Raw genomic sequence first — 288,358 nt, 5'->3', positions numbered from 1 at the left:
GGGAAGATGCAGCAGCATAGTGTTTGAAGCTCTCTGGATCCAAACCCAAAGATCCCAACCCAACCCAAGATGGCTGGGCAAAAAATTTGAAAATCCACAGAAAAATATGCCCAACTAAACAAGATGACATGATATCCCTATAAGCCCCAAGATAACAGTTTATGTCCACCTGCATGGTCTTGGCACCTGTGCAGAAGAAAGCAGTGGGAGACTCCAGAATAGTCAACAGGTATTCCCTGGAAAATACAGTAGAAAAATTTTGGAGCAGCAGCTGAGACTGGGAGACATTTTACTCATTCCATTCCAGTGTGTGCAAGGAGCTCACGGAAGCGTTGAGGGAATGGAGCCATCTAGCCCCTAGGAACTCTTGCAACTGAGCCAGCAGGGCTTGCCTTAAGATCAGGATCTCACATTATGGAGAAGCTGCTGGAAGAGAAATGCAGAGTTAAGCAGGAAAGAGACAATAGACTCTGGATAAAGAAAGTCCAGGTAAATGTAGAGGAATCTCAGAAAGCACACGGCCCCAAATGACAGGTAAGGGAGCTCTGTGAAGTCAGGAAAACTGCTGTGAATATGCCCTTTTCTAAAATTTCAGGAAAATTAATAACACTTGAAAATGACCAACCAAAAAGAATCAACATTGAATCTCATACAAAATTATGTAAGAGAAAGGATAATAAGGAACAGAATGACATCCCTCTGCACAATGAAAACACACCAGAAAGATATGCTCAGAATCCAGATCAAAACTGTAACCTGTATCAAAACAAAGTAAAAGCATTAAGAAAATGCTAAAAAATGGATGAAAACTGTAAGTCAGAATTAGGAAAAATTGAGAAATACAGTGACAGAACCCAGGAAATAATTTAAAATTAAAGCAAAAAGCAACTGCAGAAATAAATATTTGAGAGAAGGAGGGACCAAGAAGAAGACAAATTTTATAAATCAAAAAAGAAATAGAAGAGATGAAAAAGCTTGAAGAGAAAGGAACAGACATTGAAGACACGCAAAGAAGACCCAACATACAGATAATAGAAATCTCTGAGGAACGAACCCACAACAAAGGAAAGAAATAAGTATTAAAAATGGTAACTCAAAGAAGTTTCCAGAAATTAAAAAAAAGGATTTGAAAATCCACACTGAGAGAACACACAGCATACCTGAACATACCTATTCAGAGCAGCAAATATGAAGACGTAGCCTCGTAAAATTATCAGACTTTGAAGAAAAGACAAACATCTAGAGGGCATCTAGGCAAAACCAGCAACGACTTTGAAGGGGAAAAATTATATTGTCATCAGACTTGTTCACAGCAACACTTATGCTAGAAGAAGGTGAATACTTAGGATCCTCAAGAAAACATAGGCCAAGGATTATATACCCAACAAAACAGACTTGTGTGGACAAAGGACACAAAGTATTACCAACACGAAAAAGTATCAACGTGCTGGCATTAGGCATAGTTACTCTTCCAGCTACAACTAAGTGAGTGTTATAAGGAAATGGTATACTATGAATTGCTATATGTTCAAACAATGTAGATATAGCACATCCATTAAAATAGGTGGAATAGGGAGAACATATCCAAACAAACATTATTTTAAGTCCTTGTGTCAGTGGTGGTAATTTTAGGTATTGCTCTTCTGAGACTACTGTGTCAGAATATAGAATAACTACATCAATAATTATGGGATATTCTAACATCTCCTGTGTTCCTAAGAACCAGGATTCTGTTATGGAAGAAAAGGGACTCCTTTGTGATATAGAAGAGATTAAAAGTCTGTGTCGTTCTTGCTTTGAATCAGAAATATCAGTAGGAACTCATGATATATTTTCCCTTTAAAAATCCACTGAAGAGGCCTGGAAGCAATGGCCAACCTAGAAGCACCCACCATACCTGGTATCTAGGGTGTGGTCTTGAAATACCATTTTCCACTAAAAACCAAAACAAACAAACACAAAAAACCAAGACTTCTTGGAGAAGTAGCTGGGGCAGGAAAAGTACAAGATGAGGCTGGACCACCCTGTTGGACCACAGAGTAAGAGACCTACTGAAGATTCCTGGAGCCACTCTGATCTTCCCTCTGACCAAAGATGGGAAAGCTTGAGTTCCAACAAAGGATAATAGTTGCAATGGATTGAAATCCATCCAATAGTTTAAATCCATGAGTTCATACTAATATTTTGAAAAATCAACTGGTAACCTCTGGTGATGATGGAGAGAGAGCAAGTTCATGATCCTGAAAACCTATGAAAATAAGGCAAGAATCAGGCATTGATCTTGCCTTTCTTCTATGAATGATACCTCCTGGTAACCAGATAGCGTATGAGGGGCAGCGCTCTTTACAGAAGTATTCCAACTAACACACTAAAAAGAAATGATAGAATCGGACTACCAGCATGTTGCAATCCCCGATGGATCAGTGGATCTAGGCCCTGAGAATCAACAGCTGCTGACATCACAGAGAGAGAGACAACCAGACACCAAGTGCCCCCCAATGGAAGAGACACCACCAACTGTCATCTTGCCAAAGGCACTGGGCCTGCATCTGATCAGATCTGGATCCAGCGGCCAGTTGCCAGAAATGCAGAGGACAGATCGACAGCTGGCATCGCACCACGAGGATGCAATCAGTGAGCCCACATGTAGGAAGCTCTATGGTTCAGAGGCTTCCAGTTCCTTAACAGATCAACTGTCTGGTAAATGAAGGGATAGAGAGGAAACCTGTAGATTAAAAAGGACTTGAGACACAGCACGTTTTTCTCATGACTGTCTTGAGGCATGCACCGTGTGATAGGAACTATAAAGAAACCCAGGTAGGCGACGCTGGGGCCATCAGGACAGGGGTCCTGGGAGGGGTGGGGCGGGCAGGCAGGCACTGAGATTGGTGTGGGCACACGAAGGGGCCTCAGATGGCAGATGGAGGATCTCTTTCTTGACCTGAGCGGTGATTATACTACTCATTAAACTACATCTTTGTTCCGGGTAGGTTTTGCATCTGTGTTTTATTTTACAATAAAGAGGATTTAAAATATGGCTAGCAAACAAGCTCCCCCCTCGTCTCTCCCCTCCCGGTCTGTCGCATGACACTGTGGGTTTGACCTCTTTGTGCTGGGCACCGAGCTGGGCGCTACCTATGCGGTCTCTCACTTACTACCCCTGCGACCCACCTGACCGGGGGGCTCCAGGGAGGCGGGACCATGTCTCCCATGTTTGCTTCGGCGTCCCTGGTGCCTCGAACCCAGCAGGCCTTCAAAACACACTTGTCAAGCGGGTGAATCCGCCTGCAGTTGTGGAAGCCGAAGCTCAGTCCATACAGTTTGGCAAATAGCAAAGCTTCGCTTATCCACAGCCAGGGCAGATGGGGACCGGAGTGTGGGTCCTGGTCCAGTTGGCAGGAAGGGCTACGCGGCATCCCGGGCGAGCAGCTCGGCTGTGGAGGCCGCTGCGCTTCTCTGGTGGGGCCGTCTCTGGGACAGGCGCTCCCCGCTGGGCCACCTGCGGCTCCTCCTGGAACCTGGGTCTCTGTGGGAGTGGCAGTTCCGACTTTCCCATCCTCCTCTTGTGCTGTGGTTCCCCTCAGGCTCCGCCAGGAGAAGACAGACACCGTCCGCTGCATCAAGTCCTGCCGCCCCAACGACGTCACCTGCATGTTGGACCCGGTGCACACCATCTCCCACACTGTCGTGTCGCTGCCCACCTTCCGAGAGTTCACCCGCCCTGAAGGTGAGTGGCGACTCCCACGGCTGGAATTGGCGCGGGGGCCCCAAGGCTAGAGAAATGTCCCTGCGAGGCAGCCTCCTCTGGGGCTTCCCAGCGCTTGAGCCGAGAGCTTGGCCCCAAGGAGCTACTCCCTGGGAAAGACGTGGATTTGCCTCTGCGTCTCCCAGTGTGCCCAGAGCGCACAGCACCATGCCGGCCTGTTCCTGGCTCTCAGCTCAGGAGGATGCTTCTTCTGGGTGTTGAGCGTTGGCTCTGTGCCAAGCGCTGGGGCGTCAGGGAGGGCTTCTGGGGGGAAGTGACTTCCACGCTGGGGCCCAGATGGTCAGTAGGAGGTAAGTAGTAAAAGTGGGGAAGAGGGAGAGAGGAGGGTGCCAAGTGGAGCAGAACTCATCTGGAAGGTCTGGAGGTAAGTTTAGGGGGCGGTGGGTATTTGAGGAATGAAGCCAAGTTTTTCTGGCGGGAGTGGGAGAGGCTTGGCAAGAGACAGGCTGGGAAGATAAGCCTTGACTTGGGGTTGGGGCTTCCACTGCAAGGCTTTTGGGAGCCATCACAGGGCTGTGCCTGGTACTATTTGCGTACAGAAATGTCACCCTGGAGACCGAGGGCCTAGACTGGATCCAGGGCCCAGGAGTGAAGTAGGGGCCCAGGCAGCTCCTGGCCTGCTGTATAGACCTGCCGTCATAACACCCTTTCCGCTGGGGTGGGACCTGGGGCACCCCACCCTCCTGGCAGCTGTACACCTTGCTTCTGGGTGTGCAGCCCCCATGCTGAGGCCACCCCTTCCTCTGTGGGGTCTTCATCCCCGGCCTTGCTGCGTGATTGATTCACGCAGCAAACATTTATGGAGCCTCCTAGGTGTCAGGTCCAGGGCCAGGCTCTGGGGCGCAACGGTAAGGAAGAGCTCCCTGAACCTCCGAGGGGAGATGTGCCTGGAGTTGAGCCAGCGGGACTAAAGCCCAAATTTACACACTGTGATAGCATCCCACGGGGTGACACAGGGGCACATGCCAGAACATAACACCTGGTTGTGGGGGGCGTGGGGGTGACGAGGGCGGGAGATGCTCCCCAAGGACATGGTCACCTGAAAGAGCGGGTGGCCCCCTGCTCTCCTCCCCACTGACTCGTTATTCTAGAAAAGGAGAGGCACAGAATCTCTGCAGGATGGCATGGACTTGGACTGGAGAAAATCCACTGACTGGTGTTTGCCTTGTGCCAAATGACCGGTTCCACCAAACCACATACAAATCCTTCCCAAACCCCTAACGGCTGGTTTTGTGGCCTCTTGAGCAGCGCTGGTCTGGAAGTTGATTCTATAGGGAGTTGAGCGTGGCTGGAGATGCCTATTAACATCTGGGGCCCAGGAAATCCTGACCTTGACCTTTAGTGCTGAAAGGACCCTCAGTGGGCACTGGCGGTCTGCCTCCTTCACTCTACAGGTGACGAAACGGAGGCCCAGAGGGAAGACGCCTCCAGATCACCCAGAGCCAGGGTAGAATCGGGGCCTTGTGCCCCCAACCCAGGGTGATTGGCCCCGCTTTACACGGGGCGGCCAAGGAGATGGACACAACCACGAAAATGCCCAGCCCACCCCGAGAAGTGGCTTTTTTGGCCCACGTCACCACGGGGCAGGAGACCAGCCTGCTCTCTTGCCCTTGCTGACCTCTCTCCATTTGTCCCCGCATCCACCGCCCTTCCCCTTCTTCCCAACTTCATGAAGATTTACAACTAATTACCAAGTGCCCCTCAGCCCTGCCACTGCTGCCCATTAGCCGCAGGACCTCAGGGAAGATCCAAAGCTTCTCCAGGCCTCAGTTTCCCCGCTGATCACAAGGGGGATAGGCGATGACCTGTGAGCCCTCAGGACCTCTCCTCCGCCTTCTCGGTGCAGGGCTCGCCGGCCCTGGGTTCTTGGGACCCGAGGGTGCATCTCCGGGGGCTCCATGATGTGCTTCCCTCCCGCAGAGATCATCTTTCTCCGGGCCATCATGCCCGTGTATCCTGCCAACCACGCCGACATCATCTTCGACATCACCGAAGGGAACCTGCGGGACTCCTTTGATATCATCAAGCGCTACATGGATGGCATGACTGTGGGTGAGTGGCTGGAGACGTTCAGGTTCTCCCAGCCAGCGGCCTCGTGGAGGCCCGTGGTGCCAGGCTGCTGGGAAAACCTCTCTGGACCAGCCAAGGTCCCATCTGAGTCCCCCTCCTAAATCCCTCCTATTCTTCAGGGCCAGCTGGAACCCCCTCCTGCCCCCTCCCAAGGCAGTCACAGGCAAGGAGTGGGCTCTGCTCCTGGCTGAGCTCCAGGTCTCTGGGGGCGACGACAGAGGGAATAGCAAACGGGGGGTCTGAGCCCGTGCTCTGGCCTCGGCCCTGGACCGCTTGCCTTGCCGTGCGTCCAGGCGGTGTCCCACCCGGCAGGTCACGCGCACAGCCCTTGAGCGAGGAGCCTGCTGGCGCCTTCCACCGAGGTCCAGCGCCTCGGGAGCACGGAGGAGGGCTGGGGTGGACAGGGAGGGGAGGGATGCCAGCGGAGGCGAGAAGCAGGTGAGTCTGGGGAACCGGCTCGTAAACCTCTCCTGCACTGTTGAGTTTTAGAGAACTCAAGTTCGTGGGGAATGGAAACCATCCCAGCTACCATTTTGGACTTAGATTTAGACTCTGAGTATGTTCAAAGCAGATGAGCAGCCGAAGGCCAGGCCCTGTCCTCGCGTCGGCCTCAGTTTCTCCATTGCAAATGGGGGGGGGGGGGCACGGGCTTTGTGGTGTCCTGGGTCGTGGATTCTGTGAGGTGTTGACCAGGAGGAGCGTCCGAGTGGGTGGCCCTTCAGCCGAGTTTTGGAACAAGGTCTCTAGGTGGCGCTGTTGGATCTCAGAACCCTGGTCCCTGCGCCCGGACACCCGCTGCCAACCCCAACCGTTGTTAAACTGGCAGCTGGAGACAGGGGATCGTTATTCCCCTGTTGCCAAAGAGCCATTTATAGCGACTTTACAAGCTCTTAAATGGGTTTGCATGTTGTAAACATGACTGAGTCATTTAGGGGCTCCCCACCCCCAGCTGCCTCCTCCGCTAGTTGGCAGCAGGAATAATTAGTTAATTACAATTAATGGTACATTAGTCCTAGCTGGGATCCCAAGGGGAGGGCATGCAGTTTGGCTGTCAGCAGTCATAAAACTTGCTGCTTGCCCTTGAGTCACTGCCCACCCTGGGCCTCAGTTTCCCCCATGTTAGATGACGAAGCCCTGCAGGGCCCCAGGGATGAGGGCAGACGGGAGGAGGGAGGGTCAGGCTTCGTCCCGCTTGGATGGGGTGGTGGTGAGCTATTCGAGACACTGGCGTCCAGAAGCCCCCCTCCTAGCAGCCCCGTGCTTGATGCTAGGCCGGCGGGCGCCACGCAACATGGCCTCGCGGGGGTAAATCTCGGCCTCGCGGGGGTAAATCTTGGCCTCGCGGGGGAAGTCACAGCTTCGGAACCATAGGAACTGGACTGAGAGCCTTCAGCTTCACTCAGTTACTCTTGCCCTTCTGCTCCTTTCCCGAGCCCTCATCTGTACCGGGCCCTGGGCTGGACACTGCAGGGACAGGTGAATAAACACCATGCAGACCCTGCCCTCGGGGGCTTTGCCGTCCAGTGGGGAAGAGAGATGGCCCCACAAGCAGATCATCAAAATCTGACACTCCAGAGACTGACAAGCCTCCGTGGCCCCAAGAGAAACCTCTTGGGGGTGGCTCCTTGCTGCGTTTTCGCCTTGCGTTCCCAGCTAAATCCCTCCTGGGTGACCTGCGCCCGGGGGTTGGGCAGCGGCTGGGCCCGGATCCAGTGCCCACCAGCGCATTTTTCTAGCCGCATCTGTACGCCAGACAAAATCGACCTGGGAGCCTCTGTTTCTCGGCTTCCCATCCACTGGGGCAGAAAATCTTGGCGTGTCAAAGCCTGGAGGCTCCTGGAGACCATCTCTTTCCAACTCCTTTGTAGAGGGGGAAACCGAGGCCCAGAGAGGCGTGAGCGTGTGCCAGGCTTCTCACAGTGCCTCAGGGCAGAATGGGGAACAGAACGGAGCCCCTGGGAATGGAATGTGGATCAGGTCACAAAGAAAGAGCGGCTGTCCCTCACTGCGCTCGGTCACGCGTGCCCTGGTCTTTAGAATCCGGGCTGGGGCTGCGTGGAGGAGGGCCCAGGCTGGCCCCGGAAAATTCGTCCTGCTTCCGGTGGGCCCGGCCTCCTCTGCTCCTCGCTCTGATTGCAGGGCATCCATCCGGCCAGGACCCCGTGCTGGGGTCCTCAAGCCAGTGTCATCTCCTGGGTAGAGGACTGAGGCCAGGGGAGTCCAGATGGCAAGGTCCCACTGGGGTATGTCGGGTTGCACCCTCATCTCTATGCCCACCCGTCACTGCCTTATTTCTCTGCTTGGGTCTCTTCCCTGGACTTCCTTAACCCCACCTCTTCCCCTCTCCCCCTCTATCCTAAATAACTCCTGTGCACCCCGGGAGCTCTGGGCCGCTGGGGGTGGCCATGCTGGTGCGTGCTGGCCCTGGACATGGGCACAACGCTGCAGCTCCAGGCCTGTCCACCTGCGGTGGATGGTTTGCTGCTGGACCTGAGCCCAAGCCTGAGCCGCCCGCAAGTCGCAGCCAAGCTTGTCTACCCCGCACCCAGCTCGGTTCTCACAAACACCTTCAGGGACGGGTGTGATCGTCTCCCTCGGGCAAAGGAGGGGACTGAGTTAAATAACCACCTGGGACCGGGCATCTGAAACCCTATGGGGCCTGGGTGTTTGCAAACTTGTTTTTAGGGGCGCAGTTCTCATTTCAAGCAATGTCTTAGAAACCCTGTATGTCAGTGGAAAGGAAGAAATTGTTTTCTGGGGCCACTCACGCCTCCTGTCTGCAGCGTCCAGTGGGATGTGGGGGTGCTCCTAGCTGGGCCCAGTGAGAACCAGTGTGCAGCCCCAGCCGCCTGTAGCTCCTGGAAGAGACACTGACCTGCTCACAGGTGTTGGCTGAACACCTGCCCGCTTTAGGCCATGCCCTGTTCGGACACTGGACACCGGGGTCTGGAAGGCTTCCTGGAGGAGGTGAGGTCTGAGCTGAGTCTCAACACATGTGAAGGAGTGACTGACACCTAGTGAGTACCAGGAGCAGGCGTTTCCTCCTCGCCACACCCCTGTGACATGGTGGGACTATCGTTATTCCCAGGTGAAGCAGCAAGGGCCAGAGAGAGCAAGAGCCCGGTGCTCCCCAAACACCTGGGGCCGGAGCCCACTGATGGCTGGGGCCGACTGGGGCAAAGTGACTGAGGGTTTGGGTCCCAGAGAAATACGCTTGTATAAGCTGCCAGGACCCTGAGGCCACGGAGCTCCTTCTTCCCCCAAATAACAGAAGAAGAAAGTGCCCCAAGTCCACTCAGAACCTGAAAGGGCCAGGCCTTCCCCTAATGTATCCTTTAAAAGCCCGTTCTTAGCGGGGATAAAGGCGGCTCTGCAGCAGGGCTGAGCCTGCTGTCGGCCCAAAGCCTGAGCAGACATTCTGTTGCATTCCTCCTTAACCAGCTGTCAGTGAAAAATGAAGAAAGCATTTTTAGCCTCTGCAAAAATGCCCTCTTAATGCCTGAGGTATTCTCGGGCCACGACAAAGCCTTCCTCACCCAGCCCCGGATTCAGGCTTCGCTCTTCGGGCTATTGGCTGCGGTCAAGGGCTGTGCCAAGAAGGGGGTCCTTCTGGTCCTAGCTCGGGATGGGGGACTTGCGGGGGCTGAGTCCTGTCAGCCCCCCTGCCGCGGGGGGCCGCCCCCTCCCCGGGCCGCTGGACCCCAGCTAGCCTCAGCCCTCCCCGCCACCCTCCCTCCTCCCTGCTTCTTTTCAACTCTTTTTCCAAGGACAGGAGAATAAAATCGGTCTATCCTGAGGGTCAGCTTTGCCAACATTTCTGTGAAAACCTCCCCAAAGCCAAGAGGAGCTAAACAGTTCGTAGCTTGAGTGGCTTTTTAGACCCACCTTTCGCTTTTCTATAGGCCCGCCCCGATCCTTGGCCAGTGGGCACGTGGATGGGAGATTTAGTGGCTTTTTGCCAGTCAGCCCCTCCTGCCACATACCCGTTTTGTGAGCTGGAGGGTGCTCGGGGAGCCTCGGGACAGCACGTCAGCCACGTGGGGCGTGAGCTCTATGCAGGCCGGGACCCTGGTTCCCCATCAGGCATGGACATACAGTAGGTGATCGAATATTTACCCAAGGCCACGCTGGAGGGACAGGAGCGCCCCGGCTCACACAGCCTCCAAGGGTCACAGCCTCCCGAGGCACTCCCCCCACCCTGGCAAGAAAGGGCCACCGGACTGGGATGGAGCCGTGACTACAGCTTACGTTTCCTGTTTTTAGTGGAATCCTTCACGCCTGGCCCCTGGTGTGTGAGGTGAGGTTCATAAAATTTGACTGTATTCGCGGACGTCCCTTATAAATAATGACAATAATTAAGGTAAGAACAGCCCTAAAACTACTAGTTAGTGAGGTCTCCCAGCCCCAAAATGGGCTGAAATAAAAGAGATGGACTTGCTAATTGTTCTTGCCTGGTGGAGTGGGGAGTTCTGTTTTTTCAGTCTTTGCATAATTACTGGGAGGGCTCTAATTTTACTAAAACGAGCAGGAACACAAAAGAACAGATCAGTGTCAGCATCACCTGCGCTGTTAGCCTTGGGCCTTGTGAGATCTGCACTAGTCTTTCCACTTGAACTGTGACGTGACCGTCCCCGTCTCTTTCCGGCTGCAGAGATCCTGGAAATAAACTATTGCGTAGAGGTTTCACGCGGGTATGAATCGTAGCTTCCGGGGCAGGCTGCTCCCCTGAGCTGCCCCCGTGTCCCTCCGAGCAGCCGCTCCCCCTTCGCGTTCTGATTAAATCGTGGCGGTCTGCAAGGATCCAATGGTGGCCGCGCTAACGCAGCTCCCTGGTCCCCCGTGGGCAGTTGGCAGTGGGCGTCGGGGCCACCAGGACTGATCGGTTAACCGGCTTGCGCATGCCACAGAGCTTCCTGTGCTGGGTGAGGAGCATGAAGTCTCTGCCTGTAGGGAGGCTGACAGTCGCCGGAGTGGGACAGGAGAGCACCGCGGTGCTGTGGGTGCAGAGTCCGGTCGCCCCTGCCTGGGCAAACTGTCTTCGTGTGCTGCCAGGAGGAGGCGGTGTCTGGATGGCTCCGCCCTGGCCAGGTGAAGAATCAGACAAGGCTGTTCCCGGACCTCGTTCCCCCCGCCCTCAGCGTGGTGGTGTTTTGAACATCTTGACCATATCAATTTGAAGGAGGCACTATTCCTGGCCCAGGGGCGGCATGACGAGAGGCAGTGGGTGGGAAGGCACCCCACGCAGTTTGGTGCTACCAGAGCAAGGGCGAGAAGAGAGGCTGGGAGGGGTCACAGGGCCGGGCCTCTGTAGACTTCCGCGGCCCACAGGGAGCCACTGGAGGTCCGTGACGCTCCTTGGGAGGCCTGCACTGCCCAAGGTGCTTCTAGATCCTTCTGCAGCCTCCTGCAGCCTGAGGTGGTGGTTGTCCCCACTTCGCAGATCAAAAGACTGAGGCCAGGGGAACTAAGCTGCTTGCCAGGGCCTCTCAGCTGGGTAGCATTTGAGGACGGAAGTTGGACCTGGGCCACCTGTCTCCAGAGCCTCCCACCCCCATGGCCCTCGTGGTGCGCCCTGTTTTCCTCTGGTCTACACCGGCTGACATCTATACCACTGGCATCTATCTGTCAGCAGCAGTCAGAGGGGATAGGTAGTGAAGCATTTCCTTTCGAGTAGCCACAGTGCTCCCAGCCATGGGGTCTTGGGTCTCAGGCTACCCCTTTGTGAATAAAGAGCCCCTCCAAGCCCACATGGTCAAGAGATGAGGTTTAAACACCACCATGCTGGGGAGGGAGCAGGGTCCTGGAACAGCCTTCTCTGATTCTTCACCTGACCAGTGCGAACTCATTCTTGTTCCCACAGGTGGCCGTGGTGGTGGTTGGGGGGGTGCTGCTGCTTGGGACCCTCGGGCCTGCCTCTTCCCCATCTGCCCGCAGGAGGCTGGTAGGGGGGTCCAGGGCTGCAGTGGGGAGCTGCTCAGCCTGGGCCAAGCCACACCCCCTATGGGTACTTGCAACTTAGGGGGATTGTTTGTAGGCTGGGCAGGACTCTGGCTGGAAACATGCTTTAATTATAACCTACAAATCTGGAGAGAAATTCAGATCCCACTCTATTTGTGCCTTTGTTTCTGGAAAAGCCCTCTGGTCTGACAGTGTGTGTGTGTGTGTGTGGTGCGTGTGTGGGTGGGTGTGAGTTTATGGGTGAGTGTATATGGATGTGTGTAGGCATGGGTGTGGCTAAGTGTCTAGGTCTGTAGGAGGATGCAGATGAGCGTGTGTATGCACACAGGGTTTGATTTCTGAGATGTGTGATACTTGCGGGCTTGGAGAAGGGTGACCCGATAATATTAAGGCTCAGCCTCATGTCCCCAGTGCAAAGCCACCCTGGGCCCAGGGCCAGGATCTGGAGGTTTTGCTCACGGTTTTGCCTGGCAGTGGAGAGGTCACCTGGTGCCCCTGTGTACGTTCACTCATTCCCGTGCGCAGAACCCTTTACACGCTCAGCACTTGTGAGCAAAACACTCCTCGTGCTGCCTTGTGGGCTGGCGTCGCTGTTCCTTTAAGAAAAGACTGAAGGGCCGGCCCTGGGTCCTGCAGCCAGCGAGGCAGAGCTGCAGCTGGAAAGCTTGTCTGCCGTGTGCCTGCTCCGTGCTCGTGCTCGGTCTGCCCTGAGCTCCCTAGCCACATGGGCGGCTCTGAGGGCCCCTGGGTCCCCCCGAGAAACTGATGGGCTCCTGTTCTTGCCCCTGGCACCGTGGCAGCTAGTCCTGTGCTTGATAAAGTCAGAATGAATGGAGGATCATGTGATTGTCCCACTCACCTTAGAGATGGTTCCCAATGTTAGGTGTAGAAGGGATATGCCCTAATTATAGACGCCCATTAATGCAATTAGATGAAATGATTATGTGAAAGCTCCTAGCAGTGCCTGGCACGCAATGAGTGTGCAGAAAGTCAGTCCTAGTGGGACCTGAGCCTTCTCCATGGAAAGGGGTTGACAGTCCCCACTTGCCCCGCTGTCTGCTGAAGCATGATGTGTGCCGACCAGGGCGCGGGCACCCTCGTACAGTATTCCTCTTGAAGCAAACTAAAAACATCTTCACTTTGAAATAGCATTCTGAATTTCATCTGTGAGTATAGGGATTATTACTCTATTGCAAGTTTACTGTTTGAAAATGATCGTAGTTGGGGTGGCCCTTCTGGGGCAAAACGTGATTGAGTCTCTGTGGCCACAATCTGAGCACTGGACTCGGGGTAAGACATTCTGGGCTTGATTCTTGCTTCCCTGTTTCTAGGTGTGTGACCTCAGGCAGTTTGCATAACCTCTCTGAGTCTCAGTTTTCATCTCAGCAAAATTGCCATAGTACTCGCCTTGCTGGGTTGATAACCGCCTGCTGGAAGGACTGGATGTGCGTATTCGAACACAGCTGGGTGGGTTGTTAGGGGATAAATGAGCTGAGGTGAGGAGCCGTTTGGAGCTGCAGTGGGTGAGAGCTTGGTGCCCCTTGAGGGGACGACAGGGCTGAGAGTGTTCACCCCAAAGCAGCTCCAGCTGCCCGGGAGCCATCCTTGTGGCCTGGGTGGGCGAGGCAGGCCCAGCCAGAAGCAGGATGGTGGAGGCCGTGCCGTCCAAGTTCTGCCATCCTTGAATTATCTTGCTCACTCAACAAGAACATCCCGGGTTCCTACTCTAGGCCAAGCCCCGGGCTGGGTGCTGGGCAGCAAACTTACACCCAAGCCACAGAGCTTTCTTTCATGAAGCTGCCTCCTAGCTTCCCTAGTATCCTGCCATCTGAGCTCCTGTAGGCCCCGTACCTGTTAATGTCTCAGAGGGAGAGAGAAGTGGGGTGTGGCAGGGCTGCCCCGTCCAGCTGAATATGTTGTGTACTGCAAAACCCCAGGGTTTTCAGCCTCTTCCATGTGCAGTGCACAACATACGGGCTAGTACACAGCAGCCCTGGTACAAGAGCTCGTGAGCGAAGATCCCAAGCTCACGGCACCTCTGCCCCCCGCCGGGGGAAGCCTCTTTCAGAGCAAAGCGCTTGCTTGCCCAACCATCTGGCTTCAGGTCACCTTCGGCTGTCCCAGCCAGCGGGGCGCAGATCACCTCTTTAAAATCATTACCCCAAGGGGTTAAACGTGTGCTGCTGACCCTGTCCTGCAGCCTGATTCAGAAAGCTTGGCCCGGGATCAGTACACATTACAGATGACATTCAGAAATTCCACCTAAAAACAACAGTGCGGCTGTCCCTGCCGGGTGACGAGTGATTGGCCCTGTCCCGGCTTTCACGGCAAATCCCAGGGATTAGGCGCTCTCTCTGCTCCCGGAGACGCAGCCTGCCCGTCACCCCGGGCCACACCCTGGCCAGCAGCCAGCGTGTTTCCTGGGGTGATGGCCCAGCAGCCTCGGGGCCCAGGATGGGCTGTGGCCCGTCTTCACCCTGAGGCTGGCAGCACCACTGAGGGTGGTGGGAGGTGGAGTGTATGTGGGAGGGTCTCTTGCAGGGGATGGGATGGAGATGAGAGCAACAAACACTTCTTGTGCCACCTGTGCTGGGATCCCGTGGAGCAGAGATGGGGTGGAGGGCATGGGGCCCAGTGCTGCACGTGACCTCATAACCATGCTCAAATGTCAGTTTTATGCCCCCAAAACCCTCGAAGGAGGGCTCTCGGCCGCCAGTTTCACCGACACAGACTCTCAGAGGTCACCCCTCACACAGCTGACGATGCCCCCAGGCAGCCTCCCCAGGCTTGTGCTGGACCCTCCGAGGGCTCGGTGGGGCTCAGGGCTTTGGAGTCCCCCCGAGTGAGGCACGCAGGGAACCCTGCTCCTGCCCAGACTGCCCCAGTGGCCCGAGCTGGACCCGCTGAGCCTGGCCAACGCATGCCTCCTGTCTCAGCAATGTGCATCCGTGTCACGGCAAAATGTGCCCTAGCCCCTCGGTTCCTAAAGCCAGGAGCCAGGGACCCTCTACACCCCCTCAGTGGCTCCCCTTACACCCCCACAACCAGCTGCTGCCGGGATTGCCGGCTTTTAAACCCCTGCTGCCCAGCCAGAGAGACGTCCTCCGCCTAGGCCTGTCCTTGTCCTCCTCGGCGCTCAGCACTCTTGTCCCTTCTCTCTGTCCACTGTGCTCCAGCCCCCCAGCCCGTGCCTCAGACCCCAGACATCCGTGGCCTCTCCCCTCTTCTGGACATTAGCTAGGACATGCCCCTCTTCCTCCTCTGGGTAAACTCCTATCCATCCCTCAAAGCCCAGGTCAGTGTCAAATTCTCCTCTTGCCCACCCTCTGCACCCCCACAGGCTGGAGTATTCGGCTGCTCCCCTGTGTTCCACAGCAGCCTGGATGGGCCTCTTTTGGGACTCTTCTCATATCCCTTCTTCCAGCAAACACTGTCTATGCCCTGCAGAGGCAGGTCCTGGTCCAGGGGACACAGCAGCAACCAAGACAGACAGACATGCATCCCTGCCACATATTCATTTTATTCCAGAGGGTGGGAGCAGACAAGAAACGAGTAGAATATGTTCGCGGTCAGGGGGTGGTGAGTGCGATGCAGAGGGCTGGAGAGGAGGAGGGGGAAGGTGTGGGTGGGGCAGAGGAACAACTTTAAATCTGGTAGTCAGAGACAGTTGTCTAACCTGAGGAGCTGAGGCAATGAGGCACACGGAGATGTGAGGAACAGAGCACATGCAAAGTCCCTGAGGCAGAGGGAATGGCACGTGCAAAGTCCCTGAGGCAGACAGAGGCAAGCCTGGTGTCTTTGAACCGCAGCAAGGAGGCCAATGTGGCTGAGCAGAGGCATGAGCTGGTGGCTGGTGAGGCGGGGTCTTGAGGCTGTTGTGAGGCCACTGGCTTTTCCGCTGAGTGAGGTAGGAGCCATGTGAGGGTCTTGAGGGGTGGAGTGAGATGACCTAAGGCTTTAAAGGCTGACTCTGGGTGCAGGGCCGAGGCTCCCACAGCCGGCTGAGCTGAGGCGATGGTGGGACCCCCCATGCGGGTCCAGCAGAAGGCATGAGAGGGAGACAGATGCGGGGTGTCATTAGAAGGGAGTGCCACATTTTGCTATGAGTTGGATGTAGGCTGGATAACCCCACAGATTTTGGCCCGAAAACGGGAAGACTGGCATTGCCGTCTGCTGAGATGAGAAGGCCGAGACACTGTAGCTTTGGGGAGGCCAGAAGTTCAGTTTGGACATTAGGATCAAGACGCCATGGCCCCATGGTGGTGAGCACTGAAACAGATGAGCTTGGGAGATGTTAGCGTGGGGATGGTGATCAGAGCCCGTGACCCCATGAGCTCCCCGAGGGAGCGAGTGTAGACACAGAGAAGAGGCCAAGATGGGGCGCCACAGCCCTCATGCTCAAGGTCGGGGTGAGCCAGCGAGCGTAGAGCTGAGATGTCCTGGAAGAGGGGAAGGCATTTCCCGGAGGGCACACCCATTGGATTAGGTGACGCCCAGGCCACTGGTGACCTTGGCAAGGCCCTCCCGGTGCACAGGGTGGAGGGGAGACGCTCAGGGCAGGATCACTGGAGAATCCTTCTGGAATGGGAGCACAGAAATGCCCGCGCCCGCGGCAGGAGCGCGGTGCTCACGGCCCCATGAGTTCTTGCTGGTCTTGCTCTTCCAACAATTATGAATTCCTGGAGGCAAGGACCTACGAGGGGCTCATCCGTGCAACGCCCCCCTCCATCTCCCTGTTTGTTTGTCTTTCTCGCACACACGTGTGTGCACACACCCACCACATGCACCAGGAGGTCACCCACGCCCGGTGCCCAGCCGGCTGTGAGACCACACACGCCTGCTGACTTCCAGAGTCACCACGGGGTTAAAGCGAGCTCAGAGCAGACTCTTAGCGTCCCCCAAGGTCCTCCCGGGGACCATCTGTGTCCAGCAGAATGATTTGTGAGCCTCCTACTGCTGTTATCATGCACCTTTGGAAAAGCCTTTGATATCACCGGGCACACTCATAAATCGTTCTTTATTAAAAAATAAATAAATAAACTAAAGTGTTTTAGCCAAACAGCAGTAGAGGCACGTTGTGGAAACTTAGCAAAGAAAAGTTGGATGATGATCCGAATCTTCCAGCTGCCTCACCTCACAACCATAAATGGACCCAGATGCCCACCGTCACCCATTATCAGGAGGAGTGTTTCCTGCAGCCTCGATGTAGGGCGTTTCTGGACGGACTCTGCGAGGAACATCTGCTCCGTGGCCGAGACTGGGGACCCCAAGTAGCGTCCTAGTTATCACTGTCGTCAGACTAATAGCTAACCCCCCGGGGACCTTGCTCTGTGCCAGCCACTCTTCCAGCATGGTGGAGATGCTACTCACTTTCCTCCCCATCTGCAGACGGGGAAACTGAGGCACACAGCACGTTCGGGCTCAGGGAGCGTGAGTCAGGAGAGCACACGGGGTGTCGGGACTCCATGTGGGGTTCCTGGGCCATGACCTTCCAGGGCGACCTTGGGCAGGGTGAAGTCCCGACTCTTCGGGGTCCAGCCCAGTCCTGAAATTCCTCTGCATCTGCATTTCCGAGCATACCCCCCCAGACTGTTCTTGCCAGGCCGACTTGTCCTTCAAAGTTCAGCCGAGACTAATTCCTTGGCGAAGCTTCCATGGGCTGCCAGGGCCCGGTCTGGGGTGAACACTTCTCCCGAGCTCCCCCGAAGCCTCTTTCCTCACTTTCCCAGCCTCTGCGGCCCCGCCATCTACGTCTGACTCCCCCAGGGGGCCGAGAGCTCCATGAGGACCCTCACCAGCGCTGGGCAGTGTTTATACCCATGGCATCCAGCACAGTGCGTGCCCAGAACACGGGCTCCGTGCTTGCCAAAGGAAAGAGAAGAGAGGGCGCCGTGTTGCAACCAGAAGTGGGGGCTCGGGGTCCCTACTCTGCACTCAGCAGCTGCACACCGGGCCGGCGTCTTAATTCCTCGGGGCCTTGGTTGCCTCTGAAGAAGGAGGTAATGTCGCAGAGGTCAGGACTTGGCTCACTCTGGTACTCCCAAGTCTCTAATTCTAAGTCTAGTTGGCAAGACTGTGCACACCTGCCTTTCTGTGGTCTTTGCACATCCTGGGGGGACTGTGAGGGGTTCAGTGCGGCGGGGGCAGAGTGCTGAGAACGCGGGGGACCTGAGCAAGGTGAGCTCCACCTGCTGTGAGCTGGGGGCTGGGGTGGGGGAGATACGATTTTTAGCTGAGCCACACCTCATCCCCAGGATCCGACCTGTGTTCTAGAAGGCTGGCTGTGGCCGCAGTGGGGGCAGCGCGTTGGGGGTGAGGAGGAAGGTGTTGTAAGGTCAGGCCTGACCTGAGGCGGGGTTGGGGCCAGAGCAGACAGGAGGGTGTGGACACTCTTGCCGATGGAATTCCTCTGCGTCCGTGGTGACGGAGTGGGAGGGATGGAAGCCAGGCGGCCTGCTGAGGATGGGTCCAAGTTCTCTGGAGACTGCAGAAGAGCAGTGGGTTTGGGGGAAGGGAGCATCTGGGGAGATCTGAGCGGCTGGTGAGCTTGGGTCTGGGGCGGAAGGACCCCAGCAGGCAGGGGTGGGGGCAGCAAATGATTTCTCATCCTGCCCCTCATGGGCACATTTTGGCTAACTCCGTTGAAGTCGGTGCCTTAGATGGTGAATCCCTTCCAGAAAAGTGCCCGGCCTCCTCTTCCTCTGGCGAGCCACACTGCTCGGTGGAAGGGGCGGTGGCCCAGGGTGGGCTCCCTGATGCTCACTTCCCCGCACTGAGCCGGTTCCTCCAGGAGCACAGACAATGCTGTTGACAGGAGGAGGACCAGACAGTAGACGGGAGTGGGCTTCCCAAGGACAAAGCGCGGTAGAAACTCAGCTTCCACATCAGGGAAGAAGGCTGAAAGGTCTAGCTTTCCACATTTCTCCCAGAGGGGAAGGTGGTCTCCGGGGGCTGCCTCTCGCGCCTGCAGCTGTCCCGTCCAGGCTGCTTTAGCTCCCGGGAGGCTGGTGGGGGGGAACACACTTAGAACAATTGAGAAGTGCGGATGGCGAGTTCTGTGAAGACATGTTGAGTGCCATTTGGTATTTTAAATATGCAGCCAGACTCCTGTCCCCCTTCCTTCCAAGCTCCTGCCTGGGTGTTTCTCAGGGGGAGAAGAGAAGACGGGGTTTCGGGAGCTCAGTTCCTCCACTGCCAATTACAGATGTGATTGCTTCCTGGTTCCTTTCTGCCATGCTTGCCCTATATGTATGACTCAGCCAAGGGCAGCACATTCTGGAAGTTTCCTCCATGTCACGTGGCACTGTGAAGAGGGAGGAGACGCAGGGGGTTGGGAAGAGCTGGGCTTTGGGGTCAGCCCCAGCTGGATGGCATCCGGAGCTGTGCGCTGTGGGACCCGGGGCATCCGGCCCTCCAAGGCCACTCTGCTCCCCCAGGGAAGGGAGGGGACGGTCTGTTCCCGATAGCACTGTGGTGAGGACCGAAGAAGCCACGGGCCCGTGAGGTCCACCTGTTTCCCTTCCCCTTTGCCTGCTGTGTGTCCCTCCCTGAGCCCATCCATGCTCTAGTTTTGTTTTGTTTTGTTTTGTTTTAAGTAATATCTAAGCCCGATGTGGGGCTCAAACTCATGACCCCAAGAGCAAGAGTCGCATGCTCCTGACTGAGCCGGGCGCCCCATCTCTTTGTATGTACCCACAGTGTATCTTCATTTTCTTGGGTTTTCCTCTTTGCCGTTGATCTGTGCTCTTAATCCTCGTCTGCAGCGTTCATTATTTGTACCAAGACAGCCATTTGAGATGTGGGTGATGATGTGCGCCTCCCGATTGCCCGTCAGGTCTGTGTTTGTCGTGACCACGCGGGTCTCCTCTGACCTCCCGGTTCTCGGTCCCAGCACCTGGGTCCCAGCACCTCGGCCGGCACTCCGCCTTCCTCCTTGCTTGTGGCCCTGCGTGGCGGCCACCGAGGCCAGACAGTGAGGTCTTGCTCTTCCTCGTCCCCTTTCCACCTAAGCCAGGAAACTCAACGACCTTCGACAACTGTGCATTCTCCCTCTCCCCATGCTCTCCTTTCCGGGTGATAATTTTCCACTTTGTAAACTGTGCTTAATGCTTTGATGTTCAGTTCGTTCACTCATTTATTCAGCAAATGTGGGCTGAGGACCTCCTGTGTGTCAAGTGCAAAGCAGGACGAAGAACCTGCTCTGTGACGCATGCCAGAGACACAAAAGTGGCCGGAAAGACGGTGCCGTTGGCCTCCGGAATTACACAGCCACAGGGAGACTGATGACTCCCAAGAGAGCAAGTGGTTCTATAACCGGGTTTCACGGAGGGATAGCTTCTCCCTCTTTTTATTATGCCGGCACGTGACTTTCTTACCTCTGTCTTTCCTAAGCCGGATCTCTCTTAAAAGCACGGTTAATTTCCACTGACATGAGATCAACACGAAGTCTCTTGATGCATCACCTGGCTTGTTAAAATCCTCTCTGACAACCCCGTTCACGCCATTATACTTTGTCATTTAGAATCACAGGACTTCTGGGTTGAAGGCTGACCTTGAGAATGCATGGTGACTTGCACAAGGTCACACCTCTGGTCCCTGTGGAGCCAGAGCCGGAACCCAAGTCTGTGATCACGGTTCTCTTTATAGATCAGCGTCTCGTGTCAGAGACAAGACCCGTGCAGAGAGCTCCACGGCTGCTTTCCATCCTTCCAAACAACAGACGGACACTTGGGTGCCACACCAAGCAGCAGACACTGGGGGGTGGCTTCAAGGGCCAGGAGGACCGACCACAGACCCCACGGGATGACCAAGATCCCCGTTGGACCTTTGTGCTTCATGTCGGGCTCCTGGATCCCAGCACATCAGCTGCAATTTACAAAGCAGAGACGAGACGTGAAGGTGAAGTGCCCGAGGGGCCTACATTTTTCAAAGGGAAAAAAAAGGCTTAATTATATCTTTAAGAGGCACAGACACGTCGACACGCCAAGGAATACTAGCAGCGTCTGAGACCCGAAGCAGAAATGCCAAGGACGAGGATTTGGAAGATTAACACAGTTGAACTCGGCACCATGGTGGTTTTTTTTTTTTTTTTTCTGGGGCTCTGGAAAGCTGAGGAGGTAAACACCCCAGCAGGTCAGATGGACACACCAGGCTTGATGGAAATGCACCTCTCCCTTGGGCCTGTATTTTGCTGCTAGACTGGTCATTAATTAGTGTCCTTCAGAGTCTTCCATGGCTCCTCTTTCCTACAGGACAGAGTTTTGTCTTCCTTCCTAGATTGTGGGGGGCCTCAAGGACTCCTGTCCCTTCTTTCCTCTTGCCTTCTTTCTTCCTCTGCCTTATCCCACTCAGTCATCATGATGGTGCTCTGTGCTGGGGACAGTGGGATGCATGAGTTGCAGATGTTGCCCCTCGAAGGGGGAGCCAACTGTCGCTTCCCAGCCATGGGGAGGTGCAGCGTTAGAGCTGAGGGGGATGAGGTATCAGGTACCCCGGGGCTGGGGAGGCTTCATGAAAGAGGACCTAAGCGGTCCAGCTGGTCCCCAATGCCTAGCACACAACAAATGCCAATATCATATCTGTAGAATCAAGTTGAGGGGAGAGTTGGGCTGCCAGGGGAGACTTTTCGATCTCTGTGGTGCCACAGATGGGCAGCACGTGTCTCTCTTCCTCCCTCCCCTGTTTCCCTGCTGTAGGAAGGTTGGTAGTGGTTCTGAATGAACACTGGTCTAGAATCCATGGTGGGGAAGAAGCCAGGAGACTGCAGACCTAGACTCCTGGTTCTGTGAGACTGACGAGGTGTGAGGTCCTGGGAGCAGGCTGTGACCACCTCCTCAGCCTCATCTGCCTTTCTCTTCCCAGGATTGACACTGTTCTGAGAACTGGCCTGAACCATCATACTTTTGGGATTTGCCCAAGTCCTTCCTGCTTCCTAGGTTCATAATTATTCTTCAAAATCCAATTTAAATGTCTGTAGAATCTTCATTAAACCTGCCCTGTGTAGAATGTCCTCTAATGGATGGATGGGTGGATGGATATCTCGGTAGGTGGATGGATGGATGGATGGGTGGGTGGGTGGATGGATAAATGGATCATGGGTGGGTAGATGGATTGATGAGTGGATAGATGATTGGGTGGATGGATGGATGGGTGGATGGATGGGTAGGAAAGCTGTAAAGAAAGAAGTGATATCAGGAGAAAGCCTGGGCTTGGTCAAAGGGAAGACTAGGAGGTGGAACTCAAGCTCAGACTATCCTGGGAAAGGAGGGAACATGTTCACCCAAACCAGAGCTCCAGGGGAAGTGTGACTAAGCAGAAGAAGTAGTGGTCAGGTCCACAGAATGGGTGTGGCCTGGAAAGGGAGCCCTGGGTTAGCTGGGATTATGGTTAGAGGTGGGGATTCAGTGCTGACTACAGGTCAGAGGGAAGGGGTAGAGAAGCTCCTTCTGGTGAGGTTGGGGGGAGCAGGCGGGCAGGCAGGGGACACACTTCTGAGCTTTGCTATGTGCTCTCATGATTTCTTGTTTCACACTTGCAGCACGCATATTTGTCCTGCCTTAGTCATTTTTCTTGTTAAATGCAAATACCCTGCAGAAATCTCGGCTCTGAGTGTGACCTGCATCAGAAGTCAGGCCCACCTCCCCCCTGGCCCTTCCCAGTTCCCCTTTCACTAATGCAGCCCCTGGCTTCCTTCCACGCCTCTTTTGTCTCAACACTCAGCTGCAGCCAAACAATGAGCCATCGCATGGCAGAGACCAAACCTCAAAAAGTGCCCAACATGATGGATTTAGATGCAAACGTTCTCTACACATTCGGGGCTTTCCTTTTAGTACAATTTTAAAATCAATCCCGTAAAAATACTCAACACTTGCTCTGTTTTTCCATCATCCAAGAATTCAGCCATACTTTGAAAATCAGATCACATTTAATTTGGAATTGCAAAATGCTTTTTTTGCTGTCCAGTAGTCATTTCTGAGGGTGAAGGAGAAGGGTGTCCTCGTGCTTGTTTTGTTTCTGATTTTGAAGGTTGCTATTTTTAATCCCCGTTTCACAGAAGAGCAAATTAAAATGCAGGAAGGTTAACAAACTCTTCTGGGGTCATACTGCTCTTCCCTGTCCCCATGCTGAGCCACGAGGACAGCCCAACATTGCCTTTATGTACTTACTTAGCACAGTGCTTGGCACACATACACAATGCCCAGAAACTTCTGTGGCTCTAAACTGTTCATGCTATTCAAATGTGTGTGTATAATAATTTTATAATATTTATATTTTACATATAAATGTATAAGCACATTTTATATTTTTATACAATATTCATAAATTATATAAACACATTTATATATATAAATATATATAAAAGTTTACATACATTTAAAATATATATATAAAAGTTTACATACATTTAAAATATATAATTATACATTTTTATATTCATATTTATATATAAGATTTTAATATATATTTAAATAAGTATATTTACATATTTCATAGTATCTAGTTATACATTGGCATTAAAATAATAACATAATTTAAATTATTTATAATCTATATCACATTAATTATATGCTATATAAAGAGAATAATGATAAATAGAAATAAATACATATCCGATCGTAGCTTGCAGAAATGTACTCTCCAGGGGTGCCTGGGTGGCTCAGTCGTTGAGCGTCTGCCTTCGGCTCAGGTCATGATCCCGGGGTCCTGGGATCAAGCCCCGCATCGGGCTCCCTGCTCAGTGGGGAGTCTGTTTCTCCCTCTCCCTCTGCTGCTCCCCCTGCTTGTGCTCTCTCTCTCGCTGTCTCTCCTGCTCTCTGTCAAATAAATAAACTCTTAAAAAAAGAAAAGAAATGTACTCTCCACTCCACTGCTCCTCTGTCCCAAAATAGTTCTCAGGCTCCCCCAGCCTTTCACCTCTTCCTTGAAGACCCGGAAACTTCTCTGAGCACTGGAAGCAGAGTAGTAACTTCTGCCCCAAGGGTGGGTGAAGTCAGGAGGTAACCCGGACCACTGAGTCTGGTGGGCAGCACCGTGGGCCTCAGGCCTGGGGAGAGGAGAAGCTGACATGGAGGGGGGCCCACTGGGGAGCCCCCACCGACCCGGCCCAGATTCTGTGGGGCGGTTCGTGGGCGGGAGCGGCCGGGTCGTCAGGGGCCACTGGCAAACGGAGGGCTGCTGACAAGCCCGCGTCTTTAGCAGCGAGCTGAAGATGTTCGCGGGCATTCACCCGGGACAAAGCTACAATGTCACCGTCGGGCAGGGCCAGAGAAAGGGTGCTGACAGCCTGCAGAATCTCTCTCCATCAGAGCGAAAGCCCTTGTTTACTTAGAATAGCCTGGAATTCCACCCCGGCTGCTGGGCATTTCACTTTTGAGACATAAGCCCAGAGACTGAAAGGGGGGATGGCACGCCGAAATTCCCCTTCTGAGCATGAACTTGGCGCCACTGAAGAAGGCCTTCGCCAGCCTTCAGTGCCCCCCGAGCCTTTGACGCGGGCAGGGGCGGCCCCCGGGGCCTGACGACGCTGCCCCGTGCTTGGGTCCCAGGTCTGTGGCAGGGAGTCAGCAGTGTGGAGCAGCAAAGAATCAGCGGCGATTTCTCAGCACGTGGTTGTGGAGCCGCCGGGCCCGAGCTTGGCCCCTGCCCACACGCTGCTGTGGTGCACCTCGACGGCCGGCTGAGGGGCGCCGGTCCACGCTTCCCACCCCCGCCCTCAGTGACCTCGCCTCCGCGGCTTAAAATCAGCCACGGAAATTGTACAGTCCAGCGGGAGAGCCACCCCTCGGGGCAGGTCCTAATATCAGAGCAGGCGGGACGGAGAAAGGACTTCGGATGTCATTCATCCCTAAATGTCAACAGCTCTTGGTGGCACCTGGTCGGCCGCAAGCACCGGGAATCCATCAACCTGCAGACTTTGTTTGTGTTGCTTCCTCGGCAGGGGGGAGCCCCTCCTCCAAGAAGCCTTCCCTGACTCCGTCAGACTCCGTCTCCTCCATTCTCCTCTGCTGGACTTCTATTAGAACACGGCACTTAACTTAGATCCTTCACGGGCTTTGAAACCAGGATTCTGTTATTCTCTCTGTATCACTGAGAACGGCTCCGGGGGCCTATGGAGGAATGTATGGATGCAGGTGGAGGTGAAGGTTGAGCCCTCAGTCTGGCGGGGAGGCGGCCCTGCACACCCGCAGCTCATCCTTTGGGCAGTTGCTGTGCTGGGTCATCTGGATCGTGCAGTGCAGAAACACAGGGTCACATGGTATCATTTGTTCATTGAAAAAGCCGAGGCCCAGAAAGGGCAGCAGCGTCTCCACAGTCTGGCCAGAGTAACGCCCACCCTAGCCCCATCCATCTCATCCGAGAGGGCAGGAGAGTTTGCTCTGAGCCTCTGGGTGTCCTGCGGAGGCAAGGTTGGGCTAGCAAAGCCTGGCTTGGAGACAGGGAGATGGCCACGCATGAGTTTGGAGAGAGTTATGGAGTCTACTCTTTCCCCCCAGTCCTGCTCCCCTGCAAATCTGCCTCGAGTTGTTCCCTCTTCCAAGCTGAGCCTTGTCTGTGCCCTGTACTCTGAGCCCCGGCGGAGGAGGCCGCCAGTCATGGCCTTTGTGTGGTCCCTCCACCACCTGTCCTCCTGCTGATGGCCCTGGCCAAGCTCCGCTGCTCAGGCTGGACCTGCTCTGAGGCTCTGTTGGCAGAGCTGCCTCTTGCTCATCGGTTACCAGCAACACTGGTGAGCTCAGGTATCACCCTCCACAGAGGCATGGACAGCAAGGGGTCCAGGGGCATGTCCCCGTGGAGACAGCTCTGCTTGGATAAAGGGTTTCCAGGACCCCGCTGTGATCTTCAGTATCACAGGAGACAGGATCACATCTGCTTTGCTTCTTCCCCAGGGTCAGAACTGGGCACGGTGGGTAGGAAGGAGGGGGACAAGCGTCTATTGGGCATCCACTCCACACCAGGCCTGCTTCTAGGCTCTTTCAAATCCTCTGTCGGGTAGATGGCCAGAGTGAGCTCACTGTCATTTGTCCCCTGGAGGTGGAAGCAGAGCCCAGGGGTGACCACTGGGAGGTGGGTGCTAGACAGGGGACTCAAACATCTGGCTCAGCATGGGACTTGAGGGGGACTAAGACGCCTTCTGTTTCTCTCCAGGTGTCGTGCGCCAGGTGCGGCCCATTGTGGGCCCATTCCATGCCGTCCTGAAGCTGGAGATGAACTACGTGGTCGGGGGTGTGGTGTCCCACCGAAACGTGGTCAACGTGCACATCTTTGTCTCTGAGTACTGGTTCTGAGGGCCTGTCCATGGCGCAGCATGTCTGTGCCTCCAGGCCAAGTCATTGCCACACCAACCATGCCTATCCCTCGTGACATTTCTTAAACTGATGTATTTGTTTTAGTGTTAGGCCAACATGTATTAAGCTGGGCCAGATGAATAAGTTCATCTGATGTATTTTGGTATTTAAATAATGAGTCCAATTACTCAACTGTTTGTTGAAAACCTTGCTTATTTTTGAACGCAAAGGTTAAAGTTTGCTCCCTTTCTCTGCCCGGGGGCTAAGCATTGCTAAGGACCAAGGAAAGAAAGACATTTTTCAGGGGGCAGCCAGTCTAGATGCCAAGAGAAAACCAGTTCTTGCACTGATCATATGAAATTTGACATTTGGTACATTTTTTGCCAATTGGATGCTGTATGTCCAATGACACGGTTGCTGTCGAGTAGCAGATATGACCAGTTCTGCCCAGAAGCAGCATGACGCGATGCCTCGGGGAGCACTTAGAAAGTGCATTATGGTTCTGCTAAAGCAGGAAAAATTCTTCGGGAAAGAAAGACAGAGCCTGTTAGGTTTGTGTGTGGACCCTGTGTGGTCAGCAAGGGAGTGGCTGGGTTTTCTCTGCACCCTACATCCATCTTTTCTTATCAGAGGGGGGAAAATAAACAGTTTTGTGATCCTCCTGATGGCCTGTGCATGAGAGTCTTTCAAGAAGGGGGCTTTCCTCTAGCAAAGCACCTGGGAATGCCCCTTCACGCCTTCTTAGAGACCCTCCTGCCCCCTGGGAGGCTCTGGGGTGGGACCCGGCCCGTGTATAGGAATAGCTTTCCACCATGTCGTTTCTGATACCACGCTGCCCTCTGACAAGTGTGGTTCAAGCCCACTCCATGCCCCACGTCCAGCCTTGCTAGGCAAGATAGTATTCCGTATGGGATCCTGGTCCCTTCTAGAAATCACCGGGGAGAAATAACGATTCCCTTCAGCAGGAAGGAGAGATCACCGGGGTGCAGTGAGTTCCCATGCACTTGGCCTGTGGTGCTTCATTCATTGCTCCCAGAACCCAGCAAGGTGTGCATGATCAGACACAATTTCAAGATGAGCAAAGAGGACTCAGAGAGAGGAACTCCACTGCCCAAGTCACACAGCTTTTTAGGGACATGGGATTCAAATTCAGTTTATCAGGTGCCAAACTCCATCCCTCTGTGAAGCCCTGGGTCAGAAGAGAGGTGGATAGACTGGGTTTATAGGGTGTCCCAACACCCTCAGCCTAAGCTCTGCAGCACACTGGGACCCACAGGGATTCAGCACCAGGGCCCCTTGCTTCCACACATGCCTCTTCTCTGGATCCTCCCCGGGTTTATCCCATCTTCTTAGGCAGGGACCCCACTTGTGGCTCAGAGCCTCTCTTCTCCCATGTTCCAGCTCATCTCAGCAGACTGGACCCTGGCACTGGCTGAGAGCTCAACCCCACATGGGATGTCACCCTTGGGATTTCAACGTGGCTGGTGTTCTGGTCTTTGAAATGAGCACTACTCCAACTGCAGAATGTAGTCTCTAGCCGCCTTTGGGAACTCCCTGTGTTTCTGAGGTCACTCATTCTGGGCATTGGTCTGTCAAAGCCAGGCCAGAGCCAGCCAGGCACAAGACCTGTGGGGCCTGGGCATCTTGAAGTAGTGGGAAGAGGAAGAACGGGAACAATCCAAGGAGCCATCCAAGAAGCTCTGAACGCCAGTGAATTGGGGTCTTGGCAGGGAAGGGGGGACCTGGGGTCCGATCACAGGAATGGAAGCCTCAGGGTGATGGGCAGGAAGTGAGAAGGCCACTTGGGGTTCTGGTTTCCTGCCTGCAATTTGGGGGACAAGTCTGCAAGAGCCAGACAGTTGGGGCCCAGGCCCTCAGAGAGGGAGGTTTCTCCTGCTCCGGGATTCCTGGGTGGGGCAGAGTGGGAGGACAGAAGCAAGGACCCCTGGAAAAGGCCCTTCCCCCTAATTTTATAGGGGTTAGGGTGGGAGCTACCATTGGCGGACAGAGCCATGCCTCCTGTCTTTGGTTGGCTCTCGGGAGAACATGTGACCCACGTTGGCCAATCAACCTTCCTGAGGGTGGGCGGGAGGCGTGGGAGCAGGCAGAGGGAAAGCGCAGAGGGCAGGGAGCTGCCAGGAGGAAAAGCAGAGGGGAAGAGAGTGAGCCGGGCCCTTGCCCCGCGTGACTCAGAGAGCCAGAGAAGCCGAGTCAGACCTCACCTTGGCAGGGGCCAGCAGCGCGGGCCACCGCCATCCACCCAGCCTCGGTTTCTGCACCTGCAAAGTGGAGGCAGTGATCCCTGCCCGGCCGCCCCGCCCTCGATGGCAGCCCGCGGCGCCGGAGACGAGGAGCACAGAAGGGCTCTGCATCTTCAAGTGCTGCGTACCTGTGCCCGATCTTAATGCACTCATCGTTCAAAGTGATGATGATGAGGAGGAGGAGGAGGAGGAGGAGGAGGGGATAGTGATGGCCTCTGTCAATCAGGCCACACCAGTGCGCTCTGCATTTCCTTTTCTTAGCCACCCGTGAGAGACTGGGGAGACAGTTGTGTAGATTACACAAGAGCCCAACTTTGCATATTTGATATCATGCCCTGGGTTGGGCACCGGATGGAGCAATAAGTGTCCCATTATTCTTGCCAAGTAATTACTACCAGGGCCCAGCTTCGGCTACATTAGGGGCCCAGCTAATGGGAACCAGCAGGGCCTCTGGGCCCCAGACCACAGTGATCTCTTTTTAATTGCAGCCTTAGGACAAAATAATCGCGGGGAGTCACTAAAGGGAAAGCAAGTTTATAAGCAGGATGAGAAGGCAAAGGCACACAGACATTAGACCAAACTCTCTTTGCTGATTTGGTAGCAGAAGAAAGTTGGAGGGAAGGTTCCAGAAGGTCTGTGTTGTCATGTTCTGCTGGAAAGCTGTGTCTGTTTTGAATGAAGGGAACCTACACTAATGTTCAGAGGAGCAATGCAGCGTGGTGGCAGGAGGGCCTAGGTCACCTGGCGTCCTGGAGGGACCAGTGTTAAGGTGGTGACCACCCGGTCACCTAGAGCCCAAGGAGGTTAGCTTTCCTAAGTCCCATCAAGGTCCTCAAGTTCGTTCAGGTGAAAAAAAAACACCTGGAAATCATGCTACATTTTCTCGTTACCAATATTTTATCATGAAAATTTCCAAACATACAGCAGAGGTGAAAGAATTCAACAGTGAAGGCCAGGGTACCCACCACCTAGATCCTACCATTAACATTTTACAAGATCAGTTTGCGTTTCAAAGAAATATGATTTGATGATACTAAATTTCACATTAAAAAAAAAAAGCTCTGTGGGTTTTGCAGGCTCAAGGTCAGATCCTGCCACTCACGAACTGTGTGGCCTTGGGCACATTGCTTCGTGTCTCAGATCCTCAGTTCTCTCTGCTACAGAATGAAAGTAATTCCCTGTACTTCATGGGAGTGGCAATAAGGACAAAATGATCTGATTACATAAACAGCACAAGGACCACCACACATCAGGTCCCCAGGAAATAGCGCTATCATTACAAATAGAGTTGAAGAAGGCATTCTTTATTCAGTTAGTCTCGTGTGGACAAGCCGTGGACACGGCAAGACTCCAGAGGAGTTTATGAGAGAGTCACCTAAAGTGGCTTCGTGTGAGCTGGCTGCCACCGCAGACTCCTTGCTCCTTCCATTGGGGACACCAGCAGCTAGAGGTCATGTCCACTTGTCCTCGGGTCACTTCCTGGACCACAGCTGGACTGTCCCCCGGGCCAGTTCGCATATGATGCCCCCGTCCCTGGCTGCACTCTGCTTGCCCGGATGACGTCTGGGTCTGGGTGTTGGCAACAATTCCTCATCTCCTGTCACACTTGCCAGCATCATTCATGCCAAAGAGATGGGCTCCTAGGGGCTGCTCACCATCCTCCTGGAAGTGGTATGAGACAGAGAGTGACTCTTGAGTGACTTGCGAAGTCTCAAGGGAGAAGTAGAGCGCAGCAGAGCTTGTATAATATGGCCCTTAGGGAGTGTGGGGACAGTCACCGTGACCCCAAATAATCACATTACATTTTGTACAACACCTGTTATGTGTCAGGAACACCTCTGTAACTGTCCCCCCAAACGCACGCACGCATGCCCACACATGCACGCTCACACACACACACACATACACGCATGCATGCGCACACACTTCATCCTTAGCCCCTCTGCCAGGCCAGCTCAGGGCTATCGTCTCCCAAGAAGACACCTGTCGCATCCCTGGGATGATCCTCCACTCCTGTCACTACAGAATTCACGGTGTCAATTCACAGTGTCACCACCTGTCCTGTGCTCTTGATACACTAGCACAAATCCACAATGCTGCTGTCCCCAACATACTGGATCTGTGACTTTACTTTCTCAAAACTTGCTACTGTAGAACTTTCAAAAATGCATTAAAGTACAGCAAAGAGTCTACGAAACCTCTCATACCCATCACCCAGCTTCAATAATTACCAACTCTTTGCCAGTCTTCTTTCATCTCTCCCCTCCCCCTGGCTCCTTTATGTTATAGGAACATTTTTTTCAATAAACTTTATTTTTTAGAACTGTCTTAGATTCACAGAAGAGTTGTCAAGATAGGACAGAGTTCACATACACTTGGCCCCCAGTTTCTCCGTTGTTAAGATTTTGTATTAGTCTGGTACACTTGTTATAATTAATGAACCCATATCGATATGTCATTGTTAACTAAAACATGTACTTTATTCTGGCTCCCTTGGTTTGTACCAAATATCCTCTTGTTGTCCCAGGACCCCATCCAGGATCCCATGTTACATTCGGTTGTCGTGTCTCCTTAGCTCCTCTGGGCTGGGACAGTTTCTCAGACTTTCCCTGTTTTTGATGACCTTGGCAGTTTTGAGGAGTACTGGGCAGATATTTGTAGGATGCCACTCAACTGGGATTTGTCTCATGGTTTTCTCATGGTTAGACTGGGTTATGGGTTTGGGATGACCACAGAAGGGAAGTGCCCTTCCCAGCCCCTCCTATCGGGGCACCTGCCATCCACAGGGCTGATCATTGTCAGTGTCACCACCTAGGTGAGGTGCGTCTGTCAAGCTTCTCCACTTGAAGTCACTCTGTCCCTGTGTCCATTCTGTCCTCTTTGGGAGGAAGACATTATGCACAGCCGGGGACTTATTCAGGGATGAGGACTTATTCTCCACCATCTTGATAGCAGAGTGCAGGAATATTTTAAGGCAAATCCCAGACATCAAGTTATTTCATGTTTAAATACTTTAAACACTCTTTTCATATACATTTCTAATGATGAGGGCTTTTAAAAACATGACCACCATACCTGTTACACCAAACCATAGTAACGATGATTCCTTAATTATTTCTAATAAGTGGCTTATGGTATTTCTAATTCAACTCAATAAGCACTTAGCAAGATAGGTAGAAGGACCCTGCTGGGTGGGGCAGGGGCGGGGGCGGGGGGGGGGAAGGTGGTGAGGATACAATGATAAAAAACACCTGATCCCTGGGATGGGGGGATGGGGAGCAAAAGACAAGGCAATTATTTCCTTAACAAAAGGAACTTTTCATTTACCAAAGGATTCACCTTGGGACTGTTCTACAAAACCAGCCTCCACCTTGTGTTCATGGCTTACAACAAATGGACTTGCTTTAGTCTCCACTTTATTCTCCAAACCTCAGCCCAAACGTGTCACCCAGAGTTGAGGCTTCTCCTGGATCCCCACCATCCAGGGCACAGACTTCCCTTCATACAACACGTGTTTGAAGCGTGTATCCTGCATAATCCCGGGACTGTCTGACCTGGAGTCCCAGGCATGGTCACCTGCTTCCGGGCAGGGCTCTGGCCACTGAGGCCAAATGATCAGAGCCAGGAACTAGAGGCTGGGGAGGCAAGGGAAGGGGAAGGGTGTGAGCAGGACCCCCTGTGCACCTGCTCCCAAGTCTTGTTGGAGTAGGGCAGGGGGACTGAGGTGAGGCGAGGGGGCTAGAATAACATCCCCTCAGCCTCTGTTTGGTAAATGAAATAAAGTTCAAAGTTAGAAGGTACTAATCATCTATGTGTAGGCAGTTAAATAGTCTCCCCCCAAAAGATAGGTTTAAGTCCTGATCCCAAGCACCTATGAGTGCGACCTTACTTGGAAACAGGGTCTTTGCAGATGTGATCAAGTGGGGAATCTCTGGGTGAGCCCATCCCGGATTTATGGTGGGTCTTAAATCCAATGACAGGTGTGATGATAGAAGAAAAGAGAGAGAGACTCAACATGCAGACCCAAAGGGTATGGCCACGTGGAAAGGGACACAGAGGTCAGTGACGCACCCACAAGCCAAAGATTGCCAGCAACCTCCAGAAGCTGGGAGAGTCCCAGGAAGAATCCTCCCTCAGAGCCTCCGGAAGGAGTTAACGCTGCCGACACGTCGATTCCTGGCTGTGGGGGAGCATATGTATCTGCTGTGTCAGCTACTCCTCAGTTTGCAGTAATTTGTTGCCGCAGCCATGGGAAAATGATATCGTGGTGTGTGTGTGTGTGTGTGTGTGTACATACATGTGCATGTATATTTTTAAAATTCCTGCTCCATAGTACATCTTTTGGCTTACATACTTCTTGGACATCATAGATAAGGAATTAATACTGTTATTTCCTCATGTTTTGCAAAAACGAGGCACACCTGAGTGTGGGTGCATGCGCCTTGCACGTCCCTTTGGTCTCAGTCCTGAGGAGAGCAGCTCCATCGAGGCACCTGTTTCCCTGGGAATTGCTGCCGGGGGGGGGGGGGGGGCACAGAGCACAGGGAATCATCCACCTCAACACGACTGCTTCGGTGAAAATAAGCATCCTGAGTGATAGCAAGCGGCAGACAAAGTGCAGCTGCCTTCCATTTGGAGAATTCAGCGGTGATTCCCCATGGCCACCACAAGTTCAAGGTGCCACGATTTAATTATTCAACATTAGGGGGCATTAGAAGGTTTTGGCGCGTGGTGACGAGGGGTCCATTTTTAACACAGCTGGTGTATTCGTGTCTGTGGCATCTCCTGCATGACTCGGGGTCGTGTAGGCCACGGTACTTTGATCACGCATAAAACTATGTACGGGAAAGGGTCAGCAGTGCGAGTCAAAGTGAAGTGACTCCTTCGAATCATTAAAACCTCCTGGACTTGGTCTCCCTGCAGGTAAATGTCACCCTGGCTTGTTCCTGTTGACTTTCTGCAGGGACTCAGAGTCCAGTGCTATCGCCCTCTGAGCAGTCTTGCACATGGTGTATTTGGTGCCCCGTGAAATAAACACAGGTCTCTTCCACCTGGTGCCAGTCCCTGAGCCATCCTAGATACTCTCAGACCTCCAGGTCCTGCTGCTCCCTGGTAACTTGCTCCTTTAGAGCAGAGAACCCTGGATCCCAGCCCCACCTGGTCCCATTCCTTCATCTACTCTCTTTAGTTCATTCGTTCATTCATTCGCCTCACTTCGCCCCCACCCACTGGTGACTCATTCCACCTGAGTCATCCCACAGCTGCCAGGCTATTCTTCCAAAACCCAGATCGGATGGAGCTCCCCCTGGTCCCGGATCCTTCAGGGGCTCCCACACCAACCTCCTGGTGTGGCTACAGGACCCTTCACACTGGCCCTCCACTTACTGCCCACCCCCCCCCCCCACCCACTCTAGGCAGGGTCCAGACACATGGAACTTACTCACACACACAGATCCCTCCACCTCGAATAACACCCTTTCCACCTTCTCTGCCTGGTGAACTTCTCCTGACCCTACAAGACCGAGTGAGGAATGCCAACTGTTGTAGGTGCACATCCAGAAGGACTGAAAGCAGGGACTAGAACAGGTATTTGTACATACATGTTCAGAGCAGCATTGTTCACAACAACCAAAAGATGGAGACAGCCCAAGAGTCCGTCAACAGATGCCTGCACAAACAAGCATGGTCTATCCATACAATGGAATATGATTCATCCATAAAAAAGAAGGAAATAAGCCAGACACAAAAGGACAACTATTATATGGTTCTACTTCTAAGAGGTAGGTACCTAGAAGAGGAAAACTACATAGAAACAGAAGGTAGAGCAGAGGTTTCCAGGGGCCAAGGGCATGTTTTAGGGAGCCAGTGTTCGAGGGGCACAGAGTTCTTGTTGGGGAGGATGAAAAACATTGAGGTAGAGAAGGTGTAGGGACAACAACATTGTGAATGTCTTTGGTATCACTGAATTGCACACTTAGGAATGACGAAAATGATAACTGCCATGCTATGTGTATTTTACCTTAATTTTTGAAAGTTTTTTTAAGCACTCTCTCTACCCAGCATGGGGCTTGAACTCACGAGCCCGAGATCAAGAGTTGCACGCTCTACCGACTGAGTCAGCCAGGCGGCCCTCCTTTTTTTTTTTTAACTCTAAAAATGAAATGCCAATTACTCTGAGATGCCTCCCTTAATTTCCCAGGTGTGATCAGTTCTTCCGTCCTCTGTGCATTTGGAATCGTCCAGTGGGACCTGCTTGCTGAACTGTACTTTAAATGCCCGTTTGAGTGCCTGTCCCCTGCCAGAGAGCCAGCGCCTGGAGGGCAGGGACTCATCCTTGTTCTGGGTTTCCCCTGTCACAGTGTCAGGCACAGAATAGGCTCTTGGCACATGTTTATTGGATGGGAAATTTAAAACCACCGTACTGTGGACTGAATTGGTCCCCCCTCCAAATTCGTATGTTAAAACCCTACTTTCCGGTGTGACTCTTTGAAGATGGGGCCTTTATGGGAGTGATTCAGTGTAATCAGGGAGGGGCCCGGAACTAATAGGGTCAGAAGAAAAGACCCCAGAGATCTCATATGGACATCATATGGACACAATGAGAAGGTAGCTGTTTACAAGCCAGAAGAGAGACTCCCCGGGAACCAAGTTTCTTGGCACCTTGATCTTGCATTGCAGCCTCCAGAACTGCAAGGAATGAATGAAAGGGAAAGCCTCCGTCTGCCGTGTCTGGTACAGCAACCACGCTGTGACACGCCGTGAACACACAGGCCCATCAAGCCATCTGATGACCCGTGACAGCTCCGTGGCCAGTGGGCGCTGCTGGCGGTGGGAGTTAAAGAAGGGCCGGTCTCGGGGGGCGCTTCCTGGTCTCTCAAGAATCGAGATAGTCTAGGGTCTCATGGCAGGACTTCTTTCTGTGATCCAACCTAAATCCGCCCTTCTCAACCTCCTCTTTTCCCCCACACCATAACTTCAGTCTCACCAGAAAAGAGGCCGTTCATTGACAAGGCCCAACACCCACGGGGGCAAGACCCAACCTCACATCTGCCCCGAACCAGGCCTGAGGCCTTGGTCTCACCCCCAGGATCCTCTGTGCCCTCTGCCGAGTGTCCTCTCCGAAGTGAAGCCTGGTGTCGGCAGGTCGGGGTTGGCAAAGACCAGGAGCCGCGTCAGCTTCCTCCGCCTGCCTCGCCCCCAGCCTCCAGCCTCCAGCCTCCGGTCTGCACCAAGGACCGCCTTCTCCCCTTCAAATTCTGTATTTGCCATATTGTGTTAATACTGCCAGCTTTCAGGGGGAGAAGTAGTCACAGTGATAAAAAGCGCTAGATACCTCCGTAACTACGGTTTAGGTTTTTTTTTTAAAGATTTTATTTATTTATTTGAGAGAGAGAGAATGAGAGACAGAGAGCATGAGAGGGAGGAGGGTCAGAGGGTGAAGCAGACTCCCTGCTGAGCAGGGAGCCCGATGCGGGACTCGATCCCGGGACTCCAGGATCATGACCTGAGCCGAAGGCAGTCGCTTAACCAACTGAGCCACCCAGGCGCCCTACGGTTTAGGTTTTAAAAATGATACATACATGCCTAAGCGGGGCTATAACCCCAAAGCACTAGGTGTTGCTTTAACTGCGGCCAGCCATATGGGGTTTAGAAATTAGAAAGGAATGTTTTCCACTCTGCAGAGTGGAAACACTCTTATCCCACGACCTATCTTGACAACTTGATGGTTGCTCTTCTCAACCCAGCCTAGATAATTGCATAATTAATTGTGTGCAGGTAACTCACCCAGAGAAGGTGGTTATTAGGAGCGGGGAGCCCAACACCCACTCCCCTGGAGAGTCGCCAGGCTCGCCTCTGCGCCAGGTCTCCGGTGTGAAGGAGCTACCCGCCGGCGAGCGGGGTCTTCTGCACACGCACCGATCCCAGGACGGCTGGACCCGGGAGCCTGGTGGTCCTTGCCACTGCCTGTTCGTTCTGTTGGGTCAAGTCTGAGACTGTTCCTTGGAACCAAGGCCCTGCCAGGGTAGTTGCAGGGGAGCTGAAAAGAGTTAAAAGCTTCCCTTGGGGCTTCGGCCATTCTCCCTTTGGGTTTCTTGAGATACTTCTAGAAAGCCAGCTTCTACTTCCTTCCCCCCCACCCTGTACCCTCGCCGCCCCCCACCCCAAGGTGCACTTAGCTCAGGGTCTGACGCACCTGTGCCTGGGCTGGTTCCCTGAGTCCTGGCCACAGTCACCATGCTGGGGAACGGATGCAGCCCTACCCTCTGGTCCCCCCTCCCCGGCCTCCAGGGAGCCAGGCCATCGCTCAGAGAGCTGTCATCTGGAGCAGGTATGTCCTCAGAGGGGCCCTGGTACCGCTGGATTAAATGTTTTGGCTGCTGGAGGCAGGGAACCGGTCCCCAAACCAGACTTGGTTCTTTGAATGAACCCCATCTCCACCACCATCACCACGATTCCTGGCCTCTGGTGCCACATCTGGAGGCACACATTTCTAAGGGCCTCTCCCCACTTTGCCGTTCCACCAACTGGGCCGATGCAGCCGCCAGTGCTGGAGCTCCGGGAGTGGGGGGCACGGCCCGGGGCTGTTGCAGAGGGGGTGGTGGAATAATTCCCTTGTGCCGTTACCCTGCAGACGTCCACCTCCCTCCCTTTGCCGGGAATTCGGGACAAAGTACATGGTGTCTGTGTATGGTCACCTTAATCACTTGCCTGTGAGCCCGGGATAACCTTAGAGTATATCACAGAAGCCCATGCTGTAGGGAAGCTGGAAGCCCCCCTCCAGCACCTCTCTCTCCCCCCACACCCCTACAGGAACCTAGAGTCTGCCCAGGAGCCCTGGCTTTGGGCAAGACTATTACGAAGAAGGACAAGCCGGGGTGGGAGGTGATGGAGGCAGGAGACAGGCATGCAGAGCTCTGGGCATTGAATAGGACCGAGAAAGAGGGGATTACCTGGATGGTGGGACTCAGAAGCTATTGAAATGTCACAGAGCAAATGTGGCCATCTAACAGCCTGCTAACAGACCTCTCAGAGTAGTGGCCAAGGGCCAAGGTCCTAAACGGGAAATCTAAGCAAGTACCAGAGCTAACTATAATGGTCACAACTATGACCCTGACATTGTATTATTGCATGAAACCCTCCCTCTCAGCCCTGAGTCCCACGCCCTGGCCACCCTGCCCCAGATCCTGCACCTTTACGGGTGAATTATTCCAGTCTGTCTGTCGAGAAGCCAGTGATCGGGGGTCATTCCTAAGAGGTGAAATCCTACTCTGCATTCCTTGCGGGCAAAGGCAGATAGATCCCAGAAGAAACTCTCCTGGACATCCTTTACTCTCTGACTAGTACACTGCGGTGCATGCTGCAGGTGCTTAATTCTTGCCGCAGAGAGCAGAGCCTGCCTGCCCCAGTGCGAAGAGTTTGCGTTTGTACAAAGAAATGATTTCTGCATTGTCTCCCTCGATAAGCCTTTACTGTCAGGAACTGCCAGAGCCCCCCCAGCAGTGTCACCCTGGAAACCTGAGCACGTCGCCCTCCCAAACCAAAAATCATAGCCCAGAAAGCGCCCGGCATCCCTGGGCCATGTGCTAACGTCACTGACGTCAAGAGAGAACCGCCTCTGGTCTGTGTTGAGAACATTAGTGTTGTAGGTGAACAGGAAGAAATCCATTCCCAGCACAATTAACCCAACTGGGATCTAGGGGCCACTGTCCACGTTCCAGACTTCTTCCGGTCCATGGGAGGGAAAAATGACTTTTTTTTGCTTTTTGTCCCACAAAATTTTGGTGGAGAACACTAACCTGGGATAACGTGAGATAGTTTATGGGGTCGGTCTGTGGCTTTCCTGCCAAGCTTTCTGTTTATTATGCGACAGGAAGACAGAAGCAGCTGGAGGTGAGGCCTGGCGTGGCGGGTTTGCGCCCCGGGCTCCCTCGGGTGGTCGTTGGCGGGGTTGGGGTGGTTAGGGGAGGCAGGACTCCGGCCGCAGGAGGCGGGCTTGCGGAGCTCTGGGATGGAAGCCACCTGCTGCTCACAAAGTCTGTTTCTAACAGAGATTGGAAGAGAAAAGACACTTCCGACTGGACCAGGATGGGTTTCTTTAGAGAAAGACCATACACCACTTCCAGGCAGCACTGGGAGGTCCTTACCAGTAATACCACCTGGCAGAGGACCTACCTGAGCCTCAGAAGTTCAGGGACTCCCCCAGCCTAGCAATTCCTCCTCTGGGGCCCTCCTAGGCTCTTTCCACCGCAGACAGACTCACAGGAGAGACGGCCTTCCGCCTAAGCTCTGAGGGACTCTGTGTAGCCAGTCTTTCCTCCTTACCAACTACGTTCAGTTCCGTTGGATAAAAATCAGTTGAATTTTAGTATGCAAATCCCTAGGATAAAAACAACAGCACAACAATAACCAAGCCAACAGGCATGGACGCAGGACAGGATCCTCTGTGCACGGGCACAAAACCTTCCAGAAGGCGCGGCTCTGGCGCTGAATGCCTGGAAAGGGGTCCTTTCCTCCTTTCTCCCTGTAGGGCCACACCCAATGCCTAGCACTTTTCTCCAGCTCATGTCAAGATCCTCCTCAGACTTTTCTTTGTGTCAATGTTCTTATCCGAAGAAGCCAGTTTCTTTACTTGTCTCTTGCAACTTACTGGACTAAGTTTTGTTTTCATCTCTTTTGTCAGTTTTTCCTCTATGCGCCAGGATATTTAAGACAGAACTCATTTCAATTTCACAAATATTTAGAGAAATAAATTCTCAAAGAAACCTCCAATGAATCGGTCATAATTTAACTCCACTGACTTTACTAATAAAAGCACCATATGCTTTCAGAATCCTGAGACTCAATATATTCCCTTTCACTTTGGCCACTAGGAAGCTCAAGTCTAAATTTAATGTCCAATTGAGTAATACCCTATCTGACATTTAAAATTTAATTTTACCTCCTGCCTTGTTTCTGATCTCCATTATCTTACTCTATACTGTTCTAAATAAAGCATGTTTTTTAGAGGAAGACATCTCATATCCTTTTTTGCTTATTTTTTAAAGATTTATTTATTTGAGAGAGAGAGAGCTCGTGAGCACGAGCAGGGGGAGGGGCAGAGGGAGAGAGAGAATCTCAGGCGGACTCCCCAATCAGCACTGAGCCCAATGGGGGGCTCAATCCCAGGACCCTGAGATCATGACCTGAGCCGAAACCAAGAGTCAGATGCTTAACTGACTGAGCCACCTGGGCACCCCTCATATCTTTTTTTTTTTAATGAGGCATAAATTATTATTTTGTAAAAGGTGGAGAGAATATGACAATAGAAATCACCTGACACAAGAGCCAAAAAGATAGAAGCAGCCTAAATGTCCTTTGGTGGCTGAATGGATAAACAAAATATGGTCCATCCACACAATGGAATATTGTTCAGCCTAAAAAGGAAGGAGATCCTGACATCTGCTACAACGTGGATGAACCTTGAAGACATTTTGCTCAGTGAAACGAGCCAGCCACAAGAGGACAGTACTGTGTGATTTCACTCACCCGAAGTACCTGAGAAGTCAAGTTCATAGAGACAGGAAGTAGAGTGGTGGGTGCCAGGGAATGAGGAAGTGCTTAATGGGAGCAGTTTCAGTTTGGAAAGAGGAAAACGTTCTGGAGGTGGGTGGTGGTGATGGTTGTACAGTGTGAATGTCCTTAACACCCTTGAGCCGCACACTTAAAAATGGTTAGAGTGGTAAATTTTATAGTATGTAGATGTTATCACAATTAAAAAAAAAGAAAGAAACCACCCGAAAATGAACACTGAAATGTTTGTCTTCTAGAAAATGCCCTACGCCAGTCTCTGCTGTTTTTTTCTTGGTGGAGGGCTAATGGAGTAGCCTCCTCCTTTGGACGCACGTGCCCTCCTACCAAAGTTGATTGTGTTCTAGGGCTCTCCAAGGAGAATCAAAGTAGCACAAACGCTGACTCACCACCACCACGGGGCGCAGCTAACACAGTCCCGCTCAGTGAGATGAGAGAGGTGAGCCCTGTCCCCGGAGCAGCCCCGCATTCAGCTGAGTGGCGGGGCAGAGCCCGGCGGCCAGCGCGGGACAGGCGCACCGCAGAGCTATTCTCTCAACCCCCGCCGCGGAAGCAGATGGCCTGGGTTTGAGTCCTGGCTCCACTGCCGTGAGCTCTGTGGTGTGGGCATGTGGTTAAACCTCTCTGCGATTCATTCGGGGACCCCGATTCCACTAGTGAAAGCTCCTAGCAGGGCACCTGACACACAGCCACCTGCCCCCACCCTTCCCCATCAGCATACGGTGAAAAATACAGTCCTGTTGGTTTAGGTCACTCCAGACACCCTCCTGCATGCTCAGCCTGTCTCCGGACTGCCCTCCATCTGTGGAGGGCAGCCTCTAAGGGACAATGATCACCGTCCCCTTCTCAGAACTACTCTGGCTGGTGTCTTGCAGATCAGCAGGGCTAATTCCTAAGGGCTTGACTTGGATGTTCTGCCCACCTAGTCTCTGCGGGATGCAAACCCACAAAACAGGCAGAAATGATCGCGATGCCAACAAAGTATTAGATAAACAGAGAGCGTGATCGTGGTCCAAAAGAGCTGAAGGCAAATCTGTAACGAGGAAATTCAGTTACAGGCGTAAAGCCTAGTGCGGCGTTCGCCGCACAGTTAGCTTGCAGTAAATACCAGCTCCCTTTATAGCCCCTAGAATACGAATGATCCACTTTCCATACGTAAGAATTGGCAATCACAAGGCAAGGCGAGGCCAAGGCCTGATGGAACCAGCAGTAAAGAACAATGAGCCTTATTGGATTTACACGGTTTGTTACTTATGTAGACAGCGAAAGGCAGAGTAACCACTGGTGCCAGCAACAGGGAGCTGACTCTGGACTGCCCAAAGTGGTTTCATATCGTGCAGTTGTACCCTGGGGGGTCAAGGCAAGAAGTCTCATACCTCATCAGAACTCAGGACGGGGTGAGAAACAGGATATCGCATTGCTTCACTAACTGTCTCATGACAGCCTCCTCGGTGGACAGGGAAGAGAGTGACAAAGGGTGTGGTGGCAGCTCCCCCTAAGCCTCCCGTGCTCCTATGGTCCAGGAGGACCACAAGACCAGGACTTGGACCAGCTGTGTTTCAAGCTTTGCCCATGTGACCCATGTGTGGGTACAGGCAGGAGCCAGAACAGAGCTGTTCCCCCACAAGAATATGTGCAACATTGCTAATAAAATACTTGATCAGGCACATAGAAGTTTTGGTTCAACTACAATAATTTCGTAAAAAGGTGATTTCTACACTTGGGTCTTAGTTTGTTGTTTTGAAGTGAGGTTTAATGTAAATAGAGTGAATTGTATAAATCTTAAGCACACAACTTAAAGAATGTTTATATTTGGGGCGCTTGGGTGGCTTAGTCGATTGAGCATCTGACTCTTGATTTTGGCTCAGGTCATGATCTCAGGGTTGTGAGATTGAGCCCCACATTGGGCTCCACGCTGAGCATGGAGCCTGCTTGGGATTCTCTCCCTCTGCCCTTCCCCTATCCACCCCCTGCTCGCATGTGCCCATACGCTCTCACTCTCTCTCTGTCTTAAAAAAAGAAAAGAATGGGGGACCCTGGGTGGCTCAGTTGGTTAAGCGTCTGCCTTCAGCTCAAATCATGATCCCAGAGTCCTGGGATCAAGCCTGAGCCCGCATCAGGCCCCCCGCTCAGTGGGGAGTCTGCTACTCCCTCTCCCTCTGACCCTCCGCCTGCTCGCTCTCTCTCGCTCACCCTCTCAAATGAATAAATAAATAAACAAAATCTTTAAAAAGAAAAAAATGTTTATATGTGTATACACCCATGTAATCACCCCCCCCCCAAATATAGAACATTTCCAGGATCCAGAAAGCTCCCACGGCCCAGCACCCAACGGTGAACACTGTCCTAACTCCTGCCACAATTCTGCTTAGCCTTGGACTTGATATAAATGGAATTATGTAGAATGTACTCTTCTGTATCTGGCTTTTTTGGTTCAATATTATGTCTCAGACATTCTTCTTGATCACTGTGTAGTATTCCACTGTGTGAAAGAACTACGATTTGTTTATCACAGAGTTGCCATGTGCTTCCTCGTCTGTGTCTTTTAGCGGACGCAGGCTGCCATTTCTGATGGGTATACAATTTACAGTATCGCATGGGAGGCTCACTCATTCCATAGCCTCGCCAACACTAGAATTGCTGACACTTTCATTTTAGCCGTTCCGGTTGGCCGTATGACTTCAGGTACTTTCTTAACCAAGCCATATCTCATTGTGGTTTTAACTTGAAATTTTTTTTGTGATGGCTAATGAGGCTGAGCCCCTTCAATTATGCCTTCTGGTCATTTGAAAATCCTGAGTGAGAGAGCTCCTCAAGTCTTCTGTCCAGTTTTGATCAAGTTGCTGGTCTTTTTCTTATTGATTCGTAAAGTTTCCTTATATATCCTGGTTGTGAATCCTTCTCTGAATATATCTCCCAGCCTACAGCTTGTATTCCCACTCACTTACTGCTTTCTCTTAATGAATTTGTTAATTGCTAATTTGTTAATTTGAAATTGTTAATTTCGATGAGGCCCCATTTATCAATCAGCTGTTTTATGATTAATGGCTTTTATGTCATTTAAGAGATCTGTGCTTATCTGAAAGCCATGATGATATTCTCCTACGTTTTCTTCTGGGAGCTTTATTGTTTTACCCTTCTCATTAGGAATATAGTTCATCTTGAATTAATGTTTATGCTACAAGGTAGGGGTCAGGATCTGCTCTTTTCCGCATGCATATCCAAATCACCATCATTTATTGATAAGAACAACCTGTCCTCCGTTCTCTTGCTTAAGTACCTTTATTGTAAAGTAAGTGGACATAAATATGTGAGTCTGTTTCTAAACTCTGAATCTGATCCCATGCCATGGGTCTATGTCTATTCTAACAGCAATATCCCACTGTTTAATTACTAGCAATTAATTTTGGTTACTTTTTAGTAGATCTTGATATCTACTAGGGTAAGTCTTCCAACTTTGTTCTTCCTCCTCAACATTGTCCCAATTATTCTAAGTTTTGTGCAATTCCATATAAATCAGTTTGTCAATATCCATTACAAAAACACGGCTAGGATTTTTATTGAAATTACATTGAATCTGTAGATCACTTTGGGAGACTGGACATCATAACAATATTGTACTTCTCAATCCATGAATGTGGTATATCTCACCAATCATTTAGGTCCTTCCTTAATCTCTCCTTAGAAATGTTTTGTAGTTTTCAGTGTGAATTTTGCACATCTTTCAAAAGATTCATTCCTAAGCATTCTATATTTTTATGCTACTGTAAGTTGTTTTTAATTTCATTGTCTAGTCATTGGCTAGTATGTAGAAATAAGCTAAATTTCATATATTGACACTTTATCCAGTGATGCGGCTAAATTCATTTATTGATTCTAGTAGTTTACAGATTCTTTTGGATTTTCTAGTACGTAATTATGCCTTCTGAAAATAAAAACAGTTTTCCTTTCTTCCTTCCTAATTTTTATATCTCTTTCTTTTTCTTGCCTTTTTGGACTGGCTAGGACTTCCAGTACCGTGTTGAACAGAAACGGTGATAGTGGGCAAGAGGAAAGTGCTTAGTAGTTTCATTTACATTAACCACAGAGCTTTTTAAAATGCTGTTTATCAGAACAAGGAAATTTCTTTTTATTATTAATTGATGGACAGTTTATATCATGAATACATATATCAGATGTTTTCCTGCATCAATGGGCATGATCATACTTTTTTCTCCTTTATTCTGTTACTGTTAGAAATTACACTGATTGATTTTCAAGTGTTAAACCAGTCTTGCATTTCTAGAATAAACTATTTGGTCAAGAAGTATTATCCTTTTAATGTATCTCTAGATTTGATTTACTAATGTTTTATGTAGGGTTTTCATCTACATTCCTGAGAGATATAAGCCTGTAAATTTCTTTTATTGTAATGTCCTTGTCAATTTTTAATACCAGGGTTTTGCCAGCCTTATAAAATGAGTTGGGAGGTGTTCTTTTTTCTTTTTCTCTGTAAGACTTTGTGTAAGACTGGTATTATTTTTTTCCTTAAGTGTTTGGAAAACGACTAGTGGAACCATCTGAGTCTGGAGTTTCCTTTGTGAGAAGGTTTTTCATTTCAGATTTGGTTATTTTAAACTATAAGTATAGGATGCTTAGGATTTTCCATTTCTTCTTGTATTAGTTTTGCTAAATTGTGGTTTTTAGAGAATGTGCCCATTTCTTTGAGGGTGTCCTTTTTATTGGCATAAAGTTGTTCATAATATCCTGTTATCCCATTTAAAATGTATTAGGCTCTGTACTGATGGCCTTCTTTTATTTCCAGTATCGATGTGAAAAAAATCTGGGGCTATGTTTTCTGGGTTTTTTCCGTGATCAGTCTTGACGGGATTATCAATTTTGTTAATCTTTTCAAACACCTAGTTTGGTTTTGTTGTTGTTTCTGTTGTACTTCTCCTCTCTAGTTCACTGATGTCAACTCTTGATTACTATTGTCCTTCCATTTTCTTTAGATTTAATTTACTGGGTTTTTCTACTTTCCTGAGACAGAGGCTTAGATCACCTACTTTCAACCCCCTTATTTTCTAGCTCATGCATTTAAAACTAAAAATTCTCAAGTGGGCACTTCCTCAGTGGCTTCTCACAAGTTTCAATACGTTTATTTTCATTATCATTCAGTTCAAAGTATTTGCTAACTTCCATTGTGATGTTTCCTCTGGCCTGTGAGTTATTCAGAAGTGTGTTGCTTAATTTCCAAACACTTGGGGATTCAACAATTATCTTTCTGTTATTAATTTCTTGTTTAATTGCACTGTGGTCAGAGAATGCACAGAGAAGGAAATGTGTGATTTCAGCCCTTTGAAATCTGTTGAGACTTGCTCTAGGGCCCAGCATATGGTCTATTTTGGTACATATTCCATGATTTCATTTATCCCTTTCCTGGTGCCATAGATACCATGCATTTTAGCATTTGGTCACTTATTATTTCTCTAGATAGTTAATATTACCCTATATTTACCCTATTCTTCATTCCTTTCTGCAGTTTGGTGCTTCCATCTGGGGTCACTTTCCTTCAGCATGAAGGACTTCATGGGATTTCTTGTGTATTGACTTCCTGGTAACTAATTCTCTTAGCTTTTGAAGACATTTTTGCTTTAGCCTTCATTTCTGAAAAAAATATCTTCTACAAAAAGATTGGCAGGGTGTTTTTTTTCCCTTTCAACAATTTAAAGATGTTATTCTATTGTCTCCTGGATTACAAAAATGCAAATGCTTCACAGATCTGCAGGTCACCCTTGCCACCTTCCACGTGCGTCATTCCAATGTTGGTATATATGTTCTTGGTACTCTGGGTCCACCAGCCTCCTTTCCATTCCTCAGACGGCCCAAACTCCTTCCCACATTGGAGTCCTTTGCGCTGTTCCCTCAGTCAGCATGCTTGTCCTGGCCCTCGTCACCTGGCTCGCTCCACTCTCCCAGGACTCCCTTTCAAACATTCCTTTTCAAACTGTCCATTTTGACCCCTCTCCCAATTCAAATCAGTTCCCCTTTATAGTCTTTCATCATCTCCTCTCATTTCCTTCTTTTTTTCTTTCTAGAACTTGCCATACACTGCGATGGCATAATGAGTCTTCTTGTTATTTATGTCATCTTGTAATGTATCTGTGTTGCCTCTTTTAGACCACGAGCTCCTCAAAGGCGTGGGCACATCTATTTTGTTCCTGGCTGTCCTCCCAGCCCCCGGCCAAGAACTTGGCACCCTGAGTCTTTCCTCATGCTCACCGGCTCTCCTCCTCTCCCTCTGTGCTCCGTTCACACTCTCCCCGTCCTCCTCCCGGGCTGTGGGTGTGGGGGGCTGGGGGGGTAAACCAACAGCTGCTCTTCTTCTCTCCCACCTCCCGATTCTAGTGCAGACAAGCCAGGGAATTTCTGGGAGCTGCACAGGTGCGTAGAGGTGGCTGCCTGGCGTGATCGTACTGGCCGGATCATCGCAGGGCTCCTGGCAGCTCGGCTTGATAACATGTTTACCTGAGTCATCTTTGGCAAAGCCTGCCAGGCTCCAGGATGGAACATGTGTGCGAGAAATAGCTCTTGTGTGGCACACCCACCCCTCTTGAAAGTCAGTCGAGGGAGGCGGGCATGGACGCCAGGGAAAGAAGCCTGGAGAATACCAGGGTTGAGGAGCTCATGTGCCAAATGTGAAGTGGGTTTCTTTTTCAAGAAGCATCGGCACGGTTACTGTTCTGAGCACAGCCCACGCCTCTGGATCTAGGGCGGAGGGGTAAACAGGGGCGAAAGAAACAAAACAGCAAACAGCCTCTGATGCCATTGAAAGCAATTACTGACGATATTGAGATGTAACATTTGCAAAGTCTGCGCCCTTCCTGCAGAGCCCTGGGGCTCGCTGGCGGGACGGGGGCGAGGCCAGGTCTGCGCTGTGTGTTTCCAGCCCGAGCTCCCCTGGCACAGCTGGCTTATCTGCAAGGGCCTGGGCCACACACATTTCGTGGCAAGGGAGCGGCCTCTGCGGCGACGCTTATCTGCTGGGTAGGTCTCGCCCTGGATTCCTTTTCGGGGACTGTGTGAAGCAAAACAAACCCCCAAACCTCTAACGAAACGGGACACAACAAATCAATGGAAACACCGCAGTAAGGCATGTTCACTTCTGTAAAAGGTTTCTAGAAACCCAGGATGCTTCTGATCCGAGTGACTGGGGCGGGGCCCCGGTGGGGATGGTTCTCTGTGTCTGTCTCCTCGATGGAGCCAACCTGGAAATCACTGGGAACCGCTCTGGACAGACTTAAAGGTAAACTCACTCACTTCGGCAAGACAGATCTGTGGCTGCTTCAAGCTCAGCGATCATACTTTCTGGCAGGAGGAATACACTTAGTGAAAAAAAAATACAAATAAAAATAGTGTGACTTGTGGCGGCCCTGACTGTTGCAGCAAGAGCCTTTCTGGGGCCCCCTCCAGCACACCCTGCACCCTTAAAAAGAACCCTTTCTTCTCTCTCTCTCTTTTTTTGGTGATGTTACTATAGCCGTTAGAGGCCTATCCAGCAGAAAGCATCACATCTCTTCAGGGAGATACAAGGTACGGCGTTTGAAAATGGCTCCAAGCAAGCAACCTCTGGAAAAACCCAGAGACTTGCAGCCTCTTACCTGACATCTGTTGGGTCTGGACACGTCCTCTCAGCTCTCTATTTCCTGGTGGCGGACGTGGGAGCACTCACGCACGCCCCGTGCTGTGGTTGCTCCGTGAGCAGTACCTAGTCCCGTGCTGAGTCCTCCCTGCGAGCTGGCCATCCTCACGAGCAGTCACGGTGCCTGTAATTTGTCATACGCTCTCCCTACCTGAACAATGGATGCGGGCCTCGGCCACAATTTCTACTGAGAACCTGCTAGATTCTGGGCGAGGGGTGAGAAAATGACATCGGAGGGCACGTGAATGACTTGGCCAAGGTCACAAAGCTGGTCAGATGCTGAGCTGGAATTAAAATGCAGAATTTCTCTTTTTTCTCCTTTCTTTGTCGCTTAACACGCCCTCCCCTGCCCCCAGCCCCCCTAAAAGTGTTAATGAGCTCAGCTTCTAGAAATGCGATCTTTTATACTCAGTCTGTCATGTGGAGAGTTATTGTCGGGCTTTTCTCCCCCCGGCCGCCCCTCCCCTCGCTCCTCTGTCAGAAATGAGGACGATCCTGGGGCCGGCCACATGCCGTGGTCAGGCGGGCCACCGCTAACTAGTCTAGCTGGGTAAGAGTTAGCTAGTTTAGGCACCTGACCTCACATTACTCCCTCATAGATGACTCCCCCGCCCACCTCGTCCTCCTTCTGTGAATCTCACAGCAGTTATTCCTCCTCCGGGGGCGGGGGAGGTCTGCGGGGCAAGTTCAGCCTTTTGGGCCACTTAATAGCTGTAGGGAAAAGTGTGGAAGTCGTGGCTCAAAGAGGCTCGAGCTTCTGTATGGGCTGGTTCACTGCATCTGGCCCTCGCCCTTCATCACCGATTATCCCAATTAAACTGTGAAGTGGCCCCAAAATTCACATCTCTGAAGTAGATTGTAGGGGTGGGAACAGGGTGGAGGCTCACTCGTTCATTCATTCACTGGTTCCCTCGGCAGAGCGTGCTGGGAACCAAGGGCTATAATTAAGCTGTAGTTCAATTGGATTCACCTGAGTTCTAATTTAAACGCTGTTTTAAGGGGAGGAAGCATTTGCCGCCTGGGCACAGATGCAGGTGGCTGGTAGCTGGAGCGAGAGCGATGGAGGGGCTGGGGGGCCCATGCAGGAAGGGGGGCGCACAGAGCTCGGTGAGACAACACACGTGGGTTGAGTTCCCGGTGTGGCACGGAGACCCACTGGAGCGTGACAACAGGTAACTGTCATCACGGGTCCCCAGGATTCCATGTGCTCTGTGCTTCACGCACATCATGACATTGGCCATCACGAGACCCCCAGAGGCGAGCCCAGCTGGCACCGATGGGAACGGGGCTCTCTGTGTGGGGGAGGGATGCAGGCTCCAGGCTGGGGAGGGGCCGCGTGAGTCTGGGCATGCATAAAGGTCATGGAGCCCCTGTGGAGAGACAGACAAAACAGGCAGGAGGCTTCTGCAGACCGTGCCTTCTCGGGGCGGGGGGGTGAGGGCAGGGGGGCCGAGAGCACAGCTGGAGCTGGACCACGCTGTGCCAGGGGTCCCCCAGACAGCAGTGAGCAGGCTGGAAAGTGTGCTCTCAGTTGCCCTAGCCACATGGCTGCTTGGGTTCAGGGAATTATAATGAAAAAGCCACATGCAAATGAGGTAAATTGCAATTAGGAGGAACCACACATGGTCTGTCCTTGAGGAAGCGCTAGGGGGATTTGTGCAGCAGACAAAGGATGGAGGAAGGAAGAACATGGCATTGTCCACGAGCGGCACACGGGCCTGGATGCCCCGGGCCCTTGGTCCTGCAGACCTGGCGGAATGCCCCTTAACTTGGCGGTGATCAGATGAGCAGTGCACATCACAGCTGCAGGGCCTGGGTAAGGTGGTTGTTACACAGACCGGAGGGAGCAGGGTCTATGAAAAGTAACCAGAATTATCTCCTTCAAACCAGAACATAGGGGCATCAAAAGCTTTAGAGACTTGCCCAAGCTGTACCTGGTAGAAGCAGATTGGAGCATGGCTCTCCCCAAGATAAATTCAAAGCCAGTTTTCAGAACAGTCAACCCTACACTCACTGAGAACCCCAGGTGGTCCGGCCTCTGTCCCCCACTCTCCCCCCAGAATTCTTCCCTAAAGACCAGCTTTCCATATTCTGACAACTGGGAGCCACTGTCCACTGGTGGCTCCCATCTGAAACCCACCACTCAGGCCTTCCCCCGGTGTAGGGCCTGGTCAGCTCCGGAGCATCAGGACCAAAGCAAACAGAGGAGAATCCCTGAGCGACAGAGAATTAAGGGAAAAGGCAAGAGATAAAACAACAGGAATCCAGAAACTGCTGATGAAGACCCTTAATGAGATGGGTAGAGATACTACATTTATAAAACAAGAACAGAATATGCTGAAAAGGGATGTTCCGGAACAAGAGAGAGATCCTGTCTGTGGAGATCAGCAGAGCGAGAAATAAAGGAATCTGTATACTGCTAGAGAGGGGGAGACTGACTCTGACTTCAGACTACTGTCCTAAAGAGGAAGAGGAGGACAGAGGTGTGGGGAGAAGGGCCTTCCAAGCAGAGGGAGACGCAGGAGTCAGGCCTTGCGGGCGCTGCCTGTAGGGGCCTGTGCATCCCTGGCCTGGTGTCCTCCACCCAGCAGACGAGACCGAGTCCTGCCTTGGCCGCTTACTGCCCACCCCCACCGGAGAAGCGCCCGACCTGCCCTTTGCCCCGTGGGTCAAGGGGCAAGTTGTCTAATTTTCCTTTGGCTGACCCCATCTTGAAAGTGATTCTTTGTCCCCCGGAGCAGGCGATGGATACAGAAAGGCATTGTGTTCAGGTTTGCAGGCTGTAATCCCTTCATGGGGGCAGGGGTGGGTGGGCGGGCACACCAGTGTTTGTCTTCCCAACCCACAGATAGCCCCGGATGGTGACCTAACTTCCAGCCACCCAAGCCGGAGTGTGCTGCTATTGTTTTGTCTTGAGAAGCGACCTTAGTGTGTAGTTCAGGGTCGACCCTGGAAAATATTAGTCATGGAAATGAAGACTCGGGGAGGGCCTGGGCTGATAGATGCCTCAGACCTGAGAAGGAGCCAGCTAGCTCATCGCTGCTTCCTGGGAGCAGTGACTCTGACTCCCAGAAGTGCTGACGGTAAGACCAGCCCGGCCCGACACATGGACCATGGGCACAAGGACAGGAGAGCCAGGCAGAAGGCCAGAACTCTCCAAGACAGATGGCTGAGGGGGACTGAGGCAGGGAGCGGTCCATGGCGTCAGCACCAGCATTTGCTGGCGGGTAGACCGGGCAGGGCCGGGCTCTCTGCCCCTCACCCTGACACTCTAGAGCCTCTTGATACTTTGAAAAACGTATGTTCTCAGATGGAGGTTAATCAAGACACTGTATTCTAACACCACCTGCTTTGATTACAGTGGATCTTTCTTTTTTATTTTTTTTGTTTATTTATTTTTTTAAATTTTTTTTATAATTTTTTTTTAAGATTTTATTTATTTATTCATGAGAGACAGAGAGAGAGAGAGAGGCAGAGGGAGAAGCAGGCTCCCAAGGAGCAGGGAGCCCGATGCAGGACTCGATCCCAGGATGCTGGGATCATGACCCGAGCCGAAGGCAGACGCTTAACCATCTGAGCCACCCAGGCGCCCCTGGATCTTTCTTTTTTAAAATGTCCAGTTGAAGTTCACCTGACTGGGTCTTTAGAAAAAAGAGAGAGAGGGGTCCCAGGGAAAAGCCGAGGTAAATGGCTGGCTCTCCCGCTGGGTGGTGGGGGCTGGGCAGAGATCTGCAAGCCAGAACCCCACCATGCTCCCAGGAAAGCCCTGTGGCGGGGGCCCCAAAAAGGCGCCTGCTTGATGACAAGGCAAACAAGCTGTAGGCAGCCTCCGCCCGCTGAAGAGGACCAGGGACCCCCTCGCGTGTGCCTCACGATATGTACAGAAATGTTTCAGATCCCCTCTTTGCCTGACTTTAATCCAACCAGATGAACAGCAGTAAGACAAGGAATATTCCATTCTCAGAGTGATTTTAAGCAGCTGATTTTGACTCTTCTTTGTAAGCCCTTCAGAACACAATCAAGTGAAGCCAGCCCATTTCTTTTCATTTCTGAGATGGCGCGGAGACGTGGCTCAGGGAGTTTCTAGAGCCTTCCAATGCCTTGCTTCTCAGCTTGGTGGCTGTAGGTCAGGTGGGGAGAGGGAGGTGACGTTTGGTAAGGGTGGACAGTGCAATTCCAGCCCCTCCCTGCCGCTAGCCAGCTCTGATTCCCTGTTCATCTGCCAGGCACCTGGCTGCGGGTCGGCTGCCCTGTCATGGGAACAGTTTATAAAGAGTGTTGGTCACATTTTTACTGGAAAACTTGAGTGGGTGGGAGGCAGGACAGGTTGGTCTTGGGTTCCCTTACAAGCCTTCAAGCAAGCTGGGCTCTCTCCCTCAAAACCTGGGTCAGACTGTAGACAAGGGAGGCCCAAGTTTGGTAAAAACAAACAAACAAACAGACAAAAAACAGAACAAAACAAAACCAGGGGAAATTTTTGATGATTTCTCATGGTTTGAGCTCCGGGCCAACTCGATTCCACTCAGGACATTCTAACATTTTCCGCCTTAAACTTCAGATCCCCAGTGAGTTTCAGACGAACGGGGCACCTGGGATCAGCAAAATTGGGCCATTTCGGTTAGCTCTCCTTCCCCGCTGAGTCATCCAGCCTCGCTGGCCCGCGCAGTGAGAGCTGGGGCCACTCACCCCAAGTTAATATTCCACATCCTCAGGACTAGCTGACTGATGTGTATTTGAGAAGCGAAATCCTCAGCGGCTTTTACAATTACCAGGCGAGGATCCCATGGGGGTGATGGAGCAGAGCAGTTAACCCCGCTGAGTTGTTTGCTTGTGGGGGTATTTTGCCGGCCCGGGAAAGGACATGATAGCTTGGGACTCCAATATTTGCCATAAAGTCCCCTGACTTGTACACCTGCGAAGGCCTTCTTCAACCTCTGTGTCCAGGTAACACCTTTCCAAAGCCGTTCAGGCCAAGTGAGCCCTCACCCCTGTGTGCTTCCCTGTCTACCACAGCACCCCATTTTATATCTGTCCGGGTATCTAGCTGGTCAGGCCAGGAGCTTTCCAAGGCCTAGGGCTGCGTCTTGCCCCCCAGGATGCTTTCTTTGGGTGCAAACAGAGGGCTCCTGCCTTGAGCCACTCTTAGCACAAAGCCTCATGGGACTGCGACGGGTGCTTCTTGGACCCGAGATAGGGCAGGGACCGCAGAGAAGGAAAAGCCTGTAACATTGAAAGGCGTTCATTGAAATGGGGCAACAGTTCTCAGCGCCTGGGCTCCTGCTTGCTAGAAAACACAGACTCCCCCATTTTAGTTTTTCCTCAGCAAGCAGATCGCCCTTCCCCCACTCTTTTCCCTTTCTTTTGTAACCTGTCCCCCAAAAGGAAAATGACAAAATCCTCCCCACAAGAAGATTCTCAGCAGCAGTGACAGATCAGAGAAAATGTTACCCAGCTGGGCATGCGTCTCAATCTATATTCATTCTATTCTTAGCCACCTACCCTCGTCTGTCTGACCAGATTCCTCTGCAAGCGTTCGCGCCAAGGAAATTTGACTTGCTGCCACTTGAGCTATTGTGGATAAATGGGCTTTTAGTTGGCACATCCAGAAACTTCCATCCTCCTCGACCTACCCTGTGTAAGCACTTACTCAGTCTACGGCACGGTTCCGTGCAAGGCACGGAGAGTGCTGACGTTTTTTAAGCCAACTAAGAAAACAAATCAACATTTGTGTTTGTCAGTAAGACGTTGATGGCATATACATGCGTGTGTGTGTGTGCGCGCGCACGCCTACACACCTATAAATGAACGACACCCATCGGCGAAAGGGATGCTATTTGGTTAAGACCAAAGGCATCATTTGCGAGGGAGGCGGTAGAATTAGATGTTGATACAGTAGGTGTTTCAAATGTCAGATCTCAGTGATAATGGGAAGGAAAGGAAAGACGAGAAATGCCTCCTTCAGAAAATACCCATTCATCATTTTCTCTTTTGCAAACACTGAAAAAAGCCGGAGAAGCAGTGAGCCTTTCCTTGAGAGGTGCCCTTCAGTTCCCAGAGAAATGAAGTTTGGTCCGATGTCAAGGTTACTAAGGAAACGCTGTATGCTTCTGAATAGCAAAGCAAATAGACATATAAAACTTGAGTAAATCATTAATTCATTATATTATTATTGATGGGATCTGGAGAGGCTTACATATTCCTTCTTTATTCCAAGTTCTCAAAAGTTTTCTTTCATCACAAAGCAAACACTCGGATGGCCACTTTATGGATAATTATTCCCTCTCTGCCTCACTCTAGAGACGAAGGAGGACCACCGGCTCTCAGATTTTAATGGATCAAAGAAAATGGTCAACCAGGCAAGAGACGTGCGCTTCGTGGTTTGTGTGTGTGTGTGTTTGTTAAATTAGCGGCTGCGGTTTCTGTAGAGAATGGAAAATGCATTAAGGATAGTTTGACTTAAACACAAAGCAACCTTTCCGTTTGACAAACAGATCGGAGTAGAGGTAAAGCCTCACTATGGGACCCAGGACGATGTCCAGATTTCGTGGCACACGGACAGGGCTGGGAGGAGGCGTGAGTCACCAAATGCAGGGTGCTGTGGGGTGCAGAGGTGGGAAAGGTCTCCACGTTGATGCAACCCTGGGCCTGGGCCGGGCCGGAGACTGTGGTCGCGCCTGAAGGGAGTGTCTCAGCTTCCCATTATCCCAGGCCACCTAGTGAGTCAGCGTTTTCTCCTCCTGCGCCCACCAGGCCTGGGGGTCCCCGCCAAGGTTAGCTAGCGAGAGGTGAACTGTCCCAGCTGGGTCTTGCCTCTGGTCGTAGATCCAGACCACCTTCACAGGCTGCGTGACCCGAGCCTGTGGCTTAACCTCGCTGTGCCTCCGCTTCCTCCTCCAGCAGCCAGGGTCAGTCCCAGAACCTGCCTGGCAGGGCCGTGGAGAGCACCCCCTCCCCGCCCCCCGGGTGGACTGGTGTGCATCGAGGACGTTAGAGAGGCCAGGGAAGCAGAGGACTGCAGGACTGCAGCCTGGTTGGCAACAGGCCTCGTCCCAGCCACCCTTCTCTTTAGGCCCCAGGGGAGAAAGTGCTTGTCTCCCATCACCCAGCAGGTTTGGAGAGAAGTCTCACGGCCCAGGTCCTCTGCTCCGGAGGCCCAGCTTGCACCGCCAAGGAGAGAGCAATTTCGTGAAATGCCAGCCAGAGGAGGAGCGTCAGAAACGTCTCTAGGTTAAATAAACACGGGCCTCGCAGGGACATGCTGTGTGAAGGGAGACAGGAAAGCCAAGGCCAAGGTCACGTGCGAGCGAGAGGTGCCTGGAACACCGGGTGGGAGCAGAGAGGCTCGGGTAGTCCACGCTTAAAGGGTGGGACCAGGGAGAGCTTCCTGGAGGAGGTGGCTTTTGAGGTGGGTCTTGAAGAAAGAAGAGATGCTGAGGGAGTGAAGCCTTGGAGGTGGGGGAGTGCAGAGTGGTGGGTGTCCTTGGACAGAGGGGCACGGGGGGGGCAGCAGGAGGGAGAGAGGGAGTCTCTCTTTTCCCTACCTCTTCCTCCCCATCAATACTCTTGGTCCTTGGGGCACCTGGGTGGCTCAGTCGGTTAAGCGACTGCCTTCGGCTCAGGTCGTGATCCTGGAGTCCCGGGATCGAGTCCCGCATCGGGCTCCCTGCTCGGCGGGGAGTCTGCTTCTCCCTCTGACCCTCCCCACTCTCATGTGCTCTCTCTCATTCTCTCTCTCTCAAATAAATAAATAAAATCTTTAAAAAAAAATACTCTTGGTCCTTGGAGATCTCTGTAGGCAAGCGAGGGGGAAACTTCATTGTCAGGTCCTAAGGTCTCTGAGGGTACAACCATCCTAAGCCTCCTTAAAGCCAGGGGCCGGGGCAGGGCCTGGGAAGACCTGTGGATTTTTCTCTCCTCAGGGTCAATGGGGACAGTCAATAATACAGACTTTTGGACCCTCTGGTCCCTGGTCAGGCCAGGGAGCGGCCTGTCCCAAGCTGGCAGCCCAGCATCATTAGGGCCGGTCCTGGCGGCTGGGGTGGGGGCAGGGAGGGCTTGGGGAAGAGTCCCTGTGTCCAGAGGAAGGGGGCTATGGAGATGCTCATTGAAAGTGGTGCCTGAATTTCCCTCCTGGCCATGCTGGCTTCTGCTTTGAGACCCGTGCATGGAGCTGCCCCTTTGAAGGGATAGGGCTTGCAGCCTGGGGAGTTCCGGCATGGGGGACTGCAGGTGGCCCGTGGGGGCAGCTGGGTGCCTTGTATCTGTGGCGATTTGGGGCAGCCACACTCAGCTTGGGGGGCACCCAGGCCTTCACGTCTGCCAAGACCTTAGGAACAAAACTAGAATACCGTCTATCCTCTCCCCATATAGAATATTGTCTACACTCTCCCTGTGCTCAGATTGGGGGGGTGGGGAGGAGGAGGAGAGAGGCTCAGGACCACCTGAGGGCTGGAGGCCTGGGCATGGTGAGAGCATTTTCACCCCTGAGAAGAGGCAGAGAGATGCTCCCTTTCCTTGCTCTGCAGATAGAGCACTTGAGTCTCGGGGCCGTTAACCAGAACACCCAAAGCACTACAACCAGGAGGAAGCTTGGCAGGCCCAGAATCAGGGGCCTCCGATGCCCTGTGCTCTTCTCGCTCCTGCTAGCTCAGCTCACGGACGGTCCTGCTGTCTTCCCCTGCCAAGCCGCAGGCCAGTCCGGGCCTAGTGGAATTCTCACATTCCATCGACACGCAGGGTGAGACCTGAGGGGTGACACCCGGGCTCGAGCCTCCGGGCCCCGTCCACACACTGGTGCCACCGGCCTGGGGCTGAAACAGGCCAACGTCGGAAGGGCACTCAGCAGTCAGAGGTGGAGGAGACTGAGGGGGCAGAGGGTGGGTCCCTGAGGCTCTGCGGGGACGTGTCGGGGGCCGGAAGGGACCTGAGCAGAGGGGCTATTTCAGATTGGACATTTCCGTAGATTCCAACCTGTGTTCTAGCTGTTCACCGAGGTCGCAGGGGAGCCCCACCATGCGAGGACGCCCATGTTGGATGTCCGACTGGACAAAGCCACCGAGGCTTGCTCTGTGGTTCCTGATTGAGGGAGCGGCCAATCACTGAGACACGGGGGTCCTGACTCAGAAGGCCTGGGACGGGGGTCGCAGGAAATGTGATTTCAGCCGCCCTGTGGGTGTCAGAGCTTGCGACAGGTGGCCTGGGTGCAGGGCTGGTGCCGCCCCTGGTGGTGACTGGGCTGGTGAGAGCTGCTCGCCCCGGGTTTGGGTGTGGAGACCACACGTCTGGGGCACTGAGGGAACAAAGTATTTGGAGCTGTGGGCCTAGAGACCACATCCTCTTTGCTCCCCAAAATGGTGTTATTATTAAGCACAAAGTTCCCTTGCATGGCTGCCTACAGACCCTGGGTGGACCTGTCCACGGCACACTCTCTGAACCACCAAATGATAGGGTTCAGGATCAACCCCCACTCCTCTTCCCATCCCAGAAGGGCCTGTCTAGTGTAGACCCAAACGTGGATGGAAGTGTGTCTGTCTTCACCCTCTCCTTTCAATGAACTGCTTTTCACTTTGGTCATTGTTTTTGGACTTGACATTTCCACTGTCCGGTTCACGAAAGTAACAGATTCCAATCTGTGTCCTCATTTTGCAACCCAGAAATTTCCCTGGGTGTGAACCCTGTGTTTTCAGAGGCTCGTCCGCCTGCCGCTGTGAGACCGGGTGGGGGATGAGTGATGGAGGGGCCCTGTGGTAAACTGAGGAAACGCTGCAAAGCTTTCTGCAGAGGTCCACATACTCTGCCCTACGTTACTAGCACTCTGCACTGTTGGCAGCTCCCAAACAGATTCTTTCCGCGGGGAATCAGCCCTCACACAACATGAATGGGCTCGTTTTATATCAGAAGGCTAAATTTTAACTGACAAATTGGACAGGTTCCCTAAGGCGAGGGTTACTAAGCTTTGTCATTCTCACTAAAAATGTGATTTATAATATATTCCTATTTGCTAGACACTTCTGTTCCCAGGAATGAAGGCCTAGCGCAGAAATAGGAGGTCTTAATATCTTGACCCCATATAAAAACACCCTCCTCCAGAGTCTCCATGAGCAGATAAACAGATGTGCATAAATCAAGATTCAACAGAGCCAAGCAAGTTTAATTTCATTAAGTTTTAATGATAGTTTAAGCAGTCAAACACTTAAAATTCAGGGCAGGGCAAGAGGAACGAACCCACAATTTACTTTAGAATTTTTATATTCTAAAGGAAAGACCTAAGGGTCTGGTGAAAGCGATTTTATTTCCTCCGCTTCTAGTTTATGAAGATGAAAACGGTATCTGTTGTCCCCTAAATACTCTGGTGTTTATGAACACAGAATATGTCAGATAGAAGAGTTGATCCACACCTTCAGCCAAGATTCCTCAGAGATCCTTTGTAAAAAACCACACACAAGAGAGCAGGGTAAACCATCTGCCTTCTTAAAAGTCCAAGTTAAAGTTGCCAACTCATTTTCCCCAAGATAACCGGCGCTGCTCGAAGCTAAGTGGGCAGGAATGGATTTGATCTCTGAATCTCATTGCTTAGCAGAAGTCAAGCAGCCAATTTTTGAACAATGTCTCCATATCATGAAACTTCCTAAAAATCTTCAAGGGGGTAACCTGAGCTTATGAAAAATGATCCTGAATGTCAATAGGACAAAGCTTCCCTTCCAAGATGTAATTAGGGGAGCTTGGAGCACGCCTTTCATATTTTACTTGACAAGCATCTTTTTTTTCTCTTTGTTCTGTCTGTTCTAGAGAGCTCCAGCCGGGCTTCGCCATTTCTTTGTGGAGGGGAATGGTTAAGAAAAACATAGTTATAGAATAGTAATTTTAAAACTGAATCCATCTGATAGGAATGTTCATTTTACCCAATATCTGTGTGTGTGTGAAAATATAATACTAGCTATTCTAGGTAGTATGTGTCTTGAATTTAATTGTGTGCATGGTTGAGTTGATAAGTGCTTTGTTCAAAAATGTACCGACTGTATGAGCAAAGGATTGCTAAGAAGTCTGATGTAGTCTTTTGGCTCCACTGAGAGATGTCCAGCAGGTAGACCCCCAAGATGCCTAGGCTGGTCAGAGCTGGCCTGGGGTTCTGTACTATGTACTACATAGGATGGTAGAAATATCCACGACAAATGGAAAATGTCCGCCTGAGGGACTGGGATGCTGAGATGTCTCGGAACTCCCAGGTAAGGTTCTGTAAGCTCAGCACTAATGCGTTTGGGGCTGGATCAGTCTTTGTGTGTGTGCTGGGGGGTGGGGCCCTCTGGGCCCTGCAGGAGGTGAGCGGCATCTTGGTCTCTGCCCACTACATGTCACTGGCAGCCTCGCTCTTCCAGGTGTGACAACCAAATGGTCTCCAGACAAATGTTCCCTGAGGGGCAAAATCGTTGGTTGAGAATCACTGGTCTAAAGAATGAAGGAAGTTGGGCACATTTAGCCCAAAATGACAATATTCACAGGGAAGGTGAAAACTCTTTGCAGGTATGGAATTAAAAAAAAAGTTATTCTGAATTGCTTCAGATGGCCAAACAAAGACAAATGGGGTAGAATTGTAGAGAGCCCAATTTTATCTAAGGATCAGGGAGAACCTTCTAGAAGAACTGCTCAGCTCTCATCCCCAAGGTGCTTATGTTTAGACTAGGCTAGAGTCCCGACTCAAGATCCAGTGCTCTTTCCTCCAACAAATCTTTGTTGGAGCACTTAACACCAGCAAAGCTCCGTGCCGATAGCCTGGCATCCATGATCGGAGCTAGTCTTCTGCTGGCGGCAAAATAGAAAGCTTAAAAGTGGACCTCATGCCCTGGGGTCTGCCTTTCCTCCACACTCACCCCAGTTCCACAGGGAGGGCGGGCAGGACAGCCAGGGCAGGGGCTGGCAGCGAATGGGAATCCCAGAACATGGGAGGGGAAGGAAGGACCCTCCCCTGCTTCCCAACGGACAGAGTTTCTGATCTAGAGTCTCCCAGCTGGTGTCTGAGCCAGGACTGGAATCCAGAGTCCTCCAAGCACGGAGTAAGGTGAGCTCAGGGAGGTAAGCACCTGGCCCAGAGTTAGCCCTAACCCTAATCCTAACCCTTGCTCTCAGCATCCTGAGCTCTAAGAAGCCGCCTGCCTGAGCCTGCACCTCCCCTCCCCCTCCCCCGGCAGGGAGCACTTCCCCAGATGTCCACTAGGTGGCACTCGGTGGTCTCGAATGACAGGTTTCACCGCTGCCCCAGACAGAGGCGGCTTTTTTCAGACGTAGCGCTTTCCTCCTCTCTGCCTCTGGCACAAACATTCCAAAATTCCCCACGACAGATATTTTTGCTTTTCGGCTAAATGGCCTTCCCTCTTTGCTCCCTGCCCCTGCTTCCAGGATGAACCCCCCCCTCTTTCGTAGGGCAGCTCCCCTGTTTAAAGTGCCTGAGAGCAAGAGGCCAACCTGGCCCGCTGAGCCTCCTGGGGTCTGGGGTGCCCTTTCGGGGAGTGACTGTGGTTGGCCCTGCGCCCCCAGGCATGTTGCTTGTCCCCCCCGCCCCCGAACATCTTCTTTCTCACGGTTGCCTAGGAACGCCTGCCTCCTCCATCTGTCTCACCTTCTCTACTGCAAACCCCGAAAATCTCCCACCGTTCTATGCCCCACGCCACGTAACAAAGCGTGCGGTAGGATGTACAGTGTTCAGGGTGGATGTCACCGAGGGAAAGAAAAAAAGGAAAGAAACATCGTAAGCACAGACACCAGAGACAGGAAACACGTTCAAAGCCAGTAACAATTCGAGTTGTAAAAGCGAGGACCACCGGGAGTGTGTGTCCACAGAGGGGATCATTTGGTCTGGCAAGGGGCTGGCTTGGGGGCTTCAGTGGGGGTGCCAGTGTGCACCTGCACTGTAAAGGGGGCCTTGGCAGGGCACAGGGGGGCTGGCGAGCACCCCAGGCACGAGGAAAGGTGTGTGCTACGGCTTGGAGGCAGAAACGAGAGACGTCCGCACAGAGCAAACAGAGCCTTTAGGCGACAGAGGGGTCGCTGGGGCCTCCTGCAGGTTCTGAGAGCCGCTCCAACCCCTCTCCCACCCGGGCCTCACTTCCCGTCCCACATCTCGCACAAAGGTCTCCTCTCCCAGAGGCCGAGGTGACAAACGACCAAACCATCAATTACTTTTAACATTTTTTTCTGGGCAGTTTTGCCTGTGGTGGTGGGGTTGTACGTAGCATAAAAATAACAGAAAACAAAGTTGGGAAGCACTAAGGAAGGGGAAGGGTCACCGTGGACGGGGGTCCAGCCGTGGGGCACTCAACCTGGGACATCTAGTTGTGTGACCATCTCAAGAGAGCGGATGACAGATATCTCCATGCATTTGGCGGAACGTGTGGACAATCTTCGGGTAGTGGGGTGAACTCGTGAAATGTCTGATTATAAAGATAGCAGCTATTTTGAGCACTCGCTGTGTGTGCTGGACTCTGCTCTCAGAGCCCCCAGGCCCGCCCTCGCTAAATGCTCACAGTTCCCCAACGAGATGGTCCTATCACCACTGTCCATCCCCACCCCTCAGCTGTGGAAACCGGGTCACGTCAAGGTTGCATGTCCAGGGCACGCAGCTGGTGGCTCTAGAGACAGGGGTTAGGGCATGAGCAGCTTTACTCCAGAACTCCTGCCTCAACCACTGTCTACACTGACAAGCCTCCACTAAGAAGGTTCTGAATGATACGAACAAAATAGCATTTAAGGGAGAGGGTTCTCCTTGGACCCAGACTGAAGGAGTACATGTTGGCAGTAGGTACCTATTAGTAAGTCCGGATGATCGTTGGCTAGCTCGCTTGAGACTCAAACGTTCTCATTTGCAAAGTCCCTTCACGTGCATCACCATATTTGATTCTCCCAATAGCCTTGTGCCGGGGACAAAGCAGATATGAGTAACCCCATTTGAAGAGGAGATCACGGAGCCTCAGAAGCCGGGTGCTCGGCTCATTGGGGTTGCAGCTGGGCCCAACTCTGGCCCAGAGCTCAGCACGCCATGCGGTGCACTGCGGGTAAGGCTAGAGCTGGGCCAGTTCTCCCGGAAGGTACCTACTACGTGTCAGGCGTGCTAAGAGCTAACTTCAACTAATATTTACAATATCTGCTAGGCCGAGTGAAGGGACTTATGTGCAGCCCCCCATGGAGCTGGCTGAGCCAGGCTGAGGACCCACATCTGCCCGACTACACAGCTGTCTGCTATTTCTACCCCATCGAGGACTTCTTCCCTATATCCAACCCCCCCCCCCCCACCGTGTTTCTCCCTCCCACCATGGATTCAGCCCATTTCTCAACCCTCACTTTTCAGGTCTGTGCTGCCAATTCCTGGGTCGGATTTTAGCTCTGAAAATTGAAAGAAGGGGCTTAGCTTAGAACAGTTACGGACAGAATAATTCACGAGGCTCCATAATAGAGGATGGCAGGAGCGAAACCAGCAAAGAAGAGGAAATGAGTGACATAAAAATTGGGGGATTGGGAAGACAATGATAGGGTGGTTAAGGAAGGGAAGGATCTGGTAGAAAGAAAATAAGCTCCGTTTGAGAAATGTTCGGTCGTCAGAGGCGGTGAGAGCTTGCTCCCATGTTAGGTGGAGGGCAAAACAGAACAGCCAGAACTGAGGCTAAGAGGTGAGGGCCAGAGAGGCACATCTGTGAGTCATCTGGGGGTTGGACAGAACCCCAGAAACCAGGCAGCGGGGCCCCAGAGAGGAAGGGAAGTAAGCGAGCGGAGGAGACAGGAGGGGGCTGCCAGTGCTGTGGGTCCCTCCCCACACCTCCTCCTCGCCCGTGACCTTCACCTCCGCTCCCCCGGCCGCCCACACCCTGGGCCTTGTCATCACCCATGGCTCCAACTGCACTCCGGGATCCCACTCCCTGACCACAGCTTCCGAAGCTGCCAGTCCTCTCCCGCCTCCGTCCCACCACACCCCCCGCTGACCTCACCCCAAGCTCCACTCCCTGGACTTTCCCACGTGGACCAGCGCCTCCCGGCAACCCATCTCCAGACCTCCAGACCACACAGGACATCCTCACGGGCGTTCTCTTGCCAGTACCCCCAGCGGCTTTGCCCCTTTGTCCTTCCGCCCTGCTCATCCGGCCCAACTTGAGCCAGGGATTTGCAAGGCACCTGTCTTCTCCGCCCTACACCAGCTTCTGCGCTCCAGTGGAGGAAACCCTACACCAAGGATGTCTGGTGCCCACAGAGCCATGGTGCCCAGAGTCAGCTGCTCGCTCCCCACAGCTCTACCTCCTCCTCTTCTCGGCATCTGTTCCAAACCTCCAACATCTTCCCCCAGCAGATGGCTCTGCCTCTGGTTCATGCAGGGCTCTGTGCTGCCCTTACCCGCACGTGCGTGTCTCTCCGTGTGCACCACACTCAGTGCTGTGTTCCTGGGTTACCCCATTATCCTCGCAACAGCCCCCTGTATGCTCATTTTGTAGGTGAGGAACCAGAGGCTCACTGATGACCCTGAGGTTCCACAGCCTGCAGGCGGTCAAAAGAGGTTACGTGTCTTCGAACGTGTGCTCTTAATCCACAAGGCCAGGTGCTGTGCTAGACGCTAAGGATGTAGTAACAAACAAGATAGATAAGGTCCTACCCTTATGAAGCTTATGCTTTAGAAGGACAGACAATACGTAAGTAAGTAAATGACACATTAAATAAGTATAGACTGCGTTAAGGGCCAGCAAAGGAAGACGTGGAGCTCGTGGCTGGGAATGCTTGGATAGGATGCTCAGCGGAGACCCCTGAAGGGAAGGTGCGCTAATGGCCTCCTGTCCTTACTCACTACCTACTCGTCCTGTTCAATGGTGGTGCCTGCCCTGTGCTCTGGATACCCTCATCGGCAAGATGGTGTCACTCACGCTGGGAGCAGGTGTCTCCTGTGTAGATGATGAGCCTTGTGGGCTGAGTTACTGAGGCCCCAAGGTGGGAAGGTAGTGGGGATATTTCTGGGGTCAGTCAATCTTCTAGGAAAGAAATGCATCCTTGGAGACTTGGATCCTTAGCCTTGGGCTGATGCCACAGCTGCATTCATCCACAGAGGATAGGAGGAGGACACCGATTACAATGGAAGCAGGTGAGTTCAGTTCCATCCAACAAATAGTTGTTGACCATCTTGACCCAGGTTGGTTCCCTTGGGCGTGGGAGACAGAGATCTGGGTGCGGTTTATTAGGAAGTGCTTTCGGGAATCAACGCCTTTGGGGAGTCAAAGAAGCAGGACCGGGGAGGGAGAAGATTGGACACTGGTGGAGGCAGTAGGTGGATCAGCCTTAGTACAGTACCCCCCACCCCTACCCCACCCCTGCCCCATGCTGCTGGGCCCGCGCCTGGCCTCCATCCCTGCCTCTACGGCTCATCAGCTCATGAGAATATGGCTCATCAGTCTCTGTATAGTCTAACTTTGGGCCATTTCTCTTTCCACATGAAATGCATACCAGGCTCACCGCCCAAAGCTCTGTCCCTTCAGATGTTGACTCACCGCTTTCAAGGTCACCCCTGGACAGGGATGCCTTATAGCCACATCCCACTTTTGGCTTGCACCCACGTACCAAAAGCAGTGGGTGGCCCTCCAAAGACTGCCCTGTCCTAATCCCTGGAACTCGTGAATATGTTAAATTGCATATGTTAATTGGCAAAGAGGCAACTCAGTTTGCAGATGACATTAGGGTTGCTGACCAGTTGGTCTTGAGATGGAGGATGATCCTGAATTACCTGAGTGGGCCCAGTGGCCTCCCAAGGATTCTTGTAAGTGAGAGTCCGTGTGAGCAACAGAAAGGGAGATGGGATGAAGGTTGCAGAGAACCAGAAGGAGGTCAGTGTCCAAAGGCCTCAACCATCCAGCCCCGTGCTGCTGGCTCTGCAAGAGGAAGGAGCCACATGCTACGGAACATGGGTGGCCTCTAACCCTGGAAAAGGCAAGGAAACAGATCCCTCCCCGCCACCGAGTCTCCAGAAGGAATGCAGGCCTATCCCCATCAACACCTCAATGTTAGCCCAGGGAGACCCATTTCAGAATTCCCAGCTCCAGACCCGTAAGATACTAAGTTTGTGTTGTTTCAAGTCACTAAGTTTGTGATGATTCATGACAGCGCCCACCAGAAATGAATATTAATTACATCAAGCAATCCCACCTGTGAACCAAGCTGGTTATATTCCTTCTCCATCCGATCATAAGGGCCTCCCATCCCTGTAGCTAGAGGTGGTGAGAGCTTAGGGACAGGCACCAGAGCACCAGCGAGTGGTAAGGGGCATGAGCCTTAGTGCAGTTCCTCCCCCCCCTGCCCCCCTCCCCCGCCCCAAAGGTGCTACCTTTGCCCTCTGGTCTTGCTAATCCTTGAGCCCAGACACACTACTTCCATCTTATGGGGAACTGCAGTTGCTCCCTTGGAGTGTCGGATAGAATTCAGGTCCTGATGGGCACTCCTGGCCACACAGACACTTGCTGTTATGGGCAGGTGCTGCGTATCGGCCGGGGCCCGGTAGCGTGCCAGGAGCTTTTTCCCTTTAACGGTTTTGTGAGTTTGGTAGACTTACCCAGTTGTGTAATCATCACAATATTCCTGTTTCAGAATACATCCATTTTATTCCCCCAAATTTCCCTAGTGTCCATTTGCAGTCTATCCCCAGCCCTCCCCACCAACCCTGGACAAATACAGATCTACTTTCTGTCTCTATAGTTTTCTCCTTTTTTAGAAATCTCATATAAATGTAATCACACGATATGCAGCCTTTTTTTTGGTCTGACTTCTTTCGCTTACCCTAATGTTTTCATCTGTGGCATGTATCTCTCCCATCTGGCTGGCCTGAGCTCAAACATCTCCTCACCCTGTGTGAGCTCTGGGGATGGTCAAGGTCACAGCTCTTTGATAGCTGTTCCTTGTCTTGCTTCGTGGACTCTCACCTTGTACATGCACAGCTTCATGGTTGGTCAGAGATTCAAGCAGATTCCTATCTGGTTTCTGGAGTTTGTTCTCTGCAGAGTTCCCACCTCTGCAAATTCCAGCCACTTCAGTTTGCAATCTGCCATCTCTGTCTCCTTAGCTCGGTGACATTGTCTTGCTACCCTGGGCCCCTGCTTTCTGCACTATGATGTGGAAAGTTAGTCCAGGCAGAGAGGCCAAACAATCACCCATTTTTGTTCTCTCGGGGATCTCAGTGCTATCTCAGTGCTATCTCAGCCTATTATTCAATGTCTTAAAAATGTGGGGTTTTGGGGCACCTGGGTGACTCAGTCAGTTAAGTGTCTGACTCAATTTCAGCTCAGGTCATCATCTCAGGGCCGTGGGATCAAGCCCGAGTCAGGCTCCGAGCTCCTCGGGGAGTCTGCTTGAGATTCTTTCTCTCCCTTTCCCTCTGCCTTGACCTCCCACCCCCACCAGCTAATGTGCTCTCTCTGTAACAAATAAATAAATCTTAAAAAAAAAATGTGAGTTTTCCCCCCATATATTTTGTCCAGTTTCTCATTGTTTATAGCAAGAGGGCAAGTCTGCCATTAGTTATCCTTTATGGATATCCACACTTTTCTTGTGAAGTTTTTTCACTTGCTATTATTGTATTCAATCAAATTCACCTTTTTAGTGTGTAGTTTAAACAACTTTGGTAATTGTATACAATTGGTGACCATCACCACGATCATGATAGGAAACAGTTGCCTTCCCTAAAACATTTCCTCTTGCCCCCTCACCCTCCATCCATTTGTGTTTGAGGTCTCTCATTTAGCATGATATGTTTGAGATTGCCCACATTATTATGTGTGCTAATGTTTTGGTTCCTTTTTATTGCTGAGTGGTATACCATCGGGTGGATAGATCACAATTTCTCTATTCACCAGTGGATGGACACTTGGGTTGCTTCCAGTTTGGGGCTGTTATGAATAATGTTACTATGCTATGTCTTTATATGGAAAGACATATACATAATCTTTGTGTACATGGAAATGCTGAGACATGTTGTAAGTGTATGTTTAACTTTTAAGGATATCACCCAAGGGGCGCCTGGGCGGCTCAGTCGGTTGAGCGACTGCCTTCAGCTCAGGTCATGATCCTGGAGTCCCGGGATCGAGTCCCGCATCGGGCTCCCTGCTCGGCAGGGAGTCTGCTTCTCCCTCTGGCCCTCCCCCCTCTCATGCTCTCTCTCTCTCATTCTCTCTCTCAAATAAATAAATAAAATCTTAAAAAAAAAAAAAAGAAACTGTATCTCGGAGGGCGCCTGGGTGGCTCAGTCGGTTGAGCGACTGCCTTCGGCTCAGGTCGTGATCCTGGAGTCCCGGGATCGAGTCCCGCGTCGGGCTCCCTGCTCGGCGGGGAGCCTGCTTCTCCCTCTGACCCTCCCCCTCTCATGTGCTCTCTCTCTCTCGTTCTGTCTCAAATAAAATAAAAAATCTTTAAAGGTATCACCCAAATGTTTTGCAAAGAGCCATACCATTTTGTCCTCCCACAGCAATGTATAAGAGTTCTAGTTGCTCTGCATCATCAAGGACACTATTACCTGTCTTTTTTTCTTTTTCAAGTAATCTCTACACCCAACATGGGGCTTGAACTCACAACCCTGAGATCAAGAGTTGCATGTTCTTTCGACTCTGTCCTCCAGGCACTCCTATTACCTGTCTTTCTGTCTTTTAAAACTTTAGTCTTTTTAATGGTTGCACAGCGGTTTCTCGTTGATTTCCCCTTTGAATTACTTTGGTGCCTTTGCCAAAACCTAATGGGCCATATGAGTGTGGGTTTATTTCTGGACTCTATTCTATTACATTGATTATGTGCCAAATGCACATTGTCTTGATCCTTGTAGCTTTATAATAAATCTTAAAATCAAATAGTTTAAGTCCATCAACTTTGTTCTTATTTTTCAAAATTGTCTTGGATATTCTTTGTCTTTTGTCTTTTCATAAAAGTTTGTAAACCAGCTTGTCAATGTGTGTTAAAATTTTAATTGGAATTGCATTGGATCTATAGATCAATTTGAGGAGGACAGACATATTAACAATATTAAGTCTTCCAGACTATGAACATGGTATATCTTTTCATTTATTTAGGTCTTTTTCAATCTCCTTGTAATATTTTGTAGTTTTCATTGTACAGGTTTTGTACATCTTTCATTAAATTTATTCCTAAGTATTCTTGAAGTGAAGTTGTTCATTGAATTGAATGTGTAATTATTCATTGCTAGTAGGTAGAAATACAACTGACTTTCATATATCAACCTTCTATCTTGCAACCTTGCTACATTCACTGATTAATTCTAGGCGTGTTTTTATATATTAAGTAGGGCTTCCTATATACATGATTAAATAGTCTGCAATAAAAGACATTTTCATTTCTTTCCTAATTTGTATGTCTTTCATTTATTTTTCTAGCCTTGGCTAGGACTTTCGGTAACATAGACACAGTAAGAGCAGATATCCTTGCCTTATTCAAGTCCTCATTCCTGTTCTAACTAAGTCTTTCATTATTGAATATGATGTTGGGTGTAAGTTTGTTTGTTTTTGTTGTTGTTGTTTGTAGATATCCTTAATCAGGTTTTAAAAGTTTCCTTCTATTTTTAGCTTCCTAGAAGTTTTTTTTTTTTTTTTTGCCAAGAAAGCATATTGAATTTTATCAGATGTTTTTCCTTGCATCTTCTGAAATGATCTTTTCTCTTTTATTCTATTAATATGGTGAATCATATTGAGTTTTGGATGTTAAACCAATTTTTACATTCTCAGAATATGCCCCACTTGCTACTGATATATCATCATCATTTATGATACATACATAAAATAACACATAATGTATTATCATTTTTATATATGGTTTGATTTGCTAATATTTTGTGTCTGTGGTTATGAGGGATATTAGCCTGTATTTCTTTTTTCTTGTGAAGTCTTTTCTTGGTTTTGGAATCAGGTTAATACTAGCCCTACAGAATAAATTGGGAAGTGTTATCTCTTTTATATTCTGAGTTTGTGTAGGATTGATATTATTATGTTTTGGGATTGTTTGTTCTAGCTCTGTGAAAAATGCTGGTGGTATTTTGATAGGGATTGCATTAAATGTGTAGATTGCTTTGGGTAGTATAGACATTTTAACAATGTTCTTCCAATCCATGAGCAGAGAATTTTTTTCTCATTTCTTTGTAATCCTACAAATTTTGATATGACATTTTCATTATCACTGAGTCCAAAACATTTTCTAATCTCTTCTGTGATATATTTTTTGATCCAATAATTTAGACGTTTGTTTTTAAGTTTGCAAATATTTGACAATGTTCTATGTTATTTTATTATTACTGATTTCTAACATAAATTTACTGTAGTCAGAGAACATATTCTGTAGGATTTCAATCTTTATAAGTGTATTAAGACTTATGGCTCAGAATATGGTCTACCCCTGTGCACTTGAAAACAATGTGCATTCTATCATTGTTGGGTGTTAGGTCATACAAATATTAAAAGAGGTTGAGAGAATTGTTCAGAAATCTACATCATTGCTTATTTTTATCTAGTTGTTCTCGCCATTGTAAAGATAAGAGTGTTAAAATTCCTAATTATTGTGGAATTGTCTGTTTTCCTTTGAATCTGTTGATTTTTGCTTTATGTATTTGAAAACTTATTGGGCAAATACACACTTATGATGATTATGTCTTCATGATGAATTTGCTCTTTCACCATTACGAAGTGTCCCTCTTTTTTTTTTTTTTTTTTTTTGAGAGAGAGAGAGAGAGAGAGAGTACATGTGTGCCTGTGAGCAGGGTGGGGAGGGGCAAAGGGAGAGGGAGAGAATCTGAAGCAGTCTCCATGCTCAGCAGAGAGCCGTACATAGGGCTCGATCTCACAACCCTGAGATCATGACCTGAGCTGAAATCAAGAGTCAGACGCTTAACCAACTGAGCCACCCAGGCACCCCACGAAGTGTCCCTCTTTTTCCCTGGTAAAACATTGTTTTGAAATCTATGTTATCCAACGTTAATATAGCCCCACTGATTTTCTTGTGTTTATCATTCACATGGTTTATCTATTTCCCATCCATTAACCTTCAACCTGTGTCTTTATATAGTTGGCTTAAAAAAAACCCCATTCTGATGATGTCTAACCTTTAATTAGAATGTTTCTTCCATTACTGTCTACTGTAATTATTGATATGATTGGGTTGGGTCTATCATTTTATTTTTGTTTTGTTGGTCTCCTCTGTATTTTTTCTTCTTTGTTGTTCCTTTTAATTTTTCTTTAGAATATTTATCAGGATTTTGTTCCAATTTTCCTGTTGATATCTTAGTTATAATTTCTTTGCATTTTTTTTATTTTTTATTTTTTTGGTGGTTGCCCTAAGGAATACAATATACAATGAACTTATGGGTCAATATCTCGTCCACCTCTTCTGTTGTTATATTTAATACATCTACTTATGTTTTAAACCTCACAAGAAGATGTTGTAATTTTTGCTATGACCCATTACATGGTTTATAAAACAATTAGAAGGGAAAAGGAAGATAGAAAAAAATGGTCATTTGATTTTACCCAGATATTTATCATTTCTAATACTCTTCAGTTTTTCTGAGGATTTGAGTTTCTATCTGACATCATTTTCCTCAGCCCAGAGAAATTTCTTAAATGTTCCTCATGGTGCAACTCTGTTGGTGAGGAATCCCCTTATTTATACTTTATATTAAAATGCCTGTATTTTCTTTTCATTCTTGAATGATGTTTTTTCTATATATAGAATTCCTGATTTATAGATTTTTCCTTCAGCAGTTCAAAGATGCTGTTCCACTGTCTCCTAGCCTCAGTGGTTTCTAATAAGTCAGCCACTATTCAGATAATTGTTTTTCTGTATGTATGTCCTTTCTTTCTTGATGCTATCAATGTTTGCTCTTTTTCTTTGGCTTTCAATGGTGTGATGTGTCTCGGCACAGGCTTCCATGTGTCTATTTTGCTTGGTGTTAGTTTAACATTTATATCTGCAAATTTCTATCTTTCATCAAATTTGGAAAATTTTGGCCATTATTTTTCAAATGCTTTTTTGTGTGTGTTGTGTTCTCTCTTATCCTTCTGGTATTAGAATTAGACTAGTATTTGAACATCTGACATTTCTAACAGGTTCTTGAGATTCTGTTCATTGCTTTTTTCAATGTTTTCTCTTTCTGTTTCTATTCATGGACATGTTCTCTATACGTCTCTCTATCTCTCTATCATCTATTTGTCTCTTGATTCAGTTTCACTTATTCTTTCTTCTGTCATGTTTTTTTTTCAGGTCTACAATTTCCATTTGGCCCTTTTTACTGTTTCTCTCTGCTGAGATTTATTCTTTCTCTCTTGAGGTTTTTATCCATTGAAGTCATGTTTTGTTTTAACTCATTGAGTTTAGTTAGAATATTTGCCTTGAAATCTTTTTGTCCATTCTAACATCTAGCTCATCATATGGATGGATTTACTTAATTTTTTTTTCCTCTTGAGAATGTGTTCCATTTTCCTGTTTCTAAAGTTAGGTTACTAACTTTTCAAACTGTAAAAAATCATTCTTCCCTACAATGCAACTATTACTAATAACATCAGAATTATTGCCTCAAACTCCAGGAGCCTATTGTCAATCACTTACTCTCAATCATACCTTGAGCCTACCTACAATTTCCTGCCTACTCCCTGTGTTCCTAACTAGCCCAACTACCAAACATCTTTCTCCCTCCTTGCCCACTTTATCCCTCCTGTTTACTCAATTTTATTCCATACATAGTTCAATGTCAACATTTATTGAGCTAACCTAAATATATAACACTGGATTGACCTAGAGTATCTCATCGAATCCTCCCAACCACCCAATTTAGTAGGTATTATTACTATTCCATTTTGACAGATGAAAAAAAGAAATAGGCTTAAAGAGATGGTTACTTGTCCAAGGTCAGGTGCTAATCGATGAAAGCAGGATTGATACCATGCAGGTTTGTCTGGTTCTAGAGCTCATGGTCTTTCCCAGAGATTGGCAAACCTTTTTCATAAAGTACCAAATGGTTACCATTTTAGGTTTTGTAGGACATACAGTTTCTGTCACAACTACTCAACTCTGCCACTGTAGCATCAAAGAAGCCATAGACAACATGTAAATGAATGTGACAGTTTCCAATAAAATTTACAAAAACAGTGGGAAAGATTTGGCTCGCAGACTGTAGTTTGCTGATCCCTGCTCTCAACAATTATGCTATTCTGTTATTTTTTTCCCCTTCAATCTCCAGACTTTTCAGTGTAAAAAAATATTTATAGCATTGTTTCTAAGCACAAGGCACTGAGCTGGGTCCTGGAAGGAATGAGGAAGACAAAGCCCTGCCTTGAGGGACCTTAGATGCCAAAGATGGGACACAAACACATCGGTAGCACCAAGCTGACTACTCAGTGCCAAAAGAGGGGTACAGACTGACTGGAGCTTTTCCTGAACGGACACATGGTATTTTGGCGCAGTCGATGGCAATGGCATAAGCTTTCCAGTGAGGATCACAGGCAGAGATGGCAAGGAGAAAGCTGCAGACAGAGTGGCAGCACAGGCAAGAGTATTTCTATCCCTTTGTCACTCATCCGTTCTACCCTTTACCACTATTCATTTACTTCCTCTCTCTTTTCCTTGCAATAAACATACGCACTTTGGTCCAAATCTTTTTGTCTTGCACCTCACCTACTTTCTCCCTTGCTTTTCTTCCCCCCTCCTTCTTTTTAAAAATTATTTATTTTTACTTCTTGATTACTGATCCCGTTCTGCACCGGGTTCAAGGCACATGTTTATATCACAAACTTCATTTGAAGTTTAATTCATGTACATCAATATAGTTGACACATTAAGGCAAACAACATTGATGTAACATTTAAAAATGCCACTTAGATTTAATGCAATCTCTATCAAAACACCAACAGCATTTTCCACAGAACCACAACAAACAATCCTAAAATTTGTATGGAACCACAAAAGACCCCGAATAGCCACAGCCACCTTGAAAAAGCAAAACAAACCTGGAGGCATCACAATTCCAGACTTCAAGTTATATTACAAAGCTGTAGTAATCAAAACAGTATGGTACTGGCACAAAAACAGACACACAGATCAATGGAACAGGATAGAAAACCCAGAGACAAACCTGTAATTATATGGTCAATCTTCGACAAAGGAGTCAAGAACATGCAATGGGAAAAAGACTGTCTCTCCAACATCTGGTGGTGGACAGCTACATGTAACAGAATGGAACTGGACTGCTTTCTCACACCATGCACAAAAATAAACTCAAAATGGATTAAAGACTTCAATGTGAGACCTGAAACCATAAAAAAAAAAAAATCCTAGAAGAGAGCACAGGCAGTAATGTCTCTGACATCGGCCAATTCAACATTTTTCTAGATATGTCTCCTGAGGCAAGGGAAATAAAAGCAAAAATAAACTATTGGGACTACTTCAAAATAAAGAGCTTTTGCACAGTGAAGGAAACCATCAACAGAACAAAAAGGCAACCTGCTGAATGGGAGCAGATATTTGCAGATGACATATCCAATAAAGGGTTAGTATCCAAAATATATAAAGAACTTATACAACTCAACACCCCCAAAACAAGTAATCCAGTTTAAAAATGGGCAGAAGATATGAACAAACATTTCCCCAAAGAAGACACACAGATGGCCAACAGACACATGAAAAGATGCTCCACATCAGTCATCATCAGGGAAATGCAAATCAAAACTATAATGAGCTATCACCTCACACCTGTCACAGTGGCTAAAATAAAAAACACAAGAAACAAGAAGTGTTAGCGAGGATGTGGAGAAAAAGGAACCCTTGTGCACTGTTGGTGGGAATGCAAACTGGGGCAGCCACTGTGGAGCCACATACTCCATACTGGGTATGGAGGTTCCTCAAAAAACTAAAAATAGAACTACCCTACGATCCAGCAATTGCACTACTGGGTATTTACCCCCAAAATACAAAAACACTAATTCAGAGGGACACATGCACCCTGATGTTTATTGCAGCATTACCTACAATAGCCAAATTATGGAAACAGCCCAAGTGTCCACTGACAGATAAACAGATAAAAAAGATAAGGTATAAATATAGAATGGAATATTGTTTAGCGATAAAAAGAATGAAATCTTGCCATTTGCAGCAACATGGATGGAGCTAGGGAAATAGGTGATGGAGATTAAAGAGTACATTTATCATAATGAGCACTGAATAATGTATAGAATTGTTGAATCACTATATTGTACACCTGAAACTAATATTACACTGTATGTTAACTGTATTGGAATTAAAATAAAAACAATTAATGAAAAAAGAGAAAGGGAAAAAAGCATACTTGGATTGAAGCTCAAAAAAAAAAAAAAAGGAAAGGAAAAAATGCCATTTCACACAAGTGAAATATTAAATTAATTCTGTCAATTCAGTCAAGGTTGATATCCCCTAGTCGATTCTGGGCAGTCAATAACATCCACTGTTTGACCAATTTAATCTCCTTTTGTTTCCCATACTTGCCCATACTACTAGTCTGTAATGCACCTCTCTCTTTTAATCTTCTTGTAATTTTTTTCTTCCTCTCTTCCATCCTTCCTCTTTCCTGTATGTTTTGGATTGGTGTCCTTTTTTTTCCTGGAGGCATGTTATTTTCTTTCCCCTTTCTGAAAATATCTCTAAAAAAAATTCTTTGTTCATGAATTCAACTAATATTTGTTGGGAAATTACCATGTGGCAGGTCCTTCCCTAGGTGCGGGAATACATTATAGCAGTAAACAAAATAGATAAGTAAACTATGATATAGAAAGTGTTAAGTGCTATGGAGAACAGTTTCTTAGAATCAGGAATTCGGGTGGTATGTTTACAATTTTAAAAATCAACCAGGGAAGCTCATTAAGAGATCACTTCAGCAGATAGTTGAAGGAAGCAAGTACCAGCTGGGAGAGTGTGGAAGGTTCCACGCAAAAGGAATAGCATGTGCGAAGTCCTCAGGGAGGAGCGTACTTCCCCTGGTGGAGGACTAACAAGGAGACCAGCCTGGGAGGAAGAGACAGAAGTGATCGGGGTGAGCAGGAGGAGGGACACAGACTATTTAGGGACTTCTCCATTGGAAGAATTTTGGCTTTTACTTTGAGTAAAATGGAAATCCTTTAGAGGGTTTTGAGCAAAGTGAAATGTGGACTTACACTTTTTCTTAAATTTATTTATTTGACAGAGAGAGAGCACAAGTAGGCAGAACGGTAGGCAGAGGGAGAGGGAGAAGCAGGCTCTCTGCTGAGCAGGGAGCCCGATGCGGGGCTCCATCCCAGGAGCCTGGGATCATGACCTGAGCCGAAGGCCGCCGCTTAACCGACTGAGCCACCCAGGCGCCCCTGGACTTGCACTTTTAAAAAGATCTGGAATATAGGGAGGCAAGAGAAGAAGCCAAGAAACCAGTCAGGATATTGCAACATTTCAGGCAATAAATTTGAATATTATGGGGAATGTTTTCTGAAGCATCAGAGTAGTTACAATTGAGGATAGAAAACTAAGGGGCAAGATCTTGATGCATGGACAATACATTTGAGCAGTCCCCGCTCCCCAAGGAAATACTGAGTGATTTTGCCCTGCTAGTCTCAAGATCGTTAAACATTTTGAATTGTCTTTTGCACTTCTAGGTGATCTAATGCCTGGTACATAATTGGCACACAGGAATGTTTCTGAAATGAACATGCAGGCAGCTGAACCGGTAATGTTGAATTACGTTATCATGTAACTTGCCCGATAACTTGCCCGTCCGTGATCTATTTCTCTTGTATACTCTGGTGGTGTTCACTGTGTCTTTAAACTTTCCTTAGCAAAGAACATCAAAAGTGCCACATTATAAACACACTCCTACTCTTCAAATCGAAATGTCCCATAGCAATTTGTACAGTTCTCTGTCATAGCAGTTATCATTTGCCTCTTTTGTCTTGAGTTCCTTCAAGGTTGGGGTCCCTCCACCTAGCACAGGGCTTGGTGACAATATTGAAAGCATACATAATGCGATAAAGGGCAGTGGAAAGAAAATACACGAATTACCAACAACCAGCCACAGAACCTTGTCTGATTCTTGGAAAAATATATTCATTTCCCTTAGAAAAAAACAATTCTTACCCTACTGCTGCAGAATTCAGCTACTTGACTTCTAATTCTATTTTAAGCCCTGGATGAGCTAGAGCAACGTATTGTCACCCTACCTGAGGTGCCTGGTTAATGATCTGGTATCACCAGTAAACAATCACGAAGTACTGGGAGCTGAGCTCTCAGGGTCTGAGACTTGCACTGTGCTGACAGACTGCTCCACTTCCCAGTTGGGTCCATAACTCAACAGCAGGATGAGGTCTTCAACCTCATCCTTAAAATGAGCCTCCGACGACTCTCTGACACCCCCCACCCCCTCCGACAGGCTCCTCCACCCCCACACCTCCCTCAGAGTGCACCTGTCCCTGTACCCCTTCTTGCTCAGGCCCCCCCCCCCCCCCATCTCCTCCTCAGGGTGTACCTGACCCTGTCCCCCCACCGGCCAGGCTCTTCCTCCCCCACCCGCATCTCCCCCTCAGGGTGAGCCTGGGGCCCCGGCTCCTGCTCTCAGACCCCACGCCCTCCCGTCGCCCCTCCCCCTCCCTCCCCCCGAACTTCCGCTCGCACCCCCTCCCCTCAGGCGGGACTTCCGCTCGCGCCCCCTCCCCCCCGCCGCGTCGTCCCTGTTGCCGCCCGAGGGGAGGCTGGAAGCCTGTCCTCGCGCTCTCCCTCCGGGTCTGAGCTGCAGCGGCGCGGAGGCGGAGGCGGCGGCGGCGTTGTCCAGCGGCCGCGGGGCGCGCTCCTCCCCCGCCTGCGCTCCCCCCGCTCCTCCTCCTCCTCCTGCTCCTCGTCTTCGCCCGGCTCGGTGAGCTGCGAGCGGCAAGATGGCGGCGCCCAGGCCGCCGCCCGCCCGGCTGTCCGGCGTCATGGTGCCCGCGCCCATCCAGGACCTGGAGGCCCTCCGCGCGCTGACGGCGCTCTTCAAAGAGCAGCGGAACCGGTAACGGCCGGGCGGCGCGGGCGAGCGGGGAGCGGGCGCCCCTCCTCCCGGGCGGCGGGCGGCGGAGGCCTCCGCGGTGGGCCCGAGGGGCCCCGGGGGGCTGGCCCCTGCCCCCACCCGCCGGCACAGGTGCGGAGCCGGGCGCAGGAGGGGGACCGTTCCAGACGAGCCCGGTGCCACCTGCCGCCCGGCTTGCTGGCCGATCGCGCGCGGTGGGCCCCGGCCCGGAGCACTGGCGTGGCCCGCAGTCGCGGAGCGGCGTCCCGGCGGGGACGGGCGCGTGGATCGCCGTCGCTGCGCGGTGGGGACAGCCTTCCGGGGCTGGGGGCAGCGCAGTTTGGGGAGTGGGAGCTCCCTGGTCCGGGAGGGGCCGGCCGCTTCAATTCTGACTGCCATTCCGGGGCGGGGGCCGGCGGCAAGACAGGCAAGTGCAAAGGGGCCCCGGACTCTGGCGGACCTGCTTGGTTCCTGGCCTTACAAGCTGTGTGTTATTGGGCGATGTCTCCAAGCCTTAGGTTTTTTTGTTTTTTGGTGTGTTTTTTGTTTTTGTTTTTTTTTTTTTTTTGGTCTAAAATGGGAATATAATCTATAACTTCATTGCGGGATTGTACAGAGGGATGAATGAAATAAATAAAGCATGTGAAAATACAAAGTATGTGACGCTCTCAGTCAGTGCTTGTTTTATTGTGTTTTAGTCTTCTCTGGGCCTCAGTGTCCTCATCTGTTGACGTGGGAATAATGTCGCACAGCATTTCCCTGGGAGGATTGCTGTAAGGATTAAATGAGATAATGCATATCAGATCCTTAGTACTAAATAAATGTTAGCTGGTATTCTTATCCTTTAATACATTTGTTGACCATCCCCCATGTGCCAGGCTTGTGCTACGTGATGAAGTTGAAAAATGAAGTCCTTTACTGGGAAGTCCTGTTCTGGGGGGAGCTGGCAGATAATTTTATCGGTGGGGGTGTATACAAAGAGCACAGAAAGCAGGGACAGCTAGACGCGGTTGGTCCAGATGATCAGTCCCCAGAGGCCCTCTAATCTTTAAATGGGACAGCTTGGTCTGAACACTTCTCCCTTAGATCACAGTAGAAGCATTGAGCTTTTGAAGGCGTGGTAAAAGCCCAGGGTACTATGTGGACTTTTGGGGAGATAATTAATTGATAAGATACTCCTGGGAGATTTGTTGATTGAGGTAATGCTTCAGCACATCTATACCCTGGTAGACCTCCCTTTTAGTTGATTATTAGCCCTCAGCCATTTACTGAGCACCTGCTCTGAAACAGGTTCTTTGCTAGGGGCTGAGGGTATAAAGGTGAATGTGGCATGATTGATCCCTTTTTTCAAGCGGGGTAGGGGAATCGCTGTGTAAACAAATTATAATGGTCTAGACAAGAAGGTGGTGGCACAGAGGGAATTTGTGGATCTGTTGGTTAGATGGTGGGCAAGGAAAGGCCTTAGATTATTTTGGCTGCATGGCTTACAGATGAGAGGGCTAATTAGAACAGTGTATGCAAAGGGATCATATGCAGATTTTGTAGGGCTCCCGAGAGGATTAAATGAAATAACGTAGGTAAGGTGTCTGGTACAGAGGTCTCGTTCAAACATCAGATCCCTCTTTATAACCTTTGGGATAAAATCCAAGACCCTGAGCCAGTTTACAGGGTCCTTCTTGAACTGTTGTGAGGGGAGTGGAAGGAGAGCCATTGAAGATTCTTTTTAGGGGGTGGCAAGATAAGTTCTGGGCATTAGAAAGAACTCTCTGCCATATTGGGGATAAATTAGGGAGGGTGAGGCTAGAGGCAGGAGACTTAAGAAGCTGATGTGGAAGCCCAAGTGAAAGAGAAAATTGCCTGAACTAGGACATTGTTAATGGGGATGGATAGGATAAATACTGAAAAATATTTACAAGGTTGGATGGACAGACATCAGGGTCCAATTGGATTGTTGGGGGAGAATGAGCAAATGAAGCTTTCCACATTTGGATTGAGCTTTTCTGGGTCAGTGTCCTTGTTCCATGCAGAGTTTGGAGACCAGGGAGAGGTGAACTGCTGTGCAGGTCTTGGGATGGAGAGGCAGGATTGTGTGGTGGTGCAGAGAGCCCTCCATGAGGGTTTGTAAGGACAGGCTGTTGGTTCTGGTTCTGTCACTGCCTCTGTACGTCTTAGAGCAAGTTACTAGTTGTTTCTCCAGTGCAGGTGGACCCAGAGGGAGGATGGGCCAAGGTACCAGGTGCTGGATGGGACGCAAAGTGAAGCAAAATGAGCGGCATGTAGAAAACACCAGACAAAACAAAAACAGACTGAGCAAAGTAATTGATGGAACAAAAGATGAAAATCGTGGCTGAAGTAATATATTTTGCGGTACCTCCCATATGTTTGACGTTACAAACACTAGCTTCTGTGGTAGCTGGAGTAAGAGAAGCATCCTGCTGTAGAAGAACAAAAACTTGGGAACCAGGTAGACCTGGACAGGACTTGTGGCTTATCTCTCTGGACTTCTCGTCTTGAAAATGGGGATGAAACTGCTCACTTTGCAGAGTTATCTTGAGAATCTGTGACATTATATGTAGAGCATGGTGTTTCACGCCATTTATTTAATACCAGTAGTTAAAAAGTGGTTGGGTTGTAAGTGACCGAGAACCCAATTGTGTTTAATCTCTTGCTTTTTAGAAAGCAGTTGAAGCTGTTTCAGAAGTTATAATTTATTCTAATTTTTGGGTTTCCAGGGGAAGGGATCCCAGGCTCTCATTACAATTTCTAGCACCCCAAAGTGAACAGATACTCTTATCCCATTATAATGGTTTTTGATGTTCCACAAATTCTTTGATACTCCATCCTTCAAGAGGAGGAGGTTAATTCCTCATCCTCATGTAAAATATATATATGTGTGTGTGTGTGTGTGTGTGTGTGACTTCTGAGACAAGGTCATAAACGGCAGTGCCGCTCCCTCTTTCCTCTCTCTTGAATCACTGACAAAGTCAGCTGCCATGTCATGAGGACACTCAAGTATCTGTGCAGAGAGATCTGTGTGGTGAGGAATGTGATGAACCATCTTGGAAGTAGATGATCTTAGTCCAGGGGAAGCTTTCAGCCCTCTGTGCAACCTCATGAGACCCTAAGCCAGAACCACCCCACGCAGCCACTCCCAGATTCCTGACCCTCAGGCCTGTGCGAGACCATAAGTGTTATCATTTTAAACAGCTATGTTTTGGGGTAATTTGTTATATTGCAATAGATCGTTAATATACCGATCTAAATTCTTCATGCTCTGGATTCCATAACCCACTTCTTGAATAGTATCTTAATCACAAAAATCCATAAAAAATTGCTTAGAGTCATAAAATCCCAGTATTAAGATACTGGGTGGTGCCGTCGGTTAAGCCTCTGACTCTTGGTTTCAGCTCAGGTCATGATCTCATTGTCGTGAGATTGAGCCCTGTGTTGGACTCTGTGCTCAGTGAGGAGTCTGCTTGAGATTCTTCCTCTCCCTCTGCCCCTCCTGCTGGTGCTCATGTCCACTCTCTCTCTGAAATAAATAAATCTTTTAAAGAAAAAGATAATACTCAACTATTCTCTGTGGAAGGTAATTCTGTTTCTTATTACATTTGTTTTATACCTTTTGTTTAATGTACATACCTGCATTTTTAACATTTAACAAGTGATTTTTCTTGCTGTGCTGTGAGTCTTTGCAAGTCATTAAATTCTTTTTGAAACAAAATAAGATATGAGTACATTAAAAATTCTATTTTGGGGTTTTTGCTGGAGGTTTTCCAACCCTTTAGTTACCTTCATGGTGTATCTCTACATCATCTCTCTCTGTGATGTAGCCAGATCCCCAGGTTAACATGTAGAGTTGAATGAAATTTGTTGTCTTACTCTATACCTCCACTGTCCATTAAGTAGCCATTAGCTGTATTGGATTTTAAATTAAATTAATTTAAATTTAAAATTAGTTTAAATTAATTAGAAATAAGTAAAATGAATAATTGTGTTCCTTACTTGGACTAGCCACATTTCAAGTACTCGGTAACCACATGTGGTTAGTGGCTGCCCTTCTGCTCACTGCAGATGTGGAATGTTTTCATCCTTGTAGAAAGTTCTATGGGTAGTGCTGCTTACTCTTTTTTTCTGTGGAGAAGATTATGTTCTGGTTCTGAGCATTCCTGAACTAATGTAACATTTTGATACTACTTTCTCTAAATTCTCAAACTGATACCTCTTTGTTCTTCCATTTGATAAAGTTTTTTTTTTTTTTTAAGGTTTTATTTATTTATTTGAGAGAGAGAGCACAAGCAGGGAGGAGAGGCAGAGGGAGAAGCAGACTCCCCGCTGAGCAGGGAGCCTGATGTGGGACTCGATCCCAGGACGCTTAGATCGTGACCTGAGCTGAAGACAGATTTTAACCGACTGAGCCACCTAGGTGCCCCCATTTGATAAGCTTCTTGAATGAAGTGAGCATATCACATTCACTGTATCCGTAGCATCTAGCATGGAGTCTGATAATTAGAGGTGCTTGACAAATTTTTGTGGAATTGCTGGTATATGTGTATAGCTTATTACTCATTGTGCATGCTTGGTCTTTTCTTCCAACCTCATTTAAAATATATGTGTATGTATAGGCATATATATGTATGTATGTATGTATACATACTTATTTTTTAGCTTTTGTCAGGATGGCTTATTTTTCCTCTTTAATCTGTGTTAAGTTAAAATTGTTTTTCTGGGGGTGCCTGGGTGGCTCGGTCGGTTGGGCATCTGCCTTGGCTCGGGTCGTGGTCCCGGGGTCCTGGGATCAAGTCCCGCGTCGGGCTCCCTGCCCGGTGGGGAGCCTGCTTCTCTCTCTCCTCCCTGCTTGTGCTCTCTCTCTCTATCTCCATCTGTCTCTCTCAAATAAATAAAATCTTACAAAAAAAATAAAATTGTTTTTCTGTTTACTTTCTTCCAGGTTTTGTACATCCCATCGAATAGTACAGCTGTTTTCCCTCCATCCTTCTGAACCCCTTTGCCATATAAACTGTTTCCTTTGTTTTAAAGAGAGCACTTATTATATTGTAACATACTTCGTATTATTTTGTAGTGATTTTTTACTGATTCTCTGCCTCCTTCCAGAATAGGAGGCCCAGGAGGGTAGAGATGTTTGGCTTTTGTTTGAATTATTCTGTTGGATAATGCTTCTTGAATTTGAATTTTTTCATCAGTACATCAGCTGGTATTTCTTCAAATGTTGCTTCTTCCCCATTCTTGCCTTTCCTTCTAGAACTCCACTTACACATGTTAAACCTTTCACTATATATATATATATATATATATATATATATATATATATTAAAGATTTATTTATTCGTGAGAGCGAGAGAGAGCATGTGTGCACACAGAGAGGGACGGAGGGAGAGAATCTTCAAGTAGACTCCCCGCTGAGCACAGAGCCTGTCTCGGGGCTCGATCTCACAACCTGAGGTCGTGACCTGAGCTGAAACCAAGAGTTGGATGCTTAACTGACTGAGCCACCCTGGGGCCCCATCACTATGTTTTATATGTATCACAGGCTCCTTTCTCTATTGTCCCTTCTCAGAGTTTCTGTTTGAAAATTTGCTACTAATCTGCTTTCTAGTTTTCTGATCCTCTCTTCTGCTGTGTTTAGTCTACTGTTATCTGCTGTGTTCTTAGTTTCAGATACTGTATTTTTAAGTTATCATATTGCAGAAAAAAGATTACTTCTTGAACATATTAATTATAGTTGATTAATTATAGTTTCAAATTATAGTTATTTGAAAGAATGTGCCTGAGGGGGGGGCGCCTGGGTTGCTCAGTCGGTTAAGCGTCTTGGTTTCAGGTCAGATCTTGATCTCATTGCTAGTTCAAGCCCCGCGTTGGTCTCCACACTCCGTGTGGGGCCTACTTGAAAGCAACCAAAAAAAATGTGCCTGGTAACTTTCTCTTGTCAGTTTTTCTTGTATTCAGTAATTTGGTCCTGTCTCTTTTATTGAACACTGAATGTTGTGTAGGAAAAATTGAGGCCATTTCTAGATATCTTCCCTTTGACGAATATCTGCAAACTCAAAACCAGAATCAGTCTAAAAACTATTTCTTTTAATAATGATGGTGGAATGGGCGCCTGGGTGGCTCAGTCATGATCCTGGAGTCCCGGGATCGAGTCCCACATCGGGCTCCCTGCTCAGCAGGGAGTCTGCTTCTCCCCCTGACCCTCCCCCCTCTCATGTGCTCTCTCTCTCTCTCTCTCATTCTCTCTCTCAAATAAATAAATAAAATCTTAAAAAAAAAATAATGATGGTGGAACAACTTGATATCTAATTGGAATAAAATGACCTTTGGCCCACATACTGCACCATCCACAAAAAATACCTCAACATAAAAGCTAAAACTATAAAGTGTTGGGAAGAAAACATGGGAGAATATCTTTGTGACCTGGAGTGTAGGTAAACATTTCTTATCCAACACACAGATAACACCATGCAAGAAAAAATTGACTTTATCAAATTAGACTTTGTCAGAATTAAAAACTTATATTCATCTCTAGATACCATTAAGAAAATGAAAAGGCAAGCCATAAACTGAGAAAATACTTGCAATTCATATATCTGACAAAGGACATGTTTTAGAATATACAAAGTGCTCCTACAACGCAATAGTAAAAAGACGGACCTAATTAAAAAAATTGGGTGAAAAAATTCTATGCTTCACAAAAGAAGATACAGTACATAAGTGTCCAACAAACATAAAGTGCTCAGTGTTATTAGTCATTAAGGAAATGCAAATTAAAATGAGATACCACTTTACATTCTTTAGGATAGCTGTAACAGCAAAAAAAGGAAAGTAAGTGTTGGTGAGGATGTGGAGAAATTGGAACGCTTGGACCTTCTTAGTGGGAAAGGTAAATGGTGTAGCTACTATGGAAAGGAGTTTGGTGGCTCCTCAAAAGGCTAATGTGACTCAGCAGTCCCACTCGTAGGCATGTATCACAGACACAACTGAGAGCGGAGGCTCCAGCACATACTTGTGTGCCCGTGTTTGGTGTGTGAACTCACAGTGGCCAAAAGATGGAAACAACCCAAGTGTCCACCAGCAGATGAATGGATACACAAAATGTGGTCTATCCACACGTTGAAATATTATTGAGCAATAAAAAGGGATGAAGTGTTGATCCGTGCTACGATATGGATGAACCTTGAAAACATGCTCAGTAGAGGAAGCTAGACATAAAAGGACAAATACATGATCCCACTTTTATAAAGTACCTAGAATTAGGCAAATTGGAGATAGCACATTAGAGGTTACCAGTGGTTGGGGGTGGGGAGGAGTTAATGCTTAATGGCTATAGAGTTTCTATTTGGGGTATTCAAAAAGTTTTGGCATTAGATGGTGGTGGTGGTTGCACAACAATGTGAATGTAATTCAAACCACTGAATTTTACACTTAAAAATGGTCAAAATGGCAAAATTTATGTTAGATACACAGTAGTTTCCCCCCCCACCTTATTCTTGGGGGACATGTTCCAAGGCCCTCAGTGGATACCTGAAATTGTAGATAGTACTGAATCACATATATACTATGTTTTTTCCTATCCGTACTGTCTATGATAACATTTAATTTATAAATTAGGCACAATAAGAGATTAACAGCAACAAATAGTAAAATAGAACAATAATAGCATACTGTAATAAAAGTTTTTGTGAATGTGGTCTCCCTCAGAATATCTTTCTGTGCTGTATTCACCCTTCCTGTGATGACGAGATGATAAAGTACCTACCTGCTGGCATGAAGTGGGGTGAATGATGTAGGTGTTGGGGCGTAGCGTTAGGCTGCCATTGACCTGATGGTACATCAGAAAGCGGGCATCTGCTTCTGGACTGTGGTTGACTGCGGGGTAACTGAAACCGTGGAAGGTGAAGTTGTGGATAAGGGCACGGGGACTACTGTATTTTACCACAATAAAAAAAAATTAATGCAATATACAAAAATCCATCAAATTATACCTTTGAAATGGGTGAATTATATACTATAATTTACTATGTAAATTATATCTCAAGCTTTTTAAAAATTTAAAATTAATATTTGAGTGGGGGGGAGGGGCAGAAAGTCCAATGTGGAGCCTGACGTGGGGCTCGATCCCATAACCTTGAGATCATGACCTGAGCTGAAATCAAGTGTCAGATGCTTAACCGACTGTGCCCCCAGGCGCCCCTCAATAAAGCTTTTATAAACAAAACCGTAATGAGATACCTTTGCATACCCATTGGAACAGCTAAAATTAAAATGACTGACAGAACCACATTTTGGTGAGGATGTGGAGCAACTGGAACTCTCATAAATTGCTGGTGGGAGTGTAAATGGTACACCTGCCTTGGGAAACATTTTGGGAGTTCTTTGTGAAGTTTATTATATACCTGCCTATGACTCTAGGTATTTACCTAAGAGAAACAAGAACATATGTCCACAAAAGACATAAAAAAAATTCTTGTAGTGGCTCTATTGATAATAGCCAAACACTAGGAACACTTCTGATGTCCACCAGTGGGGAATGGCTAAAACTAGTTGGTAATTTAAATGAATGAACCACCAGCAAACAGTATGGATGGATCTCAGGGACATACTGAGTGAAAGAAGCCAGACACATATGTAGTATGTAATTTTGTGTTTATGAAGTTCTACAATTGGCAAGGCTAATCAGTGGTGATAGAGATCTGAACAGTGGTTGTCAAAAGAGGTTGGGGATTGACTGGAAAGGAACATGAGGGAATTTCTGGAGCAAAGGAAATGTGCTTTATGTAGGTGGGGGTATTGGTTGCCTGGGGGCATGCATTTGTCACAACTCATTAAACTAATGTGATTTGTGTATTTCACTGTATGTAAAATTGTATCTCAGTTTTCTGCCTGTAAGTTATGACCCTTCTCACCAGTCCCCAAAAGAAAATGGGTATTATAATGCCTGCCTTGTAGGGTTGTTTGATGTAGGTATCAAGAGTGTGCTGTGTGTGGAGAGTCCAGAACGGTGCCTGGTATGAAGCCGGTGCCCAGCAGGCACGGACATTGCAGGCTCTTGTCCGGGTGCGAAGTGAAAAGAAATGTGTGGTAACTCTTGAGAATTTTGTGTATTTTAAAGTCGTGCTTGTAAAGTCTTTAATTTCATCTCATTTCCATGGTCAGATTCTTGTTTTAATAGGCTTTTGGAACTGCCTCTGAAACTTTGGAATAAGAAATAGGTCTAAGAACAAGAAACTCAATGGAAGAAAAATGGTTTTTCAGATCCAAGATGTGGGCAGTAATTTCATGCCACAATTGTAATTCCTTGGTAGAAAAGTATTTTAGCAATATTAAATAATTTTAAGAAGCTATAAGAACTTCCAGTAAAAAAAGCAAATACTTGAAAGTAACAGTGTTGTGACTTAGGCAGAGGAATTTAGATGAGTTTGCATGGAGTGACTGCTTTAGGAACTGACATTTAAAACAACCATACTTGTGTACTCTTTGGAAAAGGAAATTGAAGCTTTTCATTAGTTTTCTTCCTAGTGTTTTGTTGGTTTAAACTTTTGACGAATCAAAACCACAAATACGTAATAATGTCCATGCCTTTATGGAAGATGATAGAACAGATGATCTAACAAGTACCCATGCATTTCACTTGCAAAGTTAAAGTTTTGTCTTGTTCTCTCAAAGTCCAAAATGTTACTGATACTCTTAATGTCCTCTGGATGAGAACAAATTACAAGGTAGCAGCTTGAAACCACACACATTTATTATTTCACACGGTTTGTGAGGGTCAGGAATTGCTTGGCTGGGTGGACCTGGCTTAGTGTGTCTCCTGAGGTCGCAGTCAGGCTGTCCACCCGGTCATCCAGCCTCTGAAGGCCTGACTGGCTGGAGCCCCGATCCCAGGCTCTCGCCAGGCTTTGGGCAGAGGCTTCAGTCCTTGCCACATGGACCCTTCTTTAGGGCTGTTGACGCCATCGATCCAAGAGAGTGTGCTCAAGATGGACGCTGGAGCGTCTTTATAATCTTGGAAATGACCTACCCTTTCTGCTGCATATTGTCATGGTCACGAGAGGGATCACACATCAGGGCATGGTCACCAGGAGGGGGGGATTGTGGTGGGAGGGCTCTGTTTCACTGTCCAGTCCCATGACTTCATAAGTGATACCCTATATGCTGTATGCGCTACAGTTTGCATGTCATATTTACATTACGTTTTTGAATGCTGCCAGTTTTCACGCATGGAGAGCTAGAGCGTTAACTGCAGCAGTTGTTAAGTATACCAGCACAGGAATACATTATAATTTACCCTTTTACTTACTGATGGATATTTGGATGGCCTTGGAGTTTTTGAATTCCTACTGCACTCTTCTTTCTCCAAATGCAGGGGAGGCCCGTCCTAGCGCTGACTGTCGCGTGTTGGCCCTGATTACCACACGGTGTAGGGGGCTTCTGCCTGTCCTGAGCATGCTCCACTCCTTGGTTTTAGACCTGATTGTAGCTGAGCGTTTACATTCAGTTTTTGAGTATGGACATATGTGTCTTGTTTTAAAGCCGGGCTGTGTATTTATATATTTTAAAAAGAACCGTGATTATGTTGTTTGGAATGGAGGGGAGATGTGTCAGGTGTGACAGGCATCTCTGGCGCAGTTCCTGGTCTGTTTTGGGTGCTCAGTACATGTCAAACTGCATAGCGCGATGAGGACCCAGTGGCTGTGATGAGAGCACCCCTTCTGAGCGCTGTCCGAGAGCCAGTCAGTAGTGATTATTCTGGTTACTTCAAAGCTTTTAGTTTGGTTTACTTTTATTTCATCACTTCACACGTGCCAGTGTTTAGAACTGCAATGGTAGCTGATCCAGTGTTAAGAGCTATAGTCAGCACTTAACATAGCAAGAGCTCAGATGCTAGGATACTGAGTTTGTAAGTATGAATGTCTTATGCCTTCCTTCCTTTGCACATACACACACCTAATTTTCCCTTCAAGATTTAATTACCATTTCACCTCCTACTGAAAGCCTGCCTCCTGCCCTGTTTTCCCTGTGGCACTCTGTGCTTCCCTCTTTGAAAGAGCTTCCCGGAATGTTGTAATCAGTCACCTGCCAGCCCCACTGGAATGAAAGCAGCCTGAGGGCAGGCATCTACTTATTTACCTCTGTATTCTCAGGACCTGCTTGAAGTGCTAGCACAGAATGAGCACTTGATGGGGTTTTTATTATTTCTTGAATATTTAATTTTCTTGAGTCATTAGGTATAAAAAGAGAGTGTAGACAAAAGACTTTAGCAAGGAAGGTATAGAAAAAATGCCAAATATGACAGAGGACTATGATTTCAAAGGTAAAAAAAATGCCTTGGTATTCCTAATTGCTTGTATAACTACGTTGACAAACTTTCACAAGGGGAATAGAATGAGTACGTTAGAGGTCATCATATATAGAACCCAAAAATAACCTATCCGTCTGTGTATACACATATTCACATAGGTTTTCCCCAAACATTACTGAGCCTCTGGCCAGCAAGAATCTTTGGCTGCACCAAAAACAAAAACAAAAAAATGAAACAAAACGAAAAACCCAAAAAAACCCACACGAGTCGTCAGCTTCACTAAGGTCACCATATGGCATCTTGACTCAACCATGATTCAGATCAGCTTTGTTGAGAGAGAACATCAATTAAGTGATGCTGTAAAAAGCACTTTGCAGAGTAGGATGACAGTTTCCTTTATTTTTACCTAGGCCATGAGCTGGAGGACCACATGGAACGATTTGGTAAGGTGTTCTGACTCAACTTCAAAATACAGATGTGGTCAGGGTGAGCCACCCTCACATTCAATTATCTTAAATGGACAAAACAGACAGGAAGACGTTGGAGCCAGCAAGTCAAAGTAAATAAGGCTGGGGCTGTGACCACCAGTGCCCTCAGAGCAGAATTTCTCAGCTCCTCATTCTTCCAGTCTTTTGTAGTGGTCCCTGGACCTTGGGCAAGGAAACTCACACAGAGGCCCAGGAACCCCGGGCCCGCCTGCACTGAGTCTACCTCTGCCCGCCACAGGCCTGGATAAGTCATGTCCGAGCTCAGGAGCCCGTGTGTGAGCCAGTGAGGCTCTTATCGCAGCCCCCGAGCCGTTGGCGTGTGTCGGGCTCAGGGAAGTGCCTGGCACGCAATAAGCACGATTTAAGTGTTCGTGGTTGTCATCATCCTTGAGAGTATTTACAGCTTTATCGAAGGACATTAAAGAGGACAAATGGTAAGATATACCATTACATGATGGAAAACCTCAGCGCAAAGACATCCACTCTCCCCAGAGTGACTTGTGGTTTCAGTGCCCCTGAAAATAAAATCTCGACAGGCGTATTGGTGGAAATTCACAAGCTGATTTTCTCATTTATATGGTGAACGAGGTTTTATGTTACTCCCCGATTCCCTTAAGGCTTTGTATGAACCCTTTTCTGACTCCTCAGCTCTGAAAGCCCTTCGTGTTTGCCCTCCACAAAATTCTATGCGTCCTCATTTTCTTCTCTGAACATTGGTCTTCTTGATCGAAGTGAAATACGGCTTGCCTCTGAGGGATGCCTTTCCAGAAGGTCTTCCAAGTGGGAGGCTGTTTTCTTTCTCCAGCGTACCGTGGGCTTGAAGGCGTGCTAGGCATTCTCCTTGATGTCCTGGCTGCTTTCAGATCTTCTCCTCTGGAAGCCTTCCAGCTTTCCATCTCATGCCATCATTGTGTACCCCATGTGTGACCACTTTGGCCGCTAGAAGAATTCCCTGGGTCACTTCACCTCGTTCCTTGAAGAGTGAACCCTAGGCCACTGTTAACTCTGTGCTGCTTGTCTGATCTTAAATCTTGGTTATTTCGGTATTCACATAGATCACCATTCTGTTACTCTGGCTTTTTGTTTCTTGTCTTTCTGCCAGTGAGCTTGACCACCACCCTGCCTAACCACAGACTGCCAGCACCACCCAGGCCTTATCACTAACTAGAGCTGCCTTCCTGCCACAATCTCTGGCCCCCTGTTTGATCTTTTCTAGGTCACCTCCCCCAAGGGTCTTCAATCTGACCAGGGCCTACAGTCTGTTGATCCTACTACTTTTTCTGTTTCTGTTGAAATTTTAAGTAGGCTCCACGCCCAACGTGGGGCTCGAACTCACAACTCTGAGATTAAGAGTCCCGTGCTCTACCGACCGAGCCAGCCAGGCGCCCCGATCCTACCACTTCTATTTCCTGTCCCTTCTGTTCCTCAGGTTCACATTTTCCTTCTTGACCCACGTTAGACTGATGGGTAGGTAATAAAAGCATTGGCTTGTGTATCCACCCTTGGTTCCCTTGTCTCTGCCTCAGGCTTCCCTGGGATGACTGCAGCTCTGGTTAGAGCTGGCTGTGTCCTCTGCCTGCACCCAGGTGACTGCGCAGGGCTGGAGAAAAGCTTACAGCCATGCTCACCGGTCTTGCAGGAAGCTGACGATCCTTACGGAACCGTGCTGATGGGTCTGTGTGTAGATTGGTCACGAGCTTGCCTTAGTGCTGCCTGGCAGTCCTCCTGTCTCTCCCTAGTCCATTCGGTCTCCTGCTGTCCTGGTCAACCAGGTCACGCCTTTCGCTTTCCTTAACTTTCCGTTGTCTCTCCCTCATCCTCACTCCTGGCTTCCTATTTTACTGAGAAGAAGGAAGCAACCAGAAGGTAATTTCCAGGACTCCCCATCACCCTCTCTCCCCAGCCACCTGTATCCGTGCCCATCACCTGCCTTCCCTTCTGGCGCTGTGGATGAACGACCCTGCTCTGAATGCCACCACCCTCGGACGTGCACACTCTACTTCACTCCCTTTTGCATGCATTGCTCCAGTAATTCTCCGCCCCTTCTTAAATCATCAGTTTTACCCTTTCTGTTGGATTATTTTCATCTGATTATACATCTGTAATTTTTCCCATTGTGAGAAAACTATTTTCTTGAGCTGTGATCCCATTTTTCTGCTCCCTTTTATAATGGAACTTCTCCAAAGAGTGATTTATATTTACCTACCTCAGTTTCTCATTTGAACCCCATTCTATGCTGCTAACCATTGGTGTTCCTCTTCAGTTCTTCGCTCCCTTGACCTACCAGCTGTGTTTGATGGAGTTGCTCACATCTTTCTCCTTGAAACACTTTCTTCGCCCGCCTTGCATGCCACCACCCTCTTCTGAATCGCCTCCCTTGTTGGCTGCTCCTTCCTGGCTCCCAGGGCTCGGTCCTCAGACCTCTTCTCTCTCCTCCCTGTGCTTACTTCACTCCCGAGTGACCTCGTTCAGTCTCGTGCTTCAATACTCTCCCGTCTGCTGGTGGCTGTAACATTTTGCCCAGGCTGAGCTTTCCTTCTGAACTCCAGACTTGTGGATTCCCTTGCCTCCCGCATGGTTCATTGTTTCTGGAAAGCACCTCCAGCCTCACCAGTCCCAGCCTGCGGAGCCCCACACCCCCTGGATACCTCCAGGCAGCCTTCTCACTTTCAGTGAGGAGCTGCACAGACATCTTTTGTGATGTTGCTCAGGCCACAGTTCTGGAGTCCTCCCTGAATCCCCTTTCTCAGATGGCCCTCATGACAATTTTCTCATCAGATCTTGTCGGCTCTATCTTGAGAATATATCCAGAGTCTGATCTCTGCTTACTCTGCTGCTGCCATTATTTTCCTAGAACAAGGTCCTAACTGGTCTTCTGGTGCCTTCTCTTCCTCCCCTGTGGCCTGTTCATCACAGAGCAGCCAGAGGGGTCCCTCAGAATCAAGGGCACTAGAGCCCTCCGTGGCTTCCTGTCGGGATACAAGCCGAAGTCCTTCCAGCTCGTGTGGTGTGGTTCCATCTTGCCTCCGACTCAGGTTACCTTTCCATTCCCTCGTCGGGCTGCCTCTCCGCGAGCCCTCCGTCTTCCCTGTGATGCACCAGATACGCCTTTGCCTTCCATCCACGTCTCCCAGGAAGGGGCCCGGCGTTTCCTTACCGTCTCTGGTTCTGTGCTCAAAGACCACTTTTCTGAATAAGGTTTTAATAAGGTTCTTAATGAGGCCTTACGTACAAAATCTTTCTCTGCCTGAGAATATGAAGACATTCTCCATACGTTTTCTTCCAGAGCTTTGTAATGTTGGCTGTAGCATGTAATCCTAGATGCATATGGAGCTCCTTTCTCTGTCTGGTTATATAGGCGAGGGCCCAGTTCCATTTTCCCCATATGGCTAGTGGTTGCCGCGGCCCCACAGAGTGGCCCAGCCCCCCACAGATCCCGTGGCCCTGCTGTCACTCGTCAGGTTGCTTTGACTGCAGTGCTGTTCCTGGACACTCCAGCCAGTGGTTTAACTTTCCACCTGTGTGCCAGTTTCACCTTTTCTTGGCTTCTTTCACTTGGCATCGTGCATTTGCGACTCGATTCTCACGAGAGGTGAGTTTTGACTGTAGTGAGGACAGTGGGAAAGGGGGAAGCGTGTCATTTTTGGGGGGAGTGGGGAGAGGACCGATGTGTGTGGACTCTTTAAAGCAGGGGTGCTAGACTGGTCCGGGGGCCACGTCGGGCCCACCTTTTATGAATGTCTGTGTCTTTTTCTTTTTTTTCTTCAATGCCCTGTGAGTAGGTTTTACATTTTTAAATGGTTGGGAAAAATAAACTTTGTGGCACATGAAAACTGCATGAACTTTAAGTGTCAGTGCCCCTCAGTGGAGCTTTATGAGCACTCTGCCGTGTTCGTTCGCTCAGGTGTTGTCTGTGGCAGCCCTGTCTGTCGGAGCCGTGACACACGTGGGCGGGCTCTCCAGTCCCAAGTGCTTTACGCCCTGGCCTTTTCTAGATAAACGGTTGGACTGCGCTGTCAGGGACAGCTTGAGAGTTCCAGATGGAACAGAAGAGGGAAGGAAGAGAGCTTGAGGTCTACAAAGATGAATCTCAGAATTCTGCCACAGGCGGTTTCTGGCAGGAGAAGCAAATGTTTTTATTTTCTGTTTTATTTTGTTCAGTCCAGCTGGTTAGATCAGTAAGCAGGGTGCGGGGAGGGGTGGGGGGGAGATTGTGGTTTTAAATAACAACCAGTGATTCTTTTTTTTTTTTTTTCTGCTGCAAGGGTTTATTATTATGTTTAGTCTACAAATTTGATCTTTTAAGAAAAATTCACAAAATATTCAGTTGAAACCACATTTCTGGTTCATCAAATTTCAAATATATTTTACTGTGCTGAACAATATATTCTAATGCTGTCTAAAACACAGCCAAATTATTTGTCTTTATTCATTTATACACACTCTGTAATTTTTTGAAAACCAAGATTAAGATAAAAAATACCAACAAAACAACCAGTGATTCTTATTTTAATCTTGGAACTTGGGCGCAAGGTATAGAATCCATCTTTTCTCAACCAGGGAAGTCTCAGCAGGGCAGGGCAGTGAGGAGCCTTTGGTTTCCTTTTCAGTAGGAGGCCCAGCCTGACGAATGACTGACTGGAAAATGTGTGTGCACATGGGACCGCGGGCCTATCTAATCTCTGACATACGGTCATGGGGAGTTTTCTTTAATTTTATTCAGACGGGACTTGCCAAGATTAAACCTTCAGATCTGTTCAAACTTGAAGGAAATGAAATTCTATCTTTTGTAGAATTCAAAGGCTTTTTTTTTTTTTTTGGTAATGTAACATTTCATTTTTACGTTGTCTTCGGGGTATGCATTCCTATCTAATAGGAATGTCTAACAGTTGAATTTTAATTGTCCTCCTAAGTACTTTCTGCCTTCTGTGAATACAGTAGCTAAGCTTTTTAAAGTCTGAATATTTTGTGTTAGTTTGGTTAGAGCAGAAGTGACAGCAATTATGATCATTAATAGTAACATTTGTAATATGGAACGATTGATCTTTACTGTTCCACTGTCGTCAATCATTTCACATATTTAGCCGCATTGTCTTGACTGTGAACTTAGAACTTGAAGACAGAGTACATTAGGGCTATTTGGATCTGTTATACCAAATAGCTTTCTTTCAAGGCTGTCGAGGAATACAGAAGTATATACAAGACTGTTAGATGCTTTCCTAGTTCTTACTGGTAGCGAGTGAAAGCTCTTTCTGTCTGCATCTGATGAAAGTTGTTCATGTATTGTACACAAAGATGGTGAGTCAAGTCTATAACCATTTATTATATCACTCTCAAGGAAAGGGTTTTTTCCTTCTGCTCTTTCTAGGGGAGCCAAACATCCAACAAATAGTCTTTGCTATCGGGAAATTTAAAACATGGTCAGTCGGGTTACATTCCCTCTTTAAGCTCATCTGTTGTGTCACCTGTGGAGAAGGAGAAATTAGATGTTTGTTAAGTGTCAGTCATAAGATACCTACATTTTACTGAAAACATGACCTTTTTTCGAGGATAAAGGAGATATGCAGGCCAGGATATATGGATTCCCTAACGGGAATGGAAGAGGAGAACGGATACCTCGATTGTTCTCCATCTCCGGTTGCTGCCACCCCGTGCACTAAGTCCCCTGCTCACCTCGGCTGGTGCCTGGCTCAGGGTGCACGCTCAGTATGCACCTGTGAGGCAGGCAGATGCCACCGAGTGTGCGGAATGTCTCATCACTGTTTTCAACTTGAATAAATACAATTAGTGAATGCCAGATCTGGGCCCTAGAGATACAGAAAAAAATAGGATAGGCTCTGTTTTCCTGTGATTTATGGGCCAGTGGGGGATCTGGGCTGGAGAAGTGAGTATAATCTAATGTGGGTATTAGTCCAGTCTTATGGGTGGAGTTCAGTGGGACGTTGAGGTGGGAGCTGGTCTTCCTGGAGTAGCGGGGGAGTTTCTCCAGGGCTGGGAGTGTTCAAAAGGCCTCAATAAAGAGATGCAGGATTTTGCAGGCAGAGAGTTGGGGGGGGGGTTGTGTGGAAGGTGCATTCTGGGGGAGGGTGTACGTTTAAGCAAAGAGGTTTGCAAGTGTCTGGTGTTTTCAGGAGTCCATGGGTGTGCAGCCTGGGGAGAGCAAATGACAGTGATCACCGTCCCGAATTGTTTTCTCTTCACACCGCAAACGTGAGTTGCCGTGTGCTGAATAAGGGCTACCATGATGATTCTCTGGCAGCTATTAATAGTTATTTTGACTTTGGGAAGATGATGATTGGCCTTAGCTCAGTTAAACATTTTTCTTTTGATTAAAAGTGTAACAAAGGAGAAAGGCCTGGTGCATATGTGACAGATTATCATGCGACATTGGGAATTATTCATAGGATAGTTCGCGAACTTACTAATTGTTCCTTGCTTGGACTCTCAGTTCTCCAGTTTACGCAAGAACAGTGCTTTTTTTCGCATCTTGCTTTATCATCTACCACAGTTTGAGTCCAAAGCTTTTGATGTGTTCGATACCAGTACTGAGTACAACAGATGTTAAGGTTTCAAAGAGCGGCTTCTGGGAAGACCGTTCATGGTAGCAAGGTGGTGACTGCAGGAGCGTAGCTTGCAAAGGCCCGGCGGGCAGAGGTCATGTCGGCTTCCTCATCACAAGTGAGATGATGCTATCTCAGTAGGAGAAAGAGGCATTATTGCAGATGATTCAAGGGGTCGCACTCTCCTTTTATTTGACCATAACATTAAATAACAGATGCCGTCAAAACTTTGTGCATTTGGGGGCAGATGATGAGATTCATTCTTTGTTGTAGAAATCCGGATCACGCTTGGCATCCATCCACATGTTTTAAACTCTTGGGTATTTTCTTAGCATGTTAACATCTGCGCCATATTTAGTACTCCTTAAAGATGTCTCGAGAGTGTGCGTGAATTTTCTTTATGGCAAATAGTCACTGAAAAGGGCTTATGTGTGTAATTGTTTCTTACAGTCGCTGAGACGGGGTAAGTACTGTACCCTTGGGCTTCCACAGTTTTATTTGGTCACTCAGTCACTGATGAAATAATGTGATTTACGTCCTCTGTCCGTGAGCTGAAAACATGCCAGTTGCAGTACAAGGACTCGGGGTCCTGAAGCTCGAGGAGGGGCGCGTCTCTGGCCCCGCGCAGGGACAGATGCATGGAGGGGCCCTGCCAGCACCTGAGCGGGCCCAGTGACTTCGGTGGCTCAGTGTCAGGGTTCTGTAGGAACTGGCAGCTCCCTGGTAACCTGGCGCAGCGTGAGGAAGAGGACGGGGGTGCTGGGATTCCACGACTGGGCCACGACCACTCATATGGTCGGTGTGAATCTTCGAGAATCTCTCCACTTGTCCAGTGCAGCAGTTTTTTCTTCTGACCTAAAACAGATGGCTGTTTCTTCAGGAGATTCGTGGAATGAGGAAGTTGGCTTGCATTTTGGAGCCATGTTGCACAAAAAATTCTTATCTTCATAGCTCTGTAATGATAGTCGGTGCAGACCGTGCTTCTGGGATGAGAGGCATGTGGGAACTGAGATGCCCAGAGGGACAGGTCACAGGTTCATTTTTCTCCCCTGGGCATGCACTCTAGGTGGAAGGGTGCCCTCGCTCGCTTGCTCACTGCTTGCTCGCCCTCTCCCCCTCATCACTATCTCTGTTTCTCTCTGTGTGTTTCTCCCTGTTTATCTCCCTCTTTCCTCCCTCTCCTCCCCTCCCTTCCCTCCTTCCCTTCTTCCTTCTCTCTCTCTCTCCTTCTCATCTGTGCAGCGGAATATATATAAAAGCTCCGTGCATGTGTTGCTGGATTCTCAGTATCTAGAGAATGGACGGCGGGTTGGCCTCCCAGACAGCTTCATGAATAGTGTTTCTCGTAATTGTACTTTAGTACCTGTTGGGCGGCAGCAGACACGGTCATATTCTCTTTCTAGAACAGAGATTGTACATAATCTGTTTTGATTAAGGACAGATCCATAAGCATAGACCCATCCCTGAGACTGGTATTTGGGTTGTCACAGGGGGTGGGAATACCAAGTCGGACTGCTTCTATTGGAAATGGGCCTCTGCCCGTTATTAGCCCAGTGATATGGGCAAGTTACTTAAATTCCCCTCGATTTCACTTGTCTTTAAATAATACATGAAAAGGTTGGTAAGAACGGTGCCTGGCTGAGCACTCCGGGTATGTAGCTCTTCGATTTTGTGTTGTAAGTTAAGGAGTGAGAACAGACAGGTCTAGCCCACCTCCCCACAGAAATTAGGATAAGCAGTATTCTGAATAGGACATTGGGAAATTAGATTTTTTCCCTCTGGTTTGTAACAATTTTATCCTTTTTTTTTTTCCCAGAGAAACCGCACCCAGGACTATCTTCCAAAGAGTCCTGGACATCTTGAAGAAATCTTCCCATGCTGTTGAGCTGGCCTGCAGAGATCCATCCCAGGTGGAGCATCTGGCCTCCAGCCTGCAGCTAATAACGGAATGCTTCAGGTGTCTTCGAAATGCTTGTATCGAGTGTTCCGTGAACCAGAATTCCATCAGGTAGTGTTCTTTGAGGTGACATACATACCTTTGATTGTATTTCCTTGCGTATGTGTGTGCTGGTCTGCCGTATAGGTTTATCGGTGAGAAATAGTTTTGGCATCACGGTATTATTACCCAGTGGTAACCACAAGGCTAAGATTACATCTCCAGGGGACAAATGCTCTGCAGTCTTGCCACTGGACACTTGTAGGCGAGCATATAAATGATATGACATATAATAGAGTGTTTTTAACATTAAAGGTTATTTCGGTTTCTTCTCTAATATGTTTTGAGGTATTTGGTTATAGACAAATAGCATGGTGATTTTAACTTAATTTTAATTACCCGATCCTAGATTCTGCCTTTCTAAAGGCATATACAGTTCTGGACCTCACTTTTCTTAGTTGTAAATGTTTTAATTAGTTTTAGTGTTTTAATTAGTTGGCCTTGTGTTTACTTTCAACAAGGAGCATGTCTTGTAGGTTTCTAAGATGACCTATTTTAAAATTTTCTTTAGATCATGCAGAGTTGCAAGCTCTCCTTCTACCGATTTTATAAGGGGCATGTTTCTGAAAGGAGGTAAGAATATAAATGAGAGAATTATTAGGTGCTGTTTTTGTTCTTTTGCTTGTTACTCTCTCCTCCCAGAACTGAGCACCTTTCCTCTTTGATTTAATGGAATCTTCTTTTTATTACAAATTTTTACTTGAGATGAAGTCAGAAGCCACAAAGAGCACGCTCCCCTTTCTTTCCTGGACTTGAATGTAGACAGAGCCTCCAGGCCTCTCTGTCACTGCTGTGGTGGGTGAAGCTGGGCTGGTCCAGAAGCCACTCGAGGGACCCCTTTGCTGCCTAGACGGTCTTATACCTGAGGCTTTGATGTGATGAATGAGATTTTTAAGATCAAAGGAGAGTGGGGATAAATGCCAGGGTTGTTTAATTTCAATACTAAGCAGACCTTGCTGTCCATTTGCAGGTAAATGCAGAGAAACATTAATAATGTTGCTAATAATAGTTAGCATTTTAGAACATAACTAGTTATGTGCTAGAAACGAAGCCAGGGGCGGAGGCTAGTTTGTTTTGTCCCTTTCCTGGCAGGGAATCCCCTCCGGTGTGATGGGGGAGGGAAAGGAGAGCCTTAGAACAGAAACTCTTGACTGCAGGCTGGCAAACGCATCCTTGTGCCTTGCCAGCCTCGCCGAGAAGGAAGCGAGCGTTTGGTGGGCCTGCCCTCCACACCAGGCTTTGTCCCCAGGGCTTAACTGCAGTGTCTTGTTTTATTTCTAGAACAAACCCAAGAAATAGCATGCTACTATTTTTCCACTTTCACAAAAGAAGAAACTGTGACTCAGGCTAAGGAACTTGTGTGACAGTCCCCCGTTCCGTGAGTGTTAGAGCCAGGGAATACTCTCTGTGACTCCCAAGCTCAGCTCAGAATCAGTTGTCATAACTGCCCTGAGACACCTGCTGACCCTGTTGTGGGTGACTGCTCCATCCTTTGAACGGCCATGGGACCCTGAACTGGGGCCTCGACCTTCCTGAGGACCGGTCTTCCCCTCTGGAAGTCAGGGCAAGCAGTATCTCCCACCCAGGGCTGTTGGGCATTTTAAATGAGATTACTTATGCAAATTGCCTCCTGTGCTGTGTCCACTGTCTGCTCAGTAACTGTGTTTCTGCCCCCCCCGGGAACGCTAGTGCAATAAAAGTGTATGATAATACAACTTTCTTAGCAATTAATCTTTATTTTCTTTTTCTGAGTGTACAAGTGATATGCAAACTATAAAAATTCAAACATTGCAAGAAAAATACTGTGGCAGATGAAATATCAGCTGTCTTCTGGCAGGGCCATCTTCTGGGGGGCAGGCACTGAGCCACTCTTCCTACCAGTCTTACAAGTAAAGAACAAAGGAGCAGTGGCTCTCTCTGACCGTCTGGCCTTGGGGAAGGCCGAGAGGGCCTACCTGTGTCCACACCACCCCTGACCCTCTTGTTCTTTTTTTTTTTTTTTAATTCTTATGTTAATCGACCCTCTTGTTCTTTAAGGAGTGAATGTCTTGGCTTAATTCTGATTCGTGTGGAGAAGCGAAGGTAGGGAGCTGTTTCCGTTGCTGCTGTAACAGATCGCTGCAAACATAGTGGCTTGCTCAGACAACAAGTTTGTTATCTTACCGTTCTGAGTCAGAGGTCCAGAATCAGCCTCACTGACCTCAAGTGAGAGAACCAGTAGGGCTGGTAGTAGAGATTCTCTCTCTGTAGCAGAGAATCCATTCCCTGGGTTTTCTACCTTCTAGAGGCTGCTTGTATCCCTTGTTCACGGCTCCCATCTTCAAAGCAACACCAGAGTGTCTTCAGTGACTCTGTGACTCCCACCATCATGCATCCCCCTGCTAAGGACTCTTAGGATTACATGATGCCCACCCAAATAATCTAGAATAATCTCCCCATTGCAAAACCATTAATTTAATCATATCTAAAAAGTCTCTTCTGATATTTTCTGACCAGTTTTGATTCTTCAGCAGCAGCTGGGTGTCCAGCAATTCAGTTCCATTCTGACACCACCTGCCTGGGGTCAGTGGCATCAGATCCCATAACTTAAAGGACTCGGTCCCATAAGATGGCCCCACTTCAGATGCGAACGGGTTGCCCAAGCTACATTTCTGCCTAGCTGATGCCATTGTTCTCCCCACCACAGTCCACCCCGTGGCCCCTAAAGATTCTGTGTGCGGAATGCATTCATCCCTTCCCGAGGCCCCACCATTTTTTACCCTGACAGCATCAACTCGAGTCCAGAATCTCATTTAAGTCTCATCAGCTAAAAGTCCCAAATCTCATTATCCAGTCATCTAAATTACTTATGGGTCAGACTCTGGATGTGTGTATCCTGGGGTAGAATTCCGCTTTATCGGTGTACCTGTGAAACCGGACCAGTTACCTGCTCCCCAAATGCAGTTTGGGGGCAGGCCTAGGATAACCATTTTGGACATTATCCTTTGAAAGAGGAGAAAATAGAAGGAAAAGAGGAATCACTGATCTCGAGCAAAGCCATTTCAGCTAGGTTTCAAGATCTGGGAATAATCGTCTGGAGCTTGAGGCTGTGCCCTTGGCCCTGCCCTCAGAGTCACCCTTCCTTTTTCCCAAAGGGAGCATGTGTTTGCACCTGAGTCGTTCCATCAGTCTACTTCCTGCCTATAGAATTTTGGGAGTCTGACACTTTTTTTTTTTTTTTTTAAATTTCATCCTTTCTCTGTGCATTTTGTCCAAGTTGGCAGAGTTTCTCCTGGTAAAACATTTTCAACAATGGTGTGGCTCTCACATGTATGTCATGGGGATTCCCACGATTAGACAAGAGGGTCCTGCACAGAGCTTTTCTAGATAACCCCATCTCTATTCCTGGGTTCTGCCGAGGTGACAGAGGGGAATGAGTCCCACCGTCATCTGTTCAAAGAGCCCCTCCCGCCCTGGGACTGAACACTCTGACCTTTTGATCGTTCCTAGGCATGAGCAAAAGGTTGTCCACCTAGCCCCTTGGCTTTCTCTGCAGAGCACTCTTTCTTGCCAGTGACTATCCCAGTTTTAGCATCTTTTGCCATCTGGCTAGACTGAGAATTTCCCAAAGCAAGACCTGGTTCTCTCTTCATCTCCTTTATCTCTCCCCCTTGGCCTTTTATTAGATGCAACAGGAAGCAGTCAGGTCACACCTTCAGCATGGGGCTTGGAAATGTGCTCAGCTCAATATCCAAGTTCATCATTTTGCTGAGCTTCTGCCCCTGTGGGTAAAAGGTCCCCTTTCCCCAGTTTCCACGGATAGGTTCCTCACTTCCTTCTGAGCCCTCACTGGCCTTGCCTTTGGTGTCCATGTGCCCACCAGCAGCCTGTGAAGGCGTCTGAGCGTTTCCGATGCTGCTCACTGTTCTTCCAGCCCCTGCCCACCGCCAGCTTCCCGAGCCGCTCCCACATGTTTGGATGTTTATCTACAGCAGCATCACTACTCCTGCTACCCCAAATCTGGATTACTTTCCTCCTGCTGCTGTGACGAATTACCAAATGCTCCGTGGCTTTAAACCAACACAGATTTGATATCTTTTGGTTCAGGAATTCAGAAGGCTAGAATGGGTCACTGTGGCTGAGTTCCCTGTGGAGGCTGTTGGGGAAAATCCATTTCCTGGCCTTTTCTAGAAGCTTCTAGAAGCCTCCTGCATTCCTGGGCTCACGGCCCCTTCCCCGACTCTGACACCCTCTTGTATTCCTCTTTTTTTTTTTTTTTAAGATTTTATTATTTATTTGAGAGCGAGAATGAGAGAGAGAGAGAGAGAGCATGAGAGGGGGAGGGTCAGAGGGAGAAGCAGACTCCCTGCCGAGCAGGGAGCCCGATGCGGGACTCGATCCCGGGACTCCAGGATCATGACCTGAGCCGAAGGCAGTCGCTTAACCAACTGAGCCACCTAGGCGCCCCTTGTATTCCTCTTTTAAGGACCCTTGTGATCCCATTGGGCCCACTGGCTAATCCAGGGTGATCTTTCCATCTCAAGATCCTGAATCTACTCACAACCCTGAGGTCCGCTTTGCCTTGGGAGGTAACACATTCGCAGGTTTTGAGATAATGTTGTGGACAGCTCGAGGGGTCACGATTCTGTTTACCACAGATGCCGTGAGCCAGTAGTCGCAGCTCCGTTCCCCGGATCATCATTTGAAATGCAGGCTCAAGAAAATTAATGGGTCTGACTTTGTCTTTTTAAAAAAATCTTTTATAGGAACTTGGATACAATTGGCGTCGCTGTTGATCTGATTCTTCTTTTTCGTGAACTGCGGGTTGAACAGGAATCCCTGTTGACAGGTACTGTGATTCATGGGTTATTTGTACCTTTGAAAAGGTTTTAAAAACCACAGCTTTGAGTTAAAGCAAATGTTTTGTATTTCGTGATACGGAGAAACTTATTTAGTGATGTTAGCGAATTAGCATAAGAGAAAGTTGCCACAACTTCCTTTCCTTGCTCTGTTGTGGGCTGAGTTACTCAGCCAACTCTCCCCCAAATCCATATGGTGGAGCCCCAACTCCTACCACTTCAGAATGTGACTGGATATGGAGACTGGGCCATTAAAGAGATCAGTAAGGTAAAATGGAGTCCTACGGGTGGGCCCTAATCCATTATGGCTGGTGTCCTTGTAAGAAAAGGAGGTCAGGACACAGACAGACACAGAGGGACGACCAGGCGAGGACACGGCGAGAGGACCACCATCTGCAAGCCCAGGAGCAGGGCTCAGAAGGAACCAACCCTGCCCACACCTTGATCTTGGACTTCTACCCTCCAAGTCTGAGAAAATAAATTCCCGTTGTTTAAGCCGACCAGTCTGTGGTGCTTTGTTAGGGCAGCCCTTGGAAAGTAATACAGCGTCTCTGTATTACTCGTGTGGATGTGGCATGCCTGTTCTCGGTGCTGGGTGTGATCCCAACAGTGAGCAGAGCAGACAGAAGAATCTTTGCCTCCGCGTGTAATTAATTAATTACAATGCAGCGAGGGGAGTCCGCAATAAATATGTTACGTAAGTCAAGTATATGGCGTGACCGAGAGGGAAGGAACCTCTGATTGTTCATAGCTGTTGATAAGGGATTAAGAGAAAAACCAAGCCTCTTAATTTGAAGACCAGGAAGCTTTTCTAGATTTTTTGGTGAATGTTTTTGGTTCCTAAACTATTAGCATCCATACTTGTCCTTTGGACAGGGGTTATTATCGTAATATCATTAACAGTAAACAGCACTTTAACATACGACCTCTTTATCCAAGGACTTGAAACACTTATGGGCAAACCCAAGTCATTTAATAATGAAATCTTTTTACTTATTTGTTTGTTTATTTTTTAAGTAAGAAAATCTTAATGTAAATGTCCATCTTATAAGAAGATGTACTAGATTGTTGGTTGGAAGAATTCTTCTTAATAATAATCTAACAAATGCTTCCTCTAAAGGAGAAATCTGCAGCTGTTTGTAAAATCTGATCTGATTTACAGATTGATTTCCGTTAGCTCTCAGTGCCTTCACTGACTAAACAGTGAGGCCTGCTTCTCTCACGTTGATACACTTGCTGCTGTTGGCAGGCAGGTAGGGAACCCGAGGTGGCAGCCTCTTCACAGGTGGAGAAACAGAGGCACAGAGTACGGTGGCTACATTAGCTGTCAGAGGTGCTGCTTGCTTGGTTTAGTTCTCCTACTATTCTGTGATTCCTTCGTGTTCTCATGTAAAACTCCTTTGTTAAAATTCGTGCATCTTTCTACTTAGAGTTCTTCCTTTGGGAAATTGTAATTCTCTCTTGAATTAATTACATCATCTTCGACTCTGCGCACAAAGTGTTTGCTCTATGTTTTTTTGGACAGCGGTAATTTCTCAGGTATTGTCAAGAAACTGATAGAGTGTAGGGTTTAGTGGGAAAGTGTTTTTAAGATGTTACATATTTAAAGATCTTCTTGTAGCTCCATTTTATGATACAGCAGAAGCCTCCGTGCTCAAATTGGGGGATGAAAAATCAGCAGTAAAATCCAGATTTCCCTCTGTCACATGGAAAAGCAGCCTATTTTTGAAGTCTGTGTGTGGTATGGCAATTCAGAAAGAGTTCAGAACGTACTGCATTTTATAATTACTGGAAAATACTGATGTGGTGGATAGTGTGTTACTGGCAGCGCCGAAACGCCGTGGTGGGCAGAAGAGGGTTTCCCTGGTGATGATGTATTCCTAAATAAGACACCCGAGAGGAAGCACCGCACGGATGCTGTGATTAAAGAGCCATCAGAGCGAGCCAGCCCTTCCTTGGCGTGGTGAACCCCATCCCCGCACACCCACTGAGCGCCGTGTCTCCTGAAATTACCCCCTCCCTCTGCTTCCCGTCCTTCTGTCAGCACGTTATGTGCCCTCCTGCCTTCCCTGGACTCCCTGGGCTGCTCTGCTCCATCCCGGATCAGCCACAAAAGACTTAGAATGTGGTGTTTATGTGATAAAACACTGTTTCACGGGATCGATGTTCTCTTCACTGAAGCAAGTCCGTGATCTAACAGAAAACCTAAAGGAGCCAATTTCTGACGCTTTCTTTGACCTGGTTTGTCACTGATGGAGAAATTGGTTGTGTGGCTGGTGGCCTGGCTTTTCACCAGCCAGAGGGCACGTCTTCATATGCCTGTGTTGTGTTGTGTTGGTGTGTCAGAGTGTTTCACAGTTTTGGCAGCTGCAGTTGAATTTAATTAAGGAACGTATTTCTTACTGACATGACATTCACGCAGCGTATAAGTAACTGCTTTAAAGTGAACAACCAAGTGGCCTTGAGAGTGTTCACAGTGTTGTGCAACCACCACATCTCATTGCAAATATTTCCATGGTTCCGAGAGGAAAGCCTCTACCCACTGAGGGTTCTCTTTTCCCTTGCCTGCATTCTGTCTTTATGGATTTACCAATTCTGGAATTCTCGTGTAAGTGACATCCGAGAATTATGGGACCTGTTCGCCTGACGTCTTTCAGGAAGCAGAATGTGTTTCAGAGTGTACGTATGTTGTAGCAGGTATCAGTACTTCGTTTGTTTAGATGACTGAATAATACTCTGTTGTGTGCACGTTTTGTGTATCCGTTCATTCATTGGTGGCCACTTGGGTTGTTTCTGCCATTTGGCTGTGGTGCCACTGTTTGGCCATTTAGAACAGCACTGCTCTGAACATGCCTGTATACGCATTTATTGGAGCCCCGGTTTTCTGTTCTTTTGGGTATATACCTAGCAATAGAATTGCCGGGTCAATTTCCTATTTAAATTGTTAAGGAACTGCCAGACTTTTCTCAGCACCTGTGAACTATTTTACATTTTTACCAACAGCGTAGAGTATTCCAGTTTCTCCACATCCTCGCCGGTGTTTATTTTCCTTTTTGGGGGTTATAGTCATCCTGATGGTTGCGGAGTGGTGTCTCATTGTGGTTTTGATTTGTGTTTTCCTCATGATTAATGATACTGAACATATTCTTACGTGCTTGTTTTGGCCATTTGTAAATCTTCTTTGGGAAAATGTCTCGTCAAGTTCTTTGCCCAGTTTTTAATTGGGCTGTTTGCCTTTTTGTGGTTGAGTTTTTTTTTTTTTTTTTAAAGAATTATTTATTTATTTTAGAATGAGTGTGTGCAAGCAGGGGGAGGGGCAAAGGAAGAGGGGAAGCAGACTCCCTGCTGAGCTGGACTCTGGGCTCCATCCCAGGACGCTGAGATCATGACCTGAGCTGGAAGCAGATGCTTCACTGACTGGGCCACCCAGGCGCCCCCGTTGTTGAGTTTTAAGAGTTATTTCTATAGGGGCGCCTGGGTGGCTCAGATGGTTAAGCATCTGCCTTCAGCTCAGTTCATGATCCCAGGGTCCTGGGATCGAGTCCCGCATCGGGCTCCCTGCTCAGCGGGAAGCCTGGTTCTCCCTCTGCATCTCTCTCTGTCTCTTATGAATAAATAAATAAAATCTTAAAAAAAAAAAAGTTATTTCTATATTGTGCATACTAGCAATTAGGTGGAGTCTGTAGATCCACTTGGGGAGACTTGCCATCTTCATGATACAGAGTCTTCCAGTCCATGACATGGGCCATCTCTCCCCTGTTCTAGGTCTTTACTTTCCACTTGTGTCAGCTTTACGTAGATGATGTGAGTTTGTAGGCAGAGTTGGATGAATATTACTGAGGCAAGGAGGCAAATGGGAGTTAAATAGTGTTTTTTTGCTTTTTTCTTGAAAAAGGCGGTCCACAGTGTTCCTGAATTTGTTTGGAATTCCACAGTGAAATTTGGATTCTACAGTGAAACTTAAAAAAATTTTATAGTATGTTAGTTCAAGCCTAATATAAGCCTTCGAAAAGTATTCTGGTTCTTAATAAAGTGCCCCTACTGTGTTGTGGCTGTTTCTCTGTGAGAACCTTATTCTTGGTGGATTTTTAGCAGCGTATCTGTGTTAGCGTTTTGTTACCAATCTTGAGGTAAACACTGTAATTACATTGTCAAAATAATATTTAGAGTATTATTTTCAGAGAATAATTGCAGTGGTGTGACAAATATATTATGCTCATCAAATTTTATGTAAACACAAGCATGAGTTATTTTAATTGAATTATTGGTGGTGTTTTTGGCCTTTATTTGTTTTTAATCTGTAAAAATAATGTTGAGACTTTTGAGGGGCTTTGTAACATTTGCAGTATTTACACAGATCACTTGATAAGCTGTTTGGTAAAAGTAAACTGTCATTAATACTTGTTTGGAGTTTTCTTTTCTTGCTGCTGGGACATCTTTAAACCTTTTCCTTCCTGGAATTGTGTTCTGATTCAGAGTGCTAATTTTTAGTTGCCCAAATGATTGTTAGGTCAGTTGGCTTTCAGACCAACTTACATTGTTGGCTTGTGTGTGTGTGTGTGTGTTAAATTAAATTCTACAAGGGTTTGAGTGTTAATATTCTAAACTATTCAGTAAAAATATAAATTGTCATTTTAAATTGTGACTTAAGATTAAAAATGGGGATATAAGTTTTCATTATAAACAATTTCTATGATTTCATTATAGAATAATTTTTAAAAATTCAGAAAAGGAGAAAGAAAAACAGTCATCACGTATACGCAGGCTGCTTTGGACAAACACTTGGCTGTTTTAGTCCCTTGTCAGTATTTTGCCTGGGAATGAGTGTGTGCCTGCAGTTTTGTATCTTCTTTTAGATTGTGAAGGTAATTCAGTTTTGAAGTTCTTGGTTCATCATTTTCTTGTCTTTGTATTTCTTAGTATTTCTTTGTATTCTTATCTCAGTGTTTCCATATTTGGCCACGATTCCAGAACTCTCTGAGCCTGCGATTGCCGAGTTACTGTGAGCAGGTGATGGGCACAGGCACATCGCGTATCTCTTCCTTCTTAATCTTTGCAGCTCCTCTGCCTCTGAGGTATCAGGGGCGCAGCCCGTTCTGTGCTCCGCCAGGGGTTCGCAGGGCTCAGGCAATAGGCCTGGAAGGGAAGGCCCAGTCCCAGGGGAGTCTTGAGGATGGAGGGCCGGAGCTCTGGGGCTGCACCAGGAGGCCCACCCCTCTTCCAGCAAAGCAGAGGTCTAGCAAGTTTAAAGACTTCAGAAGTGCCCTGCTCTTAAAATTGTCTCGTGGTTGCTGCCCCATGGGGATCCTTTCATGGAGCAGAATCTTTCATTTCAACTCCTTCTCCTGTAACTTTTTACCTTCCTTGATCGGCCTGGATTCCTGGGGGGGGGGGGCCCTGCTGCTTTTGCCCAAAGGCAAGTGAGGTGATCCCTAGAGCTTTGTGTAAAAGGGCTGGCATATTAATGCCTAGCTCCTAAGGTTGTCGTGGGGGTTGGATGAGGTAACATGGTTAGAACACAGTGTCTAGGACCTAGTAAATTCTCAACAAGTGTTAGGTACTTTTATTACTCCTGCCTCTTTGCCTCCTGCTGTACTCATGTGGGTATTTGGTTCCCCAGAAGTGTCTTGGTCTCTTTCCACTCGGGATCTCATCACATGCCATTCCGCCTGCATGGGCTGCCCTGGCCCTGATGTGAACCACTTCAAAATCAGTGAGCAAACAGTAGGGTGTGGGTGTGGACACCTCAGCATGCATGCCAGGCATAGTTGGGGCATGGCCCTGGGAGGCTGAGGCTCAGTCAGGCAGTGGCCTTTTAGGTATGGGGTGTGTCCTGAGGAAGGGGCTGGGACAGGGGTGGGCCTGCAGGATTCATGGTCGTGTCTGGTTACCACAAAGCACAGAAGTATTTTAAGTATTTCACCAATTAGCATCGCTCTACCCATGGGAACCATACGAACGTTAGCTGGCTTCTTTCAGCACACCTGCCCTGGTTAAGAGCTGGTGTTGAAGGCATACAGCCCACTCCGGGTTTTGGCTGGGCCCCTCGCTAGCTGTCGACCCTGGCTAATTTATTGAATCACTCTGTGCCTCCATTTCTTCATCTGTGAAATGTAGATAATGCGGTCTGCCTTATTGTGAAGATAAAATAAGAATCCACGTAAATCACACGTGCATATCACATTAGTGATTGCTTCATGCTAGATATTGTTCTGGTTCTTAGGCAGTCATTATTCAACTCAAGCTCTCACCCCCTGTCTCTGTTTTCGTATTGCGTTGCCAGGGCTGGGAGGCCACAAACACACCTGTCCTTTGCTTTCTGTTAGGATCAGCTAATAAAGGATGCGGTGGGAGGCTGGCAGGCAGGAGGAGGGAGGGTGGGACTTGCCCCCCATTCGTGTCTCCCTTGGAAAGCTGCAGCTGCTGCCCCCTTCCAGCCTCCTTGTGCTCACCCCGGGAGTACCGTTACCAGCTGCCCGGGGCCCTTCCCGAGTCCCACTCTCGGAGTGTCCTCCATGCTTCCGAGGCCCGCACAGTAGCTGGGCATCCCCTTATCCCTGAGGCCTGGGTTCCAGCCCTGCAGAGCCCCTGCTGGCTCCGGCTTCTCAGAACCTTACCTGCTTCCCTCCATGCCTTCAGTTCCAAGGGTGTAGCCATTTCCTGTAGCCGTAATCTCCGTGTTACCTCAGTGTTGCCTTTGTGGTTTAATTCTTTATACTCACTTTTCTTCGTTGAAATAAGTAGTCTTGTCCGCCTGACTTGGTCCGGGCTGATTTAGCCCTCATCGTGTTTTAAGGTCCATGCTTGGTGCCCTCTTGCTCCCAGTGGGGCCCCTTCCCCTTCCTCCCTCTCTTCCCTGCTCCTCCCTCCTCCTCTTCCTTCTCTCCGTCCACTCTGCCAGTGAGGGCACGTCCAGGAGATGGGAAGCACGCCATAACTTGAACAGGCAAAATTTAACGGAAAGAATCACTAACTCTAGCAAGGGCTTGAAATCACCGGGGATTGACTACTAAGAAGTACAGACAATGCCAGAGAATATAGGATTTGCAGATATGTTGGGCAGCCAGTACCCCTAGGGCTGGGATGGGTGTCCAAGGGAGAGACTCCCCCTCCCCAGGTCTGAGATCCAGCTCTCCTTGGAGATGGCCTGGTCATGGCTCACTTCTCGCGTGGAGAAGTTGCTGAGAGGCGGTGTTGGTGGAACTTGCTGGAAATCCACTGTCTGGGGTACAGGGGAAGTTGTTCACGGGGAGGTTGCTTTGAAGCATCCTCAGGAAGTTTTTGGCTGCTGGACACATCCAGTTGGTCACGCTCTGCAGGAGCTCATCCCCGGGGAAACTTCACTGCAGGGGACGGGTGCTCTTCTTCTATTGGTCTATTTATCTATTCCTGCCCTAGTACCATACTGTTAACCGACAATTACTTACTGTTTTGTGAAGACAAATCCTCTTACCTAGTGCTTTTCAACAGCGTCTTTGAGAAAAAAAGTTGTGTCTTCCTGTTTGGCCATCCTTTGTCTTACTGGCCTGGATTTTCAGTAGAAAGTTGACTGGAAATGGTGATAGCAGGTATTTCTGTCTCCTTCCCTTTCAGAAGGAACTCTCTCTCCAGTTGGCTATTCATTATAATGTGTGCTGTAGATTTTTTTGTTAGATACCCATTTTTAGGTTAAAGGAGCCCTCTTGTAGTCTTTGGTGGCTGGGAGTTTTGTTTTGTTTTGTTTGTTGTTTGGAACTGTGAGTGGGTGTTGAAGTTCATCACGTACATTCCCTGCTGTACTGGAGGTGATCATACAGCTCTGCCCTTTGTAGGTTAACATGATCAGGTACAGATTCGGACTCTGTAACATTAAAGCAGCTTTGCAGTGCAGGTGTAGCTCGGCTTCATCGTGCTGCATGTGACTGGATTCAGTGTGAAATACATTTTTAGTATTTTTTACATTCTGTTCACGTCCTTTTTCCTGCTGTGCTTGTTCTGACTCAGGTATCACAGTTATGCGAGCCTCACCAAGTCAGTTAGGGTCTACTCTCTCTTCTGTTCTTTGGAAGAGTTGTGTAAAATGGAATGATTTCTTCCTTGAATGTGAATGGGCAATAAAGCTGCCTGGGTCTAGGATCCTTTTTTTTTTGTGGGAAAATTTTTGACTGCTGGTTCGATGACCTTAATGGGTACGACTGCAGGCGCTCCCTGAATGTTTTACAGAGGCGGTTTTTGGGAGCTGTGTTCTGGGGTTTTGTTCATTTAATTTAAATTTTTAAACAGTGTGGCCTAAAGGTATTTGCAGTATTTTCTGACTTTCTTTTTTGATGTCTGCAAGATCCATGGCCATGTCCTCTTTGTCATTTCTGAAAATTTAATGTCTTTGTTCTTCGTGCCTTTTCTCCTTTTTGATCAGTTTTCCCAAAGGTTAGTCAGTACTGAGCTTTTTGAGGAGTCACATTTCGGATCTCAGTATTCTCTTTTTATGACTGCTTTCAATTTTATTAACTTCTTGCTCTTAATCTTTTTTTCTTCCTTCACTGTTTTGGGTTGTTTTATTATTCTTTTTGTAATTTCTTGAAGCAAATGCTTATAGCTCATTTATTTTCTTTATTCTTCTTTCCCAAAGTATGTGTTTTAAAGCTATGAATATTCCTCTGTGTACAGTGTTAGCTGCATCTAGAAGCTTTGGTTTCTGGTATCTTTGTTGACATTTGGTTTGAAATATTGTATCTCCATTGTGATTTCTTTTCTGTCCCCATAGGTTATTTAGGATCTGTCTTCTAATTTTAAACATGTGGGGATTTTCTAATCATTTTTGGGACTTATTTCCTCCAAGTAATTGTATATAAACATAATTGTGATGTAGTAAGTGAGCATTATCTGTATATCAGTTTTGAAAAATGTGTTGAGGGACTCCTGGGTGGCTCAGTCGGTTAAGCATCTGCCTTCGGCTCAGGTCATGATCCCAGCGTGCTGGGATCAAGTTCCGCATCGGGCTCCTTGCTCAGTGGGAAGCCTGCTTCTTCCTCTACCTGCCACTCCCCCGCTTGTGCTCGCTTGCTCTGACAAATAAATGAAATCTTAAAAAATAAATAAATAAATAAAAACGTCTTGAGAGTTGTCTTTTGCTCCATTATATGGTGAAGTATTGTTTTATGATATGCCTTATGTCCTTGGAAAGACTGCATATTCTGCAGTTGAAAAAAATTTTTCTTTTTTTACTAATCAACTTCATGTATAACCCAGTGGGTATTCTGCTAAGCATGAGATTACCACATTGGGTTGATAGAATCACAGAAATAAATCCAGACTTATGATACTTTATGACTGTGTGACTTCGGTCAGGTTCCTTATAACCTCTGTGGGTCTTGGTCTCCTGAGCTCTCTAATGAGGATGAAAGTACCTGTCTCAATAGTAGGATTCTCAATAAGGATTTATACAGTAAGCACTCAGGGTGTCTATTTAGAGTCTCTGACAACAGGAACAAACACGAGTTTTCATGTAACATTTGGAAACTGGACTTTTTAAACCAGCATTTGTCAAGGCCATATTATGTGCTAGTGAAGAGGGGTGGCCGTCTGAGCCTTTTCTGTGTTCCCTGCTGAGCGCTCAGCAGTGTTAGTGGGTTCCCATGTCATCCTTACGATAGCTCTACAAAACAGGTACTGTCACATGTTAATGGTGAAGAACTTGGATCTCACAAAGGTCAGATAGCTCACACAGGCTCACATTAAGGTAGGACTTGCATGTAGGTCTGTTTTTCTGGTCACCAAACCGTTCTATTGTGCTGTTACTCTCTTTCCTTTAAATAGACTATTTTTCAGAGCAGTTTTAGGTTCACAGCAAAAATGAGAAGGTGTGGAGACTTCTCGTGCTGCCCCCACCCCTGCACAGCTTCCCCCCGCCGTCAACATCTGGCACCGAAGGGACAGCTGACCCTGAACAATAGGTTTGAACTGCTCAGCTCCACGTATATGCAGATTTGTTAAAGAGCAGGACTGTAAATTTGTTTTCTCCTTCTTAGGATTTTCTTCTCTCTAGCTTGCTTTATTGTAAGAATACAGTATATAACATATGTAGTATACAAAATATGTGTTAACTACTTAGATTATCAGTAAATTTTCTGATCAACAGTAGATTATTTGTAGTTAAGTTTTGGGAGAGTCGGGAGTCACGTGGATTTTTGACTGTGTGGGGATCAGTACCCCTAACCACCTGTTACACGTTTGTTACATTGTTATTACCCAAAGCCCATAGTTTACATTATAGTTCATTCTTGGTGTTTTACATTTTATGGGTTTGGACAAAACTATGTGCAGTGACATGTATTTACCATCATAGTGTCACACAGAGTAGTTTCACTGCTTTCAAGTCCTCTGTGCTCTGCCTATTCACTGTCCCTGCCCTCACCCCAGGCAACCATGGATCTTTCTAGCGTCTCCATAGTTTTGCATTCTCCAGAACGTCATAGTTGGAATCATACAGCATGTGGCCTTTTCATTGACTTCTTTCACTTGGTAATGTGCGTGTAAGTTTCTTCCATGTCTGTTCATAGTTTGATAACTCATTTCTTTTTAGTGCTGAATAATATTTCATTATCTGCTGTGACCACAGTGTGTTTATTCACCTACGGAAGGACGTCTTAGTTGTAAACATTAACGTGCAGGATTTTGTGTGGACATAAGTTTTCAGTTACTTTGGGTAAATACCAAGGATTGTGATTATTGGATTATACATTAAGAGTATGTTTAGTTTTGTAAGAAACCACTGGACTGAACTCTCCTCCACAGCGGCTGTGCCCTTCTGCATCCCCACCAGCTGGGATGAGCGTTCCTGTTGCTCCATATCCGTGCCAGCACTGGGTGTTGTCAGCATTCTGGGTTTTGTCCAATATTCTGCAGTTTTATTTGGTGAAATAGTCTAAATCTGTCAACTAGGTTATTAAATGCTATTAAAATCTTTTAAATATGCTAATTTTTTGTCTGCTTATTTATTAAGTTACCCAGAAAGATGTATAACTTACTGCCAGATTTAATTGTGGATTTTTCTCTTCCGTGCTTTGTCAGTTTTTCTTTTGTGTGTGTGTATGTGTGTGTGTGTGTGTGTGTGTGTGTGTGTGTATGAGGCCATATTATTAGGTGATTGTAATTTAAAATTGTTAATATCTTTCTGATTAATTAAGTCATTCTGAAATGGCCTTTTTTTTTTTTTTTTAAGTTTATTTTTTTTAGTAATCTCCACACCCAACGTGGAGCTTGAACTCACAACCTTGAGATCAAGAGTCGCGTGATCCACTGACTGAGCTGGCCAGGCACCCCTGAAATGACTTAATTATAATCTCCAATAATGCTTTTTGCCTTAATGTTTATTACGTCTCATTTTAAGTGGTGTATGACTTCCTTTATAGGCTGGTATTTGCCTAATATATCTTTTTGCTATTCTTTAACTTTCAATATTTCTATAGTTTTATGCTTTAGATGTTTGTTTTCAATAGTAGTAAGTTAGATTTTATAAAATCCAGTCTAAGAGTAGCTCTCTTGATTGGAATACATAATCCAGGGATATTTAATGTAAATTAGAGGTATATTTATGTGTCCATTTACGGTCTTTTAAAGAAGTTAATTAATTTTGTCTCTAGTACATTGTTTTAGTAAGGCATTTTAATATTAATGTCATGTCCAAAGTTTCATTGCAGTGAGAGACTTACATAAGTAAAGAAGCTAACAGAAACTTCCTGTTTAATAATGTCGAATGTTTTTTTTTATTAAGATATGTTCATTCAGTATGTCAAAAAATTTTTAAATTGTATCTTTTTTACTTTTTATAAATCCTCAGCTTTTCGCTGTGGCCTGCAGTTTCTAGGCAACATTGCCTCGCGGAATGAAGATTCCCAGTCTATTGTTTGGGTGCATGCTTTCCCAGAACTCTTTTTGTGAGTATATTGATAAAAGGGTTTCTGACTTCTAAAAAGACTGGTTATATCATTCCATTTACATCAAGTTCAAAAACAGGAAAAACTAACATTTGATGATAGAATTCAGGATGGTGGTGGTTGTTGGTGGGTGATGGTGGGTTCGGTACGAGCTGGGAGAGGTCATGAAGGAATCTCCTGGTGTTCTAGGAATGTTCTGTGTCTTGATCTGGCTGGTAGTTATGGAGGTGTATCCATATCTAATAATTTATTGGGCTGTACACTTAAGTTTTACGCCTTTTATTGTATGTCACTTGTATTTTAAGAAAATAAAAGTTTTGATTAAGAAATACTAAGTTTACTATAATTGATAAGAAAACAAATTTATAATAAAAAAGCCATAAACCACTGAAGTATGGGCAGTGAACTAGTCATTTATTTATTTACTGAGCACTTCTTTATTTTATTAGGGGGGAGGGGTTAGGGGAGAGGGAGAAAAAATGGGGTGGAGGGTAAGAGGGGAGGGAGAGAGAGAATCTCAAGCAGGCTTCATGCCCAGCTTGGAGCTCAACGTGGAGCTTGACCTCATGACCCTGAGGTCATGACCTCAGCTGAAATCAAGAGTCAGGTGCTTAACTGACTATGTCACCCAGGCGTCCCTGTTGAGCACTTCTCATATACCTGGCACAAGGCTGTATGTTTTGGTAGATCTGGAGAGCTGTAAGATGTGGATAACCAATCTGTCCAGATTGGTTCATGGTGCTTTTCCTGGTGATTTACTATTTTGTTTTGATCAGCTTTGTTGGTTCGTAAGAAGTTGAGCATGGAGATAAAAGGTGAGCAGGTAGCAGAGGAAGGATAGGTAATAGGAGAGTCACTGTCTGAGAGTGGGAGGCCTGGCTTCTCATCCAGGCTCTGTTGCCAACGAGTGGGGTGTCTTTCGTTGTGGCAACAGTGTAAGCAGTAGAGTAGGAGTTGTCGTTCCTGTGCCCTGGGCTGGGCGTTCTCTGTGCGTTATCCCTGTCTGGTCAGCAGCCCTACAGGGCAGGTGGTGCTGTCCACTTTGGGACAGGCTGGGGAACTGAGGTTGCTGGTAAATGGCATAGCTGCTCTCTGGATCCAAAGGCTGCACCTGCTCAGATAGCAGCTGCTGAAAGTCTCTGCTGCCTTCCCTGGTGGTAGGGTGTTCTGGGCTGTGCATAAAGGGTGATGTTCGGATCAGATGAACTCGATATAAACAGATACGGTTCACTGAGTCTACAACTGGCTCTCAAATTCCTGCAAATAATTAAGAGAGGCATAAAATCTTTATGATTAATGATAATTAAGCTTAGGTGGGAGGAAAGAATTGTGGAATTCAAGCTACAGGAATAGAAATTACTTATTCTTGAGAATTCATTCCTTTAAAACACTTTGAATACCTAATATCTGTGAGGTTCTGAGCTAGGTAAGTGGAATATGGGTAATTTAGATGTGTTTATTACTTCCCCAAAGCCCATCTTCAGTGGGGGAAATAAAGGAATAGGTGAGCACACCGTAGCGTGAGAACGGACATAGTGAGGGTCAATCCAGACATCACAGAAACACAGAGGAGAGGCCCTTCAGCAGGGTGGTCAGAGAAGTCATGACAGTTTACATGGTGGTTTTACTGATGGTGTCAAATCCGATCCTCACTGAAGCCCCATGAGATAGGCCAAGGAGGTCGTTGTATTCCATTTTTATATCAGAAAACACACTAGAAAGAGGTTATTTGACTTCACTCTGCATGTATCTGTGAGACAAATATAACCAAATTTGAATTCCAGCTTTGGGAGGCACTGGCTTTGTGCCCTCAGGCAAGTAAAGTCAACACAGTCTTTGTCTGTAATATAAGGATAATATTTCCTCCAGAAGAGTATTATGAAGTTTAACTGAAAAAACAAGTCCTGCCATAGTGCACGACCCATAATATTATTGACAGTTGATAAATCAGTGACCTTCCTGAGATCACACAGCTGATGGGTGGTGAAGCAGGACTCCCACTGGGGCTCTTGCCTCCCCATTCTCTCTCTTTCTTGCCAGGATACCATCTTTCCTCTAAACGTTCTGTCCCTCATAACTAGTGAAGGAATGCCTGTCGTTAATGATGTAGCATGTTTTGCGTTTTTTTTTTTTTTTCTAACAGGAGTTAACATTTTAATGTTTTATAAATGTAATCGTTTTATCTTTTTCTTTAATCAGACGGCATTTGCTTTTGAGTCGTAAGTCAGCTGCATCTTTAATATTGGATGCTTTGTGTTGTGACTCATTTTATATTGCTATTTTTACAGTAAATAGTATACTTGTTTCAAAGTGTTGTACTTCATTAAATCCTTAAAAACATCAGTAGGCACTGAATTTGTTCATGGGATGATTATTATGTATGAATCATAATCATATTTTATCGTATTGCTGAATGGGGCTCACACTCTCCTTTCTTTATTTGGAAGGTCTTGCTTAAATCATCCAGACAAAAAAATTGTTGCCTACTCGTCAATGATTTTGTTCACATCCCTGAATTCTGAAAGAATGAAAGAACTGGAAGAAAACCTGAACATTGCTATTGACGTCATTGAAGCTCACCAGAAGCAGCCTGAATCAGAATGGCCGTAAGTATCTTGTTAGAAATTTGATTGCTTGGGGCGCCTGGGTGGCTCAGTTGGTTAAGTGACTGCCTTCGGCTCAGGTCATGATCCTGGAGTCCCGGGATCAAGTCCCGCATCAGGCTCCCTGCTCGGCGGGGAGTCTGCTTCTCCCTCTGACCCTCCTCCCTCTCATGCTCTCTGTCTCTCATTCTCTCTGTCTCAAATAAATAAATAAAATCTTTAAAAAAAAAAAAAAAAAGAAATTTGATTGCTTAAGAACATTCTAACAGATCACTTTCCTTGCAGAGTAAGAGTTTGAATTCTAATAATTGAACGATACAAGAAGAGTTTCTCCGCAGCACCTGGAGGCTTGGGAAAAGGAAAGTGAGGTGTTAGAATTTTTGTGTGGTGGCAAGGACTGGGACACAGCCTGAGAACACGCAGCCCTCTGGGGCATCCAGATCAGACTGCTGTGGTTGTACCAGGTAGTTCATTAAGGATTAGACGTTGATATGTGTCTCATGGGCTTCTGCTCAGTTGAGGTATTCACTGTCTTTCAGATTGTTATGTCTGTCCCCCACCTCCGTACATAATGCTTCATTTCTCTCTGCTTATTTTTAAGATTTTTCTTTGTCTTTTCAGAAGTTTAATTATGATGTCTTGGCGTGGATCTCTTTGGGTACATCATCTCTGGGTTCTCTAGACTTCTTGAATCTGAAGGTTTATGTTGCCAAATTTGGGGAGTTTCCAGCCATTGTTTGTTTGAATACTTTTTCAGCCTCTCCTTCAGGGCCTCCGTGTCAGGCCATAGAAGGCCAAGGCTGAGGCTGACTGTAATCGGTAAAGACACAACAAGTCACTGTTAGATTTAGACAGTTTGTTACTTCAGTGGACGGGGAAAAGGAGAAGCCTTGATCCTCGTCCCACATGCTGACAAGGGGCTGGAAGACTGGGATGACTGTAGGGAGATGCCCCATTGCTTGAAGCGGTTTTACATTCTGAGGGGGTGGGCAGACAGCTCTGTATCTCATCAGAAGGACATCTCATCTGAGTGTCCCTGGCAGCCTCCCACGGGGCAGGAAGGAGACGCCTCAGAAACCTCGGGCCTCCCATCCTTGGATTCTGGGAGGATCACAGTCTGTTGTGCTTTTGTCCGCATGGCCTGTGTGCATGTGTGGGAGGCCACAGGGCCCTCAGAGCAGTCCCTGTACTCTGATGACACAGACCTTCATCTTTTCTTGTTGCCCCACAGTTCCCTGAGGCTCCTCTGTTCAGGGTTTTGACTTTTTGTGTCTTTTAGTTTTGTTGTTTGCATTCTGTTTTCTCTTCTACGCCAGTACCTCACTATCTCGATGACTGTAGCTTTGTGTAAGTCTTAAATCAGAAACTAAGTCTTCCAACTTTGTCTTCTTTTTCAGGAGTTTTTTGGGCTCTTGTGGGTCCCTTGTGTTATATATTAATTTTAGGATCAGCTTTTCAGTTTGTTCAGAGGAGCAGCTAGAGTTTTGGAAGATAGTACGTGGATCCGTAGTTGAATTTGAGGAATATTGCCATTTTAACTAGATTAAGTTTTCCAGTCCATGTGTAGGGGTATCTTTCCATTTATTTAGGCCTTACTCACTTCTTTAATGAAGTTCTGTAGCATGTTCGTGTACAAGTCTTACATAGCTTTAGTTCAGTTAATTCTAAGTACTTTATTTTTAATGCTATTTAAGGGGAATTGTTTTCTTAATTTCATTCATGGATTGTAAATGGCAAGTCTATAGAAATATGGTTGATTTTTGTATGTTGATTTTATATTCTGTAACCTGAGCTGAACTCATTATTAGTTCTGATGGTTTTTTGCGATTTTTTTTTTTTTTTAAGGACTTTGTTTATACAGGATCATGTCATCTGCAAATAGATAGTTTAACTTTTTTCTGTCCAATCAGGTCGCCTTTCTGTCTTTTTCTTATGCAGTTGCTCTGACTAGTACAATGCTGAGTAGACGTGAAGAGCAGACCTCTGCGTCTCACTCCTGATATCAGGTGGAAGGCTGTCAGTCTTTCACCACTGAGCGTGAAGTTTGGTTCTACATAGTGACCCTTCTTCAGGATGAGTAATTTTCCTGTACTTACTCGTAGTTTGTTGAATGTTTTTTATCATGAAAGCTGTTAGATTTTATCAAGTGCTTTGTCTGCATCTGTTGAGGTTTTTGCTCCTTATCCTATTACTATAGTATATTATGGTGATTAATTTTATTTTTTATTTTTTTATTTTTTTCTGAGATGGAGTGCGTGCATGGTGGGGGAGGGGCAGAGGGAGAGGGAGAGGGGGACAGAATCTCAAGCAGACTCCAAGCTCAGTATGGAACCCTGTGGGGGGGGCTTAATCTCACAACCTTGAGATCATGACCTGAGCTGAAATCAAGAGTCAGACGCTTAACCGACTGAGCCACCCACGTGCCCCTAATTTTGTTTTATTTTAAACCAGCTTGTCATCCTGGGGTAAATCCCACCTGCTTATGGTATATGATCTTTGCACGTTGTGGATTTGACTTGCTCATGTTTTGTTAGGGACTTCTGTTTCTGTGTTGATAAAGCGTATTGGGCTTTAGTTTTCTTTTTCTTGTGATGCCTTTGCCTGGTTTTGGTATCAGGTTAACACTCGTCTCACAGAATGAGTTGAGAGGTATTCTCTTATGTTTCTGTTTTTTGTTATTTTGGGGAAAAGTTTGCAAAGGACTGGTGTTAATTTTTCTTTAAATATTTGGTAGAACTCACCAGTGAAGCCATCTGGTCTTGGGCTTTTTTATCATTGTGGGAAGTTTTTTGATGACTCATCCAATCTCTGCTTGTTATAGGACTGTTTAGGTGGTTTACTTCTTCTTGGGTCAGTTTCACTAGTTTGTGTCTTTCCTGGAATTTGTCCACTTGGCCCAGGCAGCCTGATATGTTGGCACATAGTTATTCGTAGTACTCCCTTAGATTCCTTTTTATTTACATGAGGTTGGTAGGAATGTTTCCTCTTTGTCCCTGATTTTAGTAATTTTAGTCTGTATTTTGGTTGCTGCAGCTTAAGATTTGTCAGAGTTTTGATCTCAGAGAACCAGCTTTTGGTTTCATTGATTTTTTTTTTTCTTTCCCTGTTCCTTTTCTATTCTCTATTTCATTTATTTCTGCTGTGATCCTTATTTATCCTTCCTTATCAATTTGTGTTTAGTTTGCTTTTTCTAGTTTCTTTAAGAAACTAGAAGTTTTGGTTATTGATGAAAGGGTTTTTTTAATGTAGGTATTTACATCTATAAATTTCTTGATAAGAGCTGTATCTCATATATTTTTATCTTAATCCATCTCAAGTTATATCTAATTTCTCTTATGACTTTTTTCTTTGACCTGTTGGTAATTTAGGAGCTTGTTCAATTTCCCGTATTTGTGTATTTCCTGAATTGCCTTTTGCTATTGAGTTTTAGTTTTGTTCCATTGTGGTCGGAGAACACATTTTATAAAATTCTGTTTTTAATTTTTAAATATATTGAGGCATGTTTTATGGCCAAGCGCCTGGTCTGTCATGGAGACTGTTCCATGTGCGTTGAGAGTATTGCGGATTCAGGTTTTGGTGCTGTGTAGACGCCCGTTGGGCCTTCTGTTTCTTGTGGTCTTCCGTCCACCTGTTCTGCTCATTACTGGAAGTGGACTGTTTTCTCTTTCTCCAGTCAGATCTGTTGTGTTTTGCATTTCTTATTTTCAGGCTCTGTGGTCAGGTACACTTTGATGTTTGTAATTGTTACATCTTGAGGAATTGGCCCTTTCATCATTGTAAAAATCACCAAAGATGCAGTTGTTCTTCGTTTTGTTCCCCAGTTTTCCTGAGGATCTATTTTATGCATGTTTTCACGGAGCTGTCAGTGTGCTCGGGGCACAGGTCGTGTCCGCGCAGGGGCCTTGAGGGGGTTGGGAGAGGGAGAAGCAGGCTTCTGGCTGAGCAGGAACCAGTAGTAGCCCCACCTGCACTTCAGGGGCGAGGGATCAGCTTTCTCAGTTTGGGTCTCTTTCAGCATAAACTTGATTGTTCTGTTGAAATTATACCTAGTTTTTAAGTTGTTTATTTTTCCGAACATTTATTTGTATTTGAATTACCGTGTGCACGCAAACACAAGTTGGTGCATGAAAATAGTATGATATCGTGCTTGACTTAGATTACCTCCCTCCAGATGCTGATGTTTCATAAACACGATGGATGACTCATTAGCGCCTGCTTACTTAGAAAAATTTTCTGTGGCCGAATTCTGTTTCATTTAAGTATCTTATCTTAGATCACAGGCGATTTTCTGGCAGCAATGGAGTAAAGGGCAAAAGATGAAATCCACTTCATAAGAGCTCAAGTTAGAGTTCTCAGAGGTCAGCGGTGGAGGTAGGCAGGAAAAACGATGGGAGTTAGTGGTAGTAGCTGATGTCTTCTGTCACGCAACAGTGATGCTTCGATTTGTGTGAGAGGGACTCTGCATTTGCTAAACAAAAATGGGATCCTGAAATACAGGCATACTTCAGAGATATTGCAGGCTCAGTTCCAGACCACTGCAGTAAAGCAAACACTGGAGTAAAGAGAGTCAAATGAAATTTTTGGTTTCCCAGCGCACGTAAAAGCTACATTCACACTATAGTGTAATTCAGTAATTTAGCATTTTCTCTTACAAAAACAGTGTACGTACCTTAATTTAAAAATACTTTATTGCTGGGGCGCCTGGGTGGCTCAGTTGGTAACTGTCTGCCTTCGGCTCAGGTCATGATCCCAGGGTCCTGGGATCGAGCCCCGCATCGGGCTTCCTGCTCAGCAGAGAACAGAGCCTGCTTCTCCCTCTCCCAACCCCCATCTTGTGTTCCCTCTCTCGCTGTGTCTCTCTCTGTCAAATAAATAAAATCTTTTAAAAAAAATACTTTATTGCTACAAGATGCTAACCCATCAGCTGAGCTTTCAGTGAATGATAATCATTGATCACAGATCATCATAACAAATATAATAATAAAAAAGTTTGAAATATTGTGAGAATTACCAGAATGTGACCAGAGACACGAGGTGAACAATGTTAGAAAACTGGTGCCAACGGACTTGAAGACACAGGCTTGCCACAGACCTTCAATTTGTAAAGAATGCGTTCTCTGCGAAGCATAGTGCAGTGAGGCGCAGTAACATGAGTTAAACCAGCATCCAGAGGCTTCCAAAAAAATTGTTACTGTTTACAAACGTTAAATATGAACCCACCCCTGAAAATTAGAGAGCACACACTCTTGGCCCTCCCACCTGCTAACATTATGGGATAGCTGACAGAGAGTACAAAACTGGATGGCGTTTGAATTCATGGGCTTGGTGTCTTTTCTTGGAACGGGACAAATGTAAGGTTTCAATAACCGGGTTTTTTTGTTTAGGTACGCCAGAGACACAGGAAAGTGTGGGTGCACTTGAGTTATTAGGATAATGTCCTTCTAAAAATGTTTGCTCCTTTTGTTTGTAGGTGTGAAAGATGTTTTCGTGCTCTTAGATAACCCGGGATGAATCCAAGGGTTGGGTTTGGGTGTTTGAATTCATCTCAATCCCACAGCCCCGGTAAAGGTGCCTGGGAGATCCTGGCTCCTGTGATATCTTTTTCAGAGATTATAACTCATTTGTTTTCTAGTAGAATTTTCTGCCTTACGTTACTCACGTTTGACCCCCTGAAGAGGTTATTTACCTGTAACAGGAAACTGTTACTTTCTGTAACAGCTCTGTGAGCTTTGTCCAGATTGCATAGGAAGCAGCTGTGGGTTGGGTTTCCCAGAAATCAGAATAGGAGAGCGGCACTCATTTTCTGGAGTGTGTTTAAATCATATTCTTCATTTAATTAGTGAAGTGTAAAAGAATTTTCTAGGTTTTCACAGTCACTGAAATCTATTTTATTCGTAAGTGTAGCTTTGACATTGTATGCTTATATGGAAATGGAAATCATAAATGGCTCTCATTTGAAAAAGATTTCCCTAAAACCTTGACTTCAGGAATACCTACGTTTACCAACGACATACTGATCTTTGTATTTTTTTTTAACGTATGCTCCTTGAAGCTTAGAGATGGCTTTTAGCACCTTCTACATGGCATAGAAACACTGCATTGCAGATGATAATTAACCTGTCTGTAACTGTTCACATGCTTTAACACCAGTGATAAATGAGGAAGACTGAGAGAAAGAAGGAGATGGGAAGACAGACCTTAATGCATTTTGGGTTGTAGCCAGTATGGAAAATGATGTAAAAATGTAGTCAGTGCTTTGGCATCAACAACTTGATTCGTGAATGTGCGCTTTTCTGTAATCACTTTAAATGACGAATTTCAAGATTGGACTCGGGAGTTTTGCCTCTGACTGCCCCCTGCATGAGTCTGTTTTGGCACCAGAAACAGAAAGTAGTAGATGAAGCAAGCCTGTGACCTTCATGCACACGGAGGGAGAGAATTCAGTGTACACGCACGCGTGGGTGCGCATGTATGTTTAATTCAGGACCTAGCAAACGGATTACATTTCTAGTTTTTTCTTTCTGTAAAAGAAATATTTCTCTGATGCCCCTTCTACTCCAGCTTCTGCCTTTGCTAGAGTATATTTGTGACCTTCCCCCAGGATCATTTGTTCTATTTTCCATAGAATTGGGAGTGTTATTTGAGTCTTACAGTCTCTAGATGTCCTTGTGGCATTTTAGGTTTCAGATTAGTGGCACCCCACCTCCCTCACACAGGACTACCACAGAATTTCTGAATTTACAGACATAGTTGTTCTGCAAAAGAATTTAATCACAGATTTAAAGTCTGTAACTTAGAAAACATTGAACGTGATTGGGTCTCTTGTCTTCGTCTTTGGTTTCCCTTGAGCAGATGTTTGGTAAGAAAGTAAATCAAGTGAATTCTGAGTGAAAGTTGAGAATTTTACTTGTATCTTTAGGCAACATGCTGGGATGGAGAATATATTATATTTAGAAAAACAATCTCAGCAGCTAACACAAACTTACACATAATTGACGGCCGTGTAGTTACCACTTTCCAGTTGCAAGAAAAAAATCTCCCTCCGGTCGGCATCTCGTGCTCATTGCTTTGTGTGTGTATTTGCCATCGGTATTCTCCACTAAATGTTACCCTTTAAGGTGGTGTAGCAAAGAATTCTAGTTGTTCATATGGATGTCCACACAGAACGCTTTCTTCTGCCTTTGTGTAAATTGAATGTGAGTGACAGTTATTCTTGTCCTCCAAATAGTTAAAGTAAAAATGCACTTATCTTTACTCACTAGTGGACGTTTCTTCTTTGTTGAATGAAAAAAAAGAATGGAGGGGGCGGCTGGCTGGCTCAGTCGGTGGAGTGTGCAACTCTTGATCTCGGGGTCATAGGTTCGAGCCCCACGTTGGGTATGGAGGTTACTTAAAGATAAAATCTTTTAAAGAAAAAAAAAGAGTGGAAGAATTTTATCCTTGATCATTTTGAATGGAAGGTGACATGAAGAACCAGACCCTAAGTTCCCCTGAAACTTCTTTCCAGAAGGGCTGCTTGAGCAAAGGGCAAGCTCTGTAAAGAGCATTTTGAGAGGAATCGTGGAACCATGGAAGTTAGAGGTGGAGCACTCATCTTGACTTTTAGGTAATGGGGGGACCTTCCCCAGGACACTCAACCTCTGTGGGCCTCTCTTTCTGTATGTCCTTATTTCTCGAATGAAGGGACTGATTTAGATTAGACGTTTCCAGGCTTCTGAGCTTCACGTCCCGTGTGTTTAAAGGCGCACCGAAGCCACTGGAATGGTTGGTTTGGCACGAGGAGTGTTGGCTGACAGCGTCGTCTGTAGTGCTGTCGCTCTGAGCCTTGAATGGTGGCACTTCTACGTAGCACACGGGAATATGTCATTCTTGCCCTTGGCTCTGATGGCTTTGCATTTTTAATTATTTTTGGTTAAGGCGAATGAGCCCGTATTCAGCTCTGGTGACTTTTTTTTTGCATTTGACTGGTAACCCAGTGACATATGAGCTTTGTGTCATTGCCACCCAGTACTTACCTGAGTAACTCAAAAACTCTGAAAAATGAGCAATCCGTGCTTCTGTAGGCACACATCAAAGTTTTTCCTGGGTTGATCTGCTGATCTGAGTTCCCATGTGTATCTCCCTGGTTCAGGGCCTGGCTCACACTGAGGAGCGGTGCCGAAGCAGCTTTGTTCTGACTTATTTTGGGCCTGCCACGAGGATGCTATGGAGACGGCTGTCCCCTGTGGCACAGGAGGAGGGGCTTTGGGCTCCGTGCAAGGAAAAATTGCCCTTTTCCTGAGGATCCAATGCCCTTTTATCTTGGAGAACTCCTGAGGTAGAAACCACCCCTACTCTGCGCAGGCTTGTAGGAAACCCAGAAAACTTAAAATGCTCACTTTGACCATAAACTAATTAAGTCCCTGATCACTGATTGAGTGTTTGAAGTGTTCCAGGTGCTGTTCATGGCACTGGAGATCGAAAATTCGGACATTACGTTTTGGTGAGAGACAGATCATGAGCACCCCCCTCCCCAATAAATGTATAATGTGCCAGATGAATGCTTTGAAGAAAAACACACACCATGTTTTATGTACTAAGCTATTCCTTAGATGGTGCTGGGCTCACAGTAAACAGGATACAGTATTTGCTATTTTGTTAGTAGTAGTTTAAATATGTCTGCCCAGAAATAGCTTCCGGTAAGATGAAACATATCTGAGTTCTCCACTGAGCTGCCAGGGCCACCAGATGATGTCCCACCGGAGACGGCCATACTTTCACTCCTTAGCAGGATGTCTATGAAGCAGAAATAAACTTGAGAGGAATTTTCCAGGATATGCTTAAATTACATATTTAATTCTTTGATAGATAATACACTCATATGGTTCAAGTATCAGAAAGCTTAGTTTGCCTCCCAGCCATCCCCCTAGTTCCTCCATCCCTGTTCCCTGAGCAGGTGAGCTGCTTGCTTGCTTCTCAACACACTGTTGAGCCTCTTGCTTTTTTAAAAAATTTATATATGTATGTATTTAAAAGATTTTATTTATTTATTTAGAGTGAGTGTGTGAGCAGGGGGAGGGGTAGAGGGAGAAGGAAAGAGAATCTCAAGCAGACTCCATGACGAGCATGGAGCCCGATGTGGGGTTCAATCCCAGGACCCTGAGACCATGACCTGAGCCAAAACCAAGAGTTGGAGGCTCAACTGACCGAGTCACCCACACGCCCCTGAGCCTCTTGCTTTTTTAACCAAATGGTTTATTTTCGAGATCTTTCCATATAAGTATATAAAGAACTTTCTCTTTATCTTCTGCTGTGTGAATATACTGTGATTTATTTAATCAGTTCCTTATTGGTGAACATTTAGGTTCCCCGTGTTCCATAACTACAGAATGTGGCAGGGAATAGCCTTGTTCATACGTATGTTATATTGCACGTGGGCAGGTATGATTGTCCGATAACTCGTAAGTGCAATCACTGGGTCAAAGGGAACATGCTTTTTTATATTCTAACAAATACTGCTGAGTAGTCGTTTGTAGCTTTTGTATCAATATATAGTCTTCTTGGCCACTGCAGAGGACCTGGTTTCCTCCGTTATTGCTAACAGAGTGTGCTCTCAGACTGTTGGATTTTTATTTTTATTTTTATGTACATTCTTGTTTTCTTTACCCATTTTTCCATTTGGATGTCAGTCTTATCCTTATCTATATGTAGGAATATTTTCTAAATTAGGGCCAGTAGTCCTTTGTGTGAAATAAAATGCAAATGTTCTTTCTCACTTCTTTGTCTTTTGACTTTGCATGTGGCTTTTTTTGGTATATAAAAATTTCTGATGTTTTCGCAGATGAAATTGTCAGTCTTTTTTATGTCCTGTAGATTTTTGGGAATAGCTATAAAGATCTTTGTTCTACTAAGGTTTTTGTCCAGTATTGTATCATTTCAGTTTTGAGGTTTAGGTGTTTGATCTGCTTGCGCTTTTTCTTGGTATAAAGGTCAAAGTGTGGATCCACTTTCCTTTCTGCTCTAGATGCTGTTGATGGTCACATCGGCCGAGCACCAGAATGGCTGTGACCCGTCTCTCCTCTGCCCTTCCCCATCGCTTTCACCCTCGCCGCCCCATGTACCTGGAAACCTTTTCAACTCAGGTTCCACCTCTTGCTTCCTTCTGAGTGTGTCTCTATCTGCTATTAGGCCTTAAGGATTTTATAAACATACTGATCAAGTCACATTTATCACACACGCGTTAGAATATTTTGTTTGTTTAAGAGGAAATTTGCCAAAGTGCCTTTTATTTCCACAACCTGATTGACTTGGGCCTATTGTTTATTGTCTGAAAACTGTTGTTTCATATATTTTGCCTGCTTTCATAGTTGTTTGAGGTAGGAGGGTAAGTTGTTAGTCCATTATGCCTGGAATTGGAAGTGATAGTTGGGAGATTTTCACACTCTTCAGCCATTGAATGTCAGTGTAGAGGTAGATGATCTCAGAACCATCTTTACTGAGTGATGTTGTAGGAGCATTATCTCTGCACTTGCAGAATCCACTTTCTTTTCAGCTGCATGTGTAATGTTCACCAAGATCGACCATAATCTGGGCTATAAAAAGTCTCAATAAATATACAAAAAGGATTGAGAACATACAGAGTGTGTGGTCTTTGACTACAGTGACCTTACATTAGAGAACCGTAATCAGACAATATTGAGAAAAATTCCAAGTTTTTGGAAATTAGCTCATCTAAAGAATCAGTTTGTCAAAGAAGAAATCATAGGTCAAATTAAACAGTCTTTTGAACTGAAGGATAATGAAAATACAGAATTTGTGGGATAAAGCTAAAGCAGTGCTTGGAGGGAAATGTATAGCTTTAAATGTTTCTACCAGAAAAGAAGAAAGGTCTAAAAGCAGTGACCTCCATGAAGGTTCTACTTTCTGAAGGTAGACGAGAGCACAGAATAACCTGAGTAAACAGAAAGAAGCAATTGATACGAGACCAGGGCTGAAAACAGTGACCCAGGAAACAGAAATCAATAGAAAAAATTAACCAAGGCTAGGTTGGTTCTTTTAAGAAGATCAACAAAGATTGATCAAAAAGAAAGAAAGAGCACACTGGCTGGTGTCATGAAGGAGGGCATAGTCGTCATGGAACCTTGGCTGAGGGACGGGAGGGCCCACAGCTGGGGGCCAGTTGCATTCCAGGATGGAAGCTTTTGGTCCTGAATCCTTCTTCAAACCCTCCTCGTGTTTGCCTAGGTATAGTTCCCTGAGTGCGCTGATATCCTGTTTTTCCATGTCCCCCTTCAATGAGGGACTCACAGAACACCTCCTTCGGCGTCCTGAGCGTCCTGCCTTGGCCCTCTGGTTAGATCAACTTTGTTATTTCTCTACTCTACAAAGTTTATGTGTGTTGCCCCTGAGACATTTTTGTCTAATTCTCTATGTGTGGGCTTTTCTCCACTGTTAGCATTTTGGAATATGGATTGTGATCTAGCTCCTAGCACAGTTTTGAAACATTGTGGGTTTTTAAAAAAAAAATACTTTTTATTTATCATTATTATTTGTCTGTTTTTTGAGTGATCAAGCGAGCACAGGGAGGGAGGGGCAGAGAGAGAGAGAGAGAGAATCTTAAGCAGGCTCCACGCCCAGTGCGGAGCCTGATGCAGGGCTCCATCTCACTACCCTGAGATCATGACCTGAGCGGAAAGAGTCTGATGCTCAACCAACTGAGCCACCCAGGTGCCCTGGAACATTACATTTTTGAATGAACGTTCTTCTGGGAAAATGTTTTGAGCTCCAGAAAGCTAAATCATGAATGAGTTTTAGGATCACTTTTGTGTACCTGGCTTAAAATGCATGAATTTCTGTTGTTGCAGTTTAATGACCTACCCAAACTGGTATGAGAACTGTTTGAGAATTTTCTGTATATCCATTATTACTAGAAATATCTTATATCAAAATGCTGATCAGGGGTGCCTGGGTGGCTCATTCATTGGGTATCTGCCTTTCGGCTCGGGTCATGATCCCAGGGTCCTGGGATCGGGCCCCACATCGGGCTCCCTGCTCGGCGGGAAGCCTGCTTCTCCCTCTCCCACTCCCCCTGCTTGTGTTCCCTCTCTCGCTGTGTCTCTCTGTCAGATAAATAAATAAAATCTTAAAAAAAAAAGTGCTGATCAGTTATTTTGAGGGCTGTGGAAGAAATAGAACACATGTTTAGATTTTGTTTTTATATGAGTGGAGTGTGTTGTGGTAGTTAATATGGTTCATTTGGTTACATACTGAAACACATACTTTCATTATATTTTTTGTTAAGTGGTTAAATAAACTGTGTTCATAAATATATTTAATGCTTTACAGTCACTCTTATGCTATAACGTTGATTATAAACAGTATATTCTTTAGTTCTTAAGCCTGCAGATGCCCTCTGGCCAATATGATTCAGAATTAATTAATAATACTATTCAATCTTTTTAGTTGTCACAGTGGTACTTTAAAGAAATACGCTTATAATCTTTGCCTCAGGGTTTCCATAAGTTGATCTTTGAGTTTAGATGAGTGCATTGCTTGACAATGAGGATGTTTTCTTGGTAACTCGAGAGCTCTTACAGACAAGGTAATCAAGCCAGTATGCATTACCAGGTTGTTGGCATACATTTAAATAAAACGTGTGACATGTCCATTTCTCTAGTTAATTTTAGCACTTAACCTTCTGAGTAGAACAGTTTAATATGGTTTCGGTTTATACCTGAACTTGTAGCTAAATTTCATTTTATAGTTAAAATGGAACTTAGGTAAGACCTATAGTTGAATACATTTGAATCATTTCAATAAATATCTCTGAAGTAAAATTGGAGAAACCTATTTTGAGGGTTTTTATTTTCTTTTAGCCGCTAATGGAAAAATAGTATGTGAACCTCTTAGAACATTTTAAGATTACAGCACATCAAAAGTTCAATAAAAAGAAGTACTTTTATGTGTACAATGCCCATAAAGTAGATAAGGCCATGTCCATTTTACTATGTTTCTAGTAACCACACTTTCTCCTCCTTTTTTTCTTAGGTTCTTGATTATTACAGACCACTTTCTGAAGAGCCCGGAATTGGTGAAAGCGATGTATGCCAAAATGAGCAATCAAGAAAGGTAACCCCAAAAACCAGTGTGGTTTTGAGTATTTAGCATTCCATACAGAGTATCCTGTACACATGACTGAGAAACTGTGTGGTTTCTTAGTTGGCACAAAATCTCTAAATACATGTTTCTGTGTCAGTAATGGTTTTAAATTGGTTGGTTAACATTACAGCTTAGCCACAGCAGGCAATGATTTACGTGGGGCTGCACGATCCAGGTTGGCGCCATTATTCAGTAAAGGCAAACTCAGAAACGTTAAGAACAAAATGTTATGCCTGTCCTTGGATTGCAGTTGCATATTTGAAACGTGCTTTTGTGTTCACATCACTGGTGTAATGATTTGGGACATGCCCCACTCAACGTGTAGTTTTCCCATAGGTATTTCAGACGAAGACTGGGTACCCGTCTGTGATCTCCCTGCTATTGTAGTGGGAAGAGCAGTGCCCGCCGAGCACGGAGACCATGGCTCCCTGCCTCCTAGTGATGGTAGTTCTGTCTCTGACCGTAGCCGGGCCTTTTACTGTGTTCGGATTCAGTTTCTCGGCCTGTAAGATTAGAGGATGGAGTGGCATGATTTGCAGCGCTCTGGATGACTCCCATAGCTCATGTGTTCCCTAGCCTTATTGGGAATGTTGCCTTAGGAAAAATAAAACTTACTTTGAAATCACGGATCTAATGATCAAAAACTTTAAAAAATGTTAATCTTTTGATTGTAGTCACAATTTTTATAATTGCTGTGGTTTTGAAATTCTTACTATCTGTGTGGCTTCCAAATAATTAAGCTTTTACACTCCTTTGTAGTCTCGTTAAGTGGGATTTCTTCTTTAGTAGCTTCAACGAAAAGGAAAGTTCGAGCTTTTAAAGTCAGTTTAAATGCCATGTTTATAAATCCAGTGGGCCCCCCCCATATGCATACTTCTGTTGCAGAAAAAGAATTATTTGTAGTTTTTTGACCTAAAATTAGTGACATGAAGAGCAGTGCTATCACTTGGGAAGCAGCTCTGCAGTAAGGAATACCCGCACGCAAGAAGAATGATACACAGTTGAGTTGTATTTTTAATATTCAGTTTTACATTTTCCATATTCCTGTCGAAGGATCTGTTTTTAAAGTGCTCTATCACGTAACCAAATGAAGATGCCAGACTAAACATTTTCCATTTTTACTTACAAAGACGTTGTAGCCACTGCTCCCCTTCGTGCAGCGTCTGTTCACGTGCCACGGCCCCTCTTGACTTTTCTTCCCAAGGAGAAGTGCTTTTGTTTCTTCGCGTCATTTGTCGTGCATTGTAGTGTGTTGCACACCTGCATGCTGCTTGTGTGACCCTGCCGTTGGGCTGTTGGCCCTGCGAGGGCACGGGCTCCATCTTTTTCTCCCGGGGTGGCCATGTTCCCAGATGGTGCTTGGCACGTCAGGGTGCCAGAAAAAGTCGTTTAGATGAAAACACGAGAAAGTGAATGAATTTTCTTACTCGTGAAAAGGTCTGTCCAGTTAGTGCACTGACTCCTGGAATGCCATCTACCGAGGTGGGAACCTCAAAGCCCTCAAGTCCCCTTCTGCTGCCTGCGTCTCGGGCAGCACCTTGCTGTGGGTGCCGCCTCGTGTGTCCTGAGTGGTGTGGCGTGTGAGGCCTTTACCAGGCAGCTTCATCTCCAGCCCCTTTCCCCTGCTCTCAGTTACCACATTATGGCGACACAGAACTTCTTTCGGTTCTCAAGGCCTTCCCTGTAATCTCATGGTTTTGCGGATGTCCTTTTCTCTGCCTGCAGTGTCCTGGCCACTCACTGCCTCTCCTTCTGGTGAATGTACAGCCGACCCTTGAGCAACGTGGGTGTGAACTGCGCAGGTCCACTTATGTGCAGATTTTTTAAATAAGTACAGTCCTGTAAATACATTTTCTCTTCCTTCTGACTTTCTTTTTTTAAAGATTTTATTTATTCATTTTATTTTATTTTAGAGAGAGCGCCGGTGTGCGTGAGCAGGGGTGGGGCAGAGGGAGAGGGAGAGAGAACCTCAAGCAGACTCCGCACTGAGCACAGAGCCCAACGTAGGGCTCGATCTCACATCCCTGAGATCATGACCTAAGGTGAAACCAACAGTCAGACATTTAACTGACTGAGCCACCTAGGCAGCCTTCTTTCTTATGATTTTCTTAAAGACATTTTCTTCCCTCTAGCTTACTTTATTGTAAAAACACAGTATATAATACATACAGCATACAAAATACGTGTTAATCAACTGACGTTACCGTAAGGCTTCCGGTCAACAGTCGGCTATTAGTAGTTAAGTTTTTGGGGAGTCAAAAGTGATAACATGGATTTTTGACTGACCCTGTGGTGTTCAGGGGTCACCTTAGACTCATGCTTTTAGGCCCTTGTCAGAGCCTGTGAGCTTCTTGTGGTGACTGACTCAAACGATTGGCTGGGGGGCCTGACGAGTTCAGTGCTGATGGGTGTGTGTGCTGGTGTGTGGCGGGGGAGGGCGCAGGGAGGAGGGGAAGGGGGTCTTGGCAGGAGCACTGAGTCTGCAGTCAAGTAGAGCTCTTGGGTTCCCTGTTGACTCCTTTTCAGGCAGTTATGGGTAATTCTGTGTTCACAGTTGTGAGTTTGCAGATTAATAGGATTGAAAAGATTAGAGTTTTTCTCAACAGGGATATGTAATGAATTAACTTCTTTTCTATGCACCTGGAGTGGTGCTGCATGCCTTGTTTGTGAGAACTGAGAACATTCTCTGTGTTCTGTGGTTCAGATGAGGAACTTCACTAGAGACCCCTGTGGAGACACTGTGGTGCTTTTGGGAGCACACATCAGAATCGCCTGAGGAATGCCCAGGCTGTGGCCCCACCTGCTCAGTTAGAATGTCCAGTTGGGTTAAGGGCTGCCAGGTTTACACATTTGAGGGTCAGTCAGTAAAACAGGTAGTGTGTTCACTAAGTGCCTGTTGGCGGTCCCAGGGGCATCACAGGGACAGTGTGGGTGGCTCCGGAGGGAAAGTGCTTGGAATGTCACCACTCATTGACTCCAGACTACTTGGTGAGAAGTTTAGGATATGGAGTCAAAATCAGTTCACATGGTTGACTCAGCAGAAATGAGAGTCTGCGTTTATACGATTTTCTGGTCCTCCTTCCCAATGAATTGCAGTATTATTAGATTAAACCTAGCTGCTCTTGGAAAACGCTTGGGTGGTTCTCAGGCTTATAATCTGTATAGCAGAGTAGTGAACAGCAGAGGTAGTTCTGTGGCTCATGGCTTTGGGTAAGTTACCTGTTCTTGTGGAACTCTGGTCCATCTGAGAATGAGGATAAGAACAGTAGCCGCCCCATGAAATTGCCGTAACTGATTGAAATCTATGAGGAGGCAGTGCCTGGTGCGGGATTATCACCAAGTGAATGAGTTGCTAGTTCTGCCTCTGTGCTTCTGCCGCTGGTCCTCCCCCCCCCCCCCCCCCCGCCCCCGTCACCACCGCTGCTGTTAGTCCTGCCGCTCTGCCACCTTGTCTCTTCCTCCAGGTGGCATCTTACAGCCGTTTCATTTCATCCTCCAGAGACCCTGGGAAATGGGTGTTATTCTTGCCGTCTGCCCCACTGGGATCTGCGGTTTTGCAGGTTCGGGTGTTTGCCCCGGGTTATAGAGGTAGCTGGAGGAATGTTCGAACTCAGTCTGTCGGATGCCAAAATCAGTGATCTTCTTCCCCACAACACAAGAATTTCTTACCTCTGTGCCTTATTAAAGGACTAGTGAGATTAATTCAGCCACAGCTTTGTGCCTGTGTCTCGGTTAGCTTGTTCAGGTTAATGAAAGGTTTGGCCTTTGTGGGCATATCATTCAACAGATCGTATATGTGGAGAGTCCAAATGTGAATTCATGGTTCGTTGGAGCTCTCAGTCCTGAAATTTGAATTACATTTTATTTCTAGAATTAGAGAGTATTATTTCATGCCCTGCTCATAAACCTTGCTCACCCACGTGTCCCCCATCCTCCTTTGACCCTCACTCCAGTCCTCTCATAACAAACTTCCTATTTCTGGACGGCGCAGGCGAGGCTATTAAAATTGTAGCCTGCATTAATTTAAGCATAACTTTCAAATAAAAATTTTGCTATAGAATTTTCCCTTAAAATTCTTCATATGTATATATATTGCTTTTTTTTTTTTTTTTTTATGAAACAGGAATCCTCATTTTGAGGAGAGACTGTGTAACTATTTAATCAGAAGTGGATCAGAAAGATTGTGAATGACAGCCGGTGGTTGAGGGAGAAAATCCTAGAAGCTCGAATCTGAATTGAGGGGTGTGTCTGGTAGCTTAAGGCAGACCCGAGTGAGGATTCCGGGGTTTAAGGACGCAGGACTTTCACACCGATGTGTGACTGTAGACAGCTAGTCCCTGACCTCTTCAACTAGGTCTCTTGCTTTTTCATCCTTCACTTCTGAGTGAATAAATACATGAGTGAATAGCACTTGTATTCTGTTACCTTTTCAAGGAAGGATTTAGTGTGGTTCCCACACAGCTGCAAGAAGTAAGACATTCCACATCATGTCCCATTTTCCCAGATTCTGCAGGACGTTTCAACTTTCAACACACATACGGTTTCTGGCTTGCAAATGGAGGCGGCAAATGTAATGCGCCATTAAAATAAATGAATTTGAAAACAGTTTCCTACTGGTGTGGTGTGTCCCACACGTGATTCCTGTATTTGACCAGAAGGATGGTTTTTGATGGTGGCTCTAAGTAGAGGGAGTTGGAGAGTTTGATGGGGACTCGGGTCGGGATGGCCCCAAATTGTTGGACCCACTCCCTAATAATGGGAGCCCCCAGAAGTTTTTATGGACAGAGAACACAATATAAGTAGGATCATTTAATGAAGTCTAATTTATTCTCAGGTGATATTTAAACTTGATTTGTATTTTTAGATTTTGAACATTCATTTTTTATTTTTTCCTTAAGATGACACTACTTCTCTGCTTAGCTGTCCCATGTTACAATCACACAGTAGAGTGGAGAGGTGAGGCTCCTGAGCAGGGAGAAGTCCGAGGGGTGGATGGCCTCCGGTGAGCTTGTAAGGAAGGCTGCGTCTATGCTGACCATATCTATCAGCTCCAGCTTCTAGGTCTCCCTCAGAGTGTCCCCTGGGACTCCAGGGTCTTCCCACTGCTGCTGGACAAGCTTGGGTACCATGCTGGGCCTACCTTTTCTGTCTTGGACCTCACGCAACTCCTTCACGATCTCTTCTTTCTCTTCACCCTGTTGAGTAATAGTCCACAAGGTGCTGAATTCCCTAAAACCAGAGCTCATGACTTCTCATACCTAGCAATCATTGCCACACTATTCCATTTTAAAAGGAGTATTTTTAAAGCAGACATTTGCGTTCCTTAGGTGGCCTCCTCCCTAGCGTTCCCAGAAAGTTGTCCTGCCTGGCTTTATGGCCTGAGAGGACCCCATTCATTTTTAAAGTTTCTGTGTGAATGAGGGAAAACAAAAACATCCTAATGCTGAACTATTTGTTGTTCTTTTGTGCTCAATTGAGACGATTATTTGTTTTATTTTGGATTAATGATTGCTCTAAGAAACTGGAGGCTTTTAGGAATTTTGGAAACCAGTGAGGTCTGTGTGTGATTTTTCCAGACTGATGGTCTTTTTCACCATTTTGCAAAACTACAGGAAGAGTTTGGTATAGTTTTATTTCGTACTTGAAACTTGCAGCAGTAAACAAGTTCTTTGTTTGTTTGGTAAGAAATGCTCTGTGCCTATTGTAAGTGTATTTTCCCCACTTGCGTAGCATCCATGTCCTTTCTGGTTTGGAGATATTTAAATGAGAGTTACGCATTTAATCCCAAGTCACAGTGTGATTTTGGGAAACATCCTGCTTGTTTTATGCTGGATAGACTACCATGTATAGGATTCATTTTTTTTTTTTTGTCGGAGAAGGAAAGAGTTTGTTAAATAGAAATACTTATGGGATCATTTAAGTGTTGATGTAAAATGGCCTGGGTTTGGTATTCAGACTTATGTTTTTATGAACTAAAATAACGAAACAAGCAAAGCCAGCCTTTACAAGAAGGACAGTAGAGTGAGGAGCTGAGGCCCGTGGCCCAGCAGTGAGAGGTGGAGTCCTGTGCGTGGGTCCCGACATGGCACGTCTGATTACAGGCAGGTGAGTCAGCCTCACTGAGCCGTATTTGCTGAGCGTAGCCCAGGCCAGTGACAGTAGCTGTCTCTCCGAGATCGTGCGCGTAGAAAGTTCGTTAGCCCAGTAGTGGGCTGTGAGTAAACGTTACTAGCCCACGAACCTCGCTGTTGTCGTTGTTCATGTGTCAGAAAACCTAATCCGACGGCATTTCTGAAATGTTAAATCAAGGGCTTACAGGAATGCATATAGAAAAGGTGCTGGTTTCTGTAGTCAGGTCACATCAAAGAAGTCAAGATTTTAAAAAATAGGTAGTTGATGAAGAGTCATTCTAGTCACACAAAATATTTCCCTAGCTAGACATTATAAACAGAGTAAGAAACTTAAAAATAAAAATATTCTCTTAAAATGCTCTCTCTCAATATTTTTAGCATTGTACGATTTCAGTATTACCTATTCATGTAAAACTCTTGTACGTTTTACAGAGTTACACTGCTAGACCTCGTAATTGCGAAATTAGTGGGGGATGAGCCACTGACCAAGGATGACATCCCTGTGTTTTTGAGCCATGCCGAGCTGATTGCAAGCACTTTTGTGGATCAGTGCAAGATGGTGCTAAAATTGACCTCTGAGCAGCATGCGGACGATGAGGTAAGAGGACACATTTCAGAATCTTGGATGGGAGAGAGCAGGGAGATTTTCTAAGCCAGCTAGGCCCTCTCTGAGAATTCTTTTTTAAAACTTGAAAAAATTCTGCATAAGTAATGAATGGACTGCGACGGACTGAATATTTGTGTCTCCTCCCCTCCAAATCCATATGTTGCAAATCTGATGGCCAAGGTGATGGTCCTAGGAGGCTGGGCCTGTGGGAGGTGAGTAGGTCTTGAGGGTAGAGCCCCCAGTGTTGGAATTTAGTGCTCTTACAAAGAGACCCTGCAAGAATCCCTTGCCCCGTCTGTTGCGTGAGGACACAACGAGAGGTCGGCCGTCTGCAGCCTGGAAGAGGGCCTTCATCAGAACCCAGCCATCCTGATCATGGACTTCCAGCGTCCACAACTATGAGACACCAGTGTCTGTTGTTTCTAAGCCACCCGTGGACGAGGACAGTTAAGAGAATACGACAAGGAAAAACAGTGCCCTCATTCCTACCATTCAGAGTTAATGACTTGAAAACAAATTCTAGTTAACATATTTTGTAGGCAGATAACATCAAATATATGCGTGCATCCATGCACACACACACACACAAACATATATATATTAAAAATGATTTCATGCTGTGCTGTTTGTAAGTTTCTCTTTTTTTTTTCTCCTGAATGTAAGTTTTATGAGGGTAGAAGTTTTGACTGTTATGTTCATAGTACTGTGCACACAGTAGGCGCTTAGTATTTGCAGAATGAATAAACAGTACATTGTCAGTGTCTTTTAAAAAGTCAGTGTAGCGTTAGAAGTGAAGAGTTTGCCATAATCTATTTGTCCAGCTGTAAGTTGGACGTTCTGGTTGTTCTTATTTCTGTTTCCTGTAGTTAGTGCTGTAATATATGTCTTTGAAGTTCTATCTTTGTACCTTACCCTACTGTTAACCCAGGAGCGGAATTGCTGGGTGTTAAGGGTACATCCAGTTTTGTGGGGTTTTTTTTCTTTTTTAAGATTTATTTATTTATTTGGGAGACAGAGTGCACACACTTGAGATGGGGGAGGACCAGATGGAGAGGAAGAGACAGAATCTCAAGCAGACTCCCCGCTGAGCATGGAGCCTGATGCTGGGCTTGATCTCAGGATCCTGAGGTCATGACCTGAGCCAAAATCAAGAGTCGGACACTTAACTAACTGAGCCACCCAGGAGCCCCGGGGTAAATCCAGTTTTTTAAAGCTTATATTTCTAAATTGCCTTCCAGAACATTTGTTTCTTCTGTCGTTATAAAACATTCCCGATCATACACCATCCTGGCTAGCTTCTTCAAGTAATTTTTTTGTTTTACTTTCCTCAAGGCCGCCCTGGATTATTCCAGTCTTTACTAAGGGGATGGAAGCATTGATACATCCTTCACACTTGAGAAATCTCTTTATTTTTGTCTGTCCCATCTTCCTTCCCTTCTGTCTTAAAGTTAGAATGGTTCTTTCTCTGGAATACTACTCAGCAGTAGAAAGGAATGGGTTTGTGATACAACAGAGGAGATGAATCCCAAACATCCCTCCTGAAAGTAGCCAGACTAGAGAATGTATCTTAATGATTCCATCTCTGAAATTCTGTAGAAGGTGAAACTTACTGATACAAACAAAGCAGATCAGATGTCACCTGGGGCTGGAGTGAAGGGGTGGATTTGATTGTGAAGGATATGAGGGTACGTTTTGGGTAAGAGAAATGTGGTACATAGCTGTGTACCTTGACAAAACTCTGTACGGTACGCTCCAGATGGATGTATTTTATTGCGTGTCAGCTGTACTGCAAGAACACTGATATGAACATTTCTGTGCCGATGGGAGTGATGGGTGGAGAGCGACTCCCATGGGCAGAGAGGTGTGAATAGCTGGGAAAGGGCTCCATCCACTATATCTGGATCCTTTCACATTTCCCTGGATCCTGTGTGTGTGATGCCACAAACCTGTTAACTTCCTCTGTAAATGCGGGCCATGGTTATGACTCTTCTACCATGACAGTAGATTTCCTTCTCTGTGACTGTACCTTTTTTCCAGGTTACTTTGCTGTGGATGTTCTGTGCTGTGTCCTACAGACCATGTTGGGTCTCGCTGACAGAGCTGGTATTTTATTTCTCATTTCTGTGATAGGAGAGGCCAAGTCTTGACTCACTGATGCCTTTCCTTTCTGGAGATAGATTTGCCTCTGTTTCCAGCAGGAGGAGCAGTGAGCTGTGCTTCAAAAAAGTAAAAGTTAATTCTCTAGGAAACAGAAAAGGAGGTAAAACTTAGTACTTGTTAAACCACAGCTTTAAGCTTTTTCAAGGCACTGGCATTTTTGGTGTAGATGACTTCAGTATTGTAAAAAGAAATTACCTGATGGAACTTTTTATATTGAGGAAAATTTATATTTTTCTTTTTTCTCTAAAAGGGGAATAATTACTATATATTAATAAATAGAAATTTGTAGAGAGTTTTCTTTTGAAAAGCCCAAATAGTTCACTGTTTTTTTTAATTTTATTTTATTATGTTATGCTAGTCACCATTCATTGCATCATTAGTTTTTGATGTATTGTTCCATGATTCATTGTTCACTTTTTAAAAAAATTGATCGGGCGCCTGGGTGGCTCAGTTGGTTAGGCGTCTGCCTTGGGCTCGGGTCGTGGTCCCGGGGTCCTGGGATCGAACCCTGTGTCGGGCTCCCTGCTTGGTCTAGAGTCTGCTTCTCTCTCTCCATCTGAGCTTCCCCCCTGCTCGTGCTCTCACTCTTGCTCGCTCTCTCACTCTCTCTCTCAAATGAATAAAAAAATCTTAAAAAAAAAGTTGATCTATAAAAGTCATGGCTTGTGCATATTAGTATATATGTGTTCTCCTTTAAGTTAGACGTTTTTTAAAAAGCTACAGTAGTTTTTAAGAAGACCTCTAACCCCAATATTTAATATACCATATACCCAGTGGTATACTGAAACCAGGCTATACGGACTTCTGAGAGTCAGTTGTTAAATATTCAGATATCCGTGAGCTGACTGTTGAACTCTCTGTAGCTTGAAATTGGCCATGGTGGAAGTATTTCTACCGTGGAAATCAGCAAAGGCCACAGATCAGGGCTCTCTGCTCCTGCCTCCTTTTCCATCTCCCCAGAGCCAGCAGACCAGCAAAACCTCTGCGTTTACCCAGTTGTGATATTCTTAGGACAAGATATCCAGTAAGGGTCTCATAATGCTGTGGCCAAAATATTGGAGTGAAAATTGTCATCTTGGGGTCATCTATTGTGTATTTGTATAATTGTTGGGTTTTAAAATCCTGAGGATTTTTTTTCATGTCTTCCTTAATAGAAACAGTCTGAGGATTTCACATTCACGTATGTGTTTCTGTCTTTGGTATTTTTTGTGTACTTGTCTCCAGTTTCTGAGAACGTTTTCTTCGGTGCTAATGTGCAATTTATCCTGTAGGACTTAGGGTTCAGTTCAGCTTTATCTTGAGCCTTAGTCTTATTGCTTGTAGGGAGCCTGGCCTTTCCTCTGGAAGTTAAATAAATTCTCTTTAGTTTCGTATTCTTCTATTACGAGAATTATCCTCCGGTGGTGGGTTTTTCATTGTTTTATTGCTTGTGTTCCCCAACTTACGTTATAATATTTGTTAATATAGTAGGTATCTAATAAATATTTGTGGAATAAGAAAGGGTAATCTTTCATTCCACAGACTGATAAGGGATTAAATATTTGCTTATTAAATAAAAAAAAAAATTCACACTGAAATCAGTGAAACAGAAGTCCTCATTCCCGCCCAGCCCCTGTCTGTTTTCTATGGACATATCATCATATACTTTTTTCTTCTCTTCTCAGAGATTTTTGTAAGTATACACCTGTTTTTTGTTCGTTTCTTCTTCTTCTTCTTTTTTTTTTTTTTACAGTACTACCTTTTTTATTCTTCAACTTCTTTTTTCGCCTAGCCTGAAGTGTCTTGTACATCTTTCCATTTAACACATTATGTGCCTTCATCTCCTTCTTCCTCACAGTGGAGCAGAATTCCACTAGACAGAGGAGACGGAATTTCCTCATTTGTTCTCTGTCGACGTACACTTTAGGAGCTTCCAGGGTTTTCCTCAAACCTTTACAGATAATGCTGTAGCTTCGATATCTTTGCAATTTTGGACAGGTAAATCTGGAATTGTAAATTCCTGGACGTTGAATCACTGAGTCAGAGAGTCTGTTTATTTAAAATGTTTAGAAATACTTCTAAATGCCATACCAAAAGAACATGGGAGTATATGGGTCTGCAGCCTTTCACTAATCTGATTTAATGCCCATTTCTCTGTAACTGTTTTCAGTGTCCAGCATGTTCATTTGTTTTTCATATTAAGTTACCTTTTAAAATACATTTATTAATGAGCATTTTCAGAAGATTAATGTTTTTGTCATATATACAGGAAACTTCTCCCCCCCCCGCCATAGTTAATTTTTTGTTTGAATTTATTTATGGTATTCTCAGCCTTTTAGAAGTTTGTATTTTTGTTTTTAATCTAGTTAGGCTTACCAGTTTTATCCTTATGGTTTCTGAAGTTTCTTACATATTTAGTAAAACCATCTCCACTTAGATTGTGGAAATATGCACCTGTATGTTCTAGTTCTTTCAGTATTTGGTCCACATTTTTAACTGAATTTGTTTTTTGAGCAAGGAGGGAAGTATAGATCCAGATTATGTCTTTTGATGATCCAAGATTCTATAATCTTTGGTAAAGGACCACTTGGGTTTGAATCCTGATTTCCTCTATTACTGGTGTGTGCTCTTGGAAAAGTTACTTATTCTCTGTCCCCCAGTTTCTCTGCCTGGAAGATGAATAGTATTTTGACGTAAGCATTTACTACACTGATCGGTACATAGTTAGTGCTCCCTAAATGTTAGCTGTTAATTGTTGTGTCAATACTATTTAGTGAATGATCTCATCCTTTCCACTATTTTTAATGCTACCTTTGTCATATATTACATTCTTGTATATTTTTGGATCCATTTCTGTGTTTCTGACGTTTTACAGAGAGAACCAGTGAGATACTAACAGCTATCAAAGAATTCAGAGAGCCACGTGTTTATACACGATGAAGGAATGCTGGAGTGATCTGACCCATAGATGCAAACAGTGGTCTGTGCACAAGGCAGTAATTAATTGCATTCCAGCCAGACCCAAGTAATCTACGTTTCTGTGGACAAGAGTCATTTGCACTATTATCAGTTTTCTACAACTTAGAATATTGTAAAATAGTTCAAAGACACTAAAGGGTAAAGTTAACCCAGACAGATGATCGAGACAGGAGACTAATCTTTTTTCCCCCCTCTTCTGCCCACTGCAGAGGCTCATTCCTTTGATGTGCCTGTGTCTGTTTTCCCCAGTGCCCGATTTAATGACTGTAGTTGTATAATACTTACAAATACTAGAAGGGCATCTCAAATATTCCTCTTAGTTTTTAAGAGAATCATTTTCCTGGCTTTTTTTTTTTCATTATTGGTTTCCAGATGTTCCTTAGAAACACATTATTAATAAAAGGATTCTAATGATTAAAATTGGGAATGTGTTAGGTGGAGCTAGATTAATGTTCTTTTGGGTTTAGTTCATTTGACATCATAGAATTTAGGAGCTGGAAAGAAACATCTACATGATCTCTTCCAACCCTCTATTTTCATTCTTATCTTCTTATCATGGAAAATTTCAAACAGACTAAGCGAAAAAAGCGTCCTGAACCCCATCACCCACGTCAGCAGCTCTCTGTTCGTTACCGCTCTTGTTTCATCCATGATCCCAACTTGATCTAGCGGCAGCAGCCCTGGATTGAAGCAAAATTCCAGCATGTCTCATCAGTGCATTATCTTATACGTATCTTTAAAAGATGAGTCACACCCAAGTCAACTCCAGTTAGCACACCTAAAAAATTAGCAGTATAATTATAATATCAAGTAAACAATACTCAGATTTTTGCCCCATTATCTAATAATTTTGTTCAAGTTTATTTCTTCAGATCAGGATACAAACAAAGGCCATATATTGCAATCTGTTGTTGTATCTCAAATATCCATTAATGTATATGTTCCCCTTTCTTGCCCTTCTTCTCTTCTTTTTTTCCGCCTTTTCCCTTTTGCTAGTTCTTTACTGAAGAAACTGGGTCGTTTTACCTGTAGAGTTTTCTGCAGTTTGGATTTTGATTTTATCTTCATGGTGGTGTTTCACACATTGCTCTTTTCCTTGCATTCCTGTGACTGATAATTAATTCCAGAGAGCTATTCAGATTTGGGTTAGGTTTTTATGTCTTTTTTTCCCAGTAATGTTTTATTGTTGATGATACATGCTTTCTTTCATCAAGAGGCACATAATGTCTGGTTGTCTCTTTTGTGATGTTAGCCGTTGTAAATGATTGTTACCTGGGCCCGTTCATTCTTTGGGGGTTCTGAAATGGTGGTATTTTGACTCTTATCATTTAGAAACGTCTCCTAGTCAACTGTTAGGTTATACAAGGTACATTTTGATTACCAATATTCAAAGTAATGAATTGGTTTTGTGGCATCTGCAGTGAGTTGTTCCGTTTTGATTTCATCACTATTGTGATGTCATAGTTTTAAAACCACCTGATTTCTTTCTCTCTTCTATTTTTTAAAGATTTATTTATTTAGAGAAGGAGCAAGAGCGAGAGAGTGAGAGTGAGAGAGGAAGCAGACTCTCTGCTGATCATGGAGCCTGACGAGGGGCTCGATCCCAGGACCCTGAGATCATGACCTGAACCAAAACCAAGAGTTGGACACTTAACCAACCTAGCCACCCAGGCGCCCCCAGATACTTGATTTATTTTCAACCCATTTTAGCTGTAATTCTCCCTAGTTTTCTTTTTTTTTTTTTTAAGATTTTATTTATTCATTTGAGGCACAGAGATACAGAGAGAGAGAGCATGAGCAGGGAGAGAGGCAGAGGGAGAGGGAGAAGCAGGCTCCTCGCTGAGCCAGGAGCCCGATGTCGGGGGTATGACCTGAGCAGAAGGCAGACGCTTAGCCATCTGATCCACCTAGGTGCGCCTCTCCCTAGTTTTCTAATGTGCCACTGCTGGCCAGTGAGAGCCTTCTCAGGTTGCTTCTGATTCCTTCCGACATGATCCTGATCGTCTCTCACAGCTTGTTTTCTGTGTTCAGGATCATGTGTCACGTGTTCTGCCCCCGATCTACAACCAGTCAGCCACTTCTTGAAGGGGGAATGGCATCCGCAGATGACAATCTGGGCAACTGCCCATTCACAGAAGAGGGTGCTGATGCACGACGCCCACGGGTTTGCTCAAGAGTCTTTTGAATTTGGCTCTGATTTCAACCTTCTCATCTAGATATCTCCCCTAACTTGTTAACGAGCAAGTGAAAGCTAGAGTAAAATTAAGGATTCAAGGCATTAAAAATGTGTGTTGTGGGGCACCTGAGTGGTGCAGTCAGTTGAGCATCCAACTCTTTTTTTTTTTAAAGATTTTTTATTTATTTATTTGAGAGAGAGAGAATGAGAGAGAGAGCACATGAGAGGGGGGAGGGTCAGAGGGAGAAGCAGACTCCCTGCCGAGCAGGGAGCCCGATGCGGGACTCGATCCAGGGACTCCGGGATCATGACCTGAGCCGAAGGCAGTCGCCTAACCAACTGAGCCACCCAGGCGCCCAAGCATCCAACTCTTGATTTCGGCTCAAGTCATGACTCTGGGTCATGGGATCAAGCCCTGTGTCGGGCTCTGCACTCAGTGCAGAGTTTGCTTGGGATTCTCTCTCTCTCTCCTTCTAAATAAGTAAACAAACAAATGAATGAATGAATAATAAAAATTTTTTAAAAAGTAAATGTTGTTTCTTGTGGTTTCTTTTGAGATTTCAGAATGGTAGATTAGAATATTACCTTTAAATCTCCTAACTGAAGAACATGTTTAGTAAGTACATGTTTAGAATTAGCAAAAAGAAGTAGTTTATTTTTCTTTTGAAGAATGTTCTCTTTATGACCTAAATTTATAGCATCTACCGCATTTTGCCAAATAATGTGCACTTTAAAAATGAGGGCCAAAATCTGTACAAAATTGGATTTTACCATTTTATTCAGATTACCTAATACCATATAGTTGGTAGCTGGTGGTTTTTTGTTCATTTGGTCCATTGATAATCAATTCTTGAGTAGTTATGTGAACTAACATTTCCAAATAATGTTATCTTTTCCAGCCTTGCAAGATACTGCATAAAGGTTTATATTTACTGAGAAATAATGCATGTTCTTGCAGCCAGAGTTCTTTCAGCCACAGTATTTTACAGGATTCCTGTGGACAAGAAATTTATGTATTTCATGGGATAGTTGTATCTTTAAAGTAGAACTTGCTTGCTGGGAATGCTTTAAAAAGAAAGTATTTGCATAAATGTTATGTACGTAGCTAGTAATTTTGAACATTTATTCCACTGTTGGAAGGTATTTTTGCTTGAATAAGAACTTTTCTGACTCTTCGCTCCAAGAAGACACATAATGACACATAATCTCGCGTTCTTGATGGCAGATGTTGCTGTTAGTGAAAATGATTGTTCACATACAGATTTAATATCTGTTTCGTTCTTGGTCGTTTTGTTTTCTCTCTTTAGATGCTGCCTTTACCAGCACCAACTCTTTAATATTTTTCGTAGTATTCCATTCTCTTACCATTATTTATAACAGTTGCAAATTATTTAGCTTGACTTGAAAGTCATGTTTTCTTTTTTTAGGAGGCATTGGCCACAGTTCGGCTTCTTGATGTCTTGTGTGAAATGACCGCTAATACTGATCTGCTCAGCTATCTGCAGGTTTTTCCTGGCTTGCTGGAAAGAGTGATTGGTGAGTGAATTATCCCACATGCTATTATTTGTAATTAAGGAATCTTTGGCTTGTCACGCTGAAGTGTAAGTCCAAACACAGATCCTTAATTTTCATTGTATTGCTCTATTTTTGAGATTTTTTTTTAATATTTTTTTTTCTTGGGAAGAATCACTGTGTTTTTGTACCAGCTCTGGCTTCTGCCATTGACCTGCTGTTTCACTCCGGCTGCCTGACCAGTAGATGAGAGTACTACTGCCTGTTAAGCAGAGTGTACCTCATGGATGTGTCCTTAGTAGCGTTGTGGCCACGTGGTGGGAGGTTTGTGATGATGGGGGCGGTTTGGTGATGGGGGTAGTTTCAGCAATGATGATGGGGATTTTTATATTTGTTTTCCAAATTTGTTAAGTATATTTTTCCCTATTACTTTTATAGGGCACAAAGAATAGTGCCTTACACGTAGTGATTATGTCTTTGATTCTTAACCATCGGTTGGAATACCATCCTTGCTAAAAAGTTATTTGCAAAATAATTCAAGTAGAACCTGTTCCTTGTGGTTAGCCATACTTAGGGTGTTGTTATTCACTGTTTGCTATTTTTTTCCTTTAAAAAAGGATTATACTTACTGTGGAGATGCATATGCTAAGAAAGATGAATTTGTATCGAGGTGGGTAGATGAGTCAGCAATGAGCTATAGAAGATGTTTAGAATCTCATGTGAGTGTTTTATTTTGAGTGCAGTGCTTTTAGTGGTAATTAAAATAACCACAAACCTAGGAAACAGAATCTTTTTAGAAAAACGTGTGTGTTTGGATCCAGGGCAGACATGGGTTGTCATCCCAACTCTGCCAAATTACTGACTTCTCTGAGCTTGATTTCTTCATTATAAAATTGAGAAAGTGATACTTGCTTTTTTTTTTTTTTTAAGATTTTATTTATTTATTTGTGAGAGAGCACGCAAGCAGGGGGAGTGGCAGGCAGAGGGAGAAGCAGACTCCCCGCTGAACAAGGAGCCCGATGTAGGACTTGATCCCAGGACTCTGGGATCATGACCTGAGCCGAAGGCAGACGCTTAACCACTGAGCCACCCAGGCGCCCCGATACTTGCCTTTAATAGGTTTGTTAAGGGTATTAAATGGGATAACGTGGAAACACTTAAGTACAGCTTCTGGAAGATGATCTATTTTCATATGCTGTCTAGAGGCATTTCATAGAGCATAATAATTTTTCCTCTTTTGAATATAGCCAGACTAGATTTATGGAGAGTACATGTTGCCTTCCGATTACCTGGACAGTGAGAAAAAAAAATCAACCTACTTCTTGGTTTTTGTCATATGGCTCATTACAGAATAAGTATTGATTGTATTTTAGATGTAGCTGACTGTAGTTGTCACATGAGTTCCTTCATAAAGAATTTGGGATTGGAAACCTCTTTATAAGAAAGATTGCAGAAGGCGCCTGAGTGGCTCAGTCCGTTAGGTGTCCGGCTCTTGGTTTCGGCTCAGGTCATGATCTCCCGGCTAGGGGATCGAGCTCCCGTGTCAGGCTCTGTGGCTCAGTGGGAAGTCTGCTTCCCCTCTGCCCCTCCCCTCGTTCACACACATGCATGCGCATACACATACTCTTCCTCTCAAATAAATAAATAAATCTTAAAAAAAAAAAAAGATGGCAGAAAATTTTTAGCTAACTTTTCTTTGTGGATAAATAGAAAGTCCAGGTTGGGATAATCATTATGGCTTATCTCCCCAAAACCAGAGTTGTGAAAAAATTTCAAGCAAAAGAAGAGTTTTCTAATCATTAAAGGTACTTTACCTTTATTTTATTTTAGTCCATTAATGTAAGTTAGATTTGTATATGGAAAGTCAGTACAAAATACCAAAAATTTTCTTAGGGTAAATAAAACTTACTGTTTTCGCTGTAGACCTTTTACGACTGATTCATGTAGCTGGCAATGACACCACAAACATCTTCAGTAGCGGTGGCTGCATAAGAGCAGAGGGCGACATCTCAAATATGGCTGAGGGCTTTAAGTCTCATCTCATTCGTCTGATCGGAAATCTGTGTTACAAGAATAAAGACAACCAAGACAAGGTAAGATTGTTTCTCAGCATGTTTCATACATATATGGCTTCATTTAGAATATGATATTTAGAATTTAGAATATATACAGTTCTTGGAATGATAGTTTGAGTGTTTAGAAGGTAGCGTGAAATAATACGTGTGTGCGCATATTCCCACAGATACGCGTCCTAGGTCACGTTTGTTTTTATCAGGATTTGTATTTTTGTAATTTTGCATTGTATTTGTCCTTAATGTGTTTGAGCCAGTCTCCTTTCTCATAAATTGTCAATGCTTGTCTAAGCCAGTGCATATCTTATATCATGTAGAGAACAATCAACAAAAACAGGTATTTGAAGTGCCTAGAAATTTTCAAACATATGATAGACATTTAATAAATAGTTATTATGGACCATTATCTTAATAAAAAACAAAGAGAACTTTAATCTTGACCTACATTTATGGATGATAGCATCATAAGCATTTCTTCTGTTTTGAAATTGATACAGTATTTAAGTATTAAATCTTTAGAAACTCAATAGACTGCCATTGGAAACCTCTTTTGTGCTGAATAGCTTAGAGGTCACTATATTGATAACATGAGAAGGTGATAAAAAAGATGGCAGAATTGGACCACATGCTTAACATCGAACTAGCCTGCCTATATTTTCCTAGAGTTTTTCTTTGGGTGGCATTTGTTTTGCTTCATCAGATATCAGATATATATGTGGCAGATTCTATTTTTCCAAGATGGCTGCAGAAACATGCCTGCAGTATGACTTTGCCATTCTCCCATCAAGGATTAGCATTTGTTTCTCCATTTTCAGTCTGGATGACGAAAAATCTCTGTGACTGCTTTGAATAATCACATGTGGTGGGAGTGATCTTGTATCATTTCTGATAGAGCCCTTGACTGATCTGGCAGATTCCATTTTTAGCCTCATCAAAGCTGGTTAACCATGTCAGATGTGCAGATCCCCTGAGATCACTATGCCGTGATTTGCTCAGTCTGCATGGAGAGAAGCCCTGGAGGGTGAGATGTAATGAAGAGAGAGAGAGAGAGATGCGTCAGGGAATACCAAGGCAGCAGACATGTGGGCAGGAGACCATCTTGGAAGTTTTCTAGGTAGTTGCGTGCTTCCTTAGTTCCAAGCTCGGTTTCCTAGTTGCACAGCTGATGCCACGTGAATGAGGGACAGCCTGCCTGACAGAGCCCTTTCTGAATTTGTGACCCACAAGATTATGAGGAATAATCCAAAATTGGGGAAAAAATAAGTGGTGTGGGTTCTGCTTCTGTTAATGGTCCTGTAAGCTGCTGTAGGACTGAACCTCCTGCAAATAATAATTACAAACTCTGGGCAAAAGACAGCCATGTGAAAATAATCAAATTTGACACAAACAGGCAATTTTGGAATTGAATTGCCCCTTGGAAGAAGGGAGCGGCGCAGCGTGTGCTCTGTAGGACACTTAAAACTCTAAAAGAAAATCTGCACTCCTTTCATCTTAAAGATTAAATGGACAGTTTGGAGGAAGCACAGCCACTGGAAAGTGAAGGAGGGACTCCTGAGAAGGAGAAAGCAAGCCCCAAATTCTGTGTATCAGCAGTCTGAATCCATGCGATGCCTGAATCACACATGTAGGGCAGGATCCAAGCAGCTAAGCTACAGATAAAAGAATTGTACTGAGTTTTGAGCTGCCACACCAGATTTGACAGTGTAACTCCAACCAAGATAATTGCCTGCTAAAATAAAAATATCAACATTCTTTAGAAGAATATAATAGAATCCAGAGTTTCCATAGCATAGTATTCTCAATGTCCAGGATAGAATTCAAGCTTACTTTAAGCACAAGAAAATATGACCCATTCTCCAAGAGAAAAAAGATAATCAGCAGAGACTACAATGACACAGATGTTGGGTTTAGCAGACAAAGATTTGAAAGCAACTCTAACTATGCCCAAGGATGTAAAGGAAAATATGCTTCTAATGAATGAAAAGATAGCAGAGAAATAGACACCAAAAAGAGAACCAAATGGAACATCTAGAATTGAAAAATATAGTATCCAAAATAAAATTTAAAAATTTTACTGAATGAGCTTGACAACTTAAGAGATGACAGAGTAAAGAGTCAGTGAGCTTGGAGATAGGACAGTAGGAATCATCCAGTTGGAAGAGCAGAGAAAAGATCGAAAATAAAATGATCATCTTTAGATGGCTAAGTTTTGGAGGAATAGTATGTTGTGTAGCATTTGATAGTTAGCATACTTTCTACAGGACATGGCCCAGAACCAAATGCCAGATAACTTGCTCTCATGTGTATACCATTTCGACTCCTCCTCATTTTCAAACAGGTGTGAGTGGAAGACTACTAATCCCCTCCCCACGCTGGAAAATTACTGGACCGATTTTTGTAAGAGAAAGTTGATAGAGAATAAAACACACTTTGCCTTTTTAATGACCAAGACTGCCTTTCTTGAGGAGCACAAAAGAGGTGGTTTTTCTTGTGTTTAACTATTCTTTTGTTGCTAATTTGGATTGGCCTCTTATAGGAACAAAATGTAGTAACCCTTAAAAGCCTTATGAAATAACTCACCGAAGTCAGGATCAGATTGCACCATAAGTAAATATGGAGCGTGCCCAGGTGCTGCTGTGGAGAGGTCACTGGGGCTCACAGGAAGTCGGGCTGTGTTTCTTCACGTGTGCAATTGCTAATAGCACTGCTGATTTCTGAGCAAACATTCTCGAAGGTATGAAGAAGTTCATTCTTTGAGTATAAGAATGCCTCTGTTTCTCCTGCTTTCTTACCTATGCCAACAAAATGCCTTCCCTGAAAGCATGACTTCTGGGATCTGTTTCTCCTTCCGAAGAATCTGCCACAACGTCACAGTCTTACTCTGCATGTTTCTGGATTCTTGTCGCCAAATCCTGATTCTAGCTGGGTGTGACAGACCTTGACCTTGCCCATTGTTGCCTCAAAGAATAGAGGTCACGTGCTCTAAAGATGACTTTAGTTACGATTTTATTTTTTTATTTTTATTTTTTTAAAGATTATTTATTTATTTATTTATTCATGAGAGACAGAGAGAGAGAGAGAGAGGTAGAGGGAGAAGCAGGCTCCCAAGGAGCAGGGAGCCCGATGTGGGACTCGATCCCAGGACCCTGGGATCATGACCTGAGCCGAAGGCAGACGCTTAACCATCTGAGCCACCCAGGTGCCTTAGTTACGATTTTAGAGAAATGGATGATAATGTAGCAGGTCTTTTTCACCAGGCTGTTAATTCTCATTATGTTGTCCAGATGACTATCCCACTTCTACCCAAATTTGGGCCCAAAGGGAAATTTGGCTTTCTCTGCTCTGAGACTGAAGATTTGAGTTAGGGGGATTTTGTATCCTCTAACGGGATTTAGTTCCTCCTTCACCTGGAAGGAGGGTCTGATGACCTGTTTCGTGTTTACTGTGTCACAGGGTTGTGCATAGTGACTTAACATGTATTCTCAACTTGGATCTTTGTATCCACCCTGGGAAGCAGGTTCTGCTGACCACATTTAGGAGAGGCTGTCAGGTGGTTGAGTTGCATTGTCCAGAGTAGAATTTAGATTTGTCTGACTGAGCTCCTGGGCCTGTGCTCTCTTCCCTGGACCACGGTGCCTCATTTAGGAGCTTTCCAGGGCTTTGGAGGAAGAGGAAGTCAATAGACTTCCTGATGGACTTCCCACCGAAGATGCTAGAGGCTTGTGTATCCATTTCTGCGAGGCTAGCCAGGCCCCTTCTGCCCACTCTGGGTTCGAGTCTGGCACTCCTGGGTACTCACATCTCTGTCTCTGACTCATCCATTCATCACATGTGCATGTTCCCAGCTCTGGGGGTCTGTTGATGGAGAAGACAGACCGGTATCTCTTCCTGTGAAGCTTTCACTCTAGGAGCACCTAGGGACTATCCTTGCTTCTTTGAACTAGGATCCCAAGATGATTGACTAATGATTGTCCTAGATCTTTGTGCACTACCAGTTGCTCTGAGGTTTGATCAGAAGCCATTTCAGCCCAACTGGGTCTCTGTGCTTGCCTGTGTCCCTTCAGTCATTGCATCGAACGTGGTGCCCACCTACTGGATGGCGCCCCTTACAGTTGGGTGGCCCTTTCCCTGTTACAAAGGTCTTTTCATCCGCGTTAGTTTGTTGGAGCCTTAGGACACCTCTGTGGAAAAGGCTGAAAAGCCATCATCATTTTCTTTTTTTTATTTATTTTTTATTTTTATTTATTTGACAGAGAGAGAGAGAAGGAATACAAGCAGAGGGAGAGGGAGAGGGAGAAGCAGGCTTCCCGCAGAGCAGGGAGCCCGATGCGGGGCTCGATCCCAGGACACTGGGATCATGACCTGAGCTGAAGGCAGATGCTTAACAACACCAGGCGCCACCCAGGCGCCCCCATCATCATTTTCTAAATGAGGAGACCAGCGCTCAGAGAGACTGTGATTTAGTTCCATTAGCGTTTATTCAATGGGAACCACTGAGCTGCCTGCCTGGGGGAGACAGAGTCACCATAGTAGGCCTGTCAGAGAGGAGCAGGTGTGGTCCTCTGGGCAGGCTGCGCCAGCAGCAGCCCCCTCTAAGCAGGGACGGGGCCTGGACTGCACCATCGTGATAGGAAGGGCGATAACCCCCTTTTGCGTTTGTGTCTTTGGGCTGTATTTAAGGGAGTCAGATGTGTCTGGCCTCAAATGAAAAATCTGCCTCGGGAAATTATTTCCCCAGTCCTCCCGTGGATCTTGAACTCTTAAGTCTGCGCACGTGATGAGTCGTAGTGTTTCCTGGATTGTAAAGGAGTCGCTGGACTTCCCTTTCCCAGGTCGTAGTAGGGAGCTGTTCCCAAACACTTGGTGACTTCTATTCTTACCTTGTTTTTTGTGCTCGACAAAACATAGTATTTCCTTGCTACTCCGTACTGATTAGTTTACTTTTAAACCTTTGTGGACCTGAAATGAAGATTCTGTTTTGGTTTCTATTGTAAGAAGCACATGGGTATTAATGCTGTAAATACGAAAAAAGCATTCTTTGGCTTCCTCTTTGTTAGCATAAGGAATGCATGGTGTGCTTTTTTTCTTCCCTGTTCTTCTTTCCTTCGCTATTGTCAGAAATGCTTTAAGTGAATTCTTGATGAGACGAAAACCAAAACATGGTTGCTGTTTTTTTCCGTAAAAGCTGATTGCATTTTTTTTTCAAAGTGGATAGGTAAATGAACTAGTTTGTCTACCTTCATCCCCCTGCCCCCCAAGAAATTCTATTGACTAATAAGTTGGGCCATCCACAGTTTGGATTATTCAGTCCATTCTGCCAAAAGTTTTGTGGAAATGCTGCTCAGTTTCTTCTTTTCCTTCTCCTCCCTGATAGAAAAGATTCCCAGCATTCACACATACGTTTGCTCCCATGTGTTCAAACATATGCACATAGCAAGCCTTCATTACAGCCGTGACTTCATTTTAAAAATAAGTCTATAGTGTACAGAAAAGTTGAGCATGAGAAGACCAGAAACTGGCCAATTCTGAATTCCAGCTCAGAATTACCTATTATGAAGGTAGGTTTCATTTATATACATGAAAAATCTCTGATATATTTTTCATTAAAATGTTTTGCCCATTATCCCCGACATCTAAATTGTGCCTCCCACGTAGTAGGCATTCGGTAAATTTTTCTTGCTTGAGAATTTATTTTTAAAATATTTGTCCAGTGTCCATTACATACTGAGCACAGTTTTAGGTTCTGGAAATATAAAGCAAGTAAGACATGATTCTTGTCTTCAAGGAGTGTATATTTTACTATAAAATTTCCTTACTGGGGCGCCTGGGTGGCTCAGTCGTTAAGCGTCTGCCTTTGGCTCAGGTCATGATCCCAGGGTCCTGGGATTGAGCCCCACATAGGGCTCCCTGCTCCGCGGGAAGCCTGCTTCTCCCTCTCCCACTCCCCCTGCTTGTGTTCCCTTTCTTGCTGTGTCTCTCTGTCAAATAAATAAATAAAATCTTTAAAAAATAATAATAATAAAATTTCCTTACTATATTTGCAGACAGACATGTAGTAGAAAGAAAATAACTTCCCAAATGAAAAGCAATGTTCCTCTAAATTTTGGGTTCTGTAATTATTTTTGAAAGTCTTTTTTATGTTTACAATATATTTGAATATGCTCTAACTTACTGTAATTTGTCTCATTTTTATTTGACTTACCCATATCTATATTTTAGACTATAAGAACGTTTACCTAGTGTAAAACTTGCAAGGAGTTAGACGGTATGTTTTTAATCCCAAATAGGCTTTGTAGATCTGAGTATATTTTTTTCATTAACTGTGAATAAAGTTTCAACTAAATTTACAATTGTTAAGTATTCATAACATGATCATTTTTTAGCTCCTTTTTTTGGGAGGGGGATGGATGCCCTCAGGTTTTCACATCTAGATGTGAGGGGTCAAGAGCGGGCTAACTATTAAACCCTTTTTTTTAATGATTCTATTTGACGTGTTCTCAAGTAGTGTATCTGCCCATAAAATCATGAAGCTTTAATGATCGATTGCTGTTTCCTCATCATTTTATTCAGGTGGTTGCTCTGCGTGAGGGTTTGTACTTGTTTCTCCTGCGCCCGTGTACTGGCTGAGTCGTCAGCTCCCTGGGTAATTGATGGTTGTGCAGAGAAATGAATGCATGGCCAGGGTGGGATTTCCTTTGCACTGCTGTAAAGCGGGCCCTAGGCTCTCTGTTCTCACGCAAGACCAGTGTCTGCACGCTTGGCCCGTGCTAGCTAGTGCTGTGTGCACTTGCCAGCCTGCCCGTGTCCTTTACCCGGGTGACCTTAGCTTGGCCTTTGGTACTCAAGGTCAGAAGGTGCCTTCTCTGCAGAACCTTCTCAGATCACCGCAGAAGGCCCACACTCTCCTCTCTAGCCTGTACCTGCTACTCTTTTTTTTTTTTTTTTAAGATTTTTTATTTATTTATTTGACAGAGAGAGACACAGTGAGAGCAGGATCACAAGCAGGGGGAGAGGGAGAGAGAGAAACAGGCTTCCCGTGGAGCGGGCAGCCCGATGCGGGGCTCGATCCCAGGACCCCGGGATCATGACTTGAGCCGAAGGCAGACGCCTAACGACTGAGCCACCCAGGCGCCCCTGTACCTGCTACTCTTAATGCCCGGCTTTATCCTTGACTTGTAAATACAGTACTGGCTTTGGGTTCCAGCACGTTTCCGGATATGTGTGTTGTTACAGCTCCGGTGTAATACACACATATAAAGTGACCCCTGGCAAATCATGCTCAGTTTGATTTGGGCGTCACTCACTTTACCTTAGCCAGCCCAGTTCGTAGTCCTCCCCCCCCCCCCACTCCATCCGTCTCCCCCCGCGCCGACCAGGGGTTCCTTGCTTCTCCCTTGATGATTAGTCTTTCATGAGTCTGCTCTTCCTGGTTGATAATGGCGTAATCTGCACTCTCTGCCAGGGACATATTTTTCCCCTTTTACAGGAATCTAACATAGTGTACCTCAATGCCTGACTACTTGGGGAATTCCAGGGAGGCTGCTGAAAACATCCTGGCAGTGGGCTCGCCCATCAACGGCTCCTCGGTCTTTGTGCTGTTTGTCACATTCAGCTCCACAAATATGGGTGATGCGCATACAGGAAGCTTCGAGTAGTACAGGGAACCCAGACGGGGCCTCGTGGTTAGATACCCCAGGTCTGCCTCGTGGTTTTACCGGCTCAGCTGTGTGAGCTTGGGCAGATGATTTCACCTCTCCGAGTCTCAGCTCCTGCGTGTATAAAATGGAGACTGACACCTGCTGGTGGGGCTGGCAGGAGGAAGTGTGATCACGTATGTGACGTGTCTGATGGCGTGTGTGTGGCCTCTCAACCTCCGTTCTGGGCAGCTTTGGTTCACGCCAGTGTCTCCCAGCGTGTGTATTGAAGTAGAAGTTTGTAGACAGCATTTCGCAGGTATTTACAAATTACAAAGTAATCCTCACGTTCTGTACTCTGTGTTCATCACCTTTCTTAATAGACGGGACTTTTTGGAGGAAGTAAAGTGAAGCAAACATGAGAACTTTCTTCGGGACCAGAATCCTTTTTTTCCTTGTCAGTTTGACCACGCATGCTCTCTGCATTGAATTTGTCTTTTGTTACTGTCTTGTAAAGAGCCCAAGTGTTTTCTGTGTGGATCCCTGAATCCGTTCTAGCTCACTTCTGAGAGCGTGTTAAGGAACTTTCAAATGACGGGCCTGTGGCCTGTCTCGGTGAGCCTCTGTGTTTTCCTCGGTTAGAAACAAGTTGCACAGAATCCCAGTTTATTGATTTGAAGATTGAATGTATAGGCAAGATCTGGCTTGCTTAGAATTCCTCTTCTTTGTAATGTAATCCCAGTTCAAGAAATATGTCAAAATTCATAAATCAAGCTGTCACCATTAGTTTCCTGAACCTACAGTTCCTGTTACAGTAGGTGAAATTAACATTCCTATCTAGAGGACACATATGGCTCAGCTTGGTGCAGCTGTAAATTTTTTCTTTTTAAAGACCCAAAACCCCTTTTTGTGTCTCATCATAGAGTGATCAGCTTGTTCTTTTGCAGAAAAGAGGTAAATTATTTAAAAGGAAGAACCACAGTAAATATGTAAATAAAAGGTAATGATCTGCTGTTCTCTGTTATTTGACTCTTGCGCACAAACTAGGCCCTGGGCCCCTGCGGATGATGCCACCGCCACCTCTCAGTTCCTCACTGGGCTGTGAGCTCTTTGAAGGCAGCATGCACCCGGTGTAACCCCTGGTGTGCGGCGTCATGGACGTGTACCCCGTTTTACTGGCTAATCAAAGCCCGGAGGAGCTAAGTTCCTTGCTTGGAGTGATAGCAACCAGAATTCCCAGTCCAGGACCAGACTCTCAAGACTGGGATGCCAGTGTTTCTGCACTCCGCAGAGGGGGACATCTCTTAATTTCTTGAGGTCTGTCATTTGGGATCTTTGGCCAGCTCTGTGTGAATCCTTAGAGTCAGCACCTTTTGTCGAGCAGCGCAGGAGGGCGCTAGTGGCAGAGTCCTTTGGGACAGTGCTCACGTTTCGTGGTTCTTGTGAACTGTCTTTGACCTCTGAAGTGCTCCCTGGAGGTTAGTGTAGAGAACTGCGTTTCTGGGATGTGCGTATTCTGAGAAGCACCGTTTACCCATAGCCTCCATACCAAAAGGGAAGATATTGGGCAAGTATTTGTCCGTGGTGACTCAGCACTTTATGAAAGCCTGGAATCCAGTTTTCTCAACTGCCACTCCATTTTCTTTACTGTGCCCTGTGATCAGTTTCTAGACAACAGGGATTTTAAACGGATTTGTGTTTAACAGTAAAAACAATTATTTCATAGTATCCATAACAAGAACTATCTGAGACTTTAGGTGAAGGAAAACCAGCCACATATACTGAGAGAAGTATCTCGTTCCTTGATGGAAAAGTGGGATATTATAAAGCTGTTGTCTTTAAACTCATTTATCTGTTTATTGCTAGAGCAGTAAAATCCCACTGAAGGGAAAAAACCCAAGATTTTGACAAAAAAAACATGAAACTAATTGGGGAATTGTCTTAGCAATATTAAAATCTACTTTACAGCTAAAATAGTCAACAGTATATGGAGTGTATATATTAGTGGAAGAGAACATGTGCTTTTGGAAGCAGACCCCTGAGAAGTGAGAAGTTGGCCTGTGACAAGGGGAGCCCACCAACCAGAGAGGAGGCAGAGCTTGTTTTATCAGTGAACCGGGAGTAATTGGTTAACTGTGAAAGAAACTGAGCTCCCCCCAGAATCAAGTTGTGTCAACGAAGGAATAAAATGCTACAGCTAGAATCGTGAGAATCTGGAATAGCAGTTCGTCGGTTTTTCAGAATAACCAAGGATATTTTATGGAGTAGAGGTAATGAAGATTGGTTATGAAGATTATCACAGATTTGACTATTCCTAAGTGTGGAACTCAGCCTTGAACCAGCTTGTACCTGGGTTCTGCCAGACAGTAGGAGGCTGACCTCGAACTAATTATGTATCCTCTCTGTGACTCAGTTTACTCAACCAAAAATGGAGTCCTCATAGGACTCAGGGCAAAGGGGGGGTTCTGAGGGGTAAATTAGATGATCCACTTGAGACACATGCTAAGCTTTTAGTCACCGTCAGCTCTATTTATACTTACGCTTATTTCAGTATTATTATAATAGGAACAACTACTTTTCCATCAATTGGAAATGTTTAAGTAAATTATAGTAATATGATACGCATCCAATAAAAATCATGTTTTCAGAGAGCATCTGTTCTCTTGATAGCACTCAGGATGACGTGGTCAGCAGGACTAAAGGAACAGGACAACACGGGACTGTATGTAACAAGCCCTACTTTCATGTGCGTCTACGTCGTACGTGGATTTAAGGTGCACAAATGCACACGCATGCGACAGAGTGACCCTGAATGAATGTACTACATTGGCAGCTCCTCTCTCTGGGTGGTAAATTAATGACGGGTTTCTGTTTCCTGTATACTTTTTGTAGTCTTGACAGTGAATGTGAATTACTTTAGTAATAGCAAGAAAGCGCTGTTAAAAAAGGAAAGGGGCGCATGGCCAGAGGTCCTGGTAAGACAAGAATCTCCGTAGTTCATTAGTAACTGACGTTTTTCTTTCTTCTGCGTGCCTCGTGGGACAACATCGCAGCCCCTCCTTGGCCAAGGTCCCGGGGTTTTAACAGTTACAGTTTCAGTTACATTTTTAATTGAAAGATTTTAATAAGTAAAACGTTGGCATAAGATCTGGATAATATTGCTAACAAATAATTAATAGCCTGGTTGGAGTCGGTAGGTGGTGTGTGAGAGAGAGGGAGGGAGAGAAGAAAATATAAAGAAGAAAATATTCTTCCAATGTGCTGCACATTTTTTCCCCTCATCAAAGGAATGGGAATTTGAATTTACCCTGTGTCGTCAGGTGGTGCGGTTCATGAGGTACATGAGCCTCTGCCGAGTGTCTATGCTTTCTATTACGTATCCCAACCTAGGGAACTCTGAGTGCTCCTTGACGTTGTGAAATTTCTTTATATCTCCCCAGGCTTTGTTTCTTTGGTTCAATGAGAAAAGTGCTCTTATTTCAAATAGTGGAGAGTTCTCTCATTTTTTAGAAGAATAAAGTGGTGCTGTCTGTCACACATCTGAAACAGTTTTGATCTTTAGCATATTTCGTTTTTTTTTTTCTTTCTTTTTTTTCCCCCCTGGCAGCAACTGAAAATTAAAAGGATCAAAGCCATGTCCCTATAATGGGCTTGTTTCCATCAGGGCTTGAAGGCACAGTCGAACTGCTTCCCCTAGCCTCTTAAAAGCCTATTGCTTATCTTGTTCTGATAGAATTTAATTTCATACCCATTACATTCAAATGGACCAAGAATGATATTTAGTCTCAAGCTGTGGATTTTAGTTTGAATTTAGATCTGCTGCTTTGTTGAACTGAAGAGTAAAGTCAGGAGTAATTTTGAGTCCAAGTATGAAGGAATATGCTATTTGGCGTAGTGGCAAGAGCTTTTAGTTCAGCTCAACAAATATGTATCTGCCATATGCTGTGTATCAGCCAGGACTCTAGACATGGGGAATGCAGAAACGGATTTGGCCTCGTGCTTCCTCCCAGGGAATGCACAGTGTAAAGGGGGAGACAGGTGTAAAAACGGATCGTTCCAACAGAGTGGTGTGTGTAATTCAGAGTGGTAGTAGAAGTGTTGTAAATGCTTGGTGGAAATGGCTCGCCTTGGAGCTTCCAGAAGAGCCTCAAGGAGCAGGGCGGCGGGTGGAGGGAAAGGTTGGCCTTATGAGCGGGTGTGAGGATCCCCCTGCTGCATGCTGGCCTTGACTGGACCTGAGGGTGGGAGGCGGGGTGCAGAGGGGACAGGGCAGGCGATGGGGCTTTGTGTGCCTGACCGATGGGCTCTGAACTCCACTGTCCTGGTAAATTCATTAAAGTATCTTTCATCTCTGAGGATGATCTTGGTTCTCTTTCATAGCCACATGTTCCTTCCTTGCATTCTCTCTGTGTATTTTGTCTTTTGCCATACTTCTGTTCTCTTTCAGACTGTTGTATTATTTCTAGCCCTTGAGGTATGTTTTCTCATTTGTCACCCCCCACCCCAGTTCCTCTCCCCTCTCTCCCTCCCTCCCTCCCTTCTTTCCTCCCTCTCTCTATCTCTCCGTCTCTGTCTCTCCCTCTCTCCTTCACTCTCCCTCCCTCCCTGTGGTTTACTCCCAGGGGTTTTCCTGGTCCCTGGGTTGTAGACTTGTTCTCACAGAACAGTTTGCCTTTGCTTCCATCTCCTATGGCCCTAGAGGGCCCACACATCCTAACTTTTACCAGTTTCCGTATTAATGTTATTTCTTGACTCAGGGTTCTGGTTCATACTAGCAGTGTGAGTGTGGACCCAGCACCTCCATGTTGTAGTGCCCCCCCCCCCCATCTCTGGACAGACCACAAGCCTCCTTAAACTAGTGGACAGAGTTTTCACGAAGTGGCAGCCTCTGGTGGGGGACCTCATTCTACACTGGGGGTTTGCATTCCTTGTCACTGCGCTTTTTGGCTGAAGGCCACTTGTCTGCAACCCCACCATGGTTCTGAAAACCCAGCCTCTAGGGACTTCGTCCTGGTTGGCTGCTGGACACCTTCACTTCTGTCTACCTCTCTGGCTTTTCATTTCTGGCATCTCGGGGGATGCAAAGTCTGTCCAGTGATGGGATGATGCCCAGGAACCCCAAGTCCTGGAGGGTTAGGCACAGAGATGAGTCCTGTCAGCCAAGTAGAGAACTTCTGGGTCCCTGGGAGCAGGTGGGCTCTAGGGTTTACTGTGTGAGCCTTCCCCTGATTGTCTGCTTCCAGCATCTGCATAGTCTTCCCTTCAGCATGAGAACATTTTGATTTGGGGGAAAAGAAAGTTGAAATTTGTTTTTTGACTTCCTAGCAAGGCAGTCTTGTACATGTCACTTCTCAGAGTCTGTTTCTTCATCTATAAAATGAGATATTACCTGCCTTACTCATTATGAGGATTGAATTATTATTGATGGTGGTAACATTGATAACTGCCTTTTATGTGTGTTTCCTGTGTGTCCTGGAGTGGGGCATTCTACAGATCTCTTTCATTTCAATCCATCCAACTCCACAGCCCGTGTTGCACTGTGTCGTTCTGCCTCTCTAGGGTCAGCATGGAGGGAGGGCCCGGCTCACAGCCCGCTAGTCCCTCTCCGTTGATGCTCTTTCTGAAGCTCTTGGAGCAGGGCCTCGGCCTCTCTGAGACACGATCTTGGGCAGGCAGCACCCAGAAATGGGAGCCAAGAGAGGGAGAAGGCTAGGGTCCTTTTCTACCTGTGAGCTGGTCTCTGCCTTCCTTCTGCACAAGGACTGGCTGGCTCTCTTGCCAGGCAGCATTCTTGAGCTCAGGAGTGCTGGGTGTGGGGCCCCAGGAAGGAGAACCCTATGTGGTCCCTTGCTGGTCAGTTTCACCCTCAGAGTGGATAGCCTTCTAGGTTGGCTTCAGGAAGTCTCGAGCCTGCATTGTGCAGAAAACATTTGTGCAGAGCTGCCCTTCCCCTGAGTGAAGAAGGGCCCTGGTTCTCTGTGATCCTCCGTCTTCCCTGTGTGGTTCCGTCATGCTGAACCTTTTGTGTCTTTTAGTTCAGATTTACGATAAAGTGTACATGCACCTTGGAGGGGAAACACTTTTTTTTTTAAGTAGGCTCCACGCACACTGTGGGGCTTGAACTCACAATCCCGAGATCAAGAGTCCGACCCTTAACCGACTGAGCCACCCAGGCGCCCCGGAGGGGAAACACTTGAAAGCCTTATCGGTCTTGTACATATTTGTGTGGTGTGTTACCCTCTTTTCCTGAGTGCAAACTCACTAAGGTGGTTAGGAGAGCCCACGCTTCACTTCTGTGGTCAGTCACTGTGGTCTGTTCTTTGCTTATATTCTTCACGACACTAATACTAGTAACTTGGACACCTGCATTTTCTTTTGGAGAAAAGGCATCAGTTACCTTGGCCACTTACTTCAATTGGGAAAAGAGGATTTTAAGCCTTATTCAAGAGTCTGGAAAAGTAAATTACTTCTAAAATGAGTAATAGCAACCATCACAGTCTTAGAAACACACAGTGTGTGGTGTGGTGCCTGTTGTGTGGAGGCCACCCTCTCAGCCCTTCCATCTAGGAGCGCATCTAGCCTCATGACATTTCCTAGGGTAGGCCGTATTATTACCCCCGCCTTATAAATTTGTGAACAGAGGCCCATCGGGCTTGAGTACCTTGTTCAAGGTCACGCACAGCCAGTCAGCGGTGGGACCGTGTTAAGAATCCAGGCAACCTGGCTCCAGACCGACGCTCCAGACCAGGCCACGCCGCCTCCCAGCCACCTGCTCTCCTCTCCACGTTTGGCCTAGACTCGGTGTTGGCCGTGTCTCTCTGATAGCTGTCCGTTGGGGACATTGTGAGCCTAAAACAGGATTCTTCCCGTTTTCTCTGTATGGTCAGAGCCTTGATTTCAGTGAATGCCTACAGAATACCCAGTATCAATCTTTCAGGTGGAGGAGTAAGTTTTTTGTAAATTAAGTTTAAATAGGTTCTCTTTGCTTATCCAGACAATTTTTAAGTTTTGAAAGACTGACATTTCCAAAAAGATGTCTTTATTAAAGAAAATTTTATCCGCTAATATATGATACACACACACATAGACACGTGTACATAAGCAAAGAGAATATGTGTTGTTTAATCATTTAAAGAAAAATCAAGTATTAGCATTAAAAGAAAGTCGCTAAATAGCCATGGTGAACTTTTTAAAAGGTCTTTGCAGTTTCTGTGTGACGTTTTCTGAGGAGGCCCTTAGGCAGGGGAGACCTTGCTCCCTTCCAAGCCGAGGGGCCAATCTGAAGCTTCCGTGTATGTGGTGGGGAGGTGATTGTCCTTTTCAGGTTGAACTATTTGTATTATTTGTATTATTGTACATCTTATGTTACAAATCCTTCCCCAAGCTGCTCTTAGCTCATGTTACTCTTGGACATTTGAATAATTGCTTTAGCGTGAGACTAATTTCTGGGTATGACTTAGTGACAGTGTTAAATTTACCCACTGGAAAAATCCAACGGGAAACTTGAAGAGGAAGCCCTTTTCCGTGGCAGAGTTGGGGGCATGAGGGCCGGTGGAGTTAACTTTTTCGTCTGCTGAATCCCATGGGGTCGATGCGTGAACATGGAAGAGGAGGGAGCCGGCGTGAGGAACATAACTGAGATGAGAGATACAGTTTCAGATGTTTTCTGAAGCAAATCACGCCCTCCTCCTTTCTGTGGCAAGGAGTGACTTTGGGTCTGCACCTGCAGCTCCAAAACGGACAGCCTGGGGGCTGGGGGCGTGGAGGAGGAGGGCTGGGGAAGTCTGAGCAGGGAGGTGGGTGGCGGGAGTGTTGACAGGAAAAATCCGACTGGCAGGCCTCTGGGAGCAAGAGGGGAGGGCGTGTCTCCTGCCTGCTGGAATTTCAGCCCTGGCAACTTTTGGCTACATCCTCCTCCCTCCCCCAACCATAAACACAACACAACACAACAAAAACATATCCCTGTCTTTCAGTGCAGAGAGGTGCAGTACCAGCTGCTCGGTAAAATGTGGCCACAGGGAGGCGCACCCTCTGGTTCCTCGGGTTCGGGCCCCAGGCCCCAGCGGGAGCCCTCGGAGAGGCCCAGGATCCTGGCCCAGGAATGCCCCGGCTTCTGAAGTGCACCCTGGCCCAGGCTGGGGCCCCGCCCGGAGGGTCATCGGCCCTGGGGTCCCTGAGGAGTGTGGTCCAAAGGGGGAGGAGTGGACGTTTCTCATTCAGCACTTTGAAGGGAGAAAGAAACCGGTCCTTTCTGTATTCTCTGTAAGACAGATTTGTTTCTAATCTTGAGAAATCATTTTTAGCAGTTTTAGAAGAAACCTTAGTACAGCATCAGGAAATATGGAGAGGGTAAAAACCTTTTTTTCCACGTGTGTGTAGGATTCAGGGAGTTTTGAGTATACTAACCTCATAAGTCCTATTGTTTTGGAATTTTAGGTGTTAATCAAAATTATGATTAAAATTCTCAAATTAATTGGTATTTTATTCTCTTTTAAGTGCTACTCTCCTTTTTGCGTAGTTTTTATAACCAGTGCAGCTCGGCTTTATTAGAAAATTAAGCCCTGATGCACTTTTCTCCAAGCAGCCTTAGTCACTTGGGCTATAATGATTAAATTGGCATCTCTTAGACTTTCCTGTGTACACTGTTTATTGATCTTAAATTTGTAAAAGAGAAAACACAAAGTTCAGTTTTGTGGGGAGATGCACACATTCAAACTAAAGTTAATACTTCAGCGTTTGTACGGCAGGGAGTGACGTGGCCCTTTGTCACTGGAACAGTGCCATCAGGAAGGCCCCGTGCAGTGGTTGGGGGCCCCGACGCTGCCGCCACAATCCGGGTCAGCGCCGGTCACCCTGCACTTCCCGGGCTCCTGCCTGACCTTTGGCTCCGAATTGTCCACCCTGCTCACCGCCCTCCGCTGCGAAGTAGGTCTGTGACCTCCCTGGCAGTGTCGTCACGAGAGTTCCCTGAGGCCCCGTGTGCAGGAGCGGGCGGGCGCGGACCGTCAGTGTCTCCACGGGGCACCACAGACCTTCCGGCCGTTTTGGATCCGTGTGAAAGCTCAGCAAATGAAATGACGTATTTGTGGCTTGAGATCTACCCACTTTAGTCTTGGACGTCACTGTTTCTGGGTCAAAACTAGATTCAAATGATTGGTTTTGAAGAACTGAACTGCCCTGTGGACGATCACACCTGATTTCCAGATTGCTTCTGCTGTGTGCCAGGTCACAGCTCTGAGAATTCTTCGTTAGCGCCGTGTTTCATGTGCTGACAATGATCTGGAGATGTTGTTTTAGGTTGCCAGGTGTTAATTTAACACACAAACTGGCCTGTGTGCTTGCGCGTGCATGCATGCCTACACACTCGCGGGAGAGTGCCAGGAGCGGTAATTTAAAGTGAAATTGACAGAGCAGTATGTAATGTTTTATACTTAGGCAAGCTCCTGATGTACAGCTTCATGTGACATCTCGTTTTTTTAAAAGCCCGAGGCATCGGTAATCTTTATAGCAAGAATTCTAGTGCTGTGTTATGCATTCCAGGCTTACCGTCTATTCTGCCCGGTAAATATATGGCTTTTATGGACTTATAAATCATGACAGTAGGATTCATGCATATCCAGAAACGAGGGGATTAAATCTTTACAGAGTTACCAAGATTTAATGTAATTTAGACATTATTCTTGCTTAGAAGTAACATTCTTATCTAAAGGCAGTATATTTCATATCTTTGGAGGGAACTTTAAAAACACATCACCTGAGAAACAAATACTGAGGAAGAGCATACTGTGTGCCAAGCATGATGCTGAGTGCTGGGGAGAGGGATGTGAGAGAGGCGGTCCCAGCCCGTGAGTAACTCAGCACCTAGAGGAAGATGCTAGAAAGGAAAAGTTGTGTTTTTACGATAGAGGTGAGAAGGCGGTGCTGTGTGGTGGGGCACAGAGCAGGGCAGGGCAGAGAATCCCCCATTCTTCATGGGGCTCCGAAGCTTGAAGGAAGGAAGAAAGGCTTCCCGACGGTGTTGATGCGGCGCAAACTTTCAGGATAAGTAGTGTTTAATAATGTTGTCAGCAGGGGCCAGTTTCTCCTAACCGTTCATAAATTCCTCCCTCCCTCCCTCCCTCTCTCTTCTCCTTCACGGGAGCTAAGGAAACCAGGAGGGTGGGTAGAGCAGTTCGTAGTAGCTGGCTTCTCTCTCTAATTTACAGACAACAAAATGCACAGCTATTTCATGAATGGTTTAATGAGTGTCGACAAATGTATACACTTGTGTAACTATCACCCCAATCAAGATGTACAGAACATTTTCATCACCTCCGAAGTTTCTCCCATGTCGAGGCTGGCTTCATGTGGCAGGACAGCATTGTGCAGAGGAGTAATGGCCCTAAGTAAGGAATGAGGAACAGGGCGGAATCTTGGATTGCATTCTTTTCCTATGGTGGAGACAGACTTGTGCTAATCCATCCACATTCCTTTGCTTAGACTCCCCTGGGAGCAGTGGCCCACGTCCTGGCGGTCCTGGCAGATGCCGTGGCCCGGTTCAGGGCCCCCGAAGCAGTACGTCTTTGCCATCTACGGATGACGCTCCTGACCCTCAGCACGTGCTTTTAGCCAGATTTCATGCAGACCAGGTGCCTCTGAGAGTGGATCTTCCTTAACATCGACCTCTGTGTGTATACCCAGCACGGGCGGGGTTTGTTCAAGCATCAGGGATTATTACTCCACATTTGTTCCTTTAGCTCGGCAAGCGTTGACAGCGTATCTGCCTTGTGTCAGCCTCTGTTAAGCTCTGGGGTCCAAAAGCCGAGTCCGATGCAATTCTTCATCTCGAGTAGCTTATGGTCCAGTGGGACACAGACGGTTAAATGGAGAGTTACCCTATAGAAGCGGGTAGTCAGCAGTAACGCTCCTCATCAAGACTTGGGGTATCGGCAGAGCTTCCCGGGAATAACAGGAGTTACCACTTACGTACAGAGTGCTTACTAAGTGCTGGGCACAGTTCTAAGTACTTCGCTCCTTTACTCTTCTTGATGTTATTTTTCCCATTTCGCACTTGAAGACACTGAGGGCCAGAGAAGTTAAGTAATGTGCCCAAGACCACACAGCTCTTAAGTGACATGAGCAAGAAATAAACTTTGTTATTTTAGGCTGCTTGGGTTTCGGGGGGCTGTTTGTCACTGCAGCATAAACTAGCCTATCCCAGCTGGTAAGAACGTCAGTATGGAAGGGATTGGAGAGGAGCCCCCCTCTGCCCCCCTCTCCTCCCACGCAGGGGAGGGGAGGCAGTTGGAAGTTGGCCACGGGCATCTGGAGTGGAGGGAGGCCACAGTGGGGCGTGGAGATAAGATGGGAAACGAATGGAAGACTGGAGAGGAAGCAGACGGGAAAGGCAAGGCTGCAGGGGACGTGGCTCTCAGTGGGCCAGCTGTGAGGAGACGTGAGCTTCTCGTGGCAGCCTTCCAATTGCAAGGACCACCTCGGGAGTTTGAGCTGAGGTGAAGATACCGTGTAGAATATGGCCGTGAGGCTGTAAAGCGCATCCTTGCCGCTCATCACTCTCATGAGCATCGGCAGGCGCCTTGCCCAGCAGGAGGGCTCCGAACCTGTCCAGGGGTGGACAAATGAATGTTCTCAAATATGATTACTCTTTTCCCGTTCAGCTTCTCTGAGCTCTTGTTTAATGCCACGTTTCCTCCTTTTTTACTTCCCTCTAACCTTTATAGGAAGATGAGGAGCTAAAACAATAATCGATATAATTGTAGCATAATAGGTATAAACTCCTTTTAAAAAGAGAAAATTAAATGTTTTGTGCTAGAAAATATCTGTCTTTCCTTTTTTGAAACTTCCAAATTCAGTGAATAGGACATTTTATACAAGCCTTTGCTCTTTATTTTTTTATCATATACTTCTTCCCTGCTTTTGCCTAGTCATTATTAGTAATTACACAAAAATCTGTTTTAAGCTTACACTCCAGGGAATGGCAGAAGTTGGTTGCTTGTCTAAATGGTCTCTAATTAAAGTTGAAAAAAAAATCAGGTCGTCGTGGAGATATTTTTCAAATGTTGGCTAAAACAGAAGAGGCTGGGTTATGAGCAATGAGGTTGCAACTGTTTGTACTTAAGTGGATTGAAGTATAATTTGTTTTTTTTTTTTTAAAAACTACATCTGTCTGGGATGTTGTAGGTGCGGTCCTGATTTTTAGCTGGTGAATGGACTAGGTAAGTCTGTGCCTTCTGACTCCCAGGTTTTTCTGATTTTTTTTTTTTTTTTTTTTTTTTTTTTTTGACAGAGAGAGGCAGTGAGAGAGGGAACACAAGCAGGGGGAGTGGGAGAGGGAGAAGCAGGCTTCCCATTGATCAGGTAGCCCGATGTGGGGCTCGATCCCAGGACTCTGGGATCATGACCTGAGCCAAAGGCAGACGCTTAACGACTGAGCCACCCAGGTGTCCCGGTTTTTCTGATTTTTAAAGCATTTCTTATTTAAACCTATGTTTTTACTTCACTTTATGGTTTACATGAGCTGAACAACAAAAATTAATCATGCAAAATGATAATATACTCATAACAGTTACAGAAGTAGCGAGAGGCTTGAAGTTATAACGGGGGCAAAGTAAATTAATTCCCTCTGTCCCTGCTGGCTTCGGTCATGGCATTTCTGAAACCGCTCTTGTAACTCTTTCCCCCTTGTGGGTCTCCCTCGACTGGCTGTATTTCTTTCTGGAGGGCAGTTACCTCAGCTGCCTTTTCTCTGTGTGTTGCCTGACCAAGGACTTGGCCCAGATAGGTACTCACACATTTGTGGATGCTTTCCCCCTGCCAGCCAGAAGGGGTGACTGTTTCTTATTTCTCTCTGTGACAGGTAAAGTAGATTATTTCAGTCAGATGCAGGATCCTTCTGAATATATCTTCTTCACTTAATATTGCCGATCACACACACACACACACACGGTGACATCTTTGCATGTATCTCTACACTGTGTTCTTTAATAAAATAGTATTCTCACCCAGATTGGCTCAACTGTAATCAAATGTGTGCCCTTGAACTTGTTGGGCCTTCCTGGATAACCCACTGTCCCCCCTGACTTGGTCTGGTCAAGGCTTTTCCTTCTAGTTGCTCTCAAGCTGACTCGGGGAAAGCTGAGCCAGAGGGTGTATATTAAGGACACAGTGAGGACGTGGAATCCTAGAGCAGGGACTGAAGGGCCTCCAGGACCTCAGGGAACTCTGGAGCCATTAGAAGCCAAAGCTAACTCCATTCTCCCTCCAAGGCCACCCAGCTCCACATTTGGCCTGGCTCTTCATGCATCCTTACCTCACTGGTCTGGAGCCTACGGCTGACACATCTAGTCCCTGTGTGTCTTGGTTCCAGATCCTAAGTGAGAATAATGGCATGGCCTCTCTTGGGTCAGTTTCCATCCTGGTTGTGGGTCCCTGACTCCTCAGAGTGTGGACCCTGGGCCAAAGACAGAGGCATCCCCTGGGGCCTTGTCTGAAATGCAGAATCTCCACTTCACACCCACTGAATCAGAACCCACGCTTGAACGGGATGCCCAGGTGGTTGGAAGGGGCAGTGAATTTCAGAAGCACTTGTGGAGGCCACGGCCACTCCTGCACAAAGAACAGCAAGGGACTGTTTCCTGGAGTAGAAGTTGTGACTGTAACGATCCTAGTCTAGAAGGAAGCGTAGAAAATGACCCTGCCTGTGGCCATCCCTTCCTGCCCTCCCTGCCCTGGTAACTAACACTCAGCGGGGGAAGCTTGCCCCTGGGCAGAGTAAGGGGGGGGGCGGGGAGGGCAGGACGGTTGGGAGGAGTGCAAGCCTGAGAGGTCCCTAGCATAGGGTGGGGGGATGGGCCTGATGTGTTCCCAGGAGAACAAGAGGTAACTGGCTGGAAAGGAGATTTTCTTTTGGAGGGCTCCTAAGAGATAAGGCGGTGAGTAAAGGTTTGGTCAAGATTATGGAAGGCCTTTGAGTATCTAGCCGAGGAATTTGGACTTTATCCCTCTTGCCCACTTCTCTCTGACACACCGGCAGTCCTCCTGCCATTCGCTCCCACCCACAGCAGCCTTGTGTACTTTCTCTCTGCCGGATTCTCACTCCCTCATTTCCTTCGGGTTTTTGCTCATCTTATCAGAGGCCTTCCTACCCCTCCTCCCTTAAAATTGTACCCCCCCCCCGCCACATTCCCTCCCCTCTCGTATTCCTTTGGCACTCACTTGCCTTTCCTCTGGCACGTTTCCTGCCATCTGTCATTCTGTGTGTTTACAGGATATGTTTTGTATTTGTCTGCTTCCTACCCCCACTCCCATTCCTAGATTGTAAGTGCAGGGAGGGCGGGCAGGGACCCTGGGTCCCAGGATGGAGGCGTGGGGAGGGCGGGCAGGGTGGGCAGGGACCAGATGTCTCTTGGCTGTTCCAGTGCCTAGAACAGCACCAATTGTAAGTAGGCTGTCTGTGCAGACTGATCAAATGGGGAAGTATTTGCAAGGAGCCTCGCAGGGTGTGAGATGGCCACTGTGTTGGGTCGTTCACCACTTTGTCCTCCTGCAGTGTTTTCCAGGCTCCCTTTGCTGCTTTTCTCAGGCCGCTCCGTGTCACTGGGGACAACGGTAATAACTGTGTAATGAGTTCTGCTCCAGAATGGGGCCGATCCGGCTTCCCTGGGCCTTTCCAGCGGCCTTTCCACTTATCTTTAACCCCGGGCACTTGGAACCTTGTCCTCCAGACCTTAGTTGACTCAGAGCTCTCTCCCCTTGTGCGGGACTGAAGTATGTGACCCTAACTTCAGAAGCTTGCTGTGTTTCTAGATCCGAGTTGTCTGCGGTGAGTCATCTTTCCCTTTCCCCTTCTGCGTGAGTGGGGGCTGAGTCGGCACCCCCACCCTGTCCCCGCCAGCACCTTTGGCCGATGCTGCTAGATTCCCGATCATCCCCTCGGCGCCCATCAGCACAAGGTCAGGGTGTGTGCTGGGAGTTGGCGGAAGGGCTTCTCCCATCAGCAGGGCTCACAGCCGCTCTCCCCTCCTCCGTGCGTCCTTCACCTTCGGGCTTGAACTCCCAGGAGGCCTCAGCTCTGCATCTGGCTACCCTGGTTTGTTGTGCCTGTCTGTCCAGACTTCACTGTCTGACTCACTGTTTGTTATCCTTTGTCTTCCACCAGTGGCGGTTCTGTTGACTTTTTCCCCCTCGGCTTTTGTGGCCAGATTCAAGCTAAGATAGGGTTTTCTCTTTTTTGGTATCAAATCCTTGTATGCTTTAGTGAAGAGGTGCTAAATAGGCTCTTAAGTAACCGAGGAGTTTATCCAGAACTATGTGAAAATGCGACTCCCTGGATGGAACAAACAAGAAAATTCCAGAACCACACATGTATGTAGTAAGCCAGGTAGTTAGTGAAACTCACAGATACTTCTGCTGCTCACACATTCTGTCTTAAAGTCCAACAACTAGAATGTCAGCCCCTTCTTCTGGTGTATCAGCAACTGTAGAAATGCTTGTCCGTATTAAACTTTATCGGGCTTTGATTGCGAAGAGCCTCACATCCTTAGTTTCTGCTGTTCAGTTATCAGTTAATTCTCAACGGCCATTGTTTCCAGTAATCTTGTTTTTTACAGTGTAAATGATCATATGATAAATTTTCTATTTTGTAATTGATAAAAACCCTCTCAGGAATTTTGAAGAGTCATGCTGATAGGGAAGCAAAGAGTAGAAAGACTGGGGGGCGGGGGAGGGGGTGGTTCAGAGGAGATCACCTCCCATCCCTGGGTCGGTCCTGGAACGCTGCAGCAGTGAAAGAAATATTTGCCTTTAGTGCAGGAATGATAAAAAGCAACAGGTTGCAGCCGACCGGCAGAGGAATATGTAGAGGAGTGAGACGGGTCTAGGAGCCAACGGGAGGGAACCAGAGAGCTGGAGGAGCACAGCAGGCTTTCAGAAAAGCCACCTTTTTTTTTTTTTTTTAAAGATTTTATTTATTTATTTGTCAGAGAGAGCGAGCGAGCACAAGCAGGGGGAGGAGAGGCAGAGGGAGAAGAAGCAGGCTCCCCACTGAGCAGGGAGCCTGATGAGGGACTCGATCCCAGGACCCCCAGGATCATGACCTGAGCCGAAGGCAGATGCTTAACCAACTGAGCCCCCAGGTGTTCCAGGAAAGCCACACTTTGTCAGTAGTTACGGAGAGAGGGTAGTTCAGCTGTGCGGGAGTTTATCTTCGAGGGTTTCGAGCACATTTTAACTCCTGTAAACCCAGTTTCTAAAATTGCATGAAGTTGCTCTAGAGGCTGCTACCGGGGTTCATGGTCTGAGGCTGCTCTTCTGTCCCCTACCCCCACGTGCTCCCCAGCACTGCCAAGTTCGTCCCTCTTGGGTTACTCATATCTTCAGTGCAGATGTTTTAAAACCCTTGTGTCATAAATCACTCCTCCAACATAAATTATTTCCTAGCAAATTCCTTAATCTTGCTGTTCAAAATATTGGTTCTTCTCATCAAGGCGGGACTAGAAGGGAAGTGTCCTGCCTGAAAACGGCCCTTGTTGACACCATGTGCTTGGGGCAGGAAGACTTAATTTCATGCAGGTGGCATTTCTCCTGATGTTAACTTCTAAATTTAATATGATCTCAGTAGTACTCTTGAGTTTTTTCCTAGAGCTGGGTAAGTTGATTATAAGGTTTGTATAGATGAATAAATGAACGATAATAGCCAGGAAAGTCCCTGAAAAAGAAGAACGACAGATAATTCTACCAGATGTTAAAACGTAAAGCTTCCACAACTAAAACAGTACAGTCTTAGCTCATGAAGAAACAGGCTAATGGGACAGAATAGAAAAATCCAGAAATAGATACAGGTGTTTTGGGGAATTGCATGTATGATAAAGATGATGTCTCAGGTCACTGGAGGAAGAGAAGGACGGTTTTATAAATGGTGTTAAGGAGAACTGGATATCCAGTATCTTTTTGATAAAATTGGATCCATCCTGTAGACCACGCACTGGTTTGGCAGAGTGCCAAATGCCAGAAATCTACATGTTAAAACACCTGAACCTGCAAGTGTTAGAAGAAAACATGACTGAATTCCTTCGTACCCTAAGAGCTGGGAAGACTTTCTCATATCGCTCAGTCTGAAAGCAGTAGAGAAAATCTTGGTAAATTTAAGTGTATTTAAAACAGGAAGAAAGCGGGGCACCTGGGTGGCTCAGTTGGTTAAGCGACTGCCTTCAGCTCAGGTCATGATCCTGGAGTCCCTGGATCGAGTCCCGCATCGGGCTCCCTGCTTGGCAGGGAGCCTGCTTCTCCCTCTGACCCTCCCCCCCCTCTCATGTGCTCGCTCTCTCTCATTCTCTCTGTCTCAAATAAATAAATAAAATCTTAAAAAAACAAACAAAACAAAAAAATAAAACAGGAAGAAAGCAAAACCCTCTAGAAGGCACAAAGGAAATAGGTGGAGTGAAACAATAAATAACAAAATGGGAAATATTTGCGACTTAATCACAAACAGAGAGCTGACATCCGTAAGACATCATTTCTTAAAATGAGGAAGAGAAAGACCAGTGGCCCTATAGAAGAATGGATAGAAGATGTGAATGGAAAATTTACATGAAAATAAACGCGGAGGGCCCTCAAATCCATGAAACAGTAGTGCTCTACCCTGCCCATGAAGAGACAAGTTCACGTGAAACCACACGCTGAGATGCTGGGTCTCACCCGTGGCCTCGGCCGCAGTCCCCGGGGCTAGGCTAGTGTCTGTCCCAGAGACGAGCTCAGGACCATTAACTGTACGTTATTTATAATTCTAAGAAGTTGGAAACAACCCAGATGTCCCTCAGTAAGGAGTCTTGTATCCATACAGTGAGATACAACACACTACAAAAATAAATGAAGCCCCCCTCGCTGTGTTCTGTGGAGCGATCTGTTGTTGTATGAGAACAGCAGTCGCCAAAGACTGTCGGACTCTGCTGTCTTCCGTGAACACGGGAGAAACTGAGTGCCTCTCTATACGCGCACGCTCGCGCGCACTTTCCTTCCCGTATGTGTTGAGAGAGAAACCGGGAGAAAATAAAGATTAACTTTTTTAAAACTTTAAGAGGATGGGGTAGTATAGAGAGAGATGGAAATGAGAATTCTCTGCATGTCCCTGTTTTACAGTATTTCTTTCAACTTCCTGTGTGTTTTACTTAATTTAACAAATGTTAACAAATACAAAGGCATTCCTTCAAACGAAAGTGAGAAGGGGGGGTGGGAGGGGAAGAAGGAATCTAACTCTGACACCAAAAGAGTTACTTGAAGTGACTCTAAAGCATTTGAACCATATCACACTAGTGGGATACATCCTGGGGGCAGAAGCGCCGCAGAGAGATGGTAGAGCGCATTCTGTTGTCAGGAGCAGTGTTGGTACTGTTACTCTGAAATACGTACTTAGACACACACGTTTATATACTTATGTGCATGTCACATACTTTGCATGTAGGATAAAGAAAACAAGCAGTCGTGTTTGTGCTGTTAGGAAGCAAGATTTGCAGCATAAAACAGATACAAATATAGAAGCAAAGACATTTAGAACCCCTTGGTTTGAAGTTTGAGTCGGGACAAGCAGTATCCATTCATGGTTGGTAATTTTCCTTCCAGAAAATGTATATTTCCTAGCTTTCTTCACTGAAAAAGACTAAAAACAATGAGCCCCTGTAGCATCCACTTTGTGTTTTCTGAATCCCCTTTCTCTAAAAGGAACCAAGGTGTCTTGGAGGAATGACAGGCTCTAGGTGGGGCAGACAACTGGGAAGATGTCCCTTGGAAGGGGTCAGACTTCCTGGGGCGGTGACACAGGAACACAAACACCTACTTAAACGGTTGTCCGCTGGCCAGAGGATGAAAAGGAAAATCGAGTAGTGGATTGAAACATATCAAATACATAAAAAGCGATATGCTCATAATGCACGATGTAAGGTGTAATGCTAAAGATGGAAGAATTCTCATCCATCACTTTTGAAGATGACTAAGACGCCAATTCATTATTCTGGAAGTTTGAACTGTACTTCAGGGCAATCAAAGAATTGATGAGAGACACTTCTTCATAGAAGAATTCCAGCTAACAAGTGAAGAAGGAACCGTGTTATAAGAAAATCACTGTTTTACTTTTGCAGTCCTTAAAGAACGATAGGATTTAGGTATCCATCATCAGCACCTGCTGAGAGCCATTAGGGTAAACCATTGGGGTGGAACTGTATAATGGCTACGTCGGGCCCCAGCACCAGGACCCACTGATAGAAATCACTGATGGGCGTTGGGGGGACCAGACGTCACACTTCTGATGTTATGCAGCAGGAGGTACTGCAGGCCCTGTGGACTTCCTTGCTGAAATATTTGGGATCAAATCAAACCTCTCCATCTAACTGCCAGCTTAGAGAAAATGTAGGTGGTAGAGAAGCAAGGTAAACACAACATCTGAATGCAGAAGAAATTTACAAGATAAACAGCTGGTGGCTTCAGTCAGGGGCAACCTGAAAACGGGAGAATTTGAAAGACACATAGGAAGCCTGTTGACCGACGGTGGTGTGTGGACTCTGCTTGAGGGCAGCTCTGAACACACTGTTGCAGAAGGACACTTTGGAGGTGTCCGTGGATATTTGAATGTGGACTAGCTGTTAAGAGAATAGTGAGGAATCATAGTTAATCTTTTTTTAAAAAAGATTTTATTTATTTGTCAGAGCGAGCGAGAGTAAGAGAGAGCAAGTGAATACAAGCAAGGGGATTGGCAGGCGGAGGGAGAAGCAGGCTCCTCACTGAGCAGGGAGCCTGATGCGGGACTCGATCCCAGGACCCTGGGATCATGACCTGAGCCGAAGGTAGACACCCAACCAACGGAGCCACCCAGGCACCCTTGGAATCATAGTTAATCTTACAAAGCAAAGTCATGACATATGTTAAGGTGGTATCTGTTAGATATACTGAAGTATTAGCCAGTGAAATGGTTTGATGTGTGAGGCTTACTTTAAATAGAATTAACGCGTGGGAAGAGGGTAGTTGAAAGAGGATTGCTAATGTGTTGGTAATTTTGGAAGCTGGGTGTTGGGTATAGGGGTATTTATTATACTTCTCTCTCTAGTGTGTGGTGTGTTTGGAAATTTCTATTTCAAAAAATGGCTAAGAAATGTTAAAGTTATTCTTTGTTGACCTTAAATTGAAAGCTCTTGGTGGGTAAAGGGATTCACCGTGGAATCTGAAAACTTGATCAAGAGAGTCGCATGTGTCGTGCAGATGGATGCCCCCTCCCAAATATATGTTTTAATTGTTAGATTCATAGACAACAAATATTTCCACACTCTCTGGTTGGTGCAGGGCACTGTGCTAATAGGTTGGTAGGGGAATTAAGGATGAAATGGTCACAGTCTTGCCGCATGATTAGGACAGAAGGCCACAAACACCCCAGTGGGGGAAGGAAGAGATCGCCTGGACTGGGCATAGGTACAGAGGAAGAAAAGAGTGAGTCCCAGTTTGGCCGAAGCCAAAGCTGAAGTCTTGAATAGACTTGGTCAAGGAAAGTGGACCAAGGCCCATCCACAGGCCCACGGAGCTAGTTTGGAGCACCTGCTGGCCAGGAGCCATGTCGCCCGTATTTTGTCTCCCTGAGTGGCCTGGTACAGTGCCTGCTAGGTACTCAAAAAATGTTTGCTGAATGATGACTCTGTGCACAGTAAGGGAGCCTGATCTGAGTAGAAACTTGTAAGAGTGTCAGGAAGTTTAAAAAATACAATTTTCTGATGGAACACAGGTTTAGGTATGTTGGTTGAATAAAAAGTAAACTTTGCCACAAGTGTTTTGCCACTCTATAAATAGATTTCTAATAAGGATACCAGATGCAGTTTCTTGGAGCAGGCTGTGTCCCAGATGGTAAGGCTAAGAGCCCCCGAGGCGGAGTTTAGTGTTTGTGGTCTAATAATGCTACAGCTTCCTGAGAGCTTGCTGTGTGCTGGGCCCTGAGCTTTATGCTGGTCTGTGCCTACAGGACATGTTACCCCGTCCAAATGAGGAACCAAAGTCACAGGAGGAATTTGCCCAAACCAGTTACAGCAAAGTAGGATGGAAACGTAGATCTGTTTGAATTCCATTTTAAGCAGAATTTTTAAAAATGAGATAGGATAAGATGGAATAGAAAATGCTTCATTTTTCACATGAGTTATTTAGCAAGAACGACACATGTTGTGATAACTACTGGGGCCAGGTGGGACAGATGACATGAGAAAGATAGGGGACGGTATGTGGTGAATACACGAGTGACTGGATGTCCCCACACCTGTATGTTTCTGTAAGAGTTTGAGCTTGTGTGTGTGTATTAAGTTGCATGTAAAACGTATTTCTGACTGTGGGGCAAGCTCAAAAAATATATATAATCACCATTGCTGAGGGGTGTGTGAATGAGCTGGAGGGTAGCCGGACGTGCCTGTGAAGTGCCCTTGAACGGACCAGGTAGAGGGTTCACCACAGAGCAGGTATCTGAGCGTGGGAGAGAGGCACCTGATGAAGCATGGCCCGTTGTGGGAGATGTGGGTGCATCAGCGCTCACTGCTGCCAGGTCCAGCCCAGGATCAGAGAGGGCTCCTTGACATGAGGAGAGCTGAGGGCCAGGATCCAGCAGCCTCACACTTTCTAGCCCTTGCCTTGACTCATTAGCCAGTGAGCTGTCTGCTTTGATCACATGGCCTGGGAATGACCCCGGCTTCCCTCACTGCTCCCTGTGTGGCCTTTCAGAAACTGTTCACTTGGAAAAAGAAGACAGCAACCTTCCCATACAGAAGAGCTTCCAGCCAGCCTGGGAAAGCGCTAGGTCAGCTGTTCGGGCTTCCCAGGGCTGCGTCTTCCCATTCAGTTGTTGGCGCAGAGTCTGACCACCTTTGGGGGACCACAGTCTCTTAGGCCCTGTTCTCCCCAGGGCACTCTTGCTGCATCCCATCAGGAATGGGATTCTGCTGGGATTCTGGATCCCCGAAGGGCTCCGTCGGCCGTTCCAGCCACTCTGGCAGCTCTCCCAACAAGGGCATCCCAGGCAGATGCACCACAGACATCTCTGTCTTTTCCAGAGTCTTCCTTGGGGTGTCTTTCTTTTTCCCTCTCTTTTTTCACACCAGAATTAAAGAAGTTTCTAGAGCACATAGGTATGCTGGATGATCAGCCTTTTCTGCGTAATTGACATGAGGGCCCTTAGCAGGAGAGCACAGAGGCTCTGCTGGAGGGAGAGCACTCACTCAGGGAAGATTCCAGAAGACCTGGTGGTGACTTCTTCCTGCAGATAGACTTCTCCAGTCTGACCACCCCAGAGTATGCGGCACACCTCCTGGGAACCAGCAGACTGAGGAAAGTCTGGAGGAAAGATGGAGGAAGCCACCTTCCTCCATCTCTTAGAGCTCAGTATCTTTTGAGCTTCTTTCTTCTGTTTTTAATCATCATACAGTAAAATTGACTTTTTGGGGGAATATACAGCTTTTTGAATTTCTTGCATATGTATATAGATTCATGTAATCACCACCGCCACGATCAGGATACAGAACAGGTCCATCATCCCAGAAATCCCCGTGTCACGTCCTTCCCCAACCATAACCCCCGCAACCAGGGTTCTCTTTTCTGCTACTAGTTTTTTGTTTGTTTGTTTTTGTTTTTTGAAGATTTTATTTATTTATTTGAGAGAGAGAGAGAGAGATCAGGAGCAGAGGGGAGGGATAGCGGGAGAAACAGACTCCCCGCTGAGCTGGAATCATGACCTGAGCCGAAAGCAGACACCCAACCAACTGAGCCACCCAGGCTCTGCCACTAGTTTTATCTCTTTGAAGGTTTCATATAAAGGGAATCATAGGATGTATATAACATTTTGGGACTGACTTCTCTCACTCATCATAGTGTCTTGGAGTGTCATCCAAGTGATCAAAAGTGAATTCCTTGGTACTGCCAAGTAGTATGACATCATGTGGGTGCACCTCCATTCCCTCATCTGTTCACCCATTGAACATTTGGGTGGTTTCCAACTTTTAGCCATCACAAGTAAAGCTGCTGTGAGCATTTGGATTTAGGCTTAAGTTTTTATTTCTCTAGGGCCACTACCCAGGAGTGAGCCTGCTGGATCCTATGATCATCTCTGTTTAGTTTTAAAAGAAGCCACCAAACCATTTTCCAGAGTAGCTGCTATACCCTTTTGCATTTCCACCAGCAATATAGTGGAATTCCAGTTGTTCCGCACCCTTGTTAGCACTTGGCATCGTCACTAGTTTTTATTTTAACTATTCTTTTTTTTTTTTTAAGATTTTATTTATTTATTTACGAGAACGAGCACGGGCAGGGGGCAGGAGAAGAGGGAGAGGGAAAAACAGGCTCCCCGCTGAGCACGCAGGGCTCGATCCTAGGACCCCGAGATTGTGACCTGAGCCAAAGGCAGACAGTTAACCAACTGAGCCACCCAGGTGCCCCTATTTTAACCTTTCTAATAGGTGTGTATGTAGTGGGATCTTGTTCTTTTTGTGTTTCCCTAATGGCTAATGATGGTGGGCATTTTTTCGTGGGCTTTATTTGCTGTCCGTGTATTTTCTTTGGTGAAGTGTCTGTGCAGCCCTTCGCCCATTTTTAAACTGAGTTATTTTATTGTTGAGTTTCAAGAGTTCTTTATATATTCTGGGTACAGTTTCTTTGTTGGATATGTGAGCCACAGTATTTTCTCTCAGTCTGTAGTTTGTCTTCTCAGTTCCGTGACTATGTTTTTGACAGAGCAAAAGCTATATAATTTTGATGAAGTTTCGTGTGTCTGTTTTTTCTATTATGGGTCATGCCTTTAGTGCCCTTCTAAGAACTCTGCCTCGTCCAGGATTACAAAGGCTTTCTCATATGTTTTCTCCTAAGAGCTTTATGGCTTTATGTTTTATGTTTAGATCTGTGTTCCATTTGAGTTAGTCTTTGTGTCAGATGTGAAGTTTAGGTCAAGTTGCCTTTTTTTGCATACAGATGACTGATTATTTCAGCACCATTTGTCAGAAAGACTATCCTTTGTCCGTTGAATTGCTTTTGCACCTTTGTCAGAAATCAGATGGCTCTTATTTGTGTGGGCCTGTCTCTGGACACTTTATTCTGTACCACTGGTCTTCATGTCTCTTCACTAGTACCACACTGGCTTGAGTACTATAGGTTTGTATAAAGTCTTAAAATTGGGTAGTGGGATTCTCTCAACTTCGTTTTAGCTCTTGTGCCTTGTTTGCCTGTCCATGTAAGTTTTAGAGCATAGCTTGTCTATAACTGTACAGAACCCTGCTGTGATTGTGATTGGAATCGAGTTAAATCTACTGCTTGGTTTGGGGGAGAATTGATATTATTGCACTGAGTTTTCCAACCTATGAGCAAGGAACGTTTTCCTATTTGTGTAGATCTCCTTCGATTTCTTTCATCAATGGTTTGTCATTTCCAGCATTCAGATCCTGTATATGCCTTGTTAGATTTATATCTAAATATTTCCCTTTTTGAGGAGCTATTATAAATGGTATTTTAAAAAAAAAGATTCAGTTTCTGGTTGTTCATTGCTTATACATGAAATACAATTGATTTTTTTTTTAAATTTTTATTTATTTATTTGACAGAGAGAGACACAGCGAAAGAGGGAACACAAGCCGGGGGAGAGGGAGAGGGAGAAGCAGACTCCCAGCTGAGCAGGGAGCCCGATGCGGGGCTCGATCCCAGGACCCTGGGATCATGACCTGAGCTGAAGGCAGACGCTTAACGACTGAGCCACCCAGGCGCCCCTCCGAAATACAATTGATTTTTATGTGTTGGCCTTGAATCCTGTGGCCTTGCTAAGCTCACTGACTCCACGGGTTTTAAAACATAGATTCCCTGGCATTTTGTACATAAACAATCATATCCTCTGCGAATGAGGATGAGCTTGTTTCCTCCTTTTCAATCCATGTGCCTTTGATTACCCTTTCTTGTCATCTTGCACTGCCAGGCCTTTGCTGATTACGCCGCAGTGTCTGTCTCTTCCCTCCGACGGTGCTGAATGGGAACAGAAATCACTTTTTACTGAATGGAGAATTATTAAAATTGAAGAGAAAACTAAAAAATAATCACAAGCAAAAGTAAAAAGAAAGAAAGAAAATGGCATGATGTTTAAAAAAACAAAAAACCCAACTGTTGGAAGAACAAGAGAAAAGTAGTTATATTTATGCTCAGGCCTATTTGTATGTCAAGATTTCCTATTCTGGAATTAACTGTGGAGAGTTCTCACTTATTCCAGTCCTTTCTGGGTACAGAGAATGGCTAGTAGAACTGAATTGTAAAGAAATGTGAAACCATGGCAACCAAGCATCTTCTGGGCTTTTGGACAGAAAGGGGCATTCTGTTCCATGTGCTCCAGCTCCCCCCATCCCAGTGTGTGTGTGTGTGTGTGCGCGCGTGCGTGCGCCCGCCCGCGCCTGCGTTCACAGGGAGCCCCTTTGACAGTCTCTGCTGCCTGGTGTGGGCCTGCAGCTGCTACACGGTACGCCACCACCTTCTCTTGACAGTTTCCCCAGGGGGGTCTTTGGCCGCATACCATTTGCCTAGTGGAGAGAGTGAGCAGATGCTGTGCCTGTCCCCAGCGGACCCTGTCTCTCTTCCAGTTTTACAGTTAAGACAGCCTAGGGAGAGCGTGAGAGCAGGCAGCTCACTGGGCGAACTCTCAGGGTCTCCAACCCCTTCCCTGTGAAAACCAGAGCTGCCCTGGAGGGAGAGAACACTGCTTTGTTCAAAGAGACGCGTACTGTGAGATTCCAAGTGCCCTCCTGACACCCACTGCCTCCCAGGCCCTGACCAGTGCTGGACAGCAGAGGGTCCAGTTCCAGGAAATCATCAGCATCAGGTTCTTGAAGAGGAAAAACGAATTTTAAATTGTTTTTTACAAAGTGGACATGGGGGGTCGGGGGTGGGAAACATTAAAGTAGTTTCCTGCTTTTTTTTCTTCCCCTCCACCCTCCCCCCCCACCCCATAATCCTAAAACACTAGTGTCTGATCACCAGAGGCACTTACTGACCATGCAGATCAGGACCCCACCGTTTCTAGTGGTTGTATTCCACCCTGGGATCATCTCTGAGAAACACTGCCCCTCAGTCCTTAACCATCCTTCGAAAAGGAGGGGCGGAGCGGGCGGGGGAAAGAAGATCGATGTGCGCCCACAAACGAGTGTGGGCGTCTGTGACACACACATCAAGATGCCTCTTTGTGTTGAATTGGCAACAAGACCAGTAGCTCCCTGGCTCGGAGACGGGGCTCAGCGTGAGGACTGTTAGCTTAAGCACTCCGTCTATTAGGCAGCTTCATTCAGATTTTATAGGAACTTGAGACTGAAGTTGGGAGAGCACAAGCACTGCGAGGGCTTGTAGAAGGGGCGCACGACTTGCTGCAAGCTCACGTTTAGTCCACGTGAAGCCATCTTTATTCTGTTCAAACACTGGCTTATTTGCCTGCTGAATGAGATTCAGAAGTAATTACTCGGTAGTGTTTCGATTTTATTACAATACAATGAATATTGGAAAATGTGGCTAGAGTGAGGCTTTGGGCCGTTTTAGCGTGTGCACCGACACCTTTCCTGCCCAGCTTTAGGTCGTGAAGCAGGGCTTCATGCTGTCTCACACTATGACACAAACTGTGGAAGCTTCTGTCACCTCATTCAGGCCCTCACAGCAGCCTGGAGTGAGACGAGCCCCCCTTCGTTGTTGAACGGAAACCTGGAGCTCAGGAGAGGAAGGGGAGCTGCCATGTGGCCCCTCCTCAGCCCACTAGCTCCATCCCAGCCTGTGCCCGCCCGCCCACCCGTCCGTCCGTCCGTCCCTCAGCTTGAGCTCGAGGTCGGCCCTCCAAAGCCCACGGCTATGCGTCATCGCCCTTGAGCACATCACATGATCTCTGAACTCTGGTTTTCACATCCTTTCATGTCCTTAAGATCAGGACGGTGATACCCTCTGTAACCCTGGGCCTGAGCAGGAAAACACCGCAACACAGGGGCTCCACCATGGGCTGCGCGTCCATCAACCTTAAACCGCCCCCCAGTTTGTTAGTAGTAACTCATCTTTTTACCACACTTCGCGCTTTACGAGGCAGTGTGATGTGCACATCACTGAAGGTTTGCAAAAGCATCGTCTTTGCTGAAAACACTCTCTCGAGTCACAGAGGGTGTGGGAAGAAATCGGTGTGGTGCACGGCGGCGGCCCCTCCAGATAAACTCCCAGAGAATTGTAGAATGAATCTTCCTATTTCTAGAAGAGCAAAAATGGTCTCCAGTGAGCCGAACATTTTGCAGTGGTGTTTGTCTTGGGCCTTGTAACTCGTGCGTGGGTATGGTGTTTTCTCAAGGTGAAAGAGAGCAGACGGGTCCTGTCATTCTGGTGGGCGAGTTGCGTCTGTGGGGCTGGGTTCTGTCGTAGCACTTCGTTCTCACGGTCAGAGAGGAAAGGTAAGTCGCCCTCTGTTCAGAAGTGTATTAGCAGATGGGAGCAGTAGGTTGTTGAAAGGGCTCTGCAAGACAGAGACTGTACTTGCCAGGTAGGATTCGTGAGCTGTATCTTTCATGGGACCATCCTTCATTTTTTTTCTCTTTTAAGAGTTGTCCCTTGGGGCGCCTGGGTGGCTCAGTTGGTTAAGCGACTGCCTTCGGCTCAGGTCATGATCCTGGAGTCCCTGGATCGAGTCCCGCATCGGGCTCCCTGCTCGGCGGGGAGTCTGCTTCTCCCTCTGACCCTCCTCCCTCTCATGCTCCCTCTCATTCTCTCTGTCTCAAATAAATAAATAAAATCTTAAAAAAAAAAAAAAGAGTTGTCCCTTTCAGAAAAGTTTACACACCAGAGCCGTATACTTTTTGTACACTTGGCAGGGGCCACAGACTCCCTGAGACCTATTCTTGGACCTCAGAGCTAGAACCCTGGGAATTTGAGGGAATTCAAGTGTGGGGCGGAAGGAGCGTTTGGACTTGAAGGCAGCAGGTGCTCGCTAGCTGTGTGACTTGGGGCAAGAACAACTGAAACCCGGCTTTCTCGAAACACAGAGAAAAAGAATGCGTTATATCTCTCAGGGTTGCATTTTTGTAAAGTCTGTCCAGTGATTCTTGGTAGATGATGTCACCCCAAAATACAAACTGCTGCCGCCACTGTTTTTAAAGCATTTATATTCTAATTAAATTCATGTTTGTGCCAGTGAGCCTTAGATAAACATGAGTTTGTAAAATTTCTTGATGGGAGGACTATGCCTTTCTCAGCTTTTTATTTTCACATATCAGTTTGCACATGATTTCTCAGTAAATGAATGTATTGAGTTGAACTTCCTGAGCCAAGTAATACTTATGTCAGTCGGAGAGTGGATAGCACTGGGCTTGAATGATTTTACAAATATATGAGCACTAATCTTAATCAAAAAGCTACTTTTAATTTTGAAAATAATTTATTAGGATTTTTCTATTTAAATTTTACGGTGTTTCTCCTAAGTGATACCATAGTTCCTGACAGTGGCCAGCACGAAGGAGAAGTATGTCATACTTGCTACATACTGAATAGTCTATAATTACCAAGATTATCCAGTTAGCATAAAGTGCAGTTATGTTAGCATGAAGTTTCGTTATGTAGTTGTTACCATAGCTGGAGTCGGGTGAGTGTTTAAACCTTTGTGAACTCAAAATTCTTTTATGATGATGGAATATTTCATGTTTTAGTACTCTTCATACAGAGTATGTGTTCAAATATTTTACAGGTATGTGTTTTTTACAGGTTCATATAATATATAAAATGCATTTCTGTTCCAAGAAAAATACAAGTGGTAAACAGTTGGGAGAGAGCTTGCATGTTTTCCTTTATTATCCTGTCTGATGATTAATGCATTCAGCTATGTTCAGCCTCACGTTTAACCAGGTTAGTGTTTAGTTTTGGTTAGGCTGTTTTCCTTATGAGAACAGAAATGGCCAATCCTGTGCCCTACCTGTCTTCCAGATGGAGTCTTTGCATTGTTTCCAAATCACAGTGCTTAATGTAAGGTCAGATTTTCTTGTGAAAACAGATTTTGGATTAACTATATCTGTGCCCTTGCCCACGCCCCTCCACACCTGCCTGTGCACTTACGCTCCGGCAGCCTGCTGAGATCAGGGTTCTCATTTCAAAACGGAAGAGAGAGTTGGGGCTCTGGTTTGTAGCATAAAAGTGCAAAAGCCAATTTTGAGTGCACGGTAGATCTGCAGGTCTCCCTTTCATAGAGACTGTGAGGTTTAATGGAAAGGGTATGAACTTTCAGGTCCACGGTGTGGCCTGGGACAAAGCCCTTTAATAGCTGACTCTCTGGCTCCCATTCACCTATTTGCTTGATTGTTGTGAGGATTTAATGCAGAGGTTGGCAAACTATAGCCTTTTGGCCTCTTCTTATAAATAAAGTTTTATTGAGACACAGCCATGTCCATTCCTTTAGTATTGTCTGTGGCTGTTAACACGTTATACCAACATGGTCAGGTCGGTGTGACAGAATCCCGAATGGTTTGCAGAGCCTAAACTATTTATTTTCTGGCTCTTTACAGAAAAAGTTTGCTGCGTCCTGATATAATGCAATAAAAAAACAGTGGTTTGAGTCTCAGCTGTGCCACTCAGTAACTGTGTGACCTCGATCATGTTCTGTGACCTCTTTGTACCTTAATTCTTCCTCTACGAATGTCATTTATTTATTCATTCAATGAGTGTTACAAATGTCATTTATTTATTCATTCAATGAGTGTTATGTGCTTGCCATGTGCCGAGGACTGTTGTAGGCTGAGGAAGTGCAGCAGTGAAGAAAAAACACCATACCTGCTCTCGTGGGGGCTTACATTCCAGTGAAACGTGTTTGGTGAGAATAATAATAGTGCATAGTGCACAGGGAGGGCTTAATAAATTAATATTTGTAAAAGCGCATTTAGAACATTCCTGGGCATAGGCGATCATAAATAGAATACGTGCCCTATGATGTTAGCTATTATTATTATGCTGAGTATAGGGTTGTTAATGTGTAAAACAAAACAGAAACTCAATTCAAGGTTGCAGCCCTTATAATTCCGTGTTTACTGTCCATGAGGTTTTTACTGAAAGAATGAATAACTAGAAGTAATAAGGGGCAATTAGCTTCATCAAGAGAGGGAATGGCTCATAGGAAACCGTGTGTAAGTAAAATAGTGTCACTGTGTAGTTCCAGCTCAGAGCAGTGTGAATTCATAGATTGCTCTTGGTACAGTGGGCTGCTCAGTTGCAGAAGATGAGAGCAGGAAAAGTAGAAAATCTGATACCACCAACCCCTTCCGTATTCACCTGTGGAACTTGGAGCTAACGCTAGCATTTTATGCTCATTCCATATTTTAAAATTCTCATTAGACATCAGATTCCTTGGACTTCTGAGGTTCTTCGAATCCAATTAAGAGTAGGGAGAAAGAGTACTGAGGAATGTAAGGATGAGCCGAAAGGCTAATATTCGTTGAAGTGGTGATTATGTTTTAAGACGGAAGATTAATATTTGAAGATATAAGATTGATACTAGTTTCTTTATATACATTAAATACTGATACTCTAATTAAGTTGGTGTTAGTGCACAAGGTCCTAGGACCTGAGTATTTTACATGTTAGTACTTGGACAGGTATAGGGAGTAAGGTAGAGTTAATTGGAGAGTGGAATGAATACATAGCATCAAAGGACCTAGAAGCCCCTGATTGTATGACTTGGGGAAAATAACTTCATTTTGCTAATTTTTTCATTTCTAAAGTAAGGAGATTGGACCACGTTTTCCAGGTCCTTTTCAGTTCTAATTACGTAATTTGTGAATTTTCTCTTTGACCAGATTCCCCAAAATAGAAGGCTTTGTATTGTTTTTTCTCTTCTGCTAGATCTGCCATTTTTCCTTCACGTAATGACATGACACCTTTGGTCTTCATGGTTCTAAGTAAAGAGTGCATGGTAGGGGCGCCTGGGTGGCTCAGTTGGCTAAGCGACTGCCTTCAGCTCAGGTCATGATCCCAGGGTCCTGGGATCGAGTCCCGCATCGGGCTCCCTGCTTTGCGGGGAGCCTGCTTCTCCCTCTCCCACTCCCCCTGCTTGTGTTCCCTCTCTCGCTGTGTCTCTCTCTGTCAAATAAATAAATAAAATCTTAAAAAAAAAAAAAAAAGAGTGCATGGTATTAGAGTGACAGGGCCCTACTCTTTCTGAGATGTTATCAGTTTCCTCATCTTCTTAATCAGGATAATTCCTCTCATAGCCCTCACCTGTAGGTGGGGGTGTCGTTTGATGCACTACGTATTTACCTGAGGCACTTTCTGAAATTCCAGAATACAATTCACAAGACTAAAGATGGATGAGAAGGAAGAGGGCTGTGTTGTGTTGTGTTGTTTTGTCTGTTTAAGGTGGAAGGAGGAAAACCTGCATGGCTGGGAGCTTTCAAAGACTAGACTTGCCGTTGCAGCGAGTGGCTGTGACCGCTAGCAGTGACTTCAGGTTCTCACTGGGCAGCTCTGTCATTTTTCTGTGTTGTGCTCTATCCTTTTTCCTGTAGCGCTCTCCCTTTCGCAAATTACTCTGTAGGAAATGTTAATACCTAAAAATTTATATGATGTGAAATAGTCAATTCAGGATTGTGTTGTATAATTACAGACGTGAAAATTAAATCTGCAGTTCATGGGTTGTCTTCTGGCAGAGATTAAATAAAATTCATATATGTTTTCTGAAAATACAAAGAAAAAAACATTTTTACTTTATTTGAAAATATGTCATTCTTCTGGAACTTTCATTTTTAGGATATTTAGTAATTAGTAATATGTTCTAAAAAAAAAATCACTGGTTGATAAAGAAGTAAAGTGGAAAAATATACTCAAATGATTTTACCAGGAGTCATTAGCCTTAAAAACATAAGGTTAATATTATCTATGACTTAATATCTATCATATCCAAATTCATGAAATCCTGAAGAATTATAAAATCAGGGCGCCTGGGTGGCTCAGTTGGTTAAGCGACTGCCTTCGGCTCAGGTCATGATCCCAGGGTCCTGGGATCGAGTCCCGCATCGGGCTCCCGGCTCAGCGGGGAGCCTGCTTCTCCCTCTGACCCTCTCCTCTCTCATGCTGTTTCTCTCTCGCTCGTTCTCTAATAAATAAATAAATAAAATCTTTAAAAAAAAAAAGAATTATAAAATCAACATGACACATTACATCAATAGGAGAAAGGATAAAAACCATATGATCATTTCAATAGACACAGAAGTACAACATCCATTCATGATAAAAACCCTCAACAAAGTAAGTGTAGAGGGAACATACCTTGACATAATAAAGGCCATATATGAAAAACCCACAGCTAACATCTTACTCAATGGAAAAAAACTGAGAGTTTTCCCTCTAAGGTCAGGAACAAGACAAGTATGTCCACCCTCACCACTTTTATTCAACAGAGTGCTAGAAATCCTAGCCACAGCAGTAAGAAAAAAAAATAAAAGGCACCCAAATTGGTAAGGAAGAGTTAAACTTTCACTATTTGCAGATGACATGGTGCTATATATAGAAAACCCTGAAGACCATCAAAAAAACTACTAGAACTGTTAAATGATTTCAGTAAGGTCACAGGATACAAAATCAATACACAGAAATCCATTGCATTTCTATATGCTAATAATTAAGCAGCAGAAGGAGACATTAAGAAAACAGCCCCATTTACAATTGCACCAAAAATAATTAAATACCTAGGAATAAACCTAACCAAAGAGGTGAAGGACCTGTACTCTGAAGATTATAAAACACTGATGAAAGAAATTGAAGATGACACAAAGAAATGGAAAGACATCCCGTGCTCATGGATTGGAAGAACAGATATTAAAATGTCTATACTACCCAAAGCAATATACAGATTTAATGCAATCCTATCAAAATACCAACAGCATTTTTCACAGAAGTAGGACAAACAATCCTAAAATTTGAATGGAACCACAAAAGACCCCTAATAGCCAAAGAAATCTTGAAAAAGAAAAGCAAACTGGAGGCATCACAATCCAGACTTCAAGTTTTATCACAAAGCTGTAGTAATCAAAACAGTATGGTAGTGGCACAAAAATGGATACCTAGATCAGTGGAACAGAATAGAAAACCTAGAAATAAACCCACAATTACATGGTCAATTAATCTTTGACAAAGGAGGCAAGAATATGCAACGGGGAAAAGTCAGTCTCTTCAACAAATAGTGTTAGGAAAACTGGACAACAGCATGCGAAAGAATGAAACTGGACCACTTCCTTGCTCCATACACAAAAATAAACTCAAAATGGATTAAAGACGTAAATGTGAGACCTGAAACCACAAAAATCCTGGAATAGAGAAAAGGTAGTAATGTCTCTGACGTCAGCCGTAGCAACATTTTTCTAGTTATGTCTCCTGAGGCAAGGGAAATAAAAGCAAAAAATAAACTACTGGGACTGCTTCAAAATAAAAAGCTCCTGCACGGCAAAGGAAACAACAAACAAAACTAAAAGACAACCTATGAAATGGGGGGGGAGAGGGGAAATATTGCAGATGACATATCTGTTAAAGGGTTAGTATCTAAAATATGTAAAGAACTAATACAACTCAACACCCAAAGAACAAATAATCTAATTAAAAAATGGGCAGAAGATATGAACAGATATTTCTCCAAAGAAGGCATTTAGATGGCCAAAAGGCACATGAAAAGATGCTCCACATCATTCATCATCAAGGAAATGCAAATCAGAGTGAGATATGACCTCACACCTGTCAGAATGGCTTAAAATCAAAAGCACAAGAAACAACAGGTGTTGGCAAGGATGTGGAAAAAGGGGAACCCTCGTGCACTGTTGGTGGGAATGCAAACTGGTGCAGCCACTCTGGAAAACAGTGGGGAGATTCCTCAGAAAGTTAAAAATAGAACTACCCTGTTGATCCAGCAATCACACTACTGGGTATTTACCCAAAGAATACAAAAATACTAATTCAAAGGGTTACATGCACCCCGATGTTCATTGCAGCATTATCCACAATTTTGGAAGCAGCCCAAGTGTCCACTGATAGATGAATGGATAAAGAAGGTGTGGTATAGATATACCACAGAATATTATTCAGCCAGAAAAAAGAAAGAAATCTTGCCATTTGCAACAACATGGAGGGAGCTGTAGAGTATTATGCTAAGTGACATAGTTAGAAAAAGTTACCATGTGATTTTACTCATATGTGGAATTTAAGAAACAAAACAAATGAACAAAGGAAAAAAGAGAGACAAACCAAGAAACAGACTGAAGTATAGAGAACAAACTGATGGCTACCAGAGGGCAGGTGGGTAGGGGGTGGGGGAAATAGGTGATGGGAATTAAAGATAGACTTACCATGATGAGTGCCGAGTAATGTTTAGAATTGTCGAATCGCTATATTGTTTACCTGAAGCTATTATTACACTGTATGTTAACTATACTGGAATTAAAATAAGAAACTTAATGGAACAAAAAAAGAAGATACCCACCTCATAGGATTGTTAAGAGGGTTCATGAGATCATAGCTGTGAACTCTATAAATTGTAGAGCACTATCAAAGTTTGGGCTGTTGTCATTTTAAAAAGGAGGAATTATAAAGGTAAAAGGGAAGAGTGTATAATTTTAAGCTGCTGATCATTGGCTGTGTTCACAGTATATGGTTTGAAGACAGCAGAGGGTGAATCAGTGCCTCCTTACTGCCTATTCTAGAGTGCGGCTCATGGCGAAAGGCTTTATGTAGTGTGGCGGTTAGGAGCTCTAGTTCTAGAGTGAGGTAGCTCGAGGTCCAAACCCTAGCCCTGCTGTGGACTGGGAGTGACCCTGTGTGAGCCTCATTCCCCCTAAGGAAATGGGACAGCAGGAAGTCCTGCCTCAGAGGCTTCTTGGGAGGATCGGGATGGACCATGTAACAGGAGCAGTGCTGGACGGAGTGGAGCCTTAGTGAATTGCAACCACGCTTAATTTTGTGTGCACACGTGCATCCCAATCTTCTCAAATCCAAACCTCGATCAGACTTCTTTTTTTTATCTCCTAATGTAAGTCCCTTGCACCTTGAAGACGCCTATACTGGGAATCGGACCTCCGGTCCTGGATCTGGGTGGCATAGATGCCCTTCTCTTATGTTCCTCCTGCTAATAAGCACTGCTAGAATCCCTGGACGTCATACGTAAACAAAGGAATCTTCTGAAAGATGGAGAGAAGAAGGCAGGCTGCCTAGGAGCCTCGGGACTCCAGGAAGAGCCCAAGGGTACGTTCCTTGGGTGTCTCAGACTGGGTGTTAGAGAAGGGGTCAGTCCAGAAACACCAGTGGGAGCAGACAAAAAACCCCCAAGAGAAGCTTGCTCTCTTGCCAAAGGACCAAGAAAGGGGCACTTTAGCAAGGCAAACTTCAAACGATAACTGCCCTACTTCAGACAGACACCACCCTCATCAGCAAAGGGCAGGTGGGGAGCCTAGACTTCTGCCTTCACCTGGATGGAATGAGGTGCCCATCCCCCCGCTGGCGGAGTCCGAGAAGACTGGATGGGGAGCCGGGGCTTCCATCCCTGCTCAGCAGTAATAGGCATCCTCCCTCCCCTGCCCAGCTCTGCTGTTGCTAGAGGCTATGTGGGGCACCAGGACCCCCCCCTGTTCGGGAATCAGAGGCATAGAGCAGTAAGGAGGCAAGCCCCCGCCGCCCCACCACACCTCCACTGTCAGGAGAGACCCCCGCCTGGTAGTAGCAGGTGCTGCCCCTCACCCCCACCCCCTCGCTCTCATGGTGTTAGAGGAGGCCACTAAAATGGGGACATCTGCTCAAAATTCACAGGCTCATAACATTGCACCCGAAATGTTTGCAGTACAAGTAAAAATCACGCGTAATGTCAAGAGCCAGGCAAATCTCGACCTGAGTGAGCAGAGGCAATCAAGAGATGCCACACCTAGATGACACAGATGCTGGAATTATCTGACAAGGATTTTAAAGCAGCATTCATAAAAGTGCTTCAGTGAGCAGTTAGGAACTTGAAGCAAAGGAGGAAATAGGACATCTCCGCCAAGAAGCAGGAGATGTAAAGAAAAGCCAAATGGAAATTTTAGGAATGAGAAATACAGTAACCTGAAATAAAATGTAAAAACCCAATGAGTGGGCTTGGAGCACAGTGGGGACGACGGAGGAGAAAATTCGTGAACTTGAGGATAAAATAAAAATTATCCAGTCTGAGCAACAGAAAGAAAATAGATGGGGGAACAATTGTCGGAGCCTCAGGGACATGTAGGGTTCTAATATATGGTCTAAGATTCTGTCATCAGAGTCCCAGAAGGAGAAAGGAAGAGGGTGGAGCTGAAAATGGGGTCAAAGGAACATTTATCCAATTTTGACAGAAAGCCTACACAGATTCAGGAGGGTCGAGACTGGGTCATGTTTCCTTTGATTAGCTTGTGGATAGTAAGTGACCCACCTCTCTGGAATTGTTTATGATTTCATCAACCCATCTATCCTATTACAACAAGAAGAGATCTTGTTTTCAGTCTTTTATTCTTAATGAGTAAGACCTGCTTGCCTTATCTTAGTCTAGGTTACATCAACCAGCATGTTCAACAAAAGCATAACAAGATAGTCTTGGTGTTAAATAATTTGTTTTCCTAAACCAGCAATTACCTGGGTATATGCCCTAGAAATGAATGCTTATGTCCACCAGGAATCATGTGCCTGAATGTTCATAGCAGCCTTACTCGTAAGAGCCCCATGCTGGAGAAACTCCAGATGTCCATCGCTGATAGAGTGGATAAAAGTACAGCCTGGTATGTTCGTACAGTGGAATAATACACAGCAATGAGGAAGGACAAGCTCCTGTGATTGGTGGCAATATGTTTAGCAAAGAAAACCCACCCAAGAGAGTGCAAACTGTATGGTTCCATTTACCCAAATTCCAGAACAGGCAGAAATAATCTAAGAGGGTAGAGTACTGGTTATAGTAGGGGACACAGAGAGCCTCTGGGTGCTGGAATGTTCTTTGTCTCGATCTGAGTGATAGTTGCATGTTCGTGTACATAGCTAAAATGTCTACAAGCTGTATACTTTACTGTAGGAAATTAAATTTTAAAATAAAATGTATGTTCTGAAACACAAATCTCTACATGAAGTCTTTTCTGTTGCCTTGAGGATTAAAGTGAAACTCCCAAGCTTGGCCTTCAAGTCCTCTCTGATTGGCCCCACCCCGGCTCCTCTTCTGTGTCCCCATGGCGCATTGTGTTCCCACCAGTTCTGGAAATGAATGACGTGTTCTCTCATCTCTGGGGCCTTCCTCGCTCCCTTATCCCCACCCCACCCTGACTGTGGTGAGAGCAGCAAATGAGCCTGATTCAGCCACTGGCCACCACTGTAGGGTCTGTCACAGAGCAGGTCTATTTTCGAGTTTTGTCAGATGAGTAGATAGTTGTAGGGTGTCCGCAAACAGAATCAGCCTAGGGAAAGGACCCGAAGATGGTGCTCTGATGTTCATACCATGCTGGTGGTGAGGTTCCTGAGGGCACTGCACACCTGCCAGGTCTTTCCTGCTTGGGGGGCTGCTGCATTTGTCACCAGAGGCCCTTCCTGGTCTGCGGGGCCTGCGACGCACTGTCCCCATGCTTGTGGCCATTCCAGGGCCGCGGCTGTGCCTCACTGGCCCTTCCTCTCCCCTTCTCCATCCCGAGTACTCTCGGCTCTGCACGTTGAGATTTCCCAGCACATTTACTGTTATCTTGGACTAGAAATCCCCTCCTGCGGTTTGTATGGTGCAGTCAAATAAAACCTTGGAAGTTTTAACAGACCCGGGCTTTGCTGCTCACTCCTCTCCGTGACTGGGAACAAGCTACAGATCACATTTTCTTGATCTATCAGAGAACACCGATTCCTACCTTGCAGAGCTGTTACGAGCACCAGCTTTTTGCTGGTGCCGAGGGATGTGTTTCTGAAACATTTCACCTCTATTCATAGACATATTCTCCTCATTGTAATCTGCACCTGCAAGGGGACAGTGGGGCTTCTTTGAGAGACCACAACAGGCTGTCAGCATGTCAGTCAAGATTCATAGGAGGCCGGCCGGGGAGAGAAGGACAGCGTGTTGGTTTCCTTGGGCTCCCCTGCTGGCTTCCTTCCTCCCTGTGCCCGTAGGACATAGGGCTCCTCACAGGGCCCAGATCAAGATATTCCTCCCAAGGGCCAATGTGTGCCAAGATTCCAGGTGCTGGCTAGAGACGTGAGCTCTCAGCAGGTCCTTCTTTTCTTTTCTTTTCTTTTTTCTTTTCTTTTCTTTTTTCTTTTCTTTTCTTTTCTTTTAACACCACGGGCAAGTTGATAAATTGTTTCCAAGTCTGTATTTATTAGTGGCCGGGAGCTCATCGTATCACAGCGAGCAGTTGAGATTCTGTCCATGGGTTAACAATTAAAGACTGAGTGTGTTCCGGACAGATTTCTGTTTGTTCAGGCACTGAAGTGTGACACCGTAGATGATGTGGTAGGGGTGGGAATCACACCCCAAGAAGCAGCGGTGGAATGCATATTTTTAAAAACTTGCTATATGGGTTATTTTTGTTCTAAACATAGCTGTGCGTGATCACACAGATGTCCCAGCACAGCTTTCCCGAGCTGCTTTGTTTTCTCTGCCACTGACACGGTTTCCTGACCCCTTTCTGGTCTTACTGCTTTCTCAAGTCATATCTTATGGCACTTTATAAGGAGGCCGCTAAGTGGAGTAGAGCTTTAAGTCATGTGCACTCAAGTACATTCGAGATCAGTTCACATCTTGATTCATTTTCCCCTGTTTCTGCTTGAAAACAGAGGTCTTTCATCTAGCTCTCCAACTACTTCGCTGGTCAGCTTTTGATGATTTGTTGATGAAACCATCTTCAAGAAATGGCTATAGTGGCAAGATAACCCTGTGTCTAAGCTTCTTCCCTTATAATTCTGCTAGTTTAAAGTTCTTTGCAAAGAATGCAACAAAAATGCCCTAAGTAGAAGGACAAATAAAGAAGATTATATTACTATCTGCCATTTTAGTGAACACTTTCTGGAAGGCAGGTATTGTGCAAGACATTCGCTTTTCTCACCCCCCCCCAGGTAAGTGAACCCTCTGCTTTGGCAGTCGAGCTTTCTGCCTGGTTTTCAGATGAGCCTAAGGTGACTCAGCTGAGTTCCCATCGCTCAACCCTTGTTACTTAGAAGCCTGAAGAAGTGGAACCTCGAGCCAGGAACAGTGCTGTGTCAAGGGCCGGCACCTTCCTCTAGAAGGGGTCTGCTTGGCAGCCTCTGGACCCTGTTCTTCCAGACCAAACACTTGAAGATGTTTTGCATTCCAAAGCAGTTGAAAATACCTCTCCGACATCCTGCCCTGAGGTTTCTGGTGGTTCCATACTTGGCCAGAGTGGAAGCACCTACTGATCTCACATTCATTCATGGGATGCTCGTTGAGTTTCTACCATGTGTAATCCATTCCCTTCACACTTAACGACTACTGTTTCTTTCAGCCTTGTAAGCAGAATGCAGTAAGCGGCTTTAAACCCAGCTTGTTTCATTCATTCTTTATAAACAAAGATTTTGTCTACTCGGTGAAGAATTCATGAGAAAATCGCACTAAGTTCAGATGCACATGTTGGCTAAAGAAGAGTTAGTTGTTAATCTTCTGGAATTTGGTAGTTGAACATAAAAAATATTTTTATTAATCACATTGTCTTTTGTACTTGGGAGTACTTTAAGAGTCTCAGTGTTGCTTTTCTTGAAACGCTTCTCTGTTTTTCCATGAGCTCTGTCAGAACATTGCTGTGTCGCCCTACTGGGTTTTGCTGTGGAGTTGGAGTACCGTCTTCTCTCTGACTTCTCTTCTTTCTGAGTGGGCCTGGCCCCAGAGCCGGTCCCTGGCTTCCTTTCCACGTGCTCTTCTTTCCCAAAATGCTCAGCCTTGCAGTGTCTTGGCCAGGCTCGCCTCTGGGGTGCAGTCTCTGAAAGTCTCAGTCACTCCTGGCTCCTGCCACGGCTCTGCTCTTGGTATTGTCCGCCCTTCGCCGGTGTTTGCGCTGAGGCTCTGCGGTGGCCTGGTCCCCTGTGGGACACTGGGCCAAGGCTTGTCTCATGGTGACTGTCCTTCTTGTGTGTACATTTATTTGCTCACCTGTTGCAAGACTCATAGGTTCTTCCCAACTCAGGTTGCAGAACCCACTCTGCGGGTTTTAGCTGGTCTGCAAAACTTTACCATTACCTCCTAAAATCTTTGCTTCACAAAACCATCCCAAACTGTAGGTGGAAAATGCTCAGCCTTTCTAATAACAACAACAACGATAATAATAATAATAAAAAGAGTGAAGCTAGAAAGTAAAAATTTTTGTCTCTTTAAGAAAAGCAACTTTGGAAAAAATTGCTCACTGTCAGTAAGGATAAAGTGATACAAAGGATAAGGATGATATGAAGTGGAAAGACCCTTTTGGGGCACAGTTTGGCAATGTGTATCAAAGAGATTTAAAGATGATTGTATTTTTCATCTAGTAGTTTTTCCTTGGGGAATTTCTCCAAAGGAGATGATCAGTGATGTCATAAAAATATTGATATATGGATGTTCATTATATTGTTGGTAAAAACAGATAAATTATTCAAGTGTCCTGAACAGGGAAGGTGAAATAAATTATGGTAGATGGTAGTAATGGAATGGTATGCACCATTTTAAAAATCACATTTTCAAACAATTTTTATTACGTGGAAAGATACAGGATAGCTTCTATATGAAGATGATCTTCGTTTTTAAATGTATATGTGTATAATATATATGAGTTGAACAAAAAAGCCTGGCGATACATGAACATGTTCATGGATGGGATCTGTCCCTACCTCAGGCCTGGGGCCTGACCCTTGAGATAAGGGATCAGATTCTCAAATGTCAGCCTGGGTTGGGGTGAGATTTCAGGGTGGTGGTGATCACGAGCTGAAATGAATTCTAGTCCTCACTGGCACTGAAACTGACCTTTTTTGTTCTGCCCTCCTGCTTGACCCCTTTGTTTGCCCTCAAGCGGAGAGGGACAGAGGGGCTCAGGGACTGGGGAGCCCACTGGTTATTTCACTCCCACCTTCCAGCCCCCACTTGCAAGACTGGCATTTTTTTTTTTTTTTTTACCTTGGGCATGCAGTAGACTTAGAGAATCCGTTGTCTTGAAGTTGAATTTCCCATCGAGGTCGCTTCTGTTCTTCTCGAGGACTGGGCTGGTACAGCAGGAGTCGGTTGGAATTAAAATATTTTTTACTCATTTTAGTGAGGTATGTATGTGCGTATGTGTTACTCCTATAATCTTAACAAGGGAAGCGATTTGCAGCCCACATAATTTGGTTTAGAAATCAGCTTCTAAAAAGTTACCTGAAAAATGATCAGTGGACAAATAATCTGATGGTCACTGTGGCTTTTAAAGAAAATCTTAACCCTGTGGATTTTCAGTTACTGATTATCTCCTTCCAGGAAAAAATTCATATTTCTTACAAATTAATCCATGAGAAAGTGCTTACATTTGCCTGTAGTATCTAGTGTTGGATTTCTCAAACCTTTTGATGAAACCGTATTTGGCGATGATGCCGAGCCTATAGAAGGAGCACAAAAATCTCTCTTCTGAGACCCCTTAAATGTGTGAATGCTTTAGGACTTGGTCCTGAGCCCTTCACTGTCTGCAGCCACCTCCCCTGGGAGGCCCCTAGTCCCGGGCTTTAAAGACCATCTGTCTGTGTGCAGGTGACCCCGTGTACCTCTCAAGCCCAGTTGTGTCCCCTGGGCTCCACAATGGGATACACGGCAGTTCACACTCTCCATAAAGGAGACACAGAAGACGTAACTGCTGGTGTACACTCAGATGTCTCCGAGCTCTTCCGTGTCTCAGTAAATGAAACCAGTCCTCCTTTCTCTTCCCCAACCACCCCTCTAGAAAGCAATTCCTGTCGGATCTGTCTCCCATCAGCTGCAGCTTTTATCCCCAGTGCACCTGTCCCCTTTCCACTCACCTGCTGCAGTGAATGCTTCCTGACAGGCCTTCCCAGAGCGCTCTTGCTCTTCCTCACCCACATCTTTATATGGCAGCCAGAGGTCCTCTTTTTGAAAATCCACATTGGATTATATCATTCACCTGTATAAAATCTTCGATCACTCCTTTTACACTTAGGGGAAGAAAAAAGATCCAGATTATTTTCCTGACCTTCAAGACTATATTCTAGGGGGGCGCCTGGGTGGCTCAGTCGTTAAGTGTCTGCCTTCGGCTCAGGTCATGATCCCAGGGTCCTGGGATCGAGCCCTGCATCGGGCTCCCTGCTCCGCGGGAAGCCTGCTTCTCCCTCTCCCACTCCCCCTGCTTGTGTTCCTGCTCTCGCTGTCTCTCTCTCTGTCAAATAAATAATAAAAAATCTTTAAAAAAGTAAAAAGTATATTCTAGGAAGCTGAATCACCTAGGGGGCTTTTAAAATATACACATGTGCATTTGTATAATGCCTGGACCATCGCCCCCAAGATTCAGATTAAGCTGATGTGTGGTGGGATCAAGGCATCACTTTTAAAAGCTCCCCAAGTGATTCGGATTCATAGGAAGGATTGAGAACCGCTACTCTGTGGCAGCGATTTTTAAAGTTCAGCATGCATCCTAATCATCTGAAGGCTCGTTCAGCAGGTCTCTGCTGGGCCCAGCCCCGGAGTTTCTGATTCAGTAGGTTTGGGGTTGGCTCAGGATCTGCATTTCTGAAGAACAAGTCCCCAGGTGATGCTTAGGCTGCTGCTGCAGGGACTCAGCTCTGAGAACCACTGTTCCACGGGTTCTGGCTCCTTCCTTAACTGCCTCACCCCAGCATTTCACCCGTGCTCCCTGCACAGAACCATGCTGATTTCCTGTCCGTACCCCAAATGTGCCCAGTTCTTTCCACTGGTAAGTCTGTACTTCCAGCTCCCTTTCCCTCGGGTGATTTGGGTTCCCTCTAGATTGTTGAGTGCTTGCCCCATTTGCATGCTTGGGTCTTAGTTCAAATGTCACCATTTTATAGAAAAGTATTACCTGGCCGCCCTGTCTAAAAGAGAGCCTCCCCTGTCACTCTCTAGCTGATCATCCTCTTTATTCCCTTTATAGGAATTATCATGATCTGTACTGTTTTTCTTATTTCTTGCGTGTGCACTCTCCTGGATGTGTCCCGCACTCTCCGCCCCCCCCCCCCCCCCGTGCTAAGTTGCAGAAGCACCAGGACTTTGTCTCCCTATATACTTGTGGGTGTGTGCATGCGGTCGGTCATCAGAGCTGTTTTACCTCCTTCATATCCACGTATGTTTTCAGCAACTAGTTACTGAGGGCAAGGCACAGGATGCAGGAATGAAGGAAGCATGCTTCATGTTAGCTGAAGACCCCGGAGCCTAATGAAAGAGTCAGACAAACAAATAAATATGTATGCCGTGGACTTCATAGAACCACTAGTCCTAATCAGACTAACTAGTCTGATTGTCACTGCCCTGGGAAGGAGCAGGTGAAGGACCTGGAGAGGCCATCAGATATTACGTTAATACAGCTCTCTCTACAACGTAAAGAGAGCAGATATCTACCCCTCTCAGCATTCTTTCTGGGTTTTGTTGTTGTTCTGCTAAGTATTGGGCTAAGAGTGTGTCCCTTCTTCGGAGAAAGCTTCATTGTCGGGACCATTCTGCTCCCACCTTTATTATGAGGCCACTCTTGCTGCTTCTACCAGCCATGCTCCTTTCTTTTTCCTGGACCACTGGTGGAGAGCAGAGATTTTGCTCCCAGAAGATTCTTAAGTGGGTCACACCAACCCATGAATTAAATTAACTCCAAAGTCACTTTGACCTCAAGGCAGAGAATTCATTGCATATTAAGAGACTAAATTCAGTGTAATAATAAAATGCCCACAAGAGGTACTCTAAATTTGAATATTAATTCTATCTCATTATCAAATTCCCAGGGAGACATTAAAATCCAAAGATTACATTCCATTTTAAATTAAAGTCTGAGACATTAAAGTCAGATTCTCTGCTCATATGAGTTAAAATTCAAAGAGATTAAAGTTTAAAATGTATCCTATCCAACTTATTCCGTGTAAACCTGCCTGGAGAGTGACTCCCCATGCCTTCCTGGGGTCAGGACTTCTTTATCTGCTGCAGGCCAGGTTGGTATCTCGCAGGTTCACAAACCCTAATACCAAATCTCTGACATGCCTCACTTCTTAAAATTGAGAAAAGTTAACAGGGCACGGGTTTATCATAGCACTGCCCCCCCCCCCGCCCCCACGCCAGAGTTAGACAAGCCGGTGCCCAGTCTGCTCATGGTTCTTCCCAAGCAAAAGCGTGTCCCCAGAAACCAGCAATTAATAGTCTTTGCTGCCAAACAGCAGAAAGTTTGTGGTGTCCGAGGGAGAGTGTTGATGCAGAAAGGCCTCATTTCTGCTTCCCTAGGACTTCCGTGAGTCTGTGACAGTCGGTGGCCTGTGACACTTAGGGGTTCTCTCCTCACTCATTTCTTGGATCCTGCTTCTGTGAGCAATTCCAATGAGCCAAGCCTGTGGTTTTTCTCCTGTCCTGAGTTTTGTGGGGCCCCAGTCCCAGTTTCTGTTCCAGTAACAACTAAAACATCTACCCCATCTCGGAGAGCGGTTAAGACTAGGTGCATTTTCACGTCCCTTTAGATCTTTATCCCGGCCTTCTAGATAATTATTTTCCACTTTATATCTGGGTAATTGATCTACTAAGATTTCAGCTTTTACTCCTGGGGGAAAAAAAATCACTCTTTCTTCACCTGAATCAGCCTGATGGCTTTCTTCTGTTTTTGTTCTTCCGCTGCTTCCATTCTGACCGTAGGACTGAGCACCGTTGACACCACTCTGGCTTCTCTCTGATTTCTAGAGTCAGGTTGCTCCAAACAAAGACCTTTTTAAGTCGCACTATTTTACTGAGTTTATTTTTCTACATCAGAGTAAGAAGACCATCTCCTTATGTTTTTTTCTGGTCTTGGGATCTACCTAAATTCTCTCTTAGCATGTATGATACTTACTACAGGTTTCTGGCACATAGCCTTTTTCAAGTTAGAAAGGTTCTCCAGTTTTCTGAGAATTAAAAAAAATCACAAATAAGTGCTAACTATTACCAGATGCTTTTTCAGTGATATTGGGTAATTCTTAGTATGTTAACGAGGATGATTACACTGTAGATTTTCTGGTCGGCGTTGGGATCATGGTGAATTTTTGTAACATGTTTAATTTAGTTCATCTAATACTATTTGCAGGATTTTTTGTGTGGGAGTGGGAGGGGGTATATATTCATAGTTAAATAGGCCTGTAATTTCCTATCCTGGTCTGTCTTATGCTGGCTTTGGACCAAGTCAGAGTAGCCTTCTAAAATGAGTTGGGAAGCTTTCTCTCTTGTCCTGTTATTTTGGAACAACTTATATACATAGTAGATTATGTGGTCCTGAAAACTTTGGTGGCACTCACTTGGAGAGCCGTTGGGTCTTTGAATGTTTTTGTCAGTGAGTCTTGGTCATTTTTGTATCTTTAAATAATTTAAATATTTAAATTATTCTATTCAAGAGTTTTATTTATTGTGTCAATGCTGATGTTTTCTACTTTCCTCAGAGATATCCATTATACCTTGATTTCTAGCTTTTTTCATAAAATTCATAACATTTTCATCTATGTTTTCTGTAGCTGTTTATCTCTTTTCTTGCTGTTCTTTTAAATCGATGTCTCTCTTTCCTTCCTTCATCAGTCTTCCTGGAATTTTTTTCACTTTATTAGTGTTTGTGAAGAACCCCCTTTGGCTTTGGTTCATCTTTCTGTGGGGCTGGTACTCGCCACCATGCTGACTCCTGCCGGCCGTCAAGAAGAACAAAGATACAAGCGCTAGCAGGCTTCTCCTGAGCAGCGATGCAAAACAGGAGTCAGTGGAGTAACGTCTCTAAAATGCGAAAACTGCCAGTCTGGAATTCTATATCCAGCTAAGATATCCTTCACAGATGAAAGTAGAATAAAGACATTTCCAGACGGACAAGAGAAATTGCCGTTAGTGGAGCTGTGCCCTGAGGGGTGTTGAGGGAAGTTGTATCGAGCGAAGGAAAGTGGTGCCGGATGAGACCTGACTGTAAAGAATTGAAAGCCCTGGAATAGTTCAGTATGTGGCTAAAAACAAAATACCTTTATCCTCATTCTTAGATTTACTTAAGAGGCTCTTTGAGTCAATCGTAACAGCAGTGCATTCGGGGGTTTATAATGTATGTAGAAGTAAACATATGCAAGCAGATCCCCCAGTGCCACACGGGGTGCCCGGTTTGAGACTCTGACACCGTGTGTGAAACAGTGTAATACTGTTTGTAGGTAGAACACAGCAAGTCAAAGATGCATCCTCTAAACCCTAGAGCAACCATTTAAAAAAACCAACAAAGGAGAGAGGGTTAGTAAGTGGCATGAGGCCGCTCCGTGGCTGATGAGAGCTGGGGGCGAGCCCCGGAGGTGGCGGAGCCGCGTGGGAGCTTTCTGGGCGAGGCAGATGTCCTGACCTTTGTTTGTCTGTGGTTGCACAGGGACGGCTACGGTCTGCTATATGTTAGTCATAGCTCAACAGAGCTTGGTTTGGGAATTTAAGAAAAAAAGAAAAAAGCACCAGAGGGAAAACCGTGAAGGGCACTGTGCTCCATTTTAGGGGCTTTTTGCAGGGTTTACGATGGGTCCCCCGTGCTGGCTCAGTGGGTGCTCTTGGACTCGGCACGGGTCAGGAATTCTCAGCTCAGCTGCACGTTGGAATCACTGGAAGACTTTGTCCAAGACTCTGATGCCCAGATTTCACTTTGCGAGATTGTGATTTCTTTGTTCTGGAGTTGGGACCACAGGATTAGTACTGTTTGAAACCTCCCAGTAATGCCGATGTGGAGCCAAGGTTGTGAACCACTAGCCTACAGCTCTGCATGCTAGACAAAGGTTGTCTGCAGAATTTACCAGATGTCCTGTAGCGTCCTGAGTAGTAACAACATGACTTGTTTGTCTGGCAGCGGCCGCAGCTCAGTCATGAAGAGCCCGGGGTGAAGCTGTATAAAACGGCATGGCAATGAGTGCAACATGGAGGTGAATGATGCTGTGTGTTTGTGGGACTCAGAATTGACTGTGTGAGGCAACAGTTGGTGAGGGGCTGTGGGTGAGGCTTAGCAGCCAGCATCACACTCAGCTCGTGAGACAGTCAAGAGAAACCCGGGACTAACCTAGAGTCACCATGTCTACAAATTCCCTGCTTATGGAACTGTCCATCTTTATGTTTTGGAGCTTTGCTAAAGCCTACCTTGTGTTTGGTGAAGGAGTCCTGTGTCCGGCCCTTGGCAGGTGTGGGTCGTGAAGGAAACCTTCAGAACCTCTGAATCAGGTGAAAGCAATGTTACACATGCTGCCGTTTCTTATGTCCCAATTACGTACGGGGTGCTGTGCTGAATGCTTCCTCACGGATCTTCACCGTGACCCTGTGAGGTGGGCATGACCCCCTTGTCTCACCAAGCCTAGACTTCGTGAAGTTCAGAAACCTCCTCAGGGTTCCACAGCTGAAAGGGTGAGCTGGAATTCTCGTGTAGGTCTGTCTGCATCCAAAGTATCTACTGTCCCTCCAGGTGATTGGGGTGATCATTGAGTCTTGGCCCATGGGCGGGTGCATCCACATTTCTGACTGGATGGTCCATTTCATCCAGCGTCACCTTTGGGCTCCAGGCCCTTTGAGTGGCTGTCAGCGTGTCTGAGGATGGCTTCATCCCCACAGAGACCTTGTTGGAGCGTTGCCACACCCCCGCTGGTCATTGATTGACTTCAGAATGAGGACTCTGATGAACTTTCTGTTTGTGTATTTATTTATTTTGCAGAGCTGTGTTGTGAACACATTTTTACCAAATGTCAGTTAGGCTCGATTCACTACATATTTAATGGATATTAGGTCCTGCGTTGGTATCGTGCTCTGGGCTTTCTTCGGGTTCTTGGATTTTTGCATTTGCCGTTTGATGTGAGAGCAGCCAGAACAGTTGAGGCTCTGTTTTCTGTCCATCCAATATATTCTCCCAAAGGAGCATAGATAGTAGAGGTGGGCCTGCACACTTGGCAGAGTACCTTCTCCGAGATGATTGGCCAAGGCGGGAGGGAACAGTTAGCAAATCAATTAGTCGTCTTTCTGTTTACACTTTATTTCCAGGGGCTAAATGTTCGTTTGTTTAAGCCAGACTTGCTGTCTTGTTGAGATGTGTTAACCTCGTGAAAGTGTTGACTGAGCTTGGCTCCTTGATATGCACTACAGCTTGTGACTCATTTATTATAGGTCTAGAATCAATTCCCAACATGTTAGGTAAGAAAACAAACAGCTTCCTTGTTTTATGAAGTGTGAACAGAAGAAAACTTGTTAATTTCCTAATTGTTCTCCCCTGCCCCAGATGGGAGCTACGCACATGTAGCCGCAGCAGTCAACTCGAGTTTGGTCGTAACACGGTTGTGTTATCAGTCACCCCTCCTGAAGGGCTGGCATCTGTGTGTTCTTATCCCAGGGATGGAACCTGAGTCCATTCTTCAGTTTATAATTGTACGTTTGCCATAATGCCACCGTCATCCTTGTCTAGAGATCATGTATGTTATAAACGTTTAATGAATCTCTATAAAAATTTATCTTGTATTGGGGCACCTGGGTGGGTCAGTTGGTTAAGCATCTGCCTTCGGCTCAGGTCATGATCTCAGGGTCCTGGGATCAAGTCCCACATCGGGATCCTTGCTCAGTGGGGAGTCTGCTTCTCCCTCTGCCTGCCGCTCCCCCTGCTCGTGCACTTTCTCTCTGTCAAATAAATAAATAAAATCTTTAAAAAGAAATTTATCTCGTACCATTTCATAATGGAGCAGTGTGAATGAGAAATACTTATCTGAGAAAGCATGCCCCCCATTCAGCCACCACCCTAGCGTAACCATGATCTTCAAGAGCTCTTTCATTCATCCTTACTGCCCTCCTAAATTTCAAATTTTAGCGTGTGATTTCATTTCCTTCAAAGGAAATCTTACCCATTTAGCACCCCTGAGAATTCTACTTTATCCACCCCCCCCAGAAAATGAGACATTTTTTTGCATCAGATATTAGATCCTGAATAGTTTTCTCACCAAAAAAAAAAAAAAAAAAAAAGATTTTTGAAAATAAACTTAGTGGTTTGTAGACAAACCAGTTTTTTGTATGAGGTACAAAGTAGGATTGTAAACTTAGCTCTGTGGAAGTTCTCTTCCTGCTGCTTCATCCTTGCAGGAGGTCCGCTCCTGCTCCAAACCCCTGAACTCCCTGTGTTAGTGTGACCAGCTGCCGCCATCATGGAGCACCGCCGTGGGCTGGCCTCAGTAGCACAGTTCCCTTCTCGCAGCCACCCTTGGAAGCGAGCCCCACCCTCCCGTTTTATGGGCGAGAAGACGCAGTCGCCAAGGTTAAATGACTTGCCCAAAGTCACACGGCTCAGCAGTGCTGCTGCAGAACCAGGCTTCGACCCCAGCACGCTGGCTCCCCGGTCCTCGCTCTTCATCGCCGTGCTGCCCGGCCAGTTCCTGGAACAGTCCTGTTCCTTCAGATCTCCCAGCTTTTGCACACGCTCTTCTCCCTGCAAAACATCCTCCACGGCCCCCTTGATTTGTCCACTTAGTGCATGTTTATGCTCATCCCGAGCTAAATGTCCCTTCTGCAGGGAGGCCTTCCCTGTGAGTCCGGTGCTATATAGTCAGACACCCAGCTATTCCGGTATGTTCCAGGAGGATTTAAGATCACACATTTGCAAAGGGCTGGAGGGTCAGGTGGTATTCCGTCATTGCTATGCCATCCAGCAGGCCCTTGCTGCTTGCCTGGATCCCTCCTCTTCACCGCCGAGCAGAGCCATTGGAGATGTCATTGTCCCCACATCGGGATCCTTGCTCCGTGGGGATGCGTGGCAGGTAGATGCGTGGCAGGTTATTGGAGGAGATGTGCGGCGTGAGGGTTGCGTTGGGAAGCTTTGAATAAAATCCCACTTTGAATATAAAACCACTACCAGTTTGGCCCCAAAATTTCCTGCTGCTCTTTTCAAGCACATGGCCCCTTCCAGGTGCAGCCCTCTCTAGGGTTCTGACCTTCGGCGCCAGCGCTCCTCACACTACCTGTGCTGAAGAACTGCTCCTCTTTTCTTATATGAATATAAGATACTCTTATAAATATCTTTATAAAGATATTTATAAATTTATTTTTATATATTTATATTTTTATTCCTCAATATGTTTATGAAATATAATACAAATGAATTACTAGAAAAATAAACATTTTAAAAAGATCTGGAAGACTCAAACCTAGATGTTATTATAAGATTCAGGGGACATAACAGCATAACCCTGTTAAACCGTTAGCACAGTTTCTGACTTCTTCCTCTCCCAGTCTATTTTCACAGACTTCCGGTGGTCTCCAGGCCCCTTGGAATAGCACTTGTTAGTTAAGCGATCCTGGGGAGGGTACTTAGACTCATGAGCCACTTCCTTTATCAGTAAAATGGAGCCAATAATGCTCACCCTGGCCTCACCAGAATGAAAGGAAACATGATGAAAGTGTTTGTCGTCGCCTCGTGTGTACTCGATGTCTGTTACATTCATTTCTCTTAGATTGATTCTCTTCCCGTCTGCCTTTGTGAAACTGACGATGGTCGGCAGCAGTGACCCTGCTGCGGGTGTGTGCGTCGCATGCAGTGGGAGGTCTGCCGTCCTCCACCAGGACAGGTCCCCCACCGACGGTGGCTCGACTTAGGAGTTTTCAACCTGACAATGGTGTGAAAGGGATAACTCGTTCCATAGAAATTGCACTTGGAATTTTGAGTGTGGATCTTTTCTCGGGCTAGCAATACGCGCGGTACAGCTTCCCATCGGCCACCCCATCACGAGGGTCAGCAGCAGCTGATACGGTGACAGCCGTGTTGTACTCTTCAGCCTTTCTATTTCTCACTCTCTGGACAGCAAATTGCATGAGATATTTAACACTTTATTATCATTTGATAATCGGCTTTGTGGCAGATGATTTTGTCCCACTGTAGGCTAATAATGTGAGCGTTCCAAGCACGCTTAAGGTCAGCCAGGCTAAGCTGCCATGCTCGGTAGGTTGGGTGTAGTAACGGTGGGTTCATTGGGACATAACCCCATTGTAAGTCGAGGAAGATCTGTAATTCATCCAGTACTGGGAATGCTCACCTCTGCTTGTCTTCGCTAAGGCCTTTACAGTAAGCAGCTAGGAAGTTTTTTTTAGAGATTGAAAAATAGATCAGGAAATCTTGCTAATATTTCTAATTTGTAAGTGTAAAATTATCTTTTGGATTTGATAACTTCTTTTTTATGCTGAAAATCTTAGTTCCTAATAACATTAATTACCCTTTGCTTTATATAAAAGTTCAGAATAAATTAAGCTGAATGCCATTTGAAGATTTCTCTCTGAGCTTAGGATACATCTCATCAGGGACCTATCAGCACCGCACTCTAACCAACTGAGCTAACTGGCCACCCTCTCATCAGGGACCTAAAGTCAAATACTGTTTCAGTTCTGTGAAATAGTTTTTCTTTGTTTTACATGTCATCAGATTAATCTGCTTCTGTTTTCTATTTTTATGACTTTAGTAAATTTAACTTTTTTTTGAGGCATAATTGACATACAACATATTACCTTCAGTGTACAATATAATGACTCAATATTTGTGCGTATTGCAAAATAATCACTGTGAGTCTCGTTAACATCCATTATAAATTTAATTTTAGAAAATTATATCAAACATATTCAGGATTCCAAAGTCAGAATTACCTAAGCAGGTACATTAACAGAGGCCTCGCCTCCATTCCTGTTTCTCGTGCCTCATTCTCTCCTCACCCCCTATGGATAACCGTTACTAGCTTTTTGTGTAACGCTTCATTGTGTCTTCTGGGAAATAGAAGCAAATTTGTGTATTTCTCCCGATGCATGACCCAAAAGGTTCACAGATAAGCCCGTGCTGCACTTGGGTTTTTTCACTGACCATTCTGTCCTGGCGATGCCTGCAGAGTAGTGCGTTAGGTCGCCCCCACTCCCTTTTACAGCTTCCTACCTTGGTGTCTGTGCCGTAGTTTATTCAACCAGCCTGCGTTGCTGAACATCTGAGTCGTTTCTGGGGTCTTTGTGGTTGTAAATTGTGCTGTATGCAACATGATTAGTTATCAGAGAAATGCAGGTCAAAACCACAATGACACAGCACTTCACACCCACGAGGATGGTCAAACAAGTATTGAGAAGGATGTGGAGCCATTGGAACCCTCGTGCATGAATAGAAAATGGTGCAGCACTTTGAAAAACGCTCCGGCGGTTCCCCAAAATGTTAAAGAGTCACCAAGACCAAGCAATTTCCCCTCCAGATGTACAGCCAAGAGAACTGAGTATACATATCCACTCAGAAACACGTACACGATGATCACAGTGGCTTTGTCATAATAGCCAGAAAGTTGAAACGTTTCAACTCAAATGTCTGTCAGTGGATGAACAGATAAATAAAATGTGGTCTGTCCAGACGGTGGAATATTATTTAGCCGTAAAAAGGAATGAGGTGCTGTTACATGCTGGAGTATGGATGGACCTGGAAGTGTTACGCTAACTGAAAGAAGAGGCCATGTACCGAAAGGTCCCATTTATACGAAACGTCCAGAATAGGCAAATCCATAGATCAGTGGTTGCCAAGGCGTGGGCCGAGGAAGAAATGAGAAATGACTGGTAGGTATGGAGTTTCTTTCTGGGGATAATAAATGTGTCCTATCATATGATCTCACTGATATGAGGAATTCTTAATTGCAGGAAACAAACTGAGGGTTGCTGGAGTGGGGGGTGGGGTGGGAGGGATGGGGTGACTGGGTGATAGACACTGGGGAGGGTATGTGCTCTGGTAAGCGCTGTGAATTGTGCAAGACTGTTGAATCTCAGATCTGTACCTCTGAAACAAATAATGCAATATATGTTAAGAAAAAAAGAAAAAGAAGAAGAAGAAGAAGGTAGCGGGAGGGGTACCTCCCCGCTAGAAGAAGAAGAATGAAGCGGGGGAAATCGGAGGGGTAGACGAACCATGAGAGCCGATGGACTCTGAAAAACAAACTGAGGGTTCTAGAGGGGAGGGGAGTGGGAGGATGGGTTAGCCTGGTGGTGGGTATTGAGGAGGGCACATTCTGCATGGAGCACTGGGTGTTATGCACAAACAATGAATCATGGAACACTTCATCTAAAACTAATGATGTAATGTATGGGGATTAACATAAGAATAAAAATAAATAAAAAATAAAATAAAATAAACAGAATTTAATACAAAAAAAATAAAATAAATGTGTCCTAAAACTAGGTAGTGGTAATGGTCGCACAGCTGTGTGAATAAACTAAAATCCACTGAATTGTATGCTTTAAGAGGGTGAGCATCATTGTGTGTGAATTGAATCTCAAACATAAAAATAGAAAGTGTGCTACAGTGAATAACGTGTGCAAACATAACTTGGTGTGACCGTGCGGTTTGAGGTGCTGTCCTGGGACTGGGATGACTGGGTCGGAGAGTAGTACCCCGTGTGAGTCCGCTTCACCCCAAGCAGCCCCTCCGCGGGGCTGTGCCGTCTGCGCTCTCCAGCAGTGCGTGAGGACGCCTGGCTCCCCGTCGCCCGCTCCTTTGCCACACTGTTGGGTGGGAAGGGTGTCTCAGTGTGCTAGCCGTTTGCAGGGTTGAACACATTCCGATGTCCGTGGTCCATCTGCATTTCTTTGTTTCGGTGCCATTTCTGTTCATATATTGGATCCATTGTCTTCTACTGGATTGCTGGACTTTTCTCAGTTTTTAAAAGTTCTTTATATTTAAAATATGAACCTTTTGCCTGTGATATCTTACAAATAATTTTCCCAGTTTCTGTTTGCCTTTTTAAAAAATGTAGTCCAGGGCGCCTGGGTGGCTCAGTTGGTTAAGCGACTGCCTTCGGCTCAGGTCATGATCCTGGAGTCCCGGGATCGAGTCCCACATCGGGCTCCCTGCTCGGCAGGGAGTCTGCTTCTCCCTCTGACCCTCCTCCCTCTCATGCTCTCTGTCTCTCATTCTCTCTCTCTCAAATAAAAAAAAAAAAAAAGTTTTAAAAAATGTAGTCCAACTTTTAAAACCTTTCTCCTATTGCCTCAGGATTGCGAATCATAGTTTGAAAAGCTTTTCCTACTCTTAACATAGAAAAACAACCTACTTACTAGTACTACTAAACTATAATAAACTCAGCTCCATTTGGAGCTTATCCTGGTGAACAGTATTGGGAAGAGATCCACGTTATCCTTTTTTATATGGCTATCCAGTTGCGCCAGCATTTTTGAGGAGGGGTGAAAGGAGAAATAATGTATCCCTTTTTGTTTATATGTCTGTTTTTAAATATTTCTGGGTTGGTGTAGGTGTTTTAGATACAGGTTTCCCCCGATAACCAAAAGCAGAGAGTTCCTTTGAAGCCTTATAAGCTGAGAGGGCAGAAGGCAAAGAAACAATTACCCTTAATTTACATGGAAAAATTTTTGAGCATTTTCAGTCCCCCAAAATAACCTCCCAAATCCTACCAAATAACACATAAAACCTAAAGTAACACTAACATGTCGTAAAAGCAGGAATGATACAATAAATACGCAGCCTGTGTAAAGTAGAAATAATGTATGTACAGCAGAGTGTAACTTAGCGGAAGGAGGTGGACGGCGTGCACACCGGAAGGCTCCAAGGTGGTGACTATGGGTGTTGGGCTGAGTCGTCGGAGGTTGGGGTGATGGGAGGTACAAGAGACCGGGCTGTAGCAGGGGGAGGAGGAGGTCACCTGTTAACTGACATCTCATCATCATCTGAATCCATTGGGGCAGGCCGGTCACTAATGTCTAACCTCCTGTGTCTGCCTGCCCTCGCTGTCGAAGGTCACGTTTAGAACTCTGCTGTGGTTGATGGGGCAGGCTTGAAATAACGACAGAATGCTATTCTGTTGTAGCAATGAGTAAGGAAATAGAAAGGAGGAACAAATCCTCTATATCTCCAATGTGACCCAAGCTTTTCTCAGTGTATAAATTTGCCTTTTCCTTTCTCTGCAGGTCAACGAGCTGGACGGCATTCCCTTGATCCTGGACAGCTGCAGCATTGACGACAGTAACCCCTGTATCCTTGCATGGGAGGCGTGAGCGTCCGTCTGCAGTCGGGACGGCACAGTTCCCTTTCCTGGGGTTCACTGGGTGTGGGGCCGCTGGCTTTCTTGTGTGCTCGTTCCTCAGAACTAAGCCACTTTCTCAAGGTTCGGGAGCTGCAATATCACTCTTGCAGTCTATGCGGGGTAGTGAGCTGGAGTGTTCAAGGTGGGGGGCATTCTAAACCAGCCTTCTCCTCACTGGTGCTTTAAAACTCGGTGGGGAGAGCATTCATCCACGGTCCCCGTGTGTGCGGCAGGGCGCCGATGTCACCTTTCCAAACTGTGTGTGTTCCTTGGGGTAAATATGAAGAATTTCAGGGTTCTTTTGTGTTTTTTTTGTTTTTGTTCTGCCCTAGACAGTCTAAGTATCCAGTCCTTTGGGAAGAACCATCTTAGCCATGGGTTAGTGACAGAGGGACATGAGGGGCACTCAGAGGCCCCAGGAATGGGGAGAAACATTTCAGTGGCACCAAGTACCCATTTCGGACGGGTTCTGTCCTGTGATCCTCTTTATTGAAGCTGGGGGCTCCGGTTCTTGCCTTTGCCTGGGTGACCACCCTTGATGGAGGGCATACAGGGAACCCGCTTACTCCATCATGTCACCTTAGTGACACTGTAGGAAACGGATCTAGAACAGTGATGAGGAGCTCAGCCTGTTTAGTTTGAGAGGTATTCTGTGTAAGTTCAGGGCTGCGTGGTGAGAGCCGGACTCAGTCCAGTCTCTCGCCCTGGCGTCTGCGTGCCCTTGTGTCAGTTGCACATGTTTGGGGAGGGGGATGAATAAGGGCATGGAGAGTGTAACCCTGAGAGACAGTGAGTAGCCCAGCCTAGGACTGAGAAGATGGGGGAGGGGGCATTTAACGAGCACCCCCACTGTGGTTTCCGTGAAGAAGAGAAAAGGAGCTGATGAAAATCATGTATTTTAAGTACGTAGATGGAGACATGCTATTACTATGCTAAAGATACCATCATTTGTCTGATTAGCAATAGAAGAAACTCTGATTTTAAAGAGCACAACAGTTTATAAGCTCAGTCAGGAAAAGACAAAACAGCCTCAGAAGACTCTTCTTTGAGGTAAAACGGAGTTGGCTCACTGCATCACATTATAATCAGGCACGACAGGCTCTGCGCCTCACAGAGCTTTGAAATTTGTTTTAGCTCCAGAAAAAGAAAGGAAAGAGAAAAAAGTAAAGCTTTCGGTCGCAGGAAAGCAGTACAAGAAAGCTCGAGCGCAGTTACAGTTGGTGCGCTTCCTGATGAAAAAGATGAATTATTATGAAAAAAGAAATTCACACAGGGTCTCGTATACCCCGAGTTGACCTCCTAGTGAACGAAGGTTTTGGTCACTAGTCTTCGGCTCCGACAGGCTCTTGCACACAGCATGTTGTGGCTGAACAGACATGCCACCTGTGGTTCACACTTCCGGGCTCTTTGGCCTCCTCCTTGCCAGGCCTTGATCTGTTCCTTCCCTCCTTCTTTCCAGAAACATTCCCTGAATCCTTCCTGTGTGTTTTTGCACATCACCTTATTTAATCCTGCCGGCTTCACGAAGCAGGTACTGTCGTCATCGTCACCCCGATCTTGTAGATGAGGACGTACACTGGGAGAGTCTCAGCGGCTCATCCTCAGATCAGACCCAGAATGTAAGCTTGGTGTGTGCCTGGTTCTCAGCCGCGTTCCTGTCCTGCCTCCTCATGAGTCACAGGGAGGGGACAGAACACATCCAGGGAAACCACAGTAACCTGTTCATGTAGAAGAGAAATCATTCAACATGTATATGGATAATCTGTATAGATAACTAGCTTTTACGGTGGTAATTAATGAAGACTTGCAAGACCCCAGAATATTCTTAAAATTGTCAAGAAAAGTTAAAATATTACATAGTTCAGTATTATGCATATTCATTAATTCTTTGGAGTTTTATTTATTGAAGCCTACCACATTGTAAAGGCCTGTAAATTTTAGGCATAATAAGATACGAGATAACATACCAAAATCTCAGAGCAAAGGGAAAATGATGGTTGGGGTGGTCAGAAATGAAGAAGCACTAGAGCCTAGGGAATCAGTCTTTAGATGTGAGCCATAAATTAGAACCTGGCTTCCTAGTAGCCAGAGCAAAAGGGACATGATTCAGATTACAGAATAAAACCGCACCAGGGCGCCTTCCATGCTGTTCCCCTGCTCTCGCCCACAGGCAAGTTTGCCAGAGAATTCTCTTAACTACCCTGGCTTTTCGTCCTGACCTCCCATTCACTCTCCCCCACCCATTCTTAGGTTTTTTCCTTTCTTATATTTTCTGTTCATCAAAATAATACATCTTTTTTTAAAATGCCAAAAGGTATTGAACGAGGGAATGAGGTGTCTGGCTCCACTCTCTACACTTTTAGTTCACTCTGAGCTCGCTTTTCTAGCAGTTGTTTTTGTACGTCTCAGTAATACACTTTGCTGTTTGCTATTTCTTGGTATGTATATCAGATTCTGATAAATCTATTTATTATGACACGAGGATTTACTCTTGTATACCACCTGCACTCCTCCCTCATGCCACCATAGGAAAGACTACAGATCTCGTTTATTACCTGCCTGACTAAAAAGGCTGAGCATCTTCTAACATGTTTATTTGCCATTTGGATTTTGTGTGTGTGTGTGTGTGTGTGTGTACATAAAACTTGCTTGATCAAACCTTTTGCCCATGTTTTCATTGGGTTTTCTCTCTATAATTTATTTGTAATAGATCTTTGTATATTCTAAATAGAAGTTCTTAGTCAACTGCATGTTTGCTGATGTTTTCTTTCTCCCATTCTGTGACTTATCTTGTCATTCTCTTTATAGTTTATTTTAATTAACAGAAGTTCTTAACTTTCAGTCAGATTAGTCACTTTTACTTTCTGGTTAGTTCTTTGGGTATGTATCTTGTTAAAGAAATATTTTCCAACCATGAGGTCGTGATGATAATCTATGTTATCTTCTGAATACTTGATCGTTTTACCTTCTGTATTTAGGTCTGTAATTCACTTAGAGTTGATTTTTGTGTATGGTGTGAATTAGGGGTCTATTTTTATATTTTTCTGTATGGATACACAATTGTCCCAGCCCAGTTACTGAAAAGAACATGCATTATTAGTTATAGTGCCATCTTTATCATAAGTATCCAAATATGTGTGGGTCTGTATTTGGATTCTGTTTTCTTTTCCATTGATCTCTTTGTCTGTCCCTACACCAATATCATATTCTTTAAGTATCACTTTCTAACATGCCTCAGTATTAGTTGAGTCAATCTTACAACTTGTCTCTTCTTTTTTAAGAATGTTATGGCTATTTTTGGTCATTTGTATTTTAACATAAAAGTTTTAGAATCAGCTTGTCAAATTCCACACATTTTGTACTTGCGTTCAGGTGCACATACATATAGGTACACACATGAAATCAACCAACAGAAACAGTTTAACCAACAAAAATGATTTAAATCCTTGCATATTGAGTTACTCATTGAAATTGCATTGAACTAAAATAAATTTGGTGAGAATTGACATCTAAACAATACTGTCTTCTTTTGGTTGGTATTTACGTGGTATTACATTTTCAACCCTTTTATTTTCAACTTCTCTGTATCAGAGTTGTTTCTTGTAAACAGCATGTAGTTGGGTTTTTTCTTTAATCTAGTTTGACAATCTCTGCCTTTTAGCTGTTGCGTTTAGCCCATTTATATTTAATACAATTACTGATCTATTTATATTGAAGGCTCTCTCTATGTCCTTCCTATTTTATTTTCTTTTTCTCTCTTTCTTTCTTTCTTTTAGATTAATTATTTTGTATAATTCAGTTTTTATCTTTTTCTAGTTTAAATGTTCTTTATTCTTTTTTCTGTTCTGTTAATACCGGGAAGATTACAACATGCATCATTAACTAAGGAAAGTCTGATGTTTCTCAAACCTTTACCCCCTTCCCAGGACCATTTAGTGCCCCCCCAACTTACATGCTGTTGTTGTTACACACTTTAATTCCATTTTCAAACCCCATAATGTCAGTGTTCATTTAGATCTATCCACATATTTACTACTTTCCCTGCCCTTCACTCCTTGTATCTCTGTTTGTCCAGCTGGGATCATCCTCCTTCTGCCTGAAATCTTTAGAATTTCCTTTGAAGTGGGGCTGTTGGTGAGGAAGTAGATGAGTTTGTTTGAAAATGTATGCCTGAGGGGCACCTGGGTGGCTCAGTTGTGAGCCTTTGGCTTAGGTCATGATCCCGGGGTCCTGGGATCGAGCCCTGCATTGGGCTCCCTGCTCTGCGGGAAGCCTGCTTCTCCCTCTCCCACTCCCCCTGCTTGTGTTTCCTCTCTCACTGTGTCTCTCTCTGTCAAATAAATAAAGAAAATCTAAAAAAAAAAAAAGAAAATGTATGCCTGATACCACCATTTTATTGGGAGAGCTGCAGGACCTCTACATTTTAACGTGTATACTTTCACTTCATTACATTATTTCCAGCATGGTATCTGTTATCCTCCCATGCCAGAGTATCTCTGTTTTATCCTGTCATTGATTAATGAATCTTCCAGTCTTCTGTTGAGGTAAAGAAAGGGGATCTAGGGATACACCTACGTTTTAACTTTGCAAACAGGCCTTCTTTTTTACCTCCCATTAAAGAGGTACATGTGGGCACCAACATCTGAACTTTGGGGGATTCTGCAGGGCAGAATGTTTCTCTCATTGCCAGTTTAGGGGCAACTTTCTTGGGTTTGCTAAATTACACAGCCGTAAGCCATGGCCCTGTTACTTCTTTTCTGTCTGCCTTTTAGCGTCTGAAATTTTTTTTGTGGTTGAAGGTTTGTGTCTTTAAAAAATCCAGTAGGTCTTCAAAAGGGCATGTAGGTAGGTGAAGGGGCTCATAAGCTTCATCATTTGCTTACTGTCGCCAGTCATCACCGTGTTGCCAGAATCAGTGGTACTTTGTTGTTCTCGTTGTGTTAAAACTCAGTTCTAAAGAATTAATCACTTCCTCCTTAACATAACTGCTTCTTTCTTGGCTTTCATGATAGTGCCTTCTATAGGTTTTCTTCGGGTCTTTCTGGATCCTTCTTCTCTGAGTCCTTTGTTGCCTCCTCTTCTGCACAGCTCTTAAATGTCGGAGCACTCCTGGACATTGTGGAGCTCAGGAGTACTCGCCTCACTCTGCATCTTCTCCCTAAATCCCACCCATTTATTCTTCAAGTTCATTCCGTGTTTGTTGAATACCTTTTATGTGCCAGACACTCTCTGGGCCCACAGAATGACAGGGAATCCTGTAAGAAGGCTATGGCAGTCGTCCAGGCAAGAGGTGATAGTGGCTTGGACCAGTCTGTTACTGTGGAGATGGTGACATGGATTTGTATTGTGGGTATCTCATGGCTTTAAAGATCTCTTTTCCTGTGGCTCCCAAATTCAGTCTCTAGACAAAGCTCTCTTCTGCTTCTCAGACAAGTTTCTAACACCCTGTGTTAACATTTGCTTGTATGTCTTACCGACGCTCCAAACCTAGCATGTCTAAAGCTGAACTATTACTATCCCCGTAAAACCATCCCCTCTCTTTCTCAGTGCTTGGGGGAATATCTCCATCCATCCAGTTGCTCAGGTCAGAAATCTGGTAGCCATGCGTGATGCTGTTTCTTTTTATTCTCCTGCCTCTAAGGTGTCACCACATCTTACTGATTCTCTCTCTGGAACATGTCCCAGATCCATCCACTTTCATCCATCTCCTTCCCACCACCCTGTGCATACTCTCGTCACCCTGGCCTGGGTCAGCCGTAGCTTCCCAATTCCTATTCCCCTCCTTCCCTTGGGGTGTTCAGCAGATAAGGATTCCCCATCCATTCAGTGCGATCTTTTAAAACCAGAACAGGATCCTTCCTCTCTGTCTCTCTTGACTCTCCCTGCCCCCACACCATCTCTCACAAATATGCCCCATTTACAGAATCTCCAGGACTGCCCATTGTGCGTAGAGTAACCCAGAGTCTCCAGCATATCCTGAAAGGCCCCGTATGACCCTGCCCCTGCCTGCCTCCCATTTTTATCCAGAGCTGTTCCTTCCCTTCTGCAGCATCCCCTAGACACACTTTCCTTTTTTGTTTCTCAGGTGTACCTAATTGTCACCTCAGGCAGTCACCCACACTGACCTCTCACCTGAACTACCCTCCCCTGGTCCGGTCCTCCTCGTGCTGCCTGCCCAACTCCCTCAGTCCTGTCCTCAGCCAAGTGTCCCTGGAGCCCGGGGAGGTCAGGTCACCCCTCCTAGAACCTGCTTTGTCAGCTTATCACAGTCTGTCGTTAAATATTTGTGCATTTACATCTCAGTTACCCTGGGCCAAGTTCTCTGAGGGCAGGGACCATTTTTGTTTTTCACCTCGGTATAATATGCCACCGTCTGGCACATAGTAAACATCTAATAAATACTTCCTGGGTGGGTAGATAAATGAGTAAAACAGTGAACAGATAGCAGCCCAGTGAGGGTGTGTGTGGTTTATTGGTGGGAGTAGGGGTGGTTTGAAGCACAAGAGAAATCCCTCCCATGGGTTCTATGGTTCTTCTGTGAATTAAGTAAGCTCGGTTCGGCAGTGATATTATTTCAGAATTGTTTGGTTTCACCCCTTCTTCTAATTAACACCAGCCAAATTTTAAATGAACTTTGATTTCAGTATTTTGTGTCAAAAAGCAATGTATCTTTTGGAGTATGCTTAGACCAGGAATCATGCTGATGTTAACTATCAGTTAATAAAAATCCCCCCACACTCCGATCACTCTGGGTCAGCTGGTCATGCCCACGTACTATGTAGGCATCCTCCTTGGGGTCAGGATGAGGGCGTGTGACACCTGTGGGGGACAGGCCTCGTTCCCCAGGGGAAGTCTGCGGTTGGGACCCTGTGAGACCTCCACTTTCTTTGCCACCCTTGGGGATTAGGCACTTCAGGCTGGCTGTCCTGTCAGAGCAAACTAGGGCTGACCCCCACCTTCACAGGCTAGGAACCTAGGACTGAGGCTCCATTTCTTAGAGGTCGATTCTGGAGGCCAGCGGGGATTTCCAGGTTCGGGGAAAAGACAACATGTCGAAAGGGTGCTTAGCAGGGAAGGACTGCCCCCCACTCACTGCTGCTGCTCCAGGGGGCACAAGCCCAGCCAGGGCCCAGCTGTTCACTCGCCCGCTCGCTTGTGGGTCACCCACGGTAATGACACGGTGGCAGATGCCGTCGGAAAATCCCAGCTCTTCTGCCACAGAGTCAATTTCTTATTTGTCAGTTCATTGTGGCAAGTGGGATTTTGTGTTGTTGTTTCCAAATAGAAACCGCTGAGCTTTATTTGAAATGTTTTTCTTTCATTCTTTTTTGATCTGTGTTTTCATCATTTGTCCTTGATGTGGGTTTTTTTGTTTTGTTTTGTTTTTATTGGAGGGGGAGGGGACAGGCACAGAATGAGAGTCCAAACAGGATTTTTTTTTTAATCTGTTCTTTTCTCTTTCTTCCCCTCCTTTCTCTCTTTCCTTTTTATTTTTTTATGTTTTTTATTTTCAGCATGGAGACCTCTCATTTGTAAATTTTACTTGCGTATAGAAATGTAGCAGTTTACAGGAATGATAAGCAGATGGTGTTTTTCCTCAGTGACCCTGTGTTGAGGAAGCGTGGCATGTGGCAGGAGCAGTGGCCCTGGGGCCTGACACACCTAGGTTCTGCCTCTTGTTACCTTGTAAGCACTTCATTTGCCCTCTGTGAGTTTTAGCTTCTTTGCTTATAAAATGGGCCCGGCCCCCACAGGGTCGTCATGTTTGTAAAGTGCCCAGCATATAGTTTTTCAATAAATAGATGTTCTCGTACAAACACCCTATTATAGCGGTTAATTCCTATGAGAAAGGTGAATTTTCATGTACGATTGCACTTGAATCAGTGGTAGGACTCAAATAATCATGATAATAAAAGTCCTATCACAGAACAGAGTAGGGAATCCAGAAACAGGTTCCTGCATACACAACAGAGCCCACTGCAGCTCATCCAGAAAAGGATGGTCTTTTCCATAAATGGAGTTAGACTAATTCAGTGTCCATAATGGGGAAAAAATAACCAACTACCCACCTCACACTGTTCACACACATTAACTCAAGATGAATCAGACCTCCGTGTGAAAGGTAAACTAGGAGTCCCCAGAGGGCATCGTAGGAGAGCAAAGTCGTTATTAGGTTGGGGTAGACAAAGATTTCTTAAACAAGACATAAAAATTGTAACCCAGGACCACGTACTATAAGAGAAAGACTTGGAAAAGAGATTTGCGTTACGGATATCTCCCAGAGGACTCCTGTCGATAGTATGTAAAGGGCTTCTATAAAAGGTAATTCAGGTTTTAAAAGTAGAAGACTCATGGCATTTCGGGAAAGATGAAATCCAGATGACCAGTAAACTTGTGGAAAGAGGTCGACATTGCCAGTCGTCAGGGAAATGTGAATTTAACCCACAATGAGAAACCCGCCAGAATGGCTAATATAAAGGACCGACAGTATCGAGTGATGGCGAGGATGTGGAGCAAGCCGATGAGGATGGAAATTGGAATAATCCCTTTGGAAGACTTTCTGGCAGAGTCTGCTGACACCAGACCCACACACCTGCCCTGTGAGCCGGTTTTCCACTCCCAGCACATCCCTGAGAGAAGTGCACACGAGTGTCTGTCAGAAGGTGTGCAAGAACGTTCATAGTGGCATGATTTATAATGGCCCCAAGGTGGAAACGTCCCAGAGACTCCTCAGTAGTAGAATGGATTTAAAAAATTGCGTGAATTTTTTCCCTCTAGAAAAACTTATCCTGGGTGGGATCTGTGTCGTCTTGCTTCTGCACCCTGACTGCACCCACGTTCAGAGCAGTGAGCAGCTAGGAAAGCTTTCCCTTCTTCTGGAGGGAAAGAACTATGTTCTCTTTTTTCTGAGTCCTCGGTATTAAATAGCTGATGAACATTCAGTGATTATTTGTTCAGTTGTTGGGCTGACAAACACTAGAAAAACTCTTCATGCTGCTTTAGTTTAAAAAGGTAAACTTTTTTTTCCCCAGTGATTTAATTTGGTTTTTTAAAGCCTGATTGATTCTCTTACCCCTCACCTAGTGTGTTTGAAGATGTGCAAACCAAATATTTCTCCCCAAGCAAAGCAAACAAGTGCACACATACAGGCTCGCAGGTTAGGAGAGGCCTCCCTGGGGCCCTGGGAGTGAGCCGAGCCCGGGGCTCAGGATTGGACAATGTGTTGGTGCTGCTCCCAGGCTGCTGAGAGTGTAACATGCCACCCACAGCCCCCCAACACACACACACACACACACACACACACACACGGATGCATCTAAAGGGAACCCTTCAAAGTGAAAGAGGGAAGAAGTCCTGTTTATGTGGCTTCTATGGTATCCTAGCAACCAGTTCCCCAGGGCCTGGAGCTGATGACCAGAGGAGTCCCTACACGGTTATGAATGAGGCTTTCACAAAAGTGGGCCGTTTCCTTGTTCAGGTGTCTTGGCAAATAGACAATTTTAAAATGAGACTCAAACAGGTCAACTTGAACTCCTTCAGATCGTGTCTGCTTAGCTTCTAGTTATGTGCTTCTAGTTTCCTTCCATCTCTAAAACCAGAGGCTAGAAATGACAAGTATCGTCAGCACACGGATTCTGCGTCTAGCAGGCCGAGGAGCGGCACGGTGGTTCCACCTGCCGGTCCTCGGGTTTTGTCTTGCTAAGCCTGGTTTGCTCTGCTCTTCCCCCATCTCTGAGGCCAGGGTGCGTCAGGGGCTGCTGTATCTCGTTGACTTGCACTAAGGGCGAGATGACTTGAGGTTTATCCTCACTGAAGTTAGGAAATGGGAGTCCGTCTTTCCCTGTGGTGAGGTGCCGAGTATGGACCATGTTCCCTGCAGGCGGCCCCCTCCCCCTTGCACGCACTCACCCTGGGCAAGGACCCGGGCAGGGCCGCCACCACCACACGAGAAGCAATGGCCTTGGAAGCCACCTCCCTGGCCTATCGCATCGGCCACCTGGCTTTGAGATGACACAGTGTTTTCTTAATTATACTTCTCAGTAGTTACTATTAATGTTTTAAGTGACACCACATAAAATTCATTTGAAACCAGAAACAAAACTTTATGCAGATATTTATTACTATTAATTCTTAACCTGAGGGATCCTGCACTTTGTGGCTGATTGATTTAACAGTGCCGTCCGATGAGTGTAACTTTAGGGAAAGAATGTCCCTGGGAATACATAGTAGACATTCTCACCTCAATAATTCCTCCTTACTAGTCTTCCATGGTGGTTGTGAATTTGCTAGCCTACGAAGGTATTTTTAATTTTGAAACGACATGAAATAATTTTTTATATCATTTTTTTCCTGTTTTTTTTTTTAAGATTTTCTTAGAGCAGTTTTAGGTTTGCAACAAAATTGTGAAGGCGGTACAGAGATTTCCGCCATGTTCCTGTCCCCGCACATGCACAGCTTCTTTCATCATCAGCGCTCCCCAGCAGGGTGGGACATTGCTACAGTTGGTGACTGTCTACTGACATATCACTGTCACCCACAGTCCACCATTTACATGAGGACTCACTCTTGGGGTCGTGCATTCTGGGAGTCTAGACAAATGTGTATGACGTGTGTCTACCGTTGTAACATACAGAGCGTTCTCACTGCCCGCAAAACCATCTGTTCTCTGCCTGTTCATCCCTCTCCACAAACACTGATCTTTTTTATTGTCTTCATAGTTGTAGCTTTTTCAGAATGTCTTGTGAAAGTCGGAATTACACAGTATGAGGCCTTTCAGATTGGCTTCTTTGACTTAGTGCTCCGGTAAGAGTCTTCATGACTTCTCAGAGTTTGACAGCTCATTGCTTTTTTAGGGCTGAATAGTATTCCAGTGTCTGGATGGACCAGAGACTTGTTTTCCAAAATTGCTTTCTCTAACAGTATCTTTGCACCATGGGCATTCTGCACATGTCCCCAGTGTCTCTACAGGATACAGTAGAGCTTTAGTAATTCTTTGCGTTTCAGGATGCTTACATCTACCGTATAGACGAGACCATAAAGAAATGTCCAAGACGTCAGCCTAACCTTCACATGTGCAACACTTTCCTTCAAACGCAGCTTCCTGTGGGGCTGCAGTCCAATTCCAGAGAGCAAAGTTTACCAGTCACCAAGAGATCCATTGATTGATTGATCATAATCTCTGTGCCCAATGTGGGACTTGAACTTATGACTCAAGATTAAGAGTCTCATGCTCTACTGACTGAGCCAGTGAGGCACCCCATGAAGAGATTCTTTTGGTGCCTTGTAATCTACTTCCCCTCTGTCCCCAAATGGCATTACCAAGAGGTGTCACTGGCAGATCGCATGTGACAAAGAGCCCTGGGGTAGTTGGTAGGGGCAGTTGGTAGGCGCAGCAGTCCCCGAGGATGAGGGTCTGCCTTCGGAAGAGCTGCTGAATTGAGAACCTACTCACCACAGGCACATAAAGGGTCTCTAGTAGTTCCTGATGCATGATCTATGCTTAAGAAGTAGTAGTAGTATTTAGCTTTATGTGTTTTCTTACAAAGTTCATTATTTGCCAGTTTTTCTTTCTGCATTCCCTTTCTTTATTAAAAAGAGCAATGACTTTTGGGTGTGTTTAGGATGTTAATAAATGATTTTTTTTTAATTGGTGGACTTAAATAACATTGCTACACAGACCGTGTATTTTGTAAAACACTTGGGGAGAGATTGGGTTGCCGAAGCTTGGCAGAGAGAAACGTGTTCCAGGTATTCCTGACTAATGTCAGTATTTTTGCCTAAAATGACCTCAGTCAAATTTAGCAGTGACAGATGAGGGTCTGGTCAAAACATCGGTGTGCCACAGTCAGTCCAGCACTGTTAAGTAGTAATTCCCTGGCTCTTTTGTTTTGAGAGCCTCAGTCTTAGCAGGAAGTGTTGTGCTCTCTGTGCCACTTACTTTTCTAGAACCATTAGATTAAAAAAAAAAAAATGAAAACCAAACAAAGCCTATTGGGTGAGTGTTTGAGTCTCTGAAGGAACGAGCTAGGTGAGCAGCTAGTCCTTGTTGACTCCGTGAAGGAAGCTGTGTGCTGAGCCCCTGCTTGGAGGCTGACGGGAAATGTATGTCCAGATGCCACTTTTCAGGCGGTACCAGCGGGTGGGACGGAAGAGAGCCGCACCAGGGGCCCTGCATCCCGAGCCTCTTGGTGTCTTCCTGCAAACCACCTGGAGGAAATACAGGGCCTGCTTCCTGCACGGAGTTGACTGCCTCACAGGAGTGAGGCATGCTGGCCTGGCGACAGGGAAAGGGAGGCCTCCTTTTGCTCAGGCTTTCTTAGTCCCGTGGTTTTGTGGACCTACATTCACCCCTTCACTTGGACACTGGCACAGATCCGGAAAACATAAAAAGAAAGCTAACTTTCAGATATCCCCTTTCCTACTCTTACCGGCCTCTGGTCTGCTGCATATCCCCTCTGAGGCAGAGGTGAAGTGCTTTTGGCCCCGGGGCAGCAGGCGTTGGGCTGTGGGTCATGAGCCCTGGCCACCCCGAGAAATCCGCCTGCTCCCAGCCCAACAAGGCCCGTTGGTTTCTGCAAGCTGCCAGGAAAGGCTGTTTGAGGAGTGGACAGACCTTTTCTTCAGGGTTAACTGAGTACAACTGAAAACAGGCCCCATGCTGGGAAGAAGCCTCATGGGTGGACGGAAGCCAGGCAAAAGCAAAAATAGGAGGGAGGTGGATTGCAGTTTGACAACAAGGACCCAACCCTGCACTTGACATTTTTCACATGACCACGACGAGCCTTACTTTTACAAGAGATACTTGTCTTCGTGTTTGGTTCATGGCCTAATTTTTCATTCTTCTAGAAGCTCACAAAATGATGACTTTGTCAGATGCAGATAAAGATCTCTACGCTTTCTGGGTAAGGATAGGAAAAGCCTAGAAAAAGACAACACATTTTCTGAGAGAAATCAGATTGTCAGAATCAAAACGACTTCTGTCTTTCTCTCCTAAAGCACTTTTAGAAGCTAGCACCACTCTTATTCAAGCGTTTCTTCTGTGTGTTAAGATTAGGAAGCACCAGGAAATCCTAACAGGTTTTCAAGAAGGAAATGGTGGCGAAGGTGCCCAGCTGCCTCCTCCCACCTGGCTGCTGACGCATAGCCCGTTGGGCCGTGGCCTGGGAGCCCGCTGCACGCGCTGCACAGCATCTGTGCACTGAGGTGGTAGAACCCACAGAATTCAGAAGCTTGGGGTGTTGGGGCAGTATTTCTTAGTGCAGGCGAGTTGGCAGACCCGCACACCTTCAGTCCTAGTTCAGTTGTCATGCTAAGTTTTCGAGACCATTCCTATCTTGAAACAGAACGTGCCCACCGAAAAGTGGGAAGAGTACGTACTGCTTGTAAAAAAAAATTGTAAAGCAGACGTACGTGTAACCAGCACCCAGGTGCAGACAGGATCATGGCCCAGCTCTGCAGAGCTTGCAGCAGCCTCTGCGCTTCCCCTGTGGGCTCCCGTGCATGCCTTCCTGCACAGGGGGCTGTGGTTGGCCGTTTCTGAATCCGCTTACATGGAATCAGGGCTTGCGTTGTTTTGTCATCTGTCACTCAAAATCGTTCTCCAAATCGTTGCAAGTAGTTCATCGTGAGTGTTCCATCCCAAGAACATGTAATAATTACTTCATTGAGCTCTTGGTGGACATTTAGGTATTTCCACTTGGGGGCTATTACAGTTAATAGTGAATGGTGCTGTGAACATTTCTGGAATTTCTGTCTTATAGTTTGTGTATCTTCAACGCTATTCTCCAGGACACCGAACTTTTCAGAATCGGCTGTACCAATTTATACTCCCGTCCTACATCCTCCCTGGCCCTTGATACAGACTTTAAAATGTTTGCCCTTCTGATGAACGCAGCATGCTGCCATGATGCTGTTTGAATCCCTCTGGTTAGTCATAAGCATGTTTTGACACTTACCGACCATCGGGACTTCCTGTGTCACGAAGATGCGGTCAGATATTTCTTTGTCTCTATTTACGATTTCTTTCTCCTTCCAAAATTGATTCATGTTCCTGTATTCGGGCTGTGAATTCTTTGTTCATTTATGTGCATTGAAAGAGTCTCTCCTATTCATGGCTTGTTTTATTTTCTTGTTTTTATTTTTCTTACGGTATCTTTATCGTTGAGATACTGAGTGTACAACGCGTGGGCGTCTCCACACATGTACACACCCTTGCAGCGGTCACCCAGATGGAGATACAGGCTGGTCCCATCCCCTGGAGGGCTCCTTTGGGCCCCTTCTTACCCAGCCCAGTTTCCAGAGCTGACTCTGATCTGACTTCTGGGGTGCTCAGGTGTTTTTTCTTCCCTCTCCGGTTAGTGGATTTTGTGTCTCACTGAGACCCTGAGGCTGGAAGAGCCTTTTTCTGTGTTTTCGCTGGCAGCTCTCCAGTCTTGCCTTTCTGACAGAGCTGACGTTTACCGGAAGCTAGTTCTTACTCGGATGTGCAGTCAGGGTGCAGTTTTTTCATTGTCCCCCTGTGGTTCTGCAGTTGCCCCACTACGAGAAGACCTTCCTTTTACCCCTGGCTCCGCGGGGCCACCTTGTCATAAGTCACTGTCCCGTAGGCATGATTCTTTTCCTGGCTCTGTTCTGTGTTCAGAGGATGGGTCTTCCACGGCCCCTCCCTGATACCGTCTTCATTACTAGCACGTGACCATCCTGATAGCAGGTAGAGCCAGAATGTGAAACAGCCTTTCAGACACGATCCTTTTCCTGTGTTGCTGGATTCAGGTCCCTGGTGTGTGTCTTTGTCATTGCTTCCATCTGTGGCTTCTGCGTTTCCTGCTGTCCGCTGGGGCATGCGGTGGACACTGTTCTCGCTGCTGGGGATACAGTGCTGGCCAAGGAGGAGGCCCCTCCGTGCTCTCGTGGGGCCTGCGGTCTGGTGGGGACAGGCGCTCGGCTTCTCAGGGACGGAGCCCTGGCCGAGCTTGTCCTCTCTGCCCCCAGGAGCTGGTGACGCGCCCCCACTGGCCCTGCTGCCTATACCTGCTTGTGAGCTCCCCGAAGGCAAATGCGTCCGATTGACCTCTTTTGCAGACGTCCCTGGCAAAGAGAGTGCTCGGTAGTAAGTGCCGGCTTGAGCGGGGGTGGGGAGGGGGCTCATCTTCCTAGACCTTCCGCCTCCCTGCCTGACCCCACCTGTCAGCCCTTCCTAGTCTCCCTCCTGGCGCACTGACCTCCCTCCTCCACTGGTACCCCCAGCTCTTTCCTCTCCCAGGCTCGCACATGCTGCTCCTCCGCTTGGGCTTCTCCCTTGTGTACACTGGCCAACCCCGACTGGTTCTTCCAGTTTGAAATACACAGGAGAGAATACTGGAGAGAAGTCTTCCAGGATTCCAGCTCGAGCAAGACCCCCTTTCATTGTTCCATCTTCTGCTGTCACGTAACATTGTGGCTCTGATAATCATGTGGAATTACGTGCTGCTTTTCATGAATGTTCCACGAAGGTCATGGCCACTGTGGCATCAGGCTGTCCCCACACGGACTTGATGCTTCCTGAGCACACAGACGAGTATGCACAGACTGTTTCCGCTCCTCCTCCCTCCATGGTGATCACCTTCACTCTCTGTCCCTGCACTGAAAATTGACAAAGGGAGAATGGAGAAACCCAGGAATGGTGCTGTGTTTAATGAGACCCCATGTGGCATCGGGTGCTGGCGGGGAAACTGGTTTCAGGGATGCATTGAACGGTCACATGTGCTGGGGGGCGGGTGGGACAGCGGCCAGAGAACTAAGTGGTGCTGACAGTTGAATAGACAGAGGTTTTTCCTGACCCAGGTGATCTAGCTCTTTTTTTTTTTTTTTTTTAAAGATTTTATTTATTTGACAGAGACAACGAGAGAGAACACAAGCAGGGGGAGAGGGAGAGGGAGAAGCGGGCTGTCCACCGAGCAGAGAGCCCGATGCGGGGCTCGATCCCAGCACCCTAGGATCATGACCTGAGCCGAAGGCAGACGCTTAACGACTGAGCCACCCAGGCGCCCCTCTAGCCCTTTCTGTGGCCCAGCTTTGTTGACCGCTGGGGGTACAGTAGTGGCTGGGCTGTGAGTCTAACAGAACTAGCCTCTTCCATGCTGGGCATCTGAATTTTATTTAAACCTCATGACCACTCTTTGAGACAGATACTGTTATGATCCCCATTTTACAGAAGAGAAAGTTGAGGTAGAAAGGTTTTGTAACTGGCCACGGCTCTGCGCTGGTACTCAGCAGTCTCAGCATTTAGAACCTGTGCTTTCTGACTCCAGGACCCAAGAGCTTTGTCTCAGTCCTGGGCTGTCCTCCGGCGTGCAGGGGAATGGCTTTGTCCCCCTCACAGAATGGGTGAAGAAGCTGAGGCAGAGGGTAATGAAGCCCCAGGCCAGACAGGAGCCAGGGCTTCCACAGCCCGCCTGGGGCTCCTGCTGTCTCTCGGGTGGTGGGCGCCAGGTGCGGGGCGAGACACACCGCAGACGTCCCCTCCTGCTGTCCCCTCAGTGACCTGACCAGCTTTACCCTGGCGCGCTTATATAAACTGCCCCAAATCACACGTCTTATGAAATGGCAGTGTTGGAATTTGAACCCAGGTCTGTCTTGTTCCATGACCTTCCTCTGGCCACTGTGGGCTCCTCATGGACCCCCCCTTCCCACACTTGCCTCACTCCAAACCGCTGTCCATGCAGCTGCCCCAAGAGAGTGTCTTGATTTTTCTACTTCACTCCTGCTATGGCTTCTAATTTTACTGGAATAAAATACAGTCCTTACCGTCTCCTGAATCCTCAGAATTCAGGAGAATTCTGCCTACCTCTGCCTCATTTCATTCCACTCTCCCCACATCCCGCTCCAGCCACAGAGGTGCCCCCTCGACGTTTCTTGGTGCTTCCGTGGCTTATACGCAGCCCACAGCTGTCTGCCCCGGCTCAGTAGGTGACTAGGTGACCGGTTTCTTTTTATCCTGTGGGTCTCAGCTTGGGGGTGCCTCCTCAGAGAGGCGTCCTCCCACCACCCTTGTCTGGTGAGTCGGTCTCTGGAACATAGGTGCCGCAAGGGCAGGGACGCAACCGTCCTGGGAGCTGTGATGTCCCCAGCACCGAGTGCAGTGTCTTCGTGTTAGCTGTGTGATTGACTAGATTGTGGTTCAGTTCTTGGGACAGTCGGGTGTGTGACCAGCAGCTTAAGTCTTGATTGGTGTCTACACCCTGTTCTTGTACCAGGGTCATGTTCAAGAAGCATAGAGAGGAGGAAGAACGTGTTGGAATATCAGGTGTCTATAACTGGATGAGATTTTCCCCCCAAAGTGAGGAAGCTGGTACTCTGGAAGCTTTAAGACAAGTGTCCAGGAGGAGCTTTAGAACTTAGTGTCCCCACCACAACCAGCTGTGGCCTTTAAGTCATCTGGAGGGATAGTTATTTCCAGTCACTGTGGAATTATAAATGTCTACATTATAAATGTCTCCTGGAGGTTGTACGCAGAGTTCCTCCTGTAACAAGGATCATCGAGCGTTCCGGGTCTGCACTCTGCTCTTAGCTCACCTGTTACTGTGGTAGAAACGGAAGCCGACAGCACGAATGGGAACCGCCACCCCCTTCCCTGCTTGCTTTGATGCAGGACGACCCAGCGTCTGCAGGCCCACCCACCCTTGATGGCTGACTTTCTGGGACTTGGCGAGGAGCAGGGGGAGAGATGGAGAGGCGAGCCAGGACGGCCACGGGTGACCCATGGAGCAGACCATCCCCAGGTGACATCTGGGTCAAGGACAGTGACGACAGATGCTCGGCGCCTAGCGTACGCAGCAGGAGAAACCTCCTTGACTCTTTGGTACCTGCTGTGTCTCGTCTAAAGTCTGCCAGAATCCCCACACTGTTTTTAATGTAGCCGTGGTGGCTTAGAAGTATCTCTGACCCTCAGATATGCTGTAGTAACTAACGTAGGACATCGTTAGTGCTAGGCCAACGCTGGTCTTGGTCATTTAGATGAGACTACTTATTTTTTCTACTCCAAATATTAATTTCATTTTGAACTGTTTATTAGCTACTTCCCAAGTTACTTTGCAGAGGTGGTCATTCTCGCTGGTATCTCCAAGCTTATTTTATCCTTTGGGATTTCTTTGAAGAGACGGGGACCTTATTTCAAGTGTCATAAAACCTAGCATTCCTTTAACTGGCAGCGTAGGCAAAGCTTCGAAGCTGGCATTCAGACTGAGCCGGAGGCAGAACCGGCCACCCCTCCCGCAGAGGTCTCTCCTCGCCTGTGTGCTCACTGACGAGTGCTTGGGAGCTGTGTGGCATTGTTGTTCCGAGGGTGGGTGCTGGAGCCCACACCCCACCCTGACTTGGCCACTTCGGTTGTGTGACCGCGGACAGGCCCGAGCCTCCTGTATCTTGTGTTCTCATCAGTAAAATGGGGGTGATAGTACGCACCTATTGCATAGCGTGTTTGTAGAGGATCGAGTGCTTTCTCTGAGTGCCTGGAATGGTCCCTCACGTGTTCTGGGCGTGGGATGGCTGCCACCGCTCTCTTACTATTACCTCTAGACTGTTTTATGCAGATAAACTGACGCTCTTTCTTTGAGAGACTCTGGGATGAGATCCTGGCAAAGCCTTGCTTACATTGAAGGCAGCAATAATGTCCCTGAAGAGAAGTTCATTTGAGGCAGCTTGTGAGCCGATGAGTCCTTTATCCCAGAGAGCCCAGCGTACTTGACAACCATCCTCTTGCCTGGTAGACGGGGCCTTGAGCTCCCAGGCTGTCTCTGCTGCGCTCCCTCTGGCTTCTGCTCACACCGTGTCGGTCCTCAGGGCCCCGCGATCTCCAGGGGCAGCACACCCTCTCCTGCCGTGGTCTCCGCAGTGAGGCCCAGCCAGCTCAGCGCCGGCCGGGGCCAGCTCGCCCCTGCAGCCCCAAGGCTGACTTTGTGAATAGTGCTGGGCATCTGCATGCACTTACTCAGTAACGTCTCACGTACGTTCCAGATGCTGCGGAAGTACTTCCAGGTAGAGAGAAGGCAGGCACCAAGGGGCCTTCGTCCAGCAAATAGCTAAACAGTGTCTCCTCTGTGTGCCAGGAAGTCCAGTGACGAGGACAGCAGTCCCAGCCCACAGGTGCGCATGTTCTGTAGAAGGACTCATATTTACCCGGTGACAGCAGCTTGAGAAGGGGCACCGAGAGGGAGGGTCACGAAGGGGAGGGACACGAGGGGCTCTGGAGGAATTGTTGAGCGTCTGGGACATGCCAGCCATGTTCTGGCCCGGCCGAGCACACGGCACGCTGGCGTCTCAGAAGCGACATTGGAGGGCTGCCCCGAATACAAATGGAACCACTTCATGGCCCCAGAAGCCTCTCGTGTGGTTTAAGTTAGAAGTGGTATTGGTTGTTTCCCAATACACAGATCCCAAAACCTGTGTGTGACATGGACACCAGACTCTGACTCTTCGTACCACACTATGCTTTCAAGTGGCTAGGGAGATGAGTTCAAAATACGTAATGTACGAAATTAGTTTCAGGGCCGGAGGATCCTCGACCACCAAAACCCCGTGGATGTGAGATACCTGCCGCGCGGCCCTCGCTCGGCCACAGAAGCTTTTGGAGTGGGGAGTGCGTGTGGTGACGGAGGGCAGGGTATCATCTTCCCATCACTCCCCCGCCAGATGGACAGGCTGGCTGGTCACGGTGACAGCGACATCTTCTTGGCTCATCTTGGGTGCTTGGGCTTTAGACATCTGGGATTTGTCAGGCCCGGAGTGTGCACGCACGTGTGGCTACTGCTGAGGACGCGGGGCTGTGTGGGATGGAGACGCGTTCCGGGCTGGAAGGAAGCTTGTGAGGGGGTCACCGTCGGATCTCCCCCGGAAAAGCTCCACTTATGGAAAGTAAATTTTGCGTACCAAGTGCAGAGAATGTGCCCTTTGTTTCAGAAGCACTAGGAGAGTGCCGAGTTGGGTGAGGCTGGGAGAGAAAACGTCTTTGGTTGACACTGCGTGGACACAGTTCGTTCTCCTGGGCCTTGTGGCACTTGCTTTGATGTCCCAGTTCCCTAGGGATGTGGAGGCCAGCAGGCAGTCTCTGCTCTTGGAGACGGTGTTTCTGGGATGACTTTTCCCTCTGAGAAGACGAACTGCTAACCCCAAGTACTATGTTGTGTTCTTCAGCTGGGGACCTGTAATCTACAGAGCTGGCGATTTGTAGATTCCCCCACCCTCTTCTGTTAGCCTTGTTGTTTTTACCACTCTCAGGACTCATAATTAGCCAGTAAGTGGCAAATAAGAGAGGACGCATCCATCCATGTGTAAATGCTGTTAAGACCTGACACACCGCAGAGCCCAGGGCAGCACGTATCGGCACGACGCTGAGACACTTGACCCACAGATGTTCCCTCATATTAAAATACAAAAGTGTGGGGGGAAATTAGAAACCAGATAGACCAACAATTTGGAGAAGGAAGAGGGAGCCAGATGGGTGGTTTGTGGTGATTATTGGGCACACTCCGGTTTCCAGTAGGGAGACCCCAGATAGAAGCCGCACAAGGAAGACTCCTGCTTTAATTTTCCAACGGAGAAGAGTATGTAGTTAGCTGAATGACATAATGAGAGTGAAGAGCGGAAGGTAATTATGGTAGACGAAGGTGGAAGTGAGGTGAAGTATGTCGGCATTTGGAGGTGGAGGCAGCCCGTGCAGAAGAAGCGAGGGCTGCTTTGGGGAAGGATGGCGGTGGTGTTTTCCAGGTCTGTCCCTCCACAAGGACCTCTCCTGCCCAACCGCCTCCTCTGCCAGTGTCGCAGCTAAGCTGCCATCCCTCCTGCGTCCGTAGCTCAGCACCTCCCTACTCTCCCAACGCCCCTGGGCTGTCTGAGCTCTTTCTCTTTTACCACCTCCACTTGGAAGTCCTCCCGGGTTTGCACAACTCCTCCTCCTCCAGCGCAAGGCTCAGGGGAGCCCGGGGGTCCCTGGGCAGCAGTTTGGGAAGTGCCATGGTTTCCCTCAGAAAGCACATACTTGGAGGGCAGGGCTGAGGTCAGTCAGGACTCCGGGAACGCCGCCCCCACCCCGAACACGCCACCCCTGCCACAGGGGCAGTTTCTCGGACTTGAGTGGCTGGGACGAAGGCAGAAGTAGGTCATTGCAGCAGGAGGAGAAGTCACCCGTTCGGTGCCGCGTCCCATGCTTGTTCTTCGGCTGACAGACTTGGCACATGTAGAAGTATTTTGGTTTTTAGCAATGTGAAGCATTTCCCGAACCATTTTAAACTAAACTCCTTTCTTGCACTCTGAAAAATTCTGCAGTTGTACCAATTCTGTGAAGATACTAGTTTAGATATGGAAGTTATTTAAAACCATCCTCATCTTTAGCAAAGATTATCACTGGTTTTTGTGAAGGCCTGCTAAAGTAGGCTGGCCTCGCTGAGCATCCTCTTCTCAGACCAGCCTCGTAAAAGGTTTCTTCATACTCTCTGCCCTGTTTAATAGTCTACTTTGTTAGGAAGTGCGTAAATCCCTTGCCGTAAATGGATTTGTTGCCTACAAATAATTTTAAAGAATATATCCTGGAAGCAAAAATTAAATGTAGATACTGAAATATAGTACGTCTACTGGTTATATCCAGAGTATAGATTATATTAGATACACATGTATACATCGTACATGTGTAGACTTAAAGCATTATACATACATATGCAAACGTAGTATGTATACACACATACCAGCGAAACCTTTTAATATATGTAAATTGTTTTAAATAATACAAGTTTTTCAATGCCAGGACTTTTAAAAGCTCGTTTATAAAATTCAACAAATACTGACTAATGCTTTCCATGTTCTAGGCCGGAGGTTGACCAGCCTTTTCTGTAAAGGCTTAAATTTTGTGTTTTTGGCTTTGCCAGCCATACTGTCTCTGCCCCCAGCTCAGCTGTCAGAGCAAGAAAGCAGCCGTAGTTGGTACATAAATGAACGGGCATGGCCGCGTGCCAGCAAAACTTCATGTATTATGGGTACTGAAGTTTGAGTTTCAGATAATTTTCACGTGTCATGCAGTAGTAGTAGTCTTTTGATTTTTTTTTTTCCCCAAGCATTTAAAGATACAAAAACTAAACTCGTGTCCGCACAAAAACACAGGCCCTGATTTGCCAACCCCCCTTCTCAGCAGTCTTCCAGCTAGAGAGCTACAGCGGTGACCGGAACAGAGTCCCTGTCCCCACCGGGCCCTGCGTTCCCGTACAGCGCAGGACTTTTTAAGTGCCACGGGTCCGGTAGTTGACAGGTGTTGCCTTTCTTAGAGGAGTCTTCCTCATCGGACAGTTCCCGCTTTAGTGTTTGCACTCACCTGACCTGAAAGTGAATTTGGGGGGAAGCCTGGGTGGCTCAGTCGGTTAACTGCCTTCGGCTAAGGTCATGATCTTGGGGTCCTGGGATCGAGCCCCACGTTGGGCTCCCTGCTCAGTGGGGAGCCTGCTTCTCCCTCTCCCTCTGCCCCTCCCCCCTCCCCGGCTTGTGCTCTCTCTCGCTCTCTCTCTCAAATGATCTATAAAGTGAATTTGACACATAAATGTGCTAACTAGTAACATCCTCGCTGTGAGGTATTTTTTCTAGATCATGTCGTCTGCCGGCCCCCGTTTTTGTGCCCCACGAACGCCTCGTCGTCTCACTTGTGCCAGGCCACCGGGTTTGGTGCTGGGCCTGCGTCGTTCTGAAGCGAGGGCCGAGGCTGCGGGCCCTGGAGTGGCCGTCACCTTCCCAGGCACAGCAGTACTGAGCTGTTCGTCTCCACTGTCCTCCTTGCCTGTTTCCAGACACCAGAGTGCTCTGCCGAGGAGCCGGCCAGCCCTATGGCGTCCCCGCTCCAGAGTGCTGATGACAGGGCTCTTTCAAGGTAGTTTGTAGCCCACAGGCTCACGCCTTGTGTGTGTGGTAGCTATGGAAACTTCAGAAGCCGTCTCTCTAAAGCTAAGCACACAATAAAGCACTTCACGTGTTGGTAGGATTAGACTTTAGAAGATGTTTAATTTTCTCCCCCACTCTTTCTTTCCGTCTGTCTCTTTAGAGAGGGAACAAGAGGGCAATGTGAATATTAACTGGGACTCGCTTTAATCTCCCTAGTGACACTCGGGGCTGGCGCGGGGCTGCCCGGGGCTCTGGGCTTTCACAGCCGCTAACAAGGACAGCCATGCATATTCATGAGCCAGGCTCGTGCGTGAGACCCCGTTTGTAAGGGCTGTGTTTCAGTGTTTCTCTTTTCAAACCAAGTTTTATGAAAGAAACAACCACTGAATTTGGTTTTTTAATTATTATTAAGCCAGAGACCCTAGTCGGTAATGCAAAAATGTTCTCACTGGAAATGGGGACAAAGTCGAGCTTGTCTGTGTGGCACTTAATTTATAGCCAGACAACACAGCCCCAAGTGTGGGAGCTCGCTGGAGGTGGAGACGCAGAGCACGCCTTTTGTATTTGCCCAGAAAAAGTGTGTGGCGGAACGCCGTGTTCCGACTCCACGAAATCCTCCTCTTTTAAAGAGGAAGTACTACCATTTCCCTTATATAAGAATGTGAAACATGCATTTAAGGGAAAAGGGTGGGGGACTTGCCGTCCAGTTATTTCTCATCTTCAGGGTGTGCACAGGGCTGGCTCCAGTGTGTGGCCGTGCTTCTCCCAACCCCTCCACTCCCTCCGCACACTCCCTCCGGCCCTGTGAACGCCAGTTTTGGAAAAAGACAAAAATGCCTTTTCTGCTTTGGGCTTTACTGCGTCTTCTATTAGGTTGTCCATTTGGTGGCTGTGCCGGGCATCCGTCCCTCGAGAAGTCCACAGCTGTTGCGTTTTGTTCCTGGCGTGGTGCTGGCCACCTGTCGGGAACCTTCACCGCTCCCGTTCTCCCCTGTGCTCCTCTCTCCCTGGATGTAAACTGGGCGGCGTGTCGGTGTTTAGTTTCCAAGTGCATTGAGGGTGAAGTGCTGCAGAGCTCCTGTGGCAGGATTTTCACAAAGTGCGTCCATTGCCTCGGCACGATGAGCGTGATTGAGATCTGCCCTCTCATCTGCCCACACGGTGGGAATTCTCCTGGGGTCGGTTGACATGGGCCCTTTGTGGACACGGTGCACGCAGCTTTCTTGCCTGGCTTGCATTTATACGGGTTTCCTTTCATCTCATCTCTCCACCCTGCCAAGCCCTGAGTCAGGAAACCACCCCGAGAACAAGCAGGAAAAGCAGAGCTCGTGCGGCTCACTGCGGTGTCACCACGGCCCCACCCACGGGCTGAGTGGGGGATAGCGCTGCCGGGGTCAGACGTCCAGCGGACCTCGCCCGGCGCCGTTCGCGGGGTGTTCGGGCGGACACACAGACACAGTGAGCGCTCCTGTAGCGTCCACAGCCCGCTTTGTGTCAGGGGCCAGACTGGCTGCTGGGGGTGCACAGATGGATTCGGGGCGGCTCCTGCCCTCACGAGGCTCACAGACAGGTGAGTACGGCGCAGCAGGCTGGGCTGAGGGCTGCTAGAGAGCGCTCGGCAGACACACACTGGGCGCACCTGACCCACACCGTCCGGAGCCAGGGCCCGGCGTGGCGATGTTGCTGGAGCCCAGATGCGAAGGGCGCCTGGCAGGAGAGGTACGCAGCGGCCCTTGGCAGGGGTCTTGTTTGCCCTGTAACAGTTTGATCAGTGCAGCTCTGGAAGGTGGCTCACTCTCCAGAGACACCGTGCCTTTCGTCTGGCAGCATCAAGCTGACGCCGGATTCCTCCATTACTGAGCCGCCCCCCCCCCCCACCCCCCCTCCCGTTTCCAGGAGCTCTCATGGGCCATAGAGGGGAGTTTCGGGTTTCCTGCTTTCAGTCACATTTCAGTGAATTACCAGGAAGCTTTGGAAAGAAGTGCTTTGCTCCTGTCGTTAGCATTCAGGAATTCTACACGTGAGCTAAAATTCTTCAGTCTTCTATCTTTTCTTGCCTAAATTTACCCTTCAGTTGTTTGCTCCTTCAGTCAGATGTCCTGACACCGCCTCCCCCTTTTCATACAGAGTGAGGAAATGAATTTGTAGAGTGATGTCATTCTGGATGAGAAATCACTTGCAGCACACCATTCATGGTTCAGAAATCCACTAACACGTTAGAAGTGTTTGTCATCTAGGATCCTCACTTTTATTCTCTATACTGGCGTAGAGTGGGGCTTCGGTGATTGTGGGAAAGGGGGAGAAAGTCACCATTAGGCTTTGTGCATTTGAGTATTTGTAGGGATTCTATCTCCAGAAAGAAAATACAGCCCTTATAAAGGTGCTGGGCTTTATCATCGAAGGATGACGGGTAAATGGCAGAAGGACATTCTCCCACCAAATTACAGAATCAGCATCAGCTGGGCATCAACCGTTCCTATTCTGTGCCATCTGGAACAGGTTGGTCATTTATACTCACAAGTGGTTTTGATGGTAAACCTCCAGAGACCAGTGGGTCCTACACTCAGCAAACATCTGCTCATCCTCTTCTTGGGGCCCATGGCCCCAGCCGGCAGGGGCCGGGAGAGGCCGGGAAAGGCAGGGCCAGCGTGGACCGTCTGTGATCAGGGGCCATGAGGAGCTCGAAGGCCTTGTCAGGATTGTGAACCAGCGTGGGTGTGTCGGAGGGACTGGGATGGAGTAACCTTTCAAAACCCCAGAAGATGTCCTGAACATAAAACGGCCATGTTTACTGCATCTCACTTGGCTGACTTCAGTGGACAGGCTGATTTTTTTACTACCTTGCTCTGAGGTTACTGAACTAGGGAAGCAGTTTGATTCACATTCTTTCTCAGACTCTACAAGAAAGAGCCACAGGCTTTATGCACATTGCAGCCTTTCTCTGTGGCCTCCTGCGTCCAGCTGAGGGAGCTAGAAAGGTCTCAGCGCTGGCCTCCCCGCTGTGCTGGGAGCTAGGACAGGGTCAGAAGCATTGACCCTTCAGGCTGAAGAGCCTGTTACGTTCTGGGGACACAGATGCCCCCATTCTGACATCAGAAATGGCTGCACCAGAAACACCCTGCAGTTGGGGGGAAAGAGCTTGTTTTTCTTGCCAAATTCCATCCGATTGTGGGCAGGGAGGCCTAGCTTTATTGGAGAAAGCGTTTACTCCCCCCTAGGTGTTTCGTTACTCCCTCCGGACTAACAGAAGGTGCCGGGCCCACTGTTCTGGGCATTGCCTACACGTCCCTGGATCCATGGGTTGGTACCCCTGGCAGTTTCTCTACGGTCTTTTCTAGAACAACATAGAGCAGCAGTTTAATGCTTTCCTGAGATTTACACAGTTCTTGGTCACTGAATAAAAGACCTCAGTAAATAATACAGCGATTCTGTCTTCTGTCTGCTGTGAAGGATGCTATGCTGAACGTGCAGAATGGGGGTGGGGGCACAGCAAGGCCAGAGGAGGAGATGCTTTCTTGAGAGCACAAGTATGCAAACTAAGGACAGCAAATCCTTCAAAGGCTTTCTAGCTCCATCTTTAAAATGCGGCCGAATGAGGGAAATTCCATGATGACTCCTAGGAGACAGTTCTTATTTATAACTGAGCTGGCTTTAAACAAGATGAGTCTCTTGTCTGCTTCTAACTTGGCATCTTTGTGACTAACGCTGTCGTGCTCTTATTCTTTCTCTGGTGGCTCAATAACATGGTTATCTAAGTGTGTGTGTGTGTGTGTGTGTGTGTGTGTGTGCACGCGCGTGTGCGTGCGATCATAGAGTTCAGATGTTTCCCTGCTCATTCGTTCATCAAATCTTGATTAAGTACCTCCATGTGCTGGACATCACACACGTACACACACGTGGGACATACATGTACAATGCATGTGTTGCAGCTTTCTCGTTACTTCCCTCTTTGGATGCATATTCATATAGAACATGCTCTGTGAGAACTTGTTCGCTGATGCTGTGTTCCTGCCCTCCCTTTCCAATAACGCTCATGTGAACTCCCGAAATGGGAAAGTACGTTGGCAGATTCCTTCACTCGGCCTCCAGTTCTGACCCAGTGGGTGGTGTACGCCATCCGCAACCTTACCGAAGACAATAGTCAGAACCAAGATCTGATTGCGAAGATGGAGGAACAGGGACTGGCGGACGCATCCCTACTTAAAAAGATGGGCTTTGAAGTTGAGAAGAGGGGTGACAAGCTGATTCTGAAACCTACTAGTGACCCACCTCCGCTGGTGAGTGTGCCAGAGCAAGCCCCTCTGGGTCCAGCCTCCCCGTTCCCTCGGCCTGTGACAGGGTTCCTTCCTGAGAACATGGCTGGGCACACTTTGCCTTCTAAAATGGCCAAGAAAGCCCGAAATTTAATTGCCAATAATTTTGGGTTTTTTGTTCAGGCTTTATGCTGCCATTGTCTTAAAAGTTCAAACTCATTTTAGGGGAGAAATATAAAAGTCATATCAGAATTTTTACATGGTCTGAAGTTTCTAGATTTTCTAGTGGAGAGATGGCTAATGTTGGCTACTATGAAAAGAGCAGGAAGCTCCCTATATAATAGTGAGTGTTTCAGGTTTCTCTCTCAGCTCTTGACCAAAATTCTCTTGTGTTTTTTCGCCCCCTTGGATGACTCTTATAAATAGATCTGTTACATCTGCCATTTTGTTTCTTTTTTCTTAGTGAATGAACTCTCCATCGAAATATCTGAATTTTTGGAAACTGTTTCCTGGATTTTCGTCTTCTGCAGTATGTGAAATTGCAAGTGTTTGAAGATTTATTAAGTGCAAATTCAGGAACACATGAATCCTTTAGATAATAGAGTTTAATGTGGATAAGCTCAAAAGTGAAAGTACATGAGTATTCTGTTGTTTCTTTGCTTTAGAAACTGTCTGGTTTGCCTTTGTCCCCATGGATACAGTGTGCATTTAAGTAATATATTGTACTTACTGTGGCAACGGATAATAAATTCTTCTCCTCGAGGGTGCATCCCTTATTTGGCAAAGACTGGAGCATTTGATTGGATTCCATTTGTTCCTTCAGATGGCAAATCAGCCTGATTCCTTTTCTTCTCTGCTTGTTGGGTTTTCTGCACTCTGCCAGGCAGTTGAAGTAGTTTCTCACTGTGATTAATTCTAGCAATCTCTTTTCACCCTTTCTGCCTTTCCAAAACATTGACAAGACTCATTTCCAGCTAATTAATTCGAGAGATGCTGAAGAATAGAGAAGCTCCATCTTCATTTTAGGGACTGGGCTGTGCTGTCACTGAGCCCGCCCTTTGGAACGTCGTCGCAGGGAGTGAGCAGAGCGGGGAGAGCTTGCAGGCCATTAACTCTTCTCTTTCCAAATCACCCGGGAAGAGACCTCCCGGACCATTGTGCTCCCAGGGGGATGCCTGCCTCTGACCCACTTTTCGTGCCTTTGTGAAGGGGGCTCTGTGCACAGGACCACAGGATTAAAGAGCATCCGTGTCTTGTTCACTTTCAAAGGCACAGTCTCCCAAAGCACGCCACCCCAGTTCCGGCCACGGCTCCACTTTCCAGAATTGCAAAAGTAGCTTTGGGGAGCGAGAGCAAATTTGACCTGTATCTTTCTATTTCCATCTCTTTCTCTCTCTCTCTCTCCCTATATATATATACATATATTAGAGCTGGAGCATTAAAACGAGCACTGAAATTTCAGATCATTGATGTAACCAAAAAAGCTCTAGAAGGGAGGTCATGTATGAACATTCCTGAACAGCCAGTTATTAAAAGCTATCTAGAGATTTTGCACAGTTCCTGTTGAATCTTCCAAAATAAAAACAAAAAAGATTCATCCCGAAGTGTTACAGAAATACTGATTGTTCCAGAGTAAAGTGCTTTTAAGTTTTTTTGGTAGCCATACTTAAATTGCTTTTGTAAAAACAGCTTAAGCATATTCAGAATGAAATGAAAGTTGTCCCCCTTGCTAATGTACTCTGTATCTCCGAAGAAACTCAGCTTCTAGAATTGTGGCAATCTGTGAATAACATTTTTTTCTCTCTCATTTATGACATTCCATCAGTAAAGAAGCCTTTGCAAAATTTAAAATGCACAAAGAAGTCGTTCTTTCCTGGGACACAAAGAGTTAACATCCTGTCCTCTAAATAGAGGGCCCGCCAAAGGAAAAAAAAACAGTGGGAGTCCCTTTTTCCTTTTAACAAGTTTGCAATAGACACTTCTTTTTCTTCTTCTCTCAATGGATGTATGCACACCAGTGGAATCAAACAAACATGTCGGTATAAGCCATATAATAACAAACACAAATAAACAAAAGGGAGCCTTGTGTGGGAACACAGAACGGGGTAATGGCTGTGTGTTTTCTAACTAGGAAATGTGGGGCTTGCATAGTGAAAACAGGCTGACAGCTGCATTGTGGCTGCTTGGACGCCCTGGATGGCTAATCCTCCAGCACAACCAACAGCTTCCCTGTCCTCCCTCCACCACTTGGCCATTCTGAGAGCCTCGTTCTACATGCTTGCTGCAGAGGATTAAATCACCATCTCAATCAGGCATTTAGAAGAAGAAGAAAGGCAGGCAGGCTAGCCTTACAGCATTTGTAAAGGGACAGAATGGTCACAGCAAGTTTTGTGACCATATTATCTTCCAAGAGCAAACTAACAAAGCTGTTCGATTTTTTAGCCTGTTCTGTTATCAAAGAAAGTGGGAGAAGGCTTTTCTGCTTGATACTGAGTCCAAGTATTTGCAGAGTGATTTTGTTTAATGCATTAACAATGCATGTTAATGTTTCAAAACTACTTGCACGATTTTAGTAATATGCTATTATAATTTGTCCATATTTTATATATATGTATATGTCCACATGAATACACCTCATAGGGTTGTTTGTGAGGTTTTTTTTAGAAGCTAATATTGAGATACGTTTTTGTTCAGTAACTTCTGAATCTAGCCACAGAGCTTGGAAACTACTAAAAATGCCCATTTTGCAAAATGAAATATAGAGAAGTGATTGTGGTCATTTGGGCTATAATTAGTACATTTTAAGTCAAATGGGCACAAGAGAGAGATATATCTCTCTCTTGTGCCCATTTATATATCTCATGCCCATTACCTACTGAAGGCATCAATATCCTGTTCTTTTACCAACACCTGGAATTGAAATGTTATTTAAATGTCATCACTATCCCTTCATTTCCATCCTTGAATGAATAAACAAAGACATTGTAATAGAAATGCCAGTCTCTGCAGGAGGAAGACTTTAAAGTACATGTTCCATCATCAGTAAGTTCTGCACATAGGAACCAGTTTTTACATGAGAGTCAATAAAATTGAGACAGAATTGTAAAATGCAGAGAAGTTGAGGAAGAACCCTACCACTCAAAGTCTGATACAAACCCAGTCCTTTGGAAGGTGGTGGTGGGGAGAAAGGGCACTTTGGGCGCTGTCCACGGTCCTGATAATTCTAGCCCCAGTGGCCTGTATATGAAAATCAATTAAAAACCTTGTTTTCAAAATTCACATTTTTCCCCTTGCGTTTATATGATATAATATCTATTTTTCTTTTCCATACAGATTTTTTATATACTTATTTGGTTTCTTTTTTACATCAAATCATGTTTAGATGATATTTTACAATATGAATTTAATTTACCATTTATAACCTACATGAATTTTAAAGGTAAGTTTTTTTCTGTAAATGTAGTGGTGTTAGTATTAACTCATTCATCAGACTTTCCTCATCACAGCCAGTTATGTCAGCGGAAATGACTTTTTGAAGGTTTTGATCATTGTTTATTGTTGCTTCAGTTAAAACCTTAAATTAGAAACAGCACATTAAATGTTTCTTCTTGTTTAAACAACATCAAATACGTTCATTTATGCACAGTGTGTCCTGCTCGTTTTACATGAGTTCAGTGAGAACTTCCGTGATGTTTTTTGCACGGGTGTAATTTTTGCTGCCGCCGTGTAAAGCACGGTGGTCAAAAGGCACAAACAAGTGAGTGCGTGTGGGTTATGGGTCCCTGTCTCTTGCCCGTGTAACTGGGCAGACTCCGTAAGCTCTGCGTCTCCATTTGCTCAACCAGTAAAATGGCACTCATGGTACCACCGACCCACAGGAGTGTCTGAGGGTAAAAATTAACGAACACGCTGACAGTATCTGTTACGTGGTGAGCATTCAATCCTCCCAGCACTCTTCTTGCTTGACGTGCCTCTTCGGGCCCTTTGCACCTTCACCGTGAGTATTTCTGATAGAAGCACATGGAAACTGCACCTTGCCTCCCGCTGCCCCCGTCTCCACAGTGCTGGACACGCAGGAGGTGCTCACCAGATGTAGTGTATGTGGTCGGCAGATCCTTGTGGGATGCCTTCTGTGTGCCAGTGTTCTCAGCACTTCGAGAATATTCGTCATTTAATCTTCAGAGCAATGATACGGTGTGTTCTAGGGTTAATCCCATTTTGTGGATGAGGAAGTTGAGTTGCAGGGGTTACCGCCCAGGGCCACACAGCAGGTAATGCGTAATGATTAATTGCTGTAGTTAATTAGAAGGGAATGAGTGAGGAGGAAAATATGGCTTCTTTCCCAGAAGCATGGAAAGTAAATCTAGCAGAAATGCCTGGACTGTGGCTCAGGATGTAGAGCAAGGGGAGCTCCATGGGAAGAACGTGAGCTTTGCAGTTAGAAAAACCCGAGTTTAAATCTCAACTCCACATAAATTGCTTAACTGCTCAGGGCCTACATCTCCTCAAGCAGTGTACCAGGCCAGCACTGAGGGTCCAGCAGTAAAGAAGGCAGACACGGTCTGTGCTCTCGTGAAGCTTCAGTTCTGATGAGAATGACAGAAAATTAACAAGTAAACAGATCAGAACAAGGGCATCACATACTGCAGTGAATGCCGTGAAGAAAAGGTGATGATACAGATGGTAAGCTGGGTGCCCTTTCTGAGACGATCGCATCTGACCTGTGCGGAGAGCTGGGGCAGAGCACTCACCGTGAGACAGCGCCAAGCACAAAAGCCCCAGGATGGGAAGCTTCACATGGTGGCCAGGCCAGTGAGGCCAATGCCTGGTGACCGGGTAGAGGTGGCATGAGGGAGACTTGGTCAGAGGGGTAAACAGGAGTCCAATCATGCAAGGTCTTCGAGGCCAAGGGAATTTGAGTCTTACTTGAAATGTGTTGGGAAGGTACTAAGTGGCATCCAGCATAGGAATGAGAAGATCCACTTCACGTTTTTCAGTGACCACTCTTGCTGCTGTGTAGAAAATGAATTGCAGCGGAAAAAGAACAGAAGCAGAGACATAATTTATGGAGCTACCGATGATGGTGATTTAGACACGTGTGAGTCAGTGGCTGTGGAGAGACAGGTTTACATTTGATATATGTGTTGGAATTCATAGGCCTTGCTGATGGATTGTTGAGGATGGGCTAGATGAAGTAAACAAGAATAACTCCTAAAATTTTGTTGAGCAACTGGGTAGATGATTATATGCTCCCCAAAGTGGAAAAGTTTGATGTGAAGGGGCAGAGAGAACCGAGATTCTCTTTGGGGCAAATTAAAGTTTGAGATGCTTTTGAGACCTCCCAATGGAGATGACTTTGAAAAGCAATTAGGTATATGAGACTGGAGCTCAGAAGACAGGTCAGTGCTGGAAATACATGTTTGGAGCCCAGTAGATGATAATTTGAAGCCATGGAGTTAAATGAGATTGTCTAGTGCAGGGGTGTATATAGAGAAGAGGGCCAACTACAACATGTAGCCCACATTTTAAGCCTGCATATAAGCCTACACTTAACATTATAGCTTAAGATATTTCCATATGCTAAAAACCCCTCCTAAGAAGAGTTTCAGTGGCTGCATCATCAAAATATTCCATAGGAGGCTTAACCATTCTCTTGTTATTAGACATTTTGTATTGTTTTTCATCATTATAAATATCGTCGTGAACGTCTTGGTGCATAGAGCTTCATTTGCATCTTAGGATGCATACTATGGGAGGTCAAGGAAGGAAGATATGGTTGGGGGGCTAAAGGAGATTTTCTTGGAGAATTATTTATGTTAGAAAAGGGAGAGCACTTCTAAATCCATGATGGTTCTGACCAACCTCCCTGAAGATAACTAAAAAGCAGGCCAAAATATTTGTAAACTACTCTTTGAAGGTACCAGGGAGTTAACGAGACACAGAAATTAAGGGCCAGGACCCAGGAGTAGACAAGGGCTTGGAGATGAGCCTGGTGTTTGGGCTGCTCTTTCCTCGAGGTATTTTTCATTTCAGAGAGAGAAGCAAAGAGGCTAAGTGACTGAGTGGTGTTTCTCACAGCCTTGAGGAGCCAAGGTGATGGGAAATATTGCCTGGTAGACCTCTGTTTCTTTAGGTTGGGACCCCCAAAGGGCTATATCAGAAGAGTGATCATGAGCCAGAAATAACCCGGGACGACACTCAGTTTCAAATATTTCAGCCCTTGAGAAATTGAGTTTCAGTAACCTGGTGTGCTGTGCCTTCAGAAATCCTGGATTACTGCTGTCCCAGGTACCTGCCAGCAAAAATCCTCTCTGGAAAAAGATACCACCTTAGGTCTCAAATTATCGGTATAATTTTCTATATATGTTCTCTGGCACTCAATCAAAAAAAACATGAGGTGACAAGACAACATGATATGAAAATTAAGAGAAACCATAGCTAATAGAAGTGAACACAGAAGGTCTCAAGATAACAGAGTTATCAAATTTAAAACAACCTTGTTCAGTATGTTTAAAGAGAAAAAAGAGAAGATTGAAGATGGATATCGAACATGTCAGCAGAAGACAGGACAGAGTATGAAAGGGAATCATGAAAATTCATGAACCAGAGAAAATACAACCAAAATTGAGGAATCAGTAGTTGATTTTAGCCACAAAAGAGAGAAATTGTAAATGGAGGACCGACCAGTTGAGAATAGCCAGAATGAACCACTAAGACAAAATGATGGAAAATACAGAAGATGGGGTAAGAGACATACAGGATACAGTGACCAAGGTCTAATGTCCGTATTTACAGTTTAAGAAGAAAGATAATGGGTGTTTTACTTTTTGGTAATAACACTTAAAAGTCAATATTAAACCTTAGGCTTGAAGTATCACTAAGAAGGCAGTAGCAAGAGAAAGTTAACATGAACACCACTTTGCTTAGACCGGTGCTTCCTTCCTTAGGTCAACTAAGTGGTGACTGCATCCGTCTCTCTTCCCCTCCCTGCCTCTCCCTCCTCCCCCCCTCCCTTTGCGGTGGCCATCACCTGCTCTCAGCCGGTGTCTAGTGACGACCCCTTACGGATGTTCTTGCCCCAGTCTGCAGAAGGGGTTGGAGTCATATGGTCAGTGTGCAGGGGTCTATCCTCTCTTAGTGAATGATAAAATAAGCAGACAAAAAGAATCCATAAGAATACTAAGTTTCATTCAATGCACTTAGTAGGGTGGACCCTATTTGATATCCACAAAACATCACACCCAACAACTGCAGAGTACACGCATCTTTTAAAGTATATGTGGAACCACTTACCAAATTCGTCATTTTGCTGTGCCATAAGACATACCAACATTTCAAAGGATTAAAGTCATAACATAGTATGCTCCGATCCTAGAGCAGTTAAGCTGCATATCAAATAATAGAAAATTCCCACAGTTTTAGAAACTAAACAATATATTTCTCAAATACCTAAGGGTCAAAACCAAGAAATGAAAATTAGAAAGTATTAAGTGAACATTAATGAAAATACTAACATATAAGAGGTGCTCAGTCAGTTGAGCGTCCAGCTCTTGGTTTCAGCTCAGGTCCTGATCTTGGGGTTGTGGGATCGTGCCATGGTGTCGGGCTCTGTGCTCAACCTGGAATCTGCTTGAGATTCTCCCTCTCCTCCCCTCCCCTGCTCATGCACGCGCGTGCTCTGTCTTTTAAATAAACCTTTTAAAAAAATAGTACCTACAAAGTTTGTAGACTGCAGCTAAAGCTACTCTTAGTTGGAGATTTATTACCTTAAATGCACATGTGAGAAAGGAAGGCAGAAAATCAATCACCCAAACATCCTTAAGTAGTATGAGCATAACTTAAACACACAATTAAAGGGGGAAAAGATGAGAAATATAAGAGCAGAACATAATTAAACAGGAAACAACCACAATAATTTTAAAAATTAAAAAAATAAACGGGAAAGATAAAGCCAAAAAATGGTTCTTAAAAAAAAAATGCACTGAATTGATAAAATTGTGTGAATGAAGAAAAAAGAGCACCCAGGAGATATTATCAGAACAGATCTTATGGAAATTAAAAGTCCATAGAAGGATATTGTGAATATTTTATGCTAATAAATTTGAGCTTATAGATGACATGAACAAATTCCTTTTTTAAAGAAGCAAAACAGTGAAAAATGTCTTATAATATTTTAAATATTTAATCTTAAAACTTCTACAGAGAAAACTCCAGGCTTAGAGAGCTTTAGCAATAAATTCTACCAACATTTTAGGAAGAAATACTGCCAATCAGACAAGGCTCTCCCAGGAAAAAGAGGGAACACCTCAGAATTCACTTTGTGAGGGCAGCATAACCCTGATATCAACACCTGGAAAGTTTATTAGAAGAGAGGAAAAGTGAAGTCCAATCTCATGCATGAACATGGATCCAGAGAGCCTAATCATATTATTAACGAACTGTGTATTTTAGGGATGCAAGATTGGTGTAACATTTTTTTTAAATGTCAATAAACATCACTGTATAAACAGATGAAAATCACGATCAATTCATGCAGAAAAAGTAAGTTACAGTAAAAATTCAACAACCAATCATGATATTAATAAATCCAAATAATAAATCTAGTATCCCACTGATTTGGGTTACTATTGCCTAAAATGTTAGAATGATTCATGAGTATAGCAAGGTTACTGAATACAAGGTTAATATACAAAGGTTCATTGAATTTCTACACACCAGGAACAAAGATGTAGAAAATAAAATTTTTAAATAAATTCTAAAGGCTACAAGGAAATGCAAAAAGCCAAGAATAGCCAAGACACTCTGAAAGAAGAATGGTTATCAAAACTAGGAAAACCAAGATTAGTTACAACAAGATTGTATTGGCACATAATAGATAAATAGAGCAGCAGAATAGAGTCCAAAAACAGATTCTCATCTATGGACACTTGATATATTTGTTTCTTAAGTGGTATTGCTGAGCATGGGGACAGGGTGAAAAATTGTGCACGGGCCACTGAGTATCTGTAGGGGGTTAAGGAAACTTGACCCTTACCTTGTACCATATAAAAATATCAATTCCCAGATGGATTGCAAGTCTGAATAGGAAAAACAAAATGCTAAAACTTCTAGGAAACAGAGTCTCACAACAGATAGGGTCTGATTTCCTGACTACTTTGTGCAAGCTGTTAAAATGGACTTCATTAAAAATTAAGTCACAATTGGTGAAAAGGCAATGGGAGAGGATACTTGAAGCATATAATCGACAAAGGGTTCATATCCCAAATAGATTAAGAACTACATCTCAAAACGTTGTCAAAAATGGGCCCAAGACTTCAACAGGCGCTGCATACAGAAGATACCCATTTCGCCAAACTCACAAAGGTACTCAACCTCATTAGTAATCAAGGAAATGCAAATTAAAACCACAGTGAAATACCACCACTACCCACCAGAATAGCTAAAAATAAAAAGGCTAACAATACCATGTGTTTGTTGGTGAGGATGTGGAGCAGACAGAACTCTCAAACACTGCTGGTAGAAGTGGAAATTGGCACAACCCTATAACCACTTTGGGAAACAATTTGGCATTTTCTGCTAAACTTGGAAGATTAGCATATTGCGTGACCCAGCATTTCCACTGCAAGGTTCACATATAACACAAGTATGTGTATAGGTGAACCCAAAGACAGATGAGATGTCAATGTCCAGAGCAGCATCGAATTTGTGAGAGCCAGGACCTGGGAAGGACCCGAGCCACCAGATGCAAGGACTAAAGTCATGGTACATTCGGAGCATAGGGTCCCACGGCAGTGAGCCTTGGCCACACTCGCCGGGGAGCAGCTACACGCAAATGACGACCATATGACTATTTCCATGACGTTGGCAAGCAGGTTAAACTATAGAAGGAAGGACAGTGGTTCTCTTTTGGGAGGAGGGAGGAGGTGGTTACGTGGGTGTGTTCAATTTGTGAAAATGCCTTGAGCTGTGCACTTAGATTTTGTGTCTCTCTCTGTATGTGTTTCCTCTGTCACACCTAACAAAGATTCTCACCTGGGTGCAGGTTGAGCTGCTATCTCAAAAGACCCTTAAATGTAGTGGCCCACCAAGAATGAAGCTTAGTTCTCTTGGCGTCCTAGCCTCCGGGCTGTTAGGAGAGGTAGACGGGCAAGCGGGGCTGGGTACTGGGAGCTCTCAGGGTCAGCAGGAGCCTGGTTCCTCCCTGTCCTGTCGTTCTGCCATCTCCTACGGTGTCACCCTTGTGCGCAGTTGATGTTGGGTGGCCTATTGGGCCTATTTTCCTGCCTTTGGGAAGAAGGACAGAGTTTCCTTTGAAGGAAGTGGTCTGTACTTGGCATGCGTCTCTTACGTTCTGTGGGCAAGAATTTAGCCCCATGGCCACACGTATTCCTAAGTGAGACTGGACCGTGTAGTCTCTAGTTGGGTGGCCATGTGGCCCACTCAGAGTGCAAGTGGTCCCTGACCACAGGAAGGAGGGAGAGCGGGTCGTGGGGACAGTTAGCAGGATCTGCCACCACAGAGGAGTGGTCATCGAGCCTTGCGTGGTTGCCGGGAGGGCAGGGACTTAGTCTCACCCTCTAGTGTTACCAGCCCCCGCCTCGTGCAGGCCCAGGGCTGTTTGGGCAGGTGTTTTGTGGCTTGAGTGTCCAAAGGGTGAGAAGGCCTGACGACACATGCAGTATTTTGCCAAGAAAGTGCCAGGGGTCAGGCTCGATGCGGCCGACCCGTCACCAGATTCCAGAGCTGAGTGTGTCGGGAACAGGAGGTGAAGGCTACAGGCAGGAGCCCCGTCAAGTAGGGAATGAAAGAGAAGCCAGGGAATAGAGCCCGAGAGGGGAGAGGGGGCTGTGAAGCCCAGAGCACCTCCTCAAAGACCCTGTGATGTCCCACTCCCTGCCTGGGAGAGGTCACAGGAGCACATCATTCGTAGGGGAGGCCTAGGCTGCCTTTCTGTATTTCAGACCAGGATCCTAGGTCTCCCTGCGGTAGTCCTGCAGGCAGGAAAGGGAGCTTTGGAAGGCCTTGGGTCAAGTGTGCACGTGAACTGGTCAGTCCATACAGCAGCTCACCCTCCTGGGGACTAGAGGGAAGCAGCGGGTGAATGCCCCTGCAGCTCAAAAAAGGAGCGAAGGAGCCGCCATCTCCAGAGGAAGCCCTGTTTGTAGGTCCCTGTGAGCCTCAGTTTCCCTCTCTGTAAAAGGTAAGGACCGCACAGGACCTTTGCAGTAGGGTTCTCCTGAGGAACAGACGCTACAGCATGTATATGCACATACAGAAAGAGGTTTATTCTCAGGCATTGGCACATGTGATTTTGGAAGCTGACGAGTCCCAAGGTCCACAGTCAGCAAGGGGGGAACCCAGGAGAGCCGATGGTGTCGTTCCAGTCCGAGTCCAAAAGCAGGAAGAAAACAGATGTCCCAGCTCCAGGCAGTCAGGCAGGAGGGAGACCCCCCCGCCCCCCGCTTCTCAGAGGAGGTCAGCCGTTTTGCTCTATTCAGGCCTTCAGCTGAAAGGATGGGGCCACTCAGTTGGGGAGAGCCATCTGCTTCACTCAGAACCACTGATGCAAATGTGAATCTCATCCAGAGTAGCCCCCCAGCCACACCCAGCATCACGTTTGAACAAATGTCGGGGTCCCCTCGGCCCAGCCAAGTTGACACATAAAATGAACCATCACACCTAGGGTCCTGGGGGTCCGAGGGGGTGCAAGGGCCATGTGGGGACAGAGCACTGACTCGGGAGGAGGGTGACGAGAGGAGCAGCTGCGGCCAGGTCATCGGGGAAGGGGACTGTCAGCTGGTAGCTTCTTTGGCCTCACGCTAGAGAGCCAGTGAGAGCAGGGACTGTGTCTGTCTCATGTCCCTTGTGTACCCAGGCTGTTAGAGGCTGAATCATGTTCCCCTGGCCATATTCATGTATTGAAGTGCTAACCCCAGGACCTTAGAATGTGACTGTATTTGGAGATGGGGGTCTTTAAAGAAGTGATTAAAATGAGGCTGTTAGGCTGACCCCTAATCCAATCTGGTGTCTCTATAAGAGAAAATTTGGCCACAGAGAGACACACAGAGGGACACTCACACGAAAATCAGCAGGAGGGTGGTCACCTGCAAGCCAAGGCGAGAGGCCTCAGAGGAAACCAACCGCCAGCACCTCGATCTCTGTCTTCTGGCCTCCGGCACCGCGAGAGGATGGATTTCTGTTGTTAAACCAGTCTGCGGCAGCCCTCGCAAACGAATGCGGGCACACAGTGCTCAGTACTTGCTGAAGGCGGACTCAATACAATGCTCTCGCCGTTGCCCTCAGCTCCCAGTGTCATGTGGGGAAGAAGACATGTAAGCAAAGAAGCCACCGCACTGGGAGCTGGAGGGTTATCAGGCTTCCCAGCGGCAGCTCACACGGGTCGGGACGGCCGGAGGGCATTCCGCGCAGGAGCCAATGTGTGCATCAGCCTGGGGCCGAGAGACAACAGCCACGTCGGGGAACCTGCCCTGCTGAGGGGGCACTTGCCTACCTAAGGAGTTCGGGCCGTGGCCTGAGGCGGTGGGGGGCCCCCAGCGGTAGATTCTCACTCTGGAGGCTGCAGATGTGTTGGACGAGGCAAAAAGAGAGGCCAGGCAAGAGTCAGTCTGGCAGAGTGGAAAGTTGCAAACTCAGGTCGCATTTCCAACTCCGTGAGCTTGGCATGCTACTGGGCATCTCTGAGCACCAGGGTCTACCTCTTCTCCATCAAGCAAGGATTAAGGTGAGGATTAGCTCTCTGGTTTCGGGAAGGGGCTCTTCGATGATGCTCAGCAATGGCAGCTGTTCTGCTAGGGCCCCTGTAAGGGGTGGGGGAGTAGAACCCAAAGAGAATGGTGCTCTGGCAGCAGAAGGCAGAGCCAGGGCTGGGCTCTGGATTGGCTCCAGCCCCGCCCTGCTTCCTTCCACAGGATCGGTGCCAATCCTTCCTCTCCCTGTTCTCCTAAATCCTTCTCATTCCTTCAAGCTCCACCATAACTCTCTCCTCCTCCAGGAAGTCTTCCAAGGACTTGGATCCACCTTAATCTGCACCTTCCAGTATTCCCTGGGTTATGCAGCCGTGCCCTAGATTGTTTCGTGAGTAGGACTGACTCAGAATAGGCACAGGGGCAGGGAGGTGAACCTGACACTTTTAGGAAACAGCAGGGCACCACAGTCTTGAAATGGCCACCGCAGCGCATGTGCCTTTCACACACCTGTGCTCTGCTGATGCTGACCTGCATTTCCAGACTGGCCCCGCCCCCGTGCGCAGGTGCCTCCTCGCTCCTGTACCCTTTCTAGTGGGTTCAAGTCTCACCCATTTTAAAGAAAAAGAAAAGCTCCAATTCCAGGTTCCTTTTTATTCACTATTTAGCCCAGTTGTCTTCAAACTTTTTGTTCACATCTCCCAAAAAGAACTTTGGAAAAAAAAAATTACACTAACATTTCAAGTTGATACCTAAGTTTTTCATCTTAGGTCTTTATAGTTGGATATAATATAATTTGCCATAAGTAGTAGAGCTACTTTAAAATATATCAGTCCTTTCAATGATTTCAGTAGAATTGAAATATCAAAAAATGTGGCCCCCACCATAATCCATCTTAAAATGAATGTGCTTGTTTTTAAAAATGCTTGGAAATTTTATTCTTACTTTTTGTTCTGCATTTCCTTTCATTTTCACTCACAGAATGCTATCCAAATGCAGCATTTTAATGTTGAAATCATACAGAACATGCATGCTCTTATATACGGAATTAAGCACTGGCCATCACAGAATTAAATTAAAATCTATAACAAAAAGATATCTGGAAAATATCTGAATATTTGGAAGCTAAGCACACTTCTAAACAACCTGTGGGTCAAAAAGGAAATTATAAAATTTAAAAGCTTTATCTGAATGATAAGGGAAACACAATATATGAAAATTCTTGAAATGCATATAAAGCAATGTTTAAGGGAAATGTAGGGCTTTAAAATGCTTTGTTAGAAGAGCAATTTAAAATCAATGCTCTAAGTTTCCACCACAAGCTAGAAAAAGAAGAGCACACGAACCACTAACTAGAAGGACGTAAACAGTACCGATAAAAGCGGGAGCCAGTGAAATAGAAAATCGGCGAATAGTAGGGAACATCAATCAAATCAAAAGCTGGTTCTTTGAAAAGATCAACAATGTTGCTGAGTCCCCAGTGAGACTCCTCAAGAGAAAAAACCCCCCACAAATTATCAGGAATGAAGGATGGGACATCACTACAAATCCTACAGACACTAAAGCAAAATGAGGGGAATATGATAACTTTATGCCAAAAAAATTAAAAAATACTTGAATTATTTCTGTGAAAGACACAAATTTTCAAAATGGACACAAAAAGAAATAGAAAATCCAAATAGCCCTATATCTATTAAGGAAATTTAATTTGTGATTAATCTTTCCACAAAGAAAATCCCAGGCCTCTACCTTCAAATCTTAAAGCCTTCAAAAGCATACCTCACCTGGCAGCCAGTGACCTTTGTACAGCAAAATCTGTCATGTTCTTCCGCTCCCCGAACTTCTTCAGGGCTGACTCCCCAGTATGACATTCAAGGCAACTGGACCCAGGGGCCACCCGCCCCTGACAGCCTCATCTCCAGCCCCAGTCCTTCTCCACTCTGCGCCCCAACCCCCCACGCTGGAGTGGCTGCACACCTGATTCTACCTGTCCTTCTCTGGCAGCAGTACCCCCTGCCCCCACTAGGGGGCATTTAGGAATGTGTGGAAGTGTGAGTTGTCACAATCCCCAACTCTGTCCCCATCACTGACATTTAGTGGGCAGGAGCCGGGGTGTCAGATGTCCAGCAGTGCCTGGACCAGGCCCCACATTGAAGAATGACCCCATTGAGAATGCCAGAAGGACCCACATGGAGTCTCACCTGGGAAGAGCCTTGCTCCCAGCTCTCCCTGCAACCATCTCTCACCCCTTCCTCACTGGGCCAATTCTGACTTGGCCTTTGGGGCTCGGCTTAAATGTTACTTCTTGGAGACCTTCCCAAACACACACCTGACAAAGTTACTGCATTGAATTTGCCCCCCACCTCCACACCCCTTTTATTAAATCAAGGTCGGTTCAATTCCGGGAGCAGAGGCTGGGTCTGACTATGCTCTGGAAAACACCAAGAAGGGGCATGGAAAGTTCTACTATTTACTCTGTAGCTAGGGAGAAGCCTCCCCAGTCCTGACAGGGAGGCTTTTGCCTGTTCTTCATTTTCCTGGATTTAAGTGGTTTTTCTAGGAGCTCTGGTTCCTACCTGGGCCCTCGCCCCTATTCTCCTCTTCCCGGTCCCCTTCCCTCAGAGCTTCCCCCCTCCCCCAGCCGGAGTGTCTACCTGTGGGCCATCCCATCTCCCAGGGCAGATCCCCGCGAAGAAAGGGAAGAATCTGTATGATAAACAAAGTGGGGGCAAGAGCCATCCTGTCGCACTCCCCGTGTTTGCCAGGACGGCCCAGCCACCGATCTGGTATCACTTTTTCAACATTTTGCATCAGTAATTACGGGCTGTGGACTTTCTGAAATCTGAAAAGCTCGGCGAAGAAAAGTCTCCCCTCTGCTGTTGTCATTGATTCTTTGCTTCTTTCCATGTACGGCTGAGTCTAAAGACCTGTCAGTCAAGGCAAGAGGATTAGCCTCACCCATGTGAAGGGAAAATTGGGAAGAAAAAAAAAACAAAAAACCTTGTCTGAACTTGAAAATAAAAGTGCTGATGTGGTTTTTATTCCAGAAACATATCTTACTGATTAAGAGCATGGTGAGCTACCGGCTCGTGGGTGGGCCGGCAGTAGCTGGCCTCCCCGCTCTGCCGAGGCCGGGCCAGGCAGGGGGCGGCGCGAAGGCCCCACGGTGACGCACTGTCGAGCACGTCTTTGCTGGTGGACATGGCCGCGTGCGCGTGCCCAGGTGCCCACGCATGGCACTGCCCCAGCTCCATGAAGACAAGGCAGGGTCCTTCACCTGTCTGTCCACCTGCACACGAGGGTGACAGAGAGAGGCAGGAGGTCCCCGTGGAAAGAGTGTGGACTTGGAGTCAGGTGGGGCTGGGTTTAACCCAGTGCAGCCGCTTATTAGCTGAGTGGCCCTGGGCAGGCGACGCGCTCTTTGAGCCTCAGCTTCTGGAAAAGGGGGCCAGGGGCACCTACTGGGTCGAGGTCGAGATAAAGCAGGTGCAGTGGTTGGCACGTACGTGCCCACGCACAGTGGAGGCTCCGTGGGCGGAAACCACTCCAGGGGCTGCTCCACACTCTCTCCTTCGCCTCGCCCCCAGCCCTGCCTGCCCTTGGTCCCCCGGGCCCACTGTCTCGCCCCCGCAGCCTTTCTCGGTCTGGGCTCTCTGCCCTGGCTTTGAGCTGCAGGAGTGGCCCTGGCCCGGTGGGCCTTGGTCCCCACGTCTGTGAAAGGGGGCCGGTACCTCAGCACGCTTGGACCACACAGGGCTGTGGCTTGGCATGACCACGGAGGCTGCCGCCAGGGAGGCCGACTGCACCCAGGGCTGGATTCCTCCTGGCTCGGCCCGGCCTGGCTGATGTTCTCTCCAGTTTCACTGGGTTGGGTTCCCGAGCGATGGCAGCGATCGATAATGCTGTAATTGGGGTGACCTGGGTAGTTTCCTGGGTGCTGCTACGGATGACTCACGCTTGTAAGTCCGCCTCCCACTGTCATCAGCTCAGGAGACGGCTAACTAGCCCGCTCAGGCATTCAGGTTTCACAACTCCGGTGTGTGGATGTGAGGTCCTTGAGTCACCCGGGGATTCCACACCTCGGGAGATGTTTACGTGGAGTCTTTGTTCCCAGAGTCCTAACAGATAGGGTTTTCTTTGAGGCCCTGAGGTGGCACCTAGAGGCTTCCAGCTGCAATCTGTTCCCAGCAATTAATATCGGCTGTAAATCATACATCCGTGAGGGAGCCGACTCCTGAAGCCCCCTGCTCCTCCTGGCCTGTCTCTGCTGCCCCTCTCCGTCCTTCCCGCTGCCTCCCTCCCGCTCCTCCCCTTCTCTCTCTCTCTCTTTCCTTCTGCGTCTGCAGAGAAGTCCCTACCTCTGCCTGCCCTCCCCGGGCCTCCCCGCGGCAGGTGGTGCCCGGCGGGGAGTTGGGTGGTGGAGGGCCTGAGCCACCGCTCAGGGCAGGGGCCAGTCCTGGGGAATCGGGGAGGCAGGGCCGGGGACGCGTGCAGTGCCCAACCACCAGAGCCCTCCCACCATTCGTCAAGCACTGAGCGCTGGGGACACAAGGTTTGGCTGGAGAAGGTGGGAGAACACAGCTCGCAGGGCGGCCCACCCCTCCTGTGGCTGCAGGGAGGCAAGACAGCCGGTCTGCATGTGCCCAGAATGGGGCTTCTCTCCCCGCTTCCTGCCTTTCCTCCTGGAAACACAAACAGTCCGCCAGTCCTGGGTCTGAATCCCGACCCCTGTCAGCGGTGCTCACTGAGTGCGCGGTAGTGCCCGGTCCTGGAGCAGACAGACAGACCAGGTCCCTGCTCTGCTGGAGCAGACGGACAGGTGCAGGGCGCCCGCTCTAGAGACCAGTACCACGAAGTTACAAGGCGCCAGACGGGGTGGTCGGGAAGGAAACCAACCGGGTGGGTGGGAGGGTGGGGACCCTTTCCGCAACATCGGACAGCCCTTGTGCCCTGCAGCTGAGCAAAGGGATCAGAGCGGACACTGGGTCCTCCTCCAGCTGAACCTCAGCCCCTTTCTTCCCGGCTGTGTGGCCTTGGCCAAGTGCCTTGACCTCTCGGGTCTTTGGCTTCCTTCTGTATAGAATGGAGGTCACAGTAACCACCGCATGGGGCCGGTGGGAAGGCCCGGAGAGACAGCGGGCACGGAGTGGCTGAGAGCAGCGCCGGGCCTCCAACCGCCTTCGGTTCAGAGGGGAAAAACAGAAGAGCATTCAGAGGAAAATCCAATCGTGGCAGGTTGGCCCGTTTGCAAGGATTCCAGAAAGGGCCGGCTTCCCAGCTGTGGGGAGACTGCGTGTGGCCGAGAGGTGATCCTGCACTGCCCTCTGGGGGATGGCCTCGCAGGAAGGAGGAGGCCGCGGCCTGCAGCACCCGCCCCGGCCCTCCCCGCACCCTCCGCCACCCCCACCCCCCCCCACCCCGGCCTGCCCTCCTCCCTCCGCGCGGCAGGCCCTGGCTCCCGGGGCAGTCGGAGCTCTTCCCGCCCTCAGAGCCGGGCCCCAGAGACAGGGAGGGCAGCCGTGGCGCAGCTGCGACGGGGAGGGCAGCGAGAGCTAAGGCGCCCCCAGCGCTTGTGCCAACCCGGCCGCGTTCCGAGGACTTTAAGCCCCAGCGGTACTGCGAGGCTGGTGCTGCTATTATTTCCATTGCTGCAGACAAGGACACTGAGGCAGAGGTAGCTCCAGTGACGCTCGCTCAGCCTTTCCCTCCCGAGGGCACAGCGCGCCAATGCCCGGAAGCCCAGCGCCTCGCATCTCCCCCCCGCAGCCTCCAGCCCACCCGGAACCTTCCGCGGCCGCCCCGCCTCCCTGCCCTCTGTCCATACCTGACTCAGCGGTCGTCATTCATGCTCCCCACGCACTCCCCGGCCCCTGGCCCACGTGGAATTCCCGTCTGGCGAAATCCAGCCTCGTGCCCCTTCCGTGGCTGCAGCTGGCCTGGAGGAGGCACTGGCCACGCAGCTGGGCGATGCAGGCGACACCCGGGCCCCCTGATGCCCTTGGCTCCTCGGCCCCTGGGGCTCCACGCAGGGCTGTCCTCCCAGCTCCGGAAGCAACAGCAACCAGCAAGCAGCCGTCCACCCCTGCCGGGCCTGAGCCGAGCCCCCTCCGCTGAGCGGCCCACGCACTGGGATTTCTCCCGTCGTAAGAACCCCGCTGGTGACCCCACCCAACCTCCAGCAGAAACTCATTTATTTCTCTGCTGTTTTCGAAAGCAAAGCCCCTCAAAAGAGTCATCTAGCTGTCTCCAGTTGTCCCTCTTCTCCCGTGAGCCTCTCAGATGCTCCTCACCCTTCCACTGCTCCAAAGGCTACCGAGGTCCCTCAGTCTGGGGGGCAGTGCTCAGACCTCCCCAGGCGTGGCTCCCTGCGACCTGCTCTTGCTCTTCCCTCACCTCTGCCCCTGGCTGATTCTCACCTGCTGGCGTGCTCCCGGGTATAGTTGGTGGGGTTTCTCCAGGTCTACACCCATCCTTGGAGATCTACCCAGTGTCGAAGCTTTAACACCAGGAATACTCTTGACACCTAACCCCACTTTCATCAGCACATCCTGTGGTTTTACCTTCCATGTATGTCCCAAATCTGGCCACCTCCCACCATCTCCTCGTCTAAGCCACCGTGAACCCTTTGAGGTTGTTACAATTGCCTCCTCAGGTTATTTCCCTGCCGAAAACCCTCCAAAGGCTCATCATGCTCACAATGCCGCCCAGCATTACCGGAGATGATGGGGTCGCCTACTCGGGCTTCTCTTCCTGCAGCTCTCGCCCCACAGACTCCTAGATGCTGCTTAAGCGAGACTGTGTCCTGCCCCAGGGCCTTTGCACATGACATTCCCTTTGCCTAAACACTTTCCCATCAGATCTCTTCCAGCTCATTCCCTCACCTCCTTCTGCTCTTTACCAAAATATCACTTCCTCGGTGACACTGCGCCTGCAGCCTCCCGCCTCCTTTCTCAGCAGCCCTGCCCTGTCCTCCCTTCCCTGCTTCTTACTTGTCTCCAGCCAGGCCAGTGTCTATTTCATGTTTCGTTTGGTTCTCGAGGGCAGGGATTTCGACTTCTCTGCTCAACGCTGCATCCCCCATACCCCCAAACAGCACTGGCCCATGATGGGTGCCCAGTAAACACCCACCAAGCGAATAGCACAAGGACGGCCCTTTGCTCCTTGCTCAGAATGAGGAGTCCCAACAGGAAGGTGCAGGGGCAAGTTCTCCCCAGTTCCAGGGCAGCGCTGGCCCCCTCCCTTCAGCCTCTAAGGGGCTTTGAGTCAGGTTAAGTGGGCTGGATTCATACTTGGTGGTTCACCCAGGGCCAGAGTGGGTGGTCGTGACCCTAGTGCCCTGGATGCTCAGTGGGTCAGCATCAAAGCCAGATTAACTCCCAGCTTAATCCTGGCTGCCCCATTCTTGTGACCATTGTGGGCTAGGGAGATTCAGTATCCCCCGTCTCAGACTTGGACTCAGACCTCTGGGAGTCCCCCCTACCACACACACACACACACACACACACACACACACACACACAGGCATAATGAACATCCGCACACACTTGTTGTCACTAACACTGGTTGCTAATGATTGATTACAGCCCTGGCACAGACCGGACCCCAGAAAGTCAGTGTCCAGGCCTTCCGTGAAAGACCGTCTTGTTTAGCAGCTTATTTCACAGGCCGGGACCCTGCTCAAAGACAGGTCGTGGTTTATGTCACCTTTTGCTCCCTCTTCCGAGGGCAGAGTCGCCCCACGGTGCCATGCTTGGACATGGTAAGGGAGAGTGCTACCTCCCTGGACACACGCTGGCCTCAAAAATCCCCAACCCCAAATGGGCATGAATACAGTTGGCTCCACCAGTCACTGAGTGAGCCAAAGAAGATAACCAACAGGCGATGCCCCAACCATCATGGCTCTCCAGAACCAGGGTGGTGATGAGTGCAGTCATTGTTATCATGATTCGGAGCTCACTTTGATGCAGCCTGAATTGTAACAAGCACCTCAGCCAGCTGTTGTTTTATTTTGCCCCCACCTGGGTTGATTGGTTCTCACCCTTCATCCTGGCCTTTCATATCTCAGACCTTTCTTGCTGGGTCATCAGTCTGTTTGTCCAATTGAGGGGAAATTGCCCTCTGAACCCCAACCTGAATTGTAAACAAGGGGTCCTAGGTCCTCTCTGTGTTGGCATCACTAAGACAATGAACACCAGGCTCTTCTGTCTGCATGAACAAAGCCCCTGAGCATGCTTACCAGAAGGCTGTATCTGGCTGGTTTGCCTCTGTCCAGGTAATGCACGCTGCCCTGACGAGCCCGGGTACCCAACAACCTGGGTCCAGTCACATTTCAATCTCTATTTCTGCTGAAACTACACCACGCACACCTCCCACCAGCTGTGTTATCCCTTGGGAGGCCGTGGGGAGGACTTGTGGTCAGAAGAGGGCTGGCATTTTATTTTGTCCACCTTTGTATAGGTTCACACACCCAGCGAGGAGGAGGTTACCAATACTCGTATTAAAAAGAGGGAGTCTTGGACGCCTGGGTGGCTCAGTTGGTTAAGCGACTGCCTTCAGCTCAGGTCATGATCCTGGAGTCCCAGGATCGAGTCCCGCATCGGGTTCCCTGCTCAGCAGGGAGTCTGCTTCTCCCTCTGACCCTCCTCCCTCTCATGCTCTCTGTCTCTCATTCTCTCTCTCTCAAATAAATAAATAAAATCTTTAAAAAAAAAAAAAGAGGGAGTCTTTCTGCTTCTGACCAAGATGAATAACAGATCGTGTTAATCCTGCCAGAAACAACCAAAAGAAGTAGCAGAGCAAGATATCCTGATTGTATTCTACAAGTTCAAGTGATAAAGTAGAGATATGGAGGATAAAGAAGAGCCAAATCAAACTTCATCGAAAACTACACCGCACAAGATGAAAAACATAATGGACAGAATAACAAAAAATTAGCATTACAAAATAGAAGGTTAGTGAACTTGAAGACACAGTGATAGAAACTATCCACAATGAAACACACAGAGGAAAAAGAATCCTTCCCCCCAAGAAAAGAACATCAGTGAGCTGTGGACCAAATTCTATCAGCCTAATATATGTGTAATTGGAGTCCCTGAAGGCGAGGAGACAGGGAACAGAAAGAATATTTGAAGAAAAAATGATCAGATTTTTCCAAAATGATGAAAGCTACAAACCCACAGATCCAAAAGCTCAACAAACTCCAAGCACAAGAAGCATGAATAAAATTACATGAAGGCACATCATAACTGACCTGCTCAAAAACAGTGAGAAAGAGGACATCTTAAACGTAGCCATGGAAAAAGACATTACATAAAGGAAGAAAATAAGAATGACAGATTTCTTGTCAGAAATAATGCAAGTAAAGCAACCACATTTAAAGTACTGGAAGAAAAACTGTCATCTATAACTATCTTTAAAAGAAGAATATCTTTTAAAATATAATTCCAGCAAATATATGCACAGTGAAATATCTTTGAAAAGGAAAAGTGAATAATGACATTTTCAAACACACAAAAGCAGGAAAAAAATTCATCAGCAGCACACCTGCACTACAAGAAATGTTACAGCCCAGGGATGCCTGGGTGGCACAGTTGGTTAAGCATCTGTCTTCGGCTCACGTCATGATCCCAGGGTTCTGGGATTGAGCCCCGCACTGGGCTCCCTGCATCAGGCTCCTTGCTCAGGGGGAGACTGCTTCTCCCTCTGCTTGCTGCTCTCTCTCTCTCTGACAAATAAATAAAATCTTAAAAAAAAGAAAAAAGAAATGTTAGTCCTTCATGCAGAAGAAGAATAATACCAGTTGGATCTACACAAAGGTATTAAGAACATTGTAAATGATACCTACATGGGTAAATATATAACATTTTCCTAAAATTTAAATCTCTTCAAAAGACAACTGAAAAGAAGAACTAAATAAATGGAACAATATTCCATATTAATGGATTGGAAGTCTTAATGTTGTTAAGATGGAAATACTATTCAGAGTAATCTACAGATTCAGTACAATCCCTATCCAAATTCCAACGGCCTTTTTCACAGAATTTCATATGAAATTACAAGTGGTCCCAAATAGCTAAGACAATCTTGAAAAGGAAGAACAAAGTTAGAGGACTCATATTTCTCACTTTCGTAACATTCTACAAAGCCAAAGTAATCGAAACAGTATGGTACTGGCGTGAGGATAGACCTATAGACCAGTGGAATAAATTTGAGAATCCAGAAATAAACCTGCAGTATATGGCCAATTGACTTTCACCAAGGTTGCCAAGACCATTCAATGGGAGAAAGAATACTCTCTTTAATAAGTGCTGAGATAACTGCATATCCACAAGCAAAAGAATGAAGTTGGACCCCTACCTCACACCGTATACAAAAATTAACTTGAAGTGGATCAACAACAACCTAAATATCAAAGCTACTATAAAACTCTTAAAAGAGAACATCTGAGTTAATCTTCACGGCCTTGGATTTGACAATGGATTCTTAGATATGACACCAAAACCATGATGAACAAATAAATAAATTGAACTTCATCAAAATTAAAAACTTCTGTGCATCAACAGACATTCCTAAGACAGTGAAGAGGCAACCTACAGAGTGGGAGAAAATATTTATAAATCAAATATCTAATAAGGGTGTAGTATCCAGAAGATATAAAAGACTCTTACAACTCAACACCAAAAACAAACAACCCAATTTTAAAGTGGGCAAAGGACTTGAATAGACACTTCTCCAAAGAAGATACAAATGGCCAACAAGCACATGAAGAGATGCTCAACATCATTAGTCATTAGAGAAAATATAAAAATGGTTCAGCTGCTGTGGAAAACAGTTTGGCTGTTCCTCAAAAAGTGAAACATATAATGACCATAGAAACCAGCAAATCTCCCAAAGAATTGAAAACAAATACTTAAATCCTTGCACACCCATGCTCATAGCAACAATATTCACAGTAGCCAAAGGGTGGAAACAACCCAAATGTCCATCAATGGATGAGTGGATAAACAAATTGTGATTTATCCATACAATAGAATGTTATTCAATCATAAAAAGGAATAAAGCACTGATATATGCTACAATGTGGATGAATCTTGACAACATTATGCTAAGTGAAAGAAACTAGACACAAATATCACCTATTAAACAATTCCATTTACACAAAACATCCAGAATAGTTAAATCCATGGAAACAGAATGCAGATGAGTGGTTGTCAAGGGTCCAGGGGATTGGGGTGTAACTTCTTAATGAGTGTGGGGTTTTATTTTGGAGGGATGGAAATGTTTTGGAACATCAGTAAAGGTGGTGATTATACAACATTGTGAATGTACTAACTGCCACTGGATTATTCACCTTAAAATTGTTAATTTTGCTACGTGAATTCCACCTCAATGTTTAAAGAGATGACTCACTGTTCACATATATTTATAAAATAAGTGAAATGTATGGCAATAGTATAAAGGTCAAGATGGGGGGAAAATAGAAATACTATTATAAGTTTCTTATACTATACTAGGTGAAGTGGCATAATATCACTTGAATGTAGACTCTGATAAGTTCAAGATTATAATATAAACCGTAAAACAATCACTAAAATAATACAACAAAGAGACATAACTAAGGAGATAAAATGAAATAATAAAAAATACTCAATCCAAAATAAGTCAGTAAAAGAGAAAAAAAAGAACAAAGAATAGATGGGACCAAAAAAAAAAAAACAAAACAAAACAAAAACGAGCAAACAAAGAGACCTAATATATCAATAATCATATGAAACAGTAAATTGTCTAAACACCCTAACTAAAGGTCAGAGATTACGAGATTGAATAAAATAAGGTGTGGGGCACATGATTGGCTCAGTCAGAAGAACATGTGATTCTTGATCTCAGGGTCATGAGTTCAAGCCCCGCATTGGGTGTAGAGATTACTTAAGTAAATAAACTTTTAAAAAAATCAAGATCCAATTATAATATTGCATACAAGAAATGCACCTTAAATATAAAGACACAAATAAGTTAAAAGTAAAAGCATAGAAAAAGAGTTACCACTATAATCGTAGTCCAAAGAATGCTGGAGTAGCTATACCATCAAAGTAAATTTCAGAGGAAAGAATATTACCAGAGATAAATAAAGTCAGTTTATAATTATAAAAGTGTCAATCAAGAGGACCTAACAATTTTTTTTAAGATTTTATTTATTTAGGGGCGCCTGTGTGGCTCAGTCGGTTAAGTGTCTGCCTTCGGCTCAAGTCATGATCTCAGGGTACTGGGATGGAGCCCCATGCTGGGGCTCCCTACGCAGTGAGGAGTTTACGTCTCCCTCTCCCTTCCCCTGCTTGTGCTCTCTCTCTCTCTCTCACTCACTCTCTCTCTCTCAATAATAAAATCTTTCAAAAAAATATTTTATTTATTTATTTGAGAGAGAGACAGAGCATGAGTGGGGGGAGGAGCAGAGGGAGAGAGACAAGCAGACTTCCCACTGAGTGGGGGAGCCTGACACAGGACCCTATCCCAGGACCCTAAGATCATGACCTGAGCCGAAATTAGATGCTTAACCGATTGAGCCACCCATGTGCCCCAAGGGGACACAACAATCTTAAATATTTAGAGTTTCAGAATACATGAAGCAAAAGCTGATAAATTGAAAGGGGAACTAAATCACAATTATGGAGAGAGATTTCAATATTCCTCTCTCAATTACTGATAGAAGAAGAGACAGAAAATCAGCAAGGATATAGAGGATTTGAGCCACATTATTAGCCAACTTGACCTAATTATAATTTATAGAATGATATAATCAACAACAGCAAAATAAACAGTCTTCTGAAATGCACATGGAACATTTAACAAGATATATCATATTCCGGCTCATGAAACTTAAAGGGATTCAAGTTAGACAAATTATGTTCTCTTACCATAATTGAAATCAGTAATATAAAGATATTTGGGCAATCCTCAAATATTTGGAAACTAAACAAATTATATTATACTCCATGAGCCAAAGAAGAAATCAAAAATATAATTAGAAAGTATTTTAAACTGAATGAAAATGAAAACACAACATATCAGAATTTGTGAGATGATGCTAAAGCAGAGATTAGCTTCACCTTAAATGCCTATATTAGAAAAGAAGAAAGATCTCAAATCAGTGACCTGAGTTCCACCTTAAGAAAATAGAAAAAGAGCAAATTCAATCCAAAGCAAGCAAAAGAAAGGAAATAATGAAGAGCAAAGTGAAAATCAATGAAATAGAAAAGAGAAAAATAATAAAGGGAAAAATGAAACCAAAGGCTGTCTCTTCAGGAAGATCAATAAAACTGATAAAATTCCAAGCAGACTAATCAGGAAAAAAAAAAGGGAAGATATTAATTACTAAAATTAGAAAAGAGAAAAGTGGCATCACTACAGACTCTACAGAGAGTAAGAGGATAATAGGAGAATATTATGAACGATGTTATGCCTATAAATTTGACAACTTAGTTAAAACGGTCAAATTCTTAGAAAGACACAAATTTCCAAAGCTCACTCAAAAAAAAGAAAAATAGATAGCCTGAATATGCCTATATCTATTAAATAAAATGACATTGCACAAAGAAAACTGCAGGTCCTGGTGCGTTCACTAGTGAATTCTATGAAATATTTGGGGAATTCTACACAAACTCTCAGAATATTAAAAAAGGGTTGTATTTCCCAATTAACATTATATAAGAAGGACAACACAGCATGACCAAGTGAGCTTTTATCTAAGGATTGTAAGATTGGTTTAATATTAGAAAATTAATCAATGTAATTCACCATATTAACAAACTTGAAAAAAACATATGATCACCTCAATAGATGCAGAAAAAACATTGGACAAAATCTACATCCATTCCTGATTAAAAACTCAGTAAACTGGAAATTGAAGGGAACTTTCTACATTTGAGAAAAGGCATCTACAAAACACCTACAACTAACATCATATTAATGATGGAAGACTGAATTTTCTTCCCCTAAGATCAGGAACAAGACAGGATGTCTGCTCTTGTCACTTTTATTCAGCACTGAACTGGAAGTTCTTGCCAGGGAAATCAGGCAGGAAAAATAAATAAAAGATACCTAGATTGGAAAGGAAGAAGCAAAGCTATCTGTATTCAGAGGTGACATGATCTTCTATGTGGAAAATCCAATGAATCTACTAAAGAGTTTAACAAGTTTGCAGGAATAAGATTAGTATCCATAAATCATTTGTATTTCTATATACTAGCAACACATAATCAGAAATTAAGACTTTGGGGCGCCTGGGTGGCTCAGTCGTTAAGCGTCTGCCTTTGGCTCACGTCATGATCCCAGGGTCCTGGGATCGAGCCCCACATGGGGCTCCCTGCTCGGCGGGAAGCCTGGTTCTCCCTCTCCCACTCCTCCTGCTTGTGTTCCTGCTCTCGCTATCTCTCTCTCTGTCAAATAAATAAATAAAATCTTTAGAAATTAAGACTTTAAAATTCATTTTATAGGGGCGCCTGGGTGGCTCAATCAGTTAAGCGTCTGCCTTCGTCTTAGGTCAGGATCCCAGGGTCCTGGGATTGAGCCCTACATTGGGCTCCCCACTCAGTGGGGAGCTTGCTTCTCCCTCTCCCTCTGCTGCTCCCCCTGCTTGTGCTCTCTCTGTGAAATAAATAAAATTTTTATAAAAAATTCATTTTATAATAGTATCAAAAAAGTATGGAATACTTAAGGGTAAATCTAACAAAAGACATGAAAGACGTATTACCCTGAAAATAACAAAATATTGCCAAAAGAAATTACAGATCTTCATAAATGGAGAAGTGGACTGTATTCACGGTTAGACGGACTCAATATTGTGAAAATGTCGCTTTCCCCCAAAATCGATGTATAGATTTAATGCCATGCCACTCAGACTATAGCATGCTTCTTGTACAGACTGACAAACGGACTCTTGCACTCACATGGAAATGTATAGAACCTAGAAAAACCAGAACAACTTTTAAAAACAATAAAAGTGGAAATGCACACGATATCATTTTAAGACTTATTATAAAGCTACTATAATCAAGAGAGTGTAGTATTGGTATGAAGATAAATGGATCAATGGAACAAGATAGAGACCCACGCATAGACAGGCAACTTATTTTTGACAAAGAGCAAAGTCAATTTAGGGGAGAAATGATGATATGATAGTCCTTTTAACAAATGGTGTTAAAACATTTGAATATTTGTACGCAAAAACAAAACCAAAAAACCTGAAGAGCAAACTTCAACCCCTATCTGGCCCCATATACAAAAATTAACTTAAAATTGGACCATAGACCTAAATGGAAAGCCTAAAACCATAAAAACTTTAGAACTTTTCGATCTTGGGTTAGACACCAATTTCTTAGATACGACACCAAAAGCGTGATTCATAAAGGGATAGATTGATAATTGGACTTTATAAAAATTAAAGCTGGGATTCCTGGGTGTCTCAGTCAGTTAAGTGTCTGCCTTTAGCTCAGGTCATGATCCCAGGGTCCTGGGATCGAGTCCCGCATCGGACTCCTTGCTCAGTGGGGAACCTGCTACTCCCTCTACCTGCCACTCCCCTTGCTTGTGTTCCCCCCCCTCTGATAAATAACAAAATAAATCTTAAAAAAAAATAAAAATTAAAGCCTTTTTTCTCTTTGAAAGGTATTGTCAAGAGAATAAGAAGACAAGCCACAGACTGGGGAAAATAATTTCAAAGTATATATTTGATAAGGGACTTGTATCCAGAATATACAAAGAATTCTCAAAATCCAACATAAGAGAATAAACAACCCACTTTTTTTTTAATGCACAAAAGATTTGAACAACATTTGCCAAAGAAGATACATGCAGAGCAAATAAGCACATGGAAAGATGCTCAATATCTTTCTTCATTAGGGAAATGCACAGTACAATCCCAGCAAGATAATCTCTACATCCATTTGAATGACTAAAATGAGAAAAGCTGCCAATACCAAGTATTGTCAAGGATGTGGAAGAACCCACCCACTGCTGGCGGAATGTCTATAAAATGTCACAAGCACTTTCAGAAAACAGTTTGGCAATTTCTTAAAAAGTTAAACATACACCGAAAACATATGTCCATACAGAGCTTTGTAAAAAAATATTCATAGCAGCTTTATTTGTAGCCCCAAATTGGACACAACCTCAATGTCTATCAGCAAGAGAATTAAAAAAAAAAAACAAGCTGCAGGATCTATACACTGAGCAATAAAGAGGAATGGGCTATTGATATGCCCTACGACATTGGTGAATCTCAGAACCATTCTACTGAGGGTGAGCACCCAGGCAGAGAACAAACTGTATGAGTCCATTCATCTAAAGTTCTGGGAAATACAAACTAATTTATTGTGGCAGAAAGCAGACCAGTGGATGTCTGGGAAAAGGTAGGACAAGGAGGGGCAGGAGGGAGGGATTGAAAGGAAAGGGGCACTTTGGGGGATAATGGACTCGTTCATTATCTTGATTTTCTGGTGGTCGTTACACAGATGCATACATATGTCAGAACTTATCAAATGGCACCCTTTAAACATGTCGTTAATTGAGAATTATACCTCAATAAAGTTGCTTTTGGAAAAGGGCAAGAGGAATGTTCTAGAAGTGAGGCCCCTTCTGGCCCACAGCCTCACCACAAAGGTACTGGGGAACAGAGAGCTGACCCAGAATCTGAATGGCCGTCCTGGGGCTCATCAGAAATCCAGAGGCTCTGAACTTTTACTCTCCTCCTCCTGCAAATTGGCCTCGGTTAGACCTCAGGAGGGTCTGCCTGTGACTGGCGAGGGCAATAGGACCCCACAACCCCACCCCACGGACGCACACGGAGCACCTAGGTCCAGGGAGAGAGGCTAGAGCATGTTAAGCGTCTCAGGACCTGCGCTTCTGCCAACCTGCGTGCCCACAGACCCCATGAACAGATGCGCCCTGGGACCCCTTGAGCTTCTGCTCCATGACATGGATGCTCCTCCTTTACACTGGACCTGCAGTCTTGGGGCTCTGTGCCCGTGGCCAAGGTGCTCACCCACCTGTCAGTGGAGAAAAGCGGGACACGTGTGCACGTGGGTGTTTTCTACAAAAATACCAGAATCTAAATGCTTGGGCTCGACCACAACAGAGAGGCAGGCAGCACAAGGGCAGGGCATTGCTCGATCTGGGTTTTAGCCACGGACAAGTCCCCTCCCTTCCTCGCCCTCAGGCCCCCACCTGTCAAATGGAGGCGGGCATTGGACTCCAAGACCCTAAAGAGAGCCAGCCTCTGTGATGGAGGCTGAGAGCGGGAGCCATTCCTGACCCGTCCTCAGCGGGACTTGGGGATTCCCTTCTGCTCAGCCCCAGGGATCGGAAGCAGCTCAGGGCTCCGGACACGTGTGTGAGCCCCTTTCCCTCGTTTGGCACAAGACCCGCCTCTTCCTAGCCCACCCGTGACTCTGAGCACATTTCATTAACCTCTTGGGAGCTCAGTTTCCCTATCTGTCAAATCTAGATGAAGGTGCTGATCTCCGGGACCCATCGGGAAGGTTGGGTGGGATCACCTGTTACAAGGGCCGGAGTGACTTTTAAACCAAAGCCCTCACCTGGCTGTTTGCCCCCTGCCAGACACCAGGCTTCGGGTCACCTCTCTCTGTGGCTCCAGTTCCTGCGCCAGGCCTCGCGGGGGCCCGGGCGGGTGTCGATGGCCACCCCGCTCCAGAGCAAGTCCCAGGGAGAAGGAGAAAGGGAAGATCCAGGGTGCCTGCTTTCCCTTCCAGTGGGAGAACGTGCCCTTGGCAACCCTGCTGGGGCCTCGTCCTGGCCCGTGAGCCCTAACCAGTGCCTTTGCACAAAGCGCTGAGGATGACACTTGGCCGGCCCTGCTGCTGTCCCTCCTCACCCACCTCTCGGAGGCGGGCATTTGTCTTTTCTCCCCTGCGAATGTGTCAAACGCGTTGAACAGAATCGCTTCTAACAGGGGTGTCCTCAAAGCCGGCAGCCAACGAGCCCTGCCCCCCAAGCTACCCAGGGGGCCTTTTTGCATAAAAGGCTCCACTCCCTCGAGATCAGACATGCTTCTGGGATCCCGCCTGCCCCAGCAGGACAGATTGCCTTGGCGAGTCGATCAGATTCTAATTAGCACTAATTAGTGCTTCGGCAATCTGTGAGACAAGTCACCCTCTAAGGAATTGAAATGCCTCCCGTTGGTTCAGAAGGCGGAAGGAATCGAGCCTGGGCCGGCGCTCCCCTGAAATCCACGGCGATTTGCCGCCCCTTCCCTCTGTGTGACCTTGGCCTGTTCTCACCCGCAGAACAAGCTGTTGGGATGTTGCGCAAGGCGGCATTGCTCCTGTGTCCAGGCCCCCAGCCGGCTGTCCTGCCCGCTGCTCTTCCCAAGAGGCCCCACGTCCATGTGGGTGCATGGGACGAGCACCCACGGGTGGCATGGCCGGGGCACACACAGGCGAGGCCGGCAGTCCTTCCTGCAGGTGCTCACCACATAGCCGAGAAGCCAAGGCTGCGTAGGGCAGGAGCCCCTTCCCCGTGTTGGCTCTGTGCTGGGGCTGGGGGCCCACGAGCAGTCCGAGGGAGGATTGCTGCCTTGGGGAACTCACAGTCTGGGGGAGGTCAGGGTGCAGGGGTTTGGAGCAAAACGGGCCCCAGGACTTCTGGAAGAGAGACAGCAGAGAAGCTGGGCTCAGGGCTGGGGAGATGGGCAGGGGGAGAGGTGCAGAGCAGAGGGCATGAGGACCATCACTCTGCCATCAACAGGTCAGAAAGGGGCTGTCTCCCCACCTCCTTCTCTTCCCCCAAATTCTCTGGGTCCTGGGCGCAACCCACCCGTTTCCCAGATGGGGTAACTCGGCGCAAGATCTGCCTGAATCGCAGTGAGCCCGGGGCAGGGGGTGGGGAGGGGGCGTGAGCGGAGCCCAGACGCCTGCACTGACTCTGTGGTCTTCCCACGACACCGGCTGCGTGCGGATGGCTTCCTCCTGTACCCGGGACCCGAAGGTGCTGGGCTGCTTCTGTTTAAAGCCTGATACGTTTCTCCTCTGGCTTCATATTGATATTCTGAAAAGACTTGGATCTATAGGCAGAGTCTGTCTCCGGAGCCAGTGAAGCATCTAGAGATCAGACAGGACATTTCAATGAGCCTTCAATCCTCTTCCAAAGAAGGCCGCGCCTGGGCTGGGCCGTCAGGACAGCTCTGGGAAGGCTCTGGGTCATTTCCTCGGGAGGGGGGCTGCTCCCCGTGAAGCTGGGGACAGGTGCAGCCACGACCTGCCCCTGCGGTGAGTGCTTAGGAGCTTCTGGAGTTGGGAACAGCCTGGAGGGGACCGGTGACAGAGGCCACGGCAGTGGGAGGTGGGCGCATGGACCCAGTGTCCTGCAGCGACTTCCTGCGTCCAGACCCCAGGCTGCTTCTGGAAGTCCTGGGCAGCGGCCCGGAGGGAGAGCCAAGGGGGTGGCTGGACCATGTGGAGAGGCTTTCTTCCCTCAGAGCCCAGGGACGAGCCTTGACCCCACCCAGGGTCTGCCACAGGAGGTGGCAGAGTTGGCCTGGTCTGCTGGCCGCCCCTGCTCTCGGGGACAGTCTTGCCTTCATATCACAGCTTGTGGGGCAGGAACAGGGGTCAGGGGTCGGAGCGAGCTCCACTTGTATTCATCAGTCCCCCTCCTGCCTTGCCTGCTTTGGGTGTGGGGGAGAACATTCTGGCTGCATCCAGTGCGTTTGGGGAAGAAACTGGACAGGAGCCGTTGATCTCATTGATTTGCTAAGGATGTGGGAAGACGTTTCTCTCCTGCAAGATTTTTTTTAAAGCGGTATTTGGCTGGGCTTGGGTTTCTTCTTTCCTAACTGAACTCCATCTGTGCAGGAGAGAACAGAAAAAATACTGTTCGACTCTGCACGGCCCCTCCCCCCGCACAGTCCTGTCCTGGCTGAGGAGGAGGAGGAGAAGGGCAGTTGCCCGGAAGGGCTGCCTTTCAGGATCCCGTGAATGAGCAGAGCCGTCCTGACCCCGTGGGCCTGCCTGGGACAGGACAGGTGGCTCCGGGACAATACCCACAGGCCCCTGGGCATCCTTCGGGGGCAGTGGCAGGTGCTGGGGATGGGGAGGGCGGGGACCACTCCGGGGACAGAGTGCTGGAGGCAGCCCAGGGCCCCGGGGGGTGGGGCCTGAAGGAAGCAGCACTGTCCCGGGGGGGACCGTGCTGAATGCAGATGCCACCGAAGCTGGCCAGATTGTCTCCATGTCCCCTGCTGGGACAGCCACAGATGTCCCAGGGGGTGGACGTTTCCCTCAGACACAAAGGGAAAGACCCACCAAGCTTCTGTGTGCTTCCACGAACAACAGCGGTGGGTGTGATGTTGGCCCGATAGTGACAGTAACAGCCCCCGCCCCCCGCAGCTCCGTGGGGGTGTTGGCTCGTTCCTGCTGCACACGAGGAAACGGAGGCTTGGGGGTGCTGAGCCACTGGGCTCCCGGTTCACACAGCCCCACGGGGTCCGGGCTGGGATTTGAACCCAGAACCGCCCCCCCACCCCCACCGCCACAGCCCTGAGTGTTGGCCGCCCCTCACCTCTGTGTCTTCTGTGTCCCTGTGCCCAGCCCCGTGCGGGCACCTCCCTGGGTGGGGGGGCCTGGAACCCCCTATTGCTGGGGCCCCTGGGGCCCACCGCCAGACCGCCCTGGAGTTTGTTATGCCTTATGGGGGTATCTGTCCGCTGAAGACTTTCTGTGGTCAAATTGCTGGATGGGAGCGTGAACCCGAGTGGACGGTACCCACACACTGACTCATGGCCATGACAAGCCCAGGGTTGGACCTGCAGACGCTGAGTGCCTGGGGTCTGCTCTCCCCCCACGCTCCCTGCCTCATGGCCTCCTGGTCCTGCTGCAGCTGGAGGGTTCGTGAACGTCAGGAGACCTCGCGCATTGGAAGCTGGCGAGTGCCCCTCCTGACCCAGGCCGTGCTCCTGACCCTGAGAGGGTCACCCTGCTCTGGTTGCTGAGAATATAGGGGAGCACCCAAGCACCGGTCCTGGGGTGACCACCCCGCCCCCGTCTTTGTCCCTGTGCTGGGGCAGCTTGAAGCCCAGTGACCTGCAGGCTGCTCACTATGTACCTTACGTGTATGTACCTTTGTTAAGCAGGGAGGCCAAGGCAGCCAGGGAGCATCTGTGGCGGGTGGGGGGCCTCAACTCTGGCCTGGGGGTCGGGCATTACCCCACGTGTCCATCTGACCAGTGTTGGCACGAGGCTGAGCACCCGTGATGCCAGTTGCCCCCCCTGCCCCAGGGTGGGAGGGGAGACAGCACTGATTAAAAGGAACCAGGGTGGGAGGGGAGACAGCACTGATCGAGAGGAACCTGGGGACGGGGAGGCTAACTTGCCCAATGTCACAGGTTCTAAGGGGAAGAGCAGACCCCAGCCCACACCTGCCAGGCTCCCTGCAGCAGAGGGATGAAGGACAGAGGATGCCCAGGGACGAGGGTGGAACGGAGGCCCAGGAGCTAAGGCACGGAGCTCAGAGGAAGGAGGCTGGTTCGTGTGGGTGCTGGAGCCAATACTGGGGCCCCCGGCCCTCGAGCTTTCCAGCTCCCGAATTCAGGCTCTGTTCTATAAAGTGAGGGAAGGGAGGTGCAGCTCGACGTGGGCTGATGGGGGTGCTGGGCCATGGCTCCTTCGCCCCTGCTCCCGACCCCCAGGTGCAGGGCAGACCGGCAGGACGCAGCGAGAAAACTGCTGTCCGCAGGGTGAGCCACGTCCCGGAGGCCTCAGGGGGAGGGAGATGGCAGGTGCGGAGGGAGATCAGGTGTGCCTTGCACACTCATGGAGCCAGAGAGGGGCCTGCCCGAGGTGGGACGGTCAGGGAGAGCTGGGTGAGCGCCAGGAGAGCCGTTCCGACCCCCGTTCCGAGTCCTGTTCACTGCGCTTGCCCTCAGAAGGCCTGACTCAGGGCACCCACGTGAGCTCCTCGCATCCCAAGCACAGGGCCTGCTTGTGCTGGGCCCTTCCCCAATGTCCGCTCCTCACTCCCACAGGGATCTGCTTTTAGGACCTGCAGAGAGCACCCCCGGCGTCATGCGCATTGCCCTGCCTCCTCGCTCTGGCCGGTGGGCTTCCCACCGCCAAGAATAATAACATTGATGATAATCACCATCGCCACCATCACGGGGCAGGTGGGACGCGCTGGCCCCTGTGTTGGTTTGTGCACACCTGGGCTCACTGCCGTCGGCCCCGCTCTGGGCCCTCCTACCCCCGAGCAGCTGTCGTCTGCTCCGCGTGGGCCCTGGGGTCAGTCCGGGCGCATGTTTTCTCTGCTTGCAATGGCCCTATCCTTATTTCACAGATGATCAACCCAGTGATCAGGGGAGGTAAGAAACTTGCCGAGGGCCCCAGTGCCAGCAGGCATCAGAGGCCAGACTCCCAAGAGAGTTGGGAGCACCTGTGCGGCCAGGCCCCGGGGTGGGCTGTCGGGCCCCGGGCACAAACCGCTGTCAGAACCGGTGAGTCCAGCCCAGCAGGGGCCTCCTCCTGTCCTCGGGCTGCCCCCGAAGACCCTGCTTGGCCTCTGCGAGTGACCCCCTGGAGCCCCCCGGGATGCCGCAGGGACGCAGCACTGTCGAGCCACCCCTCCCCGGGCACCGTGGCCGACAGCCGCAGAGCTTCCTCAGCAAGCCGTGGGCACGCGCCAGAGCCCGGGGCCGGCTGCTCTGTAATTTCACATGTAGCTGGGCATGTGTGTGTTATCGGGTGATACTTAAATCCTAACCTTTTCAAAAGCAAACCCAAGTAAGTACATATTTGGGAACCATAATTCCAAGCTTGGAGGCGTCACTCGAGGCGGACTGGGAGCGTGGCATCACGACCGCTAACTGGGCCCTCCGTGTCCTGGGGTTTGACAGCATCTACAGCTGTCAGGAGGGCGTTCCTGAGGCGAGTGCCCGCCTGGTCCCAGGTCCAGCCCACGCCTCTTTAGAGCAGGGCCCAGCGGGACTCCCAGAGCGCAGCGGTGAGAACAGTGCCTGGCCGCTGGTCACAGCTGGGTCACCGGAGCCAGAGGCTGGATGCAGGTGAAGGGCACCTCCATCCTCAGCCCGGAGGAGTGAGATGCCCAGTGGCCCGCACCATCCAAGGCTCAGATGAGTGCAGTTGAAGCCAGCAGCTGGGGAGCCCTGGGGAGGCTCTAGCGCTAAAAGAGGCCTTAGAGAGAGCTTGGGGTCCTGGTGGGGTCACAGTGGAAGGCCCTCACGCCACAAGCACGGTGTGGGGACGCAGACACTCATGCCTGCTGCATTCTGTGGGCAATGGGGAGCTATGGGAGGAGTTGGAGGGAGCAGAATGTGTTTTAGGAAATGTAAAAACATCTATCAATCCTAGCAGCTTACAAGCATGTTCCTACCCTTATCACGCTGTGGAGGTCAAGGCCATGGCTCCTGAGCCAGATTGCCCCTCACCCAGAAGACCCTGGGCAAGGATTGGGACCTCGATGTCATCCCTTTGTTCACTCTACGATGGGGTGTCTGCTCCAAGCCAAGTGATGGGCAGTGGGGTGGTGCTCGTCCATGGGAATGACAGCGAGGGCAAGGTGGACATGGCCAGGAGCCAGGAGGAGAGGCCCAGTCTGATTCCGGGGCATGGGGCCGTCCCTGAGAGGCCACTGGGGGTGGCTGTCACTGCCCCTGTCATTGACAGTCTGGAAAGAGTGGCCTGGCTGTGAGCAGGGCAGGGGTGGTTAGCAACTTCTGGGAAGGCGTTTTAGTGCCAAGAAGCCTTGCTTGGGTGTCAAGACCTGATCTTCGGTCCTGGCCCAGCTCCAGGGGTCACCTGGAAACCTCCTTTTCCGACGTCACTTCCCTCTCCCTGGTGCACCCGGCCTTGGTTCTCCCGATTCTGTCCCGATCCTAAGCTTCATTCAAGTTGGGTCCAAGCACCCCCTCCCCAGCCTTCCTGGACACAGGATCCTATGCTGACCCATCTACATGCGTCCTGTCACGTCCTAAGGGGGTGGGGGGACAAGGGAGCCCCTGGGAGACCAGCAGCAGGTCAGGCAGATTCCTGCAACCTCACCACCTCCAACCCCTGCTCCCCCTCCCTGAGCAGGGGAGGAAATCCTGCTTGGGGTGCACATCTCTGAACAAGGCCCCTGGAGCCCCCTTCTGTGAGGGGAGGAGCAGGACCCCCGGTCCCCAGTGAGGGAGACTTCTGGACCTGGGGACAGAGCCGAGGGCAGCATCAGGCAGAGGGATGGGCACCAGTGTCCTCAGCCCCGCTCCCCAAACTCCTCAGCCCCCTGGCCCCCACTCCTCGTGCTCATCCTCCAGGATGTCCCCTCTGTGTCCAGTACCACCACCTGCCTCGCGGCCACCGTGGGGATCTCCTTGCCTGCCTGCCTGTGCCCAGCTTGATGCACAGGGACGCCTGCCCAGGGGATTGGGGGGAACCCCACAGTGACCCCCGCCCTGGGTCTGAACAGACCTGCCCAATTGTGTTGACTGATGCTCCCAGACTGGAGCCCCCAGAGGTCAGGGAACAAAGGTCGGGCCCAGCGGCGACCAGCGGTGACTGAGCATTCCCAGACGCTTGCTTGCTCTCTCCAAACACATCAGAGGGCTTTCTGGGGATTTATACTCCCTCCACCCTCATTATCCACCACACAAATGCCATGCCCAGGTGGCTTCCCAGGCTTAGCGGAGTGCCTACAGCGGGTCCCAGCCCCCCTGGCAGCAGGGCGGGGTAATAGCCGCCCCCGCCACTTCAAAGGGGATAGAGAGGACCCAGGTCACTGAGAGGCACGCAGGTCCAGCTGCCTCTTCATCCAGGGTGGCTCCACCCCTGCCTGTCCCCAGGCTGCGTGGACCAACACACCTGCCCACGCCACCCAGGGAGGGGGCCAGGGGCAACCCCACGTCAGGCCCGGGGTTTGCGGCCAGACACCCTGCATGGAGCGCCCGGGATTGGAAGGGAGGAAGCAGGTGCAGAGGACTCCGGAGTCCACCTCTCCCGTGCACCTCATAGTCTGTGCCCCTGCTCAGCTGCATCTCCTGGCTCCACCTACATGTCCACCGTCGCTCCTGCTGCCGGCCTGCATAGCATGTGTCCCACACGTGCACACCGTGTGCTGTCCCTTCTCTGGCCCTTGCTCATGCCGATCCTGCTCCTAGCATGCTCTTCCCGCTCTCTGTCAGCCAGGCCAACATGTTCACACTACACATTTAGCTCAAATGCTCCCTCTTCCATGAAGCCTTCCCTGACTGCACCCCAGCCCAGTGAAGCAAGGGCTGAGGGCCGGTCAGCCTTTAAGGCTAGGGTCCCACAGCCATCCCTCAGGGGCAGTGTCTTCCCCCGCTCCACTGGTCTGAGCTCTCCAAGGGCAGGGAGCATGGTCTGGTCACCTCAGGATTCTTATCCCTAGACCCAGGGCCCTGGTGAGTTGCAGGACCTTGGTCAAGGTTTGCTGAGTCCCATGGGATATCTGGAGACTGGAAGGAGGTCATGATGCATGCTGAGGTTCCCCGCTGCCTCCACATAGGTCTCTCTGATACCCTCTGCCAGGCCCCTGAAGGTTCTGGACTGTTCCGAGGGCAAGTTCATTCACTGAGCACCTGCTACAGGCCCAGGGCTGTGCTAGGGACGTGTGTAAATGACCTCATTTCCTGCTGTTCACAACAGGTGGGGAAACAGAGGCTTGGACAGGGTGGTAGGGGTCGTCTGGGAGAACCGCAAGGGCAGTGACCTGAGTCCAGCGCTGTCTAAAGTCAGCTTGCCAGGGTCCGGGTGGCCTGGAACCCAGAGAGCCCGCACAGGACCCACCCTACGGTGGACGCAGCTTGTTGGCCCCCGGACCTGAGCCCAGAGCCACCGACACACACACACACACACACACACGCGCGTGTAGGCAAGCACCCAGCACGTATGCACACGCGTGTACACACACGTTCATTCCTGACCCTCTGAGTGCCTGCCAGGCCCCTGCTGCTGTCCTCCAGGCGGCCCACAGGCCTTGGCCAGGCCTTTAGTCACATCCTGGCGGAAGATCGTGGCCGGAGCCTGGTGGCCAGGGCCGGGCGGGGGCCTGGGCCGCCTCCCCGGGCACCACCTGATGGGGGATGGATCAGCCAAGCTGCTTCCTCATCAGAAATGCACCCTCCCGCTGGGGCAAAGCCAGGCCTGTCGGCAGCAGGCCGGGCCCCTGCGGCTGTTTTTCGTACTCCCACGGACGCCACACGCTCTTGGCCGGGGGCAAAGCTGATGGGACCCAGATGGGAGCTGGGACAGGCCTCAGAGGGCGGTGCGGGCCGCAGGGAGGCTGGGGGTTCTACTCCTGGTTTAGGGGCCCTGCTCTGCCTGAGGGAGGATGACGCCGACCCTGGCCAAGGCCCAGGTGCCTTCTTAGCAGGCCTGGCATGGGTGTCCGGGTGTGCTCCGTAGGTCCGCAGATGTGCTCTGTGGTGGGGGGAGCCTGCTTCACCTGCGGGGACAGTGACGTGCTCCCTTGGGGTGGCCCAGCGGTCCGGGGGTCAGCCGTGGGCTGGGAGCAGTCAAGGAAGCTGCCGGGCATAGTGGGTAGAGCCCACCCTGTCCTAGGCCTGGCTCGGATACTCCTGGTCCCTTGAGCCTCGGTTTCCCTGGGCATAAATGGGCTAACATCCGCCGGGCAGTTTTGAGAAGTAAAAGATGAAATTATTGTGTGTGTAGGGGCTGTGCTAGGCTTGGCGGTTCCAGCCCTTATTTCCAGGGCTTGCTCCTCTGGCGTCTGGACCCCTAGGACAGCCCTCTGGTGGCCTCAGATCCGACTCTCCTTCCAGCCCCCCCAGGGGAACGCTGGCTGCCCCCCCCGCGGCCACCACCGTTCCTCACCTGGACTAAACACAGTCTTGAGCCATCCACAGCTGCCCCCACTGGCCCACCCTGATTAGGGCCTGGCCTCCCCACTTCCCGCTCATCCTCAAGGCAGCCTCAAGACAATTCTCTAAAATGCAGGAATGAACCCATCACCCCTGTGTGCTCCTTTCGGGTCAAAAGGCCACCGTCCCACATCTGTGACCCCAGTGCTTGTGGGGCATCCCCACCCTATGCCGAAGCCCAAGCACTTCCACCTCCAAGGGTCCCCTCCGCCCTTCTGTCCATGCTTGTTCCTCCTCCCCTCAAGGTCCATGGCCTGAGGAGGAACCACCTTCCGGGTCTTCAGACCTCCCCTCCCTCCCCCCCCGCCCCCCCTCCCCCGCTCCAGGGGCCACACAGAGGCAGCTCGCTGTACCCAGCTCCAGTGGCCAAGGGACCGGCTCTACTCTGCTCCCTGCGGGTCCACTCCTGCCCTGGGCACTCCCTCCGCCTACCCTTTCCTGCATCTCGGTCCTTGTGCTGAGCCCACAGGCTTGGCCTTTGGCCTGTGGGTACCTCTTGGTCCCCGTGAACAGAGGGGTGAGCACAAGGGGGCTCCTCGCCCCAGCCTCACTGGGCCCATTGCGCAGCCCCCATCACACACACACTTTTTAAGAGGTCGGTTTGAGCCAGTCGTGGGGCTCCTCTAAGGAGTCACTGGCCGTTGGGCTAGGGAGGCCTTGAGGACCCAGGCTTGGCACTGTCCAGATGCGGGACCAGGCCTGGGGGCCAGGAAGGGTGGGTGCTGATGGCGGTGGGAATCTGGGTGGTCTCTTGGCGTCCCTGCAGGCCTCCTCTAGGGGCTTACAAGGAAGGTGGGGGGGGCGCTTTGCCGCCCTGAGAGCTGCCCCCAGGACAGAGAGGGCCATCAGCAAGTCAGCTCCTGCCATTCTGTTCCCACCCTGACCACTCTGGCTGGCTGGCGGGGAGCTGGGGTGGGGGCCCCTCGCCCCTTGCCCCTCCCGCCAGCCCCACCGTGACTAACGCCTGAGCCCCTGCCCCGCCCCATTGACTCTGCAGGGCTTTGTCCATCAGGCCTTTCTTTCTCTGCCGGACCATGGAAAAGTCCGTGTCAGCGCCCGCCTTTGTCTGGCCCTGCCCGCCACCACTGTTCTCAGGACTGGACAAAGCCGGCCCGTTCACAGCCCCCCGGGCGGATGGAGCGATTCAGTGTTTGGATAATTCAACCACAAAAAGCATGTGGCCCTTTCGCCTCCATCAGCTGGACTCAGCGCCCCCGCCCCGGAGAGAAAATTCCCACAGGCCCCAAGGCAGGCGTGAGCCCTGGAAAAACAGTGGCTTTGGCCTCTGACACCCCCTGTCCAAATCCCAGCACTGGCTCTGAAGCCTGGGGCACATTACCACCACTCTGAACCTTGCTTCCCTATCCTCCCCCGCCCACAGGGCTCTCTGCACCCAGTAGACAGCATGAGAGTGCCGGGCATGTGTGCGTGGGAGCAGAGCAGACATGTTGGGACGTGTGCAGTAATCAGGCCGCTGTAGAGAGAACGGGAGACACCCACTAGGCCCCAGAGTGTTAGATCCTACGCTCCCTCAACCATGATCCCATCAGATCTAAGACCAGCTGCCAGCCCAAGACCACTCCCGTTTCTCCTTTGAGGACCTTGTCCCTGAACACACCATCCTCCCCTGCTCTGACCCCAGTCCCTGTCTCAGGAAGGAAGCCCTCCTTCCTTCCAAAGGCTCAGACCAAAACCCACGACCTCCCTTGCCTCCTTTTCCTCTTTGACCCCACACTCCATTCATCAGCAAATCCTGTTGGCTCTACCTTCAAGAAATGTCTAGAATTGGACCCTCCCACCCTCACACTCCATCCCCTGGTCTCTGCCACCGCGCTCCCTCTCCTGGTGGCTCCTCGCTTCTTCCTTGGCACCCGCAGCCTCTGCCAGTAGGCAGCACTCACAACCCTCGAATGGGTCCCCTTGAACTGGGAAGGATAGTCCTCCCTCCTACCTCATCCGCCCTTCCCTGGACTCCGCTGGAGCAGCCCTTCTGGGAAGCACCTGCTCACTGGTCTGTCTCGCTCATGCTCGGCCCACAGTGCCTGGAACGGCAGTACCCGGCATGCAGCTGCGGGATGTCGAGGAGCAAGGGCCTCTTCCAGCAGGGTACGCTGCGACGCCTGAGAGCCTCCAGGCCCCCCCTTTGCTCCCTCGACTGCAGTTTCCCCATCTGTAATGGGGCACTGACCCCTCTGCTTCCTCACGGCCCAGGCCCAGGGCACTCTGAGCCCCTGTCAATGCCCCCCACCCCGGGTGTGGCCATCCCCTCCTTGGGGCTGTCCAGATAGCCCTTGGCGGCTCCTGTTTCTGGACGGACAGACTGAAGCCCAGAGAAGGGAAGGGCTGAACCCCCAGAGATCCCCTGAGCCACACAAAACGTCCAAGAGAGCCCCGGCCGGCCCTCTGGGCGGCAGTGGCGTGGAGCTGCTCCGTGCCAGGAGAAGGCTCTCCTGGCAACATGGGGCCTGGTTCCCCTGCCCGCTCGTGGGGGCCCCCCGCCCGTCCCCCCCGGCGGGGCCTGGCCTGGCAGCTGTGGTTTGAGGGCTGCAGGGAGCTGGCCTTGGGCTCCGCTGGGGGAGGGGAGGGCCTGGCAGGGAGCTGGAGGTGGCGTGGGCAGCGCCTGGCCGGCAGACCCGAGCGGCACCCTGTCAGGAGCCTCGTCTGTCCCTTTCTGCCCTGTGTGTCCAAGTCTCCAGGGAATCAGCTGCCCCAGCAGGAGGGGGCAGCCTGCTGGCCAGTCACTTTGTTGTACAAGTGGAGAAACTGAGGCAGAGGGAAGGCACCTGCCAGAGGTTGAACAGGAGACTGGCAGCACGCCATGGCTGAGAAACCCAGCAGCTGCCCCCACGGGCCGGGCTGTGTCCACTAGTCCCGGCCCCAGAAGCTCCACAAACAGTGCTCACTGCAAAAGTGTTTAATGCGGGTATTGCCAATGATTCCCAAACTGTGTTCCCTGGAACCTCACAAGGCATGAAAGCTGGACCACAAAAGGGCTCAGGGGTCACAGAAGTTCAGGAAGTACCGCCTGGAGCACATTCATGGGTGTGGAGCTGTGCCGGCAGCTTATCAGGCTGTGGGAGAAGTGGCTTTGGTGCTGGGACACCCCGAGGAGCCGGCACCATCTGTCATGAGCCTGCTGGGCCCTTCCCCACATGAGCTCTTTTGGTCATGTCCTTGGTCTCACCCCACCAGGCAAGTGCGGCCAGACCCCGGGCTCAGTCCCAGCTCCGCCTTGCTCCCTGCCACCCACTGGCTCAGAGCCTCGGCTTCCCCACCTCTATGGAGTCCCAGGACTGGGGGTGGCTGTGAGCCACTGAAGCCCAGGGATCCACAGGGCTCCCCCCTCTCAGTCTCTGGTCCCCGGGGCACAGGCAGCCATCCAGGACCCTCAGCCCACATGTCCAGAAGTTGGGACAGTTTGGGGAGAATCCTGGGGTAGGGGCTGCAGTCCCATCAACTCTGGACACGTGGGGGGCTGACCATCCCCACTCCGGGGACATGGCCAACAAATCACCAACAGACAAATCCAATAGCAGACGCTTCTACCCTTTCCATGCGATTCCGGTAAAGCTTTCAGGAGTCCCTCCTGCCTGGAGGACTTGGGGGGTGAGATGGTGAAAGTCCTTGTAAGTTCAGCTACCAGTGCAGCATGAAGACAAAATCCTTTCTTCCCGCAGGGATGACAGTGATGCAGATTCTGGCAGTAAAAGTGATGTTCCTATTACACTCACAAACCGACGGAGTGGGGATGTGCTTGGTTGTGACGCACGCAGACTCCGCAATTGCAAAGGTGCACATCAGGAGCTGTGCTGATCAGCCTTTATCACTGGTTTTTGGCCCAGGTCATGGCCAAACGGCCATGTTTCTGGGGTGACGCAGCTTCGCACACAGAGATGTGCCCGGGGCCGGCAGAGCACGTGCGGCCTGCTGCCCCCACCCCCCTCCGCCCTGGGCTTGGGAGCACTGTCGCCTGAATCAACTCAGGAGGCCTTCGGTGTTCGCAGTCGAGTGTTTGTGAAAGGGGTTCTCTAACTTTCACTTGCAATTCATTAAAAAATCAGCTAGAAATCTTTCAGCGCATATTTCAGCAAAAGGAGCACCGAGAAACTTTAGCGTTGGAAGTCTTTCTAGGACCGCGAGGATTATTGGAAATGCAGCTTGCTAACCAGAAGGCATTAACACTCGTCCCTACGGAAGCGAGCGAGCGAGCGAGCGAGCAGGGAGCGAGGAACGCGAGCCGTCCCACCAGCTGGTGAGAGATTCTCAAGACGGATGGCTGCCGCTGGAACCGCTCAGCTGCGGGAAGCATCTGCGGGTGGAGTCCACTTACTAATCCGGTAAATTTATGTTCTGGATCGAAATGGAATGGAGTCGAGAAGGCCCACAGTTTTACAGCATGTAAATTGGAAGACTCATTTAGAAGAATCACAAACAGAGGTAAGTTGTTTGGATGAGAGCTGTCTTTTACCGTTTGTCTTTGATTGTGGAATATTTGCACCCTGGACGGAGGCCAAAAGACAGTGGCTGTGAGAACATTTGGGCTGACATGTTTCCACATTTCAATGCAAAATATTAGAACCGAGATCTCCCTCCATTGACAGGCTTGGCTCTGGGCTCAGCGGGCACCCTGGCCTGTGGGGAGAGGACCCTCTCGATTAAAACGCCATCGTCCTCGAGAAGCATGGGTTGAAGGTGCCAACGCATTCACCTTTGGGGATCATTATAAGCAACTTTGAAGGTTACAGGAAAATTGATGGAAATTGGCCCTAAAAATAATTAGGCCTTATTAAACACACACACACACACACACACACACACACTGTGCAGAGAAAAGCTAGGACAAATGGACAGATGGGGCTCAAAGGCGTGATGCGACTGAGAATCCACATTCTACATATATTATGTTTTCATGTCCAGCTAATCAACGCATGGGACGGTCTTACTTTTTCGATGTGCCTTCATGTGCACTAATGTAATTTGTTTAAACTATTTCAGAAATATTTGTACTGTTATTAAAAAGCTTTTGAATATAAGGGCACCTGTCCGACTCTTGATTTTGGCTCAGGTCATGACCTCAACTTCACTGGATAGGGCCCCATGTCAGGCTCCGCACTTAGCGGGGAATCTGCTAGAGATTCTGTCTCTCTCTCCCTCCCTGCCCCTCCCCCCACCAAAATAAATATGAAAAAAATCTTTTAAAAATAAATAAATAAATAAATAAATAAGGTTTTGAATATAACTATTTTGGCGGTCCACCAATAGGATAAAACTGATGCGTTGGTCAATAAACATTCAAGCAATGGACGATTTAAATGATTTTTGGTACCTCCCCCTTTTCACTCTCCAAAAGCGACCTTGTTCAGACAGTAAGTCACCCGTCTCCGCTTCTCGGACCTCCCTGCCCAAGGGCCCAGCTGGCCCCTCCGTCCCTCGCTGGGCCTGGGGTCTGTGTCCCTCCCCTTTGGGCCCCCTGCTCCCCTGGGGCTTCTGTCCCTGCCCTGAGGCAGCACACAGTACTGAGGGGTTTGGAGTCTGCGTCCAGACTGGGCATAGCACCGTGCTGTCTGAACCTGCTCCTGGCGTCCCCTCAGAACCGGCATCTGGGGTCTCATGATCCCCTGGACAATGTTGCAGTGAAGCCCAGGAGCCCAGCCCCGTGTGAGGGGCCCTGCGCTGCCATCAAACGGCCTCGTTTTCCCAGCATGTAGCACGCCAGCCCTGCTCCTCTGCGTTATTGCCTGGCCATGGCTTCCCATCCTCCTGCAGAGCACAGGGGAGCTGAGTGAGCAAAGTCTTAGGGGAGGAAGCTGTGGAGCCAGGATCAGAACCAGTGGGGGCCCTAGAACTCCTTCCTCAACCACCTTGCTGCCCTGCCGTCAGAGATGTGAGAGGCCATGTCAGGCCCATCTGCCGTGGCAGACCTGATACAGCCCTGCACCCCACAGCCCCTTCCCAGAGGACGCGGCCCACCGGCAAGGGGCTCCCAGACCATCTGACTTATTCTTTCCTCCTCGATCATTCACCCATGCTGCCAGCAGGATCAGGCACCTCCCGTGTGCACCAGGCCCTTGGAGCGGATTCAGCCCAGCCCCGTCCCCAAAGGCTCCACAGCCCAGAAAGGGGAGCAACAGTGTAAGTCAGTAAACCCAGAGTAGACTCAGAGCAGCGAGGGTCCTCTGACGGGCCTGCCTGGCCTTCCTCCTTCAGCTCCTTCCTGCCTCTCTTCACTTAAACCATCATCAGCTCCTATAGGAAGCCTCCCTGACCCCCGAACAGGGCTCCCGTGACCCCTGGGTCTCCCTCATCAGAGCCTTTGGCAGGGAGGAAGGAGGGAGAGCTTTCTGGAGGAGGGGCTCTGGAAATTTTTCTTGGAAGGCGAGTAGGATTCAGCCTGGCAGACAAAAGAGGAAAGGATTCAGGTGGGGCCTGAGATCAGGCAAGTCAGCTGGAGGGCCAAGGGTGTGGTGGGGTCTGGCAGAGAGCTGTGGTCTGTGTAGCACTGAGGTCAGGAGCCCCTCTCCCTACTTGGGCCTGGGAGGAGCAGGCGCAGGAAAGGGATCCCTCTGAAGGACACAGGGGAGAAGCCATTGGGCACCAGAGGATCCTGGCCATCCTCCTGGCCTCGACCCTGCCTGCATTCTCTCCCCTAGGATGCTGAGTTTAGTCCCCAAGGCCCAGAGGTGGTTTCCATCTGGCCGGTCCTGAGGCCCCTGTCCCCTGGGGCTCTGCCCTTCACCCTGGGCCTGCCTCCTTAGCCCATCAGTGGTCGGAGTGCAAGGAGACACTGGTGCATGACGGGCCAGGGTGGGGAATCACAGGGTCCTGTCCAGCTAGGTTCTGGGAAGAGCTGTTTCCTCCCACAGAGGGAAACTGAGGCCCGGAGAGAAGCCACTGGCTTGCCCGAGACCACAGGAGCATAGCAGCTTAACCAGGTAGCACCCAGGTCTCTGGAGACCACCCTCTCGGGAGGGGGCCTGGTGGTGGGCCTGTGTCGAGGGCTGGGGGGCTAGAGATGGGGAGATGGAGTGAGCGGGGAAGCTGAGGCAAGGGCTCCCACTGAGGAAGGCCCACGTCTGACCAGACCACTGCCCGCTTGCGGTCCACGGGCCCCACTGGGCCTGGCCGCCGGGCCTCCGAAGACGAGGAGGCAAGGAGGGCACAGCTTCTTGTAAAAACTGATGGGACAGCCACCAGCTTCGGTAAACTTGTACCTGCAACTAGTTTGGCCAGTTTTGAAAATGTCCTCCTTCGGAACCTGGGTTGGCGTCTTCCACCTAACAAGTGATTCTCTCAGGCCTACTGCGCGCTGGCCCACCCGGGGTGGGAGGCTCCACCGCAGGCCAGCGTGGGTCTCATCTCCAGGTCTGTCTCGTGAAGAGCTGTCCAGTCACCAAGAGTGCCCCGGTCCTCACATCCAGGGACAAAGCCGGGCGCCGAGTGCTCAGAAGGAGCCTGGAGACTGTTGGCCTACTGTGCGTCTAGCCCATGAGAGGGCTCGTGTCCCTCGGCTTGGAGAAGCGTCACTCCCGCCTCTACTGGGGTAACTTTCTCCTAGTCAAGGGAACAGATGTCCCAAGAGGGGCTTGTAAATTATAGAGAATCTGATGGGCCCACACGGTGATGTCCCTCCAACCCCTCCTCCAAGCTCTAGAACTTTCCATGGCTCCCACACTGCCCAGAGAACAGGGGCCAAACTCCCAGGCCTGGAGTTCGAGAGCTGTCAAGATGTACCCCTTCCTCCTTTGCCAGTCTTATTCCCTAAAATGTCCTTAATGGAGCACCCACCAGGCTCTAGGCAGCCCGGGATCCCCTCTGGGGGTGGGAGCGTTGGCTTCAGGGGATGCTCAGGCCAAGCCAGGGGCGAGAGGCCCAGGTGCATCTGCTGGGAGTGGATGACTGTCTAGAGATCGGACAGGGGGGTAGGGGCTCACAGGCTGATGAGGGGTCCAGGCCCGAGAGGGGAACACAGGCCCCAGTGGGGGAAGGGCCTGCAGAGGCCCCAGAAGCCCCCGATAGAGTCAGGGTCAGGGTCATGAGACGGACCCAGGCCTTGGAGTCAGGGGCTCTAAGCTCAGCCTTCACCACCGTTTTCTGGCCAAGTGGCTCTGGCCAGGCTGCTCCAGAGCTCCGGGCCTCAGATTCCTTATCCAGACGTGGGGGAGAGTGCCCCAGCCCCCGCAGGCCTGCTGGGTGTTCTGAAATGAAATGAATTTGTGTAACTAACAAAAGCGTGGGTGGGAGACCGACCAGAAGCGGTTGTCCCCGGGAACCAAGTCTGGGCCACATGCTCTTGGCACGGTGCAGGTCACAGGATCAGGAGGTCACCCCTGCACTCAGTCCCCATGGCCCAGTCTCCACCTGCGCAGCAAGGGCCACAGTGGGGCCCACCCTGTGGAGAGGGTCCAGGGAATGAAGATCTGGGGCACTTGGCATAGGGTCCCCCCGAAATAGGGAGGCCGGCCTTTGCCTCTGGCTGCCTGATGCTCGCTGGAAGCAGTGGGGGCTGCGCAGGGAGCGGGGGCGGGCGGCCAGGTTGGCACCCCCCCTTATCGCCTTGCTTCTCACCTGCACCTACACTGAGGGTGACCCACAGGGCTGCCCAGGAAGCCTGAGGAGCCAGGCGCCTGCGTGGAGCTCTCTGCAGTCGCTGGCTGGCTGTTTCCATCTGGACAACAAGGCTCTTCTCCAGGTGGATGGCTAGGGAGCAGGCTGGTGCCCAGAGGCAGGAAGAACCGGGTCTGAGGCCCCCACTGCCTCCCACACCCTGTGTGCCTGGCCAGTTCCAGCCCTTGGGAGCCCTGCTGCTTCAGCCTGTAATTGAGGGGCAGGGGTGCCTGGAGACCTCCCCTCCCGGGCCATCTCTACCGCCTTCTCAGACCACCCCATGGAGCCCCAGGCAGCTGGGCCGTGTGCTCATGCACCAGCTGATCCTAACATTCACAGATCTGCCTGGCACTTTACAGTTTGCAAGGGGCTTCCCGCCCTCTCTGGGAGCCATGGAGCCATGGTGATTGCTCACCCACCAGGGGGCCTATGTCCCTTATTTGCAGGTGAGCAAACAAGAGCTCAGAGAAGGGAATGACCTGCCCAAGGTCGCACGGGGACGGGACTCCCTCCTTCATCCCAGCCACGGAAGCCCTGATGGGGACTTCTCTCTAGGGCTATGGGAAGCCAACAGTGGGAGAGGTCCACCTCAGGGCAGTGGGGACCCCCCCGCCCACAGCTGCCACCAGGCCTGGTCTGGCTAATGAAATGCTTAATAGTCAAAGGACAGCGGGGAATTCCCACCTCCCCTCTCCACACATACACACACTCACTCACCACAAGCCAGAAAACACCCTGCCACCCAGTGGCCCGCTGGGGCCTAGAAGTCGCTTTCAGGGACCACGGGGCTGGCAGAGGAGACACCCCACACAGCAGGCCAGCTGCAGGCAGAGCCCTTCCTACCATGGCAACTCTTCAAAATAGCATCGGTCATTTTTCTTAATCAAAGAATATTACACAAAGACTCCGACAAAGCTACAGAATACACAGTAAACAACACGGTAAAGCTACAGTGATCAAGACAGGGTGGTGTTGGCTAAAGGACAAATAGATCATGGAGCAGAATGGAGAGCTCAGAAATAAACCCACGTAAATATAGTCACTGATCTTGACAAAAGAGCAGAGACATGTGATGGAGCCAGGACAGGCTCTTGAACAAAGGGCGCTGGGACACCTGGGCATCCCGTGCGAAACAGAGAATCTAGACACAGACCTTCTGGTCTCCATGAAAATCAACTCAAAACGGGTCACGGACCTACATGTCAAATGCAAAACTTTACATAAAACTCCTAGAAGTAGATCACGGAGGAGAAAACCTAGGTGACCTTGGGTTTGGTGATGACATCGTAGACACAATGCCAAAGGCCCGGCCCGTGAGGGAAAGAATGGATAAGCCAGACACGTTACAACTAGAAACTTCTGCTCTGTGGAAGACATGGTCACACGAGTGAGAAGACAAGCTGCAGACGGGGAGGAAACCATCAGCTAAAGGACCAAGAACTCTTAAAACTTTTTAGCAAACTAAAAAAGTGGGCAAAGATCTGAAAAGATAACTTACCAAAGATGAGAAATAAACATATGAAAAAATGCTCCAGTTCTGTATCATCGGGGAATTGCAAATTAAAATAAGACACCACTACATACCTCTGAGAAAGGAGCAAAATCCAGACAGCGCCCAGTGCTGGCGAGGATGTGGAGTAACAAGAACGCACATTGGTGGCTGGTGGGCTCGCAGAAGGGTGCAGCCACTGTGGAGGATGGAACTCATATTACTTTTTTTTTTTTTTTTTAAGATTTGGTTTATTTTAGAGAGACAGAAGGATGGGGAGGGGCAGAGAGAGGGGGAAGAATCTCAAGCAGACTCCATGCTGAGCTCGAAGCCCAACTCGGGGCTCAATCCCACGACCCTGAGATCATGACCTGAGCTGAAATCAAGAGTTGGCTGCTTAGCGAACTGCACCACCCAGGTGCCCCAAAACTAATCTCACTTTTAATCTTATAAAACTAATCATACTCTTTTCCTATGATCCAGCAATTGCTCTCCTTAGTGTTTACTCAAAAGAGCGAAAAGTTGGGGCTCCTGAGTGGCTCAGATGGTTGTCTGCCTTCGGCTCAGGTCATGATCCCAGGGTCCTGGGATCGAGCCCCATGTTGGGCTCCTGGCTCGGCGGGGAGCCTGCTTCTCCCTCTCCCTCTGTCTCTGCCCCTGCTCACATTCTCTGTATCTCTGTGTCTCAAATGAATAAATAAAATCTTTAAAAAAAAAAAAAAAGAGCAGAAAGTTTATGTCTACCTAAAAACCTGCACACAGATGTTTCTTTACTCTTAATTGCCAAAACTTTACTCTTAATTGCCAAAACTTGGAAGCAACCAAGGTATCCTCCAGCAGGTGGATTGATAAATAGACTGGTCCACCCAGACGATGGAGTATCATTCAGCGCTAAAGAGAAATGAGCGGTCAAGCCCTGAAGAGACAGAGAGGAATTTTAAATATACATCAGTAAGTGAAAGAAGTCTGTGTGACAAGACACCATACCATAGGATTCCCACTCTGTCACATTCTGGGAAAGGCCTGAAATATGGACACAGTAAAAGGCCCAGTGGTCACCAGGGGCTGGGTGGAGAGAAATCAATAAGTAGGTGGAGGATTTTTAGGGCAGTGAAAATACTCTGTGGGGTGCTATGATGGTAGAGAGGTGTCATTGTTCATTTGTCCAAACCCATAGAATGCACCCCACTAAGAGTGAACCCTAATGTCAACTACACACTTTATGAACCATAATGTGCCCCTATCTGCTCATCAACTGTGACAAATGGGAGATGTTAGCTGTAGGGGTGGGGAGGGTAGCATATGGGAACTCTGTACTTTCCCCTCGGTTTTTTTTTTTTTTTTTTTTTGGTCAAACAAGACTGCTCTAAAAAATAGTCTAAATTTTTTAAGAGTATTACATGAGTTACAACCACACACAACAGTGTGGGTGAACCTCACAAACACAATTTTTGTTTGTTTGCTTATGCATTCCTTTTCCCCAGCTCTCCTGAGGTAGAACTGTTACATAAAAAGTGTATGTGTTTAGGATTATTGCAATCAAGCTAAGGGACATACCCCGTACCTAGTCTTCTTT

At 47.3% G+C, this 288,358-nt stretch overlaps 2 protein-coding genes across 2 annotated transcripts in view; both read left to right on the top strand.

Moving 5' to 3' along the window:
* Positions 1-26,744, top strand: part of FBLN1 (fibulin 1) — an 82,877-nt gene extending 56,133 nt beyond the window's left edge. The window contains exons 15-17 of the mRNA XM_021687810.1: positions 3,585-3,727; positions 5,687-5,818; positions 25,940-26,744. Of these exons, the coding sequence (XP_021543485.1) occupies positions 3,585-3,727; positions 5,687-5,818; positions 25,940-26,079 (415 nt within the window). The 3' untranslated portion in view covers positions 26,080-26,744. The remainder of the gene's footprint in view (positions 1-3,584; positions 3,728-5,686; positions 5,819-25,939) is intronic.
* A 49,537-nt stretch (positions 26,745-76,281) lies between these two features.
* Positions 76,282-239,397, top strand: ATXN10 (ataxin 10). The gene is made up of 12 exons (XM_021687462.1): positions 76,282-76,621; positions 96,800-96,991; positions 101,725-101,807; positions 113,636-113,732; positions 116,180-116,338; positions 129,362-129,442; positions 136,036-136,201; positions 144,932-145,040; positions 146,940-147,109; positions 209,828-209,891; positions 236,926-237,113; positions 237,553-239,397. The coding sequence occupies exons 1-12, from the start codon at positions 76,506-76,508 to the stop codon at positions 237,553-237,555; spliced, it is 1,428 nt and encodes a 475-aa protein (XP_021543137.1). The 5' UTR covers positions 76,282-76,505; the 3' UTR covers positions 237,556-239,397.
* The last annotated feature ends 48,961 nt before the right edge of the window (positions 239,398-288,358 follow it).

This window comes from Neomonachus schauinslandi, chromosome 5, assembly GCF_002201575.2.
Source record: "Neomonachus schauinslandi chromosome 5, ASM220157v2, whole genome shotgun sequence".
Lineage (NCBI taxonomy): Eukaryota > Metazoa > Chordata > Mammalia > Carnivora > Phocidae > Neomonachus > Neomonachus schauinslandi.
Note: the sequence above shows the minus strand (reverse complement) of the source record. Positions and strands in the feature narration are given on the sequence as shown.

Coding starts and splice junctions, on each gene's coding strand:
- ATXN10 (XM_021687462.1), top strand. CDS start 76,506: ATGGCGGCGCCCAGGCCGCCGCCCGCCCGGCTGTCCGGCGTCATGGTG. Junction 96,992..101,724: donor GTGAACCAGAATTCCATCAG/GTAGTGTTCTTT, acceptor AATCTTTTATAG/GAACTTGGATACAATTGGCG. Junction 147,110..209,827: donor ATAAAGACAACCAAGACAAG/GTAAGATTGTTT, acceptor CTTTCTCTGCAG/GTCAACGAGCTGGACGGCAT.